Source organism: Caloenas nicobarica, chromosome 5, assembly GCF_036013445.1.
Source record: "Caloenas nicobarica isolate bCalNic1 chromosome 5, bCalNic1.hap1, whole genome shotgun sequence".
Taxonomy (NCBI): Eukaryota; Metazoa; Chordata; class Aves; order Columbiformes; family Columbidae; genus Caloenas; species Caloenas nicobarica.
The window spans coordinates 13,304,156-13,592,513 of NC_088249.1; positions in this window are offsets into that span (position 1 = coordinate 13,304,156).

Below are 288,358 nucleotides of genomic sequence, written 5' to 3' on the forward strand. Positions count from 1 at the left end.
CAGCATGGGAGGGGAAGTGGATGCCCTCACATGTCAAGCCCTTGCATCTAACCAACAGAGCTTTGTGAAGCTTTCTTGCCTGATGGAAGTGGGGATTATTAAAGACATGTTGTGCCTGTCTGTGTAGCTTCGACATGATTTTTCTCCCCTAGATGATGTACTGTGCAGTTAGCATATTTGAAAACCTAGAGGCTTTTCATCTTCTGCAGGGGGAGGGATGTTTTTAATGGACTGGCTGGAGGAGCACACGAAGAGTCCAGTGAAAATACTGGAGAAAGGGACCATTATAATATTTTCTTTCTTCCTTTTTTTTTTTTTTTTTCACCTGTGCTGTGACAGATGGACGAAGGGAGCCCCAGAAAAGTGTTAATTGCTCTTTTTTTTCATTCAAGTGGTTCGGAGGTTCAGGAGACCCTCTAATTAAAGAATCTGTGAGTGAGCTGGGCATCTGGCCTCTGCCATTTTAATCAAACTGGTAATATGAGGAGAGGGCAATGGTTGTCCAATTACTTGACAGCTTGAAGATGTATATATAGTAAGCAAATACATTTGCTCAGAAGATGCCAAATTGTCATAACAACAAAATGCCTGCTATCTATTTTATGCTTAGCATTTAAAAAAAATGGATAAACATGTACCCCATCCCCATCCACTGAATGGATCTACATGGGTTATAAGATTCTTCTGCATGATTTATCATCTACAACACAATTGGTATATGGAAGTTTTGTAATATATGCAAATATCATGATACTGAGTCAGAGAACAGTTTCTCTGATGTGACAAAACTACTGAAGTTCTTTATTTTCAAGTCTGCTGTGAAATATCTAATTTCACTCATTTGTGTACAGAGAGTTGCCATTCATTGTAATAAAAAACATAGCTACTTTTTTCCTGTTTTTCAAAGGATCCAAATCCTGGCTCATACACCTGGAATTTATCACAGAGTATATCAAGACTCCTTCATGTTAGTGAACATTATGCTGAATATAAAATGATGTAGTGCTGTTTTCTTGAATCTGATGACAACCTGGAATAATTGCTGAGCAATGTGAATTTCAAAAATCGTCCTAAATGCTGTTAGCTCTCTAATGTAAAGATGATTGTTTAAATACTATCTGTGTTACTTAAATATCGAGGATCTTGTTGAATCAGCTGAATTCACATTATTTCACTGTTTGTCTTTTTAAGGGAAATTCTTATCTTGTTACCACAAACTACATCCCATGTTCTTCAAGATGAGACTCTAGTGTCAAAGTAAACAAGCCAGATGCCTCATTAATAACTGCACAACTCAGATTTATATTTAATTAATTATAATGTCAACACCAAGATACTGAAGGAAGCTGCTGCAGACTTTAAAGTTTGCTGTAGAATCCCAAGGACCTTGCTGCAAATATATGTCTTGCATCTTACATATTCTTTGAAATGTGGAAGTCTCAGTTGCTGGCATCTGGACAATGGAGTTTCTCTTCTCTCAGGCTTTGAATCAAAGTTGAGCAGCGTATAACAATAGATGGTATTTTTATTTTCTACAAACCAGTCAGACCTATCACCTCTAAAACTCATCTTCATAACTCTCAACTGTATTGGAAATAGCAACAGAAAAGCCAATATAGAAGGGATTGTTAGACTCAGCATGGGCTCTTCTGGAGTCAAAATCAGGAGTCACTGGCTACAGAGGAATGTGTCTTCAACCCCATTGAGGTATTCCAGTTATACTTTTCCAGTTCTATGAAAAGAGAGAGCTCTCCATATGTTTTATGTCTCTTTCTCATTAGTCTTAAGTTTTATTTTGAAATTTCATCCACCAGGGAATGTCTCTATCCACTTCTTGCTTGCACACAACACAGAATGCTGGCAACTGTCAGTACTTTTATAGCTGGCCACCAAACCATCAATTTGAATGAACAAAGCAGACTATTTTCTCGTACTTATAAGACCTACATTTATGGTATCCACATGCTGGGGTAATTACTGCTAAATAATTTAATACTGTAAAAACTGACATATCCATTTAGGTGTATGCCTGTTATATTGTTAAACTGTATTGGGGTTCTGACCTCTATTAGACAGCAAATAATCCTACTAAAGATTGGTCATTCTCCCTGTCACGCTCTTTCTTGCTCTTGTGGTGAATTTTGTTCATGAAGCTTAGAGTTTTGCAGCTATTCTCATCGTTGTACGATTAGTACGTACACACTCATGACAGCAGTAAAAATTCAGTGCAATCACAATCATGTTTGATTATCATTTCAGAAGGATCTAGCTATCTAGCTGCAAGGATAATTTTGCTCACTGTAAACAGCTTGGAGAATTGTGTGCGATCATGTTGTGTGACCAAAAAAAAAAAAAAATTGAATTAGATTATTTGCTAAATGCCAAGGCACATTAAATATTTTTGACAACAATGAAGATTCTTTGTAAATTGTAATTAGACTGGAAATTATTGCACAGAGCCTACTTCTCTATAATCCTTTTAAATCAGAGTAGTTGTAATTGGCCTTAGAGACTCAAACTGTTTCGTGTTTTATTTTCTAGAAGTTCCGCTTCTGCATATGTAATAACAGAATCCTTTGTGGATATGATACAATGGACATGTGTGCAGGGTTATTTTAGTTTATTTGTTTTGGTAGTGAGTCAGATAACCAGAGAAAAAGAATATAGAAAAGAAAACATGCCGAATGCTCCTGGATATGAATGATACTTGCATGCAAAAAAAAAAGTGTGGAAGTCATAATGGGCCAGATGAGGCTGAGGGAAGCAGCACAGCCCTGCCAGTTAACATCCGCCAAGGATCTGGACCTATATTTTGCCCATGGTACTGCCAGAGGCTTCAGGAAACCTAATAATTTGAGTTTTCCTGGACACAAAGCCATGGATTATTTGCAATTTCCAGAGTCCTTAAAGCTTCCCTTTCACATTTATATATATATATATATTTTTTTTTTTTTTTTCTGCTTTCAGGTTCACAGGGTGGAAACTTCAGGAGAGCCTGTGGAAAAGAATGGATTCTGCTGCAGCCATTCTACATGTCTGTGTGTTTGTATAAATAATAGATGTGGGAATGGGAGGGAGCAGTGGCAGATAGTCAAGGAGTTAAGTGGAAGTCAAAATTAAGTGGGAATTTTGAGGCTTATTTGATGTAACACTTGGCTTTGAGGATGGAGGAAGTTGGACTTGAAGCAAACCTGCAAATTACAGCCCAGCCTCATTAGAAATTAGCTGGTAGTAATCAGAGAGTCTTAACTGACTGTAAAAGTATCTTTAATCTAGAGATGTGGGATTCTGTTAGGTGACTATTGCTCTTATTCTTACAGGCTAAATTTGCTAACAAAAACAAATCTGTCAATACATCCAATATAAATTTTCAGCTCACCTCTGCTGAGCTTTGATTTATCACCAATATCCAAAATGAAGCAAGGTTTGTCTTGGAGCAGTTTACACAGGCCTAACATTCATCTGGTCGTGACTTTTACTGAAATGAGTAGAACTGCTAGTTTGTAGATGTGATGAGAAAATATGTATATAGAGCCACTTCATCCACTGCATGCATGGAAGTTACAAACCACAATCTCCACTGAGACTCCATGTAAAACTTGAAATTTTGGATCTATTGAATTATTTTAACTTTTCCTTGATTTATATGAGGCTAAACACTAGTCTACATATGATCTTTCTATATTTTTAGTATTTAGTTTACACCCATCACTTAGAAGTATAAAGCTCATCTGCTAATGCAGATTTATTTAAATTGCTAGAGTCCAAGGATCAGATTTTGATTGCATGAATAAAGCAAATGGCAAAATCCACAAGAAGGGACTAGAATTCTATTGTACAAACCTGGTTTTTAGAAGACTGAAAAATTTGAGTAAAACCAACATATCTATCTTTAGTGTTTCAAGGAGATAAGAGCTGCATGAAGGAAGACCACCCAAACCAGTGAAAAAACTCGATTATCTCCAATGGGTTTTGTATCAGATACTCTGACAAAGGAGCTCGAACAATATCTTTATAGGCATTGACAATTTCTATTTAAATGGATTATTTCCTGTTCAAGCTGTTTTTTTTCAATAAACTAGAAGTTTCTAGCCAGGAGAGAAATTTCTAAACCAAGGTCTCATACTAGGCAGCAAGTTAACTTATGCTTCCTTCCCTCACGATAGCCACAAACATTTTTGTATTTTGAAATTAATGAGATTCATAGATCAGTACTATGTGACACAGTGAAGTTGCAAGGGCATCTTTGGCAAAGACTATCGCCTTTTCTTCCTTCAGGTCTGCCTCATCGCTGGCTGAACTAGCTTGCTGTGGAGCACATAGACATGGGAAGCGTTAAGGTGTCCAAAGCTGAGAGAGCAGGATTTAAACAACTGGGAATATATATATTCAGATGGGGCACTGAGAGAGAGGTCTGACTTGTTACATTGTAAAACGAGCACATGGCTCTGAAGAGCCAAAACAGCTTTAAAAACCACTAAGGGTCTAAAGTCCTGGTGATTTCTGCAAGCTGGAAGAAGTGCCCTTGGACAACTGCTGGAGAGTGGGGAGGCTGCCCCAGCCCACGGCCCCTTTTCTCTGTGAGTCATGGGGCTGACGGTGAGGCCGGGACAGAGATGGTCCAGGGCAGGCAGGAGCACTCCCCGAATGCTCCAGCTGGTGAGAAGTGGCTGATTCATGATGTGTTCCTGAGTCCTCTGTATTACACCCTGCTGGACCAGCACCGAAACGCAAGAGGCTTTGCTGTCTGTACCCTCTTGTCACCACACTTTGGTGGCCAAATCTCACGAACTTTATTTAAGCCTTACTCAGAAGAACCACCCATTGAGTCAATGGAAACCTTTTCCAAGCAGTGCTTGAATAAGGAAGTTGAAGAAGGTATTGCCAAGGGGATGGACGAACCAGGTGACTGGCCTTTTCCACCTAATGCTTTAAGGGACAGAAAAATGCCATGAGGGATCCTGCAGCGTGATGGGAAATAGGAGCAAGCACACTGCTGAAGTTGCAGGGCTGGAAGGCATTATGGCTCAGGGTGGTTTAATTATCCTGGTGCTGCTGCTGGGAACTAATTCTTGCTTCATCAGCGCACAGGTCATTTCAGCACAAGCTGTGCTGTAGATTGGCAGCAGGGCCATAGCCCTGCATCGCCCCAAGCAACAGAGCCCTGGGACTGCTCATGCTGGCTGCAGGGCCAAACTCCTCTCCAGTCCTGCTCCTTTCAGTCCTCTGGCCACTGCCCCTCCAGTGTAGAAAAGGCATTTATAACTGGACTGTATGTTTTGAAGCAAGCAGAGTTTTAATACAAAGAATGCTAAATTTTGCAATATATGTGTGTGTAAGTATATATGAAAAGAGGGAGGAAGAGGCTTTATATGCACATTCATATGTGCATATATTTGCTTACTAAGACTGCATCTTTTAAAGATAGTTTATAAAATCAGCAGCGAGATGGAGTCAAACTTCATGCTGTAGCACTTGACCTGTGGTTGCTGGCATCATGTTCCTTGTTAGCCTCAGTATTCTCATTTGAAAAGTCATTTATATTGATATTATTAACAGACATCTGCCTCATAGCTGTGATGTAGAGGTTAATTAGCTACAAAGTTTGGAAGCTCATGGAATTTGAAGAGTGCTATAGTGTGATGTTACTATGTTGCTGTTTATGTCTGCAGCAGGTCTGGCTGACAGTGCACCATGTACCACCGTGTGCTTGTGTAAGTGCAGGTTCATGATGCACATGTTGCTCTGTGCTCTCCATTTCTGAAGCACTGAGGTACTGATGAATAATCAGAGGGATTTGGTAACATAACCTTAAAGAACTGGTGGTAACTGCAAAACTGCAAAGTTGCTGCAGGTAACATCCTCTTGGTTTTCCTTTTGATACACCAGATATACCTACTGACCGGGCACGTGTTTGTGCCAGCTGCATGGAAGGCAGTGCAAAGCAGGATCTCCTCACTTCATCTTCTTTTCAGTTTGTTTTCCAGGGAGAGATGATTTTATTTCCTCCTCCCTCATTCTCTGTGCTTGCTGCTCCTCTGGCCAGGACGACTGGCGTGGGTGGTGTGTCCCCCTGAGCACTGAGAGGAACTCCCTGACTTCCTCCCCTGGAGCCCAGATGTCTCCTTTGATTTTGCTGATGCCTGTCACCCTGCCACTGCTGCTGCCGATGTCCCCAGTGCCAGGGACGCCGCACATGCAGGAGCTCTTCTTGAAGCATGGGGGTCAGAGAGAGCCTCACACAAAGCCTGCGTTCACCACTGATCTCCACAGCCCCAGTACACGGACACCAGTGGTGGAGGGGTGAAGCTCAGGCACGACCAGCTCTGCCCTGGCTACCCTCTCTCTGCGCAGTGGCTGAGCCCCCGGCCCTGTGCTCCTAAATATATAATTGCCTGCATCTTGTCACCCTGCCACAACTCACCCTCTCGCTGATGTGAACGGGTACTATATTTACCCAGGAGAGTCATGAAAATTGCCATGACAATGATTGTGGTTGCTTGGGAATGCAAGGAGCTAATTTCACCTGAATAATAAGACACAGAGTCATCTGTCTCCCTCGGTAAAGCAATGAGGAGTTTACGCAGGTGAGAACAGGTAATCTTTGTGAGGGCATATTTGCAAAATACAAAAACGTTCCCATATCAGTTCAGACCAGTGACTAGTAACTAGCTCTAATGTGCTAATGACTGAAGTTTGATGCACTTGCTTGTTCTACTGAAGATCTGTAGGAAAACCGAGCATCCCTGCCCCCTCATTTCACCACCAAAGAGAAAAAAAATCCCATAAAAAAAACTTTAGCCTGAAAATAACTCTCTACTGTACATCTTTGCCCAGGGCAAATTTTTCACTGGTGAGTAACAGCATTTTCACAATCCACCTTTTATATTTATCTCTCTAATGCTATGTAGTATGCCAGAGTTCATTTAAAGGAGACTACAGCATTTGGTTTTGGAAATCTGGAGGACAAGAATAAGATATCTACCAAAACCTTAAACTTTTTCAACTAGTGCTTTTCCTTCTTCATGACACTCCATCACAAAACCTCTGAAGACCTCTTTGGCAAAATGATGACAAAGTTTCCCATCCAAACAGACTAAAAGAGCACTAAAAATGTTCCCTGTTTGTTCCAAGAATGTGCCGGTGTCTCTGAACAAAGAGAAAAGCCAGTCCCAGCAATGCAACACCCCTACAGAGGCACAGAGATTTGGAAGAGGATGGCCATGATGGGCAGGTCCTTCCTCCATGTGTGCTGGAGATGTTGACCAACTGGCCTGGGAGCTCATTGCCCCAGTGCACAGCTCCATCACTAATAACAGCAAGGAGCTGATTTCGTGGATGGTTTAGAAAGAATTGATTTCAGACATTCATTAGCTTTTCCCAACCCAGACTCAGCAGTTCTCCTGGAAAGCTGAGAAAGTGTTTTCTGCCGCACCTGACTGGAAGCAGCACGGAGTGAATACGCACAGGCACAAACCCACCCTCCCTCCCTGGTGTTTCTTTTACTGCAACACGGACATTTAAGGCAGCTTGCAGCTGTGTCTGAGGTACTTCTCTGCTTGGTTTCAGGCTGCAGGAGCAATTAGCCTTCAAAGGCGTTGGCCAGACTTGGCGGAGGGTACTGGTGGCTTTAAAACTGCTCCTAGGAATGAGATAAACAGTCTCTTAGGGCTCAGAAGAAATCACTCTCTCACTCTTAAAATTTTTTTGGTGTCTTGCACTTTTAGTAAGTGACAGTTTTGCAAATTGCTAGTAAAGAACTTAAATGTCTAATTAAATCTCGAAGATGTACAAGAGTTTGAAGAGCGTGATTGATGCCCACAAAGGTATGGCTGCCTAATGGAGTCGTCCTGACAGCAATCGCGAAAGCCCATTTAACGGCTGATGTCTTGTTGTGATCCATGTTGTCATTTTTTCATTACTGATTAAAATTAAAAATCTGCTTGGCAAATCCATTGTAAAAATTTCCTTCATGAAAATCGACGGGTACAAATTATTTTGTCAATCGCCTGGCAATCAAACTGTGACTGAAGACTGTTTCATGCCCATAGATATTTTTTTTTCTTTTTCCTCATGCCAGTGAGTTTTCATAGCAAAGTTTTTTAGGCGTAGGTGGCAGTCTTGGCAATGCTTAATTTTTTTTTTTTTTTTTAATAAATAACACTGCAGCTCTATATTTTAATGAAATATTTTGTTTACGTTGTCTTCCCATTCCATTCTGAAAGCGAAAGGGAATGTTCTCCACTATGAAAGCTGGACTATGCTACTTAATTGTCTAATGCTGTGTAATGACAGGTGAATAATAGTAATAAAAGCCTTTATTAGAATAAAATCTGTTTTGAGAGTGGAAGCATAAACTGTCTAAAAAGTAAAACTGGCAAAAAAAAAAAAAAAAAAAAAAGAGGAAAAAACCCAACCAAGCCTTGCAATGCTACATTCACTATAGCTAGAGGCTCTACTTCTTGGTGGGGTTTCCAGCTCAGTGTTCCCATACGCGGGTGCAGCAGCTGTGGGTGAGCTATCCTGGGGTGAGTTATCCTGGGGTGAGCTATCCCGGGGTGAGCTATCTCAGGGTGAGCTATCCTGGGGTGAGCTTGGCACCTCCCCAGGGTCAGGCTGCTGAGCCCTGTCACAGCGGCCAGGGTGCCCAGGTACCTCCAGGATGGCACAGTGGGATGAGGCTGTGAATGAACACTGATGTACTTTTTGCAGAAACAGCACCAAAGGCTCGGCAGCATGTGGTTTACTCTCAGGAAAGTCATTTAGAGATCCTAATTTCTCTGTAAAATTCAGAAGATGTTTTACTCTGGGTAAAAACAAACAGACAACCCAAGCAGCAAGAAAAATATTATTGTCCCATTAATAAAACTTTTCTCCTACTTAATTGATATTTCTGCTTCTCGTAATTGGATCTCATTGCTGGGTATAAATCAAAGATGATAAAAATAACTCTGCATAGCTGATATGTGTGCTGGTTTCAAGTTTGATCTCTATTGCTGTTCATGCTTATCTAATCTAATCAGTGTATGTTCTTCTGCAGGTTCTTGTATCACCACTGTGAATATTTCTTATTTCGGAGAACAAGAGAAAATGAACGTTTTGTTTAAGTTGCAGAGTTGTTTCTTTATTATGATCTTTAAATTAAAACGTTGAAATGTATTTTAAGTCTTATGTCTTCCTCCTAAATTCTTCTGAAAAAAGAGTACATTGTTTGCTCTGGATGAGCAAAAGTTTTCTAAATAATTCTCTCCTTGTTTTAAGTTTATTACAAAGACCATCATGTTTTGAACATGAGCATGAGCATTTTATTAGTAACATTCTCAGGGCTGTGAAATATTTAGAGCAAAATAAAGAGCTTGCAAGCGACTTTACAGTAAATACATTCATGCTTATATGAAACGGGTTGCAGATTTTAATGTAAAGCCCTTGTCTGCTTGTGGCAAAATGTATTTGTATGATGGTGTTTTTGGAAAGGACTGATGCACTCTACCCCAGAGTAAGTGGTGGAAAATAATTACTGTGAGAAAGCTGGCTGCCCAAGTCTCAGTTTTAAAGATTCTTCAGTGCTTCTGGGGATATGCTTTAGGCAGTTAGTATAATGCCTGGAACTGGTGTCTTTTTATTGGTGCTTAAACGTGAATGTTGCAACAACATTAAAAAGAAAAATAACATTTTTTTTCTTGAAATAGTAATTTCCAGAATAAAATGGATGTTTTGACCTTTCCTGCAGAGGGTTGTCAAAGTACCTGCTTTCAAAAGTTGGGTACCATGCATCTAGCTGGGACCTGGCAGAGCTCAGCGTGCCAGGGAGCCATGTGCTGTCTGCAGCTCAGCGCTGAGCTCCCCTTCGGAGGGGACTTGCAGGACCGATGGTCCTCATCCACACATGCTCCTCTTTTAACTATGAGTTTCCTCAGTCTTTCTAGCTGGGAGAGGCAGATCTGAGCTATCGCAGCCTTTTTTTGGTAACCTTGTATGCTGAACTGGTACGCTGGGCTGAAATCCTGGCAGCACGATGGGACTACTGCTGCTCTCCAAACAATTGCACAGGGCTTTTGCTGCTTCATCGGTTATTGTTCGTGGCATGGGTAATAAGTGAAAACAATGGACTGGAGCAGAATAAGGAAACAAACAAAATAACAATGTGAACATCAAAACAACAACAGCAAAAAAACCCCAAGTTTACGTGTTTTTAATAATGTTAATGTGACTGAGAGAAAGGCCAAGGAATTTTAGCCATGTGGGATATGTCACTCTTTATTTCTGTCTCTGAGGCAAAAGCAAAGCAAAATGCTTAATTGTTTGAGCTTGGAGCAGGGTGTCAACATCAGTTTATGAAAGGTTATTATTTATTTTACAGTAGTGCCCCAGATGTGCCAGCTGCTACATAAAAATACTGGGAAACATATTTTTTCCCCTGAGAGTTGGTATGATGTGACCCCTCTTTAAGGCTGTCCGCAGGGTTTGAGCCTGAGGCTTACACGCATTCAAAATGTGTACACACTGACAACTTTCCCACTCTGCCGTCATATCGTGTCTCCATTACAGGGTAAAATCCTGGCATGTACCATCCTGCATCCCACAGCCCTTTTTCCATGGAAAGGAAAGCAGGAGTGTGGGTTTGGAGGCATGCTGGGAGGATTAGATGACAAAATCCCCTGGTGTGCTATGGTGCTCTTTGGCCTCAGAAGTTGGACATAGCAGGATTTAGGGGTATAAAATTGAATTTGGGTAGCTAAATCCAAAAATATAATTCATAGAACCCTCACCAAGCCTCATATGTTTGATTAATTTATAGCTTCCCCTATTAAAATCACAACAGAAGCTCAGCAAAACTGGCACCTCTGTAGGACTGAACTTAGTGCCTGACTCATACCTGAGGTGGTCAGTGATTCTCTGGAAGGCAACACGGGCAAGGTTATAAACGTTCAAAAGGTTTTTGGGTTTGGACTCATCTTTACATATACATACGTTATTCACTTGCTTAAACGTTTGAGCTTAAGTTGTTACTGAAGCTGCATGTATATATAAACACAACTAGCAATGGAATTAATTGCAGAGGTTGTCTGCCGTTATTCTTAGTAAAAATAATAGAAGATCCAGTGTCCAAATTCCTCATGAAGTATTACAGTGTCATCTGACTGAAGGGATGTTTGGGTTAGCAGTGTGGTTTGCCAGAGTTTTATTTTAATGAACACTGTTTAATCAGAATGCCTGATTCACAAAACCAATATTGTTTGCAGAAAGGAGCTTGTTTCAATGTATTTCTCTAAAGACGTAACTTTTTATGCATCTGTGAAAATGTTAAACTAACAAAGTTTGAAACAAAGAATGTTCCTCTTCTCTCTCTGAAATAGTTTTTGTTTGAAATGTGCAATATACACACACACAGAGTAGATGTCATATATATAACAACACATCCTATACAATACATGTATACACTTGAGTATTATATACTCTGTGCAAATACAACATGCTAAGTCATTCTGTACACTTATACAGCTACAGAAGGTTGAATGTTTTCAAAATAGCCAGAATTCTTCAGGATTTTCACACTTATGGTTTAGGCTGGAAGCTGCAACATGTCTGAAGTGAGGCTGGAACCAGTTCTCTTTTGTGTATCTTTGTATATGCTTGGATTCAGTGCATGGACAGATGTGATCCTGTCACATGTATTAGTGAACTTAATCTAAAACAATCTTTAGTGGTGTTGCATTCTGACTTTCATCTTTAGTCTATTAAGGTACTACTTATGAGGAGACTCGCTTTCCTTAGTTTTTCTCTGAACATGAATGATCAAGTTAGGAATATGTTATCTCTAAAGACTCAGGCAGACACAGGATCCTCTGGTGAGAGATGGACAGAAAATAGGCTTGTGTTCCTCACCTTCCTGAAGATGCTGTATCTAATTCAGCTTCTCCACTTAGGGACATACACTTAGCTGCAAAATGTGGTAGCATGAGTTTCACCATGGGCTGTACACTACTGCTCGGGATACCAGGTTCGTATTTAGGAAGCTGAAGCCTCTGCTGTCACATCTTTGCTTCCCTGTCACTGATTTGACAGCAGGTACAGCTGTCTGCACTGGAGTTACACCCCCTGACTGCATTACAGAGATAACCTTTGTGTTCAGGAATAAATCTGTAACATATGTATGACATACATACCAAGTATTTCAACTTTTGCCCTAGAGTGTGTTAGTAATTGTCTGTATGTGCTAAATACATCACCATTTATTAAATTAATTATCCTTTATTCTTACATTAGACATTCTATGGTGATCCCATCGGTCTAGTGTCACTGAGTTGATAATCACATAATAAGTTTTATATCACATAATATTTCGTATTGAACCATTTCCAGAAGTTATTTACCTTTAAGACCTGTTACATTTAAATGTTCTTGTGCTGCTGGAATCAGAGACTAGACTGAAAACAGTTTAAAAGCAGGAACCTTGTATTTGAACAGAGAATGATTAGGTTATGAACTGGCAAATATTTTCACTAGTGATGAAGTTCATTCAAAAAAGTAATGCCACAAAAAATGTTAGAGATTAGATGGGACTCATTTTTTTCATGTGGTTGTATGAATTTCTCTACAATATTAAATATCTCAAAGCTTATGAGACAGTTACCACTTACCAACACAGCTAGTACATAATCTTGAAGTGTGTATGCTTCTGTAAACCTGCATTACATGATCACAATTATCTACAGCTATTTAATTACCTTCAGGGACATGTTATAGCTCATAAATCTAAGTTTCCATATTTGTAGAATTTTGGTCTTTTTGAGAGTGAATAAAGTATTTGAACATAAAGTAATTCCTCTCAATGTGGGCCACTATTACTGAGGTCAGAAATTGGACCCTTTCACATTTGAAAACTAGTAGGTCAATGTCTCATTATGCCCCACTAGTCAAGGGATTAACAATATTTCCATAACAGGCTTCTGTTTTGAGAGGTTAATATCTCAGCCTATAAAAATATGCTGTGTGCTGAAACTTGGCACACAAGGTCTCGGCACAGGATAAACTTGTTTTTAGAGAATATGGTTTAAATCACTTGGATATTTTTTAAGTTACAAAAAAGCAAAAAAAAAAAAAAAAGAAGAAAGAAAAAGCAGGAGTTTGTGGTTTCACACTGGGATTTTTTATGGTCCTAAAAATGCAAAACTAGTTTTGACTTAAGCAATGTAATTTTACAGAAACTAAGCTGTTGTCTCTCAGTATTTAACAGATCCTTGCAAACTTCTGCCATTTCAGGTTCCTGAACACTTGTTTTTTACCCTGTTTTCAGACTTAGCTTTGATTTCTGGTTAAAGTGAATGTAAAATCTAAAGTGGAACCAGGCCAAAACTATATAGTACTTTGAGAAAACATGGTAGTTCAAAAATTCATATCAAGATTTCTTGATGTTAAATGAACATCCTTTAAAATTAAGCTTGAGATGCCTCAGACTCACCTCAGCACTTCTTTCCTAGTGTTAAGGTGCCCACAATTGTATCAGTGACGCTCCAAAGAACTGAATGAGGAAGGTAAGAGATTTTGTTGACCTGTGTGAAAAACTTACAAGTGAACTGATACTATTTTAGTAGCCGTTGCTCAGAGATAAATGGCCTTTTATCTTGTCATTCACAGGCTCACTTCTGTTTTTTGGGCTGAATTCTGCAGCAGCTACAACTGCACTACTCAAGCAAAAATGTATGTTACATAAATGTAACAGTAAGGATCAAAACTTGTTTCAACTTTATCTGTTCTTGCTTCCGATGTGTCTGAAATCACATTAGATTTTCTGGCATCACCATTCACCCTATTGTGGTTAAAATATCTTACTCTACTTGAGGCATTAATGTTCAACCTTAAAAATATGCCTACACTGGAGATTTAGTATTAAAACCATCAGCTTAAAAAATACTTCTTCAAGAAAATGTGGAAATAAAAGAAAGTTATACATCAAGTACATGCAAATCCCATGAAATCCGTGGTTCCAAAGTTTTTTTATACATTCCAGAACTTAAAAAAATAACTTTGTTTTGTTGACTTGCATGGCAGCACTTAAAGTCTACAAAAGTTTCATTGAGGCAAACAAGTAAATGGATTGAAAAGTCATATGTGTTTTGCTTATGTAAGGAGTGAAGCTGGGTTCTGTTAAAGAGCAATATGCATTTCAAACGTACGTTGAATAGTTGGGACAGGATGTAAGTGCTGTGATTTTTTTTTCCCCCAGCATTCACATCTTTGTCCATTTTCTCAATGGGAATATTTAGCACTCCAGTTTATGCACTGCTGCTGGTAAGTGACGTGACAGATTGTTGTGGTCTAGAGGGCCAGAAGCTGCTTTTAGAAAAATCAAAATGAAATGGGTTTGAAAGGTAGTGTAGACAGACTTGCAGCTACATGAAGCCACCTAGGTTCAGTGGTGGCACCATGGACCTCAGCAGGGTCCAGCTCTCCTGTCAAGACAGCTGAAACTTGACCTGAGTGTCCCTGCGGTACTGCAGTCTGCCGCACTGGCTTACCTAGTTTATGTTCTTTCCCTAGAAATGCTATACACAACTGTATATGTACATACAGAAATGTAACGTGTGATGTCTGTGATGCGTTTACCAAAAGGGACATGAAAAGAATGCTATTAAGTGTCAGCTGAGGCCCCAGGAGTCAAACTATACTGGATTTAAGTTTTCCTGCAAAACTGAAAATTGATATCTTGTTAGCAGGCTTAAAATACTAATTTTTAGTCATGTCAATTACAATAACTGGAAAACATTAAAAAAAAAAAAAAGAAAAAGAAAAAGAAAAAAGAAAGAACTCTACTTTTCCCACAGGACTCTCTGGAGTGAATCAAGGTTGAGTAGTGCGAAAATGTGTTGTTCGTAGGAGCCCTGAAACTTAAACCTACAGTGCTGGACATGTGTGTGCTCTTCCTGGCCCAGGTCAGCAGTAAGGAGTAAGCACTAAATGCAAAAATAAACTACATCAGTAAAAAGAATAGGGGTTGATGTTGCAAGCTGCTGGTTCCCAGTTCATCCTAAAAGCATTTTATTTTCCTTAAGGAAATTTAAAACAAAGATGTATTTTATTGGTGACCTGTGTGGAATGAAAGAGAGAAGACAGGGTGGACCATGAGCAATAATAACAGAAAGAGACAAACTCTAAGTGCCAGTGATGGAAATAATTTTCCATCGATTTATAACTCTGCCAAATCTGAAGGTACCTCCACAGGGTGGGCAAAAGACACCTCTCTAGCCAAAAAACTACTCTTGTGCCAAGTTTCACTGTCTAACTGCAAGCAGTGGTGGTATTTTAGTTCTCTGATAAAGCATTTGGAAGGTTTTAAATCATGGAATATGTTAGACAATCTAAGTATAGAAGTCATTGTCACTTTCTAATGCTGTGCTCCAACCCTAACACATTCATATGTATGTGTATGTGTATGTGTATGTATATGTATATATGTATATGTATATTTTGGATGCCATCTTTCTAGGAACATTTTCAGATGGATGTTACTGTTCATATTGCACCTTACAATGTATGCTATCACTGCAAATGCTTGAGTAATTTCACAAGTAAATGGTTGACAAATAAAAGTTACTGTATCCACAGCCCAACAGTAACTTAGATTTCTGATTATCAGTAAATTTTCACTTTTTAGATATTCAAGAATAGTTTTTTTCGAAGGTATGGCCGTTACACCAATTATTTTTCCAATTCTACTTTAGAATGACATACTACTCCAAGGCAGCCTAGTGAGGAATTGTATTGCAAGTGATGTGAAAGGATTTAAAAGGGGAAGGAAAGGCGTAATTTTGGCAAGAGATTTGTGACTTTTTAAAGTAGAAAAGATAATAAATATGGATTTGATTCTCCATAAAGGAACTATAACATTCGGTCCCTTGCCATTTCAAATGATATAGTATTTTTTTATATCCCTTTCTGTCCTAATCTCTTTTGTGACGTTGTTGTGTTGTATTGTGTTGATAAGAGGCTATCTTGGGGCTAGCAGTGGATAAGATATTAATAAAATTCTTGTTTGCTGTTACAAAATCAAACAATTTAAGTGTAGTCTGAGGTTTCATGTCAAATTATTGCTGGCTTCTCTTTGTATCATTGACTGCGAGAAATACCTCTTAACCCTTCATGAAAGCACAAAAAATAAAATAACCCAGAAATCTTCCAAGATATAAAGAATTAAGTTTAGAAGGAAAGCTTTAATTTATTTCTTTTATCTTTAGCAACGTGGAGTTCTTTTGGGGGAAGTCCATGTTTTTCATCCTCTCAGATGAGATGACATTTGAATCTGATTGGAAAACTCTGACTTTTTTATCACCAAAAAAATCCCCAAAAAAGCAAGAAATAGAGAGCGTGAGAAAGAAAAAAAAGTGGTTCATTTGAAATCGAAATGCCAAACTTTGATTTGGAAGAGAAATAAACCACTTTGCTTCCACGTTTTAAATTGTAGTTTTCATTTTTTGTTTTGAGATATTATAGTTATTGTATCTGCCATAACAACAAAATAAAAGGGTAAAAAATGATACGAAAAGTCTACAGTTTTATCAGAAAAATATTTTTTCTTTAAGTTTTGAGGTAAATTTTCATTCATAATTCATCTGAAAATTTGCAGGAATATTTCTGTGATTCAGAAATAATCAAGCAAGCAATCTTTTTTCTCTTCTTTCCCAGAAAAATCCATCCAAAAGCAGCATATCAACCAACTATAATGTTTAGAATTTTTTTTTTCTGTAGAAATGGCAGAAAATATGGCTTCACTTTCCAGTGCATACTTTTGTTAGCTGTTGAGCTTCTGGGAAATTACACAAGCACAATGGAGGGTCTTATGCACAGAGAAACTTGGCAAAATTTTACCAAGATCATCCTGTTTAATGAACTGTGATTATTTACATCTCTATTTACAATTCTCAGAAGCGATACAAACTGTGAATTTGCCTGGCTCCACCAATACAGGCTTTTTAGACAGAGTTGAAGGTAGTGTGATGGGAAAACAGAATGTTAGATTGGAATGGATGGGAAAAAGTAGTGTTAAGATCCCAGATATGGCTTAAGATTTAGCTAAAGCCCATGGACATAGTGATGCCTTCTGGCTTCAGCCCACCTAGTGAGGATATTGCAGATGATTAGCAGTACCACGGTGAATGATGTGGCCTGAGATACCGTCATGATTGGCAACAACCATATTGATAAAGCTAATTTCTTCCAGACTATCTACCTCATGGTTTACTTCAGCAACTGTCGAATAAATATTGTGCAGAAAATGAATCTCACATCCATGTCATTAAAGTGAACCAAAGAAAATACATTCTGGTTATTCGAGCTGTATACATTTTCTCCTATTTGTAGGCTCTCTGAGTTTGTTGTCATGCCAACTTGTGACTTCAGCAGGTAGCTCAAGGACCCCTTAACTAAGCTACTTCAGTAATAAGTAGGCAAAATTGACCACTTTCTACTAGCATTTCTCCTTATGTGACATTAAAAAAAGAATTAATATAATGGGTGAGCTGGACTTTTGTAACCTTGGACAACTTAGATTGCAATTCTCTATGTAACAGTTGTCAGGTTACTCTAAGAGGTAACAACACTTCAAGGCCCCCTGAAATTACAATGTCGCACAGAGGTGGTGAGGTTTGTAAAGAAACTGGAGACGTTCTAGGAAGGAATAGTTATTCAATATTAGCAAATATTATTTGAAGAAAATAACTTAATATTGAAAGGTGTTTTGTTGTTTAATGATGTATAACAGAAATACAGAAATGCAACTAACACAGAAATCGCCATTTTGTATCAGGAACATTTTAAAGACGGAAAATGTCTTTGGAATTGTATTTTTGAATCTCAAAAGACTACAAAAAGAAGGGAAAAAAAGGAAAAAAGAAATTAAGGCCAAATCCTGCAAAAATTCCTTAGGTGATATATCTGCATGAGTAAAATCTACTTTAAGATGTATAGCTTTGCAATAAGCTCTTCTCTTCTCTTCTCTTCTCTTCTCTTCTCTTCTCTTCTCTTCTCTTCTCTTCTCTTCTCTTCTCTTCTCTTCTTTTCATAATAATTTAATAATAATTTGGGGTTGCTTATAAAAGAAATACTAGCACCATTGATTGTTCTTTTTGGGGTATTTGTTTTGTTTTTAATGCATACACAATTTTAGATGAGGAGCTGGGAGTCTTGTACAAATGAAAGAGTCTGACAATGCTGTGTATGGGGAAACTGGGTTAAAAATTCTTTCCTTGTTGAGCCAAAATGTCGTCTCAGTTATTCCTCTTTCTTCAATTTCCAAGCTGCTCTCTCAGTCACACTTTGTCTCTCTCCTGAAACACATATACACAAAGGGCTTTCTCCTTCGCGCCTGCAAAACCTACAATATCATTTTTGGGCAGGAGAATGCAATGTATGTACAATAAATTAAGTGACTTTCAATTACATTTTCAGAAAGAAATTAAGCTATCCAGGGTTGCATATATACATCGCAGAGGAAGTTCTACACATAGAACTGCTTGGTTCATATTTGACAAAGTAGGGATGTGACAAAGATTATGGCAAGTGCTGCACAAAGAATCTGGGTATCAAGAATATCACATGGTTTTAAAATAAAAGAAACCCCACAGTAATGTGTTCTTTAGCAGTGGATTGCATACTGGTCAAATTCAATGACTCTTAACACTTCTGAAAAAAGTTGAATACATATAATGTCAGAAATAAGCTACTCTAAATGAAAGGCTTCTATCCTAACATTTGCCTTTTGTATAACTTGTTACTACAGTAATAGAGTTCTCAGTAAATTTCAAACCAAAATTTTCATCTCAAGTGTTTTTTGGAAAGGTATTATTACAGACCTTCTAATTTCCACTGCAGCTAAGCATGTATTAATAACAAGGAGGGCTAAGGAAACTGCTGCTATATCCAGTAGTGCTTGACATTTAGTAGATGTATTAAAGTTTACAGTCAAATTGGGTTTTAACTAATAATATTAGAGATCTTTGTTACAAGTGTCCATCTTTCTTTCTTTCTTTCTTTCTTTCTTTCTTTCTTTCTTTCTTTCTTTCTTTCTTTCTTTCTTTCTTTCTTTCCTTCTTTCCTTCTTTCCTTCTTTCCTTCTTTCCTTCTTTCCTTCTTTCCTTCTTTCTTTCTTTCCTTCTTTCTCTCTTTCTCTTTCTCTCTTTCTCTCTTTCTTTCTCTCTTTCTTTCTCTCTTTCTTTCTCTCTTTCTCTCTTTCTTTCTCTCTTTCTCTCTTTCTCTCTTTCTCTCTTTCTCTCTTTCTCTCTTTGTCTCTTTGTCTCTCTCTTTCTCTCTTTCTCTCTCTCTTTCTCTCTTTCTCTCTTTCTCTCTTTCTCTCTTTTTTTCTCTCTTTCTTTCTCTCTTCCTCTCTTTGTCTCTTTCTTTCTCTCTTTCTTTCTCTCTTTCTTTCTCTCTTTCTCTCTTTCTCTCTTTCTTTCTCTCTCTCTTTCTCTCTTCTCTTTCTTCTCTTTCTTCTCTTTCTCCTTCCTTCCTTCCTTCCTTCCTTCCTTCCTTCCTTCCTTCCTTCCTTCCTTCCTTCCTTCCTTCCTTCCTTCCTTCCTTCCTTCCTTCCTTCCTTCCTTCCTTCCTTCCACATCACATATGTGACACCATGCTGAAATACCAACAGCCACTTAGACTAAACTGCCCTCAAATAAAAATTTATCCTTTGGGAATTAGTATCCATAATTGAATAACTTTGGGTAAATTATGTTCTCATTTACACACCTACTGTAAGTCAGTGAGGCTGTGGGAATAATAACTGTGAAAAACGAGCCGAATTTTCCTTTCAGTCATATCAATGTAAATCTACAATGATTTATTTGAATTTAATGGCCAATTATGATCTACCTTTACATATATAATAAAATAATTAAGTTCTTAATCTTTAACCAATAAATATTTTTTAATTAAAATTAACTTTTGGAATGTTTTGGAAACAAGCATTTTAAGAAAATAAAATATTTTTGTCAAAATTGGAGAACACCACAAATGGCCTTGTAAATCTGTGAAGATTAAAAATGAACAGGAGAAGAAAAGCATGATTAATGTTTCATTGTATCCATTTAATATACCTGTATAATGTGTGTATTTTTCAAAGCTGTCCTGTTGTCATTTCTTCACATCTCCTGACCATGTTTTATAACATGTCTCTAACAAAGAGTATAAAGCACTGCTGGGATCTGTGCTGTTGCTGAAGTGGTTAATAATAGGATGGTTACCAACTAACTCTGCTACTCTCTTTTTTGATTGCCATGTCAGAAATTAAAGTAGCACTGCCAAAGCATTTCAGTTCTCTCTCACAGTTAAGAACATTTGAAATTAAAAGTGTTAAAATATTATTTGATTTTGGTTTATTTTAATGTAAATTTTGATGCCCAGTTATTGAACCTATATGCTTCCTTTAAAATACAGGGTTTTCTGTGCAGGAAAATAAACATTTTTCATGCAGTCTCTCTAGCGACAGATAATGTCCAGAATAATAACTGCACATCAACCATCTTACGTGAAGGTTCTGACTATGGTGACAGACAGCAAGAACTTCTGTTTGCTTTTATTTGAACATGTGGGTGGAATAGCTGTTCCTGTCCTTGGCTCAGCTGTGTCCTTCACAGATACTTGAATGAGTTAATTATAGATTGTTACCTAATGACATAACTATGCTTTCTGTATCCCACAGAATGACAATTCCGGATCAAAATACTTCTTATTCCTGTATTTGCTCATCAGAATGAAAACTACTATGTGTAGAGAAAATTCTTTCTTTCTTTCTTTCTTTCTTTCTTTCTTTCTCTTTCTTTCTTTCTTTCTTTCTTTCTTTCTTTCTTTCTTTCTTTCTTTCTTTCTTTCTTTCTTTCTTTCTTTCTTTCTTTCTTTCTTTCTTTCTTTCTTTCTTTCTTTCTTTCTTTCTTTTTCTTTCTTTCTTTCTTTCTTTCTCTCTTTCTCTCTTTCTTTCTTTCTCTCTTTCTTTCTTTCTTTCTTTCTCTCTTTCTTTCTCTTTTTCTTTCTCTCTTTCTTTCTTTCTTTCTCTTTCTTTCTCTCTTTCTTTCTCTCTTTCTCTCTTTCTTTCTCTCTTTCTTTCTCTCTTTCTTTCTCTCTTTCTTTCCTTCTCTTTCTTTCCTTCTCTTTCTTTCCTTCTTTCCTTCCTTCCTTCCTTCCTTCCTTCCTTCCTTCCTTTCTTCCTTCCTTCCTTCCTTCCTTCCTTCCTTCCTTCCTTCCTTCCTTCCTTCCTTCCTTCCTTCCTTCCTCCTTTCCTCCCTTCCCTTCCTTTCCTTCCTTTGAATAGCCAATTGCTGCAGTTCATCTAGTAATCATGTTTCATTCCACTTTCCAAGTGCTTAGATTTGGTTAAAGTTTTAGATGAGCATTTCCACTCCATTCTCTCCTCTTGCATAGAATATGTGACCCCATCACTTAATTTAAAGATCTGAGGTGAATTCTGCACCTCCCTCTTCCCTCATTCCAGGCTCCCTGTCAGCAGTGGAAATTGCTGTTGTTTATGTTTCACCTAAACACTGGTCACACTTTCCATAGATGTGAAGTCTTCACTGTGACTCCTGGTCTTGACAAGTTATCAGTTAGATTAGTTCCTTATTTTTAATGAAATTATTGGCTGCTCCAATGGGAGGTAGACCACTAGGCATCTAGTGTTGTTCTGAAATTCCATCTAAAGCAGGCCAGAATTTTTCCAGTTTTCAAATGTGAAATCTCTAGCCCTGTATATGTAGCCAGTTCTAGGAATATTTGCAACTCACATGCAACTTAAATCCTACTCACCTGTTGCCAGCCTTCAATGTACAGATTTGGGCTTGTGTTCTGCAAAAAGGTGGAATTTATTGTTACAGTTAGATGTGAGACATTCCCTTCTCTGGTTGAAAGATCAGATATATTTCAAGCTCTTCCATTTACCTTACCAAGAATACTCGGAAGTATATACCTCTGCAACTAGCTTAGCAAGCCCTAGGCAAGTGAATACTGATACACTGATCGTCGATGAACAGAAAATCCTATAGAAGACCATAATGGAAACTCAGAAATTGTAGCAATTAAGCACATTAATTTTATCTGATGGACTTTAATACTTCCAAATTCCTTGCTTACTAACTCTCTCAACTTCATGTTTTAGTGTCCTAGAGAAAGACTTATGTTACTGATGTGATAATAACGTAAAAAATTGTCATTGCAAAGTACTACATTTGTGTGTTTTCTTGACTGGGAATGTTTCACTCAAAGATGACATTTTCTTAAATATTTTTAAAATTAATTCAGCCATTATCAAGAAATCTATATGAATGCAGTAATCACAGAAGTTTAATGTTTTATGGTAATGTTTTCTATTTGTGTAATTACATAAGTCATAAAATAGGTTCCAATTCAGTGCTGTCTGCTCCACAACTGCAAGGGTTCTTTCAAAAATCATTCACAAAATGCTAGATGGTAAAAATAGATGAAGACATTTTTCTGGTCTATGACTATAAATATTATTATATAATTGCACTGGTACATTTGTATATATCATGAGGTAGTGTTCAGTTCGAAAGAATGCTTTTGTGAGAATGGAATAAAATCTTGGGGTTCAATTTTTTTTCAAAACTTTTGAAAGGATATAAAAATATAATTTAAAAAACTCATGTATGTGTTGAGCTAATTTTTTCTTTATTGTGCACATAGGCCTATGTTTATGATGTTATATATTAAGGCGCAATAATACATGTCCTACCTTCATACATCTCCAAACCCATACAGACACACATGCATCACACAACAAGAAGAGTGAGTTATGTTAATTGAAAGAACTGTAATCCATTCTGAAGCCTAGGACTATATGAACAATACAAAATTCTAAGATCCACTTATGAGTTTCTAAATTTCACTGAATTTTGACAAGGAAATATGTTTGTTCAAACATGTGTTTATATACTTGTTCAAACACTTTTAGAACATTATATGATCTTTAATGAAAGAAAGGAATAGTTAACAATTATGATTATAAGCTTGGTGAAGTCAGAGATGGAAAAGACACCTGTCACATACTGTAGCTCCTCATTTTCCACTGTATGTATTTGCTTTGTGCATTTGTATTTTAAAAGTCCAAAGAAATATACTTTTCACCTCTGAGTCATATAGGGACGTATTTTTGACACACACATGCACTACTGTATCTTTACTGCTTTGGGTATAATCTTTTCCCCAGTATTTTGTTCCTCTGGTGTGGGATGGTCTGGGTAAGATCTGTCTGAGAGCAAAGGATGCTACACAATATATATGAAAGGGGAGGAGAGGGCAAAAGTTCTCGTGATATGAATTTTAAAGAGTTGTGTGGAAAGGGTTAAAATGTTTCAACTAGCCATGTGTTGCACTCGAGTGATTAGGTGTAACTCCCAATTAAAGATCAATAAGGCCTTTAAAGTGATTTATAAAAATGGATTAGTAAGAAATGTCCATTTAGAAAGTACTGTGAGTAAAATTACTATACTCTCTGTCATATTGATCGGGCCTTTATGTCTAAACATGCATTAACTGGGCCAGACAATAAAAATTAATCCTCTTCTTTCGTAAAATGGAAGGTCATTTTCCCAACTGTCCCTAGGGGGAATGATGTCATTAAACATGCTACTAAGACATTTTATTAAATCCGACTAGGCTGTTTGCATAAAAGTAAATTAAAGCAGTCAATACTGGAAAGAAAGGGATTTTAAGGAGCAATAACTAGAGGTATTTATTGTAAGTGTATTATACAACAGATGCATAATTAAATTCAAAACAACTCCATTAAAATAATGTTAAGGGCCTGGCTTAAAATGACAAAAGGCAAGATTTTCAGACCCTTAAGCATGCCCTGTTGTACCTAAGCATTTCAGGGGTCTCCAAGCAGTAGGGGATTTGACATACCATATGTGCTGATATTCTCTGCTCTCTCCCCTCCAGGATAATGTTATTTATAAATAAAACCACTGAGCAAAGGGGTGAAACTGTAACTAGTGCCAAGCCGACTGAGACAGTGCCCTCAATAAAACACCTGCAGTTTAGGTTCCAGCATGCAGCTCTTTGCACGCATGTTCCCTTAGATAAGAAGCATCTTTCAACACTGAAGGAAAAAAAGAAAAAGAGAAGAAATCATTTAAGACTATGTTCTGCTGAAGGCAAGTGGACTTCAAGCTGCTGGAGCCATTTGCCCAGTCCCCAGCGGGAGCAGAGATGGGAGAGTTTACGCTTAAGCATGACATCTCTGCCATGGCACCCTGTGCAACCATTTGTGTCTGAATGCACCCTAGGGCCACTCCTGGGCCAGCTTTTGTCTAAGAAACAATTTTTTTGAAGGTTAAATCAGAATTTCAAGTTGCATTTTTGTGTGTCCTTGCGTGGTGCAGACCTCACTACCATACCTCTAGGTAGGTGACCTCCTTCCCATCCCATCTGCTCTGAGGCCTGTGATTGACCTCCTCCCTTCTACAAAAAATTGAGAAGTGGTTAAGTTACTGGGGCCACTGCATATATCACTGACCACACAGGACTGCATTATCTCTGCAATCTCTAAGCAGCTATACACATCGATTTGTTGTCTCTTATCTCTGAGACTGTAGATAATTTGAGATATGGAACATCTTTTTGTTAGTACTTTAGCAGAATGGAGGTCTTGGTCATGGCCAGAGGACCATGCTCTCATGTTAATTCAAATAATATGCAACCTAGTGCTGCTCTTATTATTACAAAATGTTCTTAGTATGTCAGCACTAAATAGTTCCTATATTTTGCCAAAGTTATTATAGAGAAGATAAAGATTAAAAATATCTCTTTTTACCCCCAAAAAACTGAAATTAAATCAGGGTAGTAGATGAATCTCAAGTTCAAATAATTTACCAGAGTTTGATAGGTTAGAGACAATCTTGTGATTGTGAAACCCAGACTCGAGCTCTGGGTTTCATGCTTGGGTCATAGAGAGCCCATGCCACAGAGTGATCATTTTAGGTCAAACCCCACAAAAGCCCTGAGGAGCCCTGTGGTGGCAGCTGTGTAAGTGCTCTAGAAGGAAATCATTAGAGGGGGGTCTAACCTGTAACCAGCCAAGAGGAGCGAGGAGAGGGGATGGATGCTGTGGGCGTGGGAAGGCTGCTGATCATTGTGGGACCTGGAAACGTGGATATAGAACTGACTGAACAATATACTAATAGTGCCTCTGTCTCATGCCTACTAACATATGAGGATTTTTCTGATTCTGCATTTTGGCCAAAGAGTAAAAAACTGAGTAATTCCAGATTTTGGTAGATGGTTGGCAGAGAAAAAAAATGACCAGTTAGAAAAGTCATTTTGACCATTTAAAATCTCCTCTCTGATCTCCTTGCAATAAAATGATTTTAACAATCTTTGGATATTATTGATTAAAAAGAAAAAAAGTAATAACTGCCAGTTTCCTAAACTGTTTATTAAGGCGTTTGAACATATACAGATTTTCTGCTGGTATTTACATCTGTTTCACAGCCTGAAACTTTGACATTCATAGAATTATAGAATGGTTTTGGTTGGAAGGGACCTGCAAGATCATCTAGTCCAAGCCTCCTGCCTTCCACTAGATCAGGTTGCTCAAAGCCCTGTCCAGACAGGCCTTGAACATTTCCAGGGATGGGACATCCACAACTTTTCTGGGCAACCTGTTCCAGTGCCTCACCACCCTCATGGTGAAGAATTTCTTCCTTATATCTAATCTCAATCTACCCTCTTCCAGTTTAAAGCCATTACCCCTTGTCCTATCACTATATGCCCTTGTAAAAAGTCCCTTTCCAGCTTTCTTGCAGGTCCCCTTTAGGTACTGAGAGGATGCAATAAGGTCTTTCCAGAGCCTTCTCCAACCTGAATAACCCCAACTGTCTCAGTCTGTCTTCATAGGAGAGTGGCTCCAGCCCTCTGATCATCTTCATAGTCCTCCTCTGGACTTGCTCCGACAGGTCCATACGCTTTTTATGCTGGGGAGCCCAGAGCCGAGTGCAGTACTCCGGATGGGGTCTCCCAAGAGCAGGGTAGAGGGGGAAGAGTCACCTCCCTTGACCTGCTGGTCACACTCCTTTTGATGCAGCTCAGGACATGGTTGGCTTTAGGACTGCAAGCGCACATTGCCAGATCATGTTGAACTTCTCCCAAGTCCTTCTCCTCAGGGCTGCTCTCAATCCATTCTCTGCTCTGCCTGCATTTGTGCTTGGGATTTTCTCGACCCATATGCAAGACCTTGCACTTGTCCTTGTTGAACTTCGTGAGGTTTGCATAGGCACACTTCTCAAGCCTGTCAAGGTCCCTCTGGATGGCAGCCCTTCCCTCCAGTGTGCCAACTGCACCACCATTTATTGTTGACAAATGCATTAAACAATATCACAATAAAATTTTGATATGAAAAGAAATACAAGGTCTCATAAATTATTTGCTAGGTAAATAAGTTCAGGCCATGTAGTTCTTCAAGGAAAACATTTGAGTCAAGTCTTATATATGGTATACAGTGAGCAATAGGCATGGCATCAGCCCTGCAGAGAATACAGATAGTGAGTGTCCAATTTGAACAAGTTAATCCAGCCTAAGTATGTTTTTTTTTTTTCTTCCACCAAAGCTTCAATATGCATCCAATCTCAGGATATTGGATTTTTCTTTGAGGGAAGAAATAAGTGACTTATCTGGGGAATAAACCCAGTCTTCTCTCACTGTATTGCTCACCACATATATTGTGCTAAAATAAGGTTCACTGATTCTAATGTAAATCTCTAAAGCTGAACCATGATAATATGAGTTTCTGCATTTTATGTGGTAGGTAAGTAGGTTGTATCTTTGAAAAAAAGTAGTGAGAGAGATTAGTGATTGTACCTAAGGAGAAAGGGAACAGGCTTAAATACCTTCAGGGTCTGAAACTCCTTGACAGACTAGGAAAAACTGTTTGAACACATTTGTTTTGGTTTAAAATTGAGATGCATCTTGCAATATGACTGCTTCCCCCCATCTCCCTTTTTACACACACGTTTTGTGACATCAAGATTTTGTCTCTATGGGCAATTCATTCCAGTACAAGCCAGCTTGCATTACTATGGAAAGATCCGCATCTGTAAGACTCCATCCCTTATGAAGGTGTTATTGTCAAAATTTATGGGGGATTTTCATTCTTTCAGAAACAGGAATTAATTTTTCTTCTACAGAAGTTATGTTGTAGCACATTGCTGTCTCACATGATGCTTTCCCACATGGCTTTGCTGCTAAGCCCAAATGTCCAATCTGTTTACTGGAACACCTTTTTCTAACCTGATGTCAAGGTAACTGGATGAGAGCTCCCTGTGCTAGCACAGCCAGCAGATTCAGCTTCTTTGGATGTCCAGAGTGCCTATCGAAGACACATCACATGCTCCTCCACGTGTAGCGCACTTCTTCAGTGTCCCGAATAGGCTGTGGATCACATCTGTCCCTGGGATACTTTGTCTTGTTAACAACGCTGACTATAGCAATGACTGGTAGAGTGACTGCACAGGATCAAGGTTCAGGGATGGCTTATAAGAACAGAAGGGAGACAGGTGGAGCTCTCATTTGGTGTGACTCTCTTGCTTTGTTACATGAATTCTGACAGGATTTCAGGCTGGGAATAATATCACAGACTTGATGCCAATGAGATGCCAATCATCAGGAGTATTCCAGTAAATGGACAAAACATAACTTTTCTTTTTTTTTAGCAGACAAGAAGCTGTTTGATGTTTAACAGTCCAGCTGAGGCTCTGTAGATTCATCCAGTCACCCAGGCTGCCATTCTTACTGTCACCAATCTTTTGGTTCCTGGAAATGCTCAGGATGCCAAGAGCATGGTAGAAAAAACTGGTAAGCAACTCAGCACTTACAGTGGTAGTGTGCTCTGTAATACAGAATGAACATTTATTGCCAAAGATGGATATGGACATATTGCATGGAAGCAAGATAGTATCATTTCCAAATACCACTATTTCTCTTACCAAATTGTAGCTTCCCTGGGGATCCTGAGAATGAACAATTACAACATGTGAGTGTGCCCGCTGTAGAAGGGGCTGCCTGCACAGTCTTTAGTTACTTGTCACTGATACCTTCCCCCATCTTCCTTACCAAGCCATGTCCCAGCTTCTGAATCAGAACATCTGTAGAAAAGAGTATACTTCCTATCTGTTCTCTGCTGGCTTCATTTCCTTCTCTGTGCCAGCTGGGCCAGATTTAAGAAAGCATACTACATCATGTGGCTGTTGAGAGTCATCATTCTGTAGCTGCATTATAAAGTACCTATCATGCTTTGATCATCCAGGAAATTAATCCAATTAATCAGTGAATAATTACTATAAGCATAAATCTTTAGAAGGGTGGTTGGTTGTTTGGTTTTTTTTTTTTTAAGTCTTATCAGGGCACTTTTTCAATTAAAAACTTAGCAAGATTTTTTTATTGATAAAAATCTAAGAAGGGCACATAATAAGTAGAACTTCAACTTTTTTAAAGCTAGTAAACAGGTACATCACAGCAACTGCCAAGAAAGACAGGCAACATATCCTATGCTATCATATAGCACTAGTAAGTCAGAAGAGCCTCAATGCCACAAAATAATTTGAAAGTATCTGTAGCTATATCAAGTGACATCTAAAACACAGAAATAAGGGTACAGCACTTGCATAATGAACCTACTTTCTCCTTCACTGTTTAACTAGTGAATAGGGCCTTCCTGCTGTGCAGAACCATAGGAAGTACGACTTAGTGGAATAACAAGAAGTTACCCAGAAGCTTGTAGGGAGCAGGCTTTCCAAGGAGCAGGAGAAAAAAGGGTTACATTGGTGTAAGCCTGTCTGGTCTACCAGGGAGACTAGGGAAACAGACAGGGAGACAAATAGGTACTTTTTGATGTTAACGCATGGAAGATATTATTTTTGGAAAACACTCTCTGCCAGACTAGGTGCCCCTCTTCTACATCTTTCCCCTTAGGCACTCTGTTGCGTATCCTGATTTTAGGGAACTTGTCATGTTAAGAAGAACAATTTTTGGTTTGTTCTGCTATCACAATATCCTGGCCTGGCAGAGAAAATAAGTGGTAGGTGGCAGCTCCATTTCTTTGATCTCTCTATCTCTCTATCTCAGATAGTGGGATTGAGGCCAATCACATCAGTCCCTTCAATTCCTGACTAACCTCCATCAGCAAAGCCTAATATACTGTCTAGGAACCCTTTTTTACCTTTTGTCAAATGAGACCAAACTTCCAATTTCTGTGAATTGATATTGCACTTGTTGTTTAATTTAAAATCTTGTAACTAGAATTACTTGCTCTGCTTGCATATTTAGTAATCTACAGATTTAAAACAAATTTTTTGAATATTTTGATTTTTATTTTTGTTAGAAGTGTTCCTGCCTAGCTAACTCATGGTATAGAGAATGACTTAATTCATAATGAAATATCAATTCGTAATGAAAATATTTTAAAACAAAACCAACAACTTTGAAGAGACAAGGACAGTGGCATAGTAAAAGAGGAATTATGCCATTTTCAAAGTTTGTTGTACAGATACAGAATGATTGTACTTCTGTGTATGTCCCAGTGTGCATGAAGTGCAGAATCCTACAGTACATAAGGACTTTAAGTAATAGAAAGGAGTGCAGGATACCTACCCACAGTGCTGAATATACACACTGGATGACAAACCTTTTGCAATAGCAGGGGTTCATAAGGATGTTATATCTTCATTTAAATGCAGACACCTTCTTATGGGAACTACTGAATGATTTCCTTTAAATACAGATTCTCTTGAGGAGATAAACCCCACATACAGGTAGTTCAAAAGTGGTTCTACAGCCCAATATGCTACTCACCAATGTGGTCAATCTATTTACAGAACAACTTTCATTAGGGTTGTCATGGTTTCTTCCAAAGGAACCCTGGTTACCGATTTCTATCTCACTCATTTGATTCACCTGAGCCTTTTACAAAGACCAATAGACATTGGCTAGAGAGTTTACAATAAAAGTGACAGGAGTTCTTACTGAGCAAAAATATTGAGATCTTCATTTGAGTCTGACTCAGCAGTAGGGAGAATCCAATCAGTCTATTCTGTGCGAGTAAAATCTGAGGGCAGGTTGCATTTTTCTTCCAGGGAAGAAGAGGACAAAAGGACAGACCACAATGTGCTGGAAGGTGAAAAGCTGTGTGCACACAGAGTACTGCAGGTTAAAAATATTGTACGGAATATTGCCTAGAGCTCCTAGGCAATTATCAGAAAATCTTTAGCCCTAGACATTCTGATGAGCTTATTTGCCCAGTCTTAAAGTATTTCAGTAAAACTGAGGAATTTATAACGTGAAGCATTGCTGTCTGAACACAGCTATCCCTTGCTTTGAATAATTGGCCAACTAAACAAATTCTGATTTTATACAGGTTTCCATCATACTACAGGTGCTCTCTGTTCTTTTCTTGTTCTCTCTCTTACAGCAGTAATGTGCTCATTCCTCTCTAGACCAATTCAGCACCATTTCAGTGACAGGCCCTTCAGTGACATTCAACTGGATGATGATGCTGCTGCTCCTGCACTGCACACCTCTTCTAATTTGCCCTTCAGTCTTTCCTCAAGTAAATCTCCACTGAGAGCTCAGAATTAGCAGAAGCCAAGGAAAGAACCTCCCTGGAGTGAATTTTTTATGTGTAAAATGTTATTATTTTATTTTTTCTTAGCTTAAAGCATAATTCAGATGCTAGTACTTATGTTATTGGACTGATGAAGACTGCATTCAGTTGAAAAGCTTCAGGAATGTAGTCATAGCAGTTATGGTAGCGTAACTGGGGAAGTAAGTGGTGTTCAAAAGTACACTGTTTCCTTTACATTGAATTTTCTTAGTGGACCTTAGTAATAATGGTCAGATTTCTCTGGCAGTTTTCTTTGATTCACTAACTCAGGAATTTAATTGTCGCCTTTCTTTGATTCAAGTGATCCCAGCCTCAAGCTGTCCATATTGCATCCCACATCTTCACTTTCTTGTGAATAGCTTAGGGGGAATAGCTTAAGGGGAATAGCTTAGGATACTTTGTAACCGCAACTCATAGCAATCTAGTTCAGAAGGGTCCATATCTCATTAACTCCTCGCACCTTGGTCAGTCAAGTGCTTGTCAATACCCCATAACAAATCTAAAGTCCTTAATAAAGACCAGCATTCACAACTGTAAATTGGTACAGGGATGGAGTTGGATAAATCTGGAGCATTGCTAGTACCTGTTTGTCTGCAATGGCCTGGATTTTATTGCACAACCAGAATGTAACCTTAATAGCAGACAAATGAAATACCTCAACATTCAGCATCCAGCAGACCCAAGGCAACCACCAGGAACACTGAACTTTGGGATTAATAGTATAGTGTGAATGCAATGCAACTTCCCTTGATGTTCCACAACATCATCTAATCCAAGAATTCTCATAGTGAGCTTTAACTTTTTATACTTGGGTTTTCTCTCATCTAGTTACAAAATCCTTTCCATAAGTAAATCAATGTCAGCCTGAAACAATACAATTTTTTCCTGGAAGACTGTTACAGAACTTTATGCATTTGGAGACTCATAAATCTACCCAATTTTTGTCTAAATTTATTCATGAGTTATTCATAATTGATTTTGATCTTTTGATCTCATGTTGATATTTTGCCTTAAGTAATTCCCCACAACCAAATAGATTCACAGAAGGTCATGATTTCCTACCATGCTTACTGTTCCTATCCAGCCAACTCCAATGACCTGCTACATTTGAAAGGCAGTCATAGCAGGCAAGTGCTTTATGAGTGTGACTGGTGAGTTTGCTGATAGACCCTGTGGTTTCACAAGGACAGTGGTTCCCTGGGAAAAGGTGCATAAGTGTGCCTCAGGCTGGCTGGAGAGTCTTCTGACAGTTTCTTGGGGAACTGAGTTATGAGCACCAGCAGAGACAGAGCGATTAAGGTAGTGGTAGGACACATTTATCCTGGTTGTCATTCCACCTTCCTTCTTATGTTGACATAGGTAAAGAGGAGATGGTGGAGGGAAGATTATGGCATAGACAACTACTGCTACTCGGGTGCATCAAGACACCATAGCAGGCATGCAGCACTGTAGCTGCCATGGGATATTTAGAGAGGATTATCCAGCCAGTGATTTGCACTGTACAAGAAATACAGTTTCCAGAATTTCTTTGTTTTGGAGTTAGTTTTTCTTGTGATCTGAGCTAGATGGATCTGTGAGGGTGAAGGGAAAAATGTTTATTTGTGTTGTAGAAAAATACAGGGCCTTCTTTATCTTTGCTATGAGATTAGATTTAATTCAGTAATAATTTAATTTGGCTCTGAGAAAAAGACACTAACTGCTGTAACCTGTCCTCTAGATAGGCTTTCATTTCACTCCACGTGTCCTGCCAGTGACAACCCTTGCACCACTTTTGCTTTGTGGAGATTCCCTGTGTGCAGGTTATTATCAGATGTCCTCCATCAGTCTCCTTCTGATGCCAGAATGACTGAAAGGCTTTCAATGTAATTAAAAAACAAGCAGCAGCCAAGGCTTAAAGCCACCTCTATATGGGTCACCCATTTCTTCTGAGTTCCTGTCCTATGTGGACAAATAAAGTCTGAGAATCAGGTCTCCTGCTTCTTGTACGTAGCCTTAATAATTTTTAAATAGCACAAACACATCATGTGCTTTATTTGGAACAGTGGATTTTTTTTTTTTCAAAAACTGTGGAGGAAAAGGCACCATTCTGAATACATTTTTAGAAGAAAAATGTGTCCCTCTCTCAGCTACTGCATGCCCGTCCCTTTTTGTTTGCAAAGCCATGCACCCAGAGCATAAATGTGAGTTTCACATGAGGTGAAGAAGTTATAGCATGGAGTTGTGAGAATATGGCCTTTATCTACATTCTGGGAATGGTTTTGTTCTGCACTCTCTGCTACATGACAAGGAAGGACTAAAAAGCCTGGACACCCAGACAAAAAGAGGGCCATTTAGCCTTTTCACTGAAGTCTAGGATCCTTGCTGAGAGATTATTTTACGCAGGCCTGTGTTTTGGCTAAGGGGGTCTGGTTTTTACTCAAAGCCAGGCAGCAGATGTCAGGCCTCAGAATTGCTCACAAAATGATGACCTTGCTGGGTCAAGGCCTATACAACCTGCTCCGCTTCAAGCTGTGTCAAACACAAGCAGTAGAAAGACTTTCCCCGGGCAGGCCTGTCTGGGCGACCAGCTATCCCCAATTTTCCCTGTAGATTGAATTCCTTGTGAAATTCTACAGCTCTGAGAAAAAAAAATCCTGACAGTTAACTTGGCTTTTTCTTTTTATTTAAGTAATGAATAAGGCAGTGAAGGTTTTTTAGGGGGTAGAGGTCTAACACATTATTATGCTATTTTGTAGTAACAATTTATATTGTCAGGAAAGTTTGTTTGGGGTTTCCATGTGTGACTAAAATGTGTTAGTACAGATAGGGTCAAATATAGAGATGATACGCTCGAAGAAATGAAAATGAAAAAGAGGGCAGTGTATGAAATGCAATCTATGGCAAATTCACATTGTGTATTGGATGTAAATATCTTCTGTGTGATGATCTTTAGAGGCGAAAGAACATCTACTGTGATTAAGAACAGCAAATTATATTTGCTATAGTTATTGTCTTATTGGGAAATATTCACAGTCAAGGGTTTAAAAATGTAATAAAAAGTGGATCAATATATGTTTGAGGATTTCATCAATTGCATATTAACAGTACTAGTCCTTCTGACCTCTTTTCTTTCAGCTATTCCCTTGATCAGAGCAAAAACGATCTAATAAATTATGAGTTTATTCACCCATGTGCTGAATTCTGTTTTATGTTTCTTTTTTCTTGCATACAAAATTGAAAAACAATGTGTTATTCCTGAATGTGGTTCAGATGGGCATTGCATTTCTCATAAGCAGAGATTTCAACCAAATTTCTGCACAATAAAAATCAGAGAATTTTGAGTTATACCATAAGATATTTAACACTTTAGTTTATAGCAGTACAGCTTGGCAAATCAATGGTAGTTAGCAGATTTCACATTGAATTTACCCTTTTGCAGAGGCTGTATTTCTGCAAGTGGATCACAAAGCTTGGGAAAAGTTGTGTGTTTTATTTTTCCTTTCGTGCATTTGTTGTGTAAAGGTCACTGCAAGTGTTATTCACTGGACACTGTAAATCTTATCTGCTTTCTGTATTTGTGGCAAACTGCATGTGTCCATTGCTCTTGGTTCTGTATCCCAGGTAGACCATCAGGATGATGCTCGTGAAAACAAAAAGTTTTGCAGTATGGGAAAGCCCCAAACTGACTTTTTAGGACTCCATCAAACTGAGGAAGAGTAAATATGAAAGGTATTTTTGTTGTCTTTTTTATTCCCTCCTGGTGAAATCAGGCACAACTTGCTTTACATGAATGAAATTGTACTTTCTAACAAGTCATCTACAGACATCTGAATTTGTTTATAGACAGAAGCACAGAGGCAGATGGAGACCAATCATAGCATCTTTTCATTTGAAATAATTAATATTTTGTGAAGAGAACAATTAGCTTCATGTAAAACTATTCCATGTATAACTATAATAGCAGTGACTCAGTGGTGAATTGGGTCTAATATTTATGTTCATATTTGGACAGGTGAGATAAACGTTAATGACCTCTTACTTAGGAGCATTCTGAAGTGCCTGTGTGGAAGAAATGTTGCCTGTAATAAAGCTGGTAAGAGTTTTTCCACTGACCATCATGGAGCCAAGACTTCATGTCATTTAGGTTGTTACATCTTCTTTTTGGTGTGGAGTAAAACATTTCTGGATAGGGATATTGAATGTTACATTACTCAGAATAACATACATATTTTTTCTTAATTTACTTGAGTGTGTATGTGAAATGTGTATAAAACCATATTTATTTATAACTCCTAACTCTGGGACTTTTGAAATGTGTCATCTTTGCTGAGCCTCTGTGCTTTAAGATATAGTGTTTCTCAGGAAACACAATGCTGAATTCTCTGCAGTGTTTGCAAAATGTTTAGCTGTCCTAAACCACACACGCATGTTACTTCATTTAATTGTGAACACTATGTTATAAACCTCAAGGGGCTTGATGTTTTCACCTAATACCAAATCTACTATAGAGCAAATAGAATTGAGAACAGAAGTATTTTCTTAGCAAAATGTTTTCTTCTTGAAAAAGATTTATGTACTGCATGAACTTTTGGTGTGCCTGCATGTCCTGTGTAATAATATTTTCTGCTCTTGTGGGTAAAGAGCAACTATCCCCAATCTCAAAGGGTACTGAGTCAGTTCCTCGATGGGACTATTGAGGTACTCCTCCCCTTACACCAATATTTTGTTCAGATCTATTAAAAAAGGAATAAAGGACTTGCACAGATAATCAGGGAAAGCTAACATATCTGTCTATTTAAAATCACTGAAGTCACATGAAGAGCAATGTAAAATTCTGACTTTTTTAGGAGTTGGAACTTGACTTGTACTGCACTGTTCTCCTGGAGGACAACTAAAGTCTCTTTAAAACAATGTCCATTTTTATCCCTCTTTCTCTCTCTGAAGATGGCTATCATAGAAAGAAATTAAAATAAAATAGAGAAAAAAGAAGATCTCTGTAGTAAAGCAAAATGGTTATTCCTCTCAATATCGTCCAGTCTGAAGCATGATGAGAGATATTCAGAAAGTCTAGAGCTGAATGATTTTCTAGATAAATGCTGGAAACTAGTAGTTTCTAGTAGTAGACCTGCCTAGTTTTTGTCCCTATTTTGCTCTTGCATTTATTTTCAGTACTACTGTCAAACGGTCCTGAGAAAGACCTATCAAGCTTCATTCCTTCCACGTGTCACTATATACCTTTTAAAGGTGTACTGTATGGAAATTGAGGAAATGTTCCCAGACTCTCTAGTCACATGTTTATTGACAGATCTATTCCGAAGCAGGTGTCAGTTAAATAAGAATGTTAAAGCAAATACAAATCCATTTACTTCAGGATATAAAAGACACTTTTTTCCCAGAGTTTATTGAATAGACAGGAAAATAATGCATACCGTTATTTATCCTGACATTTCTTGAAAGTTTGCAGTGCAAATCCTAATCTATATTAGAAATAATCACCTCTCTAACTATCATGAAAGTTTTTAGTTGAAGGTCAGACTCATATGTGTATAGTCTGTTTTAATATCATCTGATTCAACAAACAACCCTATTGATTTCATGAGGATGGTTCCATTAGAGAAAGCAAAACTTCACCACAGTGAGCAGAGGAAAGGTAGAAAGATATTCTCTTTAAAACCACAACAGAGAAGCAAGATGAAAACCGGTATGGAGTCCTATAACTGAGAGAATAGCATGACACTATTTGCCTTGAGTTAAATGAGTGCTAGACTTGTTCATTTTTGGGGAGTATTACAAACACATTTTGGTGCTAAGGTAATATGAAATACTCAGCTTGAAAACAGATATTCTTCATGCACAGGAACTGAAGATCTAATCTCAGGGTTTTGTCATGTGAGTAGGAGCATTGTCATTTGAAATTAAATGAGGCTTTTGAGCACTGGAGTTTTAAATGCTTCTCCGATGCATAGATAAAAGCAAAACTGTCTTACACAAGTAAAAACTATCACTAAGTTACTTTAGTTGCATCTTCCTTGAGTCAGAATTCAGTGCCTCAGAGCAGATCCAACATTAAGTCTTCTACATAATATCTCAAAAGATTTATTAGAAGCAACCTGGCCTTTTTTGGTAGCAGTTGGGAGATCAGCATTGCGTCAACCCAGAGTATATTTAGTTTTGTATGTCATATTTTAAAAAAACTTTGTAAATGGCAGTTCCTAGATCTAGGCTGATTAGACATATTCTGGGTGCTTAATGATATGCAATGCATAGAGAGACACAGCACACAATTATAAAGATGTCACTCATGTAGGCACATGCCTGATTATATAATAGAGGTTGTGGTTTTACATCTATTAACATCAGAAACTGTGATATCCAACAGATTGATTTTGTGCAGTTCCTGATCATCTTTTCTTTAAATAAGGTTATCTTTGCCTATCCAGATTTTCCGTTGATTGGCAGAGTCTTCCATACCTGAATTGTCTTTGAGTCAAAGTCCCAGTTTTCTCCGTATGCATCTATATTTCTCTCTTAATTTTCCATTGCACAGCAGATGTTCACTTGGAGGCTAATGTCTACTTCAAGGAAAGGGTTAACAATTTGCCAACTTTCCTTGCTACTTGGTTTCTGGTCATATAGAATATATCATGCATGAGCAGTGCTCCCTGTCAGCTGGCACCTTATGGAAAAACAGGCACCTGAATATAGATGTCCTAAGTTCCAGTCCCATTAAAAAAGGCAATTTTCACCAATGGTAGGTCAAATTGTACCTTAGTTACATCCATTCAAGCCTTGGGAGCTGAGAGACGATTTTGGCCCTGTGTCTGTATCTGTGCCTTCCTTCAAAAGACAGCAGCACTGTGAGGAAGTTTTGTCGTCTGAGGGAGCCAAAATTTGCTGCTCCAGGAATGAACATTTCCACACAGGAGCAGATAAAAATGAAAACAACTTAAAAAAATTCAATTAGATTAAGAGAGACAAGTGAGTGCTTGCCCAACCATTCCTGAGCAAAAATTTATTCCTAGGGTGGTGCGAGAGACTCAAGCCAGCGGTCAGCAAGCTGACAAATCTGTCAGCTTTGCTGGGTGGCTGTCAGTCAAACCAGGTGCCCGCTGTGTGTTGTGGTGCTCCTTGTATTAATACCCTGCTGAGATAATTCTTTTTTATCCTTTTTTTTTTTGCCACCAAGAGGGTCTGCCACCACACTGCTGTTTTTCATCTTGTTAATTGAGTCATTTATTTCGTTAAAAGGTGAAACTTTATCAGGGTTTATGTGCCAAATGTGAGAAGGCATATTTAATGATATATCAAATGTTAGAAGCATGCAGGCGCCTCTGTGTATGCTCTTTAAAATGCTGAGAGGCAAGGTAGTTCTTGTAAATTAAAATCACCTCATATTAACTAAAAATAGGCATTTGTTCCCAGGCAACAATGCAAATACACAGTACATATGTGTGCATATGTTTGTTACTAAATATATAAAGCACATGGATATTTATATTTAATTTTCAATCAGTAGATTCATCCATATTCGAAAGCAGATAACTGGAGCGATAAACAATACAAGAGCAGAATACAAAAATATGTTTAAAAAGTCAATAATTTCTAGGGTGGCAGTTAAAAATAATGTTTGAAAAAAACTTGCTGGCTTCTCCAAATAAGATTTCCTTATCACTGATTACCACCTCTCTTCCTGGGATTATTTGTTTATTTTTTGGTTGGTTGGTTTCGGTTTTGTTTGGTTGGTTTTTCTTTTTGTTTGGCTGTGTTTTTTGTTTGTTTGTTTTTTTGTTTTTTGTTTTTGTCGTGTGTTTTTTTTTTTTTTGTATCTGTATTAGGAGGGCCATTTGATTGGTTAATTTAAGTGTGGGTAAGCCTCCAATGACATTGATGAGAATCATTCCACTGCTGTCAATGGCTGTTGATTCATAATTGTAGATCTGCTTTTATGAAGGAATGAGTCTGGGGTCTTCAAAGAAACCTGAGCTCTACTGAGAACAAACAGGATTTGAGCCCCCATCCTCCTCAGACATCCAAGAAATCAGTGCGGGTACATCACCGGGTAGGTGCATTTTGCAATATCAAACCCATCCTGCCAGACAGAAAATGACAGAAAGTGTCTAGGAAAGGGAACTATTGAGATGTCAGGACGGCTGTTTGGTGCAACTACCAGTTTCTACATAGCAGTCAGATTGGTAGTTGATGCTAGTGAAAACTATGTTCTGCCTTCTTCGTGACTTTTACCTTTTAGCAAAAGTAGGAGATTGACATCATCAGCAGACTGTGACTTTCTCTTTAAAAGAGCTGTGTCATTTGTGAAAAGAAGTGTTGATTCAGTAATTCTTTTTTAGCAACCCAAATTACTTAATCCAATTAACAAGCAAAAATTGAAGAAATTCTGTCTTTGGTAACTGGGTTTCTTTCCCCTGGAATTCACTGCTGAGTGTCGCCTTCCTATTTGGGGTTAGACATCCCTCCCCCAGTTCCTGTCCCCCTTGTGATTGCCAAGCTCTCATTAGTTTAGAAGGACTAATACCATCTGTGTCTGAAAGGCATACTCCTATGTGGTTTATTTAGTCAGCAGCTACCAAATTTGTCGTGCCTTCCAAGGCTGGGAGTAGGTGAGTGGATCTGAGATCAGGCCACTAAGACCAGGCTGGTGTTTCGCAGCCAACTAAATGTTGTGGGTACATTGTTTAAGGGGTGCCTCACTTTGATTTCAGCATTAGTCCCTGTGCTCATTTATTGCTTGGAAATGTTCTAGTCCAGGTGAGTAGTTTTCATTCATGCCACAGAATTAGTTTGAAAAACTGTACCGAACACTTTCCGCCTCTCTCACCTAACATCCTTGTTCTTTCCTCACTTCATCCCACAGACACCAGAAAGTGTACAATCACTTAGATAAATCTTCAGTTTCCTTGCAATAGCCATCAAGCACTTTAAAGAAAGGTGCGGTGTGATCTGCTCATGTTTCTCCAAAATAGTTGAACCACAGTTCAACATTTGAATGGCAACTTCTTTCTCAATAAACCCACTCCTGTGTGGGTTCACAGTCCTAGTTCCCCTGTGAGTGTCAAAAATAAGTGTTCACTGATTTTTAGACCCAAACAAGCTCCCGGAGAATAAAATAAAGTCTAGGAATGGTTGTTACAGCATTGATAGTTTTAAGGACAGCCAATCAAGCAGTGACTTTGTTGACCTGTTTCCTAGTTCTAGTAGAAAAGTTTCAAATATTGGGCCAGAGTTGTCTTAACTTCAGCAGCCCACCCATTGTTTCCCTGTGGCTCATGTGGTAACAGCTCTCTGGTACCCTGTGATCACCAGCTCAACTCCTGGACAAGGCACATCTCCAGCCCTGCTCATTTTCCTTTGCATGATTGTGCTGCCATCAGGTGTCATTGTGGCAAGAAAAGGACTTTGGGTTACACTTACTGCCCCAGTGTCCATTGCTTGTTTCTTCCTGACTGCTGGCTTGGTGGAGGCATTTATGGTGGGGGCATGCTATTGGAGGTGACTCTTGTTTCATTTTTTTGAACAATATGTAGCACTAAAATGTGGACAAAATTCAGATGAACAATACCATTGGGGTTTGCCAAGTCAAAAATCTTTTCGACTGTCTGTCATGACAAACATATTCAAATAAAAATAGTACAATCTCACACAAAGAGGACACAATAACATTTCTATTGCCTCATGATGATCAGAATTATTTTTCTATTTGTCTGGATATACTAATGAAACAATTTTGTCTTTTCCTTACCAAGGCTGTTTTTCCTGTTGCATCTAGAAGGCAAGTATTGATCAGATTATTATTTAGCTGTAGGAGTAAACAGCAAAATTATTCATCCTGGCCTCCAAAAATTTTCAATCTATAACTATGACAGAAGTCATAGGAACAGCAGGAATGACCACGCTAGTTGCTTGGACTAAGTTCATCTACCTCCATGTGGTGTGTTAAAGTGTTTGTGGAGGATGTTTAAGGGAAATATAGAGGAAACAAGGCAAGCACAAAGCAATAGGTAAAGAAAACAGCATGCTGAGATTAGGAAATACAAGGAGCCAATCTATTTTTTTCGGTTTGATAAGCACTGTGTTGTTCGTCCTGGGTATGTAAGGAGAAAATCTCTGCTAAATCTCTGCCTTTTGGTATCAGTAGTAATTTGTACTTTTGTTGTCTTATAGTCCTGGGTGACAAAACACTGTATAAATATTAATTCTTACAGTACTGAGATATTAAGTAGGTAGAGCTGAATTTTATTTACGGCTGCAGAAACTAAATCACAGAAAAAGTGTGCATGAGATCAGTGACAAGGGCTGGGTCTCATTCTCACAAGCCCAGATTTTCCATCATTTGTCTCTACTTACAGTAACTTGTACCTGTGTTTTTCTACTAGACAAATATACAACAGAACCACTCCTCTTTCTTGTACTAGCAAGAGGTGATTGTTCCACTCTACCCTGTGCTGGTGCAGCCTCACCTGGAGAACTGTGTGCAGTTCTGGGTGCCACAGGATAAAAAGGATGTAAAGCTACTGGAGAGTGTCCAGAGGATGGCTATGAAGTTGGTGAAGGGTTTGGAAGGGAAGCCATATGAGGAGTGGTTGAAGTAACTTGGTTTGTTCAGCCTGAAGGAGACTGAGGAGAGACCATATGGTGGTCTACAGCTTCCTCACAAGAGGAAGAGGAAGGGCAGGCACTGATCTCTTCTCTCTGGTGACCAATGACAGAACCCGAGGGAATGGCAGGAAGATGTGCCAGGGGAGGTTCAGATTGGATATTAGGAAAAGGTTCTTCACCCAGAGGGTGCTGGAGCCCTGGAACATGCTCCCCAGGGAGGTGTCACGGCTCCAAGCCTGACAGTGTTCAAGAAGAGACTGGACGATGCACTCAGACACATGGTGTGAACTGTGCGGTGGTCATACGCAGGGACAGGAGTTGGATTCGATGATTCTTGTGGGTCCCTTTCAACTCAGGACATTCTATGATTCTAGCACCATCTGTGCAGTCCTACAGATCTTTTCTATGTCTATTATCCTCTTGCTTTACATGTCTCATCTGAGAGTCAGTTTGTCTCCCATCATCGCTCTTTCCAGTAGTCAGCCTGTCCTTTCCCCCACATACTGGGACGTGCAGAGAGATGTGGTAGTGAAACAGAGATTATTTGGCTCAGCAGAAACATGAATACCTATAAGGGAGATGGCAACATGCAATCTAATGCTCTTTGAAAACAAGCTCTGGACATCTCTAAAATCTGATGCTTTTTCTTTCTATGAAGAGCATAAACTGTTATCCAAGGGCTCATGCTCTGTCATGTTGATTTCTGAAAATTAGACGTGGTTGGAAAACTTGTTTTTATCTTGCAATGCCTTATAACATACAAAAAAGTACCATTTTTTCTTTCAATGAAATTATTCAGCATTGACATTTTCCTGCTGCCGCAACTCAGAAATTCTACCTTAGTTTCTTGTAATTGAAAAACAGTTGGCAAATGAAAGCAAAGTGCCATTTTTTCACCCCAGAAGTTTGCAGATTATGTAGTCATTAGTTGAAAAATTAAAAATGATCCCAGAGGTAAGGACTGGAACTCTTTTTTATTTAGGGGAGTTTGCCTTCTTTATGAACATCTTAAAAGCACACTATTAGGAAAGTGTACAAACCAGTGTTCTGCTGGGAAACTTATTTTCAAAACAGAAATATTTTTTCTTATTTACTGTGTTTGCCAGTTTGCAAAGAAATATGATAAGGCAAAATTGGATTCAAATCTGTAGCTCATCAAGCAGTGACCAGCAGGGATGGTGCTGATTTATACCCCAGATCCTTTCTCCCAAGCTTTTGCCTGTGATTAATACCCTGCTAAGGTTAGGTCGATTTCTTTTCTTCCACCCTGTCTGTATCAAGCTTACCACAGCTTACACACTGTAATAGGATAAAACCAGCTTAGGTAAGTAAAGCCATAATCTGACAAAAAGCTGGGCCTGGAGGCCTTTTTCTTAGATTTGGGTCATGATCATGGTCCCCCTTACTACTGGCCCATCAGGCAAAAACTAATGATTGTAAAATTGCCATTAGTTACCAGGGTGGCCTCAGGACATAAGATCTCAGCTAATTTTGAACTCTGCTGATAGATTCCTGGGCTTTGTGTCTGAAGATCAGTAGTTAGCTTTCTGTTAAAGGCAAACTTCACACTAAAGCCACTGACGGAGTAGTATTAAATTATCTTTGTCATCCAGTATGTAAAACTTGAGTGATAATGAAGCATGGAGTTCAAAGGGAAACACTTGCACTAAGAAAATGAAAAAGATCTTGTCCGTTGTACCTGCACCAATTGCTACATTGACTAGTTATGAAGAAATTAACTTAATTTCCACTGTGGAGTCTTTTAAACATACTCCTTACATTTGTCTCTGGATATGAAGTGACATACAGCAGAACAAAGTGTTATCCAGGACCTAGTTGCTCTGCTTTGTGAGCAGAAAAAAAAAAAAGTGAGATCAATGCCAGTATCTTCACACAGTCAGAAAACAAATCTTGCTACTGTTTGAAAATGGCAGACAATTCGCAGAACACTGCAATCAACATATATACATTTATGTTGTAGGGCTTGGGATCGTATGGTGACATAACAAATCCCGTTTTCTAGAAGTTAGCTATTATAAGGAATTATGGATGTTATCATTGCAAATTTTACTTTTACCTCACGTAGGTGTGTGATCTCCCTGTCTTGCATTTCCTTCATCATTATAAAATTCAGTGGCGTCCTTCAAAAGGTCCACATTTGTACATGTTTTCACATGCAGAAATGCTCTTCCAGGCTAGTCTTCATTGCTCAGTGCCATGCTGCGCAGAAAGACTCGGCTAATTTGAAATGAGTTAACTGGGTTAACCTCTGTGACCACAACTCCACTATGGCTAAATTATATCCAGTAGCATAGACTTACTGCAAGAGCATCACACATCTGTAATAGCTGTCATCTCCTTCTGTAGGTCTTGGAAGAAAATTTGGTGTCTCAGACACCACATTAATATAACTGTGGGTAAATTGATGATCTCTTTTCTTGAGTAACATGTTTCATTGTCTTTCCTCCTCTAATTACTCCTTCTCATCTTTTTTTTTTCTTTTTCTCTCTATTGCAGTAATTTGTTGACATCACAATGAAGATCCAAGGACCCAAAAATCTGTATAAACAGACAATAAATAATTAAACAGGTCTTCCCCCAACAGACAGAATAGAGGAAAAGTGCCCTCAGACAAAACTCTTTCTTTTCATCATGCCATATTTCTTAACCTACAAAGAGGAAGTACAAAATGCATTCTGGTTCAGGACCTCTCTTGATGATTATTTGTAAAATCTATTGATCAGTAAAATTCTCCTACTGAATTTAGACATTTGGCAAGTAATAATTTATGGATCCTCTAGTGGGATTGATTAATACCTTAACCAAAATACTCTGTCAGGCAAGGAAATGGTACAGAAATATTTTTCAATGATATGTCAAGAGGGTTTCTACTGGAGCTTTCTGAAAAAATAAATCTGAAATACAAAGATGTTAAGTATGCATCATAAGGGTTTTCTTATTTACTTGCCCCTTTAATAATTTTTGATGCAATGTTCCCAGGTATTGTATTTTTGTTGGAAAAACATGACTGATTTTACCTGAAGGAAAACAGAAAAAAGTGATAAGCAAAGTAGGAAGGAAGGATGAAGAGAAATTCCCAATATATATTTTTGTATGAATTAATATTTCTTTAATTTCTTTTTTTAAAAAATATAACTCAGAAAAAAAAAAATTAAAATCTTCCCTTGTTTTTAAAAGCTTCTGATAAAACATTTATCACACTTGTATTTGCATGCAGAGTTTTAACCACATGTATTTTATTCTGATCATCATTTCAGTTTTTAATGTAAAAGCACTTTTTTTGCTTTGGAATAAGTAGTAAACTGTATAACTTCCCTGTTTCCATAAAGATACTTTTCAAAAAGTTTGAGCAGAACACCAAACATTCCTGAAGTTCCTAGTACTTTTTCGTGTTCCGCTAGTGCTAGGGTAGCACGAGGTTCTTCAAAATGATTTTGGAACTGCATCCAACACACCACAACTTCTTCATTTGCTTACACCGTAACAGAGTTTCCAATGTTTTATGTTAATTTTGCAAAGGATTTTTGTCAACTTATAATATAGAGATGCTACACAAATTCCTACCACTGCTCTCTACTTTATGTGAGCAGGGGGTACATTGTGATGAACTGAAAGTGGTATGGTCCCCACTGTGATAAGATCATATTGACACCTTAATGTCCCATGGTGTTTATCTAAAATGGAATGAAGGGGTGAAACCCCGAACCCTTTGGTGATGCCCACCCTTCCCTTTACCTATATCCATAATGTTCTTTGCACTGTACTCCCTGCACTGATGAGCACAGGTGAGGCAAACACAACTCCATATCTCTCTGAAAGCACAAATGCAACAGCAGTTCTGTTGATCTGCTCACATGTACAACTAATATTATTTGATTAAATGTGTTCTCCTTTTAAGAGAATTTGAACAATTTCTGAAAGCTCCACAAATATCTCATGAACACCATGTCAGATGTTGCCGTGTTTGATTTATTGGTCTTTTATGCGTTAACTTTGATCCCGTTTTTAAAACCAGCTTTTACATCAATGCATCTTCACAGTTAGAAATGATAGATTAGATAAAACACAATGATACTAATATATTAGGTTTACAAGGGTGACAGTTATTGTTTATCTGAGGGCTTACAGTTATTCTTTACGGTAGGTTCTACAGAAAAATACGTGTTTTCTAAAAGACTTCAGAACTTCTGCAATGTTTTAACGAATTTCACATCCTGGAATTTTTTTCTTTATTAAGGCTAGTAACATTGATCTCTGTGTGACTTGTGAGTGGAATTGTGTGAGCCATTCACAGAGAGAAAGAAGCAGTGATGCAGTTTAAATATCATAAATTTTAGCTTAAAAGTTAGCATTTTGCATTTAATAATTGCACTTAGCTATTTACCTGCATTATGTGGACACACACACAGAGTGTATATATTAAAGGCAGATACGGAAGGAGAAAAATATATGGTATAAATATTGTATATCTTTGTTTAGAAACTACCCTCATTTAGTAGCTGCACCTTAACCATGCACCTTTACTATGCAAGCTGCAGGGGAAAGTAATTAAATTTAATAGCTGCTGCCCTCGTTTTGAAGTCACCCTCAATATAAAGCTGCACAGGAAAGTAATTAAATTTAATAGAAGCTGTGGATTCTAAACAAAGATATACGGTATAAAGTCCATATAGTTCTTGGAAAAAGTTAATTTCCAGCAGTAGCAGGCCTGTCACTTGAAATATTCATGGTTTTGTAATTGTTTGAAAGAAATATCCAGCTACAAAGGAACTTTCTCTGTTTCTGAAATGATGGAATGTAATGGAACGATGAAGTATCTGTGCATGTACTTGGATACCACCATAACAAGAATAACAACAACAACAACAATAAAAGAATGAAGAACAAAATAAGATTATAAAAGAAGCCCCCCAAAAGTCACACGTTAATATTCCACTCTCATTTTCATCAATCACTGGAGCAATACCCCCTAGATCAGTGCATTAACTTGTTTATATTTTACAACGAGGAAAAACTTCATAGCTTCATCATTCATTCCAGAGTGAGGGGAGAAAAAACAAAAGGCAGCCACCGAAATTTGCATGGTGCTCAATTATACATTAGTGAACATCACTTGGCAATCTGTTCATATCAATTTAATTGGATTTTAATACTGCCTCTGATCTTGTTTTCTAATTAACAGCAGTGCCTGGCAATAAAGCAGAACCATGCACCCAGCAACACCTTTGATCTCAACCATATGGAGCTCCTCTGTGCTCTTGAAAAAAATTTTTTCCCTTGCCTCCAATGCAGGCCGAGAGATACTGGGGCCCCCAGATGGCCAAATACCACTCATGATTGTGACTTCATTGATTATTTTCTTTCCTGATTGATCCTGATTGAAAATAAATAAAACATGCACTTGGAACTGGATGTAAATCAGTGTCACAAGCTTTTGGTTATGTTGATGGTTCTCTCTGCTCCTTCTTTAGATGACAAGTACTTAAGTAAACATTAATTGACTCAATGGTCTGTATTTAGGAGCATAACTTTATCACAAGGATCTTTTGTTTAATGTGTAGCTACTGTCCTACCACAGCCACATTTTTAACTGGGATTGAATGAAGTTAACGGTTCATTCTGTATCTTTGTCACATTATCATCACAGGTAAAAAATTTAAGTATGATTTGAGCTCAGCAGTTTGATTTAGATCTGCTTTTTGATGATTTGCTTTTGACAGTTGGTTCTTTTATTTTATTTTATTTTATTTTATTCAGGACCCCTCGGTAAAAAGTACGTAGAGCAGAGCTCTGATCCTTGTTTCCTGCACAAGTCTGGCTTCAAGTACAATATGCTCAAACAGAGCTAATATTGGCATGGCACATTTCACGTGTTCTCAAGCCAGAGCTTGCAATAGTTCTCTGAGATGCAAGGAACTGACTTGATAGATTTCTTCCTCAGGTTCATAAAAGAGGTATAAAAAATGTTCCAGAATATTAGTCTATGAAGTGGACTTTTATACAAACATTTAAAAATGCTATAAAATATATAGATATATGTTATTTGGCTTTGCAAGGGGGTGAGTGACTAGAGGGAAAAACATTGCTGTCTTTTTGTATCTTAAGTATTACACAAACATAGCACAAAGAACAATTTTGATTTCTGGCTCTTGGATAAATAAGGAGAAATCATGCTTCTCTTCCTTCTCCTTTCACTTTTTATTCTGAACTTGCCATCTTAGCCTGTGTTTTGATTTCGATATGACCATAAGCAAGGTCAGGTCACTGTTGAAGAGAAGAGTTACAGCAAACACCCCCATGTGCTGCTGCAGAAGTAGGTGCTGCTGACTTTGCAGGTGACACCTTTCCCTTTGTGTTAGCACTAACCCAGCATAGTGTTAAGGACGTTGGCTCCAGGGCAGCTGTTCATCCGAGATGCAAACCAACACCCTGACCACTTGTGTTCATTACAGAACTAGCAGACCTATTCAGCTCTGCTTGTAAACCATGTGCTGTTTATGCAGTGTGTGCGCACGGTGCCATCTCCTCTGGTTTCAGATAGATGCTTTTCTTGCACAGCTCTGAGCTCTCATGCAATATGCTTTGCGTTTGTTAATAAGCCTCTGCAATACACTGTCAGATACCGGTGAAACTGTACTAAGAGATGTCTCTCCCTTCTGTGCTTTGAGAACCTAAACTGAAAATCCTCAGATGCACAAAAGCATATTAATACTCTTGGTTTTGTTGAAAAAATTTATCTTTTGTGTCTCAGTTTCAAATCCCAGCTGATTAAATATCTTTAGTTTTGAACTTTAACAATTTCATTAAACAAACTTGATCAGAAGCTGTATGGCTTCCACTTTTGTGGAGATATGCTGATAGCTACCCACCCAAAGCCAGAGTCAACGAACCAGTAAATAAAACAGCATGACAGCTGGGATACAGGCAATGAATCCATGAAGACGCCAGGTTCCTTTTCCTCTGCAAAACCAGAGCCCAAACCTTGCTGGTTTTAGATTACATTTCATATGTGCTATTTCACACATTTACTGCATTTCAGTTGGCTTCTAGAACCAAGAATCTCAGAAGGGAGAAACAAGCCTGCCTGCTCTGGACATAACCTTCCTTTCTCATAAGAATAAAAAGTAATTTGGAGCCCATGTTCCAGGGAGATGCTGGAAAGCTCCTCCAGTCTGATTGTGGTGAGCAGATCTTCAGGCCCTTAGCGGGACTCTGCAGGTCCAAGTGTATATCCTGATAGATTGGTTGTAGAAACAGAGCTTATACACTTGTACCAAATAAAAGTTTAATCTGGATTTAAGTTTTTCTTCATTTGCTTTCCAGAATTTCAAGCTACAAACTCTTGAATTTTATCATGTAGGGTTAAAAATAAAACACCGAAGGAAATAAATAACTCAAAAGAAGACAGAAGTTGCATTTTTATTCTGCTTTCGATTTGCTGATAAATTAACACAGTACTAGGTTCTCTGGACTGCAGTGACATATACTGAGGAGGGAGCAGAGCTGATAAATGTGAGGGTTTCCTGTTGCACCCTGCAAGTAAACTGCTGCTGATTGGATGTGTTGCACCAAGATTACTGCTGTGGTCTCTTTGAGCGCTGGAACTCGCAGACATTGTCAACATTAGTATGCTGAGACACCATTTTGATCTTCGCTGCTGATTTCCTTGCTCTGATAACATGCTAGTTGCTGTCTTGTTTGCTTCCTCAACTGCTTGCTCCCAGTTTTGATGAAAGGTGGTGTTTGTTTGTGTTTGTTTGTGTTTGTTTTGTTTGTTTTGTTTGTTTTTAATCTTTAAGTTGTATATTTGACTCTTATTTTTTGGATTAACCACTCTACTGCTCTCACTTTTCCTCTAGAAATGGGTGAAGGTGTGTCACATCACATACTTTATTTAAAATAAAGGCTGTTTTGCTGGGCCTTTAAAATGTTGAGGGACCAGGCCTTGTTTACCGAAAACAATTCAAGGTGTTGATGTTCAACACCCACCCCTGCTATGAAAGTCTTTAAAAATGAGATGGGTATAAATTTATGATTATGCTTGAAAATGTGTGGATAAGGGTATAATAGCCCATATCTTGAACAGGAATAGTTGCTCTGTGTTCTCAGATCCTGCAGTACAAAAGAGGCTGCTCAGTGAGAATAGATGAACAGAAATGTCATGCAGAAACCTCTTCTCTCCTCTTTTTCTTTTCTTTCCTATAGAAAAATAGAAGCAGGGATGTGCATGCAAATGATTCCTATTAAAGTTGAGCTGTGGAAAATGTGAATTCCTAGACATAAGAGGAGTGGGGCTAGGGGTGTCTGGGGGCTGCAGCTGCCCAGCACTGCACTCTGATGCTGGGTTTGTGGGCAGGCTGCTCCCATCAGGAGGACTCCAGCTATGCAGAAATGAAATATTTTATTTGGGCAAGAGACCATCCAGACCAGCAATGAGGTTCCTTCATGTGTGTGGGATATAATCAGGAGGTGAGTGTAAGTAGGATGCTGGTTACTTACATGCTCATGGCTTTAGGAGGACACCATCTCCAGATTGTCAGTGTGACTGTTTCACTGCGGCTCATTGTTCAGGTTTCCCATGCTGACTCCTCTCCAGGTAAATGTGCATGTGCTTTCCAAACTATACTTCTTTGGAAATGCTGCTTATTTCTAAGTGCACAGACTAAGTAATTTAGTTTCTCCACGTCTCTGAGTCTGTGTTCTTGTGAGCATCAGATACATTTTTAATAGGATTGCTAGAAAATGAACATAGGCTTTTTTATTATAAAACGATACTTGATGGGATTATTATGGTTGCATTGGATAACAGGAGGTTAGTCAGCTACCTTATTGACTTAAAACTTTTAGTGATGTTACTGCTTGTTCTATCTGATATTAGACACACCTGAGAGGTGTCTCCATTTACACGTTTTGTGATATAGGATGGCAAGGGTGAACTGCATAGCTGAGTCTCCCAGCATTAGAAACAGTCTAATTTCAGTCTTTTCCCGTTCTCAAAATATACGTGTACTGGTTATTTGTATTCAGGCCAAAGTGATGAATTTGCACAGCAAACACTGCTGACCGCTAATATTTGATATGTTTCTTCTTGGTTACTTTAATTTTTAAATACTGTTTCCTGCATTTATTCTGAACAACTGATTCTTAACTGTTTTGTGATGCTTCATTATACTATGTGCATTTTATTTTCCCTTTTCATTTTGTCTGGGTCAAATGTAATTATTTGAATATTATTATTTGACACATTCATTTAATTTATTCTATTGTTCTGGGGAAAAAATACTGAATGATGAGTGGTTTCTTCCCTGAGGTCTTTTTGCCCTCTTGAATTTAAGCATCTAAAGGCTTCCCCAGCTGTTGAACTTAAACATACATACAGATGATGACATGGTATCCTGTGAATGTTTCATTGTGAAATAGGCTATATTCTCCTTCAAGGACCTGTCATCACACTAATGCCAGTCATAAAGCACAACAGCTCTGGCAGCTGGCATTGAGCATATGGGTTACTCTCTCTGTTTGTGCCTTCCTTTGCTGATCTAGGCTATGGCTCTTGGGTAACTCTGAGTTTTCAAAGTCCTCTTCTTGCTATTGATAATTACGGAATACTCTTGCTGTATCTACAAAGTTAAATGAGAACCAGCATCTTCAGAAGTGTACCGCCCTATTTCCTCACCTTTAAACTGACTAAACAAGGTGACCCTGGAGGCTATGTAAAACAATAAATTGTTACATGTTGTTGATTCTTCTACCTTATGAAGGATATCTATATGGTTATCTGATAAAAAGGCATAGTTAAGATACCTCTAATAATGACAGACAGACATAACAAATTAGTGAAATGGCTTTGAGACTCTATCCTCAGCTTCTTACAGCCCTGAAATAAAATTACCTTCAATCTGTTTTCCTTGTCTTGGACTTTCAGTTTAGTACTTTATGTCTACCATCCATGGTGGAGAACTCCTTCCCTGCATTCCTGCTGTTGTCCTCAGTTTGTGATCAGTAGGTTTTCTAAGCCCCCATGTGCCTTTGCAATTCTCCCTCCTCCTCTCTTTGTTTATTTAAATTTACTTGACTTTATCAGAATAATATCTTCACAAGCCAGCAAACATATCTTTGGTGAAGCTGTCTTGAGCTTTCTCTCTCTTCCAGCCACTGTATGCTTCTTTGATATTTCAGAGATGTTTCTGTTCTTACTTCTCTGCGAAGGAAACTACAATGTGAGTAAGACTCGGAGTCTCAGAGAAATTTTCACTCCAAGATTTGAACTGGGCTTGTTTAGCTAGTATTTTGTGTCCAGTGGAAAATAGCACTGAGCTCCAAGTAGGTCTGGGATGCCGTGGGCAGTTACTGCAGAGATGGCTGAGAAGTATCCTTGTATGGCAAACAGGGAATGAACCACTTCCACCTGGCAGCATCTTCTTCTTTCCAGGGCATGATGCTACTAGCCAGGCTTTGTAATACAGGTGTGTAGGATGACACACATACCCTGGAGACAAGATTCATGTTCTTCTAAGACTAGAAGTAAGTCTATTTGGTTTGTTTGGCTTTATCTTATGATTTATTTCATTTCTTCTGTTTAGCAATGGTGCCCTTTGCCAATGGGGAAGAATCATCACTCTATAACACTTCCTCCTTCCAGCCAGGAAACACACAGCTGAGCACACAGAGCTTCTCCTAACTGGAGTGCTTTGTCATCTTGTTCTGCTTCTTTTACTCTTGTTTCATCCTCAAGGGAAACAAGGGACTTCATCTGTGTCAACAAACCCCTCAGACTTTCAGGTGTTCCCTCAGAGGCATAATTTTCCACCTTAATGCAGTGAAACAGTGGACACTCTCTTGGCCTTCCCTCATTTTCTTTTCCCCACAACTAGATGTGTTCTTCTGCAGGTGGAAGTGGGTGTCTTATTATCTTGAGTTGCCTTTCCTGAGAGGATAACCAGTTCCCTCGCTATCAGCTGTTGGGTGTGAGAAAATACTCAGATGGAAGATTGGTGATTTTTCTATTTTCCCCCTTCCCTCTCTGCTCAGAGATGGAACTCCGTTTGTCCTATTACTTCCTTGCTGGTACCCTTTTTCTTCTGACAGAGCAAACCAATCATGATCCACTAGGCTGACCAGGACAAAACAGCTTTTGTGGCTGTTGTACCAATATAAGTCCAGAAAGGAAGTATATAGAATGTATCTGTTACACATCTATTATATGTTCCACATGTCTAGCATCTATTGTCATGTTTCCCTATTTAACTGTCAAGCCTTCCAGCAGTTCTTCCTGTTTTCAGCATAGACAGCTACTGGACTAACACTGTGTTGCCGCGTCAAGATTTGAGTGTTGTGTATAAATGAAATGGAAGCTATTCTGCCTTTATAATTCCTTTATGTTTCTTCTGGTTTATAAAGAATAAAAGTAATGTGAGTAACTCTTAATTGAAAATATGGTTAAATAATGTTTCACTTGCTCTGCTGTCCAATGGAAGCTGGGTGAAGAGCTTGTCTGAGTGTTCAGATGTGCGTTGTTGAAAGCTAGGATACGAAAATAGGAATAAAAGCGTGTGCTAAAATAATATGTCTCTAGGGAGTGAAAAAATTTTAAAAATGGGGTTGAACTTATAACACAGTGGCTGTGGTTATGCTATAATTAGAATGTAATTACATTGTCTTTATAATTCTGGTTACTTGTAATTAACATTAATGCATATGAGGAAGTAAACTTCATATCTGAATTGCTTATTAGTACCCTGTTAGGACTGAAGCCTATAAACATATATGGAATTTTACTCACCAAATATTTTCATTGGCTGTCATTGAATGACTCATGTAACTAAAGCTATGAATGCGTGTTTGTAGGCAGCAACCCTTAAATTCTAACTAAAATTAACATAAAGTTACCTGTACTAACCACTTTGGATTTAGCTGCTGCAATTACCCTGAAGTTAGACTTTGATACTTTTTTTTTTTTTGGTAGGCAAGTAAAGAATTGGTTCTGCTACAGATTTAGTGTTCCAGCTACATGGAAAATAATAACCACAGTGCAAGTGCAGTAGGATCCCAAGCAGTTCAAACTGCCATAGATTGGAACAGACTTTTTTTTTGTATACTTGTTTGTAACTGATATTCGGCCCAGAACTTCATAGTTCCAGAAGCTAACTATTTTTAAAATAGCTGCTAGCAATAGCAAGAGCTGGGAGTCCTCCCTGCAAGGTGAGAAGCAGCATTTTCAACCTTTTTATAAGAAGTAGATAACAGGGCCCCTTTCTATCCTGACATTCCTAAAGGGAATGTAAGTAGATGAGCATATTTATAATGAGATGCCTTCCACAGATAGCTGGAGTCTTTAAAGAGCTCAAGAGAGAAAAGAAATATTGTTCTCTAAAAACAAGGCTAGCTTTTCCCTACTCTTTAAAATCTTAACTCTTCTTGTACAGAGAAAGAAGGGGGCTTAATGTCTAGTGATGTACGGAGAAGGAGGAAGTTTGCATATGGCATGTATCTGTCATCTGAAATTTAAAAAAATCATGTCCACATGCCATCCATTTCCAGCCTTTCCGCTCATCCCCAATATATGTGACAGCCTCATAATGAATGAATATCAGAAATAGGTTTCTATACATTAGATACATGATGGACTGCGGTGCTTCTGAAAGTCTATTGTGGCAATGACCACTGAACTAAGGAGAATTTACATGATCAACCATTATAATTGATCCAGTCTGTATTTTAGATAGTCCCCAAATACACATCAATGTGACAAATGGAAATAGCTGTACCGTACAGGCCAATAACTTGTGCTTCAGTCGTAAATACTTATTGACACATAGACTGCTCAAAAGAACCCTTGATTTAATGAAGTAGAAATGGGATTTTGGAGTCTATTAAAAATATTGTATTCTGCTAATTACAGATCCCATTAGGATACTTAAAGTTATTCTGTAGGCAGAAAAGGCTTCCTAATGAGTAAAATCCTGCCACACTTATGGTCAGTACCGTGGTCATATATGGGGAATGGTCAGGCAGAAGCGAAGATAAAGGAAGCCGTCACAGTCATTTCTTCCCTGCAACATGAGGATTTATCAGCTGTAGGGGTTCTGTTTTTGTTCCCCCTGTAGAAAGGTGTTGAGAGTGGAGGGCATCAGCAAGATAGATGCACCACATGAAAATTTCAGATGTAAATAAGAGATACCGTCACCCCAGGAGGCTCCTGAGTTGTTCCTCCCAATGGTCTCAGGGGAGCTCCCTTTTTATTCCAAGGGCGGGGTGAGAGGGGGCACTGAGCAAAGGAATGGAGAGTTGGCTTGTAGTACATGTCATGAGCCCTTTGCTTTCTTAATGTTATTTTTATCTCTAAGCATTTATCACACAGATGTTTTGCTGCCAGAAGATACTGATTAGTGATATTGATTACAATTAGTGTTATCTGTTATCATTGGAATAGAAACTTTCACCAGCTATGGTGGGAAATTACTTGGGTTCAACGGGAGTTATTCCATCACTTGAATCTAGGTACATGATAGCATTTCAGAAGCCTTGGGTATGTGGGACATCCCCATGGGATTGGCAGGACCTTCAGGACACCTTTTCCTTCTGGAGTGGCAGCTACAAGAGACAGCAGGGAAACTCTGAACTATCTCGGCTGCTATTTAGGCAGCAGCCTTTGGCAACTGAATCCCATCTTACATTGGGAGTTCTCCTACTGCTATCCATGGCCCTGAGGATGTGGCAGGAATCTTCAAAGTGACTCCCAAAATATTTTTACAGTGAAGGAACAGCTGACTGTCTTTCCTTTTCAGCAGTTGCTCAGTAATTACAGCCAGCACTGTTCATTCCCTTGCACTGAAAGAGCTAAGGAGCTTCCTGCAATGAAAGGTAGCAAGCTGCTGTGGGACTATCACAAGCATTTGTCTCTGCATGGGAAGGAGAAGGTTGCATTCAGGGGTTACCCCAAGACAGGTGAACCTACACAAGTGTGAAATTTCAGGATCTCATTCTCTATTGTGTCATCACCATTTATACAACTACAAAGGAAATACCAAGTGGAGGAAGGAAGCATCACAATGAGTACAGTAGCATTTTGTCTCCACTGTGCACAGGTGCAGAGTAAGACAGAAACCGTCCCAAAGTCTGAATTTTTAGCTTTCTTGATTTGTCACAGTTTTAATTCCTTAATGGAAGTCATGTTATTTTGCTAAAAGGAGCTCTTAGTTTTAAATGTACATTTAAAATGTAAAAAGTTTCTGGTTTTTGAAGTCAGAAAACAAAAAGTATCTCTAAATATTTTTTGTTTGTCCAAGTTCTCCACCATAACTGAAAAGACAGGATACTTCACTTTCCTCTCCTAAAACCAATGGTCTTTAGCATGCAATTCTTCCTGCAAAGAGTTAATTGAAGCAAATAAAGTTCTTAAATTGTTAATAATCCTCCCAATTTGATCTTGTTCTTTTTCCCCCTCAAGCAGTAAGAGGATAAGTGCGAGTGATAGCCAGATTTATAAATTATTTCTTGCAAGCTGAATGCTTTAAAAGGGAATATAAAAATCTGCTATGTGTCAGGCGATCCATGGAGGCATTAGCAAGCGTGGCTGATTCTCAGTCCCCTGAAAGCAGGAGTGATAATTTGTAAATCTAGGAACTGTACGTGGAGAATGGTAATTTGTCATTAGTAAGATTAACATGATCAAGGGAATAGAATATATTATTTACATATAAAATACAGAAGATCATTGATGCAGCAGTGATGAATAAATACATTTTGATAAAATTAAGTCAATATTTTTGGGAATCAATACAAGAGTTTTTAGCTGTCATATAACACTGCAGCTGATCTTTTATGTTGTATAAAATGTATTGCCCATTTGAGAATGGTTATATAGATGGGTTTTTTTTGTCTTGGGTTTCTTTGTTTAATTTACCTATAGAGCAATCCTTTCGAAATGCTGTACTTTTAGCCACAAATTAATTTTCTTAGTTGCTTTAGAATGAAATACAACTTAAGATGTAGAATATGTGAGGTCTCATATACTATTTAAAGGGACATGACATTTTTATTATTGCAGTTTCATATTCTAGTTAATTTTTTTTTGTTCAAATAGATTTGCCTTCTTGCAGAGAGAAACTATCACAAATAATTTAATACATTTTGATCATATTTTCAATGCTGACTGAATTACAGTTGCTGACACGGTTCATTTACTTACACAAACTGTTCTTGTGCTCACACTGTTGCTCAAAAATTCAACATTATCAGGTGAAAAAAACTGCATGAAGATAGGAAGCCATTATCCTGACCACTAAGTAATGCAGAATGAAATATCAATTGGCAAGTTGTTAACTTTGATTTTCAAATACACCATTTGCAATGACTTCTAACTACCTACAATAAGTGGTTATAACCTTTTTTTTAATTTTCTGAAAGCTTTAGTAAACTATGTTGTCACAGTGTTTAAAGAATTTAAAGCAAATTACTTGAGGAATATTGCTCAAAGCAAGTGCTGTGCAAGGCAGTAAGTGACTTTTGTGGGTGACTGAGCACTGAAGCAAAGCTATGAGGTTTGCTAATGTAGACACTGTTTATTTGCCAGAAGATTCCTTTGCCACAGATGTTCTCCACAAAACCAGTTCTTGATCTTGCTGATGTGAATATGTGCAATGCTATATGTGTGTACCCAGAGAGTTCAGTGGGATTACTCATGTGGATAAAATTACTTGTGTGCCTGCATGTCCAAGGCTCAGGGCATTGGAGAGATTTAATCATTAGAAGGTGAAATAGAGGCATTTTTATTATACTTTGTTACACTGTGAAAAATCACAAGTCAGTCTTAGTTACAGGATTACTTTTCTCACAGAACAGAATATCCAAGAAAATAAAACAAACCAGAAGACAACATTGTTTTGTAGCAATATAAGTTTTGAACATTCTCTGCCGTAGGTTGCTCAGACTTCCATTGACATCACAAGGGGGCTGTGTTTAGGTGAATAATTCTTTTGGCAAGGGCAAACAAATAAGTGCTCAAGGGAGAGCTATACTAAAAGAGGAGGAAGCCAGAAATCTGGGACTCATGCATGTAAGGTTACTATGACTTTACACACAACCACAGTATTTCACTCAGTTATGTGTTTTTGCTTGTAATCAGAACAACTGATTCACAAATGCATGAACCTGCTATAAGCACTCACTTTGTGACCAAACTGCTGGCCACAGAAGGCTCAAAATGACTCATTTTGCATGAATAGGTAGAAATAAATTGAAGGGAGAGTGAAGGATGGATGTACTGGAAGACATAAATAATATGGAAGTGTCTGAATAACCACCCCGTAGAACATAGTTTAATGGAGAAAGTATCAAAAACCAAAAAAAACCCAAGCAATTTTCTATTATCAGCTGTGTCATTTCAGTAGTGGAGGCTTGACCATATGAAGACTTCTCCTATCCTGCTTCAAAATGGACCTTAAATTCTTCAGTGGCCAGACTGACAAGTAACTCAACAGAAATGGCAAATACTTCCTGAGCTTCAGATTTATGATTTGAAATTACGATGGATTACGAAGACTGCACATTTCCTTAAATCAGAAAAAAATAATGAATTCATGCTCTTATTGTTTCCTCCCTGTCTTGAAATCTGGATGAAGACTGGAATTTTCAGAGAAAACTGAGGTTTTGTGAAAGATATATGCTAGGCAGCTGAGGTCTGTATTCGTTGCTCCTAAACTAAGGCATTTATCCAGGGACAGAATTTAAAAGCACTGTTACCCCAAACTGACCATATAATCAACATAGAAAATGAGGTATCTCCACTAATTGTATAAGGGAGCACTGTTGGCACAAATTGCACACCCAGTAGAGTGGCCTAATATTACTTGAATTAAATTTGGGCTTTAAGTGCCTTTGAAATGCTCAAGCATGATTTTCAGCCTGAAATGAACTTTCTATAAAATTCCTGATGAGAAGTATTGCAATCTAACTTATAGACTTAAGGATCTGCGATAACCCTTCAAATTAAGTGTCTCAAATGAATAATTACTTCTGCAAACTAAAGAGTTCAATTTAATAGGATATTTATTGTGTGTTAATTAAAAATTATTAAAGTAATATTTTGGGGGAAGTTTAATAACTATGTAAGAATGATGTAGATAAACACAAAAGATACATATCTTCTTTCTTGTTAAACCAGTAAGGATTGGTAATGCTTTAATACATCCTTCAGAGCTTCACTTTATATTAATTGAATTTGCATGCTGGAAAAACAAAGGTGCTAAAATAGTGAAATTTTCATTTTAGCCCATTCTTATTACTCAGAATTCTGAAATAATGGGTGACAACTGACCATACCTTCTTAACTAGAGCAAGAATTTCACCATAAAAATTAGAGATAAAATAAAAGAGAAAAACCATTCATTTCAAATATGACTGTTTGGCATTAAAACTCTAGACGAGAAAAGCAATGGTAACAATTGTGTCATGAGTAGCTCCACAGACTAGTAGGCAAAAATTTTTATGAGTTACTTCACAAAGCGCAGTTTTAAAATATGTGACTTTTTATATATTAACTAAAAAAATCCTATAAAACATTTCTAAACCAGATTGACAATGTTTTTGTAGCCAGTGGTCAAATGCACACTGGCTACTTTGATATTATTGGAGTTGTGTTTTTTAGCTGGCTTGACCTGAACTTTTTGGAATTGTCAGTTCAGGAAGAGTTTCGGGGGTTCAACTTTAGTCTGAATAAGGAACGGAGAATTGTTTGAAATCTAGAAAATGGTTTGAGAACTATACTCCATTTCCTCTGTCTCTACTAGCTGTAATGGAAAGAAAGAAAGAGCCTCTCAGCACCAAGGAGCATACACTCTAAATGTACTTTGTGCAAAGGTGCTCTAGTCTACCACATTTTAGAAAACAGCCTCAGGCTCTAGTAAATCCTGTGGTGAGGACCGACTGTGGTTCTCTGCATCCTTGGGAGAGGTAAATCCTCTCTTCACAGCAAGACACATCTACACCCTTCCCTTTGCCCTGTTTCCAAGATTCCTGGTTTGCCCTGTACGCATTGTGGTAGGACCCCATAGACTAACCTCACTGCACAGTTACACAAACATGGACTTTGGTGAGTCCCAAGAACTCTTCAACAAGTGAATCTGGCTCATGACGGATTGTATGAAACTTTTCCCTGGTTTCAGAGGAAGATGGAATTTTGCTTTCTGTTTTGTATTTAAGCAGACTCAAAATCTCAAATCAAGACACCGTTGGACCTACTGAGCTTCACCTGCCTCATGTCAAATCCGTGTAATACCCTAAGTATTACCCATATAACAAACCAGAATGCCTTGAAAGGCTGAACTTCAGTGAACTTCAGGATAAGCTGGAGTTGAGCTGCAAGCTTCTGTGAAACCTGAAACCAAATCAATTTCACCTGGCTTCTTTTCATGTTCATGAATTTTGAGAAGACCCATAGTGTTGCCAGTTTTTACCATTTTATCATGAAACTTGCCCTAACTGGTGTTTCCTTTAAAGCCTCCATTGTTGAAATGAAGTGACCATGTGAGAATCTCATCTTTCCTTTAAAAGAAAGCAGAACTTTCCAGTCCCTGTGGTTGTGACAAAAAGCTTGAACACGTGCCCAAGCACACCAACAGTTCAAACCCAAAGGTGACTCTAGAGACTTCAGCACATACTTTATTATTTAAAACTCATAATTTTAGGGTCTTAGCTAACAGTTTTTGATCATGAAATCTAGCCCACCATCTGTAATTATACTTTCTAGCCAGAGGATATTAAGGTTTTTTTTCCCCCTACTTATTGTTATGGTGCTACAGAAGGCAACTTCAAAGCAAAACACTAGATTCGGGTAGCTGCAAGCCTGGCTCCAGATCTGATGTTTGTGGCAATGTCTCTCTGCTGAAACCCTGCATGCCCATGTACCTGCGTTTTGTGTAAGCAGTGAGACAAAATCCAGAGAAGTGTTTAAGTCTCCTAACTCAGACCCACAGTCAGTAACCCAGTTTCTTCCAACCTCCAAGTTTATTTGAACAGCACTGTTTTCCTTTGAAAGCTATAGGTAATTCACTCCTTTTCAACAATGTATAGATGGTTTCTGGAAAAGCCTCTTTGTTCCTCCAAATAAATAACACAAATAGGCTTACTTATTATGCTCATGTAAGGCATTGTGTTGTGCTTGTCATTTGTTGGCTGATTGTGTCATTTGTTTTGGCTTGTGCCCCCTCTGAAAGTGTTAAAGGCTTTCTTGCTCATGCTCAGAGAAAGAGTTTGTTTGATACCAAAGTCAGAGAATTTCCTTGGTATCAAAGGGTCTTACATTTTACACTAAATACGTTTCATGGACCAAAAATCCACCTGACTGGACCACACAACTTTTCTGAATTTTGCTCAAAGATATTGTCACTGCTTCTGAAAATCCAGCCTCATAGTGAATGTTTAGGTCAACAAAAATAATAGTCTCCAATTCAGAATATTTTGGTATGTCACTATCAGAGAAATGTCTTGATTGGGAATTTTAGTCATGTTTTCATGTTATTTAATTTGGGAGAATGGATAATGCTGATAGTTGAGAACAAACTATCTTTTCTGAATTAAGCTAAAGCAGTTATCAGAAAGGTTGACAGAACTAAAGGCCCAGTAACTTGACATTTTGTTGTACAATAGCAAACCATTTTATTCAGAAACTGTAAAGCTATGATAGTGTTATGGAACAAGATCTTCTTGTGCTAATAAAGATGGCGAAGTTGTTATTTCATGAAGAATACAAAATATATTGTGTTTGCTAAAGGTAGTAGCAACTCTTCTTAATTTCATGTTGTTTAAAAGTTTATCTTTTCTGGAAGTTTATTTTAAGAACCTAATAGGGACAACTAATCTGCAGGTCAGATGTAAAAATGCCAGGTGTATTAGCCGTGTAGTATTGACACTGCAGATTTAAACTAGTCTAGTAAGAGTACACTTTGGCAAGTCACATGAAACTGATGCTTCAACTGGCACACAGTTTGTGGAGGAACACCTCAAAGCCTAACATGCAAAGAAACTCTCGCAAATCTAAAAATAAGTAAATTGAAGCTTGAGATGAGATAATTTGTCTTTCCATTTTTCTTGCTATATGACTATAGCTGGAATTGGTTGGGTAGTCAAGCTGGAAATATGGATTTCAAATTACTTGGGTTTATAAACAGTGACTTAGAGAGCAGTGATATACATTAATTTTCAGGGGTGCATTTGAAGTTCCGTTAGCTTCAATGAGAGACGTAGATAACCTGCAGTTTGGAAAATCAGGTCAATACTAAGGACTACTTTGCACATAACACCTCTTTCTGTATTCAGAAGCTTCAAAATATCACAGGTCCTTCATCAGAAATGGCAAGAGTCATCTCTTATGTAATTGTTTACTTTCTTTCTGTTTAATGCTTCTGGAAAAGCCCCAGGAAGTTAAAACATACAAATAAATAAATGTCTATGTGGAATACATGGTTAAAATTGATCTCTTACTTTATCTGCATAAATCAGACATAAAGAGTAATGTAAGAAAGATTGTGCAAATGATTAAAGCACAAACCTTTTCATAGTCAAATACTTAATCATAAAGTGTGAAATAGTTTTAAATGTAAACAAATCATGTTAGGGTTATTTGGTATATGCTTTAGGTAATGTTCCTATATTATTTTCCTTCCAGAATACAGGATATGAGGTTGAAATACTGTATCGTGTGCAGATTAAAGACAAATTAGATATAGATGAGGTTACATTTAATTACCTGGAATAGCTTTGTATGTTGAGTGAAAAACACAGTTTTCATCAACACCATATTAATTATTGCTGCCGAAAGCTGTAATTGACTACTGTGTTTTTCAGCTCATGAGTCAATGGTGACTAAATGTTTACTTTACTGCTCCTAATTGCCTGAAATGCAGCACTTGTTTTTCCCTGGAAAATCTGTGGTCTAAGTTTTGCCTTGTTTTCATGGATATAACCCCACAATGATTTACATGTATAGCATAGTTTGGCTTCAAATTTCCTGGCTAAAATGGTAAGCTGAGAGTACTAACTGTCTTGGCATTCAATATGGAGAAAAAGGAAATGTTTTGTCAATACTACCCCACTTCTGGCTCTGCTCTTCCATATGGGCCCTGTAGGAAGCCTGAACTTGTGTTTAGATTGGGGTGCATACAGACCTCATTTGCCCTTGTGTCAGTTGAATTCTAGGTCCCTGTGGTAAAAGCACCAGCTCGCCTTCTCATTTGTATCAAGCCATGTAAGGGAATGAAGATGACTGGGACTATCATCACGATTTTCTGCCACAGGAATAATTCTGGAGACATGGAAACACTGGAAAAGGATCAGAGGTGGAATCAGATTCTACAAACCCATAGAGATTAGACTCTTCTCCAGTTCTACAGGTGACAGGAGTAATATCCTCTCTCAAGACCAAACAGAGGCAGTGTGGTTCCCAGGAGAAAATGTACAGCAGTAGGAAACAATGTATGGGAGGTCTGAGAAATTCCATGGAGGAATCACCAGCCTTGAACTTGCCTGGTCTCTTCATTGAAAATCATGCTTCATCCTGTGGAAAGGATAAAAATATGGCAGGAAATGGAGGAGAAAATAAGAGGAAAGAAGTGGCCAGCCCACTCTGGGGAACTCAAAAGATTAGCTGGTGGGTAACAGAATAGAAGTAATTCTCTTTTTCAAAAAAAGAAAAAAAAAAAAGGTGGGGAGGAAAAAAAAGGGAGAGAAAGATTTAAAGACCCTCAAGATCACTGCTCCTCTCCCTCCATCCTGTGATATACTGACAGTGACAGTGATTATTGTCCTGATAAGAAATTCTTTCCTGTTAGAATGCCACCAGCAGAGTCCAGGTTGCTCAGCTTCACATGATTTAGGCAAACACTGCTGATTTTCAGGAACCTTGGGATTCCTGTCAAGAGAAAGACAACTAATTTTTCTTTCATGTCATTCCATCCCACAGGTCTTCCCAGAAACCTGGTATGACTCTTGATACTTGTGGAATGAGTATTTTGAGTATGGAAGGAACCAATCTTAGATTTCAGCAGAATCATATCCCAGCTAAAGCTGATAAAAACATATGTAGCACAGGGTCATTTGGATCACTGGGGAATCTGTTGAATGTTTCTAGATCTTTCAATGTTACCAGGAATAACTTGAATTACATGGACTAAGAGGCTCCTCAGGCGCAAGGCCAGGGCCAAATGAACATTGTGGATGTATTTCCACTATTTCCTCTGCATCTGTTGAAAATGGCACACATTCCCAAGAGAAGTCAACCTGTCCATTGCTAAAAAAGTGGTTTAGACATAGGTTTCATACCCATACTTGTGAGCATAAGGTAGAAGACATGTAGGAGAGTGGACAAATAGTTTTGTGCTCTCCAGGCAACTACTGCAGTGCTCAGCTACAATGGCAAGAACTTGAGCAAATCAAACAACTCACATTTAAGAAAACCAAACAGGTTAAATGAAGTGAGGTGTCAGTAAATCTTTCCGGAATTTAAATAAATCACTTTTACTGTGCTTTTGACAAATGTCTGTGTATCTGCTGTACACAAAAATAATTAAAATGTATTTCTGTATGTTCTTTTTTATTTGTTAGGTGATTTTAGCAGTGATTTTTACATGTCAGAGTACATTTTCAGTAATGACTGCTTTCCTGAGTCTTGCAAACTTGAACTTCTAGCATAAGATTTCATTTATATTATCAAATTCACATTCTTTTTCCTCACTATTTTTAAAATGTCTTGTATCAAATTTTTTCTCCCACTAATGGCACTGATCTTTCTTTTCTTGGATCTTTGCACAGCTGCTGTGTTCATTTTCTGTTTCTGGAATTGGTCTGTGTTCAGACAGATTTTCTTCTTTCTTCACATCTCAAGACATTCTCATAATGGTCGTTACTGGTCTTTTGACACTTTCTTTGACTTTGTGGCTCTATATTGTGACAATTATTCCACAGAAAAATAAAAGGCAGCATCTTTATTTAGTGATGAATTTACAACACACCTGCACAGTTCTATCTTGGAGCTGGAATGCAATGTTAACAGAGTTCATCTGCCTGTATATGAATTCCTGAGGCTATTTTTCATTGGAGGCTGTAATACAGGAGAGATGGATATACATGGAGATGTGGGTGTCGAAAATGTGATCTCCCCTTCTCTCACATGTGTACATACAGAGACACGTTCACAGAGCTTTGTTGCTGTTGTCGCATCCAGAAGGTGGCCACTGATTCACTGATTTTCAGTACTTGCAGAACTTTCCATATTGATTTATTAGATTAGCCTGTGAAAAATGGATACATGAAAATGTCTTTCTAGCTATATAGTTCCTACCATTGTGCACACACACACATGCATGTACCCTTGTCTATATTGGATCTTCAGCTTTTCAAAAGTCTGCACTAAAGGAACAGAGTAGTTCTAAAAGAAGAATATCACAGGAAAAAACGTAAACGAGAACTCAAATCAAGGGCAGAAAACTGGGGGAAGAATACATACATTCTAGTGCTCAGGTTTCAAAATATTGCCTGCATTTTGGTGAAATTGTAGGAAATAGATCTCAAAATACCAGAAGGACCTAATTGTCACAGTTTCCTTAGCTTTCAGCCTCTTTCTCTAGATGGCTGAACAGAAATCTAGATACTTGTCTATGATCATCCATATTTTGAAACAAAGTTCTTGTTTTTTAGAGAGTAGAAGCCATCTTCCATTAGATAAAGATTTTTAAACAGAATCACTGTGATGTGATTCTTCAGCTCACTATGAAATCTGCTGGCCTTCTCACCTTCCTTCAACTCCATTAGAATGGCAATATATGGCTTACCACATGAAAGGTGCATTCTCTGCCAAGTAAATTAAATTCTTATAATAAGAGGCAGAGTGATACGGTGGTAAAAAAATAGGGCTGGCAGCTAACTCCTAAATTTTAATCCCAGTGCAACTTATTGAATGACTTCAGGCAAGTTACTTAACCTCTGAGTTTCCACTTCATAAAATCGTGATAATAAAAGTGTTTTTCTGAAAAGCAATTAGTTAATACTTGTTCTCTACTCTGAAAAGAAAAATGCAAAGCACCATGGAGGTGCTAAGCCTTATTAATTCTAAAATTCTAATAATGTCAGAGACTCATCACGATTACCACAGTTAAGTAAACTGGTAACATTATAAAAAGTATACAGCCCAAGTAATCATCCAACGTTTTTGATTCATAGGATCTGCAAGGGACCTGTCATCCATGTTGACCCAAGGGTGATGTGCAACATTTAAAAGCCAGCCCTTGGCTCCCCATGGTATTCGCCATCATCTCACAACTCCAGCCATGCTCCTGTCCCCTTGCATACAGGTTGCCAGGCTGTAGCATGAGCATTTCAAGAGTCAAAGAGTACTGCTATGAGTCAAAAGTCCAGGCGGCACTGAAGTGTGAGGCTGCTGTTTAGATCTCACATTTTGTTTAGGTTGGATGAGTGTTTGAGGAGGATGAAAAGCAAAAGTTATTCCTTCCAAGGCTCCAAACGCAACTGATGCCCACTTAAGTAGTTCCAGATCTGCTTTGTATAGGCAGAAACATAGGAGTAATTTAAGTGTTTTGAGAGAAATATCCACTTCTTCCCAAGCCTCCTCTCTGTTGGAGACCAGCCATCACAAACATGGAGGACATGCAGATCTGAAGATCCATAATTTATGGAAGAGGGTGGAATACCAGGCAGATCAAACGTCTGGTGGGGTGACTGTTGTCAAGTGCTCAAATGTTTAACTGATTGCATTTGTCAAAGAGCTGTAGGATAGATCTGAGAGTTTGGCCCTTAGTGTTGCTGGTTTTCATCCCATAATTTTGAGAGTGTTCTTTGTGCCTTGTTTACTGCAGAATATGATTAGATTTTAATTTAACAGGCGAGGAATGCATCTTTCATGTGGCAAGTCAGAAGGGCCTCGGAGCTTTATAGTGGGGATGGGGGGAGGGGGCTGGCGCTTGTTGTGAAGCGGTGGAAAGTCCTGCTATATTGCTCATCTTAAGATGTTGTTTATAAATAGGTCCCGCTAGTCTGGGGCATAATGATTTCAATCATTTGTGCTGTATAAATAAACAGGGCATTGTGAGCTTACTTGTTCAGGAATTGTCCCTGGCTTTAGTTTTGGCCACGGGCTCCCAGAAGCCTGCAACCAATCTAAGCTGGAGGATTTAAAGAAACAGTTCGTTTGTGATCTGAAGCGACTGGAGGAGAAGGGAGGGCCAGTGGGTCTGGGAGGGGAAGTAGAACAGTGGGGAAGGGGGATCTTCCATGAAGTCCTACTTTCCCCGGCACTGAGGAAGGGGAGCCTGGGAAAGCCTCTGGCCAGCCTGCCACGAACGCAAGGCTGGCCTAGGTTGATGGGATGAAAATGGCTTCTTTGTGGTCTGACGGGACAGGGCAGTCTGCAGGGAAGCAGGCTGCTCCCAGCTGGTGTGGCGCTAGGCACGGGAGGGTGAGCAAGGGCTGCTGCAAGGTCTCTGGGAGGTGTCAAGTGTGCGAACCAGGGGGTAGATTGAAAAGGGCAGTGCTGTCTCAGCTGGTGCTGACTTAGTCCAGACTCTGCCTGTCTGCCCTGTGCTGTGTTTGCTTCCATGGGTCCCTCCACGGGCACAAACCACATGGCCAAGCTCCCCTCTCAGACCTTAGGCCTCACAGCCTGCCTGAGGGCAACCAGTGTTTTGATCTCTTCTTGCTTTGGCCCTGTGGACTTCAATTAGAAGTAAGGCTTGACTTTGGAAACCATTTTCTAAAGTCGGAGACTTCCTTGATGACAATAAATATGCTGCAGGTTTCTGCTATGATTGACAATGTGTTTTTATTTTCTTACGCAGCACTGAAGACGTGCAATTCACTTAGTAGCCCTGTCAGCAGATCCTGCCACTCCTGTGTAAGCATTGCATATCTGGGGACGAGCTGTGGTAGTCCCATGTTCAGAGCCACTTAAGAGGGCATAGACATGAGACTCTCCTAAATTCTCCAGTTCTTTCCTAAATTTGGGGATTTTGTACCTGTAGTCAAGTCCTCACTTCCCTTTGGAAGCAGGTGGCGTTTGCCATTTGCCTATTTGTCTGGCATCCTGATTGTTGTTTTTTTGTCTTACTTGTCTAAGATGTGCTCTGCAGCAGGATGGAGAAAGAATGGAGAAGACCCAGTAGAGTATACAACTCCCGTCCTTCCACATCCTCATATCCTCATTCGCCAAGGTCTTAAATGGTTTTCCTGGGTTGATCCCACAGTATCACAGACCTACCAAAATCAGTGGGACTTGACTTTTATGACACCAGAAAGTGTCAAGATGGTATGTTTTAGGAGAAGGAGGACTGAAAAGAGATTGTATTTAACTTCGTAAGGTATTAGATGGGAGAACAAGTACTCTTGATGTGATTTCCTGCAGTTTGAGGGAGCATAGATCCTTTATCCAGTTCAGCAAACTTTCAGCTCTGAACCCGTTGGCTTAGGAAGAGCAGAAAAATAACATTCCATTGAGAAAACAAGAAAAATTGTAGTAGCATCAGTCAGGAAGCTGGAATTGATACCATTTGGTCTATATAGTTATCATGTCTAGCAGAAAAAATTTTAATAGCTGAATAAGAATTTATTAGAAAATGTTAAGCTTCCTGATATAAAAATAAAAATCCTCACAAATAAGTAATTTTTTTTTGGTAGTTTCCTCAAATTGTTTTTAGTATCACTAAATTTCTGGAAGCTTGAAGAAAAGCACATACTAAGTGGAAAGAAAACCTTGTAGTTGAATATTTCAGGCATATCAGTCTTCAATTTATCTTCCAAATTCTGAGTACTTTATGTTAAAATTTTTTTTTTTTTTTTTTACTCAGTTCAGTAAATATTACAAGCTAAGCACTTCCCTTTGAATTACTGTCTTGTTCAGGGATTAACCTCTCAGTATTTAATTTGTATCCGTATATTGTAAGGGTTTTTTTTTGTACCAAATATTGTTGTATGGAAGGTTAATGAATTATAACTAAAAGGTTGTCATTGGGAATTTTTTAAAAATTATTAGAATTAAAGAAATGGTTTCTTTTTTATGTGTATATAAAATCATTGCACTTTCCATTTAACAATCTAGCTTTCATTTTCATTATCAGAATCATAAAAAATGATTGAAGTGACGGTTTCTTTTTAAAATGCAAAGTATTTCATGCCAGAAGTCCTGAGAAATTAGATTTTCTTATTCTATTTGCAGGTATAAAAAGAATGATATTGGCTTCTTTTATTTTGTTATTTTTTTTTTCAACTCCATTTTATTCTACTTTTCAAATGGTTCCTCTGCTATTTACAAGTGAGGAAGAAAATCACTATGATTATTTTTAGTGAAACAAAGAGGGAGTGAGGAAGTTCAGATGAAAAGTTGTATTTGTAAAGGCAGAATAGAGAAGTAATTCACATTAATTCAAAACAGAGTCTCTTTATTGGATTATGGGCTGATTGTGTTTACAAATACACTGCCAGGAGGGTTTTAATTTTGGGGCAATTTCATTGTTCATAGATATATATCTATATATAGATATATATCTATGAAATTATGTGGTTATGTGTTTTAAATGAGATACAGCTCCTTACTGCATAATGTAATATATGCTTCCATTTTATGACATAACGCAAAAGCAGAGCAATTTCAGAACAACTTTAGTTGAAATATCATCATAAATGAAAGATGTAAACAATGTTATGTTTATAGACACAGTTGAATTTGAATTCATTGTAACTTGGTGATCTCTTTATTTAACAAAGATGGACTTTATTATAAAAGTACAATCAAGCTGTAGTACTACCCCTTTGATTTCAAGCTTTTCAGCATTTTCTGTAGGTAGGGTAAACACACGAGTTTACAACCTCAGGCAAACCAGAGCTCCGTCTAGCCCAGTATTCTCTATCTAACAGGAGTAAATAGTACATGTCCAGTGGAAAAATATAAGAAAACAGGTAAATATAGAGTGATTTTTCTCCCAGACTACCTTCCCTGGTTCATGCAACCACGAACTTACCTACTTCTTGAACTGGAGGTTGTGACTAGATTTGTTTTTAAAAATCTGTGATTGCATCATCCTTCAGATGATGGGCTGCATTAGCAAGGACATCACCAGCAGAGACAAAGAAGTCATTATCCTGCTCTACACAGCACTAGTCAGGCCACACCTGGAATACTGTGTTCAGGTTTGGTCCCTGCTATACAAAAAAGATGTGGACAGATTGGAGAGGGTCCAGAGAAGGGCTACAAAGATGACCAAAGGACTGGGAAGCTGCCACGTGAGGAAAGGCTGAGAGAACAGGGCTTGTTCAGCCTTGAGAAAAGAAGGTTTAGGGGAGATCTTGTCACCATGTTCCAGTATTTAAAGGGTGGCTACAAAGAAGATGGTGACTCCCTTTTTACAAAAAGTCACATGTAAAAGACTAAGGGCAATGGGTACAAGTTACTCCTGAGGAAATTCCAACTGCACACAAGAGAGAGATTTTTCATTATGAGAACAATCAGCCATTGGAATAATTTCCCCAGGGAAGTGGTGGATTCCCCAACATTGCCACTTACAAGATTCAGCTGGACAGGGTGCTGGGCCATCTTGTCTAGATCACGCTTTTGCCAAGAAAGCTTGGACCAGATGATCATTGTGGTCCCTTCCGACCTAGTATTCTATTATTTCTAGAGATTTTTATCCTTCTGGACCTCACGACATCCTACAGAAATTTGTTCCAGAGCTAAATTTGTGTTCTGTTAAGATATCTTTCTGTTCATTGAATAGATCTCTCCTCCTCTCTCCCATTTCTATGCTAAATTTGAGAGGGTCCATAATATACTGAAACTGTGTTTGAGAAGGGAATCCTCTTCTTAAATGGTGCTCAGTATCTCTAATGTGTTCGACAATATCAAGGCCATATTCACCATTGAAACAGCATGTCCACACAGAGAAATAAGACAAAGTTTTTCACATCTATGTATATACTTGTGTAGATAAGACTTGAGCACATAGACATGAATGTGTGAAACCAAGCAGAATATGGCCATAAGGGATGAGGATTTAGCAGAGTATTGACTACAGGTCCGTATTCTCCAGCTGGTTTATCTTATTTAAGAGGGAGAAAGCATAACTCAAGATGGAATCTGAGAGGCCGGGTAAACCCTGGCCTAGTCTAGCATAATCTAGCTGGTGCCCTGTGTTTTGTTCATAGTTGAATCATCAATCACAAACTAAGCTGTAGAGTGCAATTTCATAGTCTTTTCACACTCAAAACTCCCATTAATGCCGTTCGACACTTATGGTGTTCATTTATCTCCTACTGTAGAACACCCTGATTCACTGGGAAAGGTCCTCGTTGTAAACTTGGAGGATTCTCTTTTCATTACTGACAAGAGTTTCCTGGAAAAAGTAGAAAAGAAAAAAACAACTGTGCTTTAATTTCACCATTTTAAATCTGACTTACTGATGTGTGTCTTCCTGATATTTTCATAATTTTGATATTTGCATCAAAAGAAAGACACAGGTATAATTTTAAGCAGAATTTCCAGGTAGAATTTTATATTTCCAATAAATTATAGAGACCGCTGGCTACCATTTTATCTACCTCCCCAGTCTATGATGTTTTTATTCTAGCACCTCATCGGAATGTGGGATTACCCCATTTTATAGAGGGATAATTTGATGTAAGGAATGGTATCTGCAACCTGCAGGTTTAATTGTTGCATAGACATATATGAATTGGTTTCAAAGAAACCTGTGTGGTTGCTGGAAAAGTCTATGGGACTCAGTTTCTCCCTTCATAGTATTTGGTGTGTCTTATCCAGACTTTGCAAAAACAAGCTTCTTTTGTGTAAATTATCATGTGTGCATTGAGCCAGGTTGCCTTTATCAGCAGGTGGATTTCCTGGAGAAATCAGACTAACTATGGGGAGTGTTAAAAACAATGATCCCTTGTAACATATTAAATTTTATCAAATAGTAAAAGAATAGACTTGTGGAAAGCCACAGCCTGCAGGAGAAATGTATTTGTGGAGAACTTCTACAGACAACATCCAACAAGTATTTGATGTGCTGATAGACTAGAGTAAAAACCCTGAATGTGAACAAATTACTGGAATTGTTTTAACCAATGTGTGTTCAAAATAATTTTCCAAACAAAGCTGAACTGAAACCTCAGGTCTAAACGCGTGTAAACTTTTGAGGGGAAAAAAAGTGAAAGCCACACCTATGCTTTTCATAGATTTACCCATTGCTTACATTAGTTCAAGTGTCATTGTTGAGAAAGTAAAATTTTTAAAAAGTTTCTACATATTCCATGACAAAATGGAATCAATATTATGTATGTAACAGATATAAAGCTCTTTGTTGTTTGACAGTGCTGTGGTCTTTGCAAATGCTTCCTATTGTTGTTGTTGTTGTTGTTGTTATTAATGGCTGACCCAACCACAAAGCCTCTTTGGCAAGTTAAGTTAGACAATTATTGCATTAACTCTAAGCATGTTTTCCACTTCTTTTGAATGCTTACTTCGAAAAGTTTCAGAATTTTTCCTACTTCTCCAACTCCATCTTGGGCACTTTTTGACCTCATAATCTGTCCATGCATGACATCACAATCTGTTGCCATGGAAAGGACCATAATATCAAACAAGTAAGACGGCCAAAGGTTGTCTTGCAGAAGAGAGATAGAGATTTCACAGGAAAAATCCATTAATACTTAAATATAGTGCAATGGGAAATATCATACTATCTTTACCTAAATCAGTCACATAATTTTGAAAGGAAGCACTCAAGTTGGCTGAGCTCTTATCTCCTGTCAGAATCCTCTATTTTCAGAGGTAATTGAAGTTTTATAAATATATGTTTATATATATATATAAATAAACTGCAAACTGCATGCCATAATATCCCCTCCAATCCGCTGAGTCTTTCTCTTTGCATTCAGAATGAAATGTGAGAATTTAATCTGATACTTTTGCAACAATCCTGAAGCTACCATAGATTTCCTGAGTGACCCAGGTGCTCTGTGAAATGGTAGGCTTGTTGCTAGAAAACACTAAATTAAGTCAGTGCTTAAGAATATATGTAGTGTACTGAGCTGGTTCTAGGCTTCCAGTGTTGCACCCCTTCAGAGTAAGTTGTGGAACATGATCAAAAATAGGTCACTCCTGCAATGGAGAAGAAAAAGAGAAAGGAGGCACTAAGAGGAGTCACACAAGGTCAGATTCACTGCTCTTTCTGCTGCCAGGGGGATGAAAAGGCTTGGGGCAATGATTTCTGCCTCTGGGAGGGCTCCCACTTGCCCCCATCACCTGTGTACCACACACCTCAATGCAGCTGCAGCAGCCAGTCTGGATTTCTAAGGCTGTGGTATAAGCAAAATAGGGAGCAGGGCTTTGGCTGTTTTTCCTTTCTGGAAATTGGCCGTCCAAGTTAGTTGCTTGTTTTGGTTATGCCTACAGCTGATCCTGTGGGCAGAGCAATTACCCTATATTATGCCTTTGAAATTAGGCAATGGTAGGACACAGAAGTAGAGCTGCTTTAATGGTTGAAAAGCTTTTATGGACCATAGGTGCGGCTGTTTGTTTGGGTTTATGTTCCTAATTTGTGGTGTGCAACCTCACTAATGTATTAGACCTCAATGAGCACTGAGTTGTAAAGAAAGGTTTACTTTTCTGTTTGTTGAAGTTCTATATAAAAAAAAATAGTAAGAATTCTTTAAAGAGAAAAAGTACTTTCTCTGTTTTATCACACTCAGAATGGCTATCTTTGAACACCGTGAGGCCTGCAAATGGCTGACAAGATTTTCTTCAGGCTTTCACAGAATTTTTCCTGGTAGAACTGAAGACTGAGAAGATTTCAGCATCAAAGATTAAAAGAAAAAAAATAAGACTATCTAAAGGCAGAGTATTGTTACTGAAATAGCTTATAATTTTTCAATAGCACTAAGGAAGTTGAGTTTATCAAGATTTGGACAGTCTATGTGTTGTGCAGCTGCCCTCTACATATTAAACTAGCAATCATCTATATTTTCTTTAGAAAATAATTTTAGCTGTTGGTGTAACTAGACTCTACCTGCTGTTGGCAAGGATGAAAAATACATCACTGCTTGTATCTCCAAGGTAAATTATTCTTCAGGGAAGTGTGCCTCTGGGGAATATTTTCTTAGGAGACCCATGAACAATGAGAGATTTTCCACAGGGAATGCCCACGGGGTAAAGTGTACTTCAAAGGGAGAGATCCAAGATGAAATGAAACTCTTCAAAGGCCAGCCCCACTTCCCCTCTCAACAAGACAAATGACTTCAAAGGGGAACCCACCAAGGTTGTAAATAACTTTTACTCATAATACAAAAACCTTATTGAAGGCAAGTTCTTTCAGTAATGTGATATTTTTAAAGAAATCACCCAAAGCCAGGTGGGGTCTAAATGCATTCAATTGCCATCAATATAAAACATTCCTACTCCTCAAGTAAATGTATGACCATCTAGAGGTCTTCGAAAGTTGAAATGTGCACTCTTCACTTCCTTCTCACTTATACAAAGTTATAATAGGATTTAAAAGTAGCAGATCTGATGGCCTAAGGAACCGTGAAAATCTAGCAACAGCTTTAGGGACCCTAGAGACCATTTCTATCCAGTGTAGTTTGCCACAATAACTACAGATCGAAAGTCAGTGAGGCAATAACAAGACTCTCTTTTTATATAGGATATTGCATTTCATGGCAACTATCTGACTGAAGACTTTCAGACTTAGAACTATATTAAAGTAACATCAATTAAAGGCAAGTTTTATCAATGATTACTAAGGATCTTTCACTAGATTCATATCTTACGGCAAGGCAGGGTTTGCAGACAAATCTTTGTACAGAAAATGAATTTAAAAGACAACATATAGAATCACAATATGATTGAAAAATTCAGGTTGGAAGGGGACCTTAGGAGGTCTCTAGACCAATGTCCTGCTCAAAGCAGGGCCATTGAATTCAGACCAGGCTTCTCTGGACTTTGTCCAGCTGGTTCATGGAAACCTCAAGAGATGGAGTTATGTTTCAATCTTTGTTGACTCTTGTTCATCCTGCTATGCCCTGCTGTGGATAATCTGGTTCTATCTTCCAATAACCTTCACAGTGGGATTAGTTCCCCCTTACATCATCTTTTCTCCAGGCTAAACAACAGCACTGGAAGAAGAAGAAGAAAAGAGAAAATAGCAGCAACAGAGACCCAAAATAACCCTTGTCATTAGCATTACAGAGAATTCTAAGTGAAGAAAACAGCTACTGAGCCTGTTTTCAATCACATATATGGTAGGGGAAGTCCAGCTAAAGGTATCTCTCAGAGTAAAATCAAGTTAAATTTTGTAATAAACCTGAAAGTAATCTGCTGATCAAGCCCAAGAAAGATAAATAAAATCCTAGTAAGTTTTTCTACCCCCAGAGATCTACTGTACAAGAAGTCAATGCTGACTTCACCAGATATATCATAAACAGTCCCCTGTTACTCACCATTCACAACCTCACACATATATGCACTCTAATGGAAAGGAGCCATACACAGTGGCACCAGACTATTGATATTTCTACCCTATTGTTTAAGTAATGCACAACATTTCATATGTCAAATGGCATGACCGTTAAAAAAACCTACTAATTACTAGATACTCTTCTCACGAATCAATGATGTCAATTAGAATTGGCTTGGACAAAACAATGGGGGTTGTATACACTAAGAGGCAATGCTGCACTTAATGCTGGAGGTCTGGAAGAGTCTTAGAGGCTCACCTTCTATTGGTTTTAGCCTGGTTTGCTGAGGAAGGGAAATAATAACGATTACACCATGTGTGTGTACATCAGTACATTTAAAGCGTGTTGGATAAACTCAAGTAAATTTGAGGGGCAGAGACCTCAAATATATTAAGTTCTTGCAGATTTTATGAAAATTGACAGCTGTGCAGAGCAGAAAGAAGTTATTATCATTCTCGAGCCCCACTGAGGGAAGAACTACTGTGTAGATCAACCATTAGTTGACCTCAGAGGTCCAGACCTCAGACCTCCACACTGGATCTCAAGATCTAGCTACAGATCTGCAGAGTTGTTCTGTGGCTCACAGAAGGAAATAGCTAAATTTAAATTGATTGACTCCAGTCTGAATACTCATTCAGCTCAAAAATTTCTGGCTGGAAAGACAATGCATTGTGATGCAGTAAATATCTGTCACAAATACTTGAATCCAAATATTGTCTATTTTTACAAAAGCTCATCAATTCTCTGACATGATTAGCCTTTAATCCTTTGTGTGGCTCTTTATGAAACCATCCATAAAAATGCCACTCCTGAGCCAAACTCCAAATCCTTTCCTCCTTTCCCTAAAAAGGAGGCTTGACTTTTGGAAGAAAAGCTTCAGTGCAGATTAATCATGAAGTTCTCTGAGACTCTTGCCCTCAAATGCAACTGAACCATCAAACTGAAGTTTTCCCATGAATTGCCTGTGTCCAACAAACTTGAATCACAAACAAGTAAAGTGTAGCAATATTATGATAGAATGAAAAATAACTCTCATCACGTGCTATGTGCTGATTTTAATGAGAGGTGTTTATGGTGTGTGCCCAGTCACAGGTGAGAGTCCACTATGCAAGACTTTGCAAGACAGATGTGACTCTCCCTAGATGCATGCCTATTTTTGGATAAAATTTTATCAGGGAGGGGAATAAGCAAATATTAATCAGAATTAAGGAGAAAAACAAAGATCACAGTGAATCTGACTGTGCTTATTTAGTCATGTACACCCTGGTGGATTGTGCTGGGTGCCTAGAACAGAGTGTGGTCCCTATGAAAGGGCTTGATGGATAACTTCCTTGGATTTTGGATTTAGCCATCAGGTCATAGTTCAAAAGTGAGACATTTCTTTTAATAATTGTGAAATCTGTCACACCTTTGAATGATAAATAAGCAATAACTTTAGCTGTGCTTTCTGAAGTCCACCAATCAGTAATTCTGTGCATGTATAAAAGATACATTTCATTTAAATATCATGTTGTCGAATTGTTGAGAAACTCTTACTGGAATTGTCAAGTAAGTATTCTTTTTTTTTTTTTCTGTTTAGTGTAATATGTTATTTAGATAACCAGGTTATAAACATTGTTTCTTAACAAGGCTGGAATGACTATCATGAATCTTAATTTAGAAAGCACTTAGCACTTACTGTTGTAATGGAACTAAATAATCACAAAAACCAAAATTGATAATAATGGGTCAAGATACTTGAATTAGAATATAAGTAGCTTTATTGCTTACGGATTTCACTAAAATTGCATCTGCTGTTTATGGACATTGAATGGAACTATTGTTAATAAATAGAATGCTAAAAATGGAAAGCTTCACATGCGTTTTCTTTATGACATGCATTCTAAAAATTGAAAAATATTCATAGTAATAATAAGTAATAAATCTAAGTGGAAACTTTGATTATTATGTTTTCATCATTACTCTCCCTTCTTTGAAGTTTTATACCCAAAAGGTATCTAATCATCAGGTATTATTTTCCACTTTCAGCCATTTATGAAAGAAAATAAATGAAATGAGCTAAAGGATGGAAACAGCTACTGTTGCAGTACCAGCGGTGAATAACCATCACAATTTATCCAGCAAGTTGAAAGCTGTGCAGTGAAGTTACCTCCAAAAAAACTTGTGGGTTTGCTGCAAAGGCCTCTGGGAAAAAAAACATATTTTGTGAAGCTTACAACAATATTGACCACATCCGGGTAGACTTCGTCTCCTTGTGTACCTGAAACCAGCTGCAGCATGTCAGCGCTAGCTTCGTGTGCGTGCTGGCTTTGCGTGTGCGTTCGTTTCCGATGGGGCTCATCTGTGCAAGTTCACTTCTCTGTTTCTCACCTGTGTCAGTCAAGCTGGTCACTTTGTAGCCTGACCTGTGAATACAAGGCCTGGGGCTGAGCAAAAGTGTTTCCGGCTTAGAGCATTCCTCTCTGAAATCTTTTCAGGCTTTAAGATCTGTGTTCCTGATTAAAGCTGTGTCGAGAGTTTCAAATGGATAAAGAGGGTTTGCCGTATGATACCGGAAGACAGAACACTTTGTGTTACAGCTTTCTCCTGTCCAGCTCCTTGTGTGCAGTGCCTGGCACAAGCAGTCTTCACAATTACAGTGGCACTTATGCGCGACACCCGGAGCTCAGCTTCGGCGCTTACACTGCTTGGGTTCAGTGAGTTGTGAACTGGTGGCAAACTTGGTACCAAGAAAGGAGAAGGATATGTGCTATGTAATGCATTTTCTACTAGAATCTACTTTTTTTTGTTACAGCAGCTGAGTGCCTGTGTCATGTGGCTGAACAGAGGTCACACATCAGTTACAGGCTGTTTAAAAATCATGTGTATTCCCTGCTGGTGCTCACTTAATTTTCCTCAAAATAAATGACATGAAAATCAAACCCCCAAACCAGTAAAAAAAACCAACAGTTTTTGTTTGTTTGTTTGTTTTTGTTGATGTTGTTTTTTAATCTATTTATCTGTCTGTTTATTTTCTGCTTCCTAGCTTGTTGCTTCTGAATTTTGCATTGTAAGTGGGATATATTTTCAAGTTTTTAAAATAATGAAAACTTAGATTCTTTCATGATGTCTTAAGGAGATGGAATCCCAATGAAAACATCTAAAAATCTGATACTGTAGAACTTACGATGTGAAAGTATAGGTTGAGTGTATGAGGGAAGCAAAAGAGGGTTCAGAAGGGTTGTAGAAACTATTCTGTGCTTCACAAAGTTCAAAACAAAAATTTTGAGAAAGGCATTTTTAGTATGCATACTACTTCTTTGATACAGGAGTACTTTGAGATGGCCTTTATCATGCATGACAGGAACAAAATAAAAATGTTTATTTCTAAGAATTCATGTTAGGGCAAATTGTAAACAGAAATCATGCACATACTATTAATGAGGAAAAACATATTTTAGGGAAAAGTAATAGTATATTGATTCCTAAGATGGAATAAGAGAAAACCCTACCTGTCACTGAAATGCAGATGAATCTATACAGTAGTGTAGTAGCTTCTGAGTAGCAAATTCTTGCATTAAAGGCAGGAAGCTGTAAAAGATGTACCCAGATTAAGTAATCTTATATTTATTCACTCATTTCCCATTCTGATTTTGCTGCAAGGTTGGGTGGAGTTAGAAAGCTTTGAAGTGTAAACAAGCAACAAAGAACCTCCAATGCCCTGCAGTGGTCAGGACAGGGGAACCGCAGACCATGGACACAATGCCAGGGACCTCAGAGAAACATCTTGCCCATCTCAGCAAGAAGGTACAAACCACCATGAACTGAAAAGCAGCCAAAAATTTTGCAGTGCCTTGTCTTCTCCTCGGATTCTCCTCTTCACTTACTGGCCAAGCCCTGTCCTGTTTGGTTTCCAAAATCTCACATTATCACAGCCTGAAGCTGTAGGGTTGCAATAGATCCTGGGAAACTTGCTTCAGCAAATCTTAATTCAAAAGCTGACCACATCTTGGACAGGACAGAGCATTGCCTGTCTAACAGATGTAATACATGAATGTTGGCTGTGGTTTTGGTACAACTATGTGTAATATCTTACATGTTCCTGTTTTTTGTTTCACAGAGCGTCTGTGAAACTAGAATATTTTGTATGAAAGGTTTTACTATTTTTTTTTCTTTTTTTGTGTGTGTGTGTGTCTGAAAAATGCTTAAATCATTAAATCAATTTGGGTGTTTGTAGCAGTTGGTATATTTGTCCTAAAAGCAACAAGGGAGATGAGAATTCCTAAGTTCTATTCCAAATTTTGAAATGTTTGTGTGTAACTGGAATTTTTATACTACATGTAAACCAGGTAACGCAGTATTTTACTACACAGCTGGATTAAATGGAAAATGTTTGGTCTTTGTGTAGATGTAGATGAAAATGTACCAAAGTATATTTTAGCAAGTCCGTATCTATCAACCTACATATACAGATAAAAAATAGAGATCTTTCTATTTTTGATCCTTCTAATAGTTTGTCTCAGTATAACTTTGATTGTTTTGTGAAAATGATGTTTCAACAGAGCATTTTCACAGATGCTTAACTTTAGGCCTGTAGGGCCTGATCACTGAATAGAAGTTGTAGCATTTATATATTTCATTAAATTGGTGGGTGAAGAAGGAGACTTGAATAGGCCTTACTCAGTTCTTTAATTATTTATTACCCAGAGATGAGGGTGGAGGTGGTGACCAAAGAGAAGCAATGTAGCTTTGTATTTGTATTAAAAAAGAGAGATTGGTTTTGTTCATGCAACCAAGATAAAAGGAAGGGTACTGATCGTAGTAATAGCATACAATCATTTGTAAGTAAAGTCAGGATGCTGAGTGTTCAAAAATCCCCGATCTCATAGCCTGCTAAACAGTTCCTTGTGTTTTTTTGGACATGGTGTCCTGAAATCAGACAAAAGCGTGGCTTTTAGGGCACTACTGGAGTTACACAGGTAACTGTAGAAGCATTCCTTTGAAAACTAAATAGACCAGAGAAAATCTGGTTTGCCTGAAAATCGTGCTGGCACTCTTTCTTCTTTTTGTGCTAGAATAAACTGTGCTTCCCACAGGGTCATGATGTGGTCCCCACAAAAAATTCTTGACAGAGTTCAGGTTAGGAGAGGTCAGTAAGGATGCTCAGTACTGTGGCGAACTTGCCTTTAGGTGAGAGTTCCTATAAAGCAATACTAGAGAAGATAATTTCCTATCAACTTTTTACTATTTTCATTTAAAGCATTCTTGCCCCAATTCTAGTATGACAGACACTTGTTTATCCATTTGTTGGTGTAAATCTCTTAGCTTTAGATGCTGATTGAAATGAAGGCTGCCTTAATCTTGAAGAATCCCTTTGATTGCAATTTTTCTCTTTATTTGCGCAGGTATATATGTCACAGCCTGGAAATCTAGCTGAAAAATACAGAAAACAGAGAATTAGAGACATAGATAAAGACAGAGAAATAAAATGGAAAAGGCAAGGAAAAACTACATGTGAGAAAGGAAGAAAAAGTGAACTGTGGTACGTAAAACAAAAGAAAAAAGATCAGAATGAACCAAAGTCAATGGAAAAGAGAATAAGTCTAGATAGATGGCAGGAAGCCTGAGGGAGGCCTGGAGAAAGAAAACTACAAGAAAAGGATATCAGAAAAAAAAAGGAGGGGCTGAAAGAGGAGAAACGTAGGACTAGAGACAGTGAAATCCATGAACACACCAAAGAGAGAGGTTTTTTTTTTCTTCTCCTTTTTTTTTTTTTTTTTTTACTTAACAGGGGCAAAAGGTATGTTTTTAAACATTTGCTATTCTCTGTTTGAAAACATAGGAGTTTGGCTCCTAGTAAAATAGTCTCCATATACTTGTTGAACTAAATTTTACTTTCAACACCTTGAGTTGCTCGAGTAGAAAAAGAATTGGTAATCATTGTAATCTTGCTTCATGAAAACATAGTCTGCAGAGAAATAGATAGTGAAATGCTACTAGTTTTATTAAAAGAAAAGTGTTCTAATTAAACTGCATGCACGCACACACCCATACACATACATACACACAAAATTTTTTCTTCAGAGAGCAAGAATATATTGCCTTGGCGGTGCATAATAATTTAAATTAATTTAGGCAGCTTTAATAAGGTATTTCCAACTGCTTTTGTTACGAATAAATATTTAAAGTTCAATTTTCATATACAATCAAAACTTAGGAACAAATCCTTTAAATATGCCAAGATTTCTTTCATTTCTGTCTCCTTTCCCCCCGCCTTGCCCTTCCATCAGTGGCTAGCTTTCAAAGATAAAATGGTTGTAATCATTATTATAATAGATCCCTCTGCATGATCATTCTAAGTGGGCCTAATCCTCTGCTTTTCTTATTGCATTGCAATATCCTACTATGGGGGTGGAAAGATGACACAAAGGATTATGACTACTGGGTATGAAAAAGGAAGACCAGAGTGAAAGTTACTCTTTCCACAGAAGTGCTTGATAAACATTAAAGTTTCACACACGGGCTGATAGGAAAAAAAGCCACATGAAAAGAGCCTCTTTAGCACAATGTTTTCCATCGCAATTTTACTGAAAACACAAGTTAATTATAACACACACACATGAAATAGCCTACTTTTGAGTTCTAACTACGAGACAAGGCCATCCTGTATGCATACAAACGGTAAGAAATAATTTATAGGACAAATTCCCCACAAGACCATTCAGGGGAAGAAAAAAAAACCTAAAAGAAAGAGAGAGAAAAAAAGACCTGGCTCTTGACACTAAAGGCTTAACATCAAATGCGGCCAGAAATCCATTTTCACAGTTTTATTGCCCATTCTGGACGCTTCATTTCAAAGGAAAAGAATTTGAATTCAGACACATAAAATTCCCTTTGTTCTCTTGCCCTCCAGCCTTTGGTGCCAGTGTGGACGGTCCTATAGGGAGAGGTTGAGATCAAAAAAAAAAATGCAGCTTAGATACCTGGCCCCAAATGATGCCCCTTGGCATTCTTAATTAAATCAGCTTTGCAATAGATTGACAATGCACTGTCAATTATAATCATTTATATTAGCAAAAGGAGTATTTTTAACACTTTGGAAATAACAGAAGTTCAGTAGACCTGGGAAAAAAAAAAAGAGAAGCTGTGAAATTATACTGCATGATAATCACATACAATACAGTGCATCAGACTGTAAGTTGCATAACATCTTAACATTGGGCAGGGCTAATGTGATTTCGCGTATCTTTTCCCATCTGAAAGGACATTTCCAGTTAGGTTCATCAGGGTTGTTTGTTTTTCTGTCAGCTTCGAAACAGAAGTTGAAGCGTTTTGTAAGGGGGTAGGAAGGAGGGGACATTGCAGCCGTGTGATAGAAGGAACCTTTGTTACAGAGAAAGGGCCTGATCCAGAGTCTACTGCACTGGAGGGAGCTGTTCCTATTGATCTCAGTAGGCTTTGGACCAGTACCTGCAGAGATTATTTTCACTGAGAGTTCTGAGGTACTTTTGATATTAAAATCTGCACAGGCATATTTATGAAAGGAAGATATCTCCTTTGCTAGCAAACGACATCCCGACTTGTACTGATGAATAAGGTACTTTCTGCTTTCTACAGTGTTATTTCTTTATGTTTTAGCCTCATGCTTCTTTCTATTCCAGTTAATTTGGAATAGATACAGATCAGCTCTCAGGCTTCAGAGTGTAAATTGATCACCTGGAGAGGTCAGGAAGGCATTTTTTCTTCTCCACATATAGCACTGCACAAGAGATTAGAGGTCTGTATAACAATGCCTGTATTTCCACTTTCTGTGGAGTTTATAGCTACTTTTTCTTTTCTTCTTTTTGGAACCTGCTGACTCTGATATTCATTTTGCTTTAGTGGGTTATGCATGACTTTTGCTTCAAACGTTCACATAAGTTGATTTCGATTTTCCTGTATGAAATACAGCTTTACCATTGGATGTTAGTATAGGAGAGCAGATGAGTCACATGTTGGCAGACTATGTTCTTGTTTGTTGGCAGTTAATGGACAATTCTCTGCTAAGGTTACAGACATGGACAATTTTTAATTGCTTATTGGATTGATTTTTTGAGACACTGTCACCACAGCAGTTAAACAGAATCTCATTGCTAACCCTGAAAAATAGATTGTTTTCCACAAACTACCCGTGGAATAGGTAACTTGAAATTTTTCTGAGATTTTAAAAAGTTGCTGTAACTGGAAAGTACTGATCAAGTGTTGCAGATTTCACTGTAATTAGAACACTTTTCTAAGGCTTGAATCTTTGGATTTCAAACCCAGTTGGGAGATTTTGACATTTCTCTCAACTGAACTGTTCCCAAGTTCCTGAGCATTAAGGACCTCACAGACATCCTAGCAATTCATTTGTCCAGAAATGGGAAATAAGCTTAAAAGATAAGAAAGAAACTAAAATAATATTGTGACTTGAACTGTGGAAGAATCAGGACCTGAAATTTGAGAACTGGCCTTCAGAATGACCTGCCATAGGTCCCTCAGGAATTATTCTTGTGAACTGAGATCAAGAGTTTCCAAGTCAGGACCCACCCACAAACTGTTATACAGAAAAGAAAGTGGCATCTCATTTGGTAAGGTCTCATTTGAAGCATGTCTTAAAGACACCTTGAATTGCAGCAGATTGAACTGCAGCTGCAAGAGAATGGGGGAGTTTTTAAACCCAGGTATTCTGCAATATTTTGTGTCGCCTTGGTGGCAAGTAGCTGGAGTTGTGCGTTTACTGGAGCTTCTAAATAAATGTAAAATTGACAGTAGTTGATCATTAGTAGAGATCTTTTGACTAGCTTTATACATTAGCATAAGATCAGATGCAGATCCCTCCTGTCACTGCTGCAGTCAGGGAATCATTCTGAAATCCTTCCCCTTCATCTTTTCTGCTTCCATTTTTTTTTCTCTTAAACTGTTCTTAGCTTTCACTCCACTTTCTTTATACTACATTTTTTCTCTTCCTATGAATGTATAGTCAATGCAGGATATATTAAATCTTGCTTGCAGATCCAGCTGTTTCCTCTGAACATGCCTTGTAAGGGCAGTCATTGAACTGTGCAGAGTTTTTTTTCCTCTTCTGTTCTTTCATCAACCTCAAATCCCTTAGCAATAGCAAGCTTGTATGTCAGATTGTCCTCTCTTCTTAGTATCACTAGACATGATTAGGATTTCCATCCTGCCTTGAGAAATTCTTTCTGGTTCTTAGGTACTCCTTATTGCTCTATTCTAGAATTTCTTCAACCAATCTACATCCTTCTTCCCAATCAGAATTGTCCGTCCATAGGAAAATTCTGTTTAGCTTTGGGAACCAGCTGAAGTGAGGACGAGTCTCCTTTCATATTTAGACAGTAGCTCTTCAGCTACAAGAAAACTGAGGAGCATAAGAAGTGCCTGGTAATTCAAACAGCCATTAACTTTATGGAAAATATAAAAGATGAGGAGATGGTAACTCCCCAATAATGTCTACTCTGATATAGTCTCTCTCCCCAGATCGCAACCTGGAACAGGAGAGCTAACTTTTTTTTTCTTCCTGTTCCAAAGGGATATCTGTGGAGATTTATTTCCTATGTAGACCCAATGGTAATTTAGGATGATAAATCTCTTATAGACAACTCTCTGCAGACTTAGTGAAAATGTATGCCTGAAGGTAATTTTCTGCAACAGTCTGGCTTTTCCTTTTCCAGTTATATTGGCTTCTGAATAGTCCAGTCCTTTGTTTTCTGTTGAATCCAGCAAGTACCTTGCTTTTCAGAAAAGACACAGGGTCTTATTTGTCAGGGGTCTCCATGAAAACGCTCCTGTCCAGGGATTCCTGTGAGTATCCATGGAGAAGTATGTTCCAATTTAATATTTTCTTTCTATCATAACAGTAATGGAATTTTAACATGCAGTTATACGAAAAAAGTATGAAAGAGAACCAAAAAATCCAGATCTACCCTTGTCTCCCAGGGCAGAATGAGCTGTACCTAAACCAGTCTTGTCATCTTTATCTAACCTGCTCTTAAGAATTTCCAGCAATCTAGATTCCATTGTCTCTTTACACAACATATTCTGAAACTTAGAGATAATATAATTTTTGTTTGTTTGGTTTGTTTTCTGGCTCACTATTTCTTGCCTTATAGTGTGGAGAATGGATTATTCCATTTTGCTTTGTAATGACTTTTTCTGGATGTCCACTGATTTTTACTGCCTTGTTGTACAGTCTCTTCAACTAGTTTACATCTTCCTTCAAGTATGGGTCCACAGCTGGACACAATTTTCCATTAGTTGTTGTATAAGCTCAGAGGAGAGGACAGATTACCCAGGTGCCTTTTAGATCCTTTTATATGACACTTTTTATATATACTGTTAGCTGGTTTTGGTTTTGGTTTTTTTTTCCACAACAGACATACCTCACTCATAGTGAGTATTCCTAAGTGAGTAAGGAACTTTACCCTTGTCCTTACTAAGTTGTTTCCTGCTTTGTAAGGCCATTATTTCATTCAATTAATTTTGAAGTCTAATCCAAAGTTCCTGAAGTGTGGTTTAGCTACGTGTCTTCTGTACATTTATTACAAGTACACTTTATTCCATCTTCAAGTCATTAATGAAATACAAAATAGTGCCAAACACAGGACCAACCCCCATGGAACACTCAATGTATCTGTCCAGGATCAGAAGAAACCACTAAATATATCTGCTTCAGTTAAGTTTCACTAGTATTTTATTTGCCTGGTTTCCATCACATACTGTAAGTATTTTTGGTAAAATCTTAGTTGTTGTAAATTATGAAATTAGGAACTCAGATCCAGAAAAAGGGAGATGTGTCAATTCATATCAACAAAGATCAGTTTTAAACTTAATTTTGCTCTACCTCAAGCCAAGGACAAAAATTATACCAATTTCATTTAAAGGAAGCTTGGATCTCTTTATGACAGATGAGCTGATATACATTTAATTATGTTGGTTGTAAATTAGAAGCATATTCTGCTTGTTTACCAGTTTATAAGTATTTATTTTCTCCTGTCCTTCCCACCCACCCCCTTCTTTTTTCCTATTAGCCTACAGCAGAATAAGTGAATCTCTCAGAAAAATAACAAAATAATTGAAAAGTAAGTGGTATAAAAAAGAGCACATCTTATACGACTTAAGCTGGAAGTTGGAAGATAAATGAGGTCTTGTTTGGGTGTCTTTTTCTGTTTCAGCAAATATAATCAAAATCTAAGCTCTACCTATTAATGTAGTCCCCTATTTAATGTCATTAGTATCTAAACTTCTTCATGGGGGTTCACTACTTAGTATTTTTCATATCTACCTTTTACCTCATTTCAGCTTTATGTTCCATTTGGCTCTTCCTACCTACTTTTTTAAATAGGACATCAGACAACCCAACTTAGTAGCTACATTGAGAGAGAACTCAACATTGTTCACATAGTTTCTTAAACAAGACTTCAGTGAGCTCTGTTAAAAATAACATTTACCGTGGCACGGTGCAAATATCTCGTAGTGGAAAACACTTTAAGCAAGGAAATACTGTGGTAAAATCAATAGCCCGGAACACTATTATGCTTTCTAATGGCACCCACTGTTTCAGCAGGGAACCTGTACAGATATTTCCACATTTCTTACATCCTAGTCCTGACTACTGGAATCAAATTACATCTAGGCCTGCAACAAAGAAATAGATTTATATCCTAGACTCCAAGCTTCTCTGAAGCAATATTTGTCTGGGGTCTGGAATCTGTCCCCAAAACCACTGAATCTGGGGGAGATTTTCCCTTTTCTTCAACCAGCTCTGAGACAAGTCCAAAGGGGACAGCATCCAGTGGGAGGAAAGTGGGCAGCATGGTTCATTCAAACACAGCTGGCTTGGGGTCCCGCACGCCGCTCCTCCTCAGGGTGCGGAGGGGGTGAGAGCCAGGTGTCCTGGCTGTGGCCAGGCATGGGGTGTACAGGGGAGCAGGGCACCGGAGATGACCAGCAGAGGTGTGCGTCACCACTCCCTGGAGGATGTGGGTCCCCACTCCCTGGAGGATGTGTCTCACACCTGTCGAAGCAGGGAGTGTTTTCACCTGGGGGAGGAATACACTGAACCCATTATACATCCTCCCAAGCTGCAGTCAGGGTGGACATGCAGAACTGGCACACCCCACCTTTGGTGACTCATGGCAAACCTCCGCACCCTCCAGCCATCCTGTGTCAGGAGTGTCCCTGCCCTGGCATGCTGGTCTGTGGCAATCAGGAGCACAATGCAGTGACAGTTTGGATGGCAGGTCCTCTTGGTCCTTCAGACCCATTCTGTTTGGGGCTGCACAGGGACAGATGCTAATAGTGCTCAGGTTAAGCTACCAAGTCATTAATTTTTTAGATTTTGGACAAGAAAACTGGTGTATGCTTATGACAGCTTATACACATTCTTAAAAAGAAATTGGCTCGTAGTTTTGGTATATCACACTTTTGAACACAAAACTGGATGTACTACTTCTGTGAAAATTATGTCTTGGGGGATTTTTCTAGCAAACATGTAAAAGAATTCTGATTTTGTTTACTCCCTAAGAAGTATAAAAATGTTCCCTACGACTAGTGCAAGTCCCATTGTACAAGACAAACTAAACTTTTGTCTTTTGGAAGAGGAATTGATTGAAATCAACCTTTATGAATTTTACCACTTCCTTGGCATTGTGATATCTAGGAACTGAGGCCAGAATATGGCACATTAAATAAAAAGTATTTTGTTAACAGCATGTATATGTATGTGTATATGGAATATCCTTATATATGTATTATTCTTTTATTTTGTTGGTAACATTTCATAAGTACCATGAAGTACTTGTATATTTATAAATATTCCATCATTATGTGCATGAGAAACTAAACACATAGTAATTGGATAACAACAATGAACCTTTGCATAGTTCAAACTTTTAGCATGGGGTCAAACAATTTAGCTTGTGGGTGGGTAATGACCGCAATTACAAATAAACCTGCCTTTGACTTCAAGAAGATTACAGAATCATTATTGTGGAGACAATTTGGATATATATGTTTGTTGTATGCTTAAATGCATTTTGGAATCATCGTTTTAAACAACCAGTCAAGGGTGACAAAAGGTGGAAACTAAGAGCTAAAAAGGATCCCATTGATTAAAATTTCTGCGCATTTGTTTTTTTGTCCTTTTCATACTATATTATTTGTGAGCTTGCCTGAAGTACTTTATGCAAGATTCAGGGGCAACCCCCTGCTACATCGTATAATATTTAAATAATTGAATGCTGGCAGAAAGGTGGGGTTTTGATGAGTCCGCAGTTTTGTATTGAAATCAAATATATTGTAAGCACAGGGAAACACAACTCAGTGCCCTAAGAAGGTCTGGTGTCATGGTCAACATTTGAAATTTGCATGAGAGGTTATTCAAAAGAGAGATAGAAGACTTCCCTGTTGTATTAGCATGGTAATGCAATTCTTTGTGTCTATTATTCTGATCCACACCAGCTCTGGTATGCACAGAGTCTGGGTTTTTACGATCTATAGGCTTTTATGCAGAGATATTTTATTAACCTAATTAAAAGTTTTATACAAGTAAATTATATTTATGTTTGTGTCGCCTATTTGCAATCATTAGGGAACCCAGACCACCTCCGGTGACTTCAGAGAGGGCTGGTCAGGTCCCATCTGTGTAAATCTAGTGAGTTGTCATAGACTCATTGCATTTGATTTACATGTGAAACCTGCGGACTGAGCACAAATGCTAACCAGACAGCTGATAAATAACACAGTACCAAAGCAACACTTTCACATTTCTTTAACTCCTTTCTTACAGGGACCTCCAAATGTTTTTCAGACCTTAAAGAATTAACCTTCACAGTAAAAAGATCTTGTTAAATTAATATCCTCAACACCAAAATATTAGTGTTTATATACCTTATTATGTGTATCAATTTGGTGCCTTGTAACTTTAGTAATGGAGTAAGACTCATTGCACAAGTTTTCTTAAACACAAAACCAAAAACTGGTCCTGTCCCAAACATCTCACAAAGAAGAGGCCTGACTGGTGATTTGCATCGATTGACAGAGGGAGTCCTTCAAACTCACCGCCCCTCTGCTGAGACATGTCTGTGTAGATCTGAAGCATGTGAAAACCAAACAAGCTCAAGTTACCCAGGAAGTGGCTTAAATCCACTGTGAGTTTGGTTTCAGGCAACCAGTTTCCTTTCATATTTGCAGCAGGCTAGAAGCACGTATACGTTCAGTTATCAAGTCTCAGCTGAGGGCTGTACCTCAGCTGCTTGTGGTTGGCTCGCTCATACACTAAATCTTGTACCGCTTCAGATGATGAGCCTTAAAACGAGGTAGCAATTCCAGCTTTACAATTGTGAATAAAAAGAGGTTGTACAGAAAGCTGGTGGAATCAGATGTCAAATCCAAGAATGAAAGTTTATTTCCCAGTGTGTTGCTATAAGCGCCAGGAGACCTGTTGCACAAACCTAAAGCAATTTAATATTGATTTTGGGAAACAGGTCCCAGGTAATACAGATATGGGTCAATGTTTCTGTGGAAAACTCACTTGGCTCAGCTGCTTCTCCTCTGAATAAGAGTCTCATCCCCTGGCCAGTAACGCCAGGGGGAAGACTTGCAAAGTTGCCTCCACAAAGAGGTTGAGCTCAAGTAAGATTTCTCTCTGAGATCAAGGAGGGAGTAATGTGAAGAGGCACAGAGAAGAGAAACCACAGAGGTTGTAACAACCTGCTGCTTGCTGCGATGCAAACTAACAAAACTAACAAACAGGCACACGGATTTACACAATAGCCACGGTCCTTCTGCCACTGCGCCTCTTCACGCACCTCTGAAAGCCTCTAGACAAACTTGTCAGTGTGACCTGTCAGTCTTCCTCGTATCTTTTACTTTGTCTTGTCTAGCCCCACCAAACTGTATCAAACGTTACTTCAGTGGATGCTGGATCAGGCCTTGGATTCTCTATAAAATAGTGTTATGCACCTAGGTTTAGCAGCTTCAAAGGGGGAATAAACATATGCCAAGAGAGTAACAGAAAGGAGCTTTAGAAGAAAAAGTTGTGAAACAGACCTATTAGCAACTGGTACTTACAGGGCAGAAAGCCACCTTGATGCTAAGGGGACAGGAACAGCACATCAGGTGACATGAACCCATGTTGTTCATGGGTGGGCAAGGGAAACACATGCCAAATTCATGGCTGTTTTGCGGCATGCGATGTGGATCTTAATATTACTGTTCATTATTTGGAAATATTTACTTTACAATGAAGACAAAACCCAGTGGTTAGTCTAGCTGTTCTGGGAGCACAGTTTTGATGGTCACTGCTGCACAAAAGTAACTTCTAGATAGTGTTATAAAAAACCAAAATTAAGGCAACATGCAATGTTATTATTATAACAGTATTTAATAACTGCAAAGTAAAGAAATCAGATTTACACAATGTCAGAATCAAAGCTGGCCATTCAGCTTTAATTTAACCCACTTACACGTATGGTTTATGTTAATATTAATTATATAATTGCCTTTTAGTTTTCCTTTAAGATCCAGGGTTTATTCTGAACACAGGATGAGTTCTGTTTATGGAATAAGCTGCTATTCCATAGTTTGTTTTATTTCCATTATTTAGTCAGTGTAATTTTAATGTACTTTGATCAATAGTATGTATTACAGCTGCATTTAACTTATGAAAACTTGCCAATTTTACCTGCAAATCCTTTTTCATTTTGTTAAACTATTTCCTGAATATTTCTGTAATTAGGGTGTGTGCAGAATGTGTAATTCTGCAAACCCCATAGAGGTGCACCATAAACACCATAATAATTGCCATGCTTCTAGTAGCACCCAGTAAGATGTTGTCAACACCACATTAATCGACCAAGACCAAATTTTGCCAGGTTTTATTGTCATCACTGTTGGGCCAAGTGCAGCCAGAGTCATCAGTAAACAGAACTTTTTACAGTCTTCTGGTTTCCTTGAGTTCTAATGTGAAGTAATATGCTGTTTTTCAGCCCATGTCCTAGGCTATGTAGGCTCACATCCCAGAGTCGTGTTGCTTTGGCTCTAGAAGCATGCCTCTACTGCTCGATAAGTGCAATGCAGAGTAACTGCTTGGTAGCAAAAGAACACCTGTGTTATCACAATTGGGGTTAAGTCTCATCAAATTAAATGCTGAGGAACTGGATACTTCAGCTTAGTGGAGTTGTGTGCTAACCTAATACCTCTGCCTATGACCATGGCTCAACTCACTTGAGTGTCCATCCATGACATTGCTGTGTGTTAAATAATGTGTATCGACTAACAATGTGATTCGCAGTCTCAGTAAGGAAGGCAGGGCTGAGAAGAGACTGACAGTCCTAGCACAACGCAACTGAAATACATGGTAGAATTGTTCTCCAGGCTGCACTTTCATCATGGTTGTAGACTATGGTAGACTGGGGTACCTTTCAACAACACGACTTCTTTTGTTTTTGTTGCTAACTGAGTAGGAGTTGACCTTCAAAATGAAAACAGAACCATTCTCCCAGGCAAGAGAATGGAAAGGGTAAATACTGGCTCCCTGTAGGGAAGATAAAACTTTTAACTGTAGTCCCGTACCTTAGGGAAATGCCTTTGATGTGAGAGATGCTGTGTTTTACAGATGCTTTCCCTTTCCTTGAGTTATCTTGCAAGGTGACATCCTGAGCTGCACTTTCTGGGTTCCAAAGTTTTGGGTGGTTATGGACGATTACATCGTCTTTTTTTTTTTTTTTTTTTTTTTCTGCTGGAATGCAAAAATGTTGAGAAATAAGTTGCAGAAGGCCTGAAGGGGCAAAGAAACTTTTAGGTGCAAGATGGGTTAGGAATGTTCTGTGTTTAGATGGCAGCTTGTGGAGAATTAAGGGCAGTACTTTTCATAAATGGGAGCTTGAGCTGTTGACTTTAAAAAAACAAAAAAGGCCCTCTGGTACATAAAGCTGTTCTGGGTCCCACAGAGCACCAGAACCTAAGTGGGTTTTAAAGTCTTTCTTTAAAGTTTTAAAGTTTTTCACCCATATGGAAATTTCATCCCTGACACCAACAGAAAATAGCCTTCGTGCAATAGAGACATATTAAATAAAAATATTTTTTAAAAATCAGGAGATTTAAGGAGTCTTGAATTTTTCCTTGCAAGTTCCATACATCTGTACATCATTCTTCTGTGGAACAAAGGAAAATTTAAAAGACAGAACTGGAATGTGGTCATTTAAAAAAATGAATCCACCATACATAAATGATTGCATTGTTTGTGAGAATAGGTGACAATACATTCACCAAGAGCCACTGGTGCTTCACTTCTCGGTCGTTCTGATTCATGGGTAATTTACATTCCTCTCAGTGCTTTTCAATAAACAGCTAACTCTGATCTATAATATAGTCAGTTCTAACAAGCCAGATTTCAAAAGGTTTATCCATCTAGCTAAAATGAACCTCAGTCATCTTTGTGCACAAAACACCCACATAGGCTATTTGTCTTGGACTTGAGTGTTTGGCAAAAAGCCTTGAGCATGAGAGCTTAGTGAAAAATGCTGCCATTCATGGGGGGGTTTGATGTCCAGGACTGACCCCACCCTCTGTACTTAGCTCTGAGCTTCTTGGCAAAGGCAGAGAAACCACAAGACAAGTTTTATCATCTGGTAAGGCTGTCGCTTGAAAAAGAAAATGACTTCAGTAAAATACTTCAACAATTATAGTACATTTTAATTAGGTATATACCATGTAATCACAGCTCAATTTTTTTTAGTGTAAAAAGTTTCAAAAAAAACCCCAAACCAAACCAAACCAAAAACCCAACCCGGTGCTATTCACTGTAGCAGTGGTCTGTCCTCCCACACCTGTGGAATACATGTTAGTTGTTGCTGATGGAAAATACAGTGACTAGGTCATAAGTGAGTTGGATAGGCAGCTAGAGATAGGCAGATACAAACACTTCACTGCATCCCTTTGTCACATCAAAATGAAAGAGGAAGGATTTAGAATGACACAGAGTGAAAGAGGAGCAGGATGGCAAAATAAGCAGCTTGCAATGGCAGAACCTATTCCCAGTTCAGGAATGGGACAATACTGACATATGGATGCAGTGGAGGAAACTTAAAGCTGGAGAGAAATGCTTAGTGTGATGGGTTGTACCTGCCTCAGACAGTTATCTGATGAGTCTGTCTTTTCCTTATATTTTGGAAAGACTTACTTAACTTGACTTGCCAGTAAATTATCATCTAATTGAATTGACAAGCATAGACATTTTTAAATTAAAGCTTCCAATCTGCCCTGAATTCAACTAGTTATTTTTTATTATAGTGTAGTGTCTACCATATGAGTTAATATATTGAGTCACTTACAGTCGTTGAAGAAAAAAGCTGATAAAATATCTTTGCACTGGCAGAGACCAACGATGGTTTTAGGTCATTCTTTCCGGTAGTGTGCTGGCTTTAAGCCCCTCATATTTGGTTTGGCATGAGTGACACCTTTCATCATTATTCTCATCCCTGATTCGTTCCTCAACTTCAGGTAGTGAGTTCCTGGCTGCACGTTCCTCCCATTCATTGTGATGTCTCATTTGTTGATCATGAAACACCAAGAGTGTGTGTTCAAAGAGCTCAGTCCTACAAGTTTTGAGAAGTCATGCTAGCTGCTGCTCAGCCTCAGCTCTCATGAAATTCAACAACAGCAAAGGCTTCTTTATGCTTCTGCAGTTGGCAAGATGACGTTATAAACTGGTAATTACGATTAGATAATTAAGTGTCAGGTATTATGCAGTCTCTTGAAATACCTCTGTCTTTTTCTTCTTTTTTCCCCTTGTTGAGATGTTTGTATAAAAACTAGTATTCTGCAATTTTATACTATGTGTGAAATAATAAATTTAGCTTTTATGATTCTGTTTCCATATATTTTTGAAGTGTGTGCTTTCAAAATGTGTGCCTGTGTGTGTATTAGTCATTAAGACCCTTTTTGGAGGGATTAGACCCCATTATGCCAGTGAATATAAAATACCAACCAGTCCTTGTTAATGCAATGTACATCCAAAATTATGTTCACGCTCAGATTTCTGAGACACAATCATCAGCAAGACATTATGGAGAGTACTGATGTGCAAGAAAATTATATTTGTGTATTTTGTGTGTTGGCACATGCATGCACGAGAGTGTGTTTTGCCAGAAAGTGTGTATACCCTGTGCATTGATACTTCGCAAATGTAGTTGCCGTATATACAGTTTTAGAACAGTTTGCCAAGTTTTACTCAACAGCCTCATGATTTTTAAATGACAAATATTTGCTTGGAGGCTGACAACTTCTATGCCAAGTTTCAATCCAAATTGCCCACTGCAATATCTGAGTTAAGGAGCCATGAAAAATGAAATATATACTGGAAGTAAGGAGGAAAATAGTTAGCTTTTGCAGTTTTGCCAGGTGAGTACTTAAATAGTTGATTCTAAGCTTGCTACAGTAATTTACAATTACAATTACCTGCTACAGTCTGTATATTGAATGATGCCATTTAGGAAATGGTTTTATCTGATTGCAAGGAATACTTAAAAAAAAGACACTTTTACATATCACACAGTTTGGAGTTGTGACTATCAGGACCTTATACAAAGCCTTCTGAAATCGAGGGAAAGAGACAGGCTAACTTTAAGAGCTTTAGACTGGACCTGAATGACAGTATAAAATAGATTTTTTTCTCTACTTAAAAGTAATGCAGACTCACCTTTTAAATTTTGTGGGTTAAATTCTATCCGGATTATCATGAACTAAGAGCTAAGGATCTTTGGTGTTCCATGAGCTATATAATATTAAACCTCTTCATAACATTAATACCTCATTGAAAATTCTCCTGTTCTTCAGTGGTCACAGTAAGTGAAGTTAGAAATAAGAGTCGACAGTCGGATGGATTTTTTGCCTGCATACATATATGGTAGAAAAATTCACTTGGCATCTCAGTCATACCTATGCTTGGTTAAAACAACCCTGTAATTGTATTGCTGTAACCCTAGTCTTTTACCCCATATGGCTCTTATCAGAATTTTTTTCCACTATAGCAAAAATACAGAATGGGTCTCACTTGCTTATACCATAGCACCACAATTATCTCCTTGCAGTACAGAAGGCACTGCCAATCACTCCTATTGATAGCAACGTTTAGAGGTTAAGTTGGGAGCACTTAGAAAACAGGGACTGCATCATCCTCTGCCTGCCATAGCACCTGCAGTGAATTGATCATACTTGATTACGATATATGAAATCCAAGCCTGCAATACAGCAGTTATATTGCAAAGCTTGTATGTAATCAAGAGCAAAATCCAAGTGTCCTGCTGTGTCACAGTAGGGTTGGAAAGTAGAACAGAAAATACAGGTAGTTGCGGGGTACAGAGGGAGGTTCGGAGGTTAGGATAAGCTGGTGATATATCTTTTTCTGTGTCTGCCCCAACAGAAATCCCCAGAGAAGCCAACAACTGTGAACTATATTCCCCTTTTGCACAATAAAGGGAGCGTCCAAGGAAAGGCATGATGTGAGGCAGCAATATACCATGCCTGCAAAGGAAACACATCATGATATGGTGAGGAGGATAACCATGATGGAACTGTTGTAGAATAACAAAGTACCATGAAATAGTTTTGTGTTGCAGCACATACTTCAGTCTTGCACAAAGATTGGGAGAAATTTTCTGCCTGCAACAGATGACCTTAAACCACTTTAAAGACACTGGCAAAATGTGATTCCACAACAAAATTACATAAATCCTTATTATGTTTCATCTGGTTCATTCCCTCTTCTTGACACACTCCATGTTAGCATTAGTCAACAGGAGAGATGGATCATTAGATTCGTAGCATGTCTGCAGCCTGGCTGTGAACTACATGTGCAGTAGATGTGATGTGTCCCAGACACCGGAGTAATTGCTCAAGCACTGTGAAGGTGAGCCAAATATATCATACAGCATTTGGTACTGAATGCCAGTGCTATATCACTTTCTTATTGGGCTGTGTGATGTTAGAAATTGTTGATAATCTCAGTCCTCGGAAAGTTCAGATGGAGTTTCCTCAAATATGTTCCTGGAGATAGACCATGTCTCAGTTCAGCTTCAGGCCAATGGCTGCCTACCTCCTGATCTTATGTTTTCATACTTTGCCTGCTTATAGTCTCTTCTTGCACCTTAACCAGACAGCTACACAGCTCAGGTAAAGCAAATCTTTCTCTCAATGGAAGATGTTGGTCATGATAAAATGTCTCATTTGGTTTTCATTCTTTTCTTCCAAATATGTGCCAGAATCCTACTACATGAGGAATCTGTGCAAAGATTTTGGCAGAAACCAATAATTTTTCAATGCAAAACCAGATCTCCCATAACGATAATGACTACATAATGAATACAAAATGAATACTCTTTAGTCCATCTAATTATTGTCTTTTGTAGTTTTTCTCACTGAACTTCCTGATACATTGAGACTCTGATACTAACTGTAGAAAAATATCTTCCAGATGAAATACAATTAGATATGAATTTAAGGCATATTGATAAAAATACCTAAGTTATTCCTTGACTATAAAGCAAAATGCATACAGTCATACAGAACCTAGTCCAGGTAAGGTGCTGAGTGAATCCTTCATTTTTCTGGGAATTGGCTTTTATAAAAATTGAAGCTGCTAAACATCTCTGAAGACGAGTTCCTTGTTTCCCACCTTCTGTCTCGCATATCCTGTAGCCTGGTAAACGACATTTGAATAACAAAATAGAAGAAGCCATGTAAAGATGGAACTGCTAATTTTGAGTCCTGCATCACCTGTATCCCAGCTTTGTACCTTTTTAAAGGGCAAAGGGCAGAAGATCTGAAGTCTTTCCTGCAACGAGCTGCTGTTTGACACAGGAAGAGCTCAGGTCTAGTTAATAAAGCTTGCTCTGAACCTGCACTTTCTGAGAACCTTGCATAAATATCGTGTATCTACTTCACTTGTCAAAAGCTTTGTCAATGTCAGACTGCACAGGCGAGTGCCAAAATATATAACCAGTTTTTTAAATGAATAAGGTTAACTGGTACCTCCCTGAAGAGCAACATTTTCCCTTTTATAAACCCCACCTGAACTAGGTAAGTGCTGCATGGACACACTGTTTTCAGCCTGCAGCCAACATTTAAGCAATAATCCAAAGTGACGGTTTTATGACAGATCTGAGTAACTCATGAAACAATTGAAGGGATCCTTTTCTCCTTTCTCAAGTGAGATCCACGTACAGGCAATTTACAGATGCTGAACAAAGGACTGGCTCTCCTCAAAGAGCAAAGTGGTATAAAGAAATGACCAGTCCTTCCAGACATTAAAGAGATTTAAATCAGAATGCCATTTCCAGGTTAACACTTCTGATCTCTAAAGTACCAGCATAAAAAATGTGTTAATGACAGTTGACAAAGTTACCCTTCCTGTGCTGCCAATGACATCTTAACTCACAAAGCTAATATCTCTCTACCTTTCAATTTGCAGTACTATGCAGAGCTTAGTTAGATAAATGTGTTGTTACTACTTTCAGGTCAAGCTCTCCTACTATTAAATACAAATGCAATTTTTAAAGCAATGATATGGCTGACGTACAAGCCCATAAAAATGGAAGAATTCCCAGTTAAATCTACAACCGGCCCTTCTGTTCAGCTCTGTTGTGTCTAAATATTCCAGCCCATGGGACCTATAAAATAAACCCTGCACAGCAGATGATATTACACAATCCTTGTGGTCATTTGTAAATGCTGTAGTACATACAATGCACCAAGGAATTCACTGAGGTTTTTATATTAGTATCTTGTTTGGTTTGGTTTTCTCAGTTGCACAGTAATGGATCTCCATAGATTGGATTTTTATTAGATTACTGTCCTGTCCTTTTAAGGAGGTGGTCCTCTCTAGAGACTGTGGCAAAACACATTATAGAAGATAATATAGCCCAGGCATCTCTGGGATCAGACTGGAAGAGAAGCACAAAGTCTTCATTTAATTCTGCATCCTTAGGACATTGTAGCTAGGTCTTTGTCAGCTAAACCAAGGATTCCCAGTTGTGGCAACAATCTCACTTATGGACTTCTCTGGAATTATTAAACAAAACAAAGCATAAAAGTGCATGGTGTTTGCAACTATTTATCTGCAAAGTTATAAATAAAGCTGATTGCAAGTGCTCACATAAATATTTCCTTGTGGATTTTTTTTTTTTTAGCTAAATGGAAGTTAGTTCTTGCTTTCCTGGAAAAAAAAAAAAGCTGTAAATTTGAGAACTCCAAGTCTCAAACTAACATTTGAAGTATTTTAATAGTAGTACCTTTTTTTCCTTTTGACAAAATGTAGTTTTTTCAATAGAGGAGAAGGTACTAGCACAGACTAACAAGTATTACCATAGAATAGCATAGCTCCCACTAAAACCAGTGCCCTGTGGCATGTCCACAGGAACATTTCAGGTACAGAAATATTGCTCAAGGAGCCATGCTTCCGGAACTAAGAGAAATTAGTTTTCTACAGCTATATGCCAACAGAGAATTGCCCTTCTACTTCTTAGCTTGGTTTTTCAGATGGAGCCAAAGTCCTGTACACCCCTTGCCTCATGCTGGTGACTTTTCTTTCTGTGCCTACAGCCAAGGTTTAGCAGTCCTATAGAGGTAATACAGTGTTGCTTTTTAACTTCTCCTTTTATTTCTGTAATCACAAACATTTTAATTATGCTGTAGCAATGCTTGTATTTAAGCATGTAATGGGTATATAATGTTCTCTGGAACAAAAGATTTGAAGCTACATAATGGCATTGCACAGTATGTAGCATTCACATTGTTACTCAAACTTGCTGTCTAGATGGTTTTGTTCCCTGTTCCCTCTGATTCACATTTTGTGGCATAACAGTAAAGCGGCTTTGAGTATAGTATGGGGAACAGACAGCCTGACAGACAAGTAGGGGTCTTTTTTCTCCTCAAATACTTTTCAGCATGACACAAATGTTAGCTTTGTATTAGCCCTGTAAAGGTTTCACAGCACCTTGCTGCACACTCAGGAGGAACATGCCCAGGAGAGAAGAGGGTTGAGCAGGAGCCCTGTGCATGCGTGGGGCTGCATCTGGGGACATGTTGTGGCACTGAGTTTCACCATATCTCTTCCTCCATCCCAGCACTGCTGTGTACACCCTTCCCTGTCACCACACATGCTGACATGCCAGAGCTGACAGTGCAACTCTCAGAGATAGCTTTTCTATGATTTCTGCAGCCCACAGAGATATATAAGCAGGGTGGAGACGACTTTTCCAGTCAATTACTACTGTTAGTGCTGGTATGCAACAGATGATGTTCCTATTTTCATAGGAAATTTGCTGTGTCTTTGTCACTTACATGGGTACAAAGTTCTTATGTATAGTCACATAGAAAAGCTGTGTGAAGTATTGGAATTTTTCTCATTCAACACTTTCACTAGGGAGAGCTATAATGGAAACTCACGTCTCAGTTTGCCAACAGTTTCAAATAACTTGTTGTACAATACTCCAAGCAAAATGATTAATATAAAGGATAATTAATCTCCTGTGATGTGAAATAAGATGTTAAAGTTTTTTCGTGTGCCTTTTGAGGTTTTTAAGTATAGCAGTTTTTTTCAGTACATGTATGAAAACCACGTCTTTTCAAAATGTATTATTAATACAGGGTATTAAGCAATACTAGAATGATAACATGTTATTATTTTATGAAGTTTTTATATTATTTTTTCTGTTACTGAAGTTAATCCAAATATCCTAAGTATTTTGTTTCACACAAATTTGGGAAAAAATTATTCTATAATATTTTTCTTCATTTAACAATGGAGAGCACTCACCTTCTTCTGTAGCAGCTTGTGATTAAAGAACTGTTAAAACTGTTGGTCCCGTATGTAAATATTAATGAAGGTAGCAAGTGCTTGTAGAATGGAGTTCTAGGAGCAGAGTCATTAGGAACAACAACACGATCAGCTGTTTGCAAATATTTTCCCTTAATGATGACCACTCAACTAAGCTGATATTATTTAATCATGAGCTTAAATTAGCAGTGATTGATGATGCTGCTGATTACCAGTGAAAAAGGTAAATGGTAAACAAAAGTCAGATCACTAGAAATAGTTAAGAGAGTTTAGTGACTGTATTTGGCTCAAAAACATTGCCTTTTGCAACTTGGTATGAGTACACACTGTGCGTGTATAAATACAGGCTCGATTCTTCATTAGCATACAGATTTAATCCAGTCCATACCATAGTTTAGTTGCAGGTCATTGTTCAGTAGATGCGAAGACTGAGTATTAGTCCTATAATCTGAGACTTTTTCACAAAGAAGGATCATATTTATGAAAAACAGACCACTAAATGGATTTGAAAATAAAATGTTCCATCTTCTCTTTCTTATTTTAAATAAGAAAAAAATAGCGTTTCAGTGTTAGTTGTAGATGTGGCAAATCCAGTCCTGCAATGAATTCAAATCTGTACATTTCATAAAGGCTACTTAGGGACAAGATAGTTTTAGATCTAAGAAACATGTAAAAATGACTCATTGTTAATAGGGTGAGCTCTTTGCATTTGGATTAGGGTTAACTGACAGTATCCAGTCACCTTTTATTCTCACAGATTCCACCGGAGGAATGCTTTGTGCCAGCCTGAAAAAGAGAGAATTAGGTGTTCCATTTATACTATTGATCTTAATAACCTCATCTCATAAATACCTACTTTATGACATCAATAAAAAGAGAATAGCAGCAACTCCTAACAATAGAAATTGTTACTTTGTAATTCAAGTATTTCATTGAGCATCTCAAAGAGACTCCATAGTGGTACAGTAGTGATATTTTATTACCAGTTTTAAATATGTGCACAGAGAGACCATTTTTTTAAACAAGTGAAGATTCTAATTAATTGAGCACACTATAGCTTCTAGGTCCCACAGTTATCACAGTCCTTCTTTTTCATCTCTTCTCCTCCTCCTGTTCTTCATCTCACACATTAAAAGGAGCAGATCCCTTTAAGGGCATTGGTGGGTGTAGGACTAATTTTTCACTGGTCTGAATTGGGTGAGATGAAACAGAGGTCATTTTACACAATGGTTTTACCTCCCTGTTACCCTGCACTAGTATGCTGCAGATGCTCTTAGGGGGTGGATGGAAAGATATTCTGGACAGAGCTATTCTCACCTTCCTGCAGCTGGGCCAGGACAGGACTGTCCCTGGAGCTCTCATCCACCAAACAGTTGCCACCAGGAAGAAGTGGATGTGGCATCACTGGTCTCCACTGAAATCTCCCTCAAAAGCTCTGATCCTTTTAGCTTCCACCTAAGGCAAGGGAGGGAAACAACCAGAAATCATACAAAAGAAGAGGGACTGGAGCCTTCCCAGCTATGAGAATCTGAGATGAAAGGTTATGGATCCATTAAGCAGGCCCTGTCCACATCTTTGCACCTGAAAAGTGACAAATTATCTAGCACATCTGCTGGAATAGCAGTCTCAGATCAGCCCCAGATGTTTCACAGATTACAGTGCAGACAGGACATTGCAGGCTATCTGAGAAATAAATGTGAAACACTCCCTCTTCTTGTACTTTTAAAAGATATTTGGCTTATTTTACACATCACATTGATTTAGCTATATTTCTCCATATAACTTGCTTTGTGTAGCAGATTCTTCCTGGTGAATCCCAGTGCTGTCCTCCCAAAAGAGCTGGTTTTTGTATCCTTGCAGAAAGTCAAAATACTTTTTACGTTTCCCATTGACCTCATCAGTCCCTATAGAGGACCATCATAGAATAGAATGGAATGGAATGGAATGGAATGGAATGGAATAGGATAGGATAGAATAGGATAGAATAGAATAGAATAGAATAGAATAGAATAGAATAGAATAGAATAGAATAGAATAGAATAGAATAGTTGGAAGGGACATAGAATGATCATCTAGTCCAACTGCCTCACCAGTTCAGGGCTGACCAAAAGTTAAAGCATATTATTAAGGGCATTGTCCAAATGACTCTTAAAACCTGAGGCATTAAACATTTGAACATTTGAAGATGAATACCCAAGAGCCCAAGAGTGTCTAATCCTTATCACAGTATTTTGCCCATTAGAAATTGTCTTTTCTGTTATTATTTCATATGGGCAATGTCGAGTTTATCTCATCATAGTTCTTTTTCCTAAGGAGAGAGTACAGGTATATAAGACTTAAAAATATTATCTTTTTCTTTTATTCAAAATGGCAGAACAATGGTGTGGCCCAGAGGGAAAAAATACTGTGAAATACTCAGTACTGAAGTGTCCTGTTCAAGTCCAAAGACCTAAAAGGCTGTTGTTTTAACTGCCTTTATTTGGACTTTGTAAAAGCCCTTTGTGTTGGCAGATTTAAAGTGTAAGACCTCTAAATTTGATTCTTTGCTTGTCAAAATTCTACCACTATTTCATGTCAGTAATTAATCCAGCTACCTTACTCAAATTAAATGGTCCTAAGTCATCTTCTATTTCAGAATATAATTATTAATGATTGGACTAAAATTATTTTCTTTGTTTTCAACTCTGTTAGAAACTGGCTTACATTTTTATTTCTCTAGCTCTGTGATGCCATTGAGTGTGTGAGATGTAATGATGTCACCACACAATAAGGTCACCTCTTTTTTCCCCACACCAGTGATTTAAACATATTTTAAAAAGGTATTCTGGTAGCTAGATATGTATCTTAAAATTCATTTAAAACACGTGTCTAACACAAAAACCTTCCCTGGCATACAAACAAATTTCCAACAGGAATTTCATGAGAACCCAGCATTGAGTTTTCAAGTACCCAGCACCTTCAATGAGGGCCAGATTTTTAATAATACTCAGGATTCATAATGAATCACAGATTTTCAGAATGGCTTAGCTCCTGTTCGTGCCTCAAAACAGACTCAATGTGATGGAGGGTGAGCTCTCTGAAAGTCTGTCCCTGGTTTTGGGTGCTACTTGCTTGCAAGCTGCCTCCTGAGCACTCTTAAAATTGGTGCTGGATGGTTTTAATAGTCCAGGAGAGGTTTGTGAGCTCGATAGCTCTTTAGATCTGCAAATAAATACAAATGGAGATAATTTGTTTTTAACCTGCAGAATACTTAATGAACCAAATCATTTCCTTTCAAGCATGATAGCAGGACTGAAAGATATGATCGTTTGATGTTTTATGGTCTCCAATTTTCCAGTTAGAATTCTGTCACAGGCTCAGTATTGAACAATAAACCACTTCCTATTTTATGTTCCTGTAAAATGCAAAAATCCAGCAGTACACTTATATGGAGAGATCCCTTTGGGATGAACATTGTCTTTAACAAATATTTCTATTCTCAAATGTCTAGCATGATTGTTCTTTGTAGACATGGCCCACTGAGAAGAATCAAACAAAAGTGTCATGGCACTTGTCATAAGCTTCCAGGAGTTGAATTCATGTGGGAGATCACAGTATGAAACAGAAAAGTTGATTATTGTTTTCTGCTGTGGCATAAAGGTACTGAATCATCAAGATCTTTAACTGTATGCTTTAAGCATATGTGTTCTTTTTTTAAGTCAGTGGACTTATTTCTACATTGTGAAAGCAAGTCTATTTATAAATACTTTATAAATACTCGTGAAAACACACCTACTAAGAAAACAAGCAGCTGCCTGAAATGAGCAGGTGATTTGTCGGACCGAAATTATCTTTTTAGTTTCCCTGTATGGTCAATGAGAAAAGCCTGGTTAACCCAGAATATGAGCAAAAATTTGAGATGCTGAGGAAAGAGCCACAGAAGGCTAACCAGTATCAAATGACAATCAATGTGATTTCTGATTTTCTGCCGTTTTCTGAACTGAGAATGGCTTTTTCTGTGAGAAGATAATAGACATATTTCATTACTTGTACCCAGAGCATAGATTAGGTGTAACTCATCAACTTTTCCAAATAAGTTTTGATTGAAAGCAACTGGGCTTTGTACAGAATTCACTCTGGTAGCTCTGTAGGTATCAAACGGATGGGAATTCTCTGGCAAAAAAATAAAACCTAATAGTTCACAGGTTTAAACTTTATTATTAACCTTGGAAGATCTGTAATTCAGTAGCCAACGACAAGGTTTAACATGAATAAGATACAGATAGCAAAATCAGAGGTTAATTCTTTTTGATTCTACCTATAAAGATGTGGAAGAATATGTTATGATAATAAAACCCCAAATATTTCTTTTGAATAGTTTCAATGTGATTAAATTGGTCTTAAGTAATCACTTAAGACATTGGTTAGAATTAACTGATATTTCTAAAATTTAGTTTTTTATAACAAGAGGCAGCAGCAACTCTAATAGGAACTATTCCTTTGCAATAACTGATTTGGTTACTGGTATTATAATTTTGCTAAAACCAGAGAGCTCCTCGTGCAACCCACAGGATCCAGCATCTCAAAGATTGATATTTATATACATATATTTGTATACATATATTTGTATACATATATTTTTAGAGAAGGGAAAAGTTATTTTCTCTTTCGTTTCTGCAGAAAGGTTTATGATACAGTGCTCCTCAGACTTCAGCATGCCAGCAGCTTGGCTGGTCCCCCCTTCTTCAAAATTCCTGAAAACATTTCAGTTTATTCCTTTTATTATGCTTCTGTAGCAGGTGAGATGGTAAGCAAATAAGGATGACTCAGACTCCATGGAAGAAAGTAAGCCAGGCAGTACCTGACTGCAGTGTTGGTGTCTCCCACGTCATGGAGCAGTTTCTGAGGATGAACAGCAATGGGACTGCTGGTCCTTTTCTATTCTCGGGGGGGCAGGAGTGGAATGGAGAAGTCTGAAGCAAGCTATTTTCATCACTGGAAGATGGAGAAGTCAAATAACTGTAAATATCATAGAAAGCTGTAAATTGTTTTTAGTATTTTCTTTACTAACGCAAGCCAGTGTATTTACGAGCTCACTGTTGGTGTGGAAGAACATGGACTGTCAACCCCTCCTTTGCGAGGGCAGAGGAGTGCTTTCTCCAAACATTGTCCTCCTGCCTTGCTGACCAACTTTGGCAGGATGTGGAGCACTTTCAGCAGTAATGCAGACATTCGTCATCTGGCAGAAAGCATCCAGCACTTCACAGGCTGGTATCCCTTGTTAAACAAAGATATCTGCTTCATAAAAGTAAGATTGAAAAACCATTCTTCCAGACTGATGTCCAATCGATGCATGTGTTGCCAAAGTGAACATGAGGATGAGATTCTTGAAAGCACGCAGGATCAGTCTAGCTCAATTGCAAATTTCACAGTAAAAATCTCTCTCCAGAATTCACTTACACATGAAAATCTTCCACATTTGTGATCTTATTTGGGATTTTCAGTAGAGTCTAAGGGAACTTAACATCTCACGGTACAGCAGTGTTTACTGAGAATGAAGCATCTGTTTCCTTCAGACACTTTTTAATATTCATTTTTAGGAATAATACAAAACCTATGAGGAGTCATAGTATGATCCCCACTGGTTTTCACAGGCTTTCCATCAAGCCCTGATTCCACAGATGAGTGCTATTTCCTGTTTTTAAGACTTCGCATTATTATGTTAGATTTCCTGTTGGAAGCAGTCATCACTAAAATATCTTTTCTTTCAAGAGACAGCAACAACAGTCATAGCATGGAGAGATGCTTAGCAAAAATGGCTTACAAAGGTGTGTTCACGATATCGGGCCAGAGCCTTGGCTGATACAAATCAGTGTAATTTTATTCTAGTCAGCACAACTGTGGTGCTTACAACACTGAGGATCTGGCACTCAGGATTTTTTTCCTCTCCGGATCATATTTATTCATCTAAGATGAAAGCAAACAGGGATTTTCTTCTTTAAATAGAAACCTCGTAGATCTCATCAATCCAAACTCAGCAAGGGAGAGAAGGTACTGAAGGGATGCCTTACTGAAAACCTCTCATAGTTGGCAAAATGTTTTTAGCAAGGAAACAGAGAAATCCCCTCAGCTCTCCTCCATCACCTCTGCCTCTAATCATAGTGGAAAATATCCTGGAGAAGGTAAAGACATTCCTCAGCTCATACAAGGTAGTCGTGTTTCCCTGCTGGCTGCATTTCTGTAGAAATTAAAATTGTGCCCCTTAGTTGTCCATCCTGAAAAAAAAGGCTGCTTTGATGTGCAATTGGATCCTATTCTGTCTGGGATCCTGATGTTCTTGTTGAAAGAGGATAAAACCTCTGGGGAGCCTGGCAGGAGAAACTGTTCCAGAATCAGAGTCAAGGCACCTATTCTCCCTTGCTGCTGCTTTTTTTCCAACAATAGCAGGGTCGTTCACTACTCAAATGTCTGATTACTCTGAATACAACAAAAGGTTTAGTTTCCTTGGGAGTCCAAATAGCCAAGTATGTGGCTGCATGTGCTGTTCTTACTCATAAATGCAAATGCTAACCTATAAATCTTTCCTTTTATAGTGCTGTAATAACATTCTATCTATTTAGCCTAGTACAATCCCATCACAATAGCTTTTTCATTGTGCTGCATTCATATTAGACTAATATAATGAGATGCTACCACAATACCATGAAATAAAACGATGTTCTTGACGTATTTCCAAAACATTTGAACACTGTTTCCAAATCGACCTTGTGAATAAATTAAATAATAGCTTGCAAAAATGTCCTCTAGCATTTTCAGAATGTATGCAAATGCAAGCTCGAATGTTTACATGTTTCTTACAGTGTCTGGGATTATACAGTGTATTTGTGCACATGAGTGTTGTCTCTGGGTGTATTTGTCATTTGTGCTCAGTGGCTTGCACAGAATTCTAGCATGATTTGCCCTTCAAGTTGTCCAATTCTTCCTCCTCTCCTTGATGACCTGCATATTAAACTTCTCTTCTGTAAGACTTCAGATTTCAGTGGCCCTTTCCATTTGTCGTATGCATTATAGTCAGTCAGAAACCTTTTAGTACCTACTCTGACACAGTCCTCCTCTGAACCATCCCAAGTCTTTGACTGCAGACTTCTAAAGGATACCATCTTCAGAGGATCTATATACTTATGTATAAAAATACATATATGTATATATGTTTAGGATTCACACATTGGAGAGGTGGTTCAGTATAGTGGGGAGAGACTGAAAATTGGAATGAAATCTGAGGGACTAATTTTCCTGGAAGACACTTTTTTTCGTTTGTTTTGGTTTTGGTTTTGTTTTGTTTCTAAATTGTTCAATGCTAAGATCACAACTGATTGAAAGACAGAAATTTTGTTTACCTGGCAGAGATTATTTGCCGGTTCTCAGTAGCTAATCTCTCATTATTGGTAGATTCCTTAATATTTTCTCCTGGTGATGTGCTCCTCTCTCCTATAGAAATTGCCCAATCATGGTATTCTGTAGAGTGAAAACGAACTTGCTTTTTACCATCATCTTTCTCATAGCTGTAGATCTCATTTATGGATCACCAGGGATGCACAGATCATGGACTTTAAGGTGCGATAAGGATTTGTTGCTAATAAAGTTCAAGGGAACATTATGACAGTATTGTCCTTTGTCCTACGTAACACGGATTGAAGAATTTTTCCAGCCATTTCTGCTTCAAACACACAACCTTTGGCTGAGCTGCACTGTACTTTCTAGAAAGATATCTCCTGATTGTAATAACTCCTGTTGCAAAAGTGAAGCCCCCTAAGTGGACGGGTCTTGTAGGAAGCCTCAAAATACTTCTTCTATTGATACACTAGCACAAATCTTTTCAATACTCCCATTGAGACATCTAATCCAAACCTCAATGATTTGTCTTTACTGACTTAAATGGACCCACAAAGCTAGTTTAAAGTAGTGGATTATGAATTTCAACCAGTGTGTCCTTCTCATATGCTGTAAAAATCTACTGTAGACAGAGACTAAGTTGTCTTTCTGCAAGATACACTAGCATCATTTCTCTGAGTTGCTGTTGGCTGGCAATAACAGGTGGGTTGGTTCTAGATGCTCCTCTTGATATATGCTATTTTACTTGACCTTTCTGAAGAGGAAGTAGTGCATATGTTTATGAGAAACACTCTGACACTGTTACATGGGAGAATGTGCATTGTTTGTACAATGACAATGGGAATTTTTCCACTAAGCACTTTGCCAAAAAGTAATTATTATACTTGGCTATATGTCTTGTTTGCCTATTTTTCTAACACTGTGGAAATTTTTATATTCCTGGTGGTCAAATCCATAGCAGAAACTGGAAAAATTTTGTATCCTTTTAGACAACCTGCTGCTTGAAATGTGTAATAAGACACAACTAAGGAAGCATCCACAGCATACAAGCTTAGAGCTGCAAAAAGCTGGCCAAAAGCAGTCGTATAATTAAAGAAAAATTAGGTTTTTGTATTATAAATTTATGTGCACATGCATTTTACACAAAATGAAATTGGCTGGTAAACGCCTGTCCTGTCTTCCCTCCTCCCAGAGGTGTGGCTGAAATCTATCAGTGTGAATGTACAGCTGAAATCTGGAGACCTGGAGTCTGTTCTTCAACTCATTGCTGATTTACATTGACCTTGAGTAAATCACTTCTCTGCTCTTCCTCAGATGTAAAAGGATGCTCAGGGTTTATAGAACACCTTAAGATCACTGAGAGGAAGGCATTACATATGCCCTTGCTGTTATTGTTTATTACAAGACAGGAAAATCCATGTGATTTGCTTCACCTGTAATATTTGGAAATGTGAACTACGGGTGAATCCATTTCCAGTTGAAAGCCGCTTTGTATTCAGCAAATGTAGCTGTCTGAGTGGACAACTGCTTAAAATGATGTGCTCTTGGTGGCTACTCCCTGAATCTTGTCCTTGTGTCCAGTAACAACAATTGGTTTGTTTGGACACCTGCTCTCTTTTTCTTCTCCTCCCTGGAGTTTCTGTTTGGGATCCATACAATCCAAAGACAACTCTCTGTTTTTCCTCTATTTAGCAATTTGTCATGCACCAACGCATTAATTACAGAAACAATGGACAGTAAGATTAGATGGATTGTATCATGGTGAGAAAGGCAGAGTGGAGAATACTGAAGCTGTTTCTGCAGCAACGGTAGAGGAGAGACTGGAGAGCTGATCCAGCAGCAAGATAGAGACATAGCAGAGAGGAGAAGATAACAAGACCTCAGTCCTGCTACTTGGTCCTCGTAGTAAGATGGACCACTGTGTGCAAACAAACCTCCCCGGATATCAAGGGGCTTGACTCAACTGCATTGGGCACCCACACACATGCAAACTGGAGAGAGGGGCTGCCAGCAGTGAATAGAAGTGATAATATGTGATATATGGGTTGACAGTGCTAAAGGCAATCATGATGTGGGCAGCAATTCTGCTCATTTATTGCTCTCTGCCTTGCAACTGGGAGGATTCATTCCCTGGAAAAGGAGAGCCCTAATGCAAGAACTAATCACCCGGTAAATACACTCTTGAATGAGTGTTTATACACCTAAAGAAAGGGAGAGCACCAATTAGCCCCATACACTCCAGAGCTCTTTGTTCTGTTCCCTGCAACCTTCCTTCTTTCTTTCAGTAAATCTTTTTGCCAGAATTTCCCCTCAGAAAAGGACAATACCCTTTATTCATAAAAATGGCCAGACCTCTGATTTCTGCTTACCCTGCAGACCCTGATCTGAGATTAATGTAGACTGTAAGATTCCTTTCAAAGAGCTGGCTTCCCATTTGAAGAAATTATGCCCCCTTATCATTGATCCAGACCAGACTGGTTTTATTAAAAACAGAAGTTCCTCCCACGGCATGTGGTGATTATTTAGCACTATGCATTTTTCCTGTAAATACCATGAAGAGCTGTTAGCCCTCAGTCTACACATGAAAAATGCTGTAGATCCTGCAAAAATAATAAAAAAGCTGTTTTTAATGTAATATCTTGAAGTCCTTCAAGTCTGAGAGGATTTTTATATAATGGTGAAAAGAAAACTCATACGATCTCTCTTCTTCCTTCATGTATACTAACATCTATTTGCATTACAGTAGCATCTGGCAGTCCCAACTGACTTCAGCACCCCAGTGAGCTAGACACGGCACACACATAATAAGAGACAGTCCTGGGCTTGAGGAATGTAAGAGAAAATCTTTGCTGAGCGAAGCTAATTGCAAAACTTCCATAAACCAGTGGGGCTGGGATTCAAACTTGCAGCCAAATTAGTCAAGACAGACAAAGGGTGGACAGGAGAAACTGAGACCTGTGGAGATCTGAATCTGAGACCTGCTCTGAATCATCTATATCAAAACATAGCTGTAACAGAGGAGCAACCATCACTCAGCATAAGAACAACCTTTCAAGTATCCTATCTCTGGCAGGGGCAGTAATGAAAGCATAGGAAAGCATAGGAGAAAAAAGCAACTATGAAGAGATCTTTCCTTGGTACATCCTTTCAGTTTTTCTACTGAAATTTTATGAGGTTTGAAACCCCCCAGATCATTCAGACCACGATGTTTAAAGGATAGTCTCTCTGCATGAGTCTAAGACCTCTCTGGACCCATAATACACCTCTGGCCTTGGCACCTTCAATAGGGGAACTTCAGCACCTCTACTGGGAAGCTGAGCTTAAATGTGCACAGGTCACACAGGCACCCGTGAACTAGGCTGAAACTGAACTTCCTGCATTGTAGGAATAATTCTTTCCCTTCACCACAAAGGCATCCTTTCTTTCATCTCAGTTTCCAAAGCAATACTCCAAATAAGACTCAGCTCTGTTACATCCTTTTAATGGCAGAACCTCCTAACTGGGTTAAAGGATGCAATGCTTTCAATTCCCCAGCACATCTCACACCCACAGTTGTTTACAGGTGGGGCTGTGGGTGCAGGAATTAACCATTATGTTACAGATCCTTTAGAAATAATCTTACTAAGCTATTTGCCCCTACACTTTTTGACAATAGCATTATCTCCTTTCCATCCTTCCAAACACGTAAGGAGATTAATTTCATGGATCACCATCTCATTGTGGAGCAGACTACCACAGAGTGCCACATTTTCTTTCCTCCTGCACACATTTCTGCTCTTACACCATTCCATGACACTGTTGTTGTTACTTGATTACAGCAACACATGTAGGGTCCTTTGTGCTAGAAACTGTACAAATGAATGGGAAAAGATGGGTACAGGTAAGCTGGGGCAGCCAAATGTGAAGCAGCAGATTCACACAGCAGGCTGGTGATAGGGCCAGGAGTAATTCCAGTATCTTCAAGTTATAATCCAGTATTTTGTACACAAGAACTTATTTCACTTTGTGGTGGTCTTCTCTGCTTTTCTTACTCCTTCACTGAGTGGACAGGGTGAAAGGGCTGTATTCTTCTTGAGGTGGAGACATCACTTCAGTTAGTGTTGTTATCTAATGTGATCCAGCTGGGTTAAATTCATCTCAGAGAATTTCTTGTTCCCGTTCCCTGAAGCACAATGCCTATTTCATAAATTGAGATCAGGCTTTACGAAGGGCTGAAGCTGCCTCTTTGAAGCCCAGAGAGAGGAGATCAGGTATCAGGTTTGATATTTTGGGATTATGATGTCTTCTGCATTTCATAAAATTATTTCCATTAGATATTTACATAGACACATAATTTTAGGCCATTCGATCAGACCTAGAAAGATGGGCTTTCTCCATGATCAGCTGTTTGATATGAATATTCTTAAAATCTATGTCTTGCCAGCTGTCTAGTAACCATATTTTCCTTAAACTATCCAGTTCCCTTTTTATTTGCATTATTAAAATGCCTTCTTCCCTCTTTCTTGCAGCAAGCCAAGGACCCAAGCATGGAGACTTCTCTGCACAAAAAGGCTGTTCACAGAGTTGGCATTGTTTTACCAGGAAACACATAAAAATATATTATTTCACGTGCCAGTTTGAAACAGACCTATAGATTTATGGCAGAGATGGGCTAATGTCACATAGAGCACTTGGTAGTATGTTTTTTATATGACCGACTTTGCTGATATTTCCATTGAATGACCTCTCCTATTTAGCCGTATGACACTTAATAATCTCACTGCTTGAAATAATGTCAGAAGATTCTGTTAACGGTAGAGTAGTCCCACATTGTAAGTTTGAGACAGCTCATTTGCTCAGAATCCCTGCAGCATACTTCCATCCAGACATTGCCCATTATGTATAATCATCTGGGAGTAAAGCAGCCTCAGTGCAATATTTGGGATAGCATAATGGGAAATGAGATTCATATGGATATAGTGCTAAAATGCTCATGTACTTGGACTGAATATGGAAAACTGGCTAGCATCAGAGGAGTCCTATAACTAGTTACTTGCACTTGGCTACCATTTATTACTTACACAGAAAGGGAAGCTGCAGTTTAAACCTTGGTTCTGCGCTCATTAATACCAGATCCCTGCACAACTGGATCATCCTCTATACAAAACATGATCTGGCTCAGGTATGAGGACTTGACAGTATTTATGTCAAATTAATCAGAGCATACAGTATAGTGTTTATCCTGGCCTGATGACGGTTGCAGGGAGACAGATGATAGCTGATCCAGCATAAAATTATGCTTTTGAAATATATCAAACAAGTGTGAATTGGCCAAATGGGTTTGTACTAGTTCTGCATTTTGCCTCAAGTGGTAATAGCACTTTTGATCTATTAAGTATGCCCCTTAAACTTTTTTTGAAATCTTCCCGACTGTAGTTTATAAAGAAATAGACTTTTCCCTTCGTAACTTGCGCATGCAGAAGTGGAGCTGTGCACAAAGAAATACACATTTGCTGCCTGTAACTGAGTGCAAACCCCAAAATAACGACCACTGAGCAAAATAAAAACAAGGTGATTATTTCTACTTAGGCAATTAAAGTTTTGTCCTATATTTATCTATTAGATGCTATTGAGAAAAAAAAATACAGGAGAAACTATCATGCCTTCTGCATTCACATTGAAAAAATAAGCTCTTCCAAAGGTAACAGAACAAATTGAATTTGTCTTTCGATATATATGAAGATAAAAATCTTTTGTCCCCTAAACTTCCCCTGGCTTGGCGCACTATAATAGGTTTTTCCCCAACCCCTCCCCTTCATTTTTTCCTTGCTGAGCAAAAAACATCACAAGCTGTGGTTAATCAGCCAATTAGCCATTGACAAACAGAGTGGACAATGAACTATTTTTGTCTCTTTTTTTCTTCACTGGAGGCATCAGTTTTGGTTTCCTTTAACTACTGATTTTCTTGAGTACATTGGAACTTAAGCATTTTTATGATTCTGCATGTAATTGAAATCAATCAATGGATTTATTCAGGGAAAAAGCTATTCAAGGATGGGGACAGCCAGCCAGCCCACCCACATAGTCGCATCAGTCATCTTTCTTCAAGGAAAAAGTAAAAAAAGGGAAAGATGTCATGGTAGCTCACAGTGGTTAGCATAATAACCTAAGTTATGAGTGGAATGACTTCAATTAACAACTTCTGTGACCTTGGGAAAGATTCAAAAGGGTACTTAGTGAGGTATTTTTCACCTAACATTCGGTGTTAGATTCCACGAGTCAAATTCACAAATCTGCACTATACAACTTGTGAAAAGACTCAGGTGCCTCAGGACTGGACTTCACAATCACTGACACACCAGAAGGTCTAACTAGAAATGTAACTGAGAGATTTGATTTAGAAGTGCAGCCACTGTAGTCTTCCTACGTGGTCAGAAGAAAGAGAAGTACAGGTGTAAAAGGCAATTTACCTTGTAGTTGATGGAAAGTCAAATTTCTCTGTGAAGACAGCCAGCTTTGTTCATCAGTTACATAAGAAATCTAGAGTGACTTTGCTTCTCACATTCAGTCAATTGCTTAAATAAAATAGGGAGCCCTGAAGGGAGCAAGAAAAAATAACAAACAACACAGATTCACAAAGAAAAATGTTCTTGCAGATCATCTGAAATCCCACTTATCTCCTCAATTTTGCTGCCCACCATACAAGTCCTCCCTCTGTGAGTCTGCGATTCATGCAGCAGTGCTCTTTCCTGCCCTCCCCTTCTTTCTGAATGATAGGTTTGTTGTCATCTTTTCAATTTGATTTGGGAATGGTGATGGCTTAAAGGAGTTAGAATAATTACTGGTGAAGCAGAGTCTAGAGTGTTTATGTCATGAGGAAATTTAGCCTCAAACCTCCCATCTGAATGGCACATCTCCTGCTCAAAAAGAACCCCTTTGTGAAGTCCTCTTGACACAACTTTTCCAACATATTGCGTGAGGCATATTCACACAACAATGTTGGAGCCCTGCCATCTGAGTTAAGAGATGATCCTTAAGGAAATGAAATGAGTTGAGATTTTACATATATCTGACACAATACTTCCTCTGAGTCTTATAATATAGTCTGATATGAGAGAAAAAAAAAAGATAAAATATTAACACTCTCTCCTATTGCCATTCTTTAAAGTCACTTAAAACTTTCTCTTGATTAATCCCATTGGTAAGTTTTGCAGGGTTGGGAAAGTAAGGGAGGAGGACAAACTGTAAGGTGTGACTATCGAAGCTAACCTTTGGGTTATTTCCTTATTTGATCTTTTCCACATTTATCTTTTGATTTGCAGGGATGCACAACACTGATTATCCTCACTAGTCATTTACTATCATGAAACATTTACTTAAGAAGCAGAGTTATTGCAGAGCTGCACATATTGGGAAAGACAGAAGATTATACATAGAGATGTTTGGAGGTAGGGTGTTAGGATGAGCTTTATCTTCTTCAATAGTGATTCAAAGATACAAGAAAACAATGATACTCTGTTCATAAGACTTATTTATCTTTTCCACGTATGTTTTTTTTTTTCTCTTTCAATGAGAATTAAGAGTGCTATTTCTTTTTTTTTGTCTTCTGCTCCTGTCAGTTTGAGTTGTTGAAAGGTGCCAGATTGACTGTGCTGGAAATTAAAATCCTTTAATTACTCACCAAACAGGTTATGTGTGGACAACAGAAGTGTAAGCTTTCTTGTGCCACCCTGCTGGTGCATGCAATCGAGATCCTGAGGCCTGAGAAAGAGTCTGCCAGTCTTGCTGAGTGAAAGAAAGGCAAAAGGTCAGATCTGCACCTACTGAAAACTGACGTTGCTCCAAAAACTCTGCATCTTTGATTTAATCGACATATTTGGGGGAAGAAATAATCAGTGGAATTGTCTCTCTGTAAAAATGATTGGTTATTTGCAAGTAGAAAACTGACTGATACCACTTAAACATATTAGGTGGCAGATAGTCTTACTGTATTTGCTTAAATATTAATGCAGCACATATCTAACATTTGAATTTGAAGTACCTTCCATCTTTTTATCAGTCTCTGTAAAATAGTACTTCCTTAAATTCTTATATGTATTCCCACTTTACTTAAACCTAAATCCTCTAGTTCTGGTCTCTTCACTAAACTCAAATATATCATCAAGCTTAATTTTATAATAATCTTCAGCTAGTTTAAATACCTCTGTCATGTCACCTCTTAATCATCTTTATTATTCTTCCAAGATGAAGTAATCCTCTCCTTATATGTAAAATCTTCCATTCTATTTATCAACTCAGTTACTCTGCACTCTTCTGTCTTGGTTTCTATTTTTCTTTGTATACATTGACCTTATCTAAACAGCATGGGCCAAATTCTAATCTCAGTCATGGCTCTCTAAATCCAGAGTAACTGACTTCAATGACTCTGATTGTCATTTGATGTCAATGGATTTACTTGAGATTTAGTCTGCTATAACTAAGCTCACAATCTAGCATTATGGTGTTTAAAACTCAAAGCTCAAAATACCCTTGTGTTTTTGTTATACACTCTCTTTTGAGTCCAATTAGCATTCTCTTGACCCCCTTTAAAAAAAATCACATAGGAAATTCAAATGGAGGGGGCATTTTTACTTCTTTTATGTTTTCTTGGGGTTTATTTGGTTCCTGAAGTCTCTGCTGGTAAGTTACCACCTGAAGTAATATGAATATCTTATGTAGAAATTAATGTCTTTTTGTATGTTGTGAGGGTTTCATTCCAAGTTTGTAGAATAAACTCTTGGGAATGAAAGACCATCGCAAATTCCAAAACCTCCTCTTTAACCTACACAGATTTTCTGGGACTCAGTTCCTTACATGTAGGCATATATCAGTCCACTTTCTTACACAATTGCTCAAACTTGAGAAAGTAAGCCAGGACAGATTTGTTATTATATGGCGTTCAGATACTATACTAGCAAGTGAGTTTAGGAACTAAAGACTAGGATACAATGACAACAAATCTAATTTTTGAAGCCTACACGTGTGCCATGACTTTTTTCTCTTTTCTTCATGCTCTGCTTTTCCTAATTTATGAGTTGGGTTTAACGTAAAACTGAAGAGCCTGGTTTTAGTCTATCCTCTTTTAACAACCATATCTACAACACAAATCACCACAAGCTCCACAGAGAGGTGAAGTAACTTTAACATGTTTGTATGATCATTTTTTGAATGGCAAAAGTAACTTACAGGAAATTGAAATGATGACACACAGCAAGTTTTCCCCAAAGCAGATTCTCAACTGAGAAAACAAACCGGCAAATCTTGGTTATGCAGGAAGATGAATTCCCAGTATTTTCTGAAGGATTTAGGAAGAATTTAATTATTTATTTATTTAAATATTATCCACTCTTTCAGTGTTTTCTTCCCATCCAACTGTTTCACAGTACCAGCCTGTTGAAGGAGCTCCTTGTTAGGTTCAGCTGTCCTGCTCTTTACTCTCTGCTGAGTTCCTCCTAACCAGTAGGAAGTTAAGAATTTGCTTCATCTCTGTGCCCTGATGGTAATCATATCATTTCATTCATAGAGCTATGTGCTGGGATAGAGAGTAACTTCTGGAAGAAGTTCAGAACAAAACCAATAGCTCTGCTTATACTAGCATTATGGGACTCCCTATATGCTTGGAGTTTGCTAAGAGAGACACAGAGCTTGTGAGGATCCTAGGAAAGTTCATGCTTTAGATACCAGGTTACTTTACAAATGGCTGAAATAAATTCAAGCATTTCTTCCTGCATTCTCTCCAGGTGAATTATTATTGTCCCAGTCAAGAGCAAACTACAGAACAAACTACAGAAAAGACCTCACTGACCTAAAGGTAAAAACAACGGTGCTAACCTATGTTACTGCCTGAGCCAAACTCGCTGATTTGGGCGCTGACAAATCTGTGTGATGGTCTGCTCCACCAAGCAAATAGTGCAGGCAGTCACCAGCAACTAATGACTGTGATTGCATTGCTGGGATTGAGACTGTCCTTAAGAAACCAGGTCCAGCTGCTCCTTTCCATAGAAACCTTCTCTAACACTTGAACCTTGCTCTGTACTCTTAAGAAATCAGGCCATTCCAGATATGACTGATTTTATATCTATATATTCTTCCACCTCAGAGATCCACAAAGTTTTTTACATGCTAAAGGGAATAACTTTGCCAATCCACTGCTAAGGAGAAACATGGCAACTCGTTAACAATGCACAGTGATATAGCACAACACCTGCTGTCTTCAAATTAAAAAAAAAAAAAAAATCAAAAAAATCCTAGATCCAATTGAAGCCTCAGGGAGTTATTTTTTTAAGTAAGGAGAATGCAATTACTCAAACTTCATCACTGTTCTACCCAATGATTTTTAATTACCTTTTAATTTTATGTCTCTTGTGCAACTGCTCACCTCTAGAATTATTGCTTCTCCTTTTCTGCTGACTAGGAGGGCAAACCACTGAAAGTACGACTGGTTCTGCTTGCCTCTTTCAGCTGGATCTGAGCAGGTCATTATCTCAATGTGTCCATCCTACAGCTGCCTCTGTGCAAATAAGAAATTGTTTTGCCCCCATGTTACAGCTGGGAAACTTGAATGTTAAATGACTCGTCAAAAGTTACACAGGAAGACTAGGGCAGAGCATGCACTCTGTTTCATTTCTTGAAATCCACTACAGTGCTGCTAACCCTCATTCATCCTTTCTGAATCACTAAAACAGCTTCTGTTACAGTTCTCTCTGAAGTCAGTTAAGGATACACCTTTTGTACTCATGCACGTGTTATAAAACCTGTGGCCTCAGCCTGAAGTTGTGATATACTTAGATAACCAGATATGAGCTACTTCTTTAAGAACCTATATTTAAGAATCCAAAATTTAATATGAGTAGAAATATATTCTGTCTTTATAATAGCTTTGTACTTTTTTCATCTAACATATTCAATCATTGTCCTTGATTTATGCCCCAGTACACGGAAGAGGAATAAGTACCATTAATTTCCGTAGACAAGTTTCTTTGCTTGTGTAGCTGTAGACTGAGGATGCTAAGGCCCCTGAACTTAGAGGATGTTTCTGTTTTTCAGAAGTCTGATAACATTTGTGCACTGATTAACATATAATCTGCTCTTCTGTCCGTGTGGGTGTGTTCTGAGCTGCCTCACATTTGACTTTTTTCTTTATTGAGATGCTGATTGTATTTGTTGTTCTACAGGAAAAGTAGACATTCACCACTATACTGCACGAGGCTTTCTCCATATAGACTGACCTCATCAAAGCTGTGTTCCACCCGTACACAGGTATTTATTTGCAGTCTTAAAGAAAATCTAAAAGAGAAAGTGAGAAAATCTGTGTACTCTCAAAATATATTAAGAAGAACATTTACTTAAAGAAAACGTACTGTGGCATTTATTTAGAAGGAATACTGTGCAACAATATCTAAAACATTTCTTCAAGTCATTATGTATGACAAAGAGAATTAAGTTCTAAGCAGAATGAACTATAGAGTATGTATTTGTTTCACTAAGTACAATAGCAATGAAGTGCAAAGGAGCACATTAGCAAGGTGGTATCCTTTGGATATACTTATGTAGCAGTTCATATGCAAAGCTGTTTGAAAGGTCAGGATGCTCACAGGCCCTGCACAAGTCCAATCAGCTGTGCCTCAACTCCTCAGCTGTGAGATGGGACCACCAGTTCGGGGGAGATGCTGGAAGGTTAATGTGTCAAAGCAAGAGACTGAGGCACTGGAGTGGGGGTTATGTGGGTACCTAAGGTACATACCTAGAAAGATAAATCTCCAGTGTAGCCACAGTTTTTCACAGGCCAATTAAGAAAGCCCAACCACAGAACAAAAGCATTTCAAATCTTCTCTGTCTGCATTGTCATCACTTACTGTGAGAACATTTCTCTGGGGCTATATAATTTCCAGGCTTTCCCCTTCTATCAGGCCCTTATCGCAGCTCCTGTAAGTAAAGGTACATTTGGGAGAACTTTGGAGGGCCTCAGCGATATTGATGTACCTTGGATTTGCAGTCCTGTGACTTGCAGAAGATGTGAATGAATAGCCAAACAATGTATATAGTTATTATAATAGCACAGCATGTCAGTTTTCAATTAAATGTTCTCTTTTACTGTATGTCATCCAAGACAGGCTGTATTGCAGGACTTGTGATCAGAGGAGGATGAGAAGAATACAGAGTTACCAAAACAACTCTGCTGGCCAGCCAAGCGAATGACTACCCAGGGGGAAGAAGGGTGGAGTGAAGGGAATGGAGAGGGGAAGAAGGATGGAGAACAGATTCTGAAATGGTAGCATACTGGCAGAGCCCTCCATTGGCAACCAAATAAAAAAGGAATTTGTGACCTTCAGTCACTTCTGTAAAGAGAAGCACATGTACGGAGTGACAGCAGCTTGGGCCCAAGGTTCTCAGGTCCCTCTCCCTTTACCAGGCACTGGACATCACATTCTTGCTTGGCTATTGTTTGGAATAAAGTCTTATCCCAGATTGTTTACATTTGATCCCTTTTCAACACAGACTATTCTTTTAGTCTTAAAACATCCCCTTATTTTATGTTCTTTTGTTATGTGATGAGTGGAGACATGTAATACAAACTTTTCATTTCATCCATCTTTATAGCTGTATTCAGTAACCAAGCTTGATTATTAAATTTGAGCCTTATTCTGCATCAATCTACTCCTGTGCTATGTTCTCAGGCCAAGTCGTCTAAGCAGACCATAAACCAGATGTGATTCTTAACTTTTTCAGGACTTAATTTTGCCACTTGGTTTGGATCACAGAGAAGTTTTCAGCCTGCAGTCTTTGATGCCTTATGTTTGCGTTCATAAAAATTATATAGAAAGTTATAAAAGAGTGATAAGGCCTTCCAGTTTTACCACCAAATGGAAAAGTTGTCCACACAAAGAATTTATAACCATCTTGTAGCAATTTCTAGGATCTAAAATCATTTTAGCTGATTATGCGTTAGAGATGTTGAAAAGAATGTAAGCCTACCAGTTTCTCTGGAAGAATCATGAGAACCAACTCTGTTTCCTGCTTTTATATACCAAAGACCTCTCTTCAAATCTCACTTACATGCTGAGATACATTGACTTCAATAGGACAACTTACGTGAGTAAGGAAGATTTGAATGAATGAGGGTTTCAGGCATGGAATCTAAGATCAAGAAGCATGAAAGCCTTTTAGTTAATTCACTTCAGCATCACTAATACTGAGTGACTGAAAAACTTCAGTTATGATTAATGACGGGATTTTTTTCAAAGGAAAAAATCAGGATCCTTTGTAAGTCATTTTGCCTGTTTTTAAAATGTAAAGGTTACATTTAAAGGATCTTTGAAAAATATTAGTCATGCAAAAAAGCATGCATATTCAAAAACTAAAAATTGGCGAGAGACAGATTTTAAGACAAGTTTTCTAGTCATTGAACATTGTATAGGAAGCTTCCTTTTGGAAATGGGTGTATTTAAAACCGTGAATGCTTCCAACAGTCTTTTTTGTACATGAATTTTGTGAAAAGCCAACAATTTGCTTGTATTTTATCTTATCAGGGTTAGTAAAAATGTAGTTTGTAGAAAAATGCAATGACTTTAAAAGGAAACTTTGAAACATTCTTACTGACAAGGATTAGAGTAAGAAATAGCGTCATGTTAGGCATCTGCACCATCCTCCCATCTTTCACTAATATACTTTTGGTAGACAATATCATTTTTGTCTCAACAATTTAAACCCACCAAATGTGAACATAAGTTAAGAAACATTGATGCACAGAAGGAAAAATTACACTAACCTCCACATTTGATATGATAGTGCTTTCACTTGACAGGTGGCATACAGTTTACTTGTAGTAATAAACTCTTAGCAAAATAACTGCTGTTGCAGCACCCTGCTATTAACACTGCTATTTCATGCACTTAATAATAGCTAAGCAATGGAAATAATAAGACAATTTACAAATACTAAAACTAAAAAAGGTGTGTTTCCTCACATATTTAGGGTCTGTTCTGATCCATTTATGCTTCTGCTGAGTTCTGCTGAAGCATGAAAAAGATTGTAAATCATATTTGACATAAATCCCATGGGTCAGCCACCACTCTTCTAAGATAGCTGAATGGAATGGGAATAACCACTTTTGGAGGCAGAATGTGAAAAAGGAATTGTGATGTACTGTCTAAGGCACAAAACCATCACTTAAAAATGATCAGTGGCTTAAACTCAGGTGCTTGCACTCCTTTTTTCAATCCAGGCAAGGAAAGAGTTGAACAGAATGGCAAAATGGGAATCCTCCATGAACTTTAACATTGTCACGGGAAGGGACCCAAGAGGGTCAAAGACTGCTTCAGGAGTGCAGGGAAGGTGCCAGAGTATTCACTGGAATGATGATCTGAGAGCGAGGCAGGTGGTCCTATCAGTTCTCATTTTTGAGGACCAAACAACATCTTCTTCCACCATTTAAAATTCAGGACTCTCTCCTGACTCACAGCATGGCAGTACAGATATTTTATATATTCATGTGAGCAGAAGCCCTCTGAGTAACTATTGCAGAAAGGGTGAGATATAGCTGCTAATCAAATCTATTTATGCTGTATGCACTATATGAAATTACTAATGCAGACTCAGTTCTGCCCTTAATGAGGATGACAGCAAACTCTTTCCCAGTCCAGTGGGACTAGGATTAAGCCATGACAGTGTTTGGTATGCCACCCTCTCAGCCCTAGAAGCATATGATGAAGATGCTCTCAAGTACCCAGGCAGAAATGTTGTGACATTCAGTGCATCTGCAAATGGACTGGCTGTGTTTGCACCTGCTCTTTTGTCTAGACTGCCTTTTCCTATTTCAATCAAGTTCCACCCATGTCCTTTCTTTTCTCTGTCTCCTAGACATTTGCTATAACCAAGAGAAAAGAGCAGCTTGACACTTACTAAGCAAGGATGTAACTCGTTATTTGTTGAAGTGGCCAAAAGTGATGACAGCAAAAAAAGGCAACTCCCACTGCTTGCAAAACTCTCCTGCTGCCCAGACAGGTGCTGCCCATGCCAGGAGCAAGTAACACAAGTTTTGTGAGATGCAGCGTCTATCCCATATTGCCTTCCTGTGCTGCTCCCCTCAAACACTAGTATCAGGATAGAAAATGTAACAGCTATTTGTGTGCAGGCATGCATGCTTACACACATGTGTATGTGTAACTGTGTACATGTCTATTAATGTATTAACTCATTTGTAGATGGAAGAGTAATCAGCAATGTCATGACGTCATGGAGACCTGTAATTGCACACCAATCTGGACTATGTGCCTCAATCTGCAGGCTCACATTACTGGCAATAACATTTCTGGTGTAATCATGCATATACTTCGTGTTCCTCTGGCCAGGATGAAGCTGTAGGAGCTAATGTATTCTGAGTCAGACCAACTGCCGCTCATGAAGGGAAAAAAAGACTTGCTTGAGTAACCGTAATAATTGGAAAATTATTTTGATAGCCTGAAACAATCTAATATATTACAGAATTTTATTAAAATAATATCAAATCAAATTAACTGCTATTCCATAATGAATTAGGTAACAAGGTAGGCAGATATTAATCGGCCTTGGCTCCCAGGCAGGGGAGCCAGGAATTTATTAGCTCTTGCGGCTTGTGTGAGGGTGAAGACAGAAATCAGTATCACAGGCTGCAAGGGAAGCCCCTGAGACGGCTGAGCTTTTACTTTTTTCTCACTTTCACTTTCTAATCCATCATTAAACACTTGTATTTCTTTTATGTGGGGTCTTATGAAATTTTTAATTTTTTAATTGCTTTGTGATTTAATAATGAGGATTTTTGGTGCATGTGTGTGTGCATAGCATGTGTAACTCAGCTGCCAATATTAGATTTAACTCACCTTTGTCCACCTGTGTCTAACCTTTATGAAAGAAATAAGTCATTTTACAACTTGTCTAATTACCAGCAGAAAGACTGCCAAGTTTGTGGGCATTATGGCATCAATAACAGGGTTTAATCACCTATCCTATCCTATCCTATCCTATCCTATCCTATCCTATCCTTAAAGTGGAATGAAGGAACAGTGGACACAAAGCACGGAAGAAGGGGCGAAATAGGGCAAGGTATCCTCCAGTGAGGTCTCAGTGAGTGTTACACTAGATACTTAGGAAATGATGAGGGTATGCCTTATTCATTCTTTTTTGTTGGCATCAAAATTTGCTGTGATCAGCAGTAACTTTATTTCATGTTGCTTTGTGTGGTCTGCTGCTAATTCCTGGCTGGGTTGTGGTTCTAGCAGTTACATGAGTTGCAGAGGGTTGAAATGTTACTTTTTGTGCTAGGCTGCTGTTTGTACAGAGAGATGAATCCCCCTTAGTCTGAACTACGACAGGTGAAGTTACCAATCATGCCAGTACAAGAAGGAGGAAGACACTTATTTGATTAAAAAAAATCTCATGAGAAAAACTTTTGGAGCTGGAGCTTATTGAGCCATGACAATAAGTGAATCTGGAGTGATGTGTTCTTGGGAGGCTGGCTGTTTTGGGTGGCTGATGGCATAACAGCAGTGGATATAGTAACAGAGATAGCAGCAGCAGGTAAACTGAGCAAGAGAAAACTGTCAGTAAAATCAGACCTCAGTTTCCTTGGAATAAGTTGAAGTCCCAGGTTTGGAAAATATGTGAGGAAATGACGGTAAGAAGAGACAATTATGTGTCTGAAATATCCTCTGGATATTGGGACAAAAGCTGCCTTCAGTTCTTGCATTATTGCTGTCATACTTTCTCCTTGATTATCTCCTGCCTTCTTTTCCCTCACTTGGCATTTTCACATGGACATATAATTTATTGAGTGTTTCAGGGAAAGTCAGGGACACAGCAAGACAGAAAAGTAATGAAAGTACCTGTCCTTCCATCAGAAGCTGGGCAACAGAAGGTAGCTTCATTGTCTGTGTGCTAGCCATTTAACCATTCGACATGTCTATTACATGAACATTACTGTTCAAGTACTTGTCTTAGATCCTTTTTCAGTCAAACTCATGCTTGTTCTTGCTAGAAGTTGAGTGCCTGGATGAGATCAAAGTAAAACATGTCTAGTTTGGGAAATACTCACGGATGGAAGTGTGTATCTGCTGCAACTGCAGTCTTTCAATAGAGAAGGGAAAGAAGGATAAAGCTCCTTATCTACATTTTTCTGAGATTAGTGAAAATACTGCATACTTACTTCAGACCTTTGAAATAAAAGCCCATCTGTTACCCCAGATGAGAAATACAGTTTTTGTCCTGATAAATACAGGTAGAGAGTTTTACTCTAGCAAATATACTCTTGTTCAAATATAAAAGCAGTTCTAAAGAAAAATGCCTCTTTGCATGGCTATTGGCTTTCTACTTTCAGCACATAAAACAAGTGGAAGAGCCTGCTGTTTTGATGACATAGGATGTTCTGTGTGTGCTGTAGTATTGACATTTGTGACAATTCATGCTTTGCTATTGCTGTTTGGCTGCTGGGCTTTCATGGTTATAATTTCTGGACATGACAATCTACATGTGTGTAAAGAAGATTGTACAAAGAATGGTTCTCTGGTAGGCTGAGGACATGGTTCCTTAAACTTCATTACCCTACTCCCTGCGTCTTATAAGCCATAGCACTAAGCTGAGAGCCATAAGATAAGAGAGCAAGGCTGATGGGAGCACATGTTGAAGCTGATACAGTCCACTGCTGCACTGCGGAGCAGGGCTGGGAAAGCTCCAGCGGGAGCCCCTGGGCTGCCTCCTCTCTCAGTTTGCCCAGCAACATCATGTTAGCCCCATTCAGCTCATGGCCATGAAGAAGAAATCTGGAGCCTCAAGAGCCACAAGATGCAAAACTGGCCCTTGAAAATTCCCAGTTGTCATGCAGTTCCCCATCTTTTCTTAAAGAAATATCTGTGTGTATTCCAAGGTATTAACGTTCACACTTTGGAAGTGCAGTAACATGTGGACCTTTTGTTTTTAATGTTTTGCACATAAATAGATCCAAAATGAAATTAACAACTCCCTGGTTGATAATTACTTTGAAGGGAATGAGATCTGATTTATACAAGCCCACTGGTTAGGGAGATAAATAAGAGATCTTAAATTAAGAATGAGGGGTATAAAGGTCAAACATATAATGGTTGAGATGCATGTAAGGACAAATTGGCTTTTTAACTGTACATTTTTATAGAAACTTTTAGTTTTAAAAGTCATAACATGGTAGTGTGAAATGGAATATTTTTATTAAATATCACATCATTGACTGAAATGGTGCACAAGTGAGAGTAACAGGCACTGATTAAAAGTAGTTAGTGAAGATTTTGTTTTTGCCATCTTCTTCCAAAAGTTAGTGACAATTTGATTTTGCCTACTTTGGGAGCTACACAAAGGTGAAAAGGTTTGTCTCAGCCTGATGGAGATGAGAGAATAACAGAAGGCTTCTAGGGGATTAGAGATGGAGATTTAGGAGGCATCTGCCTGGGGATCTGAATGTGTTAGCTCTCCCAGGACCCACAAAACTGAAGTCTGGACTGGGCTCAAATCATGTTTCACACAATTCTTTCTATCAGTTTGAGCTCTGTGTTCCTAACCCCTTTGAGCTCTCTTTGGGGTTTAAAGTGAAATTAAATGCAATAAAGCCATCAAACTCTAGCTAAAAAAAAAAAACACAAGAAACCCCCCCAAAACCAAAACAACCAAGAAAAAACCAACCAAACAAACAAAAAAACCCCAAACCAAACAACAACAACAAAACAAAAAACCCCAAACAAACAAACGAAAAACCCACAAAAAAATGCCTTCTCATTTATTTCCATTTGTATCACACTCCTTACTTAACTCATTCTGTTTCTCACACAAAGAAACCAGCTCACAAATACAACTTCTACAAATAATAGTAAAACTCTCTTCAAATACAACCAGATGTATGACTGAAGGATAAGGTAAGAAAGTATCAAATCCATCTATATTGGTGTGAAACCTCACTAGTTCCAAAGTTTCTGAAGCTTCTTTCTCTTTGTTGCTTAGTCATTAGTACATTTGATACACATGATGTGAAGCTGGTTCCTATTAAACAATCAAAAGCCATTATCACAGTTGACAAATGCCCTGTGCAAACTAAGCCACACAGCACTGAGCTGATGGCATACAGAAGAGCATGAACCCCCTCTCAATTGCAGACCTCCAGGTGCCATTGCTAAGTCACACGCAAGTAAGCTCAGTTGCACAAATGTTATCCTACCACAGGTGGATCAAGAACATGAGAAAAGCAATCACTCTGACTGCGGCAGTGGAAAGATCTGACCATGCTTAGTACTAGCAGATCTCTCACATCTTGGTGGGTTACATCTTCCTGTGTTAAAAGGCCTCAAATTACCAGTGTACTTACGTATTCAAGCATTTGAACGGTCAATAGAGCTGGTGAGATGTTAAAAGGTAGGGAGTTGTTTAGGTGTTTTGGGGACTGTGGGACCTTCTGTTGTGGAACATGCCTGTACTGGGTGCTGTTGTAATGCTGTCAGTAGCCATTTCATTTGCCTTCTGCAAATTGCAGGCTTCCATTAAAATAATGAGTGGAGTATAATGTACTTGACTGATGCATCTCCATAAAGGGATAGTGCTTTAAAAATAAGAGCCTGAGTTCTCACTTACATTGAGGCCATTTTACATCATTCTGGCAAGCGTAAGAGGTCTTTCAAGTGGGTGTAGAAGTAACTTATGGTCCGTTTACACAGCCAGATCAGTGTGAAGTGACCTTCATGTAAATGACAACCAGGCCCCAAATTGTTAAGTTACTTTTTTTAAAGATCCAAGTTGGACAAGGATGCTTTGAGAGGAGAAGTGAAGTGTTTATCTTTCTTTTTTTTTTTCTTCTCGAATTAGTCAAATGAGGTTGATCGCTTTAAAGGATGGAAGAGTTCACCACGGCTCCAGAAAAACATCAAGTATGAGAGCCTAGATTATGTCAGAAGACATGCAGCAGCCCACGCATTAGACTTGAAATCTGTGCTCGCACCTGCCCCGACTCATTTTTTTTCCCTTTGCATTTATTGAGATGACACAATGTCAACAGAATTCTGCAAACTTTATGACAAAATTGTGACAGATCTGCAATGGCAGAATGACTTATGGAAATGTTGAAGTGGCTTCTCAATCAAGCCTCAGGATAGCTTATGACTCCATTGTCTTAGAGGTCAGGAGTCAGACTCCACCGAGGAGAGACATCACTTGATTCTGGTCCAATTTTCTGCCATATGCTGGAGGTGGGAGGGGGGAATCAAGGCTTCTAATTGCTCAATCTCCATGTTTTCTCATCTGCATTTCCCAAGCTAAAAATTCTTTCCACAGCACACTCCATTGTTTGCAATGTGGTCTCATAAGTTTTTAAAATGCTGAACATCTGATTCCTTATGGTCTCAACTCTTTTCAAATAATTTACCATTGCCCAGAAGAAAGTGATGGACTTCCATGCACATCAGCGTGTAGGTAATACTGTGTTGGTAGCATTTCACTCCCAGTTCATATCTGTGGAAATAACATTGCAAAGAATAAAAGGAGAGGTCAGCCCTGTTGCACACTGTGAACTGGACAGCTTGGATAGGCTATCCAAGCATGGATGGATGGGCAGAGTTTGCTTACTCATGGTACCTTGCTTGTACCAGTGGAGAACATCTCTTTGTTTTCATTGCCTTTGGTAGAATTTCTCTTGCTTTTTCAAAGGTACTTTAAAATGTGATTTTCCTAAAGCAGCTAATATGCATTTCATGCAACTATGAATAAGAATCGAGAAAGAAACTGCTTCTTTATTATATCTATACTTTATGTATAAAAATATGGTTGGAGAGTTCCACCCTACTTAGAACACAAACCTATAGTTCAGTGAGGCTGACAAGAGAGAGACATGGAGCCCAGTGCTCTGGACGCTGCTTTACGTCTGATTTAAATACTGGGCTCAGGGTCCCAGTCTTACTTCACTGAGCTCTCCACAGACTACAGTGGCCCTCAGGCAGCTTCTCTCACTGCATCCAGCTGTGGCTGCACCCTTCTGAAAGGCTAAACCTACCTGTCACAGAGGCAAGATTTAGGAGAGCCACAGGTGGAGGGAAGAGGGCATATGAAGAAACAGCATCATTTTTTTTCCTCAAGTCCTAAATTTCCAAGAGTGCAGGAAATATTACTCTTTGGAGAACTTCTACAGCTTTCCTTTATAGCTTTTTCATCACAGAAGAAATCTGGTTCTAGGCTAATGAGGCATCAATTAATTTCTTCTTCTAGAATATTTTTCTCATGGCAGTTACTAAGTCCCTCACATCTTTTCAGGTTTGGATGCACCACCTTTCTAACATGACTTCCCCAAAAAACAAATAGAAAATCCTCTTGTGAGAATGAGAAACTATCAGCCCTCATAACAGCAAAACAGCTATGAGATGCTTGGCAGTGCAACTGCACTACCATGAGGGATGGGGAACACTCACTGGTCAGCACTTCACACTGCAATAACGGGCTCAGCAACAGAGACAAACCCAGCAAATCAGCCAAAACTGCTTGTTTCTGCCACTGTCTCCTGCACCCCAAATAGGGCATCACATCTGTGGCACGTTAAACGTGATTCTGCAGTGAGTGCTGAAGAGCTGAGGCATTTGGAGAGAGAGATTGAATTCCTATTTGGGCTGGCAACATTAGGAAATGCTCCCTTATTTCCATTCCCAGAGACCTTAGTTCACCAACAGACTCAGCTACTGATATGCAATGAAAAGAAAAACTGTGAGTGCAACACATTTTGGTGGCTTTCCCTGACAGGAACCTCTTCACAGTTCACTCAAAGAGCTTAAGGAAACTCGGATGCTTCTGCACAACTTTAGTGTGGCAGGTGGGTACTGTGACCACTACTTGTTTATATTTAATGACTGTAACATTATGGTACCATTTGTTTATTTAAAGATGAACTACTGTGCTCAGTCAAAATTTAGACACATTATTTAAACATAAGCCAATTTGCCAATCATGTTTCTGCAGCTATTTTCCTCCATAAATAGTTAATAATAGAAGATAAATATTTGTAAACAAGAGATTTTTTCCTCAACATTCATTTTCTTCTCCTGCTCAATCATACTAACAGGTCATTGTAAGCTTCTGGTTTTAGTATTTTATTTTGGAATATCTTATTTTCTTTGGGAATGTCCATAACCAAACAACTCAATGGATGGATCACAAGCATTCAGCATGAATCATATAAAGGAAGAGAGAATGTCAAGGAGGAAAACCCTCATACACGAATTCACACAGATGACTGAAAAAGAAAAAAAAAAGAAAGAAACAATCCATTCTTCAGACAGTGTCAGAATGAGAGGTAAATACAGTGCTGAACCATTCTTTAACCCATTAACTGGTCAGGATAAACAAATGAGATTTACTTCAGCTGGCTAAAATGCATTAGAGCTGTACCTGTTTCTCTTCACTTTAACATTCATTAGGTATACACTGTTTGTCTCAGATAAAACATACCCTGATTCAGCTGTAGGGTCTCAGAGCTTCCTGTTTCTCTCTTAATCACTACTGGACAAATGCTAAAAGTCTGGTCAGTGATAAAACAGGAAGAACGAAACAGAGTACTGCAAATCTTATTCTGAAATGGGGCTCTCTGAAAACCAGAAATTTCAGTACACATTTTTAAAGATATCAACATATTTCTGCTCATCCAGTACGAAATGGAGACATTCTTGAAAATTTTGTTGGATGTGGAAGATTATGTTCAGGTCCCTGTTCTGAATCAGTTTGAAGTGAGATTTATTAAATATTCATTGTGAAAGACAAAGTCAAGCAGAGCAAGGATTTGAACATGCAGTTCCTTCATCCCATACAAACAACCTACCCTTGCCAACAGGTTCACTTGCTTGCATGTGTGGGCTCAGCTCCCCCCTGTTGCTAGCACAAATTCTGGGTAGGACTGTGTTCTTTAATACCCATAATGTCTTTTCCTTTTAGGCTGTCTGTCTTTCCAGCTTTTTCCCTCTCCCAAATAACAGTTTTGAAGCTAAAGTAAAAATGGAGTTGGGTCAAGGGGAAGGAAGTGCCTGAAACATGTCTGGATTTCCGTAGAAATATAGTATTTTCATTCTATTTTTTACTAAGCTTAAAGGTTAGTATTCAAAGCATTAGTTAAGTTTTCACCATTCCTTTCCTGGATGCCTGAACAGATTGTCAGTATATGTAGAAGAATCCAAAAGTTAGTAGTTTTTGACAATATTCATGGTGTCTGGTGCCTGATAAAAGTAAAGATTTTCAACAACAAAAATATGCATATCGCTTTATTTTTAAAGGTGTTACTGCAGAGAAGACACTTTTAAATTGCTTGTTGTTGGGGATGGGACAATATGAGGGTGGATTCAGTAATTCATTTTCTTCCAGCACATTGCTGCCTTTAAATATACCATTTCCTGTTTTTTTCCTAGAGGACCTTATGGGCCATGGGCCTAAATTGCTGATACACTGATTTTTTTTTTTTTTTTTCTTGAAAGGTGCTGTGTGCTTGTGACCTTGTTACACACCAGTGGCACTGAGCACTGCTCACCTCCCCTCAAATGGGAACTTGAGAAAGTCAGGAGTGAGTCAACACTTCTGTGGGAGATGCAGGAAATACCAGGAACGCAGGGATGGGTGAAAAGCTCCTGCCTAAACCCATGATATGGTGGGATGACTGATTGCATTCTGCTTTCTTTGGGGCTTTTCTGGTTTGTCATTTTTAGGTCTACCAGTACTCTTTTAATACTGAACTATTGGAGACTGCAAACACTGAAGAGTAGTAGCCATCTCTTTGTTTTTTATTGCACTGGCTGCAGAATCGCTCTAGGAATCATTGCATTATAATACACATAAACCCAAGACTGGAAATCCTTCCTAACTTGCAGGGATTCCAGTTATATCCGGGATACATGAATTTTCTATTTTGAATGGTTATTGCACCCTTTTCCTTCCAAAGGGTGAGCATCTGTACTGGACCTGCCATGTGTTATAACTGTACTTTCAGGTTGAATACGTCTGTCCAAAATGAAAGCCTCTGTCAACTCGCCTTTCCATGTTTCCTTGGTGACAGTGGCACAATATTGGGCAACTAGGCTAATCTGAAGTGTAGTTATTTAAACATTTATTATTTTATAACACTGCATTAAAATTTAAACACATTTTAAAGCTATTCCAGCTGCCTCTTTATTAACTCTATACTATCAATAGCTGAACTGGAAGGAGTTAATCACTTCTTCCTAATTTTCTTTTATAAATATGTGATTAGCCTGAATTATTAGGAAGGCACAATAGCTTTATTCTTCCTGTCAACTATGTGCAGAGAAGTCAGGATTAGTAATCTCCGGGGATCAGGAGCTGATTTGGTGGAGGCAGGCAGGAGGATGGCTAACTTTTGAACCTAAGAGGGCTTTGCTGGGCAAGGGTGACAGCTGTAGCATCTTTAGCCTGGATTTGAATTTGAATTCTATCTACCAGTGCAGCAATGCTATGACTTGGCAATATGTTATAATAATCTTAGTGACACAAATGTCGGGGGCTTTTTGTTACAGGTCCTCAAAGAGATTTAGGTAATTAATGTTAAATTGATGATATAAAGCCTCCATTCTATCTCTCTTACTAATTCTGATCTACTGTAAATAGACAGAAATATTCACAGGCCAATAATCCCAACACTGTTTAGGGGGTTTGATTTCTTTTTTATCATGAGTTTGAGGTCAATAGTTGCTGGAAGATATTCAGCTCTGTATCTGAAAGAGTTTATATTGAAAATACACTGAAAAAATAGGGATGGGACCTGAATGCGTTCTCCTGCTGAGAAGGCGATATACTGTTTTGTACCGTAGGCTTAAATGAGAAAATGGGCCAATGGGTCAGAATTTATCAGCTTTTCAACACTGTTGTGGGCTATTAAATGTTTATGTAGCAGATGGGAACAGTGGAGAAATACAGTGCATAGCACACATGTCATTTTGGGTCAAGAGGAGAAGTTTTCCAGCCTTCCCCCTTTGCTGTACTATGAACCTATGACCCTACTGCCCAGAGGCAAAAAAGCTACCTGCAGAGATGTTAGCAGTATGGAAAAAAGGAATTACAGTGAAACATAAACATTCTGCTCTGCAGAGATGCTTTTCTAAGTCCTTTAGGCTTTTTGTCCATTTGGCTTAGTCTTGGCAAAAACGTTGAGGAATTATTTTAGGTAGGATTAAGACATAGAGATCAAATAGAATGAGTGAAATTAAATAAGTGGAAAATAACTCAGGATGGAATATTTGGAATTAACTTGCTGACAATGGAATGCAATGGGCTAGAGAATTGATGAGAAATGCAAACTATGAAAATTCCATTTCTTAGGAAAGTTCAGGTGAAATAGTATATTCAACAGGGAAAAGTCCTGTACTAAACAGGAGCTCAGATCTTAAAGAATTTCAATGTCCTTATGCTTCATATGTGTATTTTGTTAGGAACAGGGATCCCTTTTTCTCAATGGGAAAGAGCTCAGAGAGAAACCTCTGTCTGAGTTTTTCAGTCAATTAACATATTCTTTAATTAATGAATTAAATTAGAGAATTAATCTTGGGCAATTGGTGAGGATAGATATCAGTATTGTAAATTTTACACTTCAGGGATCCTTTTGCTCTGGTCCTTCCCTTCCTAAATGATTGGTTAATAAATCTGACTAATGAAGCGTGCAGATAAAAGGTAAAATTTTCAAATGCATCTAATTGACTTAGAATCCAAAGCCAATGGGATTTATTGTCCTTAAGACATTTAGAAACCTCTGGAAGTTTTACTCATCTATTCCATTGTTAACATTGATAAAATAATGAACACTTACAGTCCACAAGGGGAGAAAAAAAAGAAAAAGTAGAAATAAGATTACTTATAGACTTCAGGAACTGAACTGACCACAGCAATAACTCCACAGATCTTGTGGCTGAAATTTGGTTTAGAGCTCCTGGCATTTTACTCCAAATTTGTGTCAAATAACAAATGAATAAACTGGTGCTGCACTAATATGTGATACTCTGTAACATCTTATCATCTCACACTGAATCTTAAGATCATTTTCTACAAGAATCTGCTGCTGGACAGGCAGTTCCTAAGTCAATGGTCTGTCTTATTCTCACTCCATAATGTTAGATATCAATTGTTTATACCTTTGAAATCTTAATGTTCGTTTTAACACTGCTCCTGGTAAGATACCTTTTTCACCGTAGATACCTTCTTTGTAGTTTCTTGAGAAACTGATCGACTATCTCTTGTTTTGTACCTCTCCAATGGGTGAAAACCCATTTTTTGCTATACTATGGCAGGGCTGCACCAGCTGGTGCACTCCCGTATATTGTATAGCACAACTCCTCTCATGCTGAGTGATCCCCCATTAGGGCAGTCTCAGGTAATCACCTGCATTTGTAAAACAGTAAACATAAAATAACTAAATGTAAAATGAGCAAATGACAATTCAGGCTGCATGGGCCATGGAGCAGAAGAATATAAACCAGCAGAAGCCAGGTGAAGGAGCATGAGGCAACTGTGAGTTGAGGGAGCTTCCATGAGCAGGACTTTCAGGTTGGGTAGTGGACCAGTGCCATGGTTTACCATGTTTAACCTCAGAAGTTATGAATAAATTCACTGGTGTTTGCAGTGTTTTCATCCTTGTTTTCAAATTGTAGGGTTTATTGTGATGATAATGGTATTGCTAATTATGCTGTCAGAAAAAGCCATACAGCAAGATGACTTCCAGTCATTCAGCGTGTTTGGATTGTATGTAGCTGCTCATAGTCCTCCACAAATCCTCAGAAGTTATTAGCATTGTATTAGTGTGCTGGCTTCAGTTTAAGGTGGCCTTGAAAGGTTGTTTTTGACCCTAGTAGTATGTTTGTCTCAAGGTAGCAACTTTGAAAGAATGGAAGTGCATAAGCATTGTTCTGGTATTCAGTTTTAGAAAAGCCTGAAGCTAATGGCAAGTTTTCCATTTTCATACTCTTTGTTCAAGATTAAATGGACCTAATTCAGGGGTTCCACATTCATTCTGTTCTCACTCAAAATTTCTGTGTGTTTGACATCATTTACCAGCCTGGCTAAAGCCTAGAAAATAAAATCAGCAGATAGAGTCTTTAGTAAAGCTTTCACATTTCTATTAAAATGTTTAATTTTTAAAATCTTTGGTGTTCAGTGCTGCTGAGACCAGTTACAGTTTACATCATAGCATCATCTCAAAAGTACAGGGTGATGATTCAGCTTCTGGGATAAATCCACTTTGTTTCTATCCTCTTTTTCAGATGAAAACATTTTTGACATTTGAGGACAACACGCATGAAAGGTTTTATGCCGCAGAATATGGAGATAAGCAGGGAAGAACTTCCTTGTGTGAACCATGGGAGTTCCTCGCATTAGTCACACTAATAAATAATAGACTGTACCTACTGAGCTTCCCTTTGAAACAGACCTCCTTGTGTTCAAGGAAACGTTAGTATTGGATTCTTCCTTTTAAATTGCTCATTCTGTTTTGCATCTTACTTTGCAGACAGCTGCTATTAGTTACTGCTGTCTATAGGAATAGAAAAAGCAGGAAAATACTGCCTTTTAAGTGTTGTTTCCTTTCACTAAATGTCCACCAAATTCCCAGTTGAAGAAAGCCTTATTCCACACCCTCCCCACTTTCCACCTTTCCTCTATAAGGTTTTTTCTAATTGTGCTTATAATTCTCTAAATACATTACAACTCATTATTTATTTTGGTCCACCACTTCCTTTCCATTGCATAGTTCTCCTCTGCAAGACCTTTTACAAACAGACCTCAAATATTGCCATTGCACTAACAAACAGTGGTCTCTGCTAAAAGCCCAGTGAGAATCACTGCCTTTTTATTTAAAAGTTTGTTATGAGTTATGTTATCCCTGTATTCTTAGCTGGTGAGGACCAGAACTCCTCACAGCAAAAATTAGCTGCCTCTCCTTTGTTGTGCCGGAGCAGAACAGCCCTGGTTTACCTGGTCTCCCACAACAACAGACTTGATGGCAGCCAAAGAGATCGAGAGGCAGCCGAGTGTGACAGCCGACATCAAAGCGAGAATGCCACACCTTGATCCAGGCTTCACTCTACCTGCCGGGGCAAACTTATTAACGTGACCACCCTGAGAATTCAAAGGAGCAAACACACATGGGCCACACAAAACCCAACCACTCAAATTTGAAAATGAAAATAGAAGTCTAGACAGCTTTTCTTCAGAATTCATTGCTGCTGACCTAATTATTTGGATTTTGTGCTTTATCTTGCTCTTTTCAAAGAACAGAAGAATAGTTTATTTTGCTTAATAGAATAATTGGATGTCATAATGGTGGTGTTTCGTTTTTTTTTCCTTTTACTTCAACAATAATATTTTAGTTAAGCTGCCGTCTCTTTCTATAGAGTTAATGACTAGGCTGCTCACACAATGAATTAGTTAATTTTTTTCCTTACTCAACTGTTTGGACTAACTTAATCTGATGAAGATTTTGTGTACGTGCATGTGCTGTAATGATTGTTTTTGTCTATGGTGTCCTGAGCTGTTAATCAGATGTCTTATTTTCATTCTTCATTTGTCACATGCAAGAACTACAGAGAACTAGAGGATAATTAAGATATGGATTTATCTGAACAACCTGTTTTGGTTTTTTTTTTGAGATGGGATGGTTACATTTGCTTGTGTTTAACCAATGTTGCATATGTGAAGAGTTCAAATTCCAGTTTGAAATTTGGAGAGTGTGAGTCTGTTTTATTTTTGCAAAACTGGAGATTAACTTGGTGCAGGCCTTAGTCATCCAAACTGCATAGAATTTTGGGACAGATAATGCAACGTGAATTAATCTAGTCAGCTGTCTCTCCTAGTTGAAAGGATGGATGACATTTTGATGACTTCAGTGGTAAAGTGGCTGTGAAAAGATCTGACTAATACAAAGTGGAAGTTTCGTAATAACTTTAACGAGCTCCAAAATTTCTCACATTTATAGTGTCTTCCATCTTGTAAATCCCCAAGGACTTCACAACAATATAAAGCACCAGTGAAAAGCAGCTACCTCTAGGGCAGAAAGTGGTGACCAGCTGTCTCCCAGCAAAGTACATAGCAGCGAAATGAGAAGGAAAAGTAATTTTGGCCAAGTAAACTGGATTATAAATTAAAAGTAAGTATTGTATTGCCTAAAGGAAATGCTTTGTCAAACACTGTGCCCCTTTTTCATTCCCCTTTAAGGAAAGCACTGTGAATGAAGACCATGTTCTGCTTATTAAATGATTTGTCTATCTCAGCCTTTCTCCAACTGTGGTCTGGAGTACATTTATTTGTGGTTTGTGGAGACTTTCTGGTCAGAGTGGTGAGACAACTTCAGTTTTCAAATGGTATTTGTAGCTTTGTGTAGCCTCACCCAGGACTTTTCCACTGCTTCAACTCCCACTGAGTATTCCAGTGCCATATGGCGTAGTAGGGAATGTGAGTGCTTAGAAATGCTGGGGACATGGGGTGCTTAGGAAACTCACGCTTTTGGTCAAAGCCAGATCTGAGACACTTCTTCAACTTGCATAATGAATTCCGTGCAATAGAGCACAGAGGTTGAAATGATGGCCAACATTCAAAAAGAGAAAAAGATGAAATTATATAACATTCTGGTCTGGTAAGAACAAATGTTCTGTTAAAGAGGAATTGATGCCAAACTGACTCCTAAATCCTTATTCAGTTTTATTTGCACCTGGTCTGACCCAAAACAGGTGAAACAAAAAAGAGAGGAAAAGAAGAATAAGAAAGGTTATAATTTATTAACTATATCAAAATAAAATGTGTTTATTTTCAGCTCCTTTCTTCAGTGTTGCCTTAACAATATTTTTCCATAAGGGAGTATAAATAGAGTCTATAATAGAGATTGTGAAATTGAAGTAAGATAATGTTCATGAGAAATTCCTTATTTAAAGCTGTTGAACAGTGTCAATGTCTTTAGAACTGTGAAGCTAATAAATATCCTCTGGTCTAAAACTTGTCCCAAGCTAAATCAGAACTGAATGTTCTGATGTAGGTGGTGTACTTTGAAAGCTCATAGATGAGACAGGACTAGCTCCTGCAAAGAAAGATCTCAAAATGTAGCAAGGAGAGACTAACCCAGAGCAGAGGGTTAATTTTGAATTCCTTCCAGTGCTTGTTTATCCTGCTCCATTTCTTGCTTTGTCTTCAGGAAGAACCAAAGTAAATGGAATTACTGTAATATGCAATTATATTCCAGTTTTGCTAATTTGGGCTCAAAATTTCAAGAGGACACCTCACAGATTTTTGCATAATCAGCTTCAAACACCTCGCACTCCATCAGATTCTAGTATGAACCTGGTAACATCAGTCTGTTTCTATGGGATAAAAATTAAGAAGAAGTCAAATGAGTTTGAAATTTTGGTCTTTGTCCTGCAACAATAGTAACAACATCATTCCATTCCCCTGCCCATGAGATAAATGCTATCAGTGAGGAAATATGATACTGATCTGGAATATTCTCGCCCAGTTTGGTCACATGTCAGCATTCATTTGCTTGCCATTTTACATTTATTGAATGCTAATTTTACATTATGATTTCCAGGGTGATTAGCATGCCTTTTTAGCTGTGTGTTCTCTCCAACTTTCATTGCACACTTCAAACATAGATAATATGTAAATATTTCCATTCTGTGGTGGTTTCCACTGTGTGCTCTTTGGATTTAGCTACTCTGTGAAGTAAATAGTGGAGCTGGTTGAATCCTTCATAAGAAATAATTCATCCAGCAGATTCAGCTTGTCTGTAAATGTAATGCACACAAACTGATTGTGATTTTCCCAAATTAGTTCATTATTTGTAATTGTCTGTTGAATTATTTTTGTGAGCAAGCCATACCCTATGAATTATCTGTAATTGGAACACCGTGATTATTTACTTTAAGTTATTCCTTGTGTGTGACTGTTCACCTGGTTTTACTTCTGGTCTCTGATTGGATAAGCTAACTTTGAGAAATAGGTGAATTCTTCACTCAAGAGTTTAGTGTGAAGAGGATTAGATGTCTGTAGAACAAAATGTGAAAGAACAGTTCTAAGGAAGGAAGGAAGAAAGGGAGAGCAGTAAGTGAAAGCAGGGAAAATATGTCCACGTTTATTCTTAAAAGAACTTAATGTTGAGATAGATACTTATATCTGAAAACAAAAAGCTTCAATTAATGGGTTACTATTCTAAATAGTACTTCATAATGTTGAAATTAAAGTATATTAGAACAAGGTATTAATGAACACCCATTGTGCTTACATCCCTGGGTCTCCTTGTATCACATAGGCCATTAGACCATCAGAAACCGCTTCTCAACAAAACTAAATAATACCTTAAAATCCTACTTAATTTTAAAAAGTAGGGTGAGTTTAGACTGAAGTGGAAAGAAAGCAGAAATACAGAGAGAAATTAGGTGACTGAGGTGACACAGTGGATGACTGACCATACTGCAGAGAGATCCCAGCATCTCAGGTTCCTAAGGTCATGCAATGTCCATATGCACCATCATCCGTGCTCAGTCATGACACGTTCTTAAGGCCATATGAGAAGCTGGGGAATAGGTCTGGCCCATTTAATTCTTGGTCCCTCTGGAGAGGAATTGCTGTTGCATTCTCCATACCCTGCAGATAATGACAATCTGCACACTTTAATATATCTGCGAAGCACATGGATTGAATCTATTGGTCTTTATTTTATGTACCTTCATCATTCACCCACCACTCCTCACAGCCACCAACCAGGTGTACATGTGTGGGGCTCTGGGCTCTGCATCAAGTGCATTTGCCAGCATACCTGCAGGAGGAAATTTAACTTCTGATCTAGATTTTACATCTGGCTGGGCTTTATGTAAACATCTGTGGTAAAGACTGCATCAAGGGCACATTAATGATTTTTTTTTTTTTTTTAGGAGCTCGACTGTCTTTTTTTTTTTCTGTTTCAGGCAGAACAAGGTAAAGATGACTTTTGGCACTACAAGTTCTTTCCCTTTCCTTGAACCAAGATACACCCTAAATGAATGAAAACTCGGCAATTAAATATGCATGCATGCACACATATATACCTCAGTCCAATACTATCCTATCTGTAGCCACTCTGGGGCCAAATTCACGTATGGTGGACACATATTTGCACCAGATTTAGACCTAAAAGCATGTCTAATTCTGTGAAGTCACAGGCATATTCATTTCCTGGTTTTAACATGCTCATATGGCATGTAAAGTTTTGAAAGGTTAGGCTGAAAAGATCATAAGCCATGTTGTTAGCATGTGTGAGATTTTGTAGCTGTTTGCAAAGTGCTGAGATCCTCAGATGGCAGGTGCTATATAAATGCCATGTCTTATTATTTGTAATATTATCATTCAATTATATATTAATCACTCACATGAATGAAATAAGATTTTACTGTATGGTTTTGAACGTCCCTTCCTATGCTTTTGATTAATCTCTACAGGACATGATTGTATTTGCTTGAAACAGATCTATAATGATGAATATAAACATAGAACTTTGTTTGTAATCTGTTACTGAGACTACGTTTTGTTTAAAGAGAGATAAGACTATCATTCAGATGTGGGACCACTGCTGAAAGTCAGCTGTCAAATATGTCCAGAGCCGTACCCCAACTTACTGTGTACAAGGGTGCACACACCCCCTTGAGACACCAGGAAAGAAGAGGTTAATCCTTAAACTGGCTGGAAAAGGGACCACAGTTGTCTCTCCATCCTGCAGGAATTAGCCAGCTGTGGGGAGTTAATTGCTTCCTATACACACCCCTCCACAGACAGCATAAAAGGGGTGTGTTGGGAGGGCCTGGGCTTGGCAGGGAGACTGGGAGAGGAAGGAAGCTGGGTCCAGTGTTAGAGATCAGATCTGAGCAAAGCCATGCCCTGCTCTCTCTTGCCTGCCTGGTGTGGGCAGTGCTCAGGCTGAGTACAAACAAGTTACCCTTACGTGAGGTCTGCTGTTGAGAAGGGAAATTTCTTGTCTGCTCTTTGCCTTTGAAATGAGGCATTTTGTCTGGTTGGTTTTACTTTCTGGAGTGACGGTCCTCATGAAATGCTGAGATTCTGTAGTCCCTCTTTTTGTTGGTGTGTCAGTAGGTCGTGGTAAGATCACAGGTGCGCTTCAGGGCACCCATGTGTTTCCAGGGCAGGAGGGATTCTAAATTACAGAATTCAGCAGGCAGATAGTGGGGAATGCTCATGGTATGTATACAGAAAATTGGGTTCTTCAGGCTGTCTGCTGCTGTTAGGAAAGTCACAGTAAAGAATATTCAGATTCTGAAGAAAGCACTCTGGTTTCCTTAAAATCAGGTATGGCGCAGAGCTATAATTTTTTATTTGGCTTTCGCTTTCCCCCTTTCAGTGCTAGGGAATGCCACTTGAGTCTAGAACCTGATGCCTTCTGTTTATTTGCTCTAGTTTAATGTTACCCATGCTAGCTGACTGCTGTGTTCTGAATTTAAGTTGCAGGAATGCTTCCAGGGAAAAGAATAATTTGTGTCAGTACCTGATTGGCATGACCTACCTAGTGCCTGATGTGTTTGGTGTAGGGCTACTGATTCCTATGCTGCTCTGTACATGACTATTGGGGCTGACCGCATGCTTGCTCAGAGACCCTGGCCCAGCAGTGTGAGCTGAGCATCTTCTGTGCTGCTGTGGAGGCTGTGCCTTGCTAATCTATCTTGGCAAAGAATAGGGTTTCTTTTACCTCTTGGGCACTGACATACCTGTTCAGGGGCTAGGATTTGGCCTTTAGTGAGCTGATTATCCGTTCCCTTGACATAACATAAATCTCTAGGATTTACGGCTATATAAGAAAGTAATAATCTTGCTGGGATATGTGGGGAGTTACATACAGTATGTAAATCCCATCTTGAGATAGGAATATGTTCCTTTGAGAGTACAGCTGTAAGAGACCTGTATTATGCAACCTGAATCCATGTAAAATGGCCTGGTTTCATTACAAACTTGAATCTCACTTTACATCAGTTCAAAGTTTTGCTATGGTTCATGAACATTTCAAAGCAAACCTGGGCCCAGGTTCAAATAATTCTTTCATTCCTCTGTATCATGCAAACTTCATAACACCATGCAATTTCGATACAAAACCAGATAAAATGCAAGCCTTTTCACTGAGTATTTGATACATTTTTTTTCCTTGTTTTTGTGGTGTTTCCTAGTCTCAAAGTGCAATTCTGCACCAACAAAGTGAAATCTTTGGGAAAGTCTCTATAAAAGCACTGTGATCCAAAGCAGGCAAGTTCTGCGCAGCTGCACTATAGTGAAGGGCAAGGCTTTAGCTGCTAAGCTCGGTGCAGCCACGCTTGCTGTCAGAAATGCGCTGGAGGAATGCAGCTCCTCTGGTTTCCATTTCTGCCTGAAGGGGAGCATAACTCAGTGAACCCACAATGAGACTTGGGGGAAAGAAAAACTAAATTATGTTTAAAGAAAGAAAAAAACCTTCTTTTTTTTTTTTTTTTTAAGTGATTGAGTGGTGCTGATCTCTTCCACATAACATAGATAAGGTTACAACAAGCCTTTCATTATAAGCCTAATACTGAAAGCGACCCCCACCAAACTTTGTCAAGCCAAAAACCAAGTTGTCTGAAATTTCATAGGCAGTAGCTCAGACCAGACCAGAATCTCCCCTCCTGGCATATTTGCTAAGGTGTGTAAAGAGGAAAGGAGGAGGAAAACAGAGTGTATGCAGAGCGAAATGAGTTCCCGTAAAAGTATCAAGTTTACACTACTATACATGCCACGTTGTGCTGCTATCACTGTCTGATGTTTTTAAATACAGTCTTCCAAATTCATTTTCTTTACAAGTAAGCAGATGCTGAGCCTAATGAGATATGGTATGTATTATTAGGTTTGTTAAACAGGTCAGACAGAGGAAACAATGTGAGCAGCAGGAGAATTTGCTCTCTGCCCTGGTCTTTGATCAGGGTCAGTTCATAACACAGGTGACACTCATCAGAGCCTGGAATCAGTGCCGGGCTTTGATTCTGGAGAGTAGGGATGGTCTTGCATGCTGTTTGAAAAGCTCTGTTGCAGTGCTGCTTTACACCTGCAAATTAATGTAAGTTATTGCTTAGATTCAAGTTAGACTCTGTTTCCCTTTTCCACTGGAATCCTGTCTGCAAGACACCGAGTATTCGTCAGCATGAGCAGAGAAATGACACTGAAGAGGGTTTAGTGACAGGAGCAAGAAGATACATTATCTCATCACAACACCAGTACTGCTGTCTTTAGTGAGAATGAAAAACTTCAGTTTTAAGTTTGTCCTGAATGTGAAAATGGCAAAGGTGTCAATGAGAACTCCATGCTGTTACCTGGTATCTTCACACTGACTAACACTGGCCCAGGAAATGAAGCATGGCAGTGGACTGCGAAATTGCACAGGGCAAACATGATTTTTTTCCCACCCTCACAGAAGAAGTTCTAGGAGATTCATAACCTCAGAAATAGAAGAAAAAAAATCAAAACCATGCCAAGCCATTTAAATTAGACTTCATGATAAACTGAGATTTGATATTCCTGGATAATTACTAATGAGAACACTTTCCCTTTAATTATCTTGTGGTCACCATTTCAAAGGTGATTAAAGCTATTCTTCACTAGATGTGGTTATAGATTTAATGCAAACCTGGTCTTTCTTGTGGTTTTATCACAGCAATTAAATCTGGCTTGCACACAGACTTTGTGTGGCATGAGGGATTTCACCAAGCAAAATGATTTTACCCTTCAGGCAATGTTAAATTTAGGAAAAATATAATTAATTATATCAGACAGGTATCTATTATCCATCATGCACACATTCTTAGAGACCAGGGGGGCCACTTCTACTCAAAACAGAAACAATCATTCCCTCCAGCTCTGGTCTTAAGCACAGTACCAACTGTTGCCTATTCAGACAAGTCTTCACACGATTATTTTATTATCTGTAACAAGAAATCACCCTTTCTCTGAGAAGAAACAATAGAAAATCCCATGTTTAGAATGTAAGTTCTTCCTTCCTATCCCATTTTCACTTAGTGTTTCATAGATCTTCACTTTCTTTCTGATTGTGTGCAACAGTTACATCTCGGAAATAATGCAGTGTTAGCCTATTATAGTTACAGGCTATGTAATATGTTTCTATTTATCTTTTATCTGCTGATTGTAAGATTACCTGATTGCATTTTATTTTTTTCCCCCTAGACTACTTGGTGGGTTTGTTGCTAACTTATCTAATACAGTACAATCCCTCATCCCACAAAAATCTTCTGATTTAATTGGGGTTTTAGGCCTTCTTCTAAAGAAAAAAGCCTGCATTTTCAAAATGCAAGTAGGCACTCAAGACACCCATGTCAGTGATACCGTATGCTCCTAAAATGTCTTTCATCAGTGGATCTCAAAGCATTTTTCAAAACATTTGCAAAGCATCAGGAGACAGAAATGTATATCTGGTTTAGAGATGCGTGAAATGATAGACTGTGTAAGTTATAGATATGCCATGCTAAACATCAAACTACTCTACTTTTGATTACATTAAAAAGATAGTGTTTGAGATATGTGAGTGAGATGGGCATTTTTATTGTTGGTGGGGTTCCTCCCTGATCGTCAGGATAGGTTACCTGTAGGGGAACAGAGCTGGATTTAAAATGCTGCATCTATGTACAAGCATAAAATGAAAATGAGGAGATAGAGCTAACTTTTCTTGTTTTGCTTTCCTCTAATGCTTCATAGAAGCTTATTCATCCATCTGATGAAAATAAAATAAAATAAAAGATTTAAAGATGGTCCTAAGGAAAATAAAACACAGCAGCAGAGAACTAGTTTTACAGTTGAATTATTGAAGTAGAATGCTGTTTGGGAAAATAAGCTGTGAAATCTTACAGAGCTGTTATCAGATTTCATCTGTATCTTCTTTTATTGTTTCTTTTTAAATTCAAAAGCCTTAGTTCTTGAAAGAGTCTTGGAAGTATTACAGCATTCAGAGCAGTGACATTGTAAAATATAGGGTACTAATCACAGAGTAGCTGTGCAACATACAGCTTTTTCTATCTGTCATATTTAATAACTAGACTATCATATCATTTGATTCTCATGTGCCAGAATCAGAATCCTACGTCTCAACAGTTTGGAACCATGACAAAAATAATATCAATCAGCCAATCTTATGACTCAAGTGACCTTGGCCTTTGATCCAGTCAGATCTTATCAGATCTTCAGAGGGTCAAGGTACACCTGTTTTCAGTATTTTAGCATTTTAGCCTTAAGCATTAAAGGGCTACAGGGGACACAGGATACTCAGAGGAAAAGGCATTGCTCTGCTGTGTGTGTGCGTGTCTACGTATGTGTATAAATCCACGCAGGTGCTTCTGCCTGGGGACTGAGATATGTATAATAAAGCAGTCTGTTATTTAAAACTGAGTTTAATCCAAAGCAAAATGAGTGTGGTTTTTTTTTCTTTCTTTTTTTTTTTTCTTTTTTATTACAGAGTGCATATACATTTGAAAGTGTTGTTAATGCAAACTATTTCATTAAAAGTGTTCTTGCAGCATGCATAGAGAAAGAGAGGCAACTTGGCAGAACAGGTATCATATACATGAATAGAATTAGTGCTTAACAGCACACAAACATGCTTTGCTGTATGGGAAACAGCATGATCAGGTGCACGTCTGCCATATTAAAGGATTATGAGAAGTGGGGAGAAAATATTACTTCATTCTGAATGTAAAAATATTCTGTTTTTTAAAGAGGTATCTCTTGAAGCAACCATATTATGAGATATAATACTACAAAATCTTCTTGATTTAGCACTATAGAGACTATTGATGCTTATGACTGCTTAATTTATCTTTCTGAAACATGCAAGAAAGACATATGCTGGAATGTAGGAGGTTTGTAGCATGTCCATTTAGTCAGGAGTAATATGCAGCCAGAGGCACTGAATATGACTATTTTGTTGATAAAAACACGACAAATATTTTATTCCCAGCTATGGAGTATGGGATAAACTTTTGATGATCAATGCTGACTTCTATTGGAAAGTTATGCTATGTATACACCAGGCTAATGTGTATGCATTGTAAGCTATAGAGATATTATTATCATACAGACCATTGTTTGCAAACGGGAGGCTTAGAAGGCTGTGAAGATAATTTCTCATGACAATTACTATGTACAGTAGGCATAGAAATTGTTTGCCTGTGACCCTCAGTAACTGTTAGTGAGGCATGCCTGCACATCTATCAGGGAGAAAACGAGGACTCTTCATTTACAGAAACAGGATGGTTTTACTGAAATATGTACGCTGAAGTACTCCTGAAGTTCCCTGTCCCAGCCGTGCTGCAGTATGACTCCAAACAGCAAAGCAGATGATTTTGTTTGCATGTTACAAAAAATGGTGATTGTCCCACTATAGGTAAGGATCAAAGCATAATGTTTGTAATCTATTTAATAAAAAATGGACACAGCAGTATTATGCAGAGTTTCTAATCTACAGTCTAAAACCCACTGCTGTGGTTTCCAAGTAACCATATCTTAATTTCATGGGTGGTTTTCAGTAACAAGGACAATGGTACAAAAAGTTTCTTTTGGTGGCACTAGACCAACTTCCACCATCAGTGACTTCCATCTGGGGCCATTTTTAAAAAAAAAGTCATACAGCAGCACTAATTTCACTAAACTCATGGGATGCTTCTGCTTGCAAAAGGACTGCTTGTGTGAACGAGGGTTGTGGAATTAAACCTTTAATATTGTTCTAACAAAGCAGGAATGAGCAGGAAGAAGCTCACTGTAAAGAAGAGGGAAAAGGGAACAATTGCTTATGCTTCTGTCCTAGTTTGGCTACAGCTTTCCTTCCAGTGCTCTCTGTCACTTGCTTTTTCTTTATTTTTTCTGCTTGAGGAATGGAGGGAATTGATCCTGCATATATGTACTTACGGGGGTGCTGAATGTGACCCAACTCTGCCTATATCACAGAGCTGTTGAGGAGGTAAATATGATCATATTTGTGAAGTGCTACATTGTGTGAATTACCAGTTATGTTAACAATGATATATTTATAATTCAAAGCAGAATGGGCTGCATTCCCTGAGGGATCTGGGTGATTTTCTATCCACCTTCCTTTTCATACAGGTGAAATACAGTGTTTTAAAAAGACTTGGATAGTTGAATTGTTTGTAGACAGGATGAAACAGCAGCCCAATGTATTCTGACAGTCACTTTCTTCACAGCCTGCATACTGTTCAGCTGCATCATAGACAATTAAAAGGGGATTAATTGGTATAAAATGAGTCTGCAACATTTTCTTTGCCTTCAGATGTGCCAAATTTCTGTGCCACAAACGATAGTGTGAGTCAGGTGAACTGAAGACCTCTTTAAACTGTAGAGTTCTTTCTATTTTCCCTATCCATTTTAATTAAAGAACATGAAGCAGCAATATAATTTTTTTTTCTCTCTTTTTTCTTTTTTCTGCCAAAGCCTGTATCCTGACCTGGGATACAGTCTTGGACTCCTTCTATTTCCTGTCCATCCCCAGACACCACCTCTGTGCTCCCTACTGTTTCCATTTGGCCGGAGGCACTATCTCCCCTATCTTTGCAGCTCTAGATACTTTCCACCTTTTCCTAAAACCAACAATACTGTTTCTTAAGGGACAGAGCAAATAAGACACCAGATGCCTGTGGTCACTTCTCTTGTCCTTTCCTCTCTCTTTCCTTTTCTGCTGGTCTTGGATGTCCTGTAACCGTTCTGTGCATGGCATAGAAAGTACAGTTAAGCAAAACAATGCTGCTTTCTGCAATGCACTATGTGCACCCCTGGACCCAAACAGCAGATTCCTGCCTTGAAAGACAGATCTACACAATTCCTCACAGCCAGTTGCCAGGTGTCCAGGAACATAGTCTAAGGTGAAATGAATTGGGTAGGACTGAAAGGCTACGTTCCTTCTTTTTATATTGTCCAAGAGTGTTCAGTAACTGCACTGAAGTTTTTGTATTAATTAGTAATTTCATATATTGTATCAATCAGGGAACAGATGCAGTTGCAGATGTAGGAAAAAGTTCTCCATGTAGATGAAACAGAAGGAACTATATTCTGACTCTTGGACTTTGTAGTTATGTATTAGTTTCAAAGTCAAAAGTAAAACTTGTAAACAAACATCTTCTTGGCTTTGACCTTGAAAGTGCTATTTCCTTAACGGGACTGTCATACGATTAAAATTAGATTTGTGGGAAGACTGACGACTTGCACTTCAAACATATTTCCCTGTTAAGGGAAAGGATGAGTAAACTGTAGTTCCACTAGTAGTAGGGAATAGATGATGGATTGTATCATTGCAAGCATCATAGAAAATCTAATATTGTAAATTCAAAGATGTGGGTGACTGTCTAGTAGTTGGAGCACTTCAGTAGAACCTGAAAAATTTGGGTTATTCTGGTCTAAGATCACTGATGTCTTCCTGTGTTTCTTTCAGCAAGAAATTTGGTGGCTTGAATACACCTTCTGCATGATATAGTGTCAATATAAACAGCCTAGCCAATACCTAGACTAGCTACCCTGCCATCACAAAATAAGCTTTTCTGTAAGGTAAGTTAGCCTCAGCAGGACCCTCTGCTGTTATCGTTCTTCTAGTATTACTCTTTCTTAACATATTCTGGAGGAGAATTCTGATGCTTTTACAATTGCCATGATGGCCTCAGTGCAAATACAGACACTTTTGCCTTCAAGTGTCTTTTTATACAACCTGTGGTTTACCTAAACCATGCAGGGCTCTGAGAATGGCTTCCCCCAAACCTGTTTTCATTTTCAGGTCAGGAAGTATAAAATTGATGTTAGTATCCTTGGTATATACACAGGATTTGGATGTGACAACTGGGGAGCAGGTCATCTTCAAACATACGCAAGAATGAACTGAATGAACTCTTCAGCTTGGAGAAAATCTTGTGACTCTTAAAACACAATACCAGAAAACGAACACTTACTTGTTCATATCTCTCTCTCTTCTTTCTGGAAATGACATCCAGACATTGAAGCCCTATTCCTTGGACTACCTAACAGATGGGTTCGTATGTTACTGTCAAAGGGTATTTAGTCGGTCGCACCGGTAAGTTGAGTGTTGTCTCCATCCACTCTTGTGCAGCAGTACATGACTGACAGATACTATTCCCGGATCTATATATAATCTTGCATATATCATAGATGATGCTGATACGGAAACTCATTGAGGCTGAGTTGGGCTGTCCTTCTATATGTGAGACTTCACTGAAGTAAAGTGGAACTTTGAGCTGAGATCAATAGTAGGATCAGACCATAAGAAAAGAGCTGTAAAGCCGTATTGATTGTTTACTACATTATGAATGCAAAAAAAGGTAGATTTTGAATGATGTCAGATATTCTTAAAGAAACATAATGATAAAACAATTGCCTGATGACTTCAAATTAAGTGTTTTCTCTGGTAGCCTAGGCATTTACCTAAGGCTTCTAAATTTATTTCCTAACCTGACTAGCCAAGTGACCTTTCTGGAGTTATTTATATTGTCTTTATATTTGTATTCAATTACTCAGCATAAATCAGAATGAGAATTCAAGGCCCCCTTATACTTCATCTTTATCAGTATGCAATGAACCTGATCCAAAGTCTGCTGAAGACAGCAGATGAGGCCCTATTGACATTAGCTGACTTTGACTTAGAGTATCATATACACTACACCAAACTGTGGTCCCCTGTATGATGCATCCCAATTCAGCCAAGTGTCAAGTTGTATGGGTTTCATGCTCTCATACATGTGAAAAAAAAAAAAAAAAAGGTTTTGGAGGTCTCTCCACATCCTTGCTTAGGTACATGAAAGGCTGTTCTTTGTATTTAAAAAAAGAAACGGAAATATTCTGCTAATAGTATAATTAAATGACCCTGGTTTCTTACAGATATATAGGCTGTGCCAGAGTGCTACTTGCTTTATTCACTGCAAAAACTTCAAATACCCTTTGGGCCTCATATGACATCCCCTGCAGCAGTATCTTTAGATCCCCATCACTTCCTTGGTTTGCTATTGATCTTTTTTTAACCTGCTAGATGACCACAGGACAGAAATGTATTATAACTGGTGCCAAGTTACAGGAGGAATTCTCTCCATGGAGAGCTGATATGGTCTTTCGCCTCTGTTCAGGTGCCGATTTTCAAAAAACTTATGAATTCTAGTTAACTTCAGGACTTCTAACCTGAACTGGGATGAAACGCATGTCAGACTGGGAAGAAATTGATCACTGAAGGCTCAAATTCAGTGGGTGATGGGGGCAAAGAAACTGGCCACTAGACTCAAAGTCATTATGATGAGAAGACATGGTGAATAAGCTGTTTGATTGAATAATCTTGGTTTCTGCTAAATATTTTAATTTTCTGTTTCAAATGCCAGGTAATTATGGGCATTTTCATGATGGAATGAATACAAAACAACCTATTTTTGTCCTTTTTTAATCCATATGAAGGTATGGGAAGCAATTTTTAGGCCTGCTAAGTGCCATCCTGCTTCAGGAAAAGTGGCATGAAGTCAATGTCTTTATGTTTTCTCTACCTTTTAATGAAAAGCCCTCAGAAAGTTTGATATACTGTGCTGTCTTTTGATGCTCTTTTGGCAGATACCACCCAGTATGGACAGGAAGATTTTTTTTTTTTTAATATATGGATAACTTTGCTTTTCCCTCTCTACAGTGCCTGTGTCATCTGTTCTCTATATAAAGCCTTAGTGTTTTAACTGGGACAAAATGCATTAAGGATTTGCACATGATTAGTGGCACCCACTGGGATTAATGAAGACTGGCTCCAGCCATGGGGTCACAGATGAATTTTCTGACTGATTCTTATAAGTTCAGTGGACCTAGTGGGGAAAACCTATATTCAGCACTTCTCTTTGTGTCTCTCAAAGCTTTAATGCAACATGTATTTTTACCCCGCAGTATATGAAGCCTGATGAATGCACTATAAGTTGCTCAGTTTGTTAAACTATGCTTTTGTGCCATCTAACATATTCCTACCTTTTTTCTGGGCACACAACCCAAGGAGGAAATATGTCATCACCTATGTTAAAACCATGGAAATAGCTGGGAAAGAAATTGTCCTTGAGTCTCAACAAATCATCTTTTTACAGCATTGCGTGTTAAGAATTCATTTAAGAAATGATCCCCAAGAGGCCACATGTGAACACTGTGCCATCCTAATCTATCTTTTCCTGACTATTAGGTTGATAATGGGGATTCCTTTGCACAGTCATTATGCATTGTTGTCAGTCTTGAGCCAGTTTTATGACCTGTGTCCAAGATGTACCCTCATTCTCATTAAAGTCTTAAAATGATCCATTAATCTCTTGTTTTGTTTCTCCAGCTTTTCTGCTTCCTTGTAGAACTTTAAAATGTTGATTATTTTTTAGATGGCAGGGAATCAGAGCAGCTACAACTATGATCCATTCTTGGTTCAGGAACCAGAGATTTTTATCCGTTTTGGTTGCGAGCAGCAACTTTCAACAAGAAAATCCAACATAGTTTAACATCCAAATGACTGTGCTGGATCCCAGCAGTAGCGCTGATGGTCCATAACAATGAAACCTCTCCTCTGCCATATTAGCAGTGTATGTATGCAGGGTGCACCCATGCAGTTCAGTCATTGTTGTTATTTGTTAGAATACAGTTGATAGTATAGTGTTGATAGTATAGTGTGGCTATCGAAGTGTGTCACAGTTGCACATTCCCCCTTCAACAGGGCAGTTGATGGCTCCTTAGCACCTTTTGTGCCCCCTTGTGCCTGTCCCCGCATACACACCTAGGGTGACACCAAGGTGCTGACAGTCACATCCTCCCCTACCCTGGGGCAAAGTGACTTCACCTCCACCCAGCTGGGGGGCAGGAGGGGTGGGACCTTCAGTCGATGGACAGGGTCCTCAACAAAGGAGGTGCCCAGAGGAGCTGAGAAGCGTCTGGACCATGTTGTAATGCCCACAGCCAGATCTGACCAGGCTATAAAACAGAATCCCCGCTGAAGACACCCTTTGAGTGGTCTTCTTGGAGGAGCAGCGGATTTGTGAACTGGAGCCCTCCCCTTAGATTTGGACGTCACCTAAGGAGACTTACCAGGATTGTAAGCGCTTCACCTCCTCCTGTGGTGAGTGGTTATTTACTGGATATATCTTTGAATGAGTCCTCACCTAACCCAGGTGAGTGATTATTTCTTGTGAGTACCCATGAGTGAGAGGCCTCTGGTTTTTGTTTCTAGTGGGTGTATGAGTACATGTTGTGGATCCCTGTTATTCTTATGTTGTCATACCCCAATAATCTCCTCAACTGATATCCCAACCTGTATTTTATATGAGTGCTAAATAATTGTATAAACCCTGTTCCTAGTCAGTTTATTGGCTACACTTTTCTGGATAAAGTCTGTTTTGGAACTTATTTTCTGCCTAAAACTGACTTTGGGGTGCCTCCATGACAAAGTTTTTAAAAACCCAGCTTCCTCCTGCCCAACTTTTAAAGCTCTCTTAATGAGAAAATGAAAGTCAATCAATATTGATTTTAAAAAATACTTTAGATACACAGCACACTGGAAGAAGGATGCAGTTATAATTTGAAAATCATAGTAAAAATGAATTAGGGGTCCAACACCTGTACCATGTATATTAGGAGAAGCCCTTGTTTCAGTGAACATGATAATAAACAGACTATTCTATTTAAGACAGCACAATCAGTATAAGGGTACAGTGAAGGAAAGAAAAACTCAGGCAAAGAAGTTCTGTTACTAGTTCATATTCTCCTGCCCTAGAAGTGCAGTAGTCTGGCTAAATGCAGGTAGACTGTCAACCCTTGTCTTTTCCTGACTGATTGCTAGCCATAACCTGCTGGTATTGGAATTAGAAACTGTCTGCACACTCTGCTCTCTATTTGGCTGACAAAGTACTAACAGGGCAAATTGTAGGTTATTTCAATTTTCAACATGGGCTGTCACCCCCTAAGTTTGCTGATATGGTGACACTAGTCTGCACTGTCTCTATTAGAGTTTTTTAAATAAATAGGGTGAAAGTGGATGGGTAAGCTCTTTGCAGCTCTGGTGTCAGCTGTGTACTGATAGTTCTCCACTTACCTACATTGCCTGATCATTGGTTTGATCACTACCTAATGCCTGATCATTCTTCCTGCAGAGCTTGCTGTTTTATTAAACTTCTTCACTAGTATTGTGAGTCTCTAAAGCTGGGTTATTTTCTCTTGAGAAAAGAAAAAAAGATCAGAGATAAACCTACTCTAGCAGAAATTGTATTCTCCTTGGTAAACTTCTGTCCTTGTGTACGTACCATATGAATAAAGTTGCGATACCTGATGAAAAGACTGACACAAAGATACTTTTGTTTATGCATATTGCCATCAGTTTACGTGTTCATAGACAAAATGAATGTTTATGGCAATCATATTTAATCCTATTCGCAATGGATCAGATGTGAACTGTAGGAGGTTGGCCCACTCACACTGTTTCTGCTTTACACCAATGTTTGGAAATACACCAACTTTCCTGAAAAAAAGCACTTTACAATATACTGCATGCTTCCAGGCACCAGCTGTCTCCTAAAACACATCACCTGTGGACTGATGCCATGTGACCTTGTTATTCTTCTATCAACCTATTTCTGTATCTGTTTGTTGTGGGTATTTTTAATGTGTCACTCACCTTGTTTTTTCATACTCCTTTGTACTTACCCGTTAACTGTTTAGCAAGCCTGTGTTTTGATTAAATATTCCTCGCTTTCAGACCCTATTAAAGGCAGTGGAAGCATTTCTGTACATTTTAAAGGATATTGGATCATTCTGTTAGACTATGAAGTGTCTTCATTGTCAGTTTTAAATATTGTGGATTGTATCGAAGAGATATCAAGAATAAAATTGCCTGATGTGATCTCATAAGCAGTGGACAACATCCCAGCCTTTTTTAAAGTAAAGGTTATTTTGCTATGAACTTTACTGTGGACAAAATGCTGCTTATTTATTTCAACTTTTCTTCATTTGGTTTACCACTGATGGCCACGAAGATTTGCGATCATGATTCTTCTCTTCATTCCATATTTGCTAGCTTTGTTGTCCATCATTGATTCTTTAACAGAAGTTTGATATTTACTGAACATTCTAAATGTGTGGGATTATTGATGGCATGGTTTCCACACACAGATTGGAAGTACTATAGTTGTACAGATCCTAGTCTGTTTGAGAATCTAGCACGGCTGGGCCTTTAGGTGCTATTTGATTAATAGATAACACCCACTCACCTCTGTCGTTAATGAAAGCCATATACCTGTGGTAGGAAATGCACTTGTATTGTGACACTATTGTGATGACAATAGTCTCTATGTTTTTTTTTTTTAAAAAAAGATCTAATTTAAAACTGTAACAAACAAAAATAAATCCATTAATATCCAGTTTAGTTTACAAATACAGAAGGTCCACTTTTGGCTCAACATCTTTAAGAAACTGGATTTGTTTAGCATGAGGAGCAGATGGGAAGAGCTGGCATTTATCATACTTAAAATTTTTTATTACAAACAATGTTAGATACATGTACTGTGACATTCTCGAGAACACTGATGTGCCACTCACTGTCATAGACCCCATTCTTATGTCTTATTGAGAGTGAAATGTGAAATTTTGCACTTCACTGGACTATTCCAATATCTGTGTGAAGTTAATGGTGGCATTACTATCCCCCAAAATTCCAAACTCATAGGACTGTCTTATAGTCAACAGGATGTGCTACAGAACTATTATTTTGTATTCTCCTAATGTGGTTTTAGTCCTCAGATTGCATTTAGACCACATATTCAGAGTTTTCTCGGCAACAATGAAGGCTAGAATCGCCATTAAACAAACAAAGTCCGTTAAACAAAGATGAGTGAGATTTGTATGTTAGAATCCTCTTGAATTTTTCATCTATGACTGAAGAGAAAATAATGACAACATAAGGCTTGAACTAAAACAAGAAAACTAGTAGTAATGAGTTCAGTGTTAGCAACAGACTATGAAAAATCACTTTACCTCAGTAGATCCATAGTCACATCTTGCATGATCATGAAAAAGTTCTTATAAAGTCCTGGGCCTGATCCCTTTTGAAGTCAAATACAATTTTAAAGGTGTCTGCTAGAAACAAGATTTCTAGCTTTATACTTAGGATCTGTTTCTCTGAGGTGCTTTTGGTTGATGGTTCTGGAGCATACGGACCTGATAAGTTACTTGTGTTGATTGCAGAGGAGGCAGAAGTGATGCTGCTTTCTGATGTTCACACTCTTACAGGCAGTTTCCCCAGTTCCTGGTGCTGCAGCCCTTCCTGGCACCTTAATACGTGAGCCCTGGGTCCTGGGACGTGCTATCAACAAAGTTCACATGGTCGGAGCGCAATTCCAAAAGTAATGGTATGTGGCAGTGGCACAGCCCTCAGATCCAGACCCTTCAACACGGCAGTTGATGGCTCCTTAGCACCTTTTTGTGCCCCATTGTACCTGTCCACACATACACACCTAGGGTGGTGCCAAGGTGTTGAAAGTCACATCCTCCCCTACCCCAGGGCAAGGTGAATTCATCTCCACCCAGCTGGGGGGCAGGAGAGGTGGGACCTGCAGTCGATGGACAGGGTCTTCAACAAAGGAGGTGCCCAGAGAAGCTAAGAAGCTTCTGGACCATGTTGTAATGCCCACAGCCAGATCTGACCAGGCTATAAAACGGGGTCCCTGCTGAAGACCCCCTTTGAATGGTCTTGTCGGAGCAATGGGTCTGTGAACTAGAGCCCTCTCCTTAGACTGGGACACTGTCTAAGGACACTTCCCAGGATTGAGAGCGCCTCATCTCCTCCTGTGGTGAGTGGTTATTTTTCCCTACTGGATATATCTTTGAATGAGTCCTTGCCTAACCCAGTCAAGTGTGAGCTCTCACCTAACCCAGGTGAGTGATTATTTCTTGTGGGCACCCATGAGTGAGAGGCCTCTGGTTTTAACTCCTTGTGAGTGTATGAGTGCACCTTGTGGATGCCCATTATTCCTTTGTTGTTGTACCCCAATAGTCTCTTCAACTAACGTCCGAATCTATATTTTATGTTGTTGGGGTACTAAATAATTGTATAAACCCTGTTCCTAGTTGGTTTATTTGCTACACTTTTCCAGCTAGAATAAAGTCTGGTTTGGAACTTTTTTTCTGTCTAAAACTGACTTTGGGGTGCCCCTGTGACATGATGCCTCCTGCTAGGGATGCTTGGCCAATACTGTGGATCTATCTGCCTGGTCAATCAGGTGACACATATCAGATAGTAGCCTCTTAGTTTTTGAGCAGAACATTAACTGGAGTTTCTTCCTTTCCTTCTCTCCTGTAGATTTCATAAACCAGAATACTCATGTATGACAGAATATTGCATCTGATGAAAATCATTGCTCTTTCATCAGCTAGTCCTGCTTTCACAGTTGTGCTGATGAATCCTTGGAAATGTAGACTGTGTTAATTTGCATGGGTAGCACTGGGAGCATACGCAATGGCCGTCCACAGCTATGGTTTGTGTGTTCCTGCTGCATAGCTACATTCTGGTTCTTTATTTCTGATAGATTGGTTGGAAGAAGATGTATCTACTATACTTTAGTTTACTGTTAAATTCCTAGTCACTTAAAATTACCTTCCCCGTTCAATGGGCTGCTACTCTGAAAGCCTCAAAATTTTTAGCCAAGGTGTGTAGCCCAAAGTCTATTCTAAGACTCTTTTCACTGTCTTGGCCATCAGTTTTCTTAGAAATACGATTCCAGTTTTGAATGTACAAGAGTTGCACAGAATTAAAATTTACCCAGTTTGATTTTTGGTCTTGTGCATAGTCCATGTATCATTGCTATGCATTAAAATGACTTGCAGTAAAGGCTGGATATTCTCTGATGGTGAATCAAGTGCTTGCATAGATTGATAAACGTTGCATCTCTCCACGTCTGGAAAACTGATAAGATACAAGAAATGAAAAAAATGTATAAATATATTAAAAAAAAAAATTGTGTTTTTACTGAATACTTGTTAGCCTGTACCACCACCAATTCAGATGTTAGGGTGAGTAAATTGGGTTACTGTTTTAGCCATCACTGTTTAGCAGGTTTCTAAATACTTATCTACAAAGATATTCCCCAATATGGCTACTCCATATGTTCCCTTAGGTGCTGACTTGTGAGTTTATATATTTACCATATTATTATAAAAGCTGCATGCAATGATCATTCATTGATGTGTTTGATCACAATACTTTCAATGTCAATATTTATTAACATATAAGTTAACGAAAAATCAGGAGTGACTCCTTTCTTGGAAAAAGGTTTTGTTTCCTTAAGAATATTATTTTCTTTTCACTTCCCTTGTGGTTATACACTGCAGGGGAAACAAAACAGAATACGAAGCTGAATCAATATAATGGCAAGCATAAAAAACCTCAACACAACCATGATTGCTATCTTTTGTTGCTAGTATGGAATCTCTCTCCTAAATTTTTGATAGCACATAATGTAGATGCATTAATGAAGATCTAAGAGATAAAAGTTTGTTACATAATAACGGGAATTAATCTGATTTTCTTTTATAAATAGATAATAAATAATAGATTTTATGAATCTTTTGAGTAGGACTTTCCTTGACATTTGCAGACAGAAATAGAGTTTTTTCTTTATACATTTTCTGGCAAAAAAATGCAGCCAGAGACTGGGCTATTTCCTTAAGAATAGATTTGTGACTGAAAACCCTTAATTTCAGATGTAAAGTGGCTTGGCTGCATTCATAAACAGAGCCATGAATTCTTTTCCATCTGAACTTATGTTCTTTGATTTTCACTGAATGACTGACCATTTCAGCACGCTCTCCTGATCGTATATAATTCAGTCCTTGACCATGACAAACCAATCATTCACAACTGACCCTTGAAATTAATTAATGCCAATCACTGCTATCAGTCAAGAGACATTCTGAGGGATTTCAAAAGAAGAGATTGATGTTACATGGTGCTAAAGGTAGATGTAGAAAATGCAGTCAGTGAATTTCAGAAGAACTTAAATTACATTTATAGATTGCTAACATCCTTTATAGTGCATGTAGTTACAAGATGGTAGTCGTCAATGTATACTAAAGCTGGAACAAGTGCTCAGTGTGAAAATGCTAATTTTCAGATACTTATATCTTGAAAACCATAGGTGGTCTTGGCATGGAAAATAACATGCTACCTCCAAATTTGAATCTCTAAAGCATAGCAGGAGGCAGATCTAACCAGCACTGTGACCATATGTGTTTGGGATTTCATACACAATAATTAATTTCCATTCTGTAAAAATAAATAATTTAATATAACATCCCACATCAAGAGATACAAACACAAACTGAGACATAAAAAAGTGCCACTGAGCGAACTTTTTTCCTAATCAAAAGTAACTTAAAATGATATGAATAAAAAATAAAAATAAAGTAAAAAACTATTAAACAGCTTTTATTTCTCAACATAAGCATCTCATGAAGACTATCTCTTGGCAATTGAAGGATGTTCAGTTGAATAAAGGACTTAGAAGAAATATGTAACCTGCACATAGATGCTGTCTGTATATATACCTAACATCCATTTTCTTTTCTAACTGTGCTTCTAGTTGTGACCACGTTTCCCCTTTCCTTTTTGAATTGTGTGCGGAGGTGAACCGTCATCAAAATACTCAATATTTTTACCCAAACTCAATAAACCTGACACACATGCAGGCTAATTCTGTTCATTGCAATAGTGATAACCAATAGGCTTTAATGTCATTCTCTTACATGGGTCAGCTCAATAAAACTCTTTCTGGAAATTATCATTCTGGTGTCAGATGATCAACAACATCAGTGCTGTCATGTCATCTGGGGGGCTACTTTCTCAGTAAAATGAGAGGAAAAGGATGTATTGTCACTCTCTATGTCTGCTGAGAACATATTCACACCAAACTATCCAACACGTGGTACTTGTATAAAAACATGTTATGCCAAATCTTCTCTCAAGTGATACTTGAAATTTCTAAAAAAACCCCTGTTAGCTGATACATTTGTCTCCTGTTTACCACATTCAGCTGCCACTCCTAGCTCTGTCCAAGAGCAAAACAGCCTTTTTTTTTTTTTTCCCCTAAATAAAAAAAAAAGTCAAGCTGAGAGAGAAACAAGAACTGAATCTTTAGATTGAATTGCTCTGATAGCAGAAGATTGACTACAAATCAAAACCACGTGCCAGCCTGGAAGTTTTTAACCAGCAAAAACTGTTTATTGGTGCTGAAAGGGGGGTTTCAGAAATCCAGTTAGGCTCCTAGGCACATTTCAGAATCCCACTAGATGCCAGTCTGACTACATATCTCAGAAAAAATGTGGTCCTTGTGAATGGCCTCTAATCTCTAATACCTGTTGGATCTTGATCCAAACTGTGGAATTAGGCCTGGATCCAGGTCCTACTGTGCAGCTAAATCTTCCCATAGCTGCTAATGACAGACTAATCTTTATTGCAGAATGGTGGAGGCTTCTGGGAGAGACATGTGCCTTTTGGGGTGTCCGTATAGGGTATATCACAGAACTGGTGGTTGCTAGTCAAGAAGCAGACATTCCTCCACCCTTCTCTGCTTTGGGTATCAGGATTGCATTATATTACCAAAAAGCACCTATCAGCAAGCAATAAACAGTATTCATTACTTTATGAGTAGAAAAAAGTGTTTGTTGTTTGACTGGGTGTTTGTGAGTAAGCAAATAGCTGTTTTTTTAATCTTTCAGAGCTAGAAAGACATAGCTAGAAAGACAATCAGGCACCAGACTTCCAAAGTCCGAAACCAGAGACAGGGGATAGCTGTGCTGTGCTCCTCCTGGTATCTTGATAAATCACAGTCGTTTGCAATGGGTGTGAAGACTGTCAAGTGGCAGGATGTTGTTAATGATGACACTACTCCCATTACACAGCTTTTGCTTTTCTTAAGCAATGCTTAAAAACTTGTCTCCTATGCTCTGCTACATGTGATATCATCACTGACATCTGTTCTTTTTAGGCTGCAACACAGTCTTGCCAGATCTACAGTCCACCAGAAACACTAGTTAGAATTTATTTACATGCATATGTATAGATATATTTTCCCTAAAAAAGCTGGTTCAGCAAAACATTAGCAATGTAGTGATTTTTGGCAAAGTTTTCAGTGAGGTGGTTTCTTAGGTTGAAAGCTGACTATTTTAAAAAATAAAGTAGCTTGAAACGTTACCATACCCAATTTAGTTTCTGGATTGAAGAACCCATTAGAGATGATTATGTGAGAATAGTAGAGATTGCCTCCCCACCAAGTACTTCTTCTGTTCGCCTCTCAGAGTACAACTACATACCAGGAGGCAATGTAATGTAGCACTCTTGCTACTTTTAAGCTGACTTAAGTATGAGACATTCTAGTTTACTAGACAGCTGTCTAACTACAGTTATATCTTCCTCAGTGGCAGGATATGTTTTTTCCACACTGAACTCCCTAATGTCCTGGCTACACTGCCAGGAGGACCTGAAGAGGTTTGTATGTCCTTTCATTGCAGTAAACTTGTTACTGAGTGTGACTTTGGTACAGACATATTTAGCTCACTGATAGCCAGTGCTACCTGCATGCGCTGAAATAGCTCTTGAGACAGCAAAGTGTGAAGGATAACTAATGAGTTTAACTAAAGCCTTTCAGCACAGCATGTCTCAAACAGAAGGTCTGTTGTCCTTCTGCAACTACTGCTTTTTGCTGCTCTGACTGTCGTTAATGAAGCTGCAGCTCGCTTCTGTCTACCCCTGGTTTCCGGTGTCTGGATTGGTTTGAGGTTGAGGAGTGGTTTCCTGTTTCTGTGCAGCTCTGGGGTAGTCTAATTGAAACGACATGTCAGCAAATATGTGTCCAGTGTGGCTAGGGAAAGAGCCAAGGTCCGGTTTTCTGCAGCAAAGTGACTGAACATAGAAATCTCCATAGAAAGAGAAGAAAAATCAATAAGCTGATGTTAACAGCAAAGTTTGTCTCCTGGGAAGGCTGGGCAAGGGCATGGAGGGGAGCAGAGGCCTTCTGCAAGAATGACAAGACAAGGAAAAGAACAAGAGGAAATATTAGTGATAGAGGAAAATCTATTCAGTAATTGTCCTATTGGTTTCTTTCAACTTGACTCTGCACATATTAATAAACAGAATAGAATGAGGAAAAATCATGAATCTATATATCAAGTCCTCAAGAATGAATCCATCAGAAACAGCTTCAAGTTTGTATGCTAAGCTAAGAAGTTATTATGAAAAAAAGGTCGATTCTAAGTACTGCTCTGTGTTATGAAGTTTTTTTTTCTTTTTTGAATAGTTAAGGAAACCATGGCCATTGTATGAAGAACGTATCCATTCATATGATTTGACTGAATTTCCAGCACTATTACTTTGCAACTACTGGTCTCTTGGATGCAGGATCTTCTTTTTGACATATTTTAGCAATCCCAACAGACAGTAGGAATCCGTTGTTTCATGCAAAATACATGCGTAAAAACAAATGATGGATTTGGTCCAAAAAGGCTGCCAGTCTAAGGTGCAGATCTTGCACTCAGTTAGTTGGAAACATAAGACTACTCATGTTTTCTCCTACACAGAGTACACCCTTCCAACTGACTTTGTATCAGCATGCAAAACTAGAGCTGTGTCTAAGTCTTGACAGATCACACATCTAAATACACAAGCTAAACAGTGACAACGTTATTGAAGATGTAGTCTTCCATTTTTACTGATGGAGAAGTCAAGCACCTAATCTCATTGCTGCATCTTTTAAGTTCAAATTCCGGTTGTCCACATTGTCTAGTGTGATCAAGGGTATTACAAAGTACCTTCTTCTCTGCAGAAAGAAGTGTGGGAGAGCATATTTGTGCACTGGAGAGGGCCTTAAATGTGTCTGGGACTGCCATAATATGGTCTGTCCTCAACCCTGAGGTATGTGTCATTTCTCTTCACCTGGACTGGGAAGTTCACCTTTTGCCATTACTCAGAACTCTTCTAAGGCTTTCAGTTTTTCAGAATCCCCTAAATCATAGCTTGCCACAGCCTGCTGGCACAGTAATTTCAGTGTGAAGGACAAAGGAAATAAATGTTTGGCTCCTTTATAGGTATCTGTCTGATAGGTAGTCTACATGTAAAGAGATGTGAGAGAACATCTTGGAGTTCTTCTAAGAGTTGTGAGGCCTGTGTTCATGTTCTTCAGTGTACAAATCAGTTTTGACAGTGGTTTTCTTTCTTCACCATGCATAAAGTTACTACAGGCCTAATAAAGGTAAGATGAATCTGGATCTTAGTGTCAAAACTACAGATAAACGAAAGGAAGAATCTGAAGTCAAACCCACGTCACTTTTGTCCTGGTCTTAGGCACATGAGCAATTGTCCTTGGCTCTCTGTTTCTTTTCCTGAATGGTAAAAATTGAGATGGGTTCAAGAGAAACTGGACAAGTTTATGGAAGAAAAATCCTTTGAAGATTACTAAATATGTAGAAACCACATCCAGCTCTGGAAGTTCCCATACTGAAAACAGTTGGTGTCTGGGAAAGTATTAGCTGGAAATATCATGTATTCTTGTTTGCCCTACTCCTCATCTTCCTTAGCCATCTGGTAATGACCAGACTTATTTTAATTATTTTTTTTTCAAGTCGAGATTGTGTGGAGATTTAGACACCCTTCCCTTTTCGTTACAAATAAAGTCACATTCCTTTTCTTGCCATAAAACAGGTGTTTTGGGGTGTTATTCTAGATTCCCTTTTTTTTTTTTTTTTTTAACAATGGAGGACAGCATCACAGGCTGCACAGGAACTCGTTCTTCATAAATGTTCTCTTGAAGGTGGTGGAGATAATCTCAGTCTTCCTCTGATTCTGCCACAGATTTGAGATTCACCAGAGCTTGCTATAGGTCTTGACATTGCGCATTACTCAGGGAGACACTTGATCCTAGTTCAGTGCCATCAAGGTGTCAAGGTGTTTTTTAAAATTTTTTTTAAATAAGGTTCTGCTCTCTCACTTAGATTAATTCAGAGCTGGAGATAGGTGAGGAAGCCCCTGATGATTTGAAGAAGACTTGTGCCCACTCTTTTATGGGATGCACTGCCTGCTAGGTCTTTGGTCCTATCCAGCATGATTATTCCCTTCCTGCTTTGTTATTCCCACCTGAATCCATTTATTATTTTAACGGGGGGTTCTATTGTGCTTTCCATCTTTTCTGTCTGGAGCATACACGGCAAAGTAAGCATTATGGGCTATTGGAAATAATAGCATTATTTATATAAATATAAAAGGGAGCAAAATATTTTGTGGTTTTGTTCAGGCCCATGCTATCCTACGCCAAGACTGAAAGAGCTGAGCCTTACCTTGTTAAATCCAAATGGACTTCCAGTTGTGAAATACAGTAACTGAAAATGCTGCTGTTAGAAAAATGAAATAGATTAGTGTTGCAAACTTTTCCATGCCACTGCGGTAGATGTTATTTGCTTCTGTTTAATCAATATATTACATGAAGAGTTTGTTATTTCTTTTCCCTTTAGGGCCATATCACTTTGTTCCTCACTATGAATCTCTGTCAAGAGCAACAAGACGTTCGAACAGCATTGTGTTGTATTCTTGCAGAACTTCTAACAGCCACAGCACCTTTAAAAATTTCTACAAACCAATTCAGGGGTTGAGTCAGGGCACAGATGTAGAGGTGGTTAAACTGGCAAATACCTCAGTAACACAGACAGTATATTCACATGATTGTTGGTGTGTAGTAAAATGGCATACTGGCTAAAGACACTTCTTCTTTGGTGAGTAAGGATTTAACTGTGTGGAAGGTGGATCTTGATTCTCCTAGAGTAGATGCGGTGTGTGGAGGAATGATAAAAACATCTCTGTGAGTGTCCTGGTTTTGTAAGTAAACGGTGACAGCGAGAGAGTGTTTGGGAAATTAACCTTGGTTTTATGAAACCATTTGCCCAACCTGGATCTAATTACCAGATTGAACCCTGGACACTGAGAGTTTTGTTATTTTTTTCCCCTTTTTTTCCACTGGTAATATTTTGCTTTGATTTCTGGTCATACAGATTGTCCCAGGAATTATATCTGAGCTTGACTGAACATGTTTTTTCTGCATCATTTCACTTGCTTACACTTCACAAGCTGATGTTTTGGCTGATTTGATCACTAGTAAGAAGGGGGACAGGTTAGTTCTGAAAAAACAGAATGGGGATCAAAAAAGTGAAAAGAATATAATTTTTTGTTGTGGCAAGAATAGAATGTGAAGAAGCAGGAGACCCTTAAGAGCCTTTATTGATAAAGTGTGGAAATGAACTTTATTTTACAACCTACTTCTTCTACTTTTGCTAACACACAAATTTTTCTCTTTGTCCTAACAGACAGAATTTCGATTTCTTTTTTCAGCCTATCCTTACTTGTTTTCTAATGGGCTAGGGATTTTTTTTTTCCCCCAAATGTCTGGGAGATCCATCACCCCAAATACGTGGACTTTAAAGGTCAAGAGAGCTCTTATCCTTTTAGTTCTTTTCATGAGAGCTCTGAGCAGCAGGCACAGCAATCTCAGCATGGACTCAACGATATTTCCTCACGATGTAGCCAGAAACTGCATGCCTGCAGGGTAAAACAAAATTACCAGTGTTCCCCTATGAATGTCCTACACCTCGAGAGGCCACAGCCAGCTACAGAGCAGTTAGCTGCATGGCTGAGCACTAGCAGTAAACGCTTACTTCAATTGTGGCAACTGCCACTCAGAAGGGATGCATTTAATCTTGAAGGATAGATGTCTCAAGACATCTCTCCTGAGTGACACAAAGTCTCTGGGTGTAGGAAGACGTGCTGAAGGGTTCTGTATGTAGGCAGGTTCTCTATGAAAGTGGGCTAAATGGAGAGAATTTGGACAGCTGCTAATACATTAGCTTTAATATTAATCTAGACCTTACATCTAATGAAAATGGTTAATGAATGCACACAGAAAAAAGTGAAATCTGACAACACAGAATAATGCCAATAACACTATAAAGAAAACTCCCATTTCTCATTTTGCCTATTATTATTGATGGCAATGCACAAATGTTTGCAGATTTGCTTAGAAATTATTTTGATTAAGCCATGCAATACAGCTTATGAGAACCTAGAGTTCAAAATCTAAAGAAATTTCCTTTGGGACTAGCACTCCTAGAAGAGATGCCCTAGGGCAGAGGGAGGGTGAGTGAATTGCTGGTGCCTATGGACACCAATGAGACCTTCTGGACACCATCACTTTCCCAGCCCAATCCAGCCAGGACCTGTTACTAAACATTATTAAGCATCCTGTAAGAAAACGGCAATAGCGCTGGGATTTCTTGGAAGATAAACAGCAATTAGGGTCTAGTATGAGTAAAGTGGGCATAGTTTTTCAACAGCAGCAAAGGGTCTAGGGGTCACTAGAAGGATTTGGGCTGCAAACTCACCAAGGCAATATTGAGAACTGGGCGAAAATACTTACAGCATTATATAAAATTGATTTTTAAAGCATTTGCTACTGTCAGTCACTTTGTGAATTTTAAAAGTATAACCTGAAGGTGTAATAAATACTGTGCCACCCGAACTGAAGAGAACTTTAGGTAACTTACTGTAAATGCATACGCACACACATGATTCTTTCTAAATATATTGGCCTATTTACTACGGTAGTTACCAGTTTAAGACTTGCAGTTATATTAAGTAAAATAGTGTGCCTGGGCTAATACATTTTCAGAGAGCCTATTTGTTTTACTGAAGAATTTATTGCAGCAGTAATAACTGTCAGAGTGAAAGCGTGGTTAAAGTGCTAGAGACAGGACCAACTGCAAAGGGTATCTATCAAACTATCGACTTCCTGCCAGCAGTGTTGTGAACTCTTTTGTCATAAACTCAAGCACCCAGAGTTGAAACCTCAATCAATGAAAGGGGAATCTGGTATCCAGCTCTTTTAGAGAGGGCACCTCTTCTCTTTGACCCATTAGGACACAAATAACAGTTTTTATACAGTGCAGGTTTGATTTACAGCAAGCCTTCAGGTTAGCTAGTGACATTTATATTGTAAACGATGTGAACAGTGCTTGCTATCTGAAAGAGTTAACTACAGAGCTCCCAGCTGCACACTAATAAAAAGTTTTAGCTTTGCAACCCACAAATAGAAATTTCATTACACTTTGTAGTTATTTGCCATGCAGAATTTTTTTTTACCCTCCTTGATTTCATTTCACTTTGAGCATCCTGGTACCATGGAGTGTATGGTCTTGTCTGCAAATGCTGCCGACTGTTGTTTCCTCAGCATTCCCAAAGGCAGTATGCCTGGCAGTATGTCTCCGTCCTTTATGGACATAATTCACCTATGCGCTCTCCAAAGCCCTGCTGTCTCTCAGAGTGTCTGTTTCACCTGTGGCTATTAAATTGTTTAAAAATCCTACAATATTAGGATCAAATTTATAGATACAGCATAATAAAATCTTTCTGAATAATTTGTATTTCTAACCTATTCTAAAATTACTTTATAATGTAGCAGCAATATAGATACAATCTGTGGCAAATAGGGCCTTTTATTCTTTGGATGTATGTATATCATAGAGTCATAGTATCGTAAAATGGTTTGGATTGGAAGGGACCTTCAAAGATCATCTAGTCCAACCCCTGTGCCCCAGGCAGGGACATCTTTCACAAGGTCCTGTTGCTGAAAGCCTCATCCAACCCAACATTGAACATCTCCAGGGATGGGGTGTCCACAACTTCTCTGGCCATCCTGTTCCAGTTTCTCAGCACTTTCATCGTAAAAGTTATATATATATATATATTATTACATGGAGCATACTTACAAGTATTTTGATTACGGCCATTTGTGACTGAATGCCATATGTTGTAGCCTAGTGTGAGAGACATTGTCAAAGAACCACGTTAAATGTATGGACTAATTTTGTTGATATCTAAGAGCTCAAAGAGTTTGCTTTTTTAAAAATATGGACAACAGTAAGGCCCAAACTCAGCTCTGATTTGGTTCAAAGATGTGCTGGCCAGCTGGAGGCAGCTGGGTCACACTTTGCTTGCCTCTGCAGAATTCCACTGGGAATTTCACTTTCAGACCAGTTCATCTGGTTGTTGGACTTTCAAATTTCCTTAGATGTCTTCTCCTCCCTTTTGCTCAGACTGGCTTACTGGGATTGGTCAAGGTGTGGACATCATAGTCTTTTTTTATGTTCTGGTGGGTCCTCTACATGTGTCTGTCCCATGAATGGGACAACAGGTGATGCTACCCAGGACCCTTCACTGTTGTGCAGGGATAGACTGTGTGCTTCTCAGTGCAGCAGTGTGAATGCTGCAGCCAGTGCTTGCCTGCTGCTCTGTGTACTTCAGTAATGGTTTTAGCAAGATTTTTGATTAATGTGAAGAAATTTGGATATAATTGTTTTTTCTTATTTAAGAGCTCCAGTAGAAGTGAGGGGTAGATATCAGCTTGGTTTGTCATTGCTGTGCTCTGTTTACTTTTTGGAGGCTGGGGCAGGGGGAGGTACTCATTTATATTATGCCTTTCAGATGTGTTTCCCATTTTTACAAGGGGAAACTTTCATTGAAATTTGAGTTCTGTGGTACACTTAGCTTGATCATTACAGTATCATTTCAATATGTTTTGCTTCAGTGCAAACTTTCACAAATATGTTCCATTTTCCCACCAACAAGAAAAATGGCCTAGGTAGACTGGTGCTCTGTGTGTGGTAAAACAGCCTTGTACCCCAGAGGAGAAACTTTTCTCCTGCCTCAGAAACAGAACTTTTTCCCTTGGTAGATTAGATTTTTATGCCATTTGTCTGAAACAAAGTAATATAATGCAACACAGCAATGAAACAAAATTTTAGTGTGTACCGGATGTTATACAAAATACATTGCTAGTTTCCGTCATTGCAGAAGCATTTTTTCTTGCAAGCTATAGTTCCTTTTTAAATTAAAAATCATGTCTCCAGACACTGATATTATTTTTGAAATTTAGACATATATTCGATTTATTTTCTATGTAATGCCCTAACATGAAGTGGTTGATAACACCTTTATGTGCCTGTTTCAGAACACTAAAAGTTTTAGTGTGTCTGGAGGATAATGATTCCTGTTTTCATTTTAGTAGTTTTGTACTGTGTAACATATGCAATTTTATCAATAGATCTTGAATCGTCCTGCTGTGCATCAGGCCAGGTTATCTGCTGCAGTCTGAATTTGATTTGCTTATCCTTAGTCATATGGTTGTCATCTCTGAGTACTCCAAGTGATCAGATTCAGTGCTGCTCAGGTTACACACTGAAAGTGACGTGTTCCTGTAAAATTAGGCTTTACAATAACTGTTGTCGCAATGAAGATGAGTTGTCTCCTTTTCCTTTTAAAGTGTTCTGTCTTAAGCACAAACCAAAAGTGAGCTTTTTGTATAAATATTAACCTTTAAGTATATTGTTGCCTTGAAACATGTAGGGAAATTTGAGTCATTCATAGGATTTCTCATTGAAGAGCAGGCTGCAGTGCACTGTTAACTTCTGTATCAAGAAGGAACACATTGTGGTGAGCCTTTCCTTTGTATTTGTGTTACCATGGCTCAGATCCTTATGAGCCACCACTGGCTGCTCCTTCTAGCAAATCCAGACTTCTCTTAACATTTGCTGGTGATGTGGTTCAGATGTGTTATTCAGTCAAAAGCAAACATCTCACCATCGCTGAACAACACCTTTTCAGGCCCCTCTGCCATTAGCACAGCATTTTTGTTTTAATTAGAATGAGTGATATGCTGCTAGTAAGCTTACACATCATGTTTCTTTCTGTAGACTTGAGGCTTTTATGGTTTGGCTTTTAAATTTACTCTGTTTACAATCAATAAAGTGTACTACGGTCTCAATAAGACCAAAATTAACTTAACACAATTAGCTATAATTCAAAGTTTCTGCAAAGCTGGTCCTTTATTCACAGTTTGCACTAAATCACTAGAAAGTAACTACAAGGTAGGGCAGAATCAGATCAGACTATTTAAATCTAACTGGTATTTTTTTGCCCACCTCCAAATGATTTCTTCTTATCCTGTAACTTGAGAAATAGGAGAAACAAGAAAAAAAATACTCTTCTCAGTCTGTGCTCTGTAAGGATATTTATTTAGGGGGCATAATCTGAGCCTGCTGATGCAGTCCTGGTGTGGTTGGAAGCTGTACCTGTGCCTCCTGACTCAGAAGCTCAGGGACCAGATCTGGACTGTGGAGAGGTATTTTAGGGTGACGTGGGGCAAAGCACACAGCAAATTTCAAAACGTGTTGGCTCCTGTGGTCTCTGTGGGTGTTCTCCTTGCCCTGGCTGAAGAGTTGGGCTGCCAAGCAGGGTGGCCCTGGGGCAAGAGCCTCTGCCCAGTGTGGGAGACAGAGCCCAGCAGCTCAGGAATGGGTGCAGAGCCAGCCCCGATCGGAAGCTGTACAGGTGTCTGTGCTGTTTGCTTGCATTAACAAAGCTTCAAAAATTGACTTTCCTCTTTCTTTAACTAAATGTTTTCATTGCCTTGGCCAGCACTGACAAACCGCACTGAGAATTGAGTGATAAAGTAAACAGCGTGAGTGATGTTTATTGCTATTCACAAATAATGACAGCAATTTTTTAAATGATTTTTCACCTAAACGGTGTTTCTCTAAAATCATGTAGGAGTTCAGGCTGATATTAAGACCTAAATTGTTGCCAGGGGAGTTGTGATTTGGAACAGAGATCATATATTTTATTTCTAAACTCACATTTTTTCTGGAACTCAGCGAGTACACAGAAGACTGTCATAGTTCACATTCACCCACATTCAATTTTGTAGATGCTTAACAAGTCTTTTTTAAGTAATGACTTTAAAATTGAAAGGAAATATGTAAATAATGCAGAGTCACAATAAACATTATAGGAAAAGGATAACTAAAATACATTTGTCCACATGTATTTTTTATTTTTTTAAACTCTTCAATTTTATAAACAGAAAGTGACTTAACTAAGCAGTTAAAGAAACATACTTCCTTCTGGTATTTTTGGTCACTGGATCCAGAATTTTTTAATGTCCTTATTTCAGAGTTTCAGCTGACAGAAATTGAGAAAATATGCATGGATAGAGTGTTTTGGATGCTAAATTACATGGTGACATGTTATAAAGCAGTGTATGTATTTCCAGCCTGAAGCTCCCAGAGTTATAGTACAAAATTCCACATTAATATCTTACTCAGATTCTGTGATTATATCCTTTATATCAGTGAATGTCATGGCTGCCAGGTAAAATAAAACCATCCTATGTGTCCTCTTAGAATTATGCCAAACCTAATAATGTGTGAGAGTTGGTCCGTGTTTCTCCAGAGCCAGCGATGCCAGCCCGCCCTTGCAGACTAATGTGTAATCAATACATCTTTCACTGGCGAGCAGAGCCCTAGTCAAGCATGCAGAGACGCCAGTCAATAAATCACAGCCGGAGGTCACCGCCACAGCAGTTCGGCGTCCCCAGGTCGCGTAGCTTCGCCTCGGCCCTGGCCGTGGCTCTTTGGGCTGCCTGGCAGCTGCGGGTCAGCACGAGGTCAAGTTTATGCCCAGCGGGGTATTGGCCTCTCAGATGCTGCTTTGCTGTTTCTGACACTGACCATTAATTCTCCTCTGTTGCCACGTTTAACCCTTCCCTGCCAGCCCCTGTACAGCCTCAGCTGGGGCTGAGCGTGCCAGGGGATGATGTCTTCTCCTGAATCGAACCCTATGGAAGTCCTGTTCTGACATTACTGTTCCTCTGCCAGATTTTAACTTTTTCTCAGTCAAGAGAAAATGGGAGGCACTTCTTGTGGCTTGGCAGAAATTTCTAAAGGGGCTGCAAATGCTTGTGAAAGTCAAGTTCGGGGTGTCTAGTCTGACACCCAGTATAACCCAGGTCAGTGAGCTCACCCCACGGGGTGTCAGGAGTGATGTCTGACTACAAATATAACATGACTTTATAGCCACAGGCTTTGGAAATGAAGTGCAATATCAAAGCTCCTTCAGGATGACTCAATTTTTTGGTCTTACTCTCCAATAGCTTAAATAAGTATATGACCTCAGAATCTCAAGGATGCACCTAAAACTCACAGTGAAATAAATACAGCATCATGAAGCATCCTTGCACTACCCTTCTCATCCTCAGGTGAGCAGGAAGTACTTATCAAATCACCGGGAAGCCTTGCTCTCGTAAGATTTGTAAAATTTTAAACTTCATTTGTGGACCATAAAGTTCTTCAGCAGCTCAAATATGCAATATAAATTTGACCTGCTGAATACATTGCTACAAGAGGTAGCCGAGTAAAATAATTGGACTTGAATAAAAAGGGGCAGATACTTTTATGATCACTAATAACATTTTTATAGCTGTGAATGCCAAGATAATAAGGATAATCAAATCACACATTTCAGGACATAAGCTGATTATAGTATCAGCAATGGTCAGGAAGAAATTTTACCTTTGTCACAAAAAAAAACGAAAAAAGAAAAAAAGAAAAAAGTGCACAGTGACTAAAATTAGATTTTTAAAAGAACTTAATCATCTTAAATTTGGGCACAGACAGCTGTAGCACAGTAGACTAGGCAGGGCTGAAGGCTACTCTGGCATGAAAAAGCCTTTGATTAGCTTCTACATTCTGGTATCTAAAAAACACCCCGATGGCATAGATTTGTCAATTGTCACACCTCTCTGCCTCCCAGTAATACAAGGCCTGAGACCTCATTCACTCATATTCTCTCCGATCATCTCCATGCCTTATAACTTCCATTCCTAAACCATTTATGTTTTTTCTCATTAACCGAGATTTTACTCTTTCATTGTTTAAAGCTAAGATTTTTCTTTTCTAAAACCTAAAAAGGGCCACATTGCATACTTTCTGGTGTGAGGTTCCCTCCACTTTGCATACCCTGCATATGACCTGTCCCATTTGCAGTAGACGGGAAGACTCTCAGCAGCTCACCCAGGGTCCCCAGGACCCAGGCAGGAGACGGAGCATCGCAGCATCACGTCATTTAGCTGTGTTGTGCTTCTGCCTTGGAAACTCACTGACCTCTCCAAGGACCAGCATGGTTTTTCAGGGCCTTTTACTCAGCCCATTAGTAGGCATACTGATATAGCACCACATGAATGAAAACTAACACATATGGCTATGGAAAGTATTAACCTGCAGCACCATCTTTCAACAAGAATAATAATGTTCGTTTTCTTAGTGTGCAAGCCTTGAAAGAAATATTTGCACTGTTAATTTGTATATGCAAATAGCTTTTGAAAGAGATGCTGCTGCTAGCATTCAGAGTGTTTGTTCTTTTCCCTATTATTTCTAACTAGAAGCTATTTGCAGAAAAAGCTTCTAGGAAACTACGTGGATAGACAGAATGAGGTTTCAGGAAAACTGTGCTTTCTGCACATTCTAGAACAGCTATGCATGTATAAGGTGACTTATACTTAAAGTGTTACTTTACCAGTGAAGTTAGATATCTTCTGGACTCACCCATATCAGCAGAGAGCCTGTGTATGCTCCAAAACGTGATTAATTTAGCCAGTCTCTGCACATACCACCTTACAACAGGAAAATCATAAAATCTCTCCCACCAGCTACAGAGAAATGTGGACAGCCAGATCACACTAAACTCTCACATTGCAGAATTAAAGTTAGATGAGAAAAATTACAGTATCAGCATATATACTCCTTTTTTTGGAGTCCTACTTATCTGTACTTTGAAGCATTCAGAAGTATGTCACAAATAAAAGGAAATTATAGAGACTGCAAGAAGGCATTCTCTAGAAGCTACCCCCCCACACTGAGGGAAGGCTGTCATAAAAAAATCCCACAAACAAAAAATACCCAACAAGAATCTGCGCTCAAAACTAAATCACTAAGACAGTCAAGGAATGACAGAGAGACTGCTGATGAGATAAAAGTTTCATCAACAGGAATGGAGTTGGCTGGCCTGACACCTTAAGATGAATGAGACTGGCATGTCATCTGCATCTTCTCAGGGCATTTGAATTTATTTTGTGGGAAGCAAATATTAAGTTACATAGGACAGCCTATTTTTTCACGTGGATCCTAATCGTAGGGTGAGAACAATTTGTTCTCACTCTGTCTTCCCTCCATCTACCTCCCTCCTCAAGAAAATCATTAGAAAAGTAGCAATGAAGTTAAATTTAATCTTGAAAAGATTTGGTGAATGTATGTCCAACTGAACAACACCCACTGTTACATTGAATTCATTTATTGTGCTCAGATGGTGTAGCTGAAGCACTGTTTATAAAAAGCAGAAGTATGAATTTGTACATTGGGTATCTGCAGGCATGATTATTCACAAATGCTTGGCACTGGTGCCAGTGATGGCTTTTGTCAGGAAATGGAAAAGAGCTGTATGTAAGTGTGTTTAGGAAAGGAGGGATGGCTTTTGATCCTTGCAGAAAAAAATCTATTGAGGGATATTTCTACACTGATTTGACAATAACAGTGGGAGTGACTGAATATACAGAGGAATAGAAATAGCAGGTCTAATTTGTCTTCAGTGCTCTGATGTCCGACCTAACACCCATTGCTTGAAATAAACTAAGCTGCTCAGTGGCAACTGGAAACATCTGGTAGTACAATTTGCTCATCATCTTTAGATGTTTGAAATACTACTATATTCTGCCTGGATTTCCTGTTTCCATGTATATTTCTTGACACTTATAAAACCTAGCTCTAGCAAACTAAAGCACTTTACAATGATATATGGTCATTGCTTCATTTTTTCTTCTGTCAAGATAAACCTCATGAATAATGTGATAAGGTTTTATTAGAACTCCTAAATGACTAAGATTTCTATAATATATAAAGTTCTGATGTTCAAAGATTAATTTATGTTAGTGTGCTCGCACAGATGCTAATGAATTAATCTGGAGTGTTTTGTGAAATTTGTTGGTGGCTTTCAGACAGTGGATTAAAATTAGAAGGAAAATTGGTACAAGAAGAAAAGAGGCATGAAAGAAAAAATACAGTGGAGGAAATCAGGATAGGAACAAAGAAGGAATGCTTATCTTAGACTTGGGTTCACTGCTGAGGAAGTGGGAAAAGTTCTAGAGAGAAGGTGCATGCAAGAAGCTCCTAAAGCTATGTTAGAAGTCTGCTTGCCTGTAGGGCTAAGATAAAATAGGGTACAAAGGCTTGCATGGAAATTGCTTTTTTTTTTTTTTTTTTTTAAATTTTTTTTTTCTCCTCCCCAGAGGAAGATGGGGACACAAAAACATGTATGCCTAGAAGCTCTGGAACTAATTTGGAGAGGACACCTGGCATAGCAGGGGCTAAGATAAAGAAGGGCCACAGGAACTGGAAAAGAGAGAGACAGAGAAATAGTGTAATAAAGCACAGCTAGCAGTTAAGTTGGAATCCATGGTAGAGACAGCTGTTTGAAAGTGTGACCTGATAAACAAGTGTAATGAGGGGTGCTAAAATGGATATGAAATTTGTTTGTGATGACATTAGTGGTTGGAATAAAAACCTAGCGCAGCAAACACTGAAGTTCCTTGAAGGAAGAATATTTTTGGTCAACACAGAGAACCAAGAAGTGGCACAACATTGCAATGCCAGGGGTCCTTGATCACTCAGGGCAGCTTTGTCAAAACCATCACATAGTGAAGTCATCTGATAACCCAGAAATGAGAGGTAGAACACAATGCAGAATAGTCAAATTCCAATGGAAGAGAGCTGTATTAATAGCAGATGTAGTAGTGGCAATGCAAGTAAACAAGGCAAGTAATATGTGAAATGCAACGTTTTATTTTAGTTTTCTCCTGCTGAAAAATGAGGGCTTAATCTGTTCGTTGGAGCATGGAAATGACCTCTGTACCAAATGTTTTAAGGTTAAAAAAGTAGGCTGCATACTAATGTATGATTAAACAGTCAACATAGAGCACTTCTATGAATAAAGACTGTAAGGAGATACTTTCATAACAGTTGATATAACAAAGATATACCTCACAATATTTCTGAGTTCAAAGCACAACAGATTTTAGTTGATCAGATAGGGCAGTGGTGTCAAACTCATTTTCACTGGGGGCCACATCAGCCTCGTGGTTGCCTTCAAAGGGCCGAATGTCATTTTAGGACTGTATAAATGTAACAACTCCTACATTTATGAGTTTGACACCCCTGAGATAGAGGCATATAGACTGCAAACAGTTTTGTGTGCTGCAAATTGATAAGTCACTCCAGATAATCAAGGAAAAGGTTTGTATTCTAAAAAATAACACGGAAAAAAAAATATCCAGACACAGGCAGAAGTAACTACATGGTGGAAGAACTGAAGAGCAGCAATACTGTAGCAGTACTACCAGCAACCTTAATTAGGAGAGGTTACTGCTTTTCCATAATCCATTCAAATATATCTTTGCAAAATAGAGAAGGTTGGCAGAAAATCACCTCCACACCTAATCCTTTTCAGTCCTAATACATATTCATTCACACTCCTGGATGAGTAATGTGTTGGTAATCTCTCTTTCTCAACTTTGCAAATAAATAAACAAAACCTACACCCCCTAAATTTGTAAACCAAACCCCCATAAATCAGAACAGCAAAGAATCCACAGTGGGAACATTAAGAGCAATATGGGAAAAAAAGAAAAAGAAAATTTGTACATTAGCTACAGCCCCCTGAAGTATGGAGTTATCTGAATTTGGATTTGCAGTACAGCCACATTTCTTGCTCTCACCAAAGAGCAGTGAATTAAAAACCCTGCTGCTCCTGAACCCTTCAACTGTATGGATGACTAGGTGTAAGTGGCTTTTATAACCTTCTATGAGGCTTTTTAGTGTGCTGTGATCTTTAAAAAGGCACTGACTGGATACAATGAAGGGAGTTAAATGAAAAGAGAAAGCATTAACAATGGATTGCATCTTAGTATTTAATTAGCTAGAGGCCATGTAGAAATAGACTAAATATCAGCACACGTTCTTGATTACAATCTTAGAACAGATGGGCGTTTTTATCTTGAAAGGATGACCAGCTTATCTCTAGTTTTCCAGCTATCATGACTGATCTATATCTTCTTTATCCAGGCTAATCAAGTACAGAAAGTTTATTAAGATAATAACACTGAAAGTTATCACCAGTTAGGCTCTCTAATCTTGATACAGTTTTGCTGTGTACTGTATTTCAAGAGGGCTGTCAGCCAACAAAGGCTAAAGTTTGAGTAGTATCATTTACAGGTGTACAATTATTTTTTTGCTCAACAACAAGCAACTTAAAACTCAGTTTAAATTGATAGCAAAAGGTTATTGTCATGACAACTGCAACAGGTTAAACACCCTGAAAACAGGGTAAAAGGCAGAAATCTTCCTCCAGGACAACCAGGTTTCTGGGTTTCCCAATGACTCTAGTTTCCTGGCACTGCCCACCAAACTGTTAATGTTCTACATACATGGAAGAAGAGATTCAGCCAGTTTAAATCAGAGTACTCACAGTACTGGAATTTATGACAAATGGTGTAGATGAAATAATAGTAGCCAGTAGATGTACACCTACGAGAGATGAGTGTCAGGAGTGTAAAATCAGTGTTTGCTTTTTTAATACCTGTACATTCTAAACAAGTTTTTTATTATTTTTAAGAAATATTGTTTTAAGGTTAAAAAATATTCCCCAAGAGATTTTAAATTTGGATTTATTTTTAAACTCAGTTATATAATGAGAGATGTCCTCCATCCCATTAGGATACTGTATTTTTGCATAATCAAGAATCTATTGATTTTTGATAAGTTTACCTCAATACAGCATGGTGCCAATTATCAGGTTACTGCATGGCTCTTGACTGCAGAAAGAGAGCGCAGACAATAGGAGTGCAGTGCTTTAATAGTCTGAAAAAGTTTTTGTGTTTTAAACTTTATCTAATTTTTTCCCCCAAATCAGAGTCATACATAGTGTTGCTACTTGAACACTAGAACCCCATCTTGGTTTTGGAGGTCCTGGCAGTATATTGCCTGAAGAGGTGTCTTGATGTCTGTGCAATTATCTACGTGTGTGTAGAATGGAGCACAGTCTATGTTGTTTGTTGTGGTGCTTTTTGCCTGGCTTTGACAAGTCAGAAATTCTTGAGGAGATGGGCTATGTGGCTTTTGACTGAAAGATCAATGCTTAAATAAAATCAGTGTGCTGATTACACTTCTCCACATTCAATCAATGAGTCTCTGAAATTCCACAACGAGCTAAATATTGATGACCAGAAAACAAATATACAATTGCACTTCACTGTTTTTCTCTTCCTCTTTCTAATTTCACTCAGCCTTAATAAATATGAGGTTGTTACTGCCAGTTATACTACATGTAACCAGTTATTGTGCTGTAAAGTGCTACCATTTGCTGTTATTGATCTTACCTATCTTTTTAATTATAGAAGTGACCTGAGACTTGGTTTGGTCAGCCATGCAGGTCATTCTTCTACCTTAACGATGAAAAATGTTATTGTGAGGGTGAAAGAATCACAGTGCTCATAGCTTAATGCTCTTTTACATGCCAATTATTCCTCAGACTATAGAACAGCTGCAGTCAATTAAATATCAAATCTGGAGGTCATCTGTCTTTTCTGGACCTCTGTGTGACTAAAAACTAATAATAGAAATCTTCAATAATTTTGCCTTTCCTATGAAAGAAAACGTGTACTAAAATTTATAGATGGTGTCCCAAAATTACTGGAGGAAGTCCAGTGGCAGGCTATGAAGTTGATTAGGGGCCTAGAGCATCTTTCTTATGAGGAGAGACTGGGAGAGCTGGGTCTGTTCAGCCTGGAGAAGGCTGAGAGGGCATCTCATCGATTTTTATAAATATCTCAAGGGTGGACATCAAGAGGATAGGACCAGACTCTTTTCAATGGTGCCCAATGGTAGGATGAAGGGCAATAGGCACAGACTGAAGCACAGGAGGTTCCATCTAAATATGAGGAAAAACTTCTTTACTTTGAGGGTGACAGAGCACTGGAACAGCCTGCCCAGATAGGTTGTGGAGTCTCCTTCCCTGGAGACACTCAAGACCCACCTGGACACATTCTTGCGTAATTAACTCCAGGTGAACCTGCTTTAGCAGGTGGGTTGGAATAGATGATCTCCAGAGGTCCCTTCCAACCCCAGCCATTCTGTGATTCTGTGAAAAAGCCAAGTCATTTTCTGCTAGAGACAAATATAGGAACCGAGCAAAAAGCATAGTCACATTGTTGGTGACCAATTTAAATTTAAAATGGACTTGAGCAGAAATACTTAATCTGGGTCAGAGAGATTGTCAGTTTTGGCATGTGCTGTTTTTGCAAGAGAATGTATCAATTTTTCAAAAACAGGGGTCTGAAACAGTAACATTTTGTTCTTGATCAGAATATGGCCAGTGATGGCATAGTGATGCCAATGGTGCAATGAAGGTTAATATATCATTTAGTGTATTGGTGCAATGGATTAAAATACCCCTATGTATAAATTAAGCATCTTCCAGGAATCTAATACCTTTTGTAACATGGAGGTTATTCTACGAAGTGCATAGTATAATGCAAAGTTTAAACTTATGAATAGGTTTTTCAAGGAATTTTTCAAGACCCTCAAACAGCTGTTTATTACCTTTTAACTTCACGTTGTACTAATATTTGCAATTTGTAGCCCTTTAATTTTACTGCTTAAGTATTAAAATTGTCTCATATTTCTTGCTCTATCTTTTCTTAGAGCTCCTGGGAAGTGGCTTCAGCCTACCATGTGTTGCGGTCCAATGTATTTTTGGACAAATATCTGGTTTGTCGTTGATACGTAACTCTCATATAACTCTCCCCTTATATTGATGTTTTATATTTATATTTTTACTTTAAAAAATCTTTATGACAGGAAGAGGCAAAGAAAGAAATGTTTTCAGAAGAGGTTTTCATTTGTGTCATTGCAGGGTTGTTCACCTTTCCATCAGCATATCCAAAGCCTCCTCTTTAGGAAGACAGCACAGCCTAGCGAACAGCAATGCCCAAACCCCTACTCTGAGCCAAGCACCCTTTCCCAGTTTCTGATGCTTGTACCAGCTAGCATAGCTCTTAATTCCTGTAAAATACAAAGTTATTTAGGCCTTAGAGACCATTTGGAAACTGAACCAAATGTTCAGTGCAGAATTTTGGTATCTGCTTAAACATGGCTTTTTAGTGGATGTGTCCTGGCAGGCAGCAAATTTCTGGCTAGTTCACTTTATTGGCATTAGTCTTCAGAGCCCTAGTGGCCTAGGATTTGCCTATTTGAGAGATTTTCTCTCTTCAGCTGACAGAGCAGTGGGCAACAAATCACTCTGGGTGTGATCCAAAGCCCAGTAAAGTCAATGGAGACATTTGTGGAAGGGAGGTTAGCAGGACAATCTTTAGTAATGATTTCTCCAGAGCTGTCTCTTACAGTTGGTTTACCATTTATCTGATTTTTTAACCTTTGTAGCAAGCTGGAAAACCCACTTCACTATTTCCACTCTACTGAGAAAGGCTGAACTGAGAGCTGGAAGGATTTTTTGTTTTTCTTGACATTAGGGTGGTAAGTATTTGCCTGTCATGAGAGGGATATTTTTTTTTAATTTAAATTTTGGGAGGGATTCAGTGTGACATAGTTGGTTATTGAAGCATTTCTAAATATAAACAAATAACCCAAATTATACTTATAAATGGGTATAACAATCCCCTCTCCTACTTTCTCTGAGATATTTCTTTCTTTGTACTTTCTACTGCAAGAATAACTACTTGCAGAAAATGTGCTTTGTAATACTGCACTAGGGTGCTCTGGATTTTTAAAAAGTACCTTTTTTGTGATATGTTAAAAAAAAATCTTGGCTGATTACAACTTGTTAGCTTTGCTGCTGCTCCAGTTCCGTTTAGGAAAAAAAAATATGGCTTTATATTCCCTCCCACTGATTTTCAACTAAAACAGAACTTAGTTGCCTGCTGATCCTGCTGGCTTTTTTAAATGAAAAACTTATTCTTCTTAAACTACTGGAAAATTATGTTTAAAAATCAGCATAATTTCATTGCCTTTTATTTCTGTCTGTCATGAAAACTGCTAGGCTGCTTTCTGGAACAGCCCAGTGTAGTTTAATGCACAAATTTAGTTATAGTTATGAATATACTGACTGAAAAATATTTTAATGATCCAGAGATATTAGTCACTCTACAGTAAAATTGGCTGTGTGCATATGTTGGAAAAAAATGTCTGTGTCTATAGGTGCTTCTATCTTCATAACAGAAAATTGCATAAGATTGAGAGTTGACAGGTTCAGTAAGGAGTGACTTTGCCTAACCAGTGTACCAGATGTGTTTCAGCCATTTAAATGTCAGAGGACATAGAAATAGATTCCAAATTATGACATCACTTGCTGGTTGGTTTTGAGAATGGTAAGGACAGTCAGGACAACAGGCAATAAAACACTTCACTGGAAGACTGACAGAAAATTACAATATTAAAGAATACAGGACCACCTGGTAGTTTTGCATAATTTCCCACGGCTCTTTGATAGGCAAGATGTAGACTGGAAGAACCAACAATGGTGACAAGTTCAAGTCTTCCAGAAGTTAAACTTCATGCTCATCTGAATCTCTTGTATGTGAAAAATTGAGGTGTTTTATAAAAACAGCCTTTTTTTGATGAATTTCCAAGCAGTCCACTTCCATTTATTCCTCCTGGAGTGACTGTGTTCTTGTCCTTTTCAGTTCTCATCCTTTGTAGCAAATAATTGTTCATAAGAAAGGAGATTAAGATGTGAGCAGTACTACATATACAGCCTGGTAAACCTCAATGTACCCTCTAGCAAGTAGTTCAGCATAGTGTGCAAGACGAGGCATGGGGTGCAAGACAAGAAATAATAATCACTAAAACCTTACATTAGGCAGATTTTTTTCACTGGAAGGATTATTCTGCATTAAACCCTTATTTTTTGCCTGAATAGGAGGAAGGGGAAACACTGACTACACTGATGGAAGAAGTTCATGTGATGGAAAATCTGCTCCATTTCCCAGTTTCCAATGGTTAGTTACATTCACTGTTCAAACCACGTGCCTGGCTGTGGTTGAAAAAATCATAAATACTTGAAATGTACAGCTTGCATATTTTAAATTCAGCCAACTGACCGTCAAATGATCCCTAATGGAAAGTTTAAAGAAAACTAGTACTCTATATTTCAGGTTTCTAGTTCTATGAGAAACCTTTTGGCGTCTCTACTTTCCCTCCCTGTGTCTACTATTATTACAGGGAAGGTACCACACAGGTCTAGTTTGGCACTGTTTAGTCAGTGTCTAAATAAAAAAGAGCTAGGGAAGTAAATGGTGGACATATTTTTCTGTCTGTGAGTGGTATGATTTTGTCACTAAATTATGGTCTAAGGTGTGTGACTAACATTGCAGGAGTTTGTCATATGCTTAAAATGAGAGAAAAGCACTTCTGTCCCATTGCTTTTTGACAACAAAAGGATTCAGCTTATCCTGTGTCCCTAGGTTTTTAGAAAAAAAATGTTTGCTGCTGAACACAGCTGATATTGCAGTGACTGTCATGTTAACAGGTCTTCAAATTATTTGGAGCAGAGTAACTGCCTTAATAAATCAGAGTAGTGACCCAGCACTCCTAGTGTCCTGTCTTTAACATCTCCTGGGACCAGATGCTTCAGAAAAAAGAATAAAGAGTATTCTTAAACTCCATCTGTTGACTTATTTGCACAGTCATTTTCTACTAGTAGCATGATATTCATACTTAGAGTGGTGGGAAGTCTCTTCCACCAGCCCAGACTTAATCTGTTTCTTTACCAGTAGCCCCATAGCATTTCAAGGAAGTAGACACAGTCTTGTGAAGTTCACCCTGCTGCTGCTTGTACTCCTCAGAGACTGTTTCTCACTCATTACTGCAAGTGGGCGAGTGCCTTTTTCAAGCCCTGTAAAATTGGAAAATCTAACAGATGGTAGATATGGCCTGTATGCCTAAAGTCCCTTCATATCACTCTGTTGTGTTTCCAAAGCTACTTTCCCTTGGAATTCATGGGAATATTCCTGTGGGGTTGGATTATTACATTTCCCTTCCTCCCTCTTCCCCCTTTTTTTTCCCCAGCTAATTCAGAAAAAATTAAGAGGCTTTTGTCATCATGTAAATACATTTTTATAGTAGATTTTGAGGGAAGAATAATTGGTCAGGCTAAGACTCATACCTCCTGTAGTATACATCAGGCAACTATAAATAACTTTCTATGGGATCTGGATTTATGCCGAACCTATTGCTTCCATTACTTCCCAGAGGCTATCACCACACAGTTTAGCTTCTTTTCCTACTCATGTATGTGTTTTGAAACTGTTGTATTGACATCAATCTAGATCCCTGACTAACCTAACATAATCACTACAAACATAACCATTACCTCCCGTGATAATCAGAAGGGTTTCTTTTGCATGTTGGGTCAAATAATTCATCAGGATGTTTGACACGTATCGTATAAGAGTCATAGAAAAGACAGTTGCACCTGTTTGCACACGCTTGGGTCTCCCAATAGTGTGAGCATTCTGTCACGTCTCTTTACATTGTTGGTTGTTGTACAACATAGACATTAACACTAGGGAGGATTTATGAAGCAGAAGTCAGCTCCTCCCTACTCTCAGTGTACTCATTATCTGCTGGGTCACTTCTATCAGTGTTCACCCAAGGTTTAGGCTGTCCTCAGTGAGATGAATTTTCTGCTTGTCATACAGGGCAACAACTGATCCCTTTTGAACAAACTGGATACCACAAAGATACTTCATCAAAATAGGCCTCTAAATTTTTAGCACATTGCTTTCTCTAATTACCAAGGAAACAATTAACTTCCTCATGGCTAGTAGATCATAAAAAATTATGCTAGTGACATCTATATGCTTCCCTACTAATTGCATAGATCTACAATGGTCACGGAGTAATAAACGTAACTTTTTTTGTAATTACATTTTAATTAATGCAGTTTTTTAGAACGGATGTAAAGGGATCATCCAGGATAAAATGGAGGTTCAGGAGGTGAATTTTAGCCCAGATTCTATAACAAGTGGCAGCACTAACTAAATTGCAACATCAGATCACCTTTCATTATAGGTGTTTATTGAACTCAACGTGAAAATAACTATTGACTTCAAAGGGGATGGAACTGGGTCCAGCAGTGCTTGCAGTGCATGCTCACTGCTTGCAAATCATCTGAAAATGTCAAGGCTGGGACTTCAAGGAGAATAATGGAAGGATTGGTTAGTGGACTCTGCCTGCACTCCAAAAATAACCCAAGGTCACTTTGAGAATGTGTGCCCAGTACAACCGAGCCTTTGAGCCAGACATGTAAATCTAAAGTATTAGATAAAACAAGCTGTAAATTTTGTACTGAAACAAAGCTGTAATCTATCTTGTGTGAAGTTTTCCATTATCTTCTTCACATATGATAAGGCTTTTCAAAACCTGTGTGTTAGTGCATATCCATGTTTTTGTGGGCACACACAGATTTTAGAAGGCAACATCACAGACAACATCCTCCCCTCCCCTCTCTAAGCTGAATTATTCAAATGTAGATGAATTCTGGATCTTGGAACATAGCTAGCAAATAGTGCTAGCAAGCAAATGCCAAATTGAATGGTCAGAATTCATTTTTTAGGAAACAAATTAAAAATTTAATGTTAATAATGATTAAAGTAGATATTAAAGTTACTTATCTAATTACTATCTTCCATTTTAAATTGATAATCAGTTAATTATAGTAGCTGAACTATTATGATACAACATTGGATACAAAGATACTTCTGTTAGCGTTTATGACACTCTGTGACGTACTACCTCTCTGGACTCTGCATGTTTGGACTATTGATGGGAAAACTGGTTTAAGTCACATGAGGACAGTCTTCCTGTTCTCAGCCAAAGGTCTCTGAAGTTCAAAGAGAAGTAGAGAGCATATACTGGCCTATATGTGACCAGCTTCAAAAACTTCTATAGGAAGTGCCTATTTCCCTTTCTGTCAAAACAGGTCTAATATTCTTGAAACTTTCTGATCAGAACAGGTCAAGAATTTTTATGATGATTTCTACTGGAAAATATGGATTAGTCATACTAAGAAATACTCATTAAACAGGGTAATTTTTGTGAATTTCTCAGTGTTGTTTTTTTTTTTTTTTTTCAGCTGACGGCATTTATTTATGTTTTAAATCACCTTTCAGCTTCCAAGAGAGAGTTTGGAACAAAGCAATGCAAAATAATTTCAACAAATCCCAGATTCCTCACTCATGCTTCTCTTTCCACTAATTTTTCATCAGTTCAGAACCTTTTTCAAAATTTTGACTTGTTCTGATACAGGAGGGGAAAAAAATTGGTTGAGAAATTCTCGTGGGATAAGAAAGATGCTTTACTGTCTTGATCTACACCTAATTTGTTTTCTCAGCATTCAAGTACATCTCTTTTACTGGAGAACAGGGTATTAACAGTCAGCTGAATACCAGTCTCACTTCCCAGGAGATGAGGTGCTCACGTTCAGCTATGGAGTAAACATTCTTATTCTCAGTGATGGATTCTGCAAATTCATCTCCTTCCTTGCAAGACAGTATTTTCTTATAGCTTCTTAGAACTGTGTTCTGTTAGCAAGATGGTTGGATAGCTTATGTTGCAGCTATCAGGCCTGTGTGTGTACTGGAAAAGTACATTATCCTTGCTTCGGGGATCACCACTGCCTGCCTTTATTTATACTCCACTACTGTACCCTCCAGCCCTGTCATTCCAATAGTATTCTTGAAGAGAGGTTGATCCAAAGCACATTACAGAATTTCAAACTCTCTTAAGAGAGTTTTGTGGCAATGTGGCAAAAATGGTTATAACTTTTGAAATGCTGTGGAAATGTTTGCTGGAAGCCAATGAATTTCCTTGCAAAAATTTCACAAAGAAGTGGAAATGAATAGAAAATCTGGGAAATCATTCATATTTTTACAAAAAACCAAACCAAAACAAAAATTAAAAGGAAAATTAAACACTTCAACCCCTTTAACCTGTTGGGTTTTGCCCAGCTTTCATCAATTCTTTATAACGTCCTCATTAGTCCAGACTTCAAGGTCAGTGTATTGAGTCTTCTATCTGAAGAGGAGTTTTGAAAGGAAATGTCATTATATGCAGTGCCTGAACGGATCAAATATGCATGTGTTAGTTTTACAGACTGGTGTCAGTGTTGCATTTATTTATTTGGGACAGTGGTGATGACGTGTAAGCCATTTTGCTCCAAGAGAACAATGCACTGGGATATTTTTTTAAGCATTAAAGTCTGGTTTACTCAGGGCCTTCTCCACCCACTTTAGATGAGGGAGGAAAAAATCTTGGCAAGCGGATGCTCTGAGGGGGCACATGGAGGCGTGTGTAATCATCTTGCCAGTTTAATTAACAGTGCTTTTGACTGATATGTGTTAATGAGGATAATGTACAGTATGGAGGGAAAGAACCCCGTGTGCTATATTAAAGGGACAGGTGCTGGGTGTATGGAAAGTTCATGCTACTAAAAGGAAATAAAGTGCATGAAATTACTTAGAAAGTGAGGGAGAGGAAATATTTCTGAGAGTATTTGTAAGGGAGTAAATCTGTGCACCCTGTTCACATGCCTCAGAACGGCTCATGGTGGAAAATGAGGGAGTGGGGAAAATCTGCCCATTGGCAGTACAGCTCTGCATAGGCGGGCAGGGGAGGGTGCTCAGCAGACCTCACTGAATTGGCTCACCTGTGTAAATGCTCTCCTATGCATAAATGTTTGCAAGAGTGGGCCTAAAGTGTAACACATTTGACATTCTGCGCTACTTCCTCTGAAATGACACCATTTATAGTTAAGAGCAATCAATGAAATATTTCCTTCTGCATAAGGGCCTGATCGTCTGATGTTGCAAGAGCCTCCTGCAAGGTGCTGAGTACTCTCAACTTTAAGTGAAATCAATAGGATTGGGCACTAGCATTTTTAATTCTTCTTATTTGTGGGATATTTCTATTCCCTGTTTTATGCTTTAAAAGTAGAACTAACTTTGCGGAATTCATTGTCAACCTGAAAAGAAAGATAAGAATTCAATGTCGCAAGCTTATTTTTTCTTAAAGATATCTTTAGAGATCAGCAGTGTCATAGAATCACATAATCATAGAATGTCCTGAGTTGGAAGGGACCCATGAGGATCAAGTGCAACTCCTGTCCCTGCATAGGGCAACTCCAAAACTCACATCATGTGTCTGAGGACTTTGTCCAATCACTTCTTGAACACTGTCAGGCTTGGGACCATGGCCACCTCCCTGGGGAGCCTGTTCCAGTGCTCCACCAGCCGCTGGGTGAAGAACCTTTTCCTCATGTCCAACCTAAACCTCCCCTGACACATCTTCCTGACATTCCCTCAGGTCCTGTTATTGGTCACCAGAGAGAAGAGATCAGCACCTTCCCCTCCTCTTACTCTCATGAGGAAGCTGTAGGCCATGATGAGGTCTCCCCTCAGCGTCTTCTTCTCCAGGCTGAATAAACCAAGTGACTAATGACAGGGGCTTTAAGCATTTATAAAATTGATGTCTTCTTACAGTCTCTACTCCAACAAAGTTGGATACAAGTGTTTCCAAGACAAAATCTTCACTTACAGGAAACAATGGTATTGGTGGTCCAAGAAAGCTGAGTTCCTAGTGAGTGTCTCAAGCTGCTTCGTGGTATTATTTTCTGCTGTGACCCTATTTATTTTGAAAAAGGACTAGTGAATTGCAGATATTCTAGCTTTATTGTCATTCTCTGCCCTCAATATTCAGAGTTTTCATGCTTTCCATTTTTTTTTTCAAAAGTCACAATCTTTCTAGAAGAATTAAGTATTTTAAATCAAAACCTGTAAATGTGAGTTACGATTGAAGGAGATGCTTACAACACTATTGCTTTGAATACCTTGAGAATTCATTATGTGTGTTCATTGTCTTAAACAAAAACTTGAGATTACTACATCTGTAGTGCAGTCCAAACTATCTGTATCTGTAAGTATGTATGTATATTTCTGTAAGCAAAAGAGAGGTGTTTATATGCAGGTAGGCTGTTCTGTCTCTTTGAAAAAAAGAAGCAGACACTTAGAAAATATTTCCTTCTCTACCAGGAGCTGTACTTGTTTTCTGTGAACCTTCTGCCGAGGCTATAAATGGCAGAAGAGCTTACAGGCTTGAGATAGGACAAATGGATGGTATAGTGCCTACAAGGAGAGGAAAGTATTTGCATTACCCTCCTTAAAACAAAAAAATCCCACCTTAAAAATCCCTGAAAAACAACAACCACCAAAAACCATGAACAAGCAACAACAACAACAAAAACCCAAACCTCATTTTTGGTACAAAAATCCTGTTACACGACTGGTTCAATGATAGGAGGAAAACAGTGTTTACCCTCTTAGAACAATGGCTTTTGTGTAAATAGCCTTAAACTGGTGAAATCCAGAAACTTTGAAGATTTTGGAAGATAGTTTCCTGAGTTTTCTGACTGTGAGAATAAAAAAGAGAGACATGATTTAACCAATGGCTTTTCATAATAACTGTTAAGCAGGGCGAGAAAGAAGATGACAAAGTTACCTCTTGGTTTACGTGTGATTAACTGTAGGGGTAGATTCTTGGTTGTTTTCATATTCAGGAAGGTCCAGACTTATAAATCCGTTTCTCAAAAGAAAAGTAAAACTGTTTTCCTACTGAAAGCCACTAAATTTGCCCCCAAATCAGTATGCTGGAATATTTTCTATTTTCTAAATTTTAACAGTGTCAGTATAACAGATTTTCAACAGTGTAATCCACTTTTCTCCTTCAAAATTTTTTTATTATGTTTTTTTCAACATAGAGGGGGGTTAAAATCCAAGACAATGCTGGCATAAGATCAAATGGGTATAAATTGGTTGTAAACACATCTAGGACAGAAATGGGAAGATTTATAACTAGCAGAGGACTGAAGCTCTGGAACAGCTTTCAAATAGGAGCAATGAAGGAAAAAAAAATCTAATGGGTTTAAACAAAGAGTCTGATAAATTTATTAACAGAAGTATTTGACCTGGTTTCCTCCATTTGCCATAGACTGGTCCTGATTACACATGAGTTTCCTTCTGGTTTTTTTCCCCAAAGTAATGTTGCAAGTGCTAGTATTTGTTCTTCAGAAATGCAACACATTGAAAAAAAACCTGAGTAAATAGAAAACAAAGCAGTCTGGAATCAGTTCTTACCTGTAGTAAACTGTAATAAACTACCTTCAGACAAAAGGCAGAAACTGGTACTATATCCAAATGCAGGGCCCTCAGTTTTGACCTTCTTTATGTCTTTTGCCAAATATGGCTGATTTCAAACATTAATTTTATTCCATCTCTATTCAAAGCAGACATGAGCAAAATCATTGGCTGAATGTACTGTTATTCATTTTAGGGTCAGTATCTCATCCTCCCTGGACAGCTTTACACATTATAAAGGAGCTAACATCCAGCAGAGTTGAAAGCCTTCAATAGATCAAGGATCAGTCTCACAGTTTTAGGATCTGTGCTTCAGTTCAGCAAAGCATCTGTTTAACCCTACATACACACTTCATTCCAATTGGAGCCTATGCCAATATATTTAGACGACTGTAAACAGACTTCAGTGCATGCTTAAAGTTAAGATTATGTCTAAATGCTTTATTAAATTGAAACCATGCTTAACCTACAGGAAGCACAGACTATTAACAGATGATGATATTTGAATAGACATCAGTGCAATACTCTCCACTATTTCGGTTTATGTATTAAAGCTTCCAGTATAAACAAGACTCTCAAAAATACTGTACAATGTTAATGGTACAAATATTGAGGCATCCACTTACAAACAAGATGAAAAGAAGAAGAAACTAAGAGGAAGAGGAATAAAAGCTAAAGACTTTCAGATAGCTCTAAACATCACTGTCATATTCATCGTACCACAGTAGATATTAAACTAAATCAGATGCCCTGTCATTTTCCCACTTAAATAATGAATAAAAATTAAAGTACAACATTATACACAATGTTCTTACCCATTATGATCTACTGATGTTCCATTCTTCTTTATTCAAGCATTTCTGGTGTCTTGTTTTTAACTATCTCACTATCAGTTGTATTTCTGTTAGTCTTGTTGCTTCCCTGCTGACAGTTTCTTACAGGATTCAACCAATATTACTTCCTCTGCTAGTAGGGCTTTTTTTTTTCCTTCACTTTAGCATTCCATTATAAATTTCATGATACTAATTTAAATGCACCTAACATATTCTACCCAGATTCTAGATAAATGTTTTGACTGATTTTACTTACTGAGAATAATATTTTTTTGTCCTTTTTTCTTTTCCCCCTAAATCTTACTACATTACAGTAGTCTGAGTATTTTTCCTCTCTTCTGTACTATCTGATATATATCCTGAAACCTTTGTGTTCAAGTTTTGAAACAGCAGGTGTCAAATTCTCAGACTGGGTATAATAATCACAATGATTTGAAGAAAAACATTGAGCTCCATGGAAGTGGCAATAAAGTCAGAGAACTAAATGTGTCATTTTTTCAAGGGATGATGCTATTTACAAATAAATGCTTAATAAACCCAGATCTTGCATTTTTTTTCTTTTGCATGGTATTGTGTTTCATATGCAAATAGAATATTTTTATTTCCATTGTGACTTTTCCACTTTAATGGCATACAGTCCATCAGCAAATAACAACGGTATACATTGCTTTAGAGTTATAAAAATAAGCCCTCTTAAAACCCCATTGCAATAACTTTTACATTTACCTCTAACATATTTAATACACAGAACTAATTATCAATCAAAAATACAGTCTATTGAGGGTTATGGCTCAATTATTTGTATATATTTTAATTTTGAAAATGGATTTTGCTGTTGAAAATAACATTAGTGCCTCTGCTAGAGAACAGTTTTATAATTAGGCGAATACTGTGCCATAAAATACTCATCACCATAGCAATGGTTTTTCATGGGGCATAAGTAAGTTGATAACAGAGACAATTCATTCACTACAGAGACTATTGTGGTTGAATAATGTAAAGTTATAACTTTTAGTAAAGCACCTACTAACATAAGAAATCATGGCACAGTCACACTACATATTGACATTAAGAGTCATTTTAATGAAATACATTAATATTTTATATAGCATCCTTCATACAAAGCATAATAACATTGCAATGTCTTACAACGTAGTGTCTCATATACTGTCTCTCATCTTGAAGGGTCATGTGCTTGTGTGTGTGTACGGGTATAGGAATCACTTCAACTGCTCCTGAGATTCCTTTATTTATTTATATGTATTGTTCTAATATTAACCATTGCAGTATCTGAGTTGCCATGAATCTCTCTCTAGAGAGAGAGAACAACAATCATTTAAAACCAGGTTGTGTCCCTAAACAACATCTGAATTCTGGCAGTAAAAAGGGGTTAGTCTATCCAGCTGAACTCCAGAAAAGAAATTCAGGTAGACAGAATGCAATTATCCCAATTTGAAATCAGGCATAACACTGAGGATGCTATTGTGAAAATTATTACGAGGTCTTTAATGGAGGCAAATAGCCAGAAAACTTAGTTTTATTGCTGCTTTTGACACTTTGTGTAGTGCAGTCAACTCCAAATGCCCAGCAGAAACACAACTTTGTTACTGACTGAAGTAATGTGCCATTCATTAAGGTACAAACACCTTCTGTCTGTTTTCCCTGAGTGGCTCTCCCATCTGAGGACGATATACTCCTGCTTTGCTGAACTTGTGATAACTGACTCCCTGTAAAGGGAAGATGAACAGAAAAATAAAGGTTTGCTTTGTACAGGTACAGTGAGACATACCTGGGCTAGAGAGCAAGGAGAGTAATGCACGTGGAAATTTGTGAACGGCACAAATAAGGACAGTAGATCCTCTCCTGCTGAGCTGAAGAGTCAATCACAAGCTAAAACAGACAGGCCAGCATCATAAAGTACTTGCAAGCAGAAATAACAGCAGTCCCAACGCAAGACTCCATCACAAGCTTTATGGCTATGAGTGCTCCCACTGAAGTCAATGGGTATATGCTTAAAAAATGGCTTCAGGCATGGCCAGTAACAGAAGCAGAACACTGTGAAGCTGAGATGTTTCATCTCAATGGGATCTCAGTGCTTAAGTACATACTGCATATAATCATGATAAGGCCTAGAATAGTTATTTTCTATTAAAAAAAAGTGTTCTTTTTTTTTTTTTTTCATTTGGTGGTAACTGGACTGTATTTGTCCAAATCATTGAGAATGCTTCTCTTCATGAAATGAAATCAATGGCATGTTTTGGAGAAGACAAAGACTGAGGATTGCAATACTGGTAAAACAGAAAGAAAGGTATATAGGATGATACAGCCCACCAAAAATGTCTGTAAAAGCTCACTTGTTCGCTAGAGACATTTGTAGCAATGTCAATATCATACTTATCCAGTTGATTAAAACATTTTTTTTCTAAAGTACTAACAGATTATATGGATGATTCTCTAATTAAAATTTGAAAACAAACAGAGATCTCAGATTTGTTAGAAGAAGCAGAAGCTTCTTTTAGCTTCTGCTGGAAGCTTCTAGCTTCTAACTTCTGCTAGAAGATAGCAGAAGCTATCATCCACTGTTCAAGGTATTTCATCTTTAATGACCTGAACATGTAATAACATGATATCTCTTCTGAGACTGAGGTCACTGAGAACTGAGGTTACTTGGTAAAAGGTCAGAATGAGCTTTCTACCCTTCAGGTCTTCTGAGAGCACCTTTTGAGTACACCATATTTTAAAATTATTTCATACCTATCACTTATACGAAGCATGCTTTCCCTTGAACTTATGCCCAAGGAGTGTATAAGCTACTGTGTTTTAGTTTTGCTTAAGTGAATATAAATTTTTTATAGAATGAAAGGGTTTGAGGCTTATGTAGTATCTGTGTTAGGAACACACTTGTGAAACAGCATCAGGAAAGAAGGGGGCTTGTTATGAAAGGACAGAACTGCTTGTATATTATATTTCTCTTGTGGTGCTTCTAAACCCCTGATGTTTAAAATGAGAGAAGAGATTCAGCCCATTTTTTACCATGTTTTTTGATACTGGCAAAACAGTATTGAATGCATAAGGGATCCTTGGAGCAGAATCCACACGAGGAAATTATAATCTAGGGCTACCATGGCTAATTGAAAAACAAACAAGTTGATGTAAATTATGTCAGATAATTCTATAAGAATCCTGTTAAGAAGGCAGGAAACAGCATAACATTTTTTACAGAATACCACAGAATGAGATTGACATTCTAAAAAAGACATGGTTTGTTTCAGTCCTGTGCCTTTTTATTATCACATCTTATTACATTATGGTTTGAGATAAAAATCACACCTTGGGCAGTTGAATACACTCAGTTTCCCCTCCTCCCTCACAGGTGTCCCTCGAGGTACATTGTTATGTTACAGTATCACACTCCTTGTCATATCTTATTGCTTACTTGCAGATTGTGGTAATATTTTGAATCCTGACAGAGTGGGCACAGCCTCTGAGTATCAGCACCAGTTTGCACTAATGTAATGTGCCACTGCGCCAGTCCTAAAGACAACAAAAGCAAAAGAAAAAATCTGCGAAACTGTACTGAAGGCATCTCTGGGAAGTGCAGGTTGCCCACTCTGCATTATCTATCAATTTATCTATTTCCGATATGACTGCAAGAGCAACCTCCCTGTCACCTTGGTGCTACTGCCAAGAAAACAATATGGACCGCACGAAGAACTTTTGCGTTCATTGGATTTTGGGTTCAGTGCACTCAGTGACAGACACCAAGTCTCGAACACTCTGCTGCATGGCTGCCAGGGCTGGAGAACAGTGAGGGTGAAGGTTGGAGAAGGGGAAAGCCACATCTGTGGATGTTCCCTGAGCAGCATCAGGCAAAGACTGAAGCTGGAAACTGAAGTTTCTCTGTAGCACGTGAGGGCGAAGAGGCAATTTCCATTTTTCTTCTCACTGTGAAGATCAGATAAACAACTGAAAGGATGGTGTGGTGGGGGTTGTGGTGGGGAATGTTGCCTGTTGGTGGTTAGTATGTTTCGAGAGGTGAGACTTCAGAAGGAGCTTAGAGGTTTGGGATGTAAAGTATAAAAAAAGGAAGAGAGAACAATCTCTTCTGCAGTCCATGTCCTTTATGCCAAGTGAAACGACATAATGATGCCTTCAGAAAGGTCAGAAGAGTGTAAAGGGGAACTAAACCTCAGAATTTCCTACTGGAGAAATGACAGAAGCCAATCTGAAAGACTTCTTTCTGAATATAGTTATAGTAGATGTCACAACAGTGGAAAGGAGAAGTAGGGCTGCAACATGTGATGTGAGAAGACTGGCATCAGCATCCTCGGTGCAGATATCTGGGATGTACCCTTCATGTTAGCACTCTCTTCTGGACAAAGGACCGTGGCTGGTTCAACAACCACAAAGCTGTCAGTGCTGGGCAGGAAAAAGCGGCCTGGGGACCTTCTGGAAGGGTCTTAATGTCTCCTGCCAGTAGGAGCCATCAGATTTGGGATAGCAAATATACGGATTCAGGTCATTCATAGGGAGGCTGTAGCTTAGGAAAATGTAACACAGACACAGTGACCTGTGTGACAGCCTGGACATGTGGTTGCAATTTAGAAGGTGCTGAGGGTTGCCAAAGTGATTTTAAGGGTCTCTTCAGTCTCTGAAGCAGTATGGGAGCAGGAAGATTGCAGAAATGCTTAAAACAGCACAAAGTCATCCCGAGACCTTCCAATGGACTTCAAATGTGTAAAGTGTTGACGGCAGCAGGGGCTGTGTGATGGAAAAGATCACCTCAAATGCACAATTTAGGAATATGAAAAAGCAGCTTCTGTGGGGCAGGAGAGAGGAAAGAAAAGCTTTGATTAAAAAAAAGTCTTTCAAACCGTAAATACATTAACATGTTTTAGCAATATTTTAAAAAATCAAGTTTTGAAAATGGGCCAAATTTGCACATGCATTTTTCATTCAAAAATTTCAAGCTACTTCAGTGAATAAAAATTAGACTGCTGAAGTCAACAAGCCTGAGTTGTTCAAACTTTAATTTAAGTCTCTAATGCAGATTCTTAAAAGGATGGTTGACTGAAGTGACCACACAGCTGGGACATTTGTGATTTTTCTCTTATTTCGAGCACTTCACAAATTGATTTATACTTTTGATTCTACTTAATTGAAGCTGTTAGAAGACTCGCTGATAGATGAACTGTCACAGAGAAGGATATGGTCTGGGGCATAGAGTATAGTAGAGATTTAGTTATATAGTCCACAATTAATGCTGAAAGAGTTGTTCACTTGACTCTCCTGGGACAGCAGGTACAAACATGAGAAAACTCTCAATGTGTAAAGCAGGGCTTGTTTTTGTCTGGCTTCACACACATATACAAAGTCATTTTGAGTCTGATTCTGCTATGCTGATCTTTGCTATGTAATACCTCTTTTTTTTTTTAATTGTCTTTTTTTCTTCCATAATCAGAGAACTTAAATATATATGCATTTTCATTTGGCTGTGGTTTTGTTTAAAAATGAGCTTGGTATGCTTCAGCAATTCTGGTTGCATTCAAGAGAGGAGGTTGTGACAGTGATGGCTGTGGTCATGAAGGAACCTGAGTAGGTGATGGAGACTCTATAACCATCACAACCTCAGATTTTACTGAATACTCTATTTAGGAGTTGGAGGCACAGGTATTTTTCTCTCTGTTCTGTAAGGGACCATGTTCTTTTGTTCTTAGTGAGGAAACAAAGTTCACATCCCTGCACTGGTAGCTCTCTTTCAGCTGCAGCTGCTTTAAAACCTCTTTTCGTGGGCATGCAGGAGAGTTCACAGACCAAAAAATTTAGGGCAGCTGTAGGTTATTGCATAGCTTCAGAGTAAGGCTAATGTTATTTAGAGATTTCCTTGCTGTTAACCTCAGCCAGCTTTATCCATTCATCTGGCGTGGAAGACACCCATGCGTACTACAGTTGTGTATTTTGTTTTGGATTTAAACACTGTTGATGTGCATGCAAATGGCAAGTAGTTAATGCATCCCAAATGATCAGAAAGCATGCTCTTGCCCAGGCTTTGGGAGGCACAGGTAGGTAGGCGGCTCAACAGATGTGAGAGACGTGGGACTTCACACGGCATACGCAGCTCTGCTACCATTAATCAGAAGGCAGAAACAAACATGGCCCCTCAGAGTTTAACCTGCCTGGCAACACCGCTTGAGGCAGGAACAGAGATTTAGCCATACTCTTGGGATCTGTCTTGACACTGCTATGTACTTCCAAGGGTGGGAGATTGTATTAGCCTGGCTGAAGGTGCAGGAAGGCTGGCTCAGACCCTGCCCAGCAGAAAAAGCAAAGATACAGTCAGTGCAAACCCCCTTCTTTCTCTGTTTTCTATATTCTTTTTTCCTCTCACTCATACTCTTTTTTTTTTTTTTTTTTTCATTTTTGGGTCACACATGTCTGCAGGCCACAGAGAGTTGAGAAGCAGCCTGGGAGATGAAGAGCTTATGGAAATGAGCACTCCTCCTCCTCCTCATGCGGACTGCTAATCCTGATTCAACAAGATTTTTAATTCCCCCTCCGTGGCTATGCAAACAATTTGCTGATCCCCGAGAGTTGCTCCAATCCAAGGCTGGAGTAACTCTCAGGTGCAGCTGTGAACAGGATTTTGGTTAAAGTCAAGTTCATAAATATTTGCCTAATAAACCAGACTCTTTAAGTGCCAAATAAAACAAACCCAGGCTGGGAGGGTAGGGGAAGGCAGAAGGAGGGAGAGAAAAACACCCCTAAGTTTTAAATGCTCATTTAAATACTTTTCAGTAGTGCTGATATTTTATGTAACACTGGCCTTATTTATGTATTTATGTATTTTGCTTTGATGGGGGATTATTTTTCTCACTGCAGTCTTCTTTTGATTGATGCAATGTGCCTGCTCACTTTCAGATATGGCTGGAGAAGAAGCAGCGTAAGTTGGGTGACTGTATTTAAAATGGGTAATACAGAATGGTTTTAAACTTTAATATTTCATATAGACATTTAGTTTTACAAGTAATTTATTTTGTGAGATGCAAGTTTCTGCCTGGACAGTGTTGATTTTGGGTAACTTGATATTCATTTCCCACCTCTGCATATTAATATTATTTGAACTGTGTGGTTTCCAAATACCTTATCATTGTTGGATTCTTTAATAACCATGAAGGAAATAAAATGAACTCCTTTATATCAAGATATTGTTTTTTTCCTTGTGATGACTTTAACCAATATATTCTTCAACATGAAGAACAGCAGCATCTACTATTACATATGCGATAACTCTCTTAATCATGAAAAACATTAGATATAAGACTGAATAATTTGTAAAATCAAAAATATTTCCCAGCTAAAGTAAATATAACTTGGATCAGACTCACAGTTGATATAAATGAACGTTTCTCCATTAACTTTAAATTGACTTCGCTAATTTACACCCATTGAGAATCCAGCCCCTCCCTGATTTATTTTTTTTTTAATTTGGCAAAGAAAAAGTCTCATTTTAAAAATCAGATGCCTCTGAAAGTTTGAATCTTAGTAAAGAGAAAAACAAGCAAACAAAAAATCCCCACTTGAAGTCCTGGAAGAGAGCTGACAGCTTCTCTCTTTGATTGCAGTATGTTTAATTGAACTTCTAATTGATTCTTCAGTAAAGAACAGACCAAACATATTTAGATTTGTCATTGAATTACTTCTTTTTGAAGGCAGATCAAAAAAAGAAATGTTGAATTTAATTATGTTTATTGTACCAATATTTTTTGAAAAGGACACAAATGATAGTTACCTGAAGGGGAAAGGTAGTAAAATGTATCTGTGAATCAAATGTTTTCAGGACTTTATTTTATTATAATTTTATGCCATCAAACAGATATACCTAGTAAAAGATCTATTTAAGAATATTACAGGAGTACTGGAAGAGGAAGAATATGCTTCCACCACTTATGACTAGTACATTTAAACCTTGATTATGCATGCTTAATATTTCCAATTCTTCTGAGTTTAAATTTCAAATATGCTTAGATATAGACATCATTGTGACATGTCAGCTGTCTCAACATGGTCTGGATCAGTAATGGTACTTAGCATGCATAACATCGCTTAACAGAACTTATCATTATTTTATTAGATCTGATAGGATTAAGTGCTTATAAATATATGTTAGTCAACATCTCACTCTTACTTTTTTAACTAGAGGAAATATTGTGTTTTTATTTAAAAAATAAGAACAGTACTGATGATTAAACAGGAATTGTGGTTTGACCTTGGTATCTCAGGAAAAGAAAGTGAGTCTGGGACCTGGTCTAGTAATGAAAAGTGGTTTCCATGGAAATCTAAGTAAAGAGGAGTCAGGTTACATCTCTCTAATTCCTGCCATGACTTCTAGGACTTGGTAAAAGCTCTAGGTTAATGTAAGGTTGAGTTCATATATTTCAAAAGTACAAACCTGATCTGTAATGTTTTAATGGTCATATAATTTTCTGAGAGAATCTTCATCTGTATTAGTATTGGTTTTTCATGGAATAAAATTAAATTAAAAACATAAAATAGGTACCATACTTAGATACAATGGATACACTGCAAGTATCTCTTCCTAGGTTCCTGCTTTGGTTCTGATTCTGTATCTTTTTATAATCTGAATTGTCACATCAGTTCTGGATAAAAGAAGAAAAAGCACCTCTGAACACTTGCACAAGCCTCACACTGCACTGACCTTCATCTAGAAGAAGCTAGCAACCTTGGTTCTCCTACATGGTGGTTTGTGTTTGATAGCTGTTGCTTCTCAGCTTATGTCCCGTTGGGGGCTACTGTGGAGAAGCACAGTGACCTTTACTTTCTCGAACCATCATTTCTACATGGAGATTTGGTGCTCACCACTTCTTCTTGTCTTGTTTCAGGGGTTTTTTTTCAATTTGATTTCTGACCAGTACAATAATCTCAACAGTCAGGTTTTACCTTGAAGATCTCTAACATGATTGATACTTTTGAAGTTTGGTTCATCGTGCCTTGGTACATTTTGCCCTAACCATAGAATAGAATAATAGAATCATAGAATGGTTTGGGTTGGAAAGGAACTTAAAGATCATACAGTTCCAACCCCTCTGCCATGAGCAGGGACATCTTCCACTAGACCATGTTGCTCAAAGCCCCATCCAACCTGGCCTTGAACTCTTCCAGGGATGGGGCATCCACAGCTTCTCTGGGCAGCCTGTTCCAGTGCCTCATCACCCTCATGGGGAAGAATTTCTTCTTTATATCTGATCTCAACCTAACCTCTTTCAGTTTAAAGCCATTATCCCTTGTTCTATCACTACATGCCCTTGTAAAATGTTCCTCTCCACCTTTCCTGTAGGCCCCCTTTAGGTACTGGAAGGCTGCTGTAATCAGTTCATTATGCCACCTTTGATAAGAGCTGTTGCTGCTACTGCAATGCTTTGGAAGGCTATTCCCATCTTGTCTCTACCCACTGCCCTTTATGAATGTTTTGCTCTATCTCACTTTTGTATTAATAGTTCTCTGGAGGCCTTGAGCACCCTTTTGTTACCTCTCGTGACCTTACAAAATTAAACATCTGCTTCAGCCAGCATTTCTGACTTTCCTCAAGTCATCTTCATAACCACATTGCATATGGTTTAACTAGAATCACAAAGTATGTAGGTTGGAAGGAACATCTGGAGATTATCTGGTGCAAAATATTGGTCAAAGCTGAGCTAGCTTTGATGTTAGATTCTATTTCTCAGGGGTTTGTCCTATACTCTATGACCATAAGCTTTTTAATAAAGTGAGGAAACATAATCAAAATGGAGTTAAACTTTGGGGACTCTGCAAAGGCAGATGTAGAGGTATAGACCACCCTCTTTCCACAAGCATATTAGATCAATGTTGCCCCACGAACCTAACTGTTAAGTGGAGAAATTACTTTATTCACCTGATTGTTTTGGTCAGGAAAGTGATCTTTGAGATCCTTGATGATTCATTAATCTCTGAAGAAGCAAGTGACATTTTAAGCATTCTAAAACCAGACCAAAACATACACAAAAAGCCAAACCAAAACCAGAACGAACAACAAAACAAACAACAACAAAACCCAAAACCAAACAAAAACCAAAACCAGACAGAGGCACCTTATGTATTCCATGGTTTTGGAAATCAGGACACTTATTTAACTGCTGACCGTAAGCACCCACATTTGAAAATACAGGTCATAACTTGACGAGAAAAGTGACACAAATCTCTTTTGCTCAAGTTACAATGTGCTAGGCAAACAGTACACCCCCAAAATTAAGCCATCTGCTTAAGTAAGCCCTCCATGGATTGTGTCTCTCTACACATATTTGTGTGATCCCACCAGGGCAATGGGTTTTCATAGGTGTCACAGGTGAGTGTTTTGGTACGTGGGCCCCCAAATTTGAAAGATCTCTGGCCCAGACTGCATTCTGGTTCATAACAATAACAGAGTTTCCTGATGTTTTGAGACTTGTTATATTTTGTTGTCATTTTCTCCCCATTTTCTTACTTTCTGAGGAAATATATTACAAATAAAGCTACAAATAATATTCAGGTTGTGGCACCTTGGAGAGAGCTTTCACAAAACATCACTGAGGAAATAGGCACACATAAAACCTGTGAAGAAAACACAGTAGGTTGTACATACACTTCTCCCACTCATTGTTTGCAATTTACGCCATTTGTGTCAGCGTTTGTAGGCAGCCCTAGAAAACAAGCCACTGCCTCACTGTGAAATGCAGCCTGGGACTGAAAACATTAAAGAGCTCATGACTCCATTTCCTCTCCTCAGCTTTACTTGCTTTTAAAACCCTGTGTGATGGATAGAGCAATTCTACCACCATCCACTTAACCTATGCTTTTGCAGAAGTTTTGTGCAAACTTCCCTGACCATCCATGTAGAAAATCTTCCAGCCCACTCTGTGAAATGTCTTTATCAGCTGCCACAATTACAGTGGGTTGCAGGCTGAATACTACTCCAGCCCCTAGTGTGACCACTGGCTTGTGGTGGGAACGTAGCCCAAAATCCCTTCATTCCAGTTCAGGCAAAATTGGGATGTGAACTTGGGTGTCCCACCTTCCAAATGAGTGTCCTCTCTCTCCCTCTGCTGTTGATTAGAGAACAGTGAAAAAAATTCCCATTAATTTCTCATGATGAGAGAGTTCTTCAGTTCTGTAAACCAAGCTGTAATAAAATACAATGCTTAAAACCAGACAAATTCAGCTGAAAACTTTCAACAGTACACAATTTGAGGGAATATTTGTTTGTTGTTGTTTGGATAGGATTTGTAATTATGATGTGCTGCAGGGAATTCTTCATCCAAGAAAGCCCTATTTTTTTTTTTTAATTTAAGTATTTAAGTGGAGAAAGACCTAAGTCCTGCGATCTTACATGTTCACAACAACCCTTTCCGACCTTGAAATCCAAAGTCCTGATTGAGGACCACATAACTGCTGACCTGGAGCAAGACATCCTCTGTTATCTTCTCCAATCAATCTCTTGCTGGATGCACCCTACCCACATGCTAAAGCATATTTGCTTTCATTTGACACTTTTGCAAATTACAGAGTTACCACCTCAACTCACAGGAACCTGACAGCAAGTGCAAGAGGAAAAAAAAATTAGCTCAATTGCATATCTGATTTTTTTTATCAATCTTGCCTTAGGTGTGCAGGGATCTTATGCTCATCAAGTGTATTCAAGCATGCATTTTAGAACTGGCACTTTACAGAATTAATTTTCCTTATCAAGGCAAGCAAAAGCAATTATATAATGTAAACATTTGATTCACTTCCATTGTGTAGACTGTATTTTTGTTAACCCTACATTCTTAAAAGCACCTTAATTTCTATAGAAAGCGTCTCCATTTGTGCAAAGACTATGAGGTTGATTCTCTTCATTGGTGCAGTCTTGTCGCTCCCAGTACCACTAATGGGAGTTAAGCGTGTGCATCGAGGGGCTAATATTCAATTGATGGGTTAATCTTGCAAACTGTTTGGTAAGTCCCCATCCCTGCACTCAGCTTCTCTGGCATCTCTGTGTCATGTGAAGAGGTTTTTAATTGAAAAATGTATTATTTCCAGGATTCAGTACTCAAGTCTACATTTCAATCTAATGCACTATGTAAAGAGATTTATTTATGGAGCAGATGCCCTCTGATGGAAGCTAAAATCAGTCTCCAATTGACCTTACACTGGTTCATATTGCAGAAACCATTAGCTTGTATTATCACTGGTTTGCTGTGAAAAGGCTCTGGGGCATTACAAGCATTCCCCATGCTCCCCCTGTCCCTCTGTGTCTCTTTGACATTGTGTCACCCCATTGTTTAGAAATTAAAATATGCAGCGTTCCCCACACTGCGTGCAAACAAATGAGCATTCATGCAACCCATACAAAATAATGGTGTTGACCTTGTTAATAGAAAGATATCCTCCATCTAAGACTAACTTCCTGCTGCAGTAGAGAGCTACTAAATGCCTGCCTGCCTGCCTTATAGATATAAATAAGAGAATAATTTATGTGAACTTCTCTCTAGCAAAAACTATATTCCAGCCTACTGAAGGGATTGCAGACACTTCTTGTCTGTAGTAAATGCTGTATCACACCCAACATCCCCACGCACATCCTATATTTGTGAAAAAAAGACATTCAGAGAAGCTAATACGTGTGGCTGAAAAATAGACTCTGGATGCCGTTCTGAGCCATTGCACCACAGTCAGCCCTATGTAGTCTACCTATTACATCCCAACTGTATCAATGTGACTCCTGTATTCCCTTTTTAAGAACGATCAGATTCTAGGGTCTTTCCTGGAAAGAATCTGCTCTCTTGCTTGCCTGGAGTCTTTTACACTGTAAGGGCTCTTCATGGGCAGACAAGAGTCTGCTTACACCAAATATGCTGCAAGGATGCAGCTATGAGGGATTGTGTAGAAGGATTGTGCTGCTTCCAACCATATGCCAACAGTGTCTTTTCCTCACAAGATCAGACTGTTATTTGGGTAATAGCATCTTTTCCTCAGCTAACAATTCTTATTTTGGGTGGAATTCAGACCAATGCAGAGGACTCAAGGACTTAATTGGTGCATAGGCCTTTTCCTAAGGGTCTTCAAATAGTGCTGGATTTCACCCTTAATGAGTATTGAGTGGGCTGCCTGTGAGTCTCAGGGAAAAATGTATTGGAGTGCTCTGGCACCATTGCTCCTACTTTATGTAAACCCACTCCAGCTTGCTCCATGCTTCTGGCTCAGTGCCTAGCTTTGCAGACAAATGTCAACCTGCCAAATATCTTCCATTTGCATTCCAGCCCATTTCAGAGACCATCCAAACCAAACAAAAAAAAATGAAAGGGGAGAGGCAGTGACTTGTCGAATTTCCTTCCTTGATCCCTTAGGGAAAGGGGTTATTACTGACTGTTGTTGCACAGGCACCACTGTGAAGAATACGTGAATGTGAGGGTGAGTAAGAGGCAGAAAAAATGCCTTTAAATCATAAAACTGTCAGTGAGCTTAAAAACATAGAGCAACGTTTCAATGTCAAAGCTGATCATGTAGGAACTGTTGTATGTTATGATTTCTAAGTGACTTATTTGAAGGCTATACATTTTTCCTTCTGCATTCATCAGGTAGCAGGCATGATTTCTGGTGAACAAATTAATAGATTCATAGGAAAGTTTATTTCTTAGTGTATGAACAAAGTGAAATGCGTAAAGTGTTAATCTGTGAATATAAAAAGGGGTTTAAAACACTGTTATGGGTATCGTAAGCTAGTAGCTGTAGTGTTCCTGCACAAGAGAGGCTCTTTAAAGCGTAATTCTCAGGAGAAACTATTTCGCATGTTCTGAATAGTCGTCTTGAGCAGCTCATCTGACTAGATAAGGTATTGAGGGAGACCAGTTTCCTAACTGGGACAGCTAGAGTTTACCACTGGGGAAATGAGCCGAAGAGCCTTACTCATCTTTCCAGTAGAAGAAGGAATAAATGTTACTGCAGGTCCATGGCTGCATACATTATGACTGACAACTGAATGAAAACGAGAGACATTTGTCAGGGTTTGGAGCTGGCACAGGGCACCATGCCGGAAATCTCTGAATCAGACAAACTAGAGAATTGGACAGCAGTGGGGGAGATCCACTGATACATGCTGTAGCTGCTTTCATGGCTGGGCATTTGATAAGAAATGGAGCCACTAACTCTCGCAATGACCTCGTGCACCTGACCTGCACATATGTGGAGCTGGTGCTTGTGTGCAGGTGGGTGGAACTTGCGCTGTTGTGTGAAGTTGTAGCAAGCAGGAAGATAACCTACCTCAGCTCCCTGCCACATGTTCCATTTGCATTTTATTCCTAAACACTGGTTCTACCTAGACCTCTTTATTGTTGAGCTGATGGGATGGGGAAACAGTTGAAGTCCCTTTATGTTTCTGAAAACACAGTGATAGCTAGAAAAGAAACTCCTGAGTGGATTTGGTGAACTCTTGTCAGTGCGTTTTCGTACACTCTCTGAAAAGTCTCAGAACATCTTCTGAAGGGAAACAGTGTGACTGTGCCTCACAGACGGGCAGCTGGGGGCTTGCGCAAACTTATAAGTTACCCTCTATCTATGTGAAGCCATTCCTTGTCAGCCGCTGCCCTTTTTCAAACTTTACTCTGATAATTAAAATATTTGCATCGAAAGCAGACTTCATCACCTCAGACCACTGCAAGTAAAGATGATTATGTTACAAGCTGACATCACAGAAGCTGAACAAAAGCCACATGCCACCAGCAACTAAACAAAGTGAATTCCTGCTTAAAAGCACCATAACACATACATAATTAGCTAATTAAGCTACAAAATAAATAATTATCCAGTATAAGAGTGAGAGGAGGAAAGAGAAAAAGAGTTAAAAGCTTACACACAGACACATTGTTTTCCTCTGGAAAGATAACTAAATCGTTCCACCAGGAACTCACCAGATTTATTTGTGATTTTCATTCAGGACTGTCTACTGAATGGTTTGTTAATTATATCCACTCGAAATGGCAATGGCTGTTAACTGCGATCTTGCTGGGTGATGAACAGTTTGCCTTGTCCACCCTCGCTACATATTTTTTTAATTTGTCAAGAAATTGCATAGGAGTGTCTGAGAGCAAAGAGATGCCTGGCTGCCGTGGCCTGGGCTGTGCATCAGGACATGGCTCTTCAGGTCTTGCTCCTCCCCAGGCTCCTTGTGTGGTCTTTGCCAGGTGACCTGGGGCTAGATTCAGGCAAGGACAAGCGGCCCTTGAGTCCCCGCAGAACTCCTTTCCAGCCCCTGCTTGCCTGCCACCTCCCCAGCGCTCCTTAAGTCCAGACAGGGAGATCCCGCAGTGCCGCCAGCTCTGCTGCTGGGGTTGCCACCAAGTGTCTTCGTGCTGGGTACCTCAGCACCTAATTCATGCCTGGTTGGCTGGGGATCTCCAGATGAGGTATTATTTTGTGTGTGGTCCCCTTAGGGGCTCAGTCTGCTGGGTGATCTCAGGGCGTGCACAGCCTCCAAAAGGACAGTGCCATCGCTCTTGCTGTGAACCCACAGCTCGGGACCCAGACACCTTGGTTGTTTCCTGCTCTGGAAAGCCTTTGAACCCACCTCTCCAAAAAGAGGGGAAAGGCAGTGAAGGAGGGGTGCTCTCCCCATCTTTGCTGTGGAAGCTGTTCCGCCTTGCATCAAGTAATTACAGATGCATTAGGGAGAGAGAGGGAGAGATAGGGAGAGATAAGGAAATAGGGAGATAGCAAGACTGAGCATGACTCTCCAGTTGTTTGAGGCCCTCATCTGGAAGGGGAGGAGGCAGACCTGGGCTGCTGTCCCTGCTCTAATGACTATTTAAGTATTTTATCCAATGGCTGTTCAATATAAACCACATAAACCCTCACTGAAACAAGTGACTGGAGCCTAAATCTCCTCCCTTCCAGGTGAGTGCCCTAACCAGTAGGATAGAGATTCATGCTTGGTCTTGCTTCCTCTTTTTGGCCAAATGAATCTCTATATGTTTATTGCAAAGTGAAACAGATTTAGCAGGAGGGACCGAAAGCAGCTGCAATGGCTTCCCAGCCGGGAGCAGCTGGTGGGCAGAGCTCCTACAAAGACAGGAGCGTCTCCCAGCCCCAGCGTGGGTGTCGTGACCCTGCCTTGCATGGGGATGGGCAAACAGAGAGAGAAAACAACACGGGGATTCCCTGCCCTCTCCTTCTGCCCTCTGAAGGAAGGGTGCCTAATCCCAGGGGAAATGTTGACTTTGGCTCAAATATATCCACGGAAAGCCCCTCAGAGGGTGGATCTGTGCTCTTAGCACCGTGGTCTCAGGTGGGGACATGTTATGAAGGTTATGTCACAGGACAGGCACCAAGAAAGGCACCTTCGTGCCACCAGATGCTGCAGAACTGATTTTTCCTTGCACTGGCATCCCTTCATCACCTCGTGCCTCAGTCTCTCCTGAACATATTTCTCCCGAACATATTTCTCCCACTGGTCATACAGCCTTGTTTATTTTTGTGCTTCCTCTCTTACTGTCAAGGTGTACAGCTCCCAGATGTGCAAAGCGCTCATTTCAATCAAAGCTTTCTAGATATTTTCAGACTTGATAATAATAATTAGTAAAAAAATCCTATCTTCAAAGTAAAATTCTTAGAAATTTATAAATAGGGTACAGAGGGCATGTTTGGGCATTTTGTTTCAATACAGGGTAGTACTGGGGCTTGAGCTAGATTTAGCAAAAGATCTGACCCTGAAGATTTGTTCACTGAGCTGTAATCACCAGCCTGAGACTGCTAACCTAAATTATCTTCTTACAGCACTTATTTTGATTTGGTCTAAATGAATTGACTGTATGGTAAATAGATGCATATGGAGACATAGGTTTCTCTTAATAAAATAGGGTACTAAAATGTTATGGCAAAATGTTTATCTGAGTAGTGAGATCATACACTTGCCTAGATTCATTCACTTGAGTACTGAATGTTTTCTCAAATATCCCCTAGTGCATATCTGGCAAGATCTCAAAACATTCTTAACGCAAATTGTCTTTGGTCAATAAATACCAGAACAGAAGTGTCCTAGAGGAGAAGATTTATGATATGAGCAATACAAACACACCCATAAATCAGGACAGGAACATTTTCAGGTAGCACTGTCGGCATTTATGCAAATCACAGTAAAGGCAAAAATACACGTATAGGACTTTTAACCAATGACTTGCCTTTCAGTAGCTCACATTAACTAAATAAAAGGCAGAATTTGCTTAGGAAACACATAGACATGATCTCAGCTACCTTTACTCTATTGTTTTATCTGTAGATAACACATTTTCTTCTCCTTTAATTTCACTGAGTAGGTAAACTGGATGCTTCAGGTTTGCATCAAGATTGCAAGGAATTGCAGTCGTAATTGGTCACAAGCCTATATTTTCTGTAAAGGACACTATGCTATTTATATTAACAGTAAGTTGTCTGTTGCCTCCTTTCTTTTTCCCCTGGATTGCCTTAGCTCTCCCAGTCTGGCACATATATTTAGGGCAGTGCAGGCAGTGTAACCAGACATTGTGTGTGGGGGCAGGTGAACAGCAAAGTCATTACAAACAGAAGGAATTATATCTAAGGTGCAGTCACTTAATACTGCAAGGGGGAAACAAGGCAACGCATGAGGGGTGTAGCAATCAGGCTGACTGTGGTGTAAAATGACACACAACGATACCAAGCAAAGCTCAGCAGCCCATCAGGACATGAGAAAGATTAAAGCAGGTGAGCATATTAATGCAGGGCACAGACAAGCAAAGGGACCAGAAAACAGGCTTTGCAGTTCCAGCATCTCTCACACTCCCCTAATTCTTATGTTATCATCATGTGATACATGGTTCTGAAGCAGAACATAGTCACATGGCAACCCCGTATTTTACTGCTTGTGGGTAATTTTCTTGTCCTGTTAGAATCGAGTAACTTTCTCTTTGCTATCAATGTGTGGTCTAATGCATATATCATGTCAGTGCTGCACCAGGCTGACATACGCATTAGATGCACTGACAGTAAACAGGAAGTAATCTGAAGTTGTTAGGCAGGAAAAATATAAAGAAGCTTGTAAGCTCTTACACGGCAAAGCTATCATCATCTCAAAGATTTTTTTCTTCTTGCTTCTTGATGTTGAGGACTATGAATATACATATTAAAAAACTTTGTTTTCATAATCTATAAAAGCAGGAATAGCTAAAGGTCTCCCTGCTGAAAATACTAAGGACCTAGGTGAATTCTCATTTCACTGAAGCTGGTGTCAAAGCACTCACTGGCTACTCTGAATCTGTCCCCAATTAGCAATGTAATAAATTTACCAGCTTCGGAAAAGCAATGGAACCTCTTTTACTCTCTCCCTACAAATTCACATTTCTGTGCTCTTGTAGGCCTCCATAGTCTCCCTGACTGGTAACTTTTCACAGTTGGAAACTGCGTTGTAACTCTAAAACTAGTTATAAAGTTGTAACTATATATCTTATGCTGTTTTATCTCCGGTCAACTATTTTTCTCTTCTTTCATACCACTGTAAAACTGTACAATTTTAAACAATTGTCGCTTGAAGGTGCTCCAGGCCTGTAAATACCAAGTTACCAGAAAATTTCCTGCTGTACCTCCTGTAGAATTAAGTAGTTTTTAACTTGGCAAGAGCTGGTCCTGAGAATCATTTACGAGAGGCAATGTGACAAGGTAAGGGTAGTTAAGTTCTACGACATCTGAAGGAAGAAAGATGAGATGAGGAAAAGCAGTAATCTTTAGGCAAAGGTAGATTTGGCTGTCCCTGTAGGCACTTTGGTGTGGCCTGTCACCACAAGATCTTTCAGAAGGCAGGTTGAAGAAAAAGAATGGGAAATCTTTAGACTCTTATTCAGGAACACCAAAATTATGGGAGACTGTTGCCCTCTATCTTGTGGAGAGCAGAAAGATATTTTTACGAGAAAAGAAAAATTTTGACTTTGACAACATTATTATTCAATGGTGCCAAATCTTGTACCACATTTTAGACAGGCTAAGAGGTTTTTGTAAAAGAAATTTACTCTCTTGGGGTCTTGATACCTCAGGAATCCTAACTCAGTACAACAGTAGGACAAAATAAACAAACAGCTCAGAAATGAAGAAACAGTCCCTTTTTTTTCCCAAAGTCCTAAATATTCATATTCCCTTACATTATCCAAATTTCCTTACAAAACTATTATTATTGAAGTCAAACTTCCCTGGTATGAAGTCCTGAGTTTTTCAAGTCCACTAAGTACTTATTAAAGACACATTTTTTACATGGAAGATTTTCCTTTTTGTGTACACAAAGGTGTGGGAGTACATTCTGTGCTTGCATGGTTGAGACCTGGACTGAAAGACAGCCATGTGCTGCCAGCACTCTGTGTGAGTTAGGTCAGATTTTAATCTATTTGTACAGAGACTGTGTTTTTCATCTCATAGTGCCTATTTCACTTTTCATGGTGGGGTAAGTAATCATATAGAGTATGTTTAATCTGTGATCTAATACATCACTGTGTCAGATATTTCCCATATTAGCGGCTTTATTAAAGGTCCGTTTTCCTCCTTGAAACCACTGAAGCCTGTCTCTAATCATTCACACCACCTCTGCAAGAAAGGCAGGATATAGGGTATGGAAAGACCATCTGAAACCTGTAACGATTGTGATGAAATTGAGACAGCCCAGCCCAGCCAAAAACACAAGAAAATTAAAACAAAGTAAAACTTATTTCCATGCCAACCTTGGGCAAAGCACATCACTTATGGCTGAGCTGAGTAGCTTTCCCAAGAATGGAACCTTGCATGCTCCAGGATACCCGGAGTGGTTGTGGGAACGCACGGAGCAAGGGCAAACTTTAGTCCTTCTCTAATGCTATCGTGAGGGCCACCACTTACAGGTGAACTTGAGTGTTGAGAGATGTGAAATGGGTTCCTCTCACCTGAAGTTCAGCAAAATCATAATGAGCTGGAAATTCCAGCAACTTTAAGCCTTCACAATATTCCTGCTGTTAGTGTTTTACCACAGTGGACTACTTAAAAAAAGAAACAGAAATACCCCACCCCAAAACCAGTTCAGATCCTACTGTACATGGGTGGTAAAGAGGACTGCATGGGTAACAATGCTTTTGGTTACTTTTGAGTTAAGTCATGGTGTGATTCTTTTTATAGTTAGGTCTAGGTAAACTGGTTCAAGTAAATGATCTTGTAAATGATCTTGTCACTGTTTCCAGCTTTGCAAGGTCTTGGAAATATTTTAGCTATTATCTTTTTTTTCTTCTCTAGAGTTAGGTTAAAAAAAAAAAAAAAAAAAAAGGCAAAAAGCTCCTGGCTGGAGACACTTTCATGCCAACTTTCACCCTGGAGCAAATTTTTCATGCCTGAGTTATAAAAACCTCAGAAAAATAGGTGGTGATATGTAAGGTAAACATTAGAGGACCTTGAACTACAATTTTGCAAAGGGTGTTGTGAACCTGACAGGACAAAAGATTAATCAGAATCAGACAAAAGACTCTCTTCATAGCTGTTCATCTTAACAGGGCAGTGGTGTCTCACAGTGGATAGGATACAGACACAGGAGACAGAGCACCTCACTTCTGCTCATGTTTCAGCTTGCTGAATGGCCTTAAACAAAACACTGTATCTGTAAAGGAGAATAACAAATACTCATTTTTGCAAAGATCCTCAGATAAAAAATGCTCTGTAGTTTTGAAATATTGGCATGTATTAGCGTGCAGGTTTGTTCTCCAAACCCATTCCCTTTTCAGACTTTTATACTGTGGAATTAATTGCTTGCAAAAGCATAAAATATTTTTGGTTTTCCTGCGCACTCCTCCTCCTCTCTGCCTTTCTCAGCTCTCATAAACTTTCTAAAAATATGCTGAGAGTATAACTCATCCTGGGTATAATTCCAGAGATGAAGCTACTTAGGAAGCAATCTTGTAGAAACATAAGGAGAATTCTGGATATTCGGAGTCTGGTGATAGTAAGGAATTTTTGGAAAGGACTTCTCTCTCACTTGGTTCCTATTTTTTTTTTATGACTGACACCTGAAACAGAGAAACAGTGGCTAATGCAGATCACATCTGCTGTATGTCTAGAACATTAACTGTTACGGTCATATCTGGAAAGATTTTTCAGAAAAGCAATGTTTTAATCTCTAATAATGTCTGTGGAAAATCAAGAAGACAAAATACATTTGTAAACTGAAAGCAGCAGAGTTTGTACAGCTACAGGTCTTTTCCAGGGGACCAGAATATTGCATAAGGATACCATACAAAAGAGAAGTTGAACAAAAATGCTTAACCTGTAAGGGTCTTTACTTCACTTTTTCTTCTGTTTATAAACTGTCACATCTGTTTGAATGTTGCAAGGAAACTGAACACGCATCTCTTTTTACTTTTTAAGAAAACAAACCTGGGGAATTAAAAGACTCTTGGCCTTGGTTCTTATTTTATAAAATAGTGTTGTTATACACCCACTTGAACAACCCATGTGCTCATTTTAGAAGAATATAAGAGAGATTCAGCCCCTAAGAGTAAAGAAAAGAACAAGGAGAGATGTATCCACATCTGCTCTGTCTTATTCACAACTATTAAGGTTGGTAATGGTGGCTGATTTATTGTAAACATCAGTCTGCAGCTTATTAATGCTAAATTAAATTACTTTTCTTTCCTTTGCTTACTTTTCACCCCAAAGAGAGAAATGTAGTTAGATGATTCAATGATTCACATTGATACTTTGTAACAAAATTAAAAGAAAATGAATCAAATTGCATGGATTAAGTAAAATACTTTTAAAGTCATTCAGAGCACAAAGAGTAAGACGAGGTAAAAGTACAGTTGGTTAAGTAAACTAATTAACCATTTTCTGAGCATACTTAAATAATGAGCCATCTTTCACATGAAACAATTGGCTTCTCTGTAATTAACCAGAACACTCAGCGTTCTTAGTGTGTGGGTTAACCACCATGTTTTTTACTTCCTCTTCCCCTGTACACCATCTTATTCTTTCTCACTGAGGCAATTCAAACAGATATATGTGCATATTTTATGACTCTCTTACTGGTTTTTTTTGCTAAAACACAACTTCGCAGCACTGTTTTGTTTTGGGTTTTTTTGTTTATTTTGTTTTTGTTTGTTTGTTTTTTGGTTTTTGTTTTTAATTCAGCAGCCAGTGTACAGCTACTAATTCTGACCAAGCTCATCATGTTTTAGCAGCATGATGAAATGAAGTAAGATGCAATCATTTATAGGGGAAATGAAGTGGTATTTGGAGATCAATGCAACCTTGGTAACATTTATAATTTGATGTTTTTTAAGATAATTACTCTCTAACTTTATACCACTGTTTTTCAATGGAAATTTGACTTTCAAATGCACATTCCCTTTCCAGCATGTTCAAGTCTGGTAATAGAACCTTTCCTGCTACCTCAATCAGTGAGGGATGATGAGGGCAAGGGAGTAGTGCCAGCAGTTTAGAACTTGAACAACCTCAGAGCTTGCTGAAATCTTAACCTCTGACTTTAAAAGTGACTTTGTAAAACTGGAACCTCGTGTTTGTGAGATGGCAAGGGTACAGGCAGAAGACATTCCCATACTCTTAGGTATCTTAACTCAGACAATTATTTCTTTATATTTCCAAGTTGAAACTTATTCAAACTTGCCTCTTTCTCTGTCACTTTTTCCCCAGCATACTTACACTTTAGAATTGTTTAAGTCACAGTCTGAATGAAATAAAAAAATCTTTACATTTATTTTCAGTCACAGACCTATCACTCATTTTCAGTACATGAAAAAGAAATTCTGTCATTAGCCATACAAGATTTTAGCTGATTAAGCCAGGACATTTCTTCTAATCACAGATTTCTTTCATATTGCTTCTTGTTGGCTGGATTGTGGCTTGCAAATGCTGCTAATCCAATGAACACTGGCAGTTCTCCATTTCTGACAATTCCAGAGCTCTTTCTCTAATTTCTGTGATATTTTTGTGTCTGAAATGCTATCCTGTTAAGATTTTAAAATCAACACATGTTAAAATTATTCAGATTCACTACCTTCATTAGCTTCCATCAGGGGTAAAGTTGGCCTGTGAACTTAAAAAAAGGCTTGTATTAGTAAATTCTTAAGAACTAATTTCAATTACATGTTGTAGTACCAGGCAATATTATGCAGCAGGCAATATTATTGCAGGAATACAAGGATAACAGGAAACCCATAGCTGTTCAACTTTGGTAGTTATTCTGAAATTCTTGAATAATGGGAGAATTAATCCAGAAACAAATATATTATTTAGAAACATTTCTGTTGTATTCCATCTGATTGCCTACTGTACTGGTGACACAAAAACATCAATGTTGGTTTTTAATGCACCGAACAAATACAAAGACAAATTCTTCCTCTCCCCATGAAGTGCCAAGTCCCAAGTTTTGTACAAAAACATTAAATACAACACCTAATGGTTAGTTTGCTAATTGTTCTTCTGTATAGCATATTACCTCCTTCCATCATAGTATGTGAGATGAAAAGTACTGCTATGATATCTAACCACAGGAGTTCCAATAAAGCACACTTTATATTAACAATAGACACCTCTCTTTTCTATACTCTTCCATTATTTTATTGTTAAAAGAAATTATGCTTGAACAAAAGCGTGATATTGAAAGGCTTTCCTTTTGGTTATTTGACACAAGCCATGTCACGATAGTCTCAACAATTTGAGTTTTGCAACGTTCTTCTGGATATTATGCTGTATACACCAAATGAACAACCGAGTCATTCCTCACCAAGAGTGCCTTAAGTGCAGATTTGCTAAATTAATGAACTACGTAGAGAATACATGCTAGTCCTGTTAATGTAGTGTGGTGATTCTAAAATAAATAAATAAATAAATTCATATTGGGTCAGTCTAGGGCTTCAGCCGACACAGTATCCTTTCTCAAACAACAGCTGTAAGTGCAAGTGCAAGAAAACACCAGGAGAAGACATGGTAAATATATATGATATATTCCTGTCATTCTCCTCCAGTATCCTCTTACATTTAGCTTAAAGGACTTCCAGAGCCTGATGTTGTTTGTCTATTTAGTAACCTGCAAATCTTTTTACCATCTCTAGATCCCATGTAAATGCCCCTCATCCTTATCCTTTGTCAAGGAGCTCCACTGAGCTGTTACCTGCTGCATAAAGAAACAAGCCCTTCTGTTTGTTTAGAGTTGGGTTTCTTTAAAAGCCCTTCGTACTTGAACTGGAAGATTAGAAGGAATAGTTGGGCCTTACCCAGCCTCTGCAGGCCACTTGGGATTTTGTAGACCTCTAGCACATCATCTCCACATTGTCTCTTTTCCAGGCAGAATAGTCTTCGTCTCCTCAGTTGTTCCTGAAGAGAAGCTATTCCACACTGAGGTCTTTCTGACTTGTGTCTGAATCTTTTCCTGATTTAATATTTTATTTTTATGAGATTGGATCTGAAACCTATATAGTCATGAAAAGGGCTAATTGTGGATTTCTGATGTTGTATGATGAGTTTGGTTTTGGTTCTGGGTTTTTTTTCCACTCTTTACTTAAGGCTTCTGAAGATGTCATTTACTTTTGTGACAACTACTGAGCTGATATTTTTCACGGAACTGTCTTTAATATTTTATACACAAACTTTCTCCACTGAGTAGTAATGGTGTGAATGTAAGACAGTTTTTTCCAATCTGCTTCCCTTCGTATGTATCTACATACATCATATATTATCACCCCAATGTTTTACTCCTTGTCATTTATGAATGTGTTGAGCAGTGCTGACTTCTGCAGAATTTCACAGGTGATCTTCATCCCTTGCAAGAACATACCATTTACTCCTAACTTCTGCTTCATACCTGCCTCAATATGCAGTCTAAATCCTTTTGGTGTTTTCTGGACTACTGAGGAGTCTAAGGAATAGCAGCATATTGTACATAAACTTACATTCCGAGTAGGGGTTTAATATCTTTTGGAAGATTTGTAGGGGATTCCTAAATCAAATCAACTCAAAGCCACTGATTCAGACCATTTTGATAGGGAGTATCTTGTAAAATCTCAGTGATGTTTTTGGCCTTTGCATCTGCTAAGCAACCAAAATGACTTTTAACAAGCTGAACTCCCACGTAGGCACTTAAATAAAGAGCATATTTTCAAAGGCACTTAGTTCTCTGTAGTTTCTGATGATAGCATTCTGGGTCAGTTTTTCAAATAAGTGTAACATCTTTTAACAATCCTCCATCTATTTACTAATAAAATAAAAATGGAATAGTGTTTAAAGCTTGTTATACTTTGTGGACATTTCACCCTTGGAATTTTGCCCTTAATATATGTTTGAGATATGCAGACGCTAGAGCTTTAATTGATCTCAAAATGAAAAAAAACGACAGTCTGAAAATTATGTTCTGGAGGTCGTTATTTCTTTCCTTAATTTCCAGATTAAAGGGGCTCATTTCACAGAGAGGGTGGTCTTTGGGTCAGGGTTGTGTCTCTTTTTCTCTCTGCAAAATACTTAACAGTATCCTGAATACTTAGATGATTAGGTTAATTATGGAGTGTAAGCAAACTGATAAGTTCACAAATCATCCATTCTGCAAACTCAGGCAGGTATCTCAAGAAAAAAAGTTATTCATTTCTGTCTTCTCCCTCCTCCTTCTCCCTTAAGGGTAGTAAGAAGTTTTGATATTACAGGTTATTAAAATAATTATTTGGAAATAAAAGTATTACTCTGGGCTGTAGAGGCCACATCCCAAGAACAATTTGTGATTTTTTTATTATCAGTTTTGCAAGCCTTGCTGTTTTATTTTATTTTTCTTAGAGCCCATCTCAACTTGTCCTATATTATTTTAATAAATAAATAAGAAATCATTGCCCATTAAAAAATTTTGCAATCAGAATTTGTTTGACATTTTTGCTGAGGAGGCAGAACAAGATCTGGCTTGATCCTACTGTTTTCTGGCTCAATTTACTGAGTGACATTTATATCCATAATCACACAAACCTTATGTGTTTCCCAACAAAATGGCAAATTGAATCATATAATCCAAAAACTCAACAAGACTCTGGAGTAATGGATATACCATGACCCATTTGGCTTGTAGGATATTTTACTTAAATTTCTGGTCTTCTTGAGGCCTACAAGCCTAGGTAAAAGACCACAAAAGACCAATTGCTTGCATACATTTGCTAAATAATTCAGAAATATTAATTTGTATATGGTGTGATACTCTACTGCTGGCAGAAGTGTGGAAGAGAAATTCACTATTAAGATAATAAGAGTCTTCTTCCTCCTATTGCTTTCTTTCCTATGCTGGATGAAGCTACTTTGAATTCAACACCTATATCCTGACTACCAGACACATCCATCTCTAGAAAGCCAGAAAGAAAATAAGGTTCTCCATCTTATTGTCCTCCTTCTCTTTCCTATAGCTTTGTAGATATTTTCCTTGGCAGACTGTCACATTCATGGCTGCAGTATAGAGATCATCATTCCAGTGACAACAGTGAATTTGTGTCCACCTAGGCCAAGGTCCTCAGTTTGGCTAGAAGAAAGTATTAGGCTCAAAAATGCGCATCTCACTTTCTAGTTATGCAAAGAAAATGGATCCTGCAAGGCTACGAGAAACATGGAGAGTACATGTGTATGATATTCACATGACAGACATCAAGTAAAAGAACAACCATTCTTTATAATCTAACATTTGCTGGCACTATTTTAAAGGTAAGTGCACATAAAGAATGAGTGCATTTTCAGAAAGTGGAGGAATTTGACATTCTTCATTCAAGGTACATGAGATTTGCTTCGTCATATACTTTAGAGAGTTGCTCAATTTAGTATCAACAGCAAGCAGCTGCTGTGAGCAATAAAACCTTGAATACAAAAGTAGAGCTGGGGATGGGGGAGCAAGGGAGGAGCAGGCTGAGCCCTTATAGCTGGTGCCTGTAGTAGCCACTTCAGAGATCACTTCTGAACCCATAGCACCAGGGCTGCTCCAGCACTCGTTTTTCGTTTGCTTTGAATCCACAGTTGTCAGTGCAGCCTTCAATATGTTCTGTTTAAATTCTCAGTGAATCTCCATGGGTTCCTCTGTCTCTTCACACTAAGAGAGATGAGAGAAAGAAAGCAGCAAAGTGGTTAGAAATCTTCTGCCAAACACAGATGGTATCCTGATTGCTCTTTCAGCCTACCTGTGTCTTTCTGCAGAGCTATGCATGTTGTGGACATGTGTGCGAAGAGCACTCAACCAAAGGAGAATTTCCATCTGATTTTTAATATTCACCATGTTAGACAGCCTTGAGAAACAAATATGGCTATTTAGGATTTATCTCTGTAAAAGTGTGTTTGTGTGTGAATGTGTTTATAAGAAGAGAAAAGCAGAGAGGAAGAACAGGAAGACTCCAGAATTACACAGCAGCCTGCTTTGAAAAAGTACTGACAAAGCACTTGCTTGCATAGTGTAGGCAGTCTGTGAAAATCCAAAAAATCTGTGGAAAAAAACCACATTGGCTTTACCTCATGGTGTCTTAGCGTGCTCAGCTATTTGTCCCTTTCCTCCTCAGGATACAGGCACAGTATGGGATACAATTGCATTACAGCATTTTAACAAGTTAGTGCCTGTCAGCTGACTTGCTGTAATCAACTGTGTATGCTCTCTTAATCTGCCCCATTTGTGAGATAAAATGCATTAGCTTAAATTCACATACAGTGGATTTCCCTTCCGATCCAGATCTCTAAATAGTTTTTGGCATACCTGGCACAGTGAGCTGGTATTCTCTTCTCAGCACAGGAAATATTCAGTGTAGCAGAGGAAAGGGAAACCTTCCTCCTTGCAAGGAAATAAATCAACCTATCAATGGTACACTTAACACATGGAAGAAAAATCCTTGCTTAACTCCTATAGGTAATCATTTTGTGGAGTGAAGCATGAGATTTGATTATCCTCATTATCTTAGTTCAGATAGCTTCAAATGTTGCCAGTTGTCATGAAACATACAACCCTTTAAAAAATCCGGTTATGGTATTTGACTTACTGACCTATTCTGGCATTAAATTGCACAGTATGCCAATGCACTGTGAAAATTGAAGTCCTTTTTTAGGTTCCATACATATTATCTTTATTTCAAAGGAAGGAACTTTAGATCTATTATCTTTCTTTCTCTTGTTTTGGTGAGGCAGGACCTGAAAGAAAGAGAAGGACTGTTTTTCACCAACACCCTTCACACATTTTAACTTTTCGAACTTGCCCATTCTATTTATTCTCTTTTTAAAGCAAAATTCTGAAGGAGTAGTTCTAGAGTTTGGGTCTTGCTAGCCATTTCTCAGTGCACATCCTTAATAGGGATGTTCTTAGAGCTCTGTGCTGGACCTGACTGTAAAGTGGTGGCAAGAGGCACATCTCATGGTAGCATGTAAAGGCATAGGAGTTCTCACAGGTTCTCCCTTTTGTCACTACAGATCAAACCAGAATAAAAGGATAATAAACTAAGCTATTTTCTGTACCTTGGTGGTGGCTGACGTTTTTCTGTATCACTAACTAGCAGAGCAATTAATTCAGGCAGGCTTTAGACTTCTGCCGGGGAGGAAACACAGATGCAAAAAAGTGGGTGAAAGCTTTAGATTACCAAGTCCTATGAAGCTTCTAGTTCCTTCTTTCCTCTCTTCTTACCTTCCTTCCATGTCATGTATTTCTTTATGACAGAGAGGTCAGTGACCTGTGTGTCCATGTTTTCACACACCTTTTATTCATTAATTCATTCCTTTCTTTTTTTCACAATTGAAAACTTTACAGGACGGTTGTCACGGCTGCAGTTCTTGCGTGGCAGCATTTAAATGCATGCTAAACAAAAGTCTCTGTCTTGCCCATTTTAAATATAGGCAAGTTAGTTGATAAATAGCATTATGCCACCCCAGGGTGTGATTATACTTTGAGATAGCACCACCCATAAGATGGGTGAAGGCCCTTTGATTTTGGCTCTGTGTCTAATCATGTGTTTTAACTCTTTCCAAGTTCTGGGTTTCTGTTGATCTCAGCAATTCTGTACATGTTACAACTGATATGGTTACTGATATACCTGATAAAGTAGCTGGCATCAGGGAAGGAAACCATTTGGTCGGGCTAGATGGAGCTGCACCAAGACTGCAGTTATCATTCAGTTAATATGCCAGGTCATTGGCAAACTTTTCCACTCTTTTCTTCTGTTGTTTTCTGCAAAGCATTAATGTGGTTGAGAGTCATGGTGATCCGATACACTGGTTTTGGTTCTTGCAAACCTTAACGCTCTTAGTTCCACCTGGGCATGTTCTCATCTGTTTACCTCTCTCCTTTGTGCCTTGCAGCTGGAGTCTTGTAATCTTCCCTGTACTCCAGTTCTGTTATCTTCCCATTTTTCTGGAGGAATTTTCATGAGTCCCTAGTGTTGTTCTTCAGCTATTCTTGGAGAGTTGCAAGCACTTCGGTAAGTGGGCAAGTCTCTATTCTAGCCATCACTTTCACTTGTTTCTGTTTAGGTACTGAAGAGTTATTTTAATATAAGAATGAGAGAACTTAAGAAAGTTATACTGTTGATTCATGACATAGTATGGTAAAGCTTGCGCTTGCAATTTTTGTGCTTCTCATCTATGCTAATACAGGCTTACACAAGACCGACAGAGGAAAGTTTCTTAATGTAAATTACATTTGCATTGGCTTTAAGTCAGCTTTATGCTATCAGAAAAGGGAAGAATAAATTCCAAAGGGTTTACGACCACAAATACTCCCAGAAAGTAACTAGTCCTGATTTCCTTATATTTACACTAGTATAAATCAAGAATAAGTTCATTAAAGTGGTAGGATTATTTTCATTTATCCTGTAGCTTAATTATATTGCTCTGAAGCACTGTATATTTATGCTGTCACTGCAGTGTGAAGGAGGCCATAGTTTCAGGTCCAATGGTCCTACATGGGTGCAAGAGAGAAGAGACTGAAGCATGCTGGGACTATATCCAGCAGTTATTGTCTGCAGGACTGAGCTCTTTGATCGTAAAATAAGAGAACATGCTTTCCTGGAATTCTGCCTAGCTGTATCTTTATGTAATATTCACTTCTAAATAAGCCAAACAAGCTATAAAATCTTTAACTGAAACATAGACCTGTCACTTTTAGTACTCATTGATTTCCTTAGCCTGTAAAATTTGGGCTCCCAAAATTATAGATGTTTGATGCTTACATGCTTTTACATACAGCAAACAAACAAACAAACCCAACACTTTCAGGTGCATTCTTGTTGCAACTCATTCTGCTTGCATAATATGAATGCCTAAGAGTCTGGCTGCTTAAAAAGGACTAATTTTCAAGGTATGGAGGGGAAAAAGCTCTTAAAGATGTTCCCACAGATATCTAAATAGGAAGGAAGTAGAGATCCCTTTACTCCATTTGCTTTCAGTGAATGCTGCAGAAAAGGCATTTACTAGCTGGGAGCAAGGTGTAGGTTTAGGATGTAAGGAAATCCTGGAGAGTATTCACAGAGAATGAAATATTATTTATAAAAGTGTCATTATTACATCTTAATTATTTATGTTTAAAAAATGAATAATATATTTTCTGAGTGCTTGCTAATTATTAAATGACAGAAGCAACTCCACATTTCAATTAGCTTGCCTTTCCTGGCAACAGCTTCAAACAAAAAAACAAGCACAACTCCAGCACATTGCCCTAGACTTCTGAGAGCTCTAGATTTTCATAATGGCCTGGTGAAGAGAATGACTCTCAAACAGGAAAATGAAAATTCCACATTATTTTGAACCACAAAGGCATTCTAGAGTACTGGATCATTTAGGGTGAACAGCCTGCTATCTGCCCCTTTTATTTTCTCCAAGTGCAAATATTATCAGTGAAAGTGAAGGCAGGCGTGTTATTCATATAGGTGACAGTAATGTTCTTCTTTATACCTGCACTGTTTCAGACACACAGAAAAACATATGCCCTGTCCTAAAGATCTTGTACTCAGAAACAATGTTTCCACTATAAGTCCAAATTTATGAGTTTTGAGCAGCCAACACTTGCCGCTGCCATCTTCAACATAATGAGAAAGATTAATATTGCACATAGGAGAGAATGAAAAAAATCAAAACTAAACATTGTAATAAATCTGCATTTTCAGCATTTGAACAGGAACAAAGCAGAGCCTGCCAGCTAAGTTTCATGCTACGAATTCTTCCTCAGCTCCTGTTCTCTGAGAAAGCAAGTTTATTGCACTGTGATGGTTATCCTCCAGAATGCCCTGATTTTAAATAAAAATCTTTCTCCAAGAATGAATTTCCATTATTTGCATAGCTCTGGGTATGACTCTTTATGGAAACTACATGACAAATGGCAGCAGCTTTTTTTGTGAAAAGTTTGACAACTTTGCAAAAAGTTCATTGGTTTTAGCAGTGACAGAAGTTTGTTTCTTTCCTTCCTAGACAGAAAAGTGAGGCTTACTGGCCATGGAGCGTAGCCCCAAAACCTTACCAAAGCTCCTGCTTATCAGGCTCTGTAGGCATCCAGGAAGGCTTCAGAGCCCAGGGAGACCTCCTGGTTCTACTCCCAACTACATGGATGATAAAAGCTGAGTGGTATTTGGGACTGCTGCAGATTGAGAGAACAGTCAAGCCAAGCCTAGAGGCTTCTTTCTCTGCCTGGAGTTTATCAATTAACTTGGAGCTTTTTATGTTGCAGTTCTAGCTGGAAGCTTCATTTGAACTTCCTCCGCAGACTTTAATTTCCATTTGATCTTAGAGAGACACCATCAAATAGTTTGTGTTCTATAAAGCTGAGAGATAACTTTATTGCTATGTTTCATACCAAACCTGAAGAAAACATTCAGTGATTGCTGAAATATGATATTCACTGAGTTCTTTAAAACCACAATAGAGCTGTGATTATTTATGTACTTAAATGACGGATTTTTAGTGGCAAGGTGGTTTACCTAGCGAGAAAAATCCAGTTTTGACGCCAGGGAAGTGAGGGATTACAAAGGTTGCTATTTCCGATAATTATTTTTTACTGCTTTTACTATCTGCTAGATTACACGTGGACGTGAAAAACCATGCACAGTGAACAAAAGTGATTTTTTCTTTTTAAGAAGAAAGCCCATGCATACATACTTAAATGGAATTTTCCTCCAGATAGACTTCTAAGTCCTACAACCATCCTCCCCCAAATTCTAAAAGAGCTCTAATTTTTGTATATGTGGCAATATTAGTGTGATGGCATGATTTGCAAAGTAAAAGCATATATTAAAGACTTGAGATAGAGTTGTAGAGGGTTAACTTAGCTTAGCTGCAAAGTCCAGCAGAGCCTTTGAGAAATTCTAGTCACACACACAAACTGAATTATGCAGGCCTTGTCAACAACTGCCTCAGAAGCCTACAACTGGTAAAGAGGAATAATGGAGGGTAAAAGTATGTGTTCATCCTTTTAGAAAAGAGGAAAAGAAGTCTTTTATCCAATGTTTGAGAACTGCTTGTAGGGGTCAGAACATTTGTACTCCCATGTCAAACCTAAGACAAAAGACATTTGACTGAGAGGATAAACAGATGTAAATACCTAAATGGCAGTTACTGGCATCTGTCCAAAGGTTAGGGTTGTTCTCCCAAAGGTTGAGCTGATCAGACAATTAAAACAATGTCTTCTTTTTTTCTTTTCTTTTTTTTTTTTTTGCCAATTTCCAACCTCTCTCTCCTTCCTTTAAAATATTTATATTTTGAAAGAAAATGTATATAAAAAAGTAAATAAAGACATCTTTATTTTCTAAAGATCAAAATGAGGAGATTAAACTACATTCCAGCATGTCTGAATCTATGTCCTCTCACAACCTTTTATGAAGAGGACCACAATGGCTGCCAGAAGAAGGAAAACAAACAAACAAACAAACCAAACAAACAAAAACCCCAAAACACTAAAGGAAAACAAACAAACAAAAAACCAAAACCAAAACCCACCAAAAACAAAACACCACAAACTGAAATCAAAAGACAACATGTGTATCTTTGTGCCATGTTGAATTATGCCCGGAGATATCTATAGCGTATTTCTAGATATATGTCTGACTCAGATCGCTCTACATACTAGCTTAAATCAAGAGGAACTCCTGACTTGTGAAAAGTTAATATAAGATCCAAATCAGAACTGTGTACTTCGTTAACATCGTGACCAAGATATTTATTGTGGTTTGAGAACAGACAAGATTAAACCACTACAATGCCAATAATTGTACATTGTGTGGGATTGTTGGGGAAGGAATTTAAAATAAGTCATTGCAAACAGACTCCTCCCTCTCATGTATTTTGTTTGTATTTCAAAGCAAATGAACATGCTCTGTTTGTAACTGGTGGAATAACTCTTCTGTTTGATATAACTTACAGGCCTATAGCTGTAGCATCTGAGTGTTGATAGCAGAAGTTGTTCTCTCGTAATTTTCTTCACTAAGTGATTACACAGCTACTGGTCCATATCCGGTTGCCACTACGTTTATGTCTCCACATTTAAATGCTAATTCCCTATCAAAATGAGAACATGCATGCCAGTTTGCCTGCTGACAATGAGGCAGTGTAAAATAAATAAGCAAATTATAAATAGATAAATAGAGCCTGTATGGAATTTCTCTGCCCTTCTCTGCAAGGCCATTGGGCCCAGTTAATAGTGGGTTTCTTAGGCAGTGGAGGGGTAGCAGAGAATGGAGGAACATTGTTCACTGGGAACCAGCCTGTGTTGCTGTCTCTTTTCGCCCTGTAGGTAAGGCAGCTTTCAAGAACATGTTGCTACTTTCTGTATCTGACAGCATCAACCAGCAGTACCTACAATTTGCTAACTACTAGATACAGAATTACATGTATCTGCTTTGAATTGGATGTTTGGTTGCCATATCATTGTTCAGCTTTCCTTTATGCTTAAAGTGCTTCCACAGCCTAAATATCATAAGTAACATAGAAAATACAGACAGATAAGTATTCCTACTTAAAATGCGTTTTTCCGTGCTTTTTGCTAATTTTTTTTTACATTGACCTTTGGAGAAAAAGTAAGTCTGTTTCTCACTAACCACACAGAAAACAGGAGAACTGTGTAAAGGCACCTTATTTTAATTAATATTGTCTTTATAACTGCACTCTTTATCAGAGATGGAACACAGGTTTGAGGCAGAGATATACTTGTTTGTAATTCAGATCTGATACTGTTTGCTCCAAGAGGTACTAAACCGCTAATGTTAGTTAATTAGGACTTTGGGGCCTGATTTTCAAAGATGGATGATAAAAAGCAATAAATTATTATCTTTAGCTTGCTTCTGCAAAGCTTTTCCTCCAATAAAGAGGGCAGTTTGTAGTAAATTGCAAACAATAGATAAATGCTAACCTCTTATATTGGTAATTCCTTCAAGAGTAAATGAAAAAATGTATTTTCGCTAGCTGTATCTACAGATATTTTTAGCAATTTTTCTATGATGACTACGGTTGCTTTCCAAGGAAGAAATAAAGGTGTCTTTCAATCTACTTATAAGCCATTTAGGAAAACTGAAACTCACATTTATCAATAAGAAAGTTGCTCATGTACTTAAACCTGAATGCAATTGAAGAGGTCTGCTAGATCAGTAACACATTTTGGATGACAGTCAGGCTTTAATTATCAGCCTAGCCTCAAATGCTGGCAAGATTCTCCTTTAGTTTGCTTCTAGAAAGCTCTTTTTATATAATTCCTTATGCAATTCTACTGTTTTCCACACAGGGATTTGGAGATGGCTAAAAGTACATAGTAGAATGGCAGAATTCCCCTTCCCATTGCATCTACTCTAAGCAGCAAGGGACTGCCATGTAATGCCTGGGACAGAGCATTTGATTTCACCAGACTGGTTTTGCAACCCTGGGCCAGTCATGTAAATCTCTATTTGTAAACTACAGATAGTGATACATACTTGCAAATGTTCTGTGGGAGGCTTAATCAGTTAATATTGTAAAGCATTTGAGATAGCTATGTGGAAAGTATTACACTTCGTCACGCACTTACAAGCATTGTGATCTTTTTCTTTGGGCTTACTTTGCATGAGCGTAAATGAATGCTCAGATGTGCAAGTCCTAAGTCTATTCCATGTAGAACAGTCCAGGCTTTTCTGATCTCTTCTTGTTTCCTGTACTGTAAACTCTCTCAGTACAGACATTAGAGAAGTTTGCCCATTAGTCTATCTTGTCTGTTTAATAGTTGCTATCCTCAGGTCCTGTGAATAGCTCCTAGGTGTGCAGAGCTTCAGTTTGTAAAACAGTATTGCCAGCTTCCACCTACCTACCACTGATCTTTCTGTTTTCCTGGGTCTTTTAAAACTGGAGTAAACTAGAGCAGCTTTAATTTGTTTTCTGCTGTGTCAAGGGGCTGACCCTGTGCCTAGCAGTCACAGAATGATAAACAAAGAGGTGGGATGGTGAATATTTATTCAATTTTTGCAGCTTCCCGCAAACCTAGGGTATATTCATTTCAGCTGAAACTGTGGTTCTGGCCCCCTGCATGAGAGGATTGAGTGCACCCTCAGTAAGTTTGCAGATGACACCAAGTTGGGTGGGAATGTTGATCTGCTGGAGGGTATGAAGGCCATACAGAGGGATTTGGACTGCCTGGATCATTGAGCTGAGGCCAATTGTATGAGGTTCAACAAGGCCAAGTGCTGGGTCCTGCACTTGGGTCACAACAGGCTCAGGGAAGAGTAGCTGGAAAGCTGCCTGGCAGAAAAGGATCTGGAGGTGTTGACAGCTGGCTGAACATGAGCCAGCAGTGTGCCCAGGTGGCCAAAAAGGCCAGCAGCATCCTGGCTTGTATCAGGAATAGTGTGGCCAGCAGGACTAGGGAAGTGCTCGTCCCCCTGTACTCGGCACTGGTGAGGCCCCAAATCAAATATTGTGTTCAGTTTTGGGCCCCTCATTACGGAAAGACATTGAGGTGCTGGAGAAAGTTCAGAGAAGGGCAAAAAAGCTGGTGAAGGGTCTGGAGCACAAGTCTTATGAGGAGCAGCTGAGGGAACTGGGACAGTTTAGCCTGGAGAAAAGGAGGCTGAGGGGAGATCTTATCTCTCTCTACAACTACCTGAAAGGAGGTTGTAGAGAGGTGGAGATTGGTCTCTTTTCCCAAGTAACAAATGAGAGAACAAGAGGAAATGGCCTCATGTTACACCAGCAGAGGTTTAGTTCAGATGTCAGGAAAATTTTTTTCATGGAAAGGGTTGTCAAGAACTGAAACAGGCTGCCCAAGGAAGTGACAGAGTCACAATCATTGGAGGTGTTTAAAAGACACACAGACGAGGTTCTTAGAGACACGGTTTAGAGGCGGACTTGGCAGTGTCAGGTTAATGGTTGGACTTGACCTTAGAGGTCTTTTCTGATCAAAATGATTATATGATTCTATGACACTGCTAATATTGCAAGCACTCCCATAATTCAACTATTACAAGTACTAGTGGTAGTAAAATAATCTTATCTGAAACTCATCAGAGCTTTTTTAATTGAATTTTACTTAACATGAGTGTTGAAAGAGTCAGGCTCAACATGCAGCCTTGACTGAAACCTCTGGCATTTTGTGGGTGTTAGTCACATCCTTAACATTACAGTAATGCAGTTTTTGTGGCTTAATATTTACATATTTTTATTGCTGTCTGAAAGATAAATGGGAAGAGGATGATCACAGGAGAAGCCTGGAGCAGGATTTTAATATGTTGAATTAAGAAGTTAGATATCTTTATATGGGAATGTGAACTTAAAGTTGTATAGGTAAATGAAATGCATTAGGAGACATAGAAGCAAAGGCCGGCAAAGCAGCATTTAGTTGCCGTATAGAAACGCACTGTGTTTTGTGGAATATGTACAGTGGGCCATTTGAAACTGAGGGAAAAATATTCTAGAAGTTCAGGCAGCTGAATTAACATCAACAGAGGAGTCATAGTTTTTACATTTTTATTGTAACTTTTCAGCAGTAGTATTTGAAACAAAAGGCCAAAGTGGAAATTTTTATCTCCTGGAGCTCCTCTGGTGTTTGTTGGAATTTACCTGAGTAATTCTGAATAGGGAACTGAAGATTAAGTGTAATTTTTCCATCTATTTTGTGATTGAGTTACAAAATCCACCTCATTTTAAACCACTTTGATGCCATGTCATTAAAGTCTCCATTACCTGTGTTGTGCACCCTGAACAATGAGGACTTGGTTCACAAGCAAACTCTCTTCCCTGTTGAGGACTTTGGAGAAAGGTCCAGCTACAGGTGATGAGAATTCCTTCCAAATTCCTTCCCTCCCAGAGGTTCTTGACCCCTGAGAAGGGAGAATTGCAGTTTATGACACCATTTCACATCATGGATGAGGCATGGTAGAGTGGCAAATGGTGTCTTCTGCAGGAAAGAAGGCATGTGTGTGCCCCAACACCTAGCAGGGACCCCAGGGTGCTTTTTCAGCCCTTTTCATCTGTCTTACAAATACGAGTGAACACCATTCCTGGGCTACCACTGCAGTGCAAGTTATGTGGACATTGTGGGATTTTGAAATAATCAGAATTTAGATCCGGACAAAGAATAATCCAGGCTAACATTTCAATAATCCTGTCCCAATCTCTTAATTGCTCCTCACCTCAACAGGCCGAAAGCAAGAATTTCATTGGTAGTAGCTGAATAAAAGAGAAAGAAGAACATGTTCTACTAGGAAATGGGAAATTACCCATTCTTATTGCCCTATCCTGGGGTCATTTCTGGGCTTTATTAAGACAGACAGTAGAATGGTACAAATCTGAATTTGGAATTTGTTTGTGGTGAAGTGCAAATGACATTTTGTTTTTCAGAAGAAACATGTAAGAAGAAAGTGCTGATGCTGAGTGAAGGGATTTGAAGATAGCTGAAGGTAGAGGACTCTGTCATATCTGTAATCTTTTAATATGTTTTAATGAAGAAGAAAAAGGGTTTATAGCTTAGAGTGGGGAAGTGGAGGGTACATGCTTTCTCTGACACCAATACCCCTGCAAAGTTTTCGAGCCTCAAGTTGAACTGTGAGTTCAAGTGCAACAAAGGAGTGCTCAGAAAGAAAAGAGCTGTCTCAGCAAGATTGACACCTCAGAGATATGCAGGTATTGGCTTTGTGCTCTTCTCATGGAGAGGCCACTGATCTGATTAGGCCGGTAGACTTATTTAAAGGAACAAAATAATTTTGAAATTGTTTTCAAAATTATGGGAACAAATGCATAGGGTTTTTTTTTCCTCTGCTTTGGTATGATTTGAAATAGCAAAAGGGTATGACTCAAACTTTCAAGGAAGTGGGGAAAACAAACACAACACATTTACATTTCTTTTGAGCAAAGTCCAAGCAAAGAAAGCACTGACTACTGACACCTTGTGAAAATGGGTTATTATATTGGAAATCAGATTAGTGCTTATAAATCCCATGTTTTCTTAGGGAAAACAGTGATGTGATACAGGAACAAATGTTTTACAGTATCAAAAGTGTTTTGTGGGAGATCATTCTAGGCCTCGAATCGATTGGTTTGGTCTAAAGGGGAAAAAAAACCCAAAGTATTCTTATCTCTGTCTTTTAAGAGAGGGCACTTCAGGTATTGCAGAAAAAAGGCTCTTATTAATTTGGGCTGTTTCCCATAGGAATGCCAGGTTGTTGTGGAGCCAGAATTCATGTTAGGACACATGCTTTAAGTTAATTGTTTGTGTGAGAGTAAATGGCTGCAGGTCAGGGTTGCTTGTTTAGTCTGGGAAAAGTACACGGGAGTACTTAACAGGGGAAATAAGAAAAAGGGAGGCTTTATCCTCCAGTGCTGAGTTTGGAATAACCAGTTCTAGACGAAGGTGTAGGCTGAATTCTGGGAGTGACCTGGGTGGAGAGCTTGACTCCTTGAAAGCCAACCTCGGCATTCCAGTGAAAAAGTCCCATTTGTGCAAGGTGATAATTATCTTCCCAATTCTGAGCCTCTCCTGGAATCAGCAGGGGCTGGTAGTGCTCTGCTCAGGCACAGAGATGTGCCTTTGCCTGGTTTAGGATTTGGAAGTATTTTGGCACTTACTTAATGAACTCTAGTGATTTTTTTCTGGCTAACACAGACACCGCATTAAACCAAGTAATCTAAGGAAGCAAATGAAAAAAAGCTTTGCTTGCAAGGTATGCCACCCTATTTAATTTGAATTTTCAGCCTTTGACTCGCTATTTGCTGCGAGATCAAGCTGACTGGTTATTTTCTCAGCATGCAAATCCTATCCTTGGTTCTTTTCTAGAACTTTATAGGCTTCATTCTTAAGGCTCATTGTACCACAAATACTTTGCAGAAATGCGTCCTGTCAGTCTTCCTAAAATGGAAAGTATAACACTAATTGTAAAGCACAATTGTGAATTTAGGACAATGTTGTAGTACAATTGCTTCATATAAAGTCGTATTCATAAGAGAGTCCACTGAATTTAACTTGAGGATTTGTGCAGTAAAGCAGTAGGCTCCAGAGTAAGAAAAGCATCACAGTTTGGTCCTTACTACTGTATAAAGTAATTTTAGTACAAAATTAGAAAAAACTGTCATCCTTTATATCTTATTGTCATGAGTTTTATGAAGAACAAAAAATCTCCCGACATAGCTGTGTCCTTATGAGAGGAGGTGCATGTTGGTCAGAAAAAATTATGATCTCTTGGAACTCCATTCTGATCAAGTGTGGATTTATGGAGTTAACAATTTGTAAGTAAATACAGAAGCTTTTTTGCCACATAACAAGACTGACTTACACATTGCTCAAAGAGAACACCCTAGGAATCAATTGGCTTTACTTGCAAGCAAATCTCTGCTTGCTACTGGTACTCTGAGCTCCAAGTGTCATTTTGAGATTTAGCAACCATTTATAAATAAGCTATAACAGCTGAATGATAAAAGGATAAAGTCTGTAAGGCTACTTTATTTTTTCCTAAATTGAAGATGCCCATGACCGTGTGGAACTTATGTTGCTCTTGTATGAACATGGTCTCTCACCAGAAGCACGGTTCACATTAAATCTCAGTATTACACCACCATATATTTTTACAGTTCAATGTGAGAGAGCAAGGATGCGAATACGGGGACAGAGGGGCAGAAACCTTAAATCTGTTGGCAGATCTGCTGGGGCCTATTGTATATCTGTGAGCATACCACAGTGCTTCTGTTCCCATCTTCATTCTTTGTCTGCATACACTATTTAGACTGAAAAATCTTTGAGGCAAGAACTTTCCCACTGCGTTTCCAAAGGGGATCCGATCTCACTTGGGACCCCAAGGCATTGCTGAAATAAAAATAATAGGAATAATTGCATTCAACATTGGCAAAGTAAAGAATATTTCTTTACTTTTAGAGACTGAATAAGTTGCTGTATTATATCCATAGGTGGGGTTTTTTGTTGTTGTTCTTTTTTGTTGTTGGTGGTGGGGTTTTTTGAGTTTTTTTGGTGTTTTTTTGTTTTTTTGGGTTGGTTTGGTTTTTTTGTTTATTTAATACTTTATTTTACTTTCCCCAGGACAGCAGAAGGCCTTCTTTCTCTTAATAGAATCTTTATATATTGCTCTCCTTACTCAGTGAAGAAGAGGCAGAATGGTCACTATGTAGCCACATGGTTAACCACAGTCTACAATACATGCAGAGCTGAGGCATTACATTTACATTTACATTTTTCACCTCTGAAATTGGCTACTATGTGATTGTTCTGTTATTGTGTCATTCTCACAGGGCTTACTTTGCATAGACAAAGTAGATATGGTTGAAAATTTGTAACACTTTTGTTGCTTTCATGGGTTACCTAATGAAGCTATATTAACTAAAAAATCCCCTGACATATATGTATTTTTAATCAAAAAAAGAAAATATCTTTTCTGTTCATTTTTTATATTCTGTGTTTTAAAGATGAAATGCTATAAGAGCAAAAAATAATCTTTAAGAGAAAAAAACCTGTCTGTCCTAAACAATACATGGGTTGGAGTAATTAAGCATGAATAAAGGGAGTTGGCAGTGATATGTGCAGTTAAGAGGCTTCGCAGTTTGGGAAAAAAAGGCATCTCATGACTCAGCAACCTATGTTATCATCTGAAACCAAGAATTGAAAAAGTATGAGTTAATGAGAGCTATGTTATGCTGATGAGGTACTTTATAGGATGTCTGTTAGTGGGCTTTGTTCCTGCAAAGGTAAGTATGCTGTCATGAAGTAAGACTAAATGTTTTTAATTTACTTGCTCATATCTTCCATTACTTTGACTATCATTTTTTTTTCTGATTTCATTATTCACAATTAATTTAAACAGTTTATGTTATATAAAGGAAAATTCTGTGTTTTTTTTTCTAATTCATACATCAGTGTATTAATTTAAAAACTTTAATTTTATGATGTACGTGACTGTATGCAATTAAACTCTTTCTTGGGTTGCCTTTTAACTGGTTGGTCTTCTCTATGCTCTGGGACACTTTGTATCATTGCCAGAAAAGAAAGGCTGCTTGATGGTTTGTTTTTGTGTATGACACACATACTACAACATTTGAATATGCAGGGTAGTAGAGGATGCGCATTCTTTATGGTAGATTAGTATTTGTTGGGTGATGACATCCCTCTCCTCTCCTCTCCTCTCCTCTCCTCTCCTCTCCTCTCCTCTCCTCTCCTCTCCTCTCCTCTCCTCTCCTCTCCTCTCCTCTCCTCTCCTCTCCTCTCCTCTCCATCTCTCCCCATGACATTAAACACTACAAGCTTATTTGAACTGATTTATGACCTTGGTAGTCAAGGCCTGATCTCAAACCCATGAAAGTCAATGTGAATCTTTTAATGGGAACTGGGCTGAGTCTCATTAGAGCATTTCTGTGGTAGAGCATCTCCAGTGTATCTGGAGACTTCTACAGTACAGTGGGTATCTTGGTTAATTTTCACCAGGGATGTCTCTGTTCTACTTGCAAAACTTAAGTCAGTGAAAAAGTACATTGAAAAAGACTTTTGCTATGCCAGAAGCCTTGATCTCTTATTCTATGAGGAACTCAACACATGCTTAACGTCACCTACCCGATCAAGTGTTTTGATGAACAGGAATAGATGGTATGATTCACTTGAAGTTGATTTTAAATGTTTTGTTGAATAGACCATTGAAGACATTGGAAGAAAAATGTGTCACTAGGAACTGGTCAGGATATAAAGCTGTTTTCTGTTTTATTAGCAAAGAAGAGACATATCTGTTCTGAAAGTTAAATCGCCCGTCAGGCTATCATGGTTAAGATACTGAAGGAGAAACACAAAAGGGAATGGCTTGGTTTGGGTTGGCTTTACCTTGACCACAATGTCTGTGGTAGAGTTTTTTCACCTGCTTCAGCCCTTTAAAAATTAGGCATCCAGATCTGAACTAGTTACCCAGGGTCCCTTACATATATCAGAGAAAAAGGTGTATCTTTAGGGAGTTGATTCTAAGGTCTGTTCAAGATGGTTATTTTAAAAGAAAGCAAATCATTTTGCTCTTGAAATGCTTCTTTTACTTTGTTGACTATGAAGGATGTCTATACATCTAGCTTACCCAGAAATGATTACACTGCAGAAATTTATAGTAGATAAGATGAATCAAGTCAGTTTCCTACAGCTGAATGGACAGAAGACGTTGTTTTTGCCATGGCTTCTAAATACATCCCAAAATTCAAAGACTTTTGTTGATTCAGACACAACATCTGATATAATGTCACAAAACCCTTGAACTTACAGGGACTTACAATGAAGACTGTGGTGAGGAGAAAAAAATCTCTCAGTGTTTAGAAGAGTTTTGGCCTCTCTTTGGTTGGGATGCGAACATAATTTAGATCATCCCTCCCTTTCATATATTATTTTTTCTCTATTGGACAAACTAGAAAATATAACCATAAATGGAAAGCATTGCTGTAAAGGACCACATCTGAAGATGTAGAAGGTCTCCTCGAGTCATGCGTTCTTACACTTAAGCTGAGGAGAAGGAAAGAAGTCGGGCATTGAAATGGTTTGTCTTGGGTGTGATTGGTTCGTGTGTTCTTCAGTTGAGTTATTACCTGGATTGGTAATAATTCGCTCCATGATTATATATTTATACTGGTACTCAGATTAAACCAAAGAAATAAAATACTGAAATGGAATAAATAGGAAAAAACAAAAACAAAAATAAAACCAAAACAAACCAACCAACCAAAAACCCAAACAAACCAATTCCCCAACCAAACAAAAACCACTACTAAAAGGCAATCTTCCTTATTTCAGTGAAAAAAGCTGCAAGTTTCACTTCTTTGCACCACTTGAGTTCTATGGTTGTACAAGTTTAGTTTTAGTTCTTGATCTGCCTTTGAAACATATTTTTAACCAAAACAGGCAGAGGTTGAGAGGAAGCAAATGTTAATAACTCAGCTAAAGGATATTTGTTATGGTAAAGTAAGAAAAAGGTTTATCACTCACTGAATCTGGGGATCTTGAAAAATGTTTCATATTCCAAAAATAAAAAACAAATTAGCAAAATATAAACACAGTTTAAAATGAAGTAGTCTGAGAAAATCCCAAATTTACTTATCTGGAGACAGTCATGAAAGCAGGATACTTTTTAAAGTGTCCTGATTCTCAAATTTGCTCTTGCACCCTATGAAAAAACAGGTAGAATTTGGGCTCATACAGAATTGCTATCAAGGACTGTTGCTTCTCTAACAAAGAGGGGACAGGTAAAAGTGGTGTTTACTTCAGTGATGAAACATGTATTTGGCAATATATAAAAACTGGTGAACTTTCAAGCAAGCATATAGGACATGAAAATAACCTAAATATATATGCATAGAGTGTGTGTTGAATCTTCTGAAAGCATAAAGCTATCTGTTGACCTTTGCAAATTAAATAAGGATTATACGGACACTAAACCACATGCCGTGTGTGCATGCTGCTGCTCTGGAAGTTTTCCAAATATATACCACTTTGCGTGCTACTAAATGGCTTGAAAAATACTTAAAGCGATTTTACACATTTTCTTCAAAATATTTTTTGGTTTTTTAGCCTGCTATATTACTGAACACTAGCTTCCTCATGCTTTTCAGTGTGCACTATGCATATTTAAGTGGATATAAGTGGAAGCGTTTTAGGGGCTATGCTGAGGAACGTTTACAGAAAACATTGACAGTTCCCACCATACATGGATGAGACCATAGTTTGCTGCTGTACTTCAGCTATCAGCTGAAAAGTGTCTTGAGTTTGAAATCACAATGGACACCCACACCTGGCTTTCCAGAGTCACGGTGCACAGCAGTTCCTGAGATAGAAGCTGTAACTTTCCGCTTGGATTCTTAGTACTACACAAAAGGGATCCAGCTCATTTTAACTGCTGGCTTTTCAGATCACTCAAAAAGGACTCAGTTTAGCAATCTCTCTGCAGTGCATGAAAGGGTGGTACAGAAAACAGTAAACACTACCTCCTCTGTGTGTTTTGAATCTTGCAAATACTTGTTGCATAATGCCCTCAGATTATAACTTCTTGCTGTTCACACTGTGAAACTCTCATTCATGTTCCTATTGTTTTGCATTCTGGTTTCATGAAGTATACGTCTCTGGCTTTGACAGATTAAATCTTGCAAGGATCATATCCACCTAAAACGCTCCTCAGAGATTATTTTTGAGACCCATGCACTGACCATCTCTCTTCTTTCTTTGGTTCCTGCCAAGTGCTTTTTCTGCATTCAGTGTTTCTCACAACTTTCAAAAATCCTACCAGCTCCCTTTACCTCCTGGGTTTCTCTTTTGGGATATTGTCTCTAGCCCAGAATGTCATGTCCATGAGTCACTATTTAAACTTGAAAACAAGTCCTTCCTGGTGCCATTCCTGCCTGGTTAATGTATTTCAGGTGTTCACATTGTCCTCTTTCGAGTTCTTTATTAAAAGGCATTTTCTGTAATACTTATGGAATACATGAATCCAAGAAAGCTGCTTATGTCCGGCCATTTCTTGTCTGGATGGCCAGTACTGCCTCCTCTGTTTGTCTTATTGCTGTTGAGCTTCTTGATTGTCTTTTTGATTGTCTGATCATATAGCATAAAGAAAAATGGGCTTGCCTGCTAGTATGTAAATAGTACCTAGTAATGTCTGTCTGTTTTCAGGTGGCATCCTGGATAAAATAGTAAAGAAATTTGCACAAAATGGAACATATTTAACAGAAATTAAATTTAAAAAGTATGTAAATTCGGAGTGTATGCTAAGTAAGGGACAACAATAAAAAAAAAGAAAAAATAACTTTATAGACATATGGGTCCACTTATGGACTAATGAAAAAATCCTGCCCTATATCTCTCCAGCTGAGAAATGGCAGAGGCTCTGTTGTCACACATCATGAAGGCTTGCCCTGTATAGCTGCTGTAGAAATTCCTGCACCTCCCCACTTTTGCATTTGATATATATTTAAATCCTAGTAATCCTGGCTCTCAGCTGAGTATCAATCCCAAAGAGATTTAGGATTGGGTAAGCCAAGGGTTGTGAGTCCATAGCTATGCAAATTCCAGATTCACTGGGGAAACACAGCAAGAACTCCTAGAGCTTATGAGATGGAATAGAGTTCAGAGCTTCTGCTTTGGAGGCAGATCATCAGTCAGAAATGCAAACTGCTACATTTGTTTTTCCTTTTTTAGTTATTACTCCTTTTGGTGTCTGATCTGGAGGAAAACTTGCTAATAGTAGTAAAACATTCATGTTGACATGCACAGACATGGACACCCGGACAATACTGCAAGTAATTTCCATAAAAAGAATTAGGGAGTGAAGTTCTTTGCCTGGAAAGAGTGTTATGCTGGGCAAATTTCCACTGACACCACCAGATGAATATGTTCGACCACCACAGTTTCTCATAACTAAATGTGAAGTGAGTCTATCTGACTCAAATTTCTTGTAAAGTGTTTCAAAACACTAGTTTCTACACTTTACTATGTCTTTTTAATTTTTTTTCTCCTCTAATGATCAGCAAATAGTTGGCATAACCTTACAGAGAGGATGGCAGAGGGAAAGAAAGAGGAAGATAGTTTTTTTGGTTTATGTTTTTGTGGTGGAGACTTACATACCATGGCAATGACCAGGCTTATAAAATTCTAGATAGTCATAACAGACCACAAAGGAGTTATAAAGTCATTATAGTCAGTATATTAATAATCCTCATACTATAATAAGGAGTGTCCAAATAGCCTATGACATCAGAGGCCTTTATAGCTCCAGAGGAGCTATTAGATTTTATCTTCTCAAGGATCCTTAGATTAAAGAGTCCTCAATAAGACCCTGACACAATAAAACATAATAATTTCAGAAGGGTTGCTATGTTCTATTGTGTCAATAATTTGCATACTAAGGAGCCCCTGTGGTACCATAGTCCTTGACATTGCAGAACATGGACTTGGTACAAACTGAGTGGCATTTACATTACCAGTCTATACACTGGAATTGTTGAATATTATATCTGAAAAATAAAATGAGCTTCACCTGAGTTTTAACTAAGAAAAATAACAAAAAATATCCTCTGTTACTCCTTAAGCCCATAAAGACACGAAATATGAGGACAAAATAACTTGTCGTGTAATCTTCAAGTCTAGATTCTGAGCTAGTTGCTTAAGAGTAATTCCTTTAACCTCATTTATGATGATATTATCCTTAGTCTTTGTACTTGCAGCATCACAAATGTCTTGGTGTTATATGTTAGCTTATGTAACCCACAGACCAATATGTTTTCCTGCAAAAGCACAAATTAAGGAACAAGTAGGTGCTTTAACACCGAATATCTCTGTCTCTCCCTTTTTTTTTTTTTGTGTGTGTGTGTGTGTGTGTGTGTGTCTGGGTGACATCCTTAACCTGACTTTAACAGTGTGTATGTGAATATTTCTCTGTAGGTGAAGAGTTCTCTCTATGTGAATAGTTTTATGTGTGCTGGAGAAGAATTAATGTCTCTGTATAAGATAAGAGAAAGAGAATCAACCATGACTGTTGGAGGGAGCTTCACTCTAGACAGTGGGAAGATTTTTTTACTCTGCTGGGCACAAGTCCTGCTGTTAATAATTGAAGGTTGCTTTGTGGAGAAAGGACTGTCCATATCCATCATTTTGAAGATGAAATTTTTCAGGTTCTCTCTGTTTTATGCCTACATACAATCCTACAGCATGCAATTCACAAGTCGCATGGCCAGCTCCAAGTTTCTGGCCTTTGAAAAGTTTGCTATTTTGACTTAAGTATTGAGATATTTCTTTTCTATTACAAAGAAGGTGCATCTTTTGAGGATTCAAAGAAGCAAAAAAAAATATCCTCATTTTCCTTGACAGAATGCTTGCTGTGTTCTCCATGTTGAAGACTGGCAAATATGAACAGACAGGTTTACCCTTTTATCCCTTCTTGTTACCCAATGTGGCTTTTGGGTCTTTCTCCAAATGAAGCACTCTGCAAGACATCCAAAGATAAAAGAAAAGGAGAATGAACTCACCTACATAGAGCTTATGAAGGCTTTAACATTTTGATTGATAATGTTTCTGTATCTGTGGCACATATTTTAAAAACCTTCTACAACTGGGAGTGAAAATACTTTTGTGAACAGTCAAATTGTATGCATGTGTGTGTATAAAAACTGCAGAACAGTACAAGATTTTTAACTTGGAGAACAGGCACATTCTCTTATTGATTGTTGTTATGCAAGGCTTGTAAGACTTCTACGATGGAATGGTGGTAGCAGGAAGACTTAAAAAGCGATGTGGCCCTGGCATGAGTTTCGCCTAAATTTATCAGTTCGCTGGGGTTTTTTACTTGCTATTCCAAGAAAGAAATTAACACCTTGTCAGCATGGCAGAGGAGAGAAGCACAGTAAGTCGTCATAGATCATTGACAACTACTGATCTCTTGTGCACTGTAGGCAGATTGCTCTAAACAAGAGACCTAAATTTATCTCTAGCTAATAGATAGGCAAAGAAAATCAAAGCCCTGATATAACTTACTGTAGAGGGGAGAGCTTCTGCATCCCTAATCCCATAGGATCTTCTTTTTGTATGAATAATCTCCTATAAATACATTAAAAAAAAAGTTATCTCTACTGCAAACAAATTCTGGCCATTTACAAAATGAATCACAGAGTTTACTGCTCTCCAAAGCATTTAGCAGTGAGAGTGAAAATCAGTGCAACTGAAATTTGAAGAAAAGTATCTGTGCAAAGAGTGGGAAAATGTGGTCAATGATTCCTTGAAAGACTGAAAGAAGTTTTGCAATATGCACATATCTGCAGAGGCTGAGTAGACGCACTTATTTCATTGCTTGAGATAGAGACCAGTTGGGGTTTTTTTTGCATGTTTTGCATGGGGCTATTCCAGGAAAGGATTGATCTTTTTTACCTTTGCAAAACACTGACTTTGCTACCACTGTTGTTATTGCTGTGCTACTGTTATCATACTCTGATTATTTTCACTGTACGTGCGTTTGTTGCTTCCTGTACAGTGCATAACATTTTTTGCAGGCAAAAGCCGAAGCAGTAGTCCGTTTTTAATACAAACCCCATTAAAAGCTGCCATTCTTAAATTAGCTCAGCAAAAAAGTGCATTTTATAGTCAAGCAAGCAGTAATTGGACACTGTGGCTATGAGTGGCCCTTGTGGTGTTTGGACAAAGTCCAAATGTACCTTCTGTCTGTCTTTGACACAGGCAGACAATAGTAGTATTATTTACTGTGCTGGCTCTGTGTAATTCGACAGGCCAGCTGCAAGAACAAAGAACCACTAACATTTTGCCCAGCCCTATTCCCAACTGAAGGCCCATCTACATTTCATAAATAATTTCCTAAAATACTGGATTCTCTTTCACTTCTATAGCCTTTACTGTGCTAATTTAGAGAATAAAAGTTAGCCTTGCAAAGAGTATCCTCTTCCTGTGCTGTCATTCACGTATCTTCAAGTTTTGGATACCATCCCTATATTGACTTCAGAGTCATTATTGCATGTTGCTTGTCTTCTTAGCTGTGCCCAGGAGCAGGGAACTTGTCCTGTTACTGACTTTCCCATGATTCTGTAGTTAACCAAGGGGCTTGGGAGTGGGTCATTTTATTCCATCTAACAAGTGGGTGACCTCCTGTGATGTTATTAAAATGCAAAAGTTTAAAAGGAATTCAAGAACAACAACACTCCTATGTAGCCATAAGCAACATATGAATGAACACAAGAGGGAGTGTTAGGTAATAGTTAATATTAGGGGGACTGGGATCAAGGGATTCTTGGACCTAATACTATCTATAGCTTTGGCTTTGTTTTTACATCCTTGGGCAGCTTTTCATAATGTAACCTAATCAAGAACAATGAGACAGCATGTGAACAACCACACATCAAATTTACATCCATTGTATCTGCATTTCCAACCAAGGAAAAGATGAGAACAACTGTTACCTGTACATTTTTGCATGTAACCTCAGGCTTCCTGAAAGTTCAAGCAACTGGACCGCAGCTGTAAAATGGGTGTAACAACATCTCATTAGGGACATTCATTTCCTTCCATGAAAGCACATCCCCTGTAAGTGTTTTTTCTTGAGTTGGTGTATGCATTTGGAGTCCTTTCTCGCTGTTAGTGTCTCCTGTTTTCTCATCCAGTTCGACTGGTAGCCTCCTCACCATCTTTTGCTGTCATTTCCCATAGGGAATGGCAGGTACACATGTGAGAACATCCACACGTGAGAGTCAGGCAATGGGAACAGACTGGGAGCCCAGTCCTCTGATATCTGGGCACTGGGCAGGCAGGTTGATGGGAAGTGGGTGGAGGAGGCAAATTAATTGCAAGCAGTAAAGAACTAAATCAAATATCTCCCTTAGGAGACAGAGAGGAGATGGGAATTCTCTGACTCACCGTCCTATCACCGTTCCTCCGGGGCTTCTCCTGGAGCACTGCTGCTACATGCCAGCCCTTACACAAGGCCAAAACAAAAGGCTCTCTCTCATCTCCACTGAATGCAATTTCCATGAGGCATGGACATGCTGCACTTGTTCACAGATGTATATGAATATAGCACATATGTCCACAGTGTTCTGTAAATAATAATCATAATACTTACAGAGTCATGTTGAATTCTGTCAGGTAAAGATTAAGAGATTCTCAGAGTTGCATTATTATGCCAAACTGTGTCTGGCCATGTGAAACACATATACTGACACTACTCTTTGAATTTTTAAACGTGATCCTAGGAATCCCTTAAATAATTTGTTAGGTTCTTGTCAGAAATCTCTTTGCCTACTATTTAGTTGGGATTTATAGACAATTATCTCCCTGCAGAAGAAACGCTTTCCAAGTGTCACAGCAAATGGTAAACACTGACCAGCACCCTCAGAAAACACGCAGTGAGATGAAATGATAGAAGCACAAAAGCAGACTGCGTGGTTGCTAATCAGCCAACTGGGGCATGCTGGCAGCAAGCCTTGGTTTCTTTTAACTACTCCGACCCCTGGGAATACACTGCTGCCTGAAACCACTTTGACTGCCCTCGATGTTGAACATAGGTGTTCAAAAAGATCTGCTTCAGTGCTTACTGCTTCAGTTTATTTTGATGGACATAGGGAGAGCTTTGATTTAAGTCAGAAATTCCCCAGAATAAGCCTCAGTGGTACCTAAAATGAATGAGCTAATTTTCTCATAGGTAGAAATTGCCTTGATTTCTCAAAAATCTGGGCCACCAGCACATTCATGCACAGAGAAAGTTCCTCTGATAAATTAAACACTAAGGAGTTATTTATTTATTTATTTATTTATTTATTTATTTATAGTTTATATTCACCTAAATATCAGACAAATTTAAGAGCTCAAACTAAGTTAAAACGTCTGGCTTGATAAGAGCTCCCACAAATGATAAATATTTTTCAGGGTCCCTGGAGAAAGTTGAATAGCAGGTGCTGAGGCACAGACTTGGTTGCCTGCAGAGTGAGAAAGCAAACCCCTTTTCAAGGATGTGGACAGTGTCCTCAAAAGGACTTGTTCAGCATTAAGATAAATCTCTACTGTGAGGTAACGCTAAAGATTACTAGAAAACTGGAATCCCAAGTTGGGAGAATTTATTTTTGTTTTGTAATTCATCAGAATGAAAAAGTAAAGCATTTGTAGGAATTTTCAGAAATAGTTATTTCACTTTCTATCTCCATCTGTATTTGCAAAGAACCCCTACATGAGGCACACACTCAAGATGCAGGAGATCCTCAGCAGAACAGTTTATGTGTTGCTTGATTTGGGATTCAAAAACATGTGTTCAATACACAAGGAGAAAGACCTAATTCCTACGTTTTTGTGGGACAAGTTTTACGGTTTCAATTTTGATCCTGCAAAGCCCTTGTTTTGGTGAAAGATCCACTGAACTTGATAAACTAATTCAGAAAACTTCAGAGTTTTGTAAATTGGTATTTTCCAGTAAAAAGTATTTTGCAAAAAAAAAAATCTAAAAGATAGGCTGTAGTTTGGCTGCACATTTCTAATTTTCTATTTCTAGTTTATTCCTTTGCCACAGAGAATTGATAGTGTGCTAAAGAATAATGGAGGTGGATCATATTTTCATATTTTTCAGATTTCTTCCAGATTGTTTCTATTCCCAAACAAAGATAATGTTATTTCCACAAATAATTTTTTTAACCTTAGGAATCATTTGGTTCTTTAACAGCTGGTTTAACTGTTGCTTTTGAAGAAATCTCACCAGAAATTGCTTTTGAGTCTGTAAATATATTCTGGTCTGTGCTTGAGCTAGCCCATATGACCACAAACCACAATGATAAAGCTTTAGCCAGTCCCTTTTAAAAACAGCCACAAATGATGGGGATAAGTATGGTCTTTTGCCCACAGTATAATAGTCCTTAACCATGATTAACCTTTCTACATAACACTGACTCATTGTTGAGGGTATTAGAAATGTAATTCCTTGGTTTATAGCATTGCTGTTCAGGAATACTTTTTTTTTTTTTGTCTTTTATATTATTTGTAATAGTACAGAACACGAATTTTGTACTCGTAGTAGGAGATGGTGTATTGGGAAAGGCTGATCTAGAAGAGATAACTCTCTGAGAGTTTGTCAGGACTGTTAGTCCACCTAGTCAACAGACTGTACCTTGCTAAAGCAAGGGGGAATAAAATGGCAGTTTCGTAACTCACTCCCTTAAGCAACCAAACAAAACCACCTAGGGCACTGTTATTTACACATGGTTTTATTTTGGATGGTATGCATTTTTAAAAATTATTCTTTATTCTTTCACCATGTGAAAAATATGTGGTATATTAATAGAAAGATCTTAAATGCATTTTGATTCATTGGCGACAAGTATCAGACAAATATGCAGACAATTTTCCTTTATCTTCCTGTCATTTTTTTTTTCTTTTAAAACAGAGGTTAAAGTTATGTTTTGAATGCAGGACAAAAAGAAATAGGCAATGCTTCATAAAATCTCACTGTGCAAAACTTTAAATTTTAAGAAAGCATTCAAACATTTGCATGTGACTTAGTCTTCACTATTGTTCTTTCAGCACTGCCATGTCATTCCTTAGCCTCGTGATCTTTTATTAATGTTTTCTGTGTGTCAAAAGTAGATAATTATTAGTAAAGATTGTTTGCCTCACAGGCACCTTACGTTTTATCAGCAGACTTTTATACAATTTGACCTTGTCCATAAAAGAGCACATTAAATCCTACAAGAGGAAGAAAGTATCCTGAGAGAGTAAAATTAGCAGTCAGTAAATCTACTCAGTATCTAGTCTTGTATTGCATATGATGCTGATGTGCTTGTACTGCACAAGTGTGTTTGTGTGCATTTGTAAACAAAGATATGCATCTTTATTTATATATGTTTTTGAAACACATATTTCGATGCCCATCTAAATGCTCTGAACAGTTCTCTTGTAATTTAGAGTGCACCGTACTGCAGTGAAGAGTGCCTATAAATATCCACCAAAGATCACTGGAGAATCAAATATGAATTTAATTAAAATGAATTAATACTAAGGTATTTCATCTGATAAGAGGCAGTATCAGTTTGGGACTTACTAAGGTATATTTTGCAGTCACTGGGGCTTTGGCTTATCTTACTTCTTCCTGTTTTTCTCAAACCGCTGTGTGTGGGATATGTGCACTGAGGATTGGAGTAGCTAAAAGCTACGGGCAACATTCTGCTTTCTGTTACCCCAGAACACCCTTTTTCATTTCCAAGAAGGTGCAGCCAGGTAACTAAGCACAAAAATGCAAACAGCTGCTGAATCCCATCCCAGATGTGGAGGAACTTTCTTGGTGGTCAGAGTGATTTTTGCCTGTGGAAAACTCTTGAGATAAAAGAACTTCGATATGCAGGGTTCAGATTTACCATCCTCCATATGTACGAACTGTAGCTGCAAGAACTGATGAGAGATATTCCAGGGCAGAATTTATCCCTTCATCTGCTGTATGTCAGAGTTATTATTTTTGTAAACATGCTGAATCTGCCTCTGATGAAAGGATGAAAGCTACTTCTTTCAGGAGAGTAAGACCGGACCTTAACCATTGTGATGACTGACAAGGCTCCAGATCTTTCAAAGGACAGGCATAACTAATATAGATGTTGCACTTTACCTGGACTTGTACATGTTCACAATGACATTGTCAGCCAACGGCAGAAATATTTTCAGCTGTTGTCTGTTTGCTAATGACAAAACAACTATCTAAATGGAATGTTTGATTCTATTTAAAGGTCAACATGAGTGACTAATTCTAAATTATGTAATTACACTAAGAAAGCAGAGTTAAGAAGCTGCTAACCTGTATCATATGGAGCCAACTGTGAAAATCTAATACTGTTGTTTTGAAAGATTTCTGTTAAATGAGCATCAAGCGACTGTTACCATTGTGGTAATGAGATGGTGTTATTAACAGGATGTGGCACAGATGAAATCTATAAGAAAGACCTTGCACTTTTGAGGGATGTTAAATAACAAAATGACTGCCTGCAAATTGCTTCAGGTCACTCATGTTTAGGAGCATTCTTCTCCCCTGTCCAGAAGATACAGCCATAAACATGCACAGCCGCTCCCTCCACATCCCTTGGAAAACAGCTCCCCTCTCAAGCTGGTGGCACTGGCTTCCAGAGCAGATGAATCCCTTCCAAAGCAGCCAATGTAGCACGTGACAGACCCAAATGAGCAGATAACTGTAATATTACAGATATTCTATTGATATATTTTCCCAGACTAGATTATTATGATTCATTTGTATTGCAGCAGTTCTGAAAAGACTGATTTGTGGATCAAAACTCTGTTGGTGTTAGCTACCAAGAACACATGGAGCAGCAATACAGACCTTGCCTTCCCTGGAAACAGTGCTGGGTTGAATTGCCACTGCCTTGATATTTTGCAGTCCTCTTTCCCTTGAGCTTTGTGATGTAAATCTACTCCTTCTTGTTGTTCTGGGATTGGTGATCCCTCTCCTCACTGCCTTCCTCCCAAAAAACCTAAAGAATTCAAACAGTTTGAGAAAAGTCCAGTTCAGTTCAAGTCTCTCCCTAGCCTTTTCCAAACAATTGTTCCTACTGTTGCTCTGCCGAACAGCCTTACCACAGCCCTGTGATGGCTTTTTGTGTGCTTCATTTATAAATCCTGTTGGTGGAAATATTTCTGTAACTGGACCCAGTAGGAGTCTGACACTCTCATTGTGACTAGCTGTTTATTGTGCAAGCTGCTGACTAACTCACAGTAACTAAAATATAATTTTCCAAAATAGACACAGATGACAAACAGATAATCACTGCAGAGAGCCAATATAACTAGGGAGTACACTCAAGGCTCTTTTAGGTGTACTTCACAGGCTCATTATAATCAGCAAACGGATCTTAACTCAGGCTGTCACCTACTCAAAACTATTCCTTATTTTCAAGGCTGTGTCTCATCGTACCACTTCAGATAAAGCAAAGGGGGTCCAGTCATGTGCTTTGGTACCACTTAGCTCTCAGATGGCATCCAAACACTGTTCTTTTCCACCCCAAAAATCCTTGTGACTCATTCATCCCATCTTCGCAGCTCCTGCTCTGCTCTGCCTGAGGAGCTGGACCTGTGGGGCCAGTTCAAGCAGGCTTCATGCCCATGTGGGCTTCAGGAGATGCTCAGCCCCTTAATTCTGGGGTGAGGAACTGCTTCTTGCCTGTTCTCAGATTTTCCTGCATCCAGCTTTATGCTTACATCAGTGCACAGCATTTACTGAGTCTCTCAACATGGCCACCCTGTATGGCCTTGTAGCCATTATTTCTCAACAGAGGTAACAGGAAGACAGTCATACTTCAGGAAGATTTGAACAAAAAGACCTCAGATGATGGAGATTAAAAAGTATTCAGCTGATATGCAAGCAAACAAAGGAAAGCAAACACCTTGACTTAACTGAGGGGGCACAGGGCAAAGATATCGCTGAAGAATTCAGTTATCCTTGACTAGAATAAATAAGTAAATCCCTTGAGAACAGGACCCTGGGCACTTAAGCAACAGTAAAATAAATTAAAATCTTGTGTCTGATAATAAAATACAATGTAGCTTCAGTATATGATTTCTTGCTACCCTAAGGAGTCTGTTTCTACTGAGGCCTCTAGTGTTCATCTGTCTCATTAAATGAAATCTGTAATAGGAAGAAACAGAATTACACACCTTAAAAAATATGCATACCTTTTGAAAAGTGTCTAGGCTGGAGATTTTCAGTTAGATTTAGGATTCTAGGGGTGATGTTTACATTCAGAGTGCAGAGGTTTCGCAGCTCTTTGTGTGGTGACCCCAAACTGGTAGTGCTCGTGAAGGTGCTGCAGAGGCACCAGCTTGGGCTGTTGGGGTTGTGGCCACATCCATGGCTCTGAGTACCTGCCTTAGCATTCAGCCTGGGACATGCGTGGTGCTGTAAATAGAGCCACTGGAAACCTTACAGTGGGTCACCAGTCATGGTCAGATCTCCATGGCAGATTTTGAAAAAGATCATTTTTTTTTCCAAATGTGGAATGAAAAGAAATCCTAATAGCTGGGGTAGAGAGATTATCTATCTATCTATCTATCTATCTATCTATCTATCTATCTATCTATCTATCTATCTATCTATCTACCTACCTACCTACCTATCTATCCATCTGCTATGTCTCCCATGAAATGAAATCATGCTTTTTGAGAGCTGTGGTAACATCTCTCATACAAATCATAGCACTAATATTAATGACTTTTTAAAAAAAGCGATAGCAAAAATTCTGACAACAATGTTGCTTGTAGTTTTTCATATTTTATGAGGGGTTTTTTTTAGCTTCAGTTTCATAGAGACACCAATTATCAACTGCTTTCCACATGTAGTCTAAAAAAGTTTTGACATTAGGGATGTCAGCAGCAGTTGGAGGTGGTGTCAGAGCACCCGGCGCAAGTGCGGCAGGCTGTCTGCCCCAGTGTGAGAGGCTGTGTGACACATCTTTTCAGAGAGGCACGGCATCCTTTTCATTACGACTTTCCTCTCTCAGATTAGGCCGACTTGTTAACTCATCCTTCCTGGTATCTTTCCATTAATGCCTCTGCTTTGTAAGCTATTTCTCACTCTCTGATCAGTCTGGGATCACATTTGGGATTGGGCCATGTAAAGGAGAGAGAAGGCTGAGGAGATATTCGGGCTGAGGAGATATTCAGGCTCAGGAGATATTTAGACATTTTATGTTCACACACATAGTATGTTGCATTTTCTACTGCTAAAAAAGGAAGAAAAGATGGAGAGAAAGAAGGAAGAGAAGAGAAAGAAGGAAGGAAGGAAAGAGGAAAAGAGAGAAAGAGAGAGAGAAAGAGAGAAAGAAAGAGAGAGAGAAAGAGAGAGAGAAGGAGAGAGGAAGAAATAGAGAGAGAAAGGGAGAAAGGGAGAAAGGAAGAAAGGAAGAAAGGAAGGAAGAAAGGAAGAAAGGAAGGAAGAAATGAAGAAAGGAAGAAAGAAAGGAAGAAAGAGAGAAACAAAGGAAGAAAGAGAGGAAGAAAGAAAGGAAGGAAGGAAGAAAGGAAGAAAGAGAAAGAGAGAAAGAGAGAAAGATAGAAAGAGAGAAAGAAAGAAAGAAAGAAAAAATAAAGCAAGCAAGCAAGCAAGCCCTCTCACTTTTTGTGTGAAATGCTTCTCTATTACAGAGTATAATAGACAATAAAAACTTATTTGAATAAACTCTGTTGCATAAAAGACAACAAAAAGCAATTTTTCAATCTGTATAAACAGGGAGAAAGAGAGAGACACTGCTATACAGACTGACCTTAGCAGAATTGCTCAAATTTAGCAATGAAACTGATAGATTTACACGATGCATATGCAGCAAGGCTCTTTGTCTTCATGTCCTTGCGCTCATTATAAAGGCATGGATGCAGAGTATGGTTTATAGAGTGATGATAAAATATACCATGGCACCTGGGCTCCCTGCAGAGCTCTGAAGATTTATCTGTCTTTAGATGAAGAACTGTACAGGGATGGCTCACTCCCATCACTGCATTGGTGAACTTAAACCTAGACTTGAAAGGATCACTCATCTGGTGAGAAGAATAATTTAGTCTTTACCCATTCCGGAGTCCTCCCATGTCTGTATTTTAATAAAGAACACCAGTTTACACAGTTGTGCTGAACTATGTTTTTTGGGTTTTTGATTTAAACTATGTGCATTAGGATGTCTAATGGTAGTTTTATCTCTGCAGACACTCTGCTTGAGTTGAACAGAGCATGTTTGCTCTTTGTACTCATGCTCAAAGAAGAAGACCTTGAAGAAAGGTACGTTGCTGAAGCCAGACTGTAAGCAGAACAGTAAATCCATCACACTCAAGAATTTTCTAAGCTTTATACTGATACGTTACAGTCTTAGTTATATTTGTGAAAAAAATAGAAATACAAAATTCTTACCTGTTCTGTGCCTACAATGGGCACAAAAGTATTTTAAAAGGAAGATACTTTATCAAATTTACGCTTTCAAAATTCCTTTGTTAATGCAATCAACATTCTTCTAATCACCCAGAAACTCAGATGCCAGGTCTTCTTTGAATAGGTGTAGAACTGATTAGAAATGAACACATTCTCTTTTCTAATATATGATTTTCTGAAGCTAACAGATTGTAGAAGAGGAGTTTTAATATTTACTGACTTTTACAAGCAATTAATACGATGATCTGAGGAACACCATCAGTTTTGGTGTTAAAAATATGAACACAATGAAATTTTGATTAGTCAGAAATTTATCCTCATCATCTGCTCATGATATGGGGAGGTAGGATTGTCTCAAATGAGATGCAGACTTTCTTGTGATAGCCTTTGAGATAAAACAAAAGAGAAATGTGACCTTACAAAGCTGTTGATTGAAAGAGATGACACAACATATAGCTCATGACTAGGATCTACAGTATATCATGCATGTTTAAAGTAGCAAACGTCCTTAAATTCAAGTGTGACATTACTTGTGCAACAAGAGTGGGTTTAGTGATAGTTCTTAAGGGAGGAAAAAAAATGTTTTGGAACTTTTTGGGGTTAAACTCTGCCAAGTCCTGGGCCACAGAGGGATCTATAATACGTTCCAGGGTTTAAATTAGGTCTCCTGAGATCTTCAGGGAGCATAAAACAGGAAAGAATGTATCTATGCTTGTAACTTTAGGTTAAGAAGAAGAAAAACAAATGGAGAAATCTTTCTTCAGGGACCTACCAAGACACTTGTTATTTATAGATCTAAAACCAGTTTTGGTTCTATTTTGAAATATTTCTGTAAGGACTAATTTCTTATTGCAATACTAAAAATTGTAGAGACAGTTCCTGTGTGTTAATGAGTACCTGTACCCTTTCTGGGTGTCTGGGGGATGCCATTTTCCCTCTGTGCTGTCTCATCACATTCCCCAACGTTACCATTTAGGAATATTTCTCCACTTGGCCATGCTCCTTACCCTGGTAGTACAGTGAAGCTGGTCTTTCCACTTGAACAGCATTGTGCGAGTCTGAGAGCCACTTCCTCACAGCTGGACTTCCATACCTATAAAACACATTTCTTTGTGGTTGCTTGCTCATGAAAGAGAATGAAAGCAGAGTAAGTCAGGGGTCTTTTTATTGTACAGAGAGCCTGACATCTGGCAAGCATCTGGTTGGGGACTCTTATCAGGAAGGATGGTGGTTAGCACATTTTACAGGTATAGGACCTTTAATCTGCAATAGATTTGGGGTCAGAGTTGATCAGGCATTAAGAAATGGGTTGGTTTATACCAGGGGAAGTAGATGGCTTAACAAGTAGAGGACAACCTAAGATCTGCTTCTTTTTCTGCAGAAACTCTTGCAACTCTACATTAGGATGCCCTAATACTGTGTTGCCAGTGACAATGGTAGTCATAATGACTCATTAAAACAGCGCAAGTCTCCAGTTTAGTATGATGTTTGTGCTTGACAGAGACACTGAAAAGGAGAGCTGGTCATGGGTTTGCCTTCTGGATTTCAAACCTGAAAGTAAGCTGCTTTATGGGTTGTGTTGGCTCCAGGACACGGGTTTCCCTTAGTGGGAAAAAAGGAAAAATGATGTTTGAAGAGAGATGGCAAAGTGGAGGAGGACAGCCACACTTGCACTCATTGAGCCATGCACAGTCTTTCAGTTGCTTTTGCTACTGTAAAACTACAGAAGAGCAGAATTTCAGTGCAAATGGAAACTGCTTCTTCTGCTTATCTATTGACAGCAGCTTCAGAGGAGGAATAGTAAACCATATTGTAAGATGATGTTAACCTTTAGAGAAAATTTCTGTCCTGTTCCTGATCCTGCTTGTGGCAGGAGCAAAACTGTAATGCTGTTCTGCATCATCTCAGGGAATGGTGGTATGTGCTAAAAGCTTAAGGGATTGCAGGCCAAAATATTTATACCTGCAGCAGAAATGTTGTTGCAGATACACATCTCTTGCAGGTACAGGCAGGAGTGGGCATGAAAAGGATCCATGATGATGGCATAAATAAACATATGCTGTCTAAAAATTTAGGAACTGCTTCCTATATCTAGTATCTCACTCTCCTAACAACCTTGTTTTGAATGGGAGAAGCCACTAGCCCCTATTCCTTGCCCTTAAAGTCTACTATTTAGATTATTTTGCCTTAAGGAAGATAGGGAGGTGCTTCTGTCCTTTTTTGCTTTCTTTCTGTGCAGGACCCATGCTTTGCCAAGCAGTATTTACTCCTAAATAATGGAATATCTTAGGGGTTAGGATGACAGGAAAATATTCTGTCTGGAAGGGATGACTAATCAACCCAAAGGCCTTTTCAGAGGAGACCAGGTGTGTAGGCAATAAACACATAAACACATTAATTCTAATTTTTGTTTTGCCTCATAAAGGCGAATTTGCAGAGGCAATAGCAGATTGTGTTGTTTTTGTTTTGTTTTTTTCATTGCCTGACCTGAGGTCAACACTGCCTGAAAAAAAAAACCCACAACATTGAATATATTATAAGGTCGACACACCTTTGGGGTTTTATGTCTCAGCCAACCAGTGTTCATAAGACTGTTATACTTTTTGTTCATGAAGACAGAAAACTAAATTTCAGTAGTAACTGTTCACCTGCAAAGGATGTGGATGAGCATGAAGTCCCTAGCCTATTGCAGTGCTCTTCTATTACTTCTATGATGAAAGCTTGGAAAATAGAGTGGGGGAAATGAATTGGTGACTATTTATTGGACAGAAGCAAGTAAAGGTAAAACTTTTAGTTGTTCAGCTGTACATCTTTTATAAGGAGTGGATCTGAAGTGAACACAAAAAGAAGATTCTGTGGACAGCTTGTGAAGAGAATTGCAATGTTAAACTCAGGACTTAAAATATTCCTGGGCTCTTCGATAAAGTGATGCTAAATCTCTAGTGTATTACTGCATGAGTTTAGTGGGCCTGACTGTCAAGCAGTTCTGTTAATTTGGGTGCCGGCCAGAATTTTGTGCTTCAGTCATAATCTTTGGTGAAGTGAGTATCTCAGAGTTTTAAAAACATGCTTCATTTCTGTCCTCAATAATCTAGCCACAATGTTCAGCTTTTAGATGATTTTATTCCTTTTTTTTAGATTAATGTAATTTGTTATTATTTTTTCCCATGTAAGGGAATGACTGATTGTGAACAAATGGCCCTTTAACCTTTTCCAAATGGAACAGACCGAGCTTCTCAAACCTCTCACTGTAAGACCGCTTCTTTAATACTTTTCACTGAACCTCTCCAACTTATCTAAAATGAACCTAATTAGTCACCTAGCCCAGTCAATGGCTATTTCAAGAACTATGTAAGACAACTGAATATAAGCCCATCAAAGTGCAGAACTTAAGAGTGGTTACAAGTTTCTCCTGTACTTTGTGTGATTTGTATAGATCTGTGCTCCAAAAAAGAGTTGCCTGAGGAAAATATTTTCTGAAAGTGTGATTATAGGACTAGATTTTATTTTCCCCATCCAGATGTCCACAATGATAAATGATTTGTAAAGCTCATCATTTATTAATTTGGCATCACAATCAAACCCAGGAAAAAGACAAGCCCCAGGAAGGACAGAAACTCAGATTTAGGGGTGCAAATTTGAAAACGGGTCTTGTCCTCACAGAGACTCAAACAAAAACCTAGGCACTGGGGTAAAAGAAAAAGCCAATCTCTATCAACACAGAAGAATGTTCAGATATACTGCTGGGAATACAGAGGACTAACTTGTGAGCAAATGAACTACTGAAACTTGCTTTCCTGCAAATTAATGTCCTTTGCACTCTACCTAGCTCCAATAAATGCAGCAGCGTATTGTTGTCACAATGAAATAAATACAACAGTATGAACTTGCGAGGCCTGATGAACTAGCTGTTTTTTTACCTATTCCTCGGCTGGCTGACTGGTGCTGCCAGAAAGTGTAATAGCTGAGTTCTGCCCATCTTTTCTTCAGTGGACACATTTCTTTTTTGTGTGTTTCCCCTAGCTATTCACCAGATTTCACAAAAATTGCAGAAATTTAATTACCCTTCAAGTTTTACTTCCTCTTTCAAATTTGTTTGAAATTCTCTGTGGATTAAAGAAAGGTTATTGTGCTGGAACTGACAGTAGGCTCATCATACTGATCACATCTCCTTCAGAAAGCAGGCCTAAATGGAGAAATAAAGAAACAATAATGCAAAGAAACCTCAAGCAAATCTCTTTAGTTTCTCTCTTTCACTTTCTCTCATTTGCCATTTACACCTTTTCCTGAGTTTCAGGTTCACTCATTTTTAAGATAATTACAATTTTTAAGATGAATATGAATTTTAAATTTTCATATATGTTAACGGGTGACTAACACTTCATAAAATTTTCATTATAAATCACATTATTTCTCTGGGTTGTTTACAGGAAAGAAATCTAAGTGGGTCAAATCCTACTGTTGCCTTCGGTTCCAAGTGTCAGTATTTCACTACACACCAGTACACACAGTTCATTAGAAGCTAAATATTCTGTATTGTTAACTGCATTGTGGAATTGAACTTCTAAAATGAACTACCAAAGCATAAGACCTAAGCACTGGAAAAGATTAGGGAAGCACTGTTGATAGTAGATTTAAGAAAAGAAAAATGAGATCGCTTTACCATCAATGCAGACCTTTTTGAGGAAGAAAGGCTTTATATAATGCATTTTCTTTGTTGAGTTCATCAGAATTATCAAACTTTCAGCAAAGACCTAGCAAAATTGGATCTGACTGCCATGTGGTTAGGGCATGTTTTACTTACAGTTTTAAAAATTAATGAAGAACGAAAACCATGATTTTGGTCAGATTCTTCTGAAATGTTTTAGCTGCTCTTTGTTTCATCTCACTCCTCAGCTGCCTGAATCTGGATAGGAAGATCAAATACACAGAGAATGGCATAGAAAGAGCCATCACAGGGAGAAGAGGACATCCAATTGGACTGATGTAATCACCCAGATGCCTCTCCAGCTCAGCTTTAATTGAGGTTGTCATGACTTGGCAGAGCAAGAGCAAATTTTGTTGATGAAATTTTCATCACTGTTAAGTGAGAGGATCAGCCTTATGTAATATCACCAACCGGGTAGCAGAAATGAGGAGGTTATGCTCTTATCTAAGTACATTATCTTGCATATACAGAAATTAAAACTCGGGGCCCGACTCCCTTTCTAGGGCTTTCTTTTACAGGGCTGTTGCAGGACTGCACAGGAAACTGCCTGGTCGAAGCAGATGTTCGGCTTCACTCACACAAACGCAGCAGATCCCACTCAGCCGCTGCTGCCTTTTTGTCGGAGGAGGGTGGAGACACACTGGGGAGTCTGAGAAACTCAACCCCTCACTGAGGAGCAGCGTTTCTAGTGTCATTTACTACATATATTAGCTGTAACTGGGGGATACTAGAAGAGAGCTCTGCTTTGTGGAAATGAAGAGATGTTTCATTAGCATTGCTTTAAAAGCTGGATGGAAGAAGCTGAAATAGTAAATGAAGGGAGGGTGGTCAAAGTACAGATCTTTAACAAAATTGGGGTTCTTGAACAGCTCGCTCTTGTATTTTTGCTTTATTTCCTTTTTTATTTTTCATTTAAAAATTTTTATTTTTCTCTCCCCTTTTCTTTTTGGTTTGAACCTACTTCAAATAAACCTGAATTAATCCCTAATTAGGAGCAATGGGTTTCTAGTTTTTTTCCTCTTCCTTTGCTCATGAAACTCCTGTTGAGCGTGGCACTCTGGCATAAAGCTTCCTTCACAGCAGCAGTAAGGAATTCTTTTCACTTCTGGAGACTGAGTTTGGTAAAAGTCTCTTCCTTACCCCGAGGTCAGTGATGTCTGTAGTTTAATTTAAGGCATTAGAGAGAAACAATTATTTTGCCTGGTGCCTAAACTACTGCTGAATAAACAACCGCAGAAGCTGAATCTTTAAAAAACTCCTCATGACTTTATTTATCTGGTCTCTCAGTTGCCATCCAGATGCAAGAAATTACTTTAGCTCATTTTAATTCTTGCCATTTTCTCAGCATTGTGCTACTTTAGGAGGAAAATAAATGCAGTAGGAAGATACCTATAGATGTGTTCAGCAGCTGGAGGGTTTACGATCTAACCTAAAAAATGCAAGTTGGTTTTCTTGTAGTAATTAATACCAGCAACATTTCTGCTAAATGCTTCTGTGTGCCTCGTAGAGCTCCTCATGTCTCAGTAGTGGGTTGAAGCTCTGAGGGGCACAGTTTTACTCACCAGCCATGGCTTTTGCTGAATGGGTTTGTAAACCTCAGTGAACACTCATAAAACTAAGTCCCAGGCTTCACAACAACTCTTAATTTAAATTCTAAAGTAATCAACCTAACCCACAGTCTTTATCAGATATAAAAAATATTTTATGGAAGCAGAAAGACCCCAAGGCTTTTAGGTAGGAGGATTTTGAGTCCTAAACAATGGTTAAACACTCTTTTGTCCTAAATGCAAAGATCCCTGCCCTTTTGCAAATAATATAATGGTTTTTAGCCCCAGTCTTAAGGTAAAATCAGTATATGATTGAGATAGTAATGGTAATTTTGGAGAAAAAAAATACATTGTATTTTGGGGTACGTACTTACTTACATTAAGACATATTTTCTACTACAGACCATATAGAGCTATCCATAAAACCTAGTACTAATGAAAAAAAAAATAAGAGAGAGAGAGACAATCCAGATTGCCTTCCAACCAGTACCAGGAAAGTACTTGAGAATGTAGATATTCCTGTAACTGTAAAAACACTGTATTCTGGTAAACAATCCAAACTCATTTCAATCACCTGGGGCCCAGAAGAAAAGTGATAGAGTTTCTGTCAAGCCTACACGTGGTGTTATGTTTTGCAGTATTTCAGGAAGGGGCACAGTGCTTACTGTTACACAGAAAAAAGTACATTTATTTTCATCATGAGAAGGTGAACTTTATATCATTGCTCAGCTTCTGCAAAGTAACTAATACCTACAGTATGTATCTATTTTCTGAACTACTATCCCAACTGCTGATGATAGATAATAACATTGTGATTTGTTTGGATTAAAACCAGTTAAAAAAAATGCACAGAAGTATTGTGTGTATCATCTGCCATACAGATGAAGCTAACATTTTCCCACAAAAGCATACACAGGGTCTGAATAATTTAAGGATGGAGTTGAGAGAGATAATGGGAAAAAAGATTAACAATGTGTATTCCAGAGGCTTCCAGCTGGACATGAAATGAAAATAATGACTGTTAGGATGTCAATCTGCTCTTTGATAAATCTCATAATTATTATCAGACACATATCTGATAACAGCTGTCTATGAGAGAGAAATCAAGCTACTTTTATCAACTTACTTTGCCCGTTGTCTTCTTGACCTCAGGCTGCTGGAAAAGTTTTATGTTATTTAGGTTGGCCTTTCTTTCTCACAGATATTTTCAGTCTATGGATATACTTGATACAGTGAGAACATTATGTGTTGAATTTTAAAATTGTTATGGCTGCTTTCAAAACCATGAATGTCAAACCTGTACAGCTAAGAAAGAGATCTTCTGCTTATTTGGGTCTAACCCCAAATGCAATGTGTTAATAGAAAAAAAAAAAAGCTAATTTCTTTTCACTAACCCTGTTTACTAGAATATCTTCTTCAGCTGATAGATGTAAGTTGTGCATTGCTGTTGAGTTAAGGAGTGGCAAAATTAGGTCCTTTCATATGTTTTCCTCATTTGTCGTGTTAGCCAAACCAGTAATAACACAATGCTTATCACAGCTAGATTCAGGCAGACCAGTTGTGAAAATGAGAAGGAGGCCAGTTTTAACTTCGCTTCATGGAATTTTTACCAGAATGGACACTCATTGTTTTCTTTGTACAGACTTAATGTAAAAAAATCAGTCAAGGTAAACATTTGATTTTTTTCTCTATATTCCTAATCTTCAGGTTGTCTTGATTTTCAGTTCACATGTGCTCTATTAAAAAAGCTATCTCTCAAAGCTTCTTCAGAATTTAGGAGATCATAACCCCCTGAATGTGCAAACTCCCAAGCTCCTACGTACTCATGAAGTTGTACTCTCTCTCAAAACTATGGATGTTCTGACAATCTAAAGGACAAACATCTCTGCTTTCCACTAAGCACAACTGAAATAATTAAGGTTCCTGACCAAAAAACTATTTTCACACTTGTGAGATGCTTCAATAAACTAAATGGAAAGTTTTGTGTGAAAATATTAATTTTAGGCTAAAAGTCTTCGACACTGTTTAAATTGGTATTGGATATGTTTTTACAAAATCACATTTGATTCAATAAACAAAAACGTAACGGAATTTTACTTGCCAGTTGTTTATCCAAATAGGCATACCTTTTTGATTATAAAAACAAATACAGATAACCATATAGAACTGAAAGTAATTACAATGTAATTTACTAGTAAACTAGGCTTTTTTTTTTTTTTAATCACAGATGCTTTAATAATGTTTTGCTTCTGTGAGTACTCCAAGAGTGGTCTGAGAAAGGAGGTGTTGAACAGCAGCAGCCATTTCCAGGCTGCTCACAATTCAGGCTAAACTGGGGTTTACCATAAGAAAGGCTGAGACAAAAGATCACACATTTCCTGTTTAGACTGCAAAATTAATTCAGTTGTGGTACCTGAGGAAAGTTTTAGCAATGGTTAAAATGGGCAAAAGATTGCAGAGAGCTGTTGAAGTTTTGGAGGTGCATCTGTGCCAGCATGTGTCTATCTTCTCTCTCATCACCTCATTCAGGTTCACCTCTCCTAGCAGCCTTCCCGCCACGCAGAGCACAGGATCCTGCTTCCTCTCCTTTCCCTTTCTGTCTTCATCCCCCACAGTTAGGTACCTCTGCTGCTCTGCACACACCCTCTCCAACATCCTTCTCCCCCTTACAATTCATTTATTTGCACCTCTTCCAACATGAAACTCCACTCTGCCTGTCCCTAGTCCCCATCCTCTGGCAGCCTCTGAGCAGAGAGCCGTAGGGATGGGGCAACGCTGCTCCAGCGGAGCCAACCTTTAGGTCTTTCCGTGTGGGAAGTGAAAAAGCAACTGGTTTACCTATATCTAAAGCTTACACTGGTAATATATTGTTTTGGTGCCTCTGCTTATTGCATTACAAAATGCAGTCTTTTTCTGTTCAATGTCTTTTTGGGCTCTAAATTACATCGCATTTGGTGTTCCACATTTAAACAATAGTCGGCTCTCAGAAAATCTGTTTGCATGCAGAGAAGAGGATATTCTGACAAAGATATTTACTGGGTGAATAGTCTGCAGCAAAATGCATAAAATGTTATTCACTGAGTTCAGAAAAAATACGACAAGTGATGTAGCTACAGGATGTTTCTTTTCTTACTTGAAAGAGGTCAGTTACTCGGCTAAGATTTGACCAAATGTCTCATAGTTTTAGATTTCTCAAAGAGGGACCTTATGGTTCTGGATACACCTCAAAAAATCACGCCTTCTGAGACATGTACAGACTAAACAGAATAGCAAGAAATTTCAAAATATTGGATTAAAAAGGTGATTACTTTAAGTTCTATTTAAAATATATTTATGTTTTGCATATTTATATGTACAATATAGTGGCATAGAATCAAAAATTAGCAAAATTTAACTTACATTTTGTAATGTCAACTAATACAAAATCTCATTGAAGTTTTTCCAAAATTTGAAAATGTTCTCAAAGTGTGATTGGAATGTCAATTTAGATGAAAAGTAAAGATGAACTTTTGGAAAAATTACAAAAAATTTTGCTATTTTCAGCCACCTCTGTAACAATGTTATTGCATTTCTATATTTAAAATTCCATTTAAAATAAAAGAATCATTTAGCTTAAAACTTGTATGATATTCACAAGAGATGTTTACATTAAAAAAACCCACAACAAACATGAAAAAATATTGTTTCTACCTTTAAAACAAGAATTAAGGAAAAATTATTTTCACATTGCCAAATTATTCAGTTATAATAGTCATAATTAGGCCTCATTGACATTTAATAAATATACTTACGTCAACATTGGCATCCGGATATCCTCATTTCATCATTAAACTAGTGTTAAATTTCTCATTAGAACCAAAACCCATACAACTAATAATTAAACAAATCAGCAACTCAATTATATCGAAGTATTAAATAAGGAAGCCTATAAAATTTAAAAAAAAATCCCACTACTGAAAAGTTACCACTGTAAATAGAAACTTTATTTTGCAGTTTAGTTCACCATTTTGCAGTTTAGTTCACCATTACTCATGCAAGGATTCAATGGTTTCAGAGGGGTTTTATCTGGGATATAGAAGAGGGTGAATTATTAGAAGAGGATTAAAATTTCCAGAATGAATAAAAATTCCAAGAAATAGGATTGCCTTGAAGCACAGACAAGAAAAACATACAAATATATTGCCTCCAAAGACCACAGAATTTCAAGCCAGACTGTAAAACTGAAATAAAAATTATTCATGTGAATGCTGGAAAAACTGAATCAAGCAATTGGTTGTTCTCTGCATATTTGAATTTTATTCAGTATCCTCTCGATGTTTTTACTTTCTTCTCATTCTCTCACACACAAAAATTTGCAAATTCATCCTAGTTTGAGATGGAACATTTTTAAATGCCTTTGACAGAACAAAATCTTATCAGGGAAAAAAGAAGACATGAAATAGCTAGTGCCAGAATTGTTATCTAAGGACAGTTTTCCCTCTAATCCTGTGTGAATATAAATGTTAGCTTTGGAAGGGGAAATACAGATCCATTTGCTATTAAAATTTAACTCCAGAACATAGTTATCAATCTTTCTTGAAATAAAGAAGACTCTAAAGCTATAATAAAAATCGACAAAACAGGTCAGAACCTGATGGAATATGGACATTAGCATTTCCTACAGAATTACAAAATGGTTTAACATGTTTAATAGGGAAATAATGAAGATTACAAAAACGAGGATCCCTAATTTAGTGTATGAAAACAGAGATCTATAGCCTTGATTGTCTTTAAAGCTTGCTGAAGTGTTTTGATGATGCAGTGAATTATTGCAGTTGTTCTCTCCACCCTAAATGTGCAGTGGAAGCTCACTTTCTTCCAGGAATATAACTGACAATTAGCGTGATCAGATAGTATGACATAGAGAAGCTTAGAGTCAGTTCTTTATTAGTGGGAAGAACCACTTCTTAGTCAGGGACCTTAACCATTTTGTTTGTGCCTAGTGGAAAGCAGAGATGTTTGTCCTTTAGATTGTCAGAACATCCATAGTTTTGAGGAGTACAATTTCATGAGTACGTAGGAGTTTGGGAGTTTGTACATTCAGGGGGTTATGATCTCCTATATTCTGAAGTAGCTTTGAGAGATATATTTAAAGGTTCTTCAGTGTTAAAAGATGCAGGTGTTCGGTAGCATTTATGAAGTAGAAAAGTAGCTAAAGATCCTAAAGCTCACACTGGCAATTTCAACTGGCATGTATCTGCAGAGGTACTTAAATGCCTCAGTTTCAAAAAAATTAGTTGCTTTATTTCAGTCATTACTAGAATGTTTAAATTGTTATATGCATAGAGCCCTGGAGAAACAGAGCACCTAATCATGCTGAAATGAGCATGAATTGAGAGTCAGGATCTTCATCTTCCCAGTCAGCCAGTGTCATGACAGGGACGAGTCTGTATAAGGAAGGTTTAGTAGAGTATGCAGTAGGCATCCTAAAAAATAGCTGCAGCTGGTGACTCCTGAAGGCTGTTCAGGAAACTCAGATAAGTTCTGTGAAGTCCTGAATCCATCTCTACTCCCAGATACAATGTTTAAGGGTCATTTGTTCGTAATCGGGTCTGGATTGCCTTGCAAATGGTCACTGACTGATCTTAGCCCACAGTATTTGCCTCCAAATCCATACTGCAACAGAACGGCCACCACTGCAGAAGCAGAGGACACAGGCTGGAAAGCTGAAAACGTGGTTTAAAACAGGTGAACAAAAAGATCATGAAGTGGTTATGGCCACATTCGCACGAGTGTCAGACTTCCTAATTTAACTAGTCCATCATTTGCTTTCTTTTGATACACGTATTTGCACCTGAGGTGATGCACCGTATCTTTTCCTCTATCTGTATTTTGAACCTTGTTGTTGAGCTCCGTTCTAACAGGAACGCCCTGCCCTGCATGCTGGCTGTGGTGGTGTGAGCAAACCATTTCCTGTTTGGATTAAATATGATTATTTTCAGCTGATGCAAGCAGTGAGAAGGGAAACATCCAGCAGCAAGTCTAGCACGGCTCCTTGTGGTATGGCTGAGTTGGGGTGCTTTCTGTGCTTGCCAGTGCACACCAGGATGTCTTGAAACATGAGGACCCATGCGTGACTTGGCCCCAAGTGCAGCTAGAGAAGGTGGCGCTGATGGCAGAGGAGATAACAATAGCTCATTCCAGTGTCCCATCTTCCATCAGTTAACTGCACAATATAGTTACGAACCCATTACTTCTGGGAGCTTTTTTTTGTGCTTCAGTGTGGACACCCAGCTGATCTGTTGAAAAGCTACTTAACTGTCCGATTTTCGCATGAGGATTTTACTTGGACAGCATAGATTTGCTTTGGCCATTTTACCCTGAAAAGGGCAGGAAACTGTGCTAAACAGAAAAAAAAAAAAAAAGAAAAAAATGAGAGGAGAGAAATTTGCTTTAAGTTTGCACATTCTTGATTTACTGCACACTTACTACCTCATCCATCTATTAACCCAGTCTTTCAGCTCTATGTATCTTTCTCTTAACACAGATATCTATTCCAGCACTCCAAAACGACAGTTCTTGGACCTGATGTAGCATAAGAAAAGTTGGGGTAGTTTTGCCGAAACCTAAATGTTTGAACAGAGGGGTTGTCTGAGATTACAGTCAGAAGTTGCTCTTCTGTCTCTGCAATAATCTCTGAGAAACCAGACACAGGTGCAATGACAATTATTTTCACATTGTTAAATGAGATTGTGGTTTTGCAGTTTTGCAATGGTGACAGAAGTCCACCAGGAAATAGATTGAAAACCCAAGATATTATTTCCTAAACTTGATTCCGTTCTCATTGCCCTTTGCACCAAGCTAAGGCCACTTTTGAGAGGCTGAGGTTAGTCCACATAGCTTGCTTAAAGAAATACATGAACAATTTCTAAGGTTCGCCTGATTCGGGTGGATCAGTCACTTCCTAGTTTGTGCTAGAGCTCACTTCCTGTGCAACCACACTTATGCACCTCACACAGCGTATTTGTAGTTTCTCATATCTCTTAAAATACGGAGTTTCTGAAAAATGTTACTGAACAGTGGACAACATACTGTCAGGAGGAGATCCAGGTACATGAACAAACCATGTTTCTTGAAGAATGACAGTAAGGAGGATGATTTGGGTGCTTTTCCCTTCTTTTCCCCATCTGTTCTCAATTATAAGAAACTCCTCCTGCTAGTTTAAAGGAAAAATGTACACCCTGCAAAGCCTCTCATCTCTGTACAATATGTGACATCTGTATGTAACAGATGGGCTTTCAGGTTTCTTCATCACTAGGTTTATTTCCCAGGATCTATGACTGCAGCACCTAAGATCCTGTTATCTAGATGTAAAGGCAAACTCAAAACAGAAAGGCCTCACGCTCATTGTCGCTGTCCCTGAGCTCACATCAGGTGGACAATATGACCCCGTCCACCATTAAAGTCTTTATTTCCAACCATGCAATAACTGTGGGTTGGGAGAGAAAACAAATTTTGTTTTCAGCTTTTGGAAGGAAATTGTTAGTGAAGGCTGGTTTTTTTCTTCTCTGGGTTTTATTTAATAGCAATGTCTGTAAAAATGTTCTTGTGGCTGATGTAGCTGGGCCATGCTCGAGGCCTAAAGCTGCTGTCTCCAAGTGAAAAAGTGAAATTATTCATTTCACACTGGAACTTGTGCATATGAGAAGAAGATCCAACACTTGGCTCTTGGCAGTTTCCATAAGCCGTGCAAGTGCTTTTCCCTGCAGTCTAGCTGCCTTTTCCTGACTGGTGACTAACTTTCACCTGTCCCTGCTGTGACCAACAGAAGAGCTGCTGCTGACAGGGAGCTGCGGACCCATTGGGAAAGGACAATCTGCCACTTTATGTTGTCACACAGTCCCAGGACACTGACAATCACTCAGTGGAAGCTCCAAAAATTCAGGACTGTTCTGTAAGCAGCTAGAAATCATGTTAGATGTGAAAGTAAATTCAAATGAGGATGGGAAATTACCTTTCTTGTGCACCTTATGAAAGTAGATATTTGTCTAAATAATTTTTTTTTTAACCCACAAGCCACAGAAGGTGGACGAGACTTAAACTGGCGAAAGGAAGAAAGAATGATGAACAGTGGCTATTGAGCAGCTGATCAAAGAATGGCAGTTCAAATGGTTTTAAAATAACATGGGCACAACTAATTATCACACAAACTTACACACTGTATACAACAATGTTAACTTCAAACCAAGTATCTCATTGTGGATCCTGGGTTGATTAGTAGTTTTGGGCAGTGCTGTAGAATTCCAATCTGTAATACAAATCTCTAGCTTTTATGGGAGAACACAACACAGTGAATGGTCCTATATGCCATCCTACCCAACACAGAGACTGATGAAAGTATCAGCACTTTGATAGCTTCTTCCCACTCTTGAATGAAAGCTAACATCTGGAATGGCTATTCTTTTCTACAAAAAAAAGTAAAAAATAGTAGTTTCATCATGTTCAGTAAAGCTCAGTTTTCTCTGAGTTGTAGTATTCATCAGAAAAACCACAACTTACAGGAAAAGTTTTCATGGCTATGTTAACTTTCATAAGATCTCTTACCTTCACTTCGCTTCATTTCTCTTCTCCTTCCTCTACTCCTCTTTGGACTTTTCAGCGTTTTTTTAATTATACTGTAACTGTTAAATCGATGCTATAAATGAAATTAATATTATATTTTTTTAATTTTTACTTACTCAAAACAATCAAGACAAAATATTTTTTTTCTATTTCACTCCAAATTCAAGATCTTATTCCAGGTCTGACATTGTGTAATTTCACATGTAATTCAGAGACTAAAGGGTCCTTAAAATGCTATGCTATCTGTATAGCATCATTCTTCTTACCTGGACATCACATCATAGCATTATGGTGCAGGTTGTGAATACAAAGATTGTTTTGAGATAAATGTTCCTTGTCTATGGAGTCACTGACTCATCATAGAAAAAGAGAATTCTAAGCCACTGTACTCTAGCTGGTTTCATGATCAAATAAGTTCCATCTTACAGCAGCTGAAGCCTTACAACTTTGTCAAGGAGCATGGAAAAAAGCTGGTGAGAGTTATGGAGCAGATCAGTAGTTGAGGTGATCATCATACAGGGGTATCACTCTCATAAGCATTTCACCACCTGCTGGTTGTTTTCCTTCTCCTGTGTATTCATAGGAAAAGAAACTGGCCTTTTCTTATAAGATAGAAAAATAATGGTGGACACTCATTTTCCCTAAAGGAATTTCTATTCGGTAGCCCTTATTTTCAGTGGGTCTAGTATCTTTATCTCATCTATATAATGAGCTAATTCCTTTCTCCTGTGAAATACGCAAATTCAGATATTTTAAATTTTGTTTGTAACCTTAAACCATCATGTTGGCAATGATACTAGTACTACAGATCTGAGCTTTTAATGCTGAAGACATTTTTTACTTATTGTCCTTTAACAACATAGGAGGACATGCTTAACAATCTTCAGCTGAGTCAAAGAAAAAGTGAAGTGTTAATCAGAATTTCCTGTATTTTCCAACCATAGGTAGCAACCAGAGTCCAAGCAAATAAAAGGTAAAGTGCTTGCCTACTCTTATTCTGTACTCATATTACTGGCTTACTGGATTTTATGTTTACTTGAGAGTTTGTGTTGCCAATTGTTTATCGAGGATTCAGCCTCTTGCATTGTGGGCTTCAGTTGGCACTTCAAACATGAACATGACTGTGAAAAACACATACTCTCTTCTCTGAGTTTTGCAGGCAGATGTACAAGTGGTATTATTTATGCTTTAACTTAACACATATATACCGCATTTGAAGTGAGATAGTGTGGCAAGAGTACAAGATTACAAATGGCTTTCATAGCTCACCCTTTCCCAGAGGGTTTGCTTGCACCTGTCTTTTACCACGAAAAGGACGTTAAACATTCTGATATGTGACCAAGTTGCAAATGAAAGATCTTCAAGATAAAAAGTGATATGATTGACTTAAAAGGTCAAAATCTAATATTTTAGTCTGTCAGTTTATGGTGTGATAATTTCACGTAAACATCAAAGATCCTGTGTGACCTCCCAGAACATATTTCTCACCTTGAATGGCTTGTGGCTCTCCTCAGATTTCATGGTCCATCAGCACACTTCAGCTGTGTTCCTTTAATAACAGCAGAAGAGGTTAAGAAAGCATTTATCTTCCTTGATACTTCACTTGCTGGGGTGCAGCTTTTATAGTCAGTATTAGGGAATGATGTGCTGCTCTGCCCATTGTTCTCAGGAAAGAGATAGAGGGGCTTCTAAACAACACAGGATTCATTTTGAAGCTTTTCCAACAGACCAGTCAGTTTAGGAATTGCTGTAAACTTGTGTAAACCAGCAGGTAGGACTTAAGCCTTGAATGTCAGGGGCCTGGTTTGAGACCAAAACGCAGTATGCTTCACTAGATTCCCAAGAGGAGCTGTGTAGTACCTCATTTTATAGCCATAAATGGCTTAGTGTCATTCACATCTCATCTAAACAATTCCTTTTCATATGCAAAAATATAGTTGGAGAAGTGAGATTAAGAACTAAGTCAAAAAAACCCCTAGTATAAAGTGCTGGAATCTTCCTCTTGTAACCTAACAGGAAATGGGGTAAAATCTAAATCACCTATGCTGCTTTATGGTCCACATATGGTGGTCTTTTAAGTGGGCAGAGGGAGAGCCTTCGGTAACTTTACAGAACATAAGTGTGTCTGCAAGGATCTAGGCAATCCTATATTGCTTTTCTGCTGCCTATCTCCTTTCCTCGTCTTCTGATTCTCAATTTATAAAACAGTGTCTCCAAATCATCAGCATATATCTTCATCACATACTTACAGAGCTATTAGGAGTGTGAAAAAAGAGGGTCTCACTATTTGGGAGGTAGATGCAGGAAGGATGCAGCAGAATAGTATTCCTGGAGTTAGACAGGAAGGACTGCACATACAGTCATCTACATGTCAGGTGTTGTGGGAACATGCACCATGGAGTCCAGAGCTTTTGGGAAGGAGAGAGAGGGCTGGGGAAAGAAGAGAGAACAAAAGCTCCCCAAATCACACACACACCTCCTTGCCATTCTGCCTGGCTGTTCTCATCTGGATATACCTGTGCTCCTATCAGTACCTCCAGCCCAGTTCTGTTAATCCCCATTCCCTCTCGCGCCCACCATTGAAATGCTCTGTAGGAAAATACACTTAGACTTCCCTTTCCTTTATTTAAAAAAAAGATTAGAACAATAACAATAATGAAGGATTTGCTGTCTGCTACTTTATAAGGGTCCTGATCCTGTAGTAATCTTCACTTAGGGAGATTTACCAGTTTGTGGTCTAGGGAGAAAAATTCTAATTTAAGACAAGAGTTTGCATCCATGTAATACAATAATAGAAATTCACCCACTGATTAACCCAGGATATGATACAACTTGTTTTTGGTATGTTAGGAAGAAGGGAAGGGGGCTGGCATAGGGAGAAGTATTTAAGCATGTGCAGTCACTATTTTTCATAAGTATTTTTATAATGCTTTTACACAATAGGCAGAAATTGCTCCTAAAGAGTGATTCTGGTCTTTTGGGTAATTAATATGCATATTAAAAAATTCTAAATATATATTTAATCAACTGGCTACATAAAATGCCTGAAGCTCTGAATACATATGAACCAAATAGACCAGAACAGCTGAAAAAAAGCTTGCTCCAGGCTCTGGGGGTACATTCCATGGAGCTTGTTTTTAAAATAGATCTAAGAGCCTAGAATGGACTTGAAGAAGCTGGAACAGTTTTAAAGAAGGGTCCTTTCTCGTCAGGTCACAGACAACTTGATTTGAGGTAACAAAAGGAAATGGGGAGTTTTTTCTGGAAGGGTACTCTAATGATTAAGATAGCGGCCCAGGACTTGACTTCCTTAAATGCCCTTCCAGTAAACTACAGGTGTGAACCTCACCTAGCTCATTAGCTGCAATTGTGCCTCAGTTTCCCCTTTTGAAAAATGGGAATAACAACACTTAACCTCTTCACATCCTTGTGAGGTGTGTCGAAGACAAGTATTTGAAGATATAAAAATGAAAGATAAATGCTCAGTTCACATTGGAAACCAGGTGGAGGAGTCATTGTAAGTGTCCTTCATGCCCTTGAAAATCTCACCTTTATTTTATTGATGGCCATAACACACTTGGAGACCTTTGGGGGAAAACTGTTATAGATGTGCAAAGCTGCTAAGGAAGATGGAGTAAAAATTGACTGAAAGGTCAACTTCAGAAGCAAAAGAATATAATATGAGGATAACCTATGGCAAATATCCTGAAAGCTACACCTGGGAATGTGGGAGTATGAAGTCAAATTATGCCTTTAGATAATTCTGAGTTAAAGATGGTATTATGCAAATATAACAGCAGAGGAATGTGACCTATGGTATCTTACGAGTCCAGAAACTGGTCATTCATTCTTCAGTTAACCATCCATATCTAGAAGGCTTCTCTGACCACTCTAATGTGGATCACCTCAATGAACAGATTCTCAGTGGTCATCTTTTCCTTTCTGGACACTGCCACGTTTCTCTCCAATAGCCCCTAGTCATGTAAGAACCAAGACTTTTACTATTTCAACCATATGTTTATTTGCTCAGTAGTATCAGGTTTTATATCAAGATCAAAAATCCATCATCATTTCTCCAAATAATTCAGCTTGTAAGCGTCACCTCTTAAATCTGCTCTCACGCATGCTGCAGTAAAGCTGTAACAACACACTGGATTTTGTGGGAAATACTTGGGACCTGATGAGGCCTAAATTTACATTAGTGCATTTATTTCTCTGTCACTGAACTTTTTTTCCTACTTTCCATCACTCTGCAGTTGAATGATCTCAAAAAGTAAGTCTGAGAGCAGACTTTAAAAGAAAGAGTCTTATCCACAGGCAACAAAATAACAACTGTTAAAGGTACTTGAACAATATTGTAAAGAAAGACAGTGATATTTCTGGGTGCATTTGGGTATTAAGCTGAAAACAGTAAACCATGTTATATTTAAGACATTTAAAAGTTAAGCTTAACAGGAAAATTAAAAATTGGAAATTACAAATTAATTTTTATTGGTTTGTTTTAGAAGAGATATCTGAAGGGACAAATAGTAGATACAAAGCCGTGTTGAAAACAAGAACTTAATTTAGGACAATTTCCCTTTTATTACCAAGATGAGCTATGATAATTAAGGTTTTGTAAGCTGTGGCTAACAGCCTTCTGGATATATTGTTACCACATCCAAAAGAAAGATCCTTGTCTCATAGAAGCAACAGCCTAAACAAATAAAGAGATCTAGATGAGTGCAACACACAACCATAGTGGTCAGAATAATTATTGTACTCATTAAGTTATAGGTTTTAATAACACAATTGGTTTATTAATCTATTTTCATGTAGGATGATCTCCACAAAGCAATTATCAACTGGTTCTTGCAGGCATCAAAAAAGAAATGGGTGCTCACATAGATTTGAATACACACGGTTGAAATGATGTTACAGATAGAGTCAAGAAAATAATTTCGTTCATTGGTGAAATGTAGAAGTGGAGCAGAAAAACAGGGTGAAGAATCTGGTCTTCCTAGTACAACATTTGTAATGGCGTACCAGGGATCTTTCACAACCAGCTTATGGGAAGACTCATGTGTTTATGGGGGGAATTCTGGGAAGTAACCAGGAGCTAACTGATCACTGCAGTCTGCCTGTTAGCAAGAATCAATTCAGACTTAAGTAAACAAATGTGAGTTCAAAGTGAGAAAAAAGGTGCTTGATGATTTTCCTTTGTAATTGTGCAGAAACATGTATAGTTAAAGCATTGGTATAAAAATAACAAAAAAAGGCTTGTCAAAAAAAGAAAGGAGTATGGTTAGGTGAAGCCTTAAAGACAGGACATAATGTTTACATTTAAAGTGCTGTTGGAGAGAGAATAGAATGTAGATTAAAGGATGGGGTTGACCTAGGTAGACCTCTAGGTGAGAAAGACAGTGTGAGCATAGTATTAAGTCTTCACATGTGAGGGAGTCAGGACTCGGTACAAGAGGCTTCCACTGAAGGAAATGTTAGCTCATCAGACAGAGAACACTCCTAGAGTTTGCAAAGTGACCTAGAATAGTGTTTACAGATGGATTCTGTACAGACAGACTTCGACAGTCGGGGGCACCACTGTTTACATGCCTCAGTTCTCCTATGATAAATTATGACAAAATAAGTAACTCATACACAATTAGTGGTACCTTTTCTTCATAGTTTTTGCTCAGCTGTAATGGAATGAGAAAGTGGGTAGAAGTGATTTTGCGTGACTGTGAAATCAGAATTCATTCAGCAAATTTGTTCAGTGAAGTTACTACTAATTCTAAAGAAGTAAAAATAGTTCTGAGAATACCTTCATTTTGTTTCCTCTTGAATCGAGAGTGCTGATATTTGTAATAACTCATTTAATGAGAGGAGTGGATCCTTTGAAGTTTTTTTTTTCTTTCCTTGAGTTTGGGTAATAATATCAAGTCAGATCCAAATCCTCGACAATCAACAGGGAAAACAAACAAACAAAGAAACAAACCAAATCCAAATGCCTCTCTCAACATTAGATTTAAATCATTGAACAGACAAAGGCCAGGCAACTGAATTTAAGGATCCTTTTATCTTCAGCTGACTTTGGTGAACTAGGAGGAAAATTTAAATGGAGATCCCTAGAAAATCTGGACAAACATTTAAGAGCATAAATTCTTCTGTGGAGCAAATTGATCTCAGAGGTTCCTTGTAAATTCATTCATAGGGAATATTGTGCAGCTTTCTTGGCTAGATGCATGGTCACTACGAGGGAGGATAAGGTTTCAAATGTTAGCAAGCACTGGGGCAGAAAAGGGATTGGACAGATAGACACTGACATAACCTTGGCCTCAGAAATCTGCCACCTTCTCCCTTGTTCTGGTTTGTTTATATTCTTGCAGTTTAAAAATGGTCAAATATTTTATTTTTCAGCTGGGTGGAGGAAAAAGAAATGAAGTCTTTGAACAAGACCTAGATAGCAGTGTTAAGTCCTTAGTACTATTTCCGTGGCCACACTAAAAATGATTCCCTGAAAATGGGGGGTTGTAATGGGAGTGCTGACATAATCTGATTCCTAGCTATCGCTCTGCAAGCTGTGCTGTTATAATAAGATGAAAAGGTTGTGTTTTCATTGAAAAACCGATGGAAGTTAGTAATGGTGGGTGAAAATATGCAGTTCATTTAAAGGAGGAAAAAATGTAACCAAAAAAAAAAAAAAAAAGAGACAGCCAAGCCAGAAATGAAAGACATATAAAATATAAGGGAAGGAGAATTTACTCCAATTCAGTATACCCTGAGAACCTGATTGTCATCCCATTAGAGGCTGAGAGAAGGTTTGATTAATCTATCACAAGCAAAAGGGCCTGGCTCCAGTCACTAATCGGGAAGGTGTGAAAACTGTGTGTTGGTCCCTTGATGTCTCTTCAGCTTCTGTGATTGCATGGTCAGGTGTTCCTGCATAGTCGGTTCCAGGACAACTGTCTCTTCTGAACTATTGCAGCTAATTGTAAATAAGACTGTGCAAGCCAAGGAGTTTGGATCCTCAATATGAACTTGCCATAAAACAAGAGCGTAACCTCTTCTGAAATCTCTGCCTCTTTCCTTTTTAAAGTTAGATATTGGTGCAAGTGCAGCCAGACCCATATGTTATGCAGTTGATTGTCTTTAAACAGGACCCCTGAGCCAGTTTGAATAGCCTGGGTGATAAGTGTCTCCACAGGGAGACTGTAAGGGAAAAAGGAAAATCTTTCCCTTGAGCAGTGGATTGACTGCAAAGACATTCAGAAAAGGCTACTGCAACACGAGGCCAGCAGCAGCAGTTGGAGGGCTCAATACAGCGGTGGCAGATCCAGGCAGCCTGGCTTTGTCACCCACCCCATGTGTGGTGATAAATCCTCAGCAGCACAGCCTGTGCAGGAGCCAGCCATATCTGTCCCAGCTCTCTAGGAGCAACTTTTTAGCTTTGGCTGCATGAGGTACCTGCCTGGGGTGGCAGGACTTGTTATTGCAGCCTATGTCTGGGAGGGTTTGATTCAATTTTCTATGCATTGGCATCAAGTATTGCTTGACACACCCTAAGGCATCCACATACGGCTGTCAGATACAATGCCGCACCTACAGGAGACCTGTGTCTTTCTGAAGTGGCAGCTGGGGCTGGGCAGGAATGTCCTAGGGCACCTTAAATGACACTAACTGCCTTTGCAATGCTAGATACCTATAGAAGTGAGCCCTAAACATCTGTCTGGCTTTGTTCTATAAGAAAAGGCGCGGGAGAAGATAGCAAAGCATTGCCTGCATATATAACAGAAATAATATCGTTTGATAGCTTGAAAGCCATCAAGCAACCTTGACAGGTGCTGTGAGTTAGAATTCAGAGCATCTGGAGAACTATTGCTCTGTTAGGTGGTATGGTATTGCCACACTGAATACGTTTTAAAATCACTGTCAAGCCATTTTGCATTAACGACTTCCGATTTTATTCCACTGTGGCTACAGAGGTGGTAAATAAACCCATATGGAATACAGTGGATGCTCTTGGAAATCTTCCTGTCTAGACATTGTTGGTCCTATGGACCTACATCTCAGCACGTTTTCAAGCCCCTTCTGGGAGGATGCAAGGCTCTGAATCCTGTTTGCAGGCCTTCCATCTATACCAGGCATTGTTACACCAAAACCTAGCTACCTGCCATTTGGATAGGCAGAAATTCCTCAGCTATCATTATCACTGTGCATAAATAGCTTACTCTTCATCATTTGAGATCGTTTGCCTTTGTCCTTCTGTTGTTGCTTCTTTGGTTTATATAATCACATAATTTTATTTCCAGACTAGGATCGTCACACAACTCTTAAATATGGCCCAGCTGGATCTTTTCCCACTCTCTCTATGAAATATATGTGTTGAAATACATGTAGTACTAAGACTGTTTTGTATATACTCATATACATATATATGTATACATACATGTGTATTTTTATGTGTACATACTTACCTATCCACATTTGTATGTATGTGTATAAATATGTACATAAATACAAGAAATCTACAAGGTAGTTTAGTATCTGGCTTTGTGCAGATACTCATATCTTTTAATGAACATCATTGTTACATAATGTTATCTCTATTACTCTCCATGGACATGTCAATCAGAATTAAAAAACAAACAAACAAAAATGTAAATTTTGAAAAATTATTCTACAAAGTGTGAGGCAAAAAGAATTGTACATGTTCAGTCTCTGCCACATTGCAGACTGCAGTATGAATCGAAACGTGAGGCAAATGTTTTCCATTTTAAGCATATCTGACCACAGGATTCTGTGATTCAGTTCTGTGATTCTGTGATTGCCTGCATATAAATTAAAATCAAATGGATAATTCTTCAGATATTTCTGGCAACATAGTTCAGCCATAGTTTAAAAAAATAAAATAAACTTGAAGTTACAAATATATATGTGATTGCCACTTGTAATGAGAATATTGTAAATAACTAAATCAGAAACATTCATTGCGAAGGGAAGAATTTCAGGACTTACTGCTTCAAAACCACAAACTTCTAGCATGTAAACTAAAGAAGACTCTCTATTAACATATAGTAGCATTTATAAAAGCAGAAACATACTTCAAGAGGTGTAATTATATGAGGTATTTTATCTTCTTGGGTGGCTGGCTTTTAAGCTGATTTTTTTTACCATATTATGATGTATAGGAATAATTGATCTAACTACACTGTTTTTCAGTCTATAGCCTTGTAGAAAAGGATGCTAGTCTAATTCTTTAATTAGTGACACATTGTGGATCAAAACTACATGGCCATGCTAAGGCATGAGGAGGAGTGATCTCTTTCCCAGTTCCCTTATCCTTCCATCTTTAAGCTGTAGGTATGGGAGGAGTACTCTATACATTTCTCTTTATCCCTGAGTGTGACAATAAAGGTGGTCTAGCAATAAGGAAATACTAGCTCCATTCCCTCCACAGTCAGGAAAACAATGTGCTATTGGCAAAGGTCTAGAAATTACATGGTCTTTTCCATCAGAGGAAGAACAGTGCAATCCTTGGAATTAGCCTGGGGGTCTGGTTTGATTCCGTGCCTTCACAGGATCTTGAGCAAGTCATTTAGATCCAGATACTTTCTGGAATTTGGGAATCTTATTCCTATTTAACATGATCAGAATTAGCTTTCAAAAGCATGATGTGAGTATGCAGAAGGTCTTGAGGGTCCAGAGTTCAGTCTCAATATACCTTACTTGACCACTATGTCCATAAAATGAAGAAAAAAATTTCCTGCTCCCCAAGTTTGTTGTGAAAATAGATACATGAGACAACACTTTGAGATGTTCCAGGTACACTGTCATTATAAAATGCTACTGAGTATATAACTTTTAAAGATAGAAAAGGCTGTTTTTTGAGGCACAAACTGTACTTTCAGGTCCATGAAAATGCATAGGAACATTTTGTTTTTAGTAATAAGACAGAAGATGCTATGATATGGTTTATGCAGTACACTACTAAATATTTTCTTTACTGAACTCTGAACAATGGATCCATCATTGGTCCTGGATGTTAAATATGGTGCCTATTTTTCAAAATAACAGTGATCATAATGCAGTGGAGCTCCTGGAACTGTTGACAATTTTGCACTAGCTTTGCATTATTTCCAAGATTTTATCTTAAATTGGCATCATTTTATTACATTGATAAGTAGAAGCAGCAAATCAGAAATTAGAAGGAAAGAAAACTGACACTGATTGATGTCCAAGTCTTTCCCTGATTCGCTGATTAAACTCATCAATCTATATGCAGAAGAGATGTCCAATGCAAATGGAACCAACCAGCCTTAACGAAGTTGTGTTGTCAGCATACTAAAGGGAAAATGGGATCCTCATGGCAGATAGGGAAAACAAAACTAAACCAGAGACTGCTATACACAATATTTATTTTAAAAGATGGTAAATCACTATTTAAAACACATTCTGAACAAGACAGTAAATCTCGTAGGCTATACTAGATTAGATTGTGGTATATAGATTGTGCAGGGAAAAAAAAAGAATCAGACTAATTCGTGGGGCCTCTGGGCTGTGAGAAAACTGCCCTCAGTTCTCTGTCTAAGCTCAGTAATCACCCAGCTTCTTTGGAGAATGAATGTTAGTAGCTCTGGCTAAAGTATCCCAGTCCCCAGACACGGTTCAGTTTTCTCAGATTGCTCCTTTCTCTTCCTCTCCTACTTACACGGGGGTGCTACAGTCTGATTCCTTGTAAATGAGAGATCATAAAATTGAAGCTATACCTTAATTTTAATTAAGTGAAGTATTTTTATAGGGTTTCACTGTATTTACCTTGTTTTCCTATAGATCAGAATAATTTAAGTTACAAAGTAACTGAAGATGATGGCTGAAAAGCAAAAGTGTTCATCTGGAAAAAATCAACTTGTACAACCTGCTTGATAAATGGTGCAAAGCCATAAATGCATGGAATGGACAGACTTTTGCATCTAGGCACAAGCAAACTGACGAAGGACCAAAACAAATAAATATGTAAGAATTTTTCAGAAACTTAGCTGAAAATCTTTGGTCAGGGTCAGGTGAGACAGTTCAAAAGAGAATTGAGTACAATAACTTCCTCCCAATACTTTAATTAAAGATGGTTGGGAAAGGATCTTTCTCTTTGGAGAATGACTTGATTTTTCTTATGTTAATGGGAGAGGAAAAGGTTTGCTAGAAATATTTTCACTTTTTATATTTTTGTTTTCTGTAGTTACTATTGTTAGTACTGATATATGTTGTGTAACTTCTTGCTAATAATGTGACTTCTCAAGCTTCTTGACTTAATTTTTATTATCATCAATGAATTGTGAAGAATCAGATGAAGACTTAGATTGGTGCTGGACTCCAGACAAAAAAACACAGGGAAATAATATGTGTTTAGGCTATTTCAGTGCCTCCCTATTTAGAACAGTTATTTACGAAGTCATTGCGCTTTAAAAATCAGTGTTTCCCAAGCCACTGCTCAGAAGCAGTGTGCTACCTGTAAGGCTCTGTGATGTTAATTACAGCCACAGGAACCTGAAAAGTCAAGAATGAGGTCACCACCACTAGACTTTTGGTTGACCGCAACAGTGAAGTGTAAGACTTCCTCAGGGTGCTCTTTGCTCTCTGCTGTCTGTGGTTGCCAGTGGGCAGTGATCTATATCAGCTGGAGGCATGGATACAGACCTCAGTATAAAATAAAGTCCTCTCCCTGATGCTTTGAAATGTTACATTTCATGTAAAAGTGTACTCTCTTCATTGTCTCCCTTCTGAATGTATGCTAACTACATTCCTACAACTCATCAGAGGTTTATTTCAATGAACGTTGAGAAAAAAAATTGTGATATAAATCGGTCTGTCATTCTTCATTCACTTTTGGGCTCCCACCTCCAAATAATTTATTAAAATAACTGTGAAAACAAAATATTTTAATGGATCTTTTTTGTCCTATCTTGATGTAAAATTAATACCCCATATCAAATGTATTCTCTAAAAAAAAATCCCAAAGAAGAAAAAAATAATTTAAAAAAACCCCACATGGAAATTAATAGCTCCCTTTCTGAGTAGAATAAGATGCAATAGGCTTAATTAGGGCAAAGAACAGTTAGGCATTACAAAATGTCTTCTAACAGAAAGCTTGGGGAAGCACTGGGGAAAGATTGTCTGGGAGCTGCGGACTCTCCATCATTAGAGGTCTTTAAGAGCAGATTAGACAAGCAACTGTCAGGAATGACATAGGTATAGTTGGTTTTGCCTTAGGGCAGAGGGATGGACTTGCTGACCTCTCGAGGTCATTTTCAGCCTTGTGATTCTGTGAATGAAAACATGCGTCCTCTCCTAACTGCAACATAATCCATCATCACTCAACACCATTTTCTTTCAGTGTCACACATTCAACCTTAACTTTGTGCTTTGTTTTGTTCTATTAAGAAAGTATGCCCTCAGATGTATTGTCTTGATGGGACATAATGTTATATTTATTAAGTGTTTTGTAAAGAATGAGAAAAAGACATGAATTTTTGAGGTTCATTAAGAAATTGCAAACTTCTATATATTTATATTGCATGATGGAGAGAAATCTATTAGTAATTAATAAAAATGGGATGATTGGTCTTCTTGGTTATATTTACTTCCTTAGTAAATATAATACTTATTTGTAGAACTTGCAAGGTATCTTTATAGTGCTGTGTGTGTGGGTATACATGCATATGTATTTACATATGTGTGTGTGTGTCACTGTGAGTTTATATTACAAACAAGAAACTGGAGTAGGAAATGGAATTTGTAAGCTAGCAATGTGTCATTTTAATATTGGCACTTTTTTTTTTTAATGTTAGATGATAGTAGGAGGATCAGTAGAACTAAATAAAGTCCTTAATTGGTGAAGTCTTCCAAAAGGATAGTGACTTCTGAAGATTTTTGTGATCCTCCAGTAAAGACTTAGACCTGTGCGCTAGGCTGAGCTTTCTCTTATACTGCTATGTTTTCTTCACAAACATATTCTAATAAATACCTGGTCAATTATGATCTCACTTATGCCACTAAAATTTTCTAGCAAGCTCTTCCCAGGCACCCAGGTATTTATGAAGTTGGCATCATTTTCCATGTACAATCTTACAATTAAAAATTCTATCCAAGATCCCTTATCAGACAATCATTTTGACATTATGTTCCAATTTTATATTGGAATAACTATATGATTTTCTTTTTCTTCCTGCTCCCACAAGATCTTATTGATTTTTTTTTCCTAGTCTCATCTTCTTTATCACATTCTCCATGATTTTCTGTCTCTCCTCTCTACGTTTTTTCGTCTTAGTATACTAGCAAGACTTTCTTTTTCTCATCTTAGAAGGTCCATTAATGACTCTTCTCACTTTTCCAGTAATGCTCCAGATGTTAATGTCTTCTTTTCTTCACAGAATTTTAATTAAACTACCACAGCATGTGTCTGAGATTCCTCTATTCTAATTCTTACCTCTACCCTCACTGGAAAATATTCCAAAAGATTTTAAGGATTCTTAGTCAACAATCAGAATAAAAAATCATGCTCATCTCACCAACACAATCTGTCCCACGCTTGAAGACACCCCAGACTTCCATGTTTATTTTTGTTACTTGTTTTTTCTGTTTCCTCTAATCCTTTCTTTCATCTCTTCTCTGGTTCACACTCGCTTTCAGCTTATGGTGGTACCACTTGTCTTGCTCTTTGATATTCTTCTTTTCCTCTATATGATAGGTCTTGGTCATTGTAACTATCACCTTGGGTTTACTTGTCTTCATAGACCTAAAAGAAAGCAATTGTCTATTCATTCTTCTTTTTGATCAAGTTCATCATCACCTTGCATGTCACTTAGACTTGTAACCCGGCTCATATCTGACAGACCCTTAGTCCTCACATCAAATAGTCTCTATATAATTTATCTGAGTGACAACCTTTCTTATCCACCCACAGTTAAAGCTATTATCAGCTTTCATGATATCCTATCCCAATTTCTATAACTGGGATTCTACGATCTGTTAAATGTGCATCTTTTTATAGCCCATAGCTTAAACCATGACACCCATACTTCCAAACTTATTCCTACTTATTTATTACCTCTAATTTACCTTTAGTGATATTTACCAACCTTTAGGACTGCTACTTTTCAAACATTAATCCTGGATGTGCAATGACTGAAGCATAGCACGTGGGCTACTAATATCTCATCGTTTTCTTGTTTTCCCCATACTTATATGTCCAATATCCTTACCTTTGACTTGTAACTCTGTACAACATTTTGCTCTGTGTTTGTACAGTCCCTAGTATAATAGCAGTTTGTGTTTATGATAAGAACCTTGATGCTTCATAGTGATAATACCCTGAAGTTACATCAGAGCTACTGGGCTTCAAGAAAGATCAGAATTAGTCCTGCTGCATCTGTTTATATCTGTTCGGATCTGTCACTGTTCATGGAGGAAAGAAGGGACATGATTTCGGTTGCTCAATTGTACATTTAATCTTAAGGTGTGGGTAGGGAAAATATCAGTAACCCATTATTTCCCACAGTGAATCAGAATAAGATAGTCAGCTACAGAAGAGTGTTAAAATATTTCCAAAAGAGAAAAGTTTCTTGCTTGTAATGTGAAGTTAATCATTATAAAGGGATCTTGAAGCATTCATCTTCAATGTAATAACACTCGCTAACCTTGAAGAGAAAAATATGTCACTATCTTTTTTTTTCCTTTGGAGGAACCGAGATGGGTAATAAGTGATAACAAACTTCTGAAAAGGGTGTGACATTCTTATAAACTCCTGCTTTAACTTAGCCCTGAAACATTTCAACAAAGAGCAGAATATTATAAAACTGTAACATCCATTAGCTGTGGGTAAGTCAAGTTAAAGCATTTTTACTATTTAACAAACCTGCTAAAATAGGAATGGACAGTGTCTAGTATCTCCCCGCTTTGCCAGAGGGCAAGTAGCATGATTAATCAGGCCAGGTGGTCAGACGGTTTGTCTGCCTGAGTCACCCTTGGGCTGACCTAACCCCTCACATTATGAAGTGGCCAGGGAAGTGAAGCCAGCGAAGCAAAGGACTCTGTTTCACCCATGTTTCAGCCATCGTACACCTGCTTTTCAACCAGAAGACATGTTTCTGGGACCACACCATCAATGAATGCAACCAGACCATGGCGCAAATATTGCTATGTCTGTATTGTAGAAGAAGATACAGTAATGAATTTGTATGTTTAAACCCAGTGTCATTTTCCACTCTATACCTACACTCAGAATCCCTACACAGTGACTATTGATCTATACACAGCTTCCTCAACTACTAAAATCATGGTTTTGCTGATGCCCTAATATTTGGTCTAGTTTGTGATCTCAGAAGGCCAAATACTCTTAGAAAGAAATCCAAGTATTTACAGTATTGCTACCATTTCCTTTTAAATGGCTAAAAGATACTGATGTGTCTGGCCTTAACTGAATAATGCTGATAGCTGTTGCTGACTGAAATAAGCAGTAAGACATGAAACAGGTGAGGTATTACCCCTCTGCTACAGCACTGATGTATGAAAAAAGGTAACACTTTTAACTTTTTTTTCCCAAACAATTCTGTTTCTGACTTCTTATGGATGGCTTTTCAGCTTCTCCCAATCACCTGTCCGACTTGTGGACAGCCTGAACCATCACCTTGTTTCAGACTTGCATGTATCTCTTGAATATAATTTTACTCCACACTTCCTCCCCACTTTAATTCTTTAGACTTTTCTATTATTAACATTGATAGCTATTTTTTCAGAAAACAACTTATTTCTGACAAGGTATTGTTTCAACAGAGTTAGAAAAATACAGGTGAAATATATCAAAAGACAAACCCTCATAAGAATTTATTTTTCTCCTAATAATCTATTTTTTCCTCCAGTTATAGACACCCCCCCCCCAAGATGTTTTAATGAAAAAATACTTGAAAATCAGCTTTTAGAAATTATTGTATGGCAATTTTAGCTGGTCAAACTTGAAGCCTTGAAGCCTAACACTGACATGTGTGGCAGATGTGTGAACAGTGATTCTGAGTTCTGAACTTTTGACAATGACTTAATTTTTTCTTTGCAGTTTCCCTCTCTGTCTAATAAAGATGCCAGTTCCTATTATTAATTCTGCTCAAACAATGAGAAGGTCAATAAGACATTTCTACAGGATTTTTGAAGATGAAATCACTGCATTGGGATAATACATATAATGCATTATATTAACCAGGAGAAGACTTCAAAGTGTTTGGAACTTTTCTGTGCATTGCTGTAATTCAGGTTTCACAATTTCTAAGTCCTGTGAAAATGACTTAGGGAGAAAAATGCTTTGTATGAATTCACTCAGAGCTGTGAAAGATAGTCTTAGCTGGTTTTGCTACTGGTACATATGTACTTTTTTTTCCTTCTTTTAAATGATTTATTTTTCCAGAACCTTCTGAAGAAAGACAAGCTTTCAAAACAAGTACATTAAAAAAGTGAGACTCTGCTAATAAAGTCTAAAGAAATAAAAACCTACTTCGGAGAGATTCAGTAAGCTGTCTGCATATCCTAATGATAGCAGTGCGAATTACAGATAGCACACAAGCAGCGTAGCAAGGCCACACAGCACCTTGCAATTTAGAATTTGTCAACATTTTGCAGTTTCCCATGTGACTCACCACTTGGTTGATGTTTTCCATTTATCGTTTACATAGGCTTAAGCTTTGCAACATCCATGCTAAACAGCACATTTGAGCTTTAAATCAGTCACACATAACAAGAAATCTCAAATCATTCCAAGCAATTAATTTAATATTTTATAAGGAAAATACATCTTAAGTTGTGCAGCTAAATTTGCAAGAAGATCAAGAAGGACAGCAAGAGCAGCCCTTCTTACATTACCAGAGATAAACCAGAGATGAACTGAAAAACTGTGAGATTGCATATCTGAAGTATGCAACAGCTGTACTCATACTTAACGTGTAGGTTTCATTCATTAAATATATGTAAGATATAAATATGTTAATCCTGTGCCTCTGTCAGTCTGCAAAGAGGATAAGAAGGGTAGAAAACATAATTAAAAAGTGTGTAGGTGTTTCCGTTAAAAGAAATTTGCTGGTAGTGTGAAATCTGAATTTCTGGCTTGTGTTATTTTAATTTTGTGATGCCTGGGCCCTAAGTATAAAAGAAGGGATTTCTCTCACTTCCCCAAGCCAGGTAGAGCCATATATTATGGTGAGGACCCAAGCTAGTAGTCAAAATGTCACTGAAGTAGGAAAAGAATGTCAAGAAATTCCATTCCTTGCTCTTTACTCCACATAATCTGATTTCTCTTCCTTTTTCTGTGTGAAACTGCCTATTTTCCAGTGACACTGCAACATGGCTCCGCAACTGGTACATTCCCTACTCACACCTTACACTGTCAAAGCATTAATCAGGAAATTGGAGCAGCCTGGCTTCGGTTTTCTTTTGTTTTGTTTTTCATGTGGGATGTCTTTTTTTTTTTTTTTTTTTTTTTTTTTTTGCGACCATGGCTAAATATATCCAGAGTGCTCTAAAAACTTGAAAAGGAAATTAAAATCTCAAGGAAGTCTGTCCACAGTGATTTCAGGACTTGATTGTGGATTTCATCCTGATAGTGTTGATTTTAGGGACTTCTACATCAAAGCATGAATGGCTAGCTGCAAGCTCATGTTTACTACTTCACACAACACGCTTGTTTCCCTGAAAGCCAATTCTGATTCAAATCAATTTAATTAAGTAACAAAGCTGGTTGTCATGGTAACAACGCTACTAATTTGTCATGGCAAATACTCTGTGAGATTGACCAGTTGCTAAGCAACAGCCAATGGGCTTGAAGACAGAAGATGACAAATTCTATCTGGTGCAGATGTTGCGATCCAGTCTTGAATTAGGCCTCTGTTCGGAGTGGATTCCCAAGAGATCATCACCTGGATAGCCTAATAGCAACACAGGGAGTAGCATGCCACAACAAATTACATTGTTTTGCACTTTTTAAAATGTGTTTGAGGGAGAAGCTAGTAAAATAAGTTAATTTGATGCTCCCTGTCATCTTTTTATTTTCCTGTTAGAGAATATATGGAGATGATTCAATCTCACTGTACTTGGCATTGCATGTGCATATTTATATCTCAGAAATAGTCTTTTATCCATCTTTGTACATATGATACATAAAATTTAGGCATGCAAGCGCAAAGCAAGTGGATTATGGCTAAATCACCTCAACAAAATCTGTTTGGAGTAATACGCATAATTCATTCACAACAATGGAGAAATATTTATTTTTAGTTTACTATTCTGTCTCTCAGGATAGCCTCCAACTTCAAATTTTAAACTTGATTTATTTTTATTTGTAAGAATAAATTCATTATTCCTCTCACAGAAAGTACTACAAATACTTCAGGCTGTTGGCATCTTCCCACCTGTGCCTGCTTTTGATCTGCACAGAAATCAAACTAAGTGTAAAGTAATATCATTTTGTCAATGCATGACTTTCTTAAATTAATCTTACTAGCTAATTTATCTTGAAATCCTTGTCTAATTGTGTTCCAACTTAAAAAACCACTCTAATTTCAAAATAATTAAAGCATTCTGTCTGCTTCTATGTATAGGCCTAATTCTAAAACCTATTTGTTAAGTTTAATACTTCATCTGCAAAATTAACTAAACTGGCATCTGATAATGAAGAATATGGAAATTTGTGAGTAAGACTAGAGGCATTTATAGAAACATTGATGTATTTACAGTTTACTGGAAAATATTGCTATCAAAACAGAAATGCTTTGTGAAATGGGATTGATATGTATAGAATTTCACTTGCAAATGTCAGGAAAATTTCTGACAGTTTTGAAATGGTTGGTTTTTACATTATTTTAGATATTTCATTTTTTTCATGGAAATTGACTTTTCAATTAGAAATAATTTGTCAAATTATAATCATAACAGAATGACAAGTGCTCTAATATAACAATGTCTCAAACATTGAAATCAAAACAAATCCTTCTAATTTTCTGAAGCAAGACATCTGAATGACCCAAAGTTTCCCTCTTTGCTTTACCATCATTTTCTTTTCTATGACATCACTCCTGCTGGCAGGCAAATTTTAAAATTCCCGAAAAGCCTTTATAACATAGATATTCCAACCTCTGCATATTTCTAATGTGGATAGTACATTAGTTTCTTACTAGATTCATTACAGCTAATGGATTGCTGACAGGAAGATCCAGCCAAGAATCTAATATTATGCTCTACAATATTCACTTGAATACATACAGTAACAATTTAGCAGTTTAAATAAAATGTTATTTAGAACCAAAACAGGGTTTTGTTTGTTTTATCAGTTTCAATGCAAATACAATCACTGCAATAGAAAATGAATAAAACCAGGATCTGTCTTTGTATTATGAGAGGAGTAAAATAAACCAAATGAACAATCCAATCAAATGTTGTTTTTATAAAACTAAAATCAGCCTTTTAAAATTAAAATTTCCATGTTAATTTATAAATAGAGGGAGAATAGTGCCCATCAAGTTAAAAGGCATTCTTCTGCCAAGGTAATTCGTACAAATTAACGGATAATATAAAAGCAACAGCAATATGCAACTTAAATGTTGTCCTTTCACTATTTCAAACCACTTGTTAGACTAGTATACTTTATATTATATTATATTGGCTGTCTGTGGAAGGTTTTGGCAGTAAGCGGTGTCTACTGTGGCTGGAGGTGGAGGAGGAAAGATATCTTAATATTTGTCTTTTTCGTTCTCAAACACCTTAATCCATTTTAATTGGGAAAAAAGAAATATTTCCACATGTAGAGTCTGTTTTGAAAATAACTTGCAAGAAATCTCACTGCCATTATCTTAACCCACAAAGTTTTGCATCCTATTTACTTCTGCTGTCCTGCTAAGCAGCGTGAGAGAGTGAGCAGCTCTTTGCCGAGGAGGAGAACCCACCAGGTATATACAATGCAGTCACTGACAAAAGTCACATGTAGCAAGTGCATAGACAAATGGAGCCAAGGCTTCATGACCAACAGTAGTACATTCCTGGTTTTAGACTGTGAGAATTATCTTAACACAGGAAAAGCAGCCGACAACGTCCTTTTTCCTCTCCCCTGAAAGCTGCACATGAAATCCAAATATCCTACCAGGAGAGAGAAGAAAACAACCAAAAATCTTTAAAAGAAAAGAGGTAAGTGAGAGCATTTCATACAAGAATGCTCAGAATGCCTTTGGTCCTGAAACTGGCATTTAGGTACTCTAATAGTACCTTTTGAGTACCTTCAGTGCCTAATTGGGGCATCTCAATTTATGCAATCCTTTTTATTTATGAAACTCATAGGCAGATACATATTTTTAATCTTCTTTTGGTGAAGCTGACAGTTCAGAGATAATTTAAACTCAGCAATGGAGGGAACAGTTATGATCCTGTTTCTTGCATCAGGCCTGATGGTAAGAAAGAACATGTCTTTTCAAAGTTTTCATTGTGAGTTAAACACCAAGAGCTGTAGAAGCCATGAGATCCTTAAATAAATTGTTCCACTGGTTAATCATCAACTCCTTACTCTTTCTGGCCACAGATCTGAGGACTGATATTTGCTTTCTTAGATTCCTGACCATATGTTTTGCCACATCTTACGAACCCTTTTAAATTTCCAGCTCCTTATGATAATCCTTTTTAAAACAAGGTTCTCCTTCAGAAAGAAATTGTTACTTGCAGTCATGGTTCCTATCATTGGAAAAGTTAAATCTCAAGCAAGTCCAGTTTATTGTAATCTCCAGGTTGTTCATCAGATCTATCTTTCTCATTATTTACTGTACTGTTGTTTTCATGTATGTAATCTTAACCAGACTGATTTTATGTAGTTTTGCACATCAGTGATCAGGTCATGACTTGAATCAGGCCAGAAGGAAGCCAATAAGAAAAAAACAGAAGGCTTATTTTTTTATTAGAATTCCTTTTTAAAAACTATCAGTTAGAAAAGTTTTAATGAATTCACTATCTGGATTATTTTTAAATCATAATAAAATCGAATGCCTTACAGAAATCTTTGCCAATGAAATCATAAACTCAATCAAAAAGAGCAAGTTTATTTGACAAGTTTTTTCATCAAGCTGTGTTGATTGACAGCATGTATATTGCCATTATTTTAATTCTTCACTGATTTCATCTCCCATCACCTTGACTTAGTTGCTCTATATCTGTTTAACCAACCAACAATTTACTGAAGTATTTGTCCTTAAACAGTGGCAGAACAGCCATGTTTTTTCCAGAGCCCCAGTTTTTTCAGTCTTTCAAGGTTTATCCATCAGTCTGACGCTACTTTGAATGTTTTTGGAACTTATTGTGTAGGCAGTTATTTCATCACAGTTAAAGTTAATTTATTTTTTTCTTTGAATTGTTATTTTGTTCCTTTCCTTTTAGTACTAGTGGAAAAAAAAAAACTGTTTCACTGTTGTTGTAAACACCAGCCTTCCTTCCAACAACAGATGCAAAGTATACACTGGAGAACTCTTCCTTTCCTGCAGCATTACTGACATTTATATTGTCCCTGTTTGGTAAAGTTGCCCCAGAACCTGCCTCCAGGACCGGCTTGCTAGGAGTGGAGAAAGGTGGAAACTCTAGAGGAGGGAATTAAGAAGACTGCAGCCATTTATTCACTTCTCTCAGTATGTGGTATGTAGGATGTATGATGGATTGAGGCCTCTTGGCCCAACTGTGCAGTATCCTCCTTCCTCTTTCACTCGTGTTGCCACTGCCCCTGCACCAGTCCATCACCAGGAATCACTTTGATATTTATGCAATAGTAACAGCAAGGTTAAATTATCCTTTTTTTTTTTTTCAGTTCACTGCTGACTTCCCTGATCTCAAGAACCACCAAATGTCTGGAACTGGCACACAGTTCAGAAAACTCTTTTTTTTTTTTTTTTTTCTTAATTGATCTGACACTTAACAGCTTTTGCTTCAAAAGGTTAAAATCTGTTCCTATAACTAATCTTATCTTCTCTAAAGCGCCTTTTTTTTCTATTGAATGGCTGGTCTGGCCTCTGGCTGACTTTCTGTCTTCACAAATTTCTCTAAAATTCACTATCGTCCCGCCTTTCGTTTTAGCGAGGATCCCTGGGAAGACTCCTACAAATCCACCATTGAGAATGGCAACCAGGGAAAGCAGCCATTTCCCACTCCTCCAGAAGAAAACAGTTCTGCCACATTCTCTTAAAGTGTATTCTCCTTGCAAGGCAAGCAGAGAGCTCCCATCAACACTAATGCACACACAGAGGTGAATATTCCCATTTGTGAGGGACTGTAATTGAATCACCATTAGCTTCAGCTCCTGGCGTTGTTCAGAATGAGTCGAGTCCTATTGCTTCTTGTTGCTTGAATGCAATAAACAAGAGTTAAACTATTTAAAGGCAGCTTTGTTCTTCTGTCAGGTACCTGCTGAACGTTTGTTTGAAATATAACAACTCCGAAGAAGTATTAGAATCTGGCAAAAACAAAGGCCTGAATTAACCTTAACTATAGAGTGGTTATCAATGCCTCTGTCACAGCCACTTCAAAATCCTCTTTTCAGGTATCTATGCAACAGTTATATTACTAATCCAAATTTACATCTAAGCTGCGTGAATGTACATTTTCCTACTGTTATAGTGGAAGAAGCTGTAAGGAAGCAGGATTGTCACTTCTCTTCCGACTTTTTCACAGATAAACGTGGTACAAGAATACTCCATGAAGAAGTGGTTGTTGCTTGATTTTTTTTTCCTCAGAAAAAAGAACCTTTCTAAGAAAACTTTACAGACTTACGCACACACACAAAAATAATAAAAAAAAAGGTACTTTTATGAAAGCTATCCATCAAATGTCAAGGATAATAATCAATTTTTTGTCACAATGAACTGATAAAAACTTTCAGTAATAATGTCATGGGGAAAAAAATTTGTGTTGGAACTCGTAACGCTCAGCCCTGATATCAAACGAATTCATAAAAGCTCAATACCACTGTAGCCCTCGGAGGCATGACAAAACACAATTTCTCATCCACAGGATATGGAATAATTCCCTCTTTTTATTTTTTTTTTTTTCCACAGAGAGAGAAGCAAAAGGAAGAAATCTGAATTTCAAAAAAAAAAAGAATTACACAATCCTGCTTATGCAGGTGAACATTAGCGATCATTTTGGTCGCCGATATCACAAACCGTTATGGTGATTTCTCTCACATCATGCAAATAGCTGCATAATGTCTACTTCTCTTGGAATGTAAAATCAAATCAGCATTCTAATGCTACAAGCCCGTGATGAGCTTGGAAATAAATATGCAGAAGCACATAAAAAAAAAAAAATCAAGGCAATCAGGGAGAGCCAGCATCCTAGCTTGGACTATAAATCTTTGTCTGTTTCAATCGTAGAGCTGGCCGAATCAGTGTAAAATTCGAGTGGGGATGTCATCAATTTCTGTTAACCTCTCTATTCTTCTTTGTGTTGGCGGTGCAGTGATGGATTGGTTTTGTCACTTGTGCTCAGTTCACAGTATGTTAACATGGAAGGGTGCAGTCAGGTTATGAAGAAGGGTTATTACTGTCCCAGCTCTGACCTGGACTTACTATCTTTTCTAGTATCACAAAACCTTACTGTCTTTGGGACTGAGAAGTAACATCCTTGGAACTGCCTAATACTAAACAGAGCAGCCATGATTTTTTTCCTCCAGTTGCTTTACCATAGATCTTTCCAGTTGCTTTACTCCAGTTCATAGGCCTACTCTTTCCTATCATTTTTTAATTAATAAATTAATGTAGGAGATGCTTATTAATCCAACTACCAATCAGTAAGAAAATAATGAATTTCTGAATTACATTAAGAGGGATCTATGATTTGCAAACACAAAAAGATTCATAATTTTACAGTCTCCAAATAATAAAGCACAGGGAATAAAACAGAGATTATAACATAAACTTACTGGCATGTAGTGAATACATTAAAGTTTCAAGGAGTGGGCTAGCAATTCTTCTTTTATGTTGTCTTGATCTTGTGTTTGGTAAGTATGTTTAAGTTGTACTGCTTAATTTCTGCAGTGGATTTAATGAGTTAGGGTGTTCTTCAGTACTTGTTTTCTGCTTTCCTATGCTGTCTCAATGCACTTGCTGTGATCTGTACTGCACAGCACCAAGACACCTGGCCCTACTTCAAAAACCCGCAAGCTCAAGTTTTAGCAACTTCAAGCTCTATTAATGTCAATGGAACTGCTCAAGTGCTTAAGTTAAGCATGTTCCTAAATGCTTTGATGGAAGAGTGTAATAAATCCTAATCCAGAGCCCAATGAAATCTTTAGGAGTCTTTATATTGACTTCAGTAGGCATTGTATCAGGCTAATAGAGCTCAACACCTTGCAGAACTCAGCCCTTAAACAGTTGGCTCATTTCACCACGTAAGTGGTTGTTTTAGTGGTGGATGAAGTGATCCCTATGTGTAGTATTTAATATAGTGTGTTTCAGCTTGTTAAGTTAGTAAAGTGCTTTGGGATCACATGAAATGAAAGGTACAAAATGAATGCAAGTTATTATTACACTGCCAGAAAGACCAGTTTTTTTCAGTGAAAAATCGCATTAAAATAAATGCTTTAAAATGAAGGAAATAGAACACTAATCTATAAAAATTCTGTATCTATTTATTTCTGTAAAGAAAAACGAAGTAGAACAATACAACTCCAGCAATAGGTAGCCCAGGTTCTGCAAAAAAGCCAAACAACTGAGGGTAAATGGCATTTTGTAAGTGATACTTTTGCTCTTGACAAATTGGACCCAGAATATAGGAGTAAGTCTGGTGACAAATGACTGCCACTTCTCAGAGCTATGTTGGCTGCTCAAAAGCAATTAAGTGGGTGCTCAAGTCCCATTGAATGTCCCAATTAACAATTAGCAGGACTTGTGCTCCTGAGGGTTTTTGGAGATCTTGCACAACACAGCACTGAGAAAATCACATGAAGGAGACCTCAGTTTCCATATCCTTTCTGTAGGAGCTATTTTTAAAGTCATATGAAAAAAATCCTGAATTAAATATAGCAGGGAACAAAGAAAGAAACAATTGTTATGTCATAACTTATATTGCTATTCCTCATTGAGTTCAGGAATGTAGAAGGAGCCTAGCCAGATAGCAGGCTAGGCAGTCTGACCAAATCTAAACTGATAGAAGTTACACAAGCATTTTTTTTCCCATTAAAACTGTATTCATATGTCCCAGTATATTTAAGGTGTCTTGGGAAACCAAACCACTGTATCTTCACAATGAAACCAGATATAAGATTGGCTTGAAAAGGTTTCTTTAAGTGGCCAGTTTAGACTGTTTTTTCTCCTGAGTTTGTTTATTTTTGTCTTGTCATGAATTTAAACAAAACAACGGGTCCAGTGCCACCTACAGAGACTCCAGTAAAAGTTGTCAAGAGAAGTCATCATAGTGACCTTGCTGACAAATTCTACCCAGGAAAAGGTTGCATGCAGCACTGAGCCGGAGAGGAACTCTGCATTTCCTTGTGCTGCCCCTGTCCCATGGAAAGGAATTGTCACTCCAGGAGTCAGTGCTTCTGGACTTCTACCCACTCAAGTGTACTCTCATGAACTAAGTGCCCTCCCTTATACATGTAAACAGAGCATAGGCAGTCTGCCATGAAAAGGCCTTGTGATAGTCTCCAGAGATATGAATCCCATTAAATTAGTTATTTTATTGCAAATATTTTTAGCAGGATGTCCATTTTCTGCTATATTTGCCTTAAAGGCTCGTGTTCTCAATTACATAATGACATACAAATTAAATGCAATTTCAAATTTAAACCTGTAAAAGTGTCAGTTATCAAGTTCCCTTGTTAGTCCCATGAGGCTGCCCACAGCAGTGCTGGAAAGAGCGCTACTGTGCAGACATTGCATTAGCTACTCCATGAAACTACTATTGAAGGAATAAATACTAATGATTTTTATTTATTATTGATATTGCAGAGTCCAGTGAACTCAGACATGATTTAATAGAGACTGTGACAAAACAAAGAATTACCAGGGTCGCATGCCTCTGCTAGATTTTAAGGAGAGATGGAACAATTTTTGTCATCTAGACTGACCTGCAAAACAATGAATCCCACCCTGCTGCATCATTCTTCTGTGGGTAGCACCTAAGAAGGGGCTAGTTTAGGTTTCCTAAACTCCATGAAACTTTGATTATTGTAGTGGACACTTTGTGTAACCAATGTAGATCAACCTAGATCAAGTGGAATGATGTTCTAAGCACCTTGCTAATAAAATAATGTATTTTCATTCTTTTGTGAAAAGAGAATGCAAATTATTTAGCAGCCTGGTTAAAAAAAACCCAACAGTTTAAAACCCCCAAGAATAATTTTGAAAATATTTATCTATTTTTCTTATGTTGTCTTAGGCTTTATTTAAGTTCTAACATTGTTTTCAAGGAAGTATTTGTGTGAAATCCTTAACATGTTGAAGAGTTGCTTTGCATAACCTATGTCAATGAGGTTTGTTATTTCCTAAGATCCAATCCTGAGAAGCCTGCAGAGGGTCTGGATGTTTGTTGTGATAGTTTATTAACACATCCATTCAGTATGGGACTTGGTGTTTTGGGCCCACATTCAGCTCAAATAAGGAGTATTTTCAAATGAAGACTAATTAACAAATTAGCACTTTGCAATCTTCATCAACAGTTATTTAAATCAACCCTCCCCAAAAGCAGAAACAATATGCGTAGACACCAGTGAACATAGACACTAACACACAAATTCAAACACAAACACACAGAATGCCTAATGAGAGGGAGAAAAGTTGCTTCCTAATAATACAGAATAACTTTAAAATACAGTTTAATGCATGTTGAATTCTGCCCTCACGCTTCAGTTTCCCTTTTCTGTTTAAAAATGTGTTGACCTTGAGTCCAGTCTGTAATGAATGTGTTTGATAAGTCAAATCCTTTAGAGTTGGAGGTAAAAAGCACTTTTTTAGAATGTTAAACTGGCAACACACAGGGTGCAGTTATTGCTTTAGAGAAATGTCATGGATGTCCTCTAACCTTTTTTTTTTTCCAGAATGTATTTCTTGGTTGATTTTTTTCAAGGACTCAGGTCAGGAAGAATCTACCCCAAGGGTAGTTGGAGGGAAGAAAATATAACAAGGCATGGTGGCACCTGGGGACCACAACATTGTTCACATCCTCTGTAATCATCAGTGCACTGCTCAGCTGCTTTGGTAATTTACATAATACCATCCTGACACGTTCACTTCAGTTATCCATCACCATTGGGATGGTGTTGCTGTTTTCCTGCTTTATTTTCTTTCTCCCTATCTCACTCTCTCTGTGCCTTTCTTTCTCTCATTGTGTCTTATGTTTATCTTGGCAAGAAAAAAAGATTGATTTCACATTGTTTCTGCCCTCCTTGTTCAACAAATATGAATTTGGCAAATGATGAGGCACCGAGCACAGCTAATAAGCAAAAATGCACATATAGAGATTTTATATTC